The following is a 229,715-nucleotide window of genomic DNA, read 5'->3' on the forward strand; positions in this document are numbered from 1 at the left end:
TTGGCTTCAATGAGTCCGCTCCCCACTCCGCCTCTTTAACCATTTGTCTTCTCTGCCCTGGGGCCAGGCTTCTCTGTCTTTGTCACCTAGACACAATAGCCCTAACCAGCCAACCCTTTCAACCAGGCTCCTGGGGACATAAGAAGGGCTTTTAGCCAGGTACTTCCACAGCCCCTTAAAGACTGCAAAGTCTGACGTGATGTAAACTAAAATGCCCTTCCCTTGGCCAGCCCCCCCTCCCCCCGCCCCCTAAACAGCCCTAGATCCAGACCTCAGCTTCTGAAGCTACTTCTCCATATGGACCTTGTCCAGCCTTAGGATGAGATCCCATAGACAGGACAGCCTGGCCAGAATCCAGGTAGGCATGAGTGTGGTGGTGGTGGTGGTGGTGGGGTGGGGAGCATCACCAGAGCTGGACACGGCAGCCTTAGGTGGGAGATGGGCAAGCATAGAGACAAGCTGACCCTTGGCGTGGAGACAGCAGTGACAAGGTTGGTGGCACAGGATGTTTTAGGAGTATGCATGGGGAAGACCCACTATAGCCTGAGCCAGAAAGAATGGCTCCTTGAGGAAACTGATGCTGAATTGAGCTCTAAGGATGAATAGGCATCTGTAGTTGGAGTAGAGATTTCAGTGGTGGTGAGCTTTAGGTGGGCTAACAGGTCCTCTCTTCAGAGTTTACTTTCCTGAGGGATTATTTCTCATCAGTGATCCACTGATCCTGCATCTCTTTCTTGCCCTTTCCCACTTCTAATCCTGTCCCCCTTTCCTGGGCAATCTCCTCCAGCCTCATGATTGTAACCAGCACCCCTCTGCTACATGTGATCCATTGTACCATGTCACATGGAGTCTCTTCTACCTGGACTGCTTCTGACTTGCTTGCCTACCTAGTGAACTCTTATTCATCCTTCAAAACCCAGCTTAATGTTCTTCTTTCTGGTGCCTTCTCAGAACCACCTCTCCAACCATGCATTTTCATTCCACAAACTTCCACTGAGCACCAAGTGTTAGGTTCAGAATGTGGCCCTACATTGTAACTTTCTATTTACTTGACTGTCTACCCAGTTGACCAGGATCTCCTGGGGGCAGGGGCAGGTAGGGCTGAGTCATTTATTTTCTTAATCCTTAGGCTTTAATATGCACTCCATGAATGAATGAATGGCTGGATGAATGAATATAAGTACAGCTCCTCATTGTAAAACAACAAACAAGAAACACCCAAGTCAACAGGGCTGGCACCCTCCGGTTCCCATTTCGGTCCCCTAACACTGTCCCAAAAGAACTTGGCCATATGTTATTAAATTAAAGTGAATTAGAATTTGCTTGAAATAACCACACACTCCCCCGCTTCCCTGAGCCTTTAATGACCAGATTACATCTCCTCCAGGCACAGAAGTTTGACATTTCATTGCAAAGTCATTTTCTTCCCATTTCCTTATGTTGCTAAAATATTCTATTTCTCTTCATGTTCCCTTTGTGTTCCCATTACTCATGTTTAGTTAAATTTGTCTGCTGTCATTTAATCATCTGAGATAGGCCTTGCCAGTGTGGACGTTCCTAGGGTACTGCCTGGCCTTCCAGACCATCTGAGAACAGGACCTAGATCCCACCCCCAGGGCTTCTGGCCTGACCCTCGGACCCTAGGTTTCTCCCCAGTGCAACTCGGACTCACTCCCTCTACACCCACTGCCTTCCTCTCTTCAGCCTTCTCCTCTTCTGTTTCCTGGGGCAAAGGTTTTCATTCTGCCTCCAGGCCTGGCACTACCTGAAACGCTTTTGGTCACAGTGAGCAAGGGACCTCATCATTCTCTCAATGGGTTCCCCGATTAAGTCCTTAACAGGAAAAATACACAACAGGGCAGCCAGTGTGGGGGTTGCTTGGTGCCTGCTTGGGACACTGCTCCTGTGGCTGGGACACCTTTCTCCCTCTCACCCACCCACCTGGCCTCACAATGGAGGGGTGGAAACAATTCTTCTCCCTGAAGAGAGTTGGCAAAGACCAGAAAGGCCCGTTTGGGCTTGGAGTGGAATCCCGGTGTGGCTCTCGATAACTGTGTCACTGAGGGGTGGGCTTGGGGCTTGTCAGGACAGGGGCAGTGGGAGGCAGGGCCAGAAGCCCGGACGGCTTCCATGTATTGGGCTTTTGCAGCATGCTGGACTTGTGGGCATATTGGAGGCTTGGGGTTGTGACTCTCCCGTCCCCAGGTGATAGTGCAGGATGCTTCTCCTCACCTCAAGCTTGGGGAAAGAGGCGTCTGTAAGACACTCAAAAAACTCAACACATGTCCTCTGGAGCTTCAGGGATACGGTGAACGGGGCCGGCTGATGCCAGAGAAATCTCAGCGGCAGGAGACAGGAGAGTAGATGGCTTCGCCAGGCAGCTAGGAAAGTAGCCGTGTTGGGACCATGTGCAGAGGTCATAAGGGCAAAGGATGAGCAAGTATCTTCAGTGGATGAGAGGTGGCCACTGACATGAGAGAGCCAGAGTAGGGTCATCTTCCAGCCTGATCTAGGAAGTCTCCTGGAGGAAGAAAGCCGGAAGTCATTGCCAGGCCAGAGTGTAAATAAAGAAGGGGTCATGTGGGGATGTAGCTTAAATTCCATCCAGGGGCAAGAAAAAAAATTAGCTCCGTAGTATACGTTTAAAAGACACAGCGAGACAAAGACAAACTGTCTTATGGTTCTAGTCAATGAGTCATGTTTGTAGGGCTACACATAAATTATCTTCATTTTCTCTTTAATGAAATGTACTTCATCCTTCTGTCAATTCAAAATCTATTCATATTTCTAGAACAAGATCCTATCTCCAGCCTACACTCATCTACGTTTTCTAGGATCTCTAGTTGCATCTAGGTCAAAAGATCTATTATCTTTATTATTTCCCAAATAGTTTATGGTCTTCAACTCATATGTCACTTAATCTTCACAACAGCCCTAGAAGGGAAGGGCTCAGAAATTGAGGATCAGAAATTGAGAAGGGCTCTGGCCAGTTGGCTCAATGGTTAGGGGGTTGGCCCACACACCAGAGTTGAGGGTCTGATTCCCAGTCAAGGGCACATACTTCGGTTGCAGGTTCAATCCCCCACCCTGGTCGAGGCACAAGTGGGAGGTAGCCAATCTATGTGTGTCACATTGATGTTCTTCTCTCTCTCTCTCTCTCTCTCTCTCTCTCTCTCTCTCTCTCTCCCTCTCTCTCCCCCCCTCCCCACTCCCTTCCACTCTCACTAAAAAATCAATGGAAAAAATATCCTTACTCCTCAGGTGAGGTTTAACAATAAAAATAAATAAAATAAAAAGAAATTGAGAAAGGGGCTCAAGGGTACACAGGAATAAATGGCGGAGTCAGGTTTAATGGAAGAAAGTCAGGCCCGGGGCTGGGGTGAGGGCACAGGCAAAGTGGTGCCATGAGGGGGAAATGAGGGGCTTCAGCAGCCTTTCCTCTATCTCCGCCCCCATTCTTAGTATCGGCAGCTGTTGTTTAGACAAGTTCCCAAAGGGGCCTTCTGACAAACGCCTACAGGACAGTAGCCCTGCAGCCGCTCAGGACTTTGACAAAGTGCATGAGGCACTCAGTTCCCTGGATACCTTCACGAAGGGGCCAGCAGGGCGCCTCCTTGGATTATACTGGCTCTTAAACTACTAGGTCCACTGTCATGAGCAGATGAACACGGAACTGTGTTGTGTGCGTTCAAGTTTTTCAGGGAGCAGGAACCAAAGGCCCATTTACAGAGAGGGGGATTTCCCAGAGCCAGGAGACTGGTGAGGAGGCCCAGGCCAGTACCAGGGAGATGCTGCCTGAGACTAGGCAGTTCCCAGGAGGCTTGGCAGGCTCTCACATTTAGTTCTACCCCAGGATCTCCTGGGTCCCTGCTGGGACATGCGCACTCTTGTAACCGTGGCTGTTGATGGTTCTATTTTCACATCAACCTGTCTCTCTTTTATAAAAAAATAAAAAAAATATATTTTTTATTGATTTCAGAGAAGAAGGGAGAGGGAGAGAGAGATTGAAACATCAATGATGAGAGAAAATCACTGACCAGCTGCCTCCTGCAGGCCCCACACTGGGGATTGAGCCCATAACCCAGTCATATGCCCTGAGCGGGAATCAAACCCATGACTTCCTGGTTCATAGGTCGATGCTCAACCACTGAGCCACGCTGGCTGGGCAACATGTCTCTAAGAAAGAAACTAAATAACTGGATTTCATAAAAAAATTTACAATTCCATGATTGCACTGGCCCACACCAGATTCTTCCTTTTTTAATGCCACTTACTGGTAGGTATTACACCCCCAAGAAGGCCATGGGCCCTTGTTCCTGCCATTTTGTTCCCTTAGAACAGATGGAGAAATGAGCAGGCCGGCCTAAAAGCAACTCCTCGTGCAGACATGTGGCTATCACTTGCAATTAGGATAGAATAAAGGCCCGTGGGTTTTTCTTAGCAGCATCTGCCCAGTGGTCAGAGGATGTCTGCCAGGGCCTCAGACACAGCTGACATGGAACTGGTTCTGAAGGGGCAGGTCTTGTATTACCTTTCCTGGGACCTCACGGGTGATTTAACATGAGTCTGGAAGAGGCCACATCAGGGATGTCTCGTGGGTGTTATTTTAAATCAGAAGCTTTTCTTTCAGTTTTTTTCCAGTGAGAGGGTTTCAACAGGTGTTAAAAAGTTGAAGGCAGCAGAGGGTGAGCTACAATAAGCAACGTGTGTCTGGCGTCTAATTTGATTCGACTTGCTTTCCTGGCCACAAGAACTTGGAGCCAGGAATAAAAAGCACAGGCGTGGAAGTGACAGCTCCCTGCAGCACGTCTCTGACTCCCTCCAGCCCAAGGGTTTACCCTATAGCCACAGAACCGGGTGAAGGGAGATGGCCAAGGACTCATGTCAGATACGCACAGCATGGGGGATTGCTTTTTATTGCGTTTGAAAAGCCCCAGCAACATCTCTTCGCCAAACTTTCCATGATCGGGCAAAGGACTGATTTATAAAGCACGAATCCAACTGGGCCAGCTCTCCTGGCCGGCTAAAATTGGCCTGAAAAATAAAGTAATTTGTGGTTGTCAGATCTTAAATTAAATGATTCAAATACTACTGCGGCTGATTAAAGGCCTTTATTCAATTTCCTCTTGACCACATGTTCTGTGAAGGCAGGAGAGATACTGTTTCTAGAAAAAAGGCAATATTCAGAGGCTGTTGATCTAACCTAATGGATGGTGTTTATTAAATATGGTTGCCCCTCCCTTTCTGATGAAAGGTGAGCCTACAATGGAGGAAATGACTGTTTGTTTAACTATGAATGCCTCTCTCCCGGGCCAGCCATCTGGGTAGGAGCCTCCACAGTGAACCAGGCTGGGTGCCCGAGGAATTTTAAGGACCCTTAAACCTCTAGGCAACAAAAATAAAGGTCAACAAAATGAAACTCAAGATGAGAAAACAGAAAAAAGAAAAAGAGAATCTGGGATTGCAGCAGACAGTCTAATAGTAGAACCCGAATCACCCAGGGCACCAGGGGAAGGGACCGCCTTTTGTACTGGCCACCTTAGTGCCCTTTGTTCTTGGCCCGTGAGGGGACCATGACCCAGAGCAGCCAATCCAGATGTATGATGAGCCCTGGCATAAAACAGATGAGCTGGGCTGGGGGGCGTGAGTGAAGAGCTGCAGCAATGGGCAGTTAGCAGCTGGTGCAGACACTGTGAGGAAAAGGAGGGGCCAGGAGATGTTCAGATCAGCAGTATGTTCAGATATGAAGAGGCAGAAGTTGTCAGGAAGCAGAAGGTAGGAGAAAGGGAAAGGACACTCAGGGTGAAGGTGGAACAAAGGGACAGTTGGCTGGTTGGGAGAGAGACTCTGTGACCCTGGGAGAGAGATGGAGAATCCAGCTGGCCCCCATCCAGGTGTCTCAGTTTCTGCTCATCCTGAAAACAAATTCACCCCTTCTTCTTCTTCTTTTTTTTTTTTCCTTCAAGATTTTTTTTTTTAATACATCTCTTTATTGATTTCAGAGAGGAAGGGAGGAGGGAGAGATAGAAACATCAATGATGAGAGAGAATCATTGATTGGTTGCCTCCTGCACGCCCCCCACTGGGGATCGAGCTTGCAACCCAGGCATGTGCCCTTGGCCAGAATCGAACCTGGGACCCTTCAATCCGCAGGCTGACGCTCTATCCACTGAGCCAAGCCGGCCACGGCTCTTCTTTTTTTTTTTTTTTTAAATATATATTTTTTTTATTGATTTCAGAGAGGAAGGAAGAGGGGGAGAGGGAGATAGAAACATCCATGATGAGAGAGAACCATGGATTGGCTGCCTCCTGCAAGCCTCCCACTGAGGATCGAGCCCACAACCCGGGCATGTGCCCTTGACCGGAACCGAACCTGGGACCCTTCAGTTTGCAGGCCCAATGCTCTACCCGCTGAGCCAAACCAGCCAGGGCTTCACCCCTTCTTAAGGAAGCTAAGCAGGACTCAAAAGAGCCCCAGTGGACACAAGAATCAACAAAAGTTTTCCAGCACTGAACAAAGGAAGTTCACCAGATGAAGTACATGCAGGTTTTAGAGAGTGAGTCATCTAATTTCAAAGGGATGTGATGAGATCAAAACAGTGGGGAAGGGAATGGCTTTCTGGCCACAGCAAGTAGGTGGTAGGCCCCGGGAAAGAACTGGGTTCCCCTCCTCCAGGGCGGCCTGATACCCCTCTGACCTTACTCTGACCTTCCTGGGCTTCTGTTTCTGGAGGAAAGAGGCCACGCAGAGCAGTCTGGTCCTCCTACCCCAGGCCACAGACAGGGAACTCACTGAAGGGAAGTTCACTGTGAATTCTAAGTGCCTCGAGATCTAGTGAAGCAGAGAGACCACGGAGATCTGGGCACCCAGCATTCCCAGGGCCCATCGGTAGGTGCAGATGACTCATCCAGAATTCCTTCGGGCCCCTGTGCAGGCTTCCCTTTCAGAGTCTGGGCCTGGGTTAGATGAGATGGTCCCTCCTGATAGTCAAACATCCCTTAGTGCACTTAACTGGGCTGAACTGTGCCGCTGTCCCAGCCCAGAGGCAGGAATCTGGATCAGTTGGGGATCCTAACCCAAATATTAGTGGGGGCTTTCCTTCCCACTTTCCCAGATTATCCCATTCTCTCCTGAGGCTCATGGGGAAGTTGTCACATGGGGCTAGTTGCAGGGAAGTGAGTGAATGTCCAGGGCAAAAGCAGGTGTTATCCCCATTTAGTGGTTAGCAGGCAAGTCTAAAATCAAGGAGAAGAACTGGCTTCACCTCCTTGAACCCCTAGCCTGGCCCTGGGCATAGGCGAAGGACCATCGCAGCTAGAGGAGAGCCCACCACCTCTTGTACTGCCTCAGGGACTTCGCCCTTTGGCTGGAATGCTCTTTCCACAGATGACCATAAGGATCCATCCCACACTGAAGCCCTGACTGGGTGGCTCAGTTGGTTGGAGTGTTGTCCGTGCACCAAAATGGTTTCAGGTTTGATTCCCAGTCAGGGCTCATATCTAGGTTTCAGGTTTAATCCCCAGTGTACATTGATGTTTCTTTTTCTCTCATTCTCTCCCTCCCTCCCTCCCTCTCTCCCTAAAATCAATGAAAATATATGCTTGGGTGAAGATTAAAAAAAACCCCACTTGATATTATTTTATTATTTTTTATTTATTGATTTTAGAGAGAGGGAGGGAGACACAAAGAGAAACATCGACCTGCTGCTCCACTTGTCCATGCATTCACTGGTTGCTCCTGCATGAGCCCAGACCAGGGATTGAACCTACAACCCCAGCACATCAGGATGATGCTCCAACCAACTGAGACACGGCCAGGGTTCCCTCTTTCTTTAGGTCCCTGTTCAAAGCACTTTACTACCCGTCATAGAACATGGTTATATGTTTCTTGTCTGTCTCTCTCCACTGGAGTGTAAGTTTCCTGTTTTATGTGTTTTGGTAGCCGTTCCCCTGAGCCTAGAATAGGACCTGGCTCATAGTATGCATTTGATAAATACTTGTGGAGTAAATTATTGAATTAATTATTTTAATATACCCTTTGGTTTTTAGTCAGTGTGTTCATTTTTCATATGCGAGAGTAAGTCTAGTGTAGCGAGTGAGGCCATTCCCCCTGCCATTATTGTATGGGCTTGGGAAAGTCACTTAGCCTCCTGTGCCTCAGTTTACTCATCAGTAGTATGGGAATACTTTACCTCTCCCTAATAGCACTGTCAAGAGATTTTAAAGTTGATGGGCTTGCAACAAATCCTGCCCATGTAAACATCAGCTTAACGTTTTACTGGGATTTGTGTTTCATTTCAACCTGTGCTTTGTCCATTTTCATAGGGATTATTTTTCTAGTTGATGGGCAGGAAGTTTGTTGGCCAGAGCCCCTGGCTGCCCAACCGTAGCCCGCACAGCCTCCAGGGGGCGCCCAGGGACCACGCTTCCCGGAAGAGGCGGCCCGCGGTAACCAGGCCGACAATTCCAGCCGGAGCCCCAACTGGGTTCACTTGGGTTGTCCCCTTCGTCCCGGATCCTCTCCCCACTCCCGGACCCAAGGATGAGGAGGGGTCCGGCAGGTGGCTGACGCGTCATCTGAGGACCACAGCCTCCCGGTTAGGTCCCCGCTTCATCCCACCTGGCGCTTCCCAACCAATGTTGGATGGTGCCATCGCCCAGGGCGACCCTGCGGAAGCCAGCGAGGCTCTCACCCAAGGGTCTTGGAGGTCGCTCCCTGCTGGCTGCCCACAATTGGGGGGGGGGGGGGGCGCGGGGAGGGAGGGACAAAGTCCCAGTTATTTTACTAGGAAGAACTTTGCACGTTAATGTCTTCACCAGTATTTAGCTGTGACCCTAGGAACTGGGGGCTGGTGCGGAACCCCAAGTGGGGTAGGAGGAGAGGAAGGCTGCAGGGTGGGGACGCCTAGTGGCCTGCTGGCTAGCCCTGTGGTAAGCAGCTCGCAGAGCGAGGAGGATGGGCCTGGTACGGAAGGTCAGCAGGGCGAAGAGCCCCAGGTGCCTTGCCTAGCAACGCGCAAAACCGGGAAAACAAGGATCGCACCCCCAGAGTAACCTTGCCTCTCCTAGCATGCTGCTAGTCATGTGTTCCAATAAAGGGGCCAGAAAATAGCCCTTAAGCATTAATCCCCCAGGACAGTGAGGTTCTGACCCACATCAAATACATGTAGGCCCCAGTGGTGTTTCAGTTCCAGGCCCAGAAAAGCAGCAAAACCAGACAAGCCTGACCTCAGGACCAGCCTCATTAACTAATGACCCACTGACCTGGCTCCTACCCATCAGCGGAGACCTAGACCTTGAAAGGGCACACCTGGAAAGCTGATGAATATTCTATTGTGATCCTCCCCTGGGACCGCCCCTAAACTCTCCACCCCCAACAAGCCCTGAGGCTGGAGGACCCAGCGTGGTCTCCCTTTGGGGCCTGCACCATTCCAGACCCCCTCCCCACCCCCCCACCCCCATTACCTTTGCCCTTCTCTCTCCTACGCTCTAAGGACCTTTCTTCTGCTTCTTTAACTTGTGTCCTGACCCCATTTCTAAATAATCTTTCTCTTATAGTTTGAGTCTTGGCCCTGAATTCTTTCCTTGCCAGAACTCAAGTACCAAGGTTGCAGAACCAAAGTCCGGTCCGACTCCATTGGTCTAACACCAGGTGCTGTTCTTACCACAACCAAATTAAGATCACCAGGCGGCAGCTCCCCACCCCAAAGTAGAGTTACTAGGCAGGGGCCATAGGTGACAGCACCCGGGGTGAGGGATGGAGATGATGGCGTTCAGGGGCCTGAGAGGGAGGCAGAGAGCTGGCTCCAGGGTCCCAACCAGAAACGAAGGGGCACAAAATCCTTGGAGCTGTGGGCCAGAGGCCTCCACGGGGCAGAGGGTGAGGAAGATACAGGGTGCTCAGTTCTGACTGAGGCGTTACCTTAGTCGCCACGACTCCAGCATTCGGTCTGGACATGGCAGGAAGTGGCAGGGACATTAAGGAAGCTTGTGACCTGGATGGCGGGAGGGGTCATTCACACCCTGCAAGAGTTACCCAAGACGAAGATAGGTCTTTGAGGTGAGAAAGGGTGAGCCAGGGCCCAGAGCAAGGGCTGGGAAAGAGAGAACAGCCTGTAGGAGCTTCAGAGGCTAGGGGGGGCGGGGTGGGGTGGGGGCGTGTTCAAGGGCACAGGAGCCATGGCCTACAGGGGCATTGAGGGGGCTCTGGAGGAGCAGCAACCCCAGGGGCTGTAGGGAAGCTGTGGTGGGAGCAGACAGATTCAGAGCAAGAGATGGAAGGAGAGGCTGAGCACGTGTCTATGGGAGATGACTCCTGTTTTAACAGGTAGGAGGACTGCAGATGGGGAAGGGGGCGTATGAGACTTCAGAGGATGGAAGGACAGGAGGGAGTGACCAAGGGTATGAGGGTGGGAGGCTGGACAGAACCAGAGTAGCAGAGACCTCACTTGGCTGCTGCTTCCCAGGACCCATCTTCTATTAAGAATGCCCTGAACCATGACAGGTCCTTCGAGAGAGCCAGTCAGGGCTCTCAGTGCATGTGAAGGAGCCCCGCCGAGGAGCCCCACACGTGAGAACGCTTCTGGAAGCATTAAGTGCTTTAAAAGGCCCACTGCTTGGCATGTCGGCCCCATTAGAGGGAACGTTTTATCACAATGGACGCATGAGTAGGTTGTTTGATGGTAATTGCTTTCTTAACCCATAGAGAAAATGCATCACAAACCTGCCACAATTAAGTGGTCACATTCCTCTTTTTTGATTTAGAGCTATTTAGAAGTATTAGCTACCGACTTTGCTTCCAGGGTTATTTTTTTTTTTCTTTCATACTGAAACTTACTTTCTTTTGAACCCCATAAAACATTCTAAGTGCTCCAGGAGGGAGGAATGAAAGGATGTTTGCAGTTCCAGCTCTGTAGCCAACCATTGCGCTCAAATAATACCCTCAATGTGTAACCTGGGAGTTTAATATCCTCACATATTCACAATTATGCAGAAATAGCCCCAAAGAAATGTTCCGTTTATTCATAGCTGGATAATTATTGGCATTCAACTTCCACAACCTCAGAGCTGCTTCTCAAAGTTCAGTGGTGTCCCTGTGCGACCCAAGGCGTGCTGGGTATGTGGAATCCGTAGGCAGATCCCTGAGGGGCAAAGAGATGGCCTGGAGAGCGCTCAGCTCTCCCTAGCGCACTGCAGCCTCCTTCCACTAGGCAGGACTTCCCCTTCCCCAGAGCATGAAAAGTCCAGGTCTGACGTGCAAATGGCCCTCCACTGGTCATGGAGAAAAGCCGGTACGTTGTACAAACACACACATACAAGGAGGACTCGGTTATTCCCTGTGAATCCTTTAGTCATCCATGGATGAAGTCCGAAGTCCAGGGGTAGTCTCAGATGCTCAGTGTAAAAGGGTGCTGTGGTCAGGTAAGCATGCAAAGCGCTGCAACTTCTCTCTCTATGCCTCTTTGGACAGGCACAATGCATACCCCCCATGAATACATTTCCCCTTTCCTGTTGGCTCTCCCGCTGTTCCCTTTGCTCCAAGCACATTTCCAGAAGAATATCATGAAAACTATTCCCTGAATAATAAATTACCCACCTCCTCTCCACCCACTTACATACACCTTTCCTGCTTTGAAGTGTCAGCTACTCTGATTTCTTTAAGTGGACCTCACTCTGCATTCACCACTCAGGTGGAGTTACATTAAGGGATCTGGGCACCAGCCCTCACTTCACCCGGCCTCCTGCCCCCTAGGCTCCTCTGTCCACATTGTGGTCACCTTCCCACTTCTCCTGGGCTGGGAGTACAAGGCTGCATGGGTCACCTTGTCCTTCTTCCCCTGAATCCAGACTGCCTCAGCCTAGACCTTGCATCCTGATTTAAAATCCTCTTCAGTGAAATCAGCTAGTATGGTCTCAGCTGCAGGTTACAGAAAACCCAACCCAAACTAGCACAGATGACAAAGGCATGGATTGGCTCATGTAACCTCAGAGTCCAGAGGTGACAGACTCCAGCCGAGGTTCAGGCAGAGCGCTGACTTGACGACGCTGGAATTCTCTCAGTCCTGCCTGCCTCTGGCTAGGGGCTTCATCCCCAGCACAGCCACATCCAAGGCCACAAAGGGCTCAAAACTATTCCGAACCCATGTGCATACTCTGACTGTCCAGCTGAGTCAGTGGGTCTTTCAGGAAAACATTTCCCTACAGTTTCATCAAAAGTCCCTCTGGTCTGATTGGCCCAGATTGGGTCTGATGTCCACCCCTTAGCCAATCGCTGTGGCCAGGTGGATGGGACATGCTGATTGGCTCCACTGCAGCTTGGGGAGGGTAGGGTGGGAAGTCCACAGGCTGCATAAGGAAAGGGTGGGCATCCAGATAAAATGTGGAATACAGCACCAAGGGAAGGGGGAATGGATGCTAGGAGGCACACAATAGCAACTGTCCACTTCTCTGGGTAACTTGACTTCAAGCCCTTCCCCTTCTCTCTCAGAAGTAAAGATCAACCTTTCCCTCTGTGCATCTCAATACAAAGCTTTCCAAGCAGGGGCCTTGCTTGTGACCCCAGCGCTTAGAACACTGGCTAGCCAACCAGGTGCTTGTCAGTGTGAGTGGAAGGAAGGGATCAAAGGGAGGGAGAAACAGGAAAGCCAGCTTCTCATTTGCTGGGGTGGGGCAGGTGGCTCCGGGGTTCTTGGTGAGTTGACAGGCGGAGACAGCCCTGTGATCAATAGAGCCTGCAGGCTAGGGCCCCGATGACACATGCCCTCCCCCACAGGACTCACTTCTGAGATGGGAAGGAGGGTGGGAAGCTTTTACCAACAGAACTGTGTGTGCCTGTCATGTAAAGAATTCCACTACCCCAGCTGCAGGGACAATTCAGTGAAATTCTGGAAGCATTTGTGGAACACTACCTTACGCCAGGCCCAGCCATGGGCTCTGCAGAGCCGACAGTAAGTGGACAAGGCACAGCTAGTCCGTACCCTGTGTGGTGTACAGCCTGGTGGATACAATCACAATGAAGCCAGGACGAACACAGTGGGGACTCCATCCCCGGAGGTGGAGGAGCCCCCTCACGGCACACCCTGCATCACTTCAGGCCTCTCTCAGCAGCCAGAACGAGTCCCTAAGTGCCTTCACATAGCTATCAGGTGATCTGGACACTTTCCTTTTATGAACATACAATTGGTGACAAATAATTTCAAACCTGCCTGTTTTCACCTTAGATGTGAAGGCTTAGAGGGAAGCGCACCTCCCCAATTTTCCTTGGACACAATGTTCAGTTCTCTTGAGAACTCTTCTTAGTAAGAGGAATAAAATTTTTCTGCAGTAAAATAAGCTGTTGCTCCAATTCGAAAATTGCTTTAATCTCTATGGACAATTATGAAGTGGATGTGCGTTAATGTCAAGGGCAATGTACGGGCCAGTGGACGCCTAGGTCAGGTGTTGGGGCAGCAAGGAGAGATCTTGCGGCCTCCTAAAGTCAGCTCTCATTTCCCCAGAAACAGAAAGAGGAATTAAATGAATAAGAGCCACACAGCACCATGTAAAATATGAGACACATGAGGACTTCATTAATAATCTCATGTGGTGTGGAGTGTCTTAGTTGACAAATTTTTCAGAGTGTCTGACATTTTTGTTGAAACTACTTAGCAGTCCTTCCCAGATGACTCATCCAGTGAGACCCCTTGAACCCTCTGAGTCCGGAAACAGCTGGGTCACCTGAAGAGGGGCACTCTTGGGGTCAGGATCCATGGTCTTTAGTGGGAGTTCATGTCAGTGACTCCTATAGGGCATTGCTTCTCCCTCCCAAGCTACTCTGATTCCATCACCAGACTGAAATGTAGTCATTCACGTTGCAAATGTTTCTTGGGCACCTACTGTGTTTCAAGTTCTGTTCTAGGTGTGGGGTCTGAAACACTGGGCAGCTTAATTCTCGGGACAGTCACACTGAAAGGGGTCTCCATGTTCTCTCCCATTTTTCTCAGCCCACTAATGAGGAGGTGTCACTGGGAGAGAAATGTCTGAATTAAGTATTAGTTTTGTACTGCTGCTGTAACGGATCATTAGTGGCTAAAACAGATTTATTCCCTTATGGTTCTGGAGGTCAGAAGTCCAAAATCAGTTTCGCTCGGTTAAAGTCAAGGTGTTGGCAGAGCTGATTCCTGAGGATGGTCTGAGGGAAGAGTCCTTGCCTTTTCGGCTTTTGGTGGCCACTTGTATTCGTTGGCTTGTGGCCCCTTCCTCCATCTTCAGAGGACATCATTCCAACCTCTGCTCCTGTCATTACATCACCTTTCCAGCTTCCTTTTTTGACCTTGCGCTCCTCTTCTAAGGACACTGTGATGACATTTAGGACTCCCCCACTCACTCCCTGGTCACCCCTAGAGCCACACTCTGGCTTCAGGAAGGGATTCTCTCCTCTTGGGGCCAAGAGGTCAGTCCTGACAAGGCTTGTAGCCAGATATCAGGTTTTCTAAAAGTCATCTGTCTCAGAAATAGCTTGCCTTCAGGCACCGCTGTGTCCTTCACTGCGGTCAGCCCTGTTGGTGTTGCCATCAACCCCTCCCAGCCAATAGCAGTTGTCCAGTGGGGCCCCTATGATCACCTTCCTGCTCCTTCCTGCCTCAATGTGGGCACTTGGTTCCCACACTGGATCACCCAGACATCTCTACATGGGGTGTCTCACAGTCCCGCTTGGCCTGGGACTGAGGAGTTTCCTGGGATGTAGGACTTTCAGTGTTAAAACAAGGATCAACCAAACTGGCCTGGTTGATCACACTATCTTCACACATCAGAATCCAGAGGCTTCTCAATCCAGAAGTCTCTCTCTCCTCCAGTATAAAGGCTAGCTTCATTTCTGGCCCCAAGATTAATTTCCAGGATAGTTACCTAAGGGAACTATGGTTTCAGGGGCAATTGCCCCTAACCTCCTAACTAGAAAGTCATCAAATAATCTGAGAGGGGGTCCATGTCCCAAAGTCTGGGGTGCTCTGTCCTGGGCATTATTCCCTTGTTAGAGCTAAAATAAAACAGACTTCCTCGACAACCAAGCTTGCTGCAGGCAACTCAATAAGATCTGTACAGAGGCCCTAAACAGTGAAGTGCCTGACAATGAAAAGGTAAACATATTGACTATTGTGCATCTTCTGTGTGTCCACTGCTAGGGTACACAGGCAGGGGAGGTGGATACCCTAGGACTTACATCCTTAAGGACTTGCTCACCCCAAAATCTGGGGGTCCCAGTTATTTCCTACTGGGACATATGGCTTGACTTGAAATCTGAATGTTGAGGTGGGACCTATAAAGAGGTTAAAACTAGACTCTACCTACCCTTTACATCTCTTCAAGGAAAAGACTTTCCTGGGAGCAATCTCCACTTCCTGATGGCACACTCCTTCCTGGAGTCAACTCCTAACCTCATGAAAACACAAGGACATCAGTAATCTTGTAATTGCCGCCCCCCGCCCCCATACCTAGGTCAAGATTTCTTATGAGACAAATAAGCCCTAGCTGTAGGTAAAACATCGCCATCGAGGTGAGAATGAAATTTCCAATCCACATTTCTTCCTGGGTAGACAGTGTTGCTAGAACACATGTGGGCTTTGCTCATTGACATGTGAAGTGGGCAAATGCATAGCTGGTGCCATCTACCTTCCAGGCAGCCTCGCCAGGTATTGGGAGGGCATCCCTGGAGAAATCTCACGAGCTTTATGGGAAGAATCCCCAGTGACTCTCAAGTTCATCTCCCTTGTTTGATGAGGTGAACAAACTGAGGACCAAGAAGGCTGGAGGGTTGCCCAGGAAGCCATTAGAGCAGGATCGGGGACTGAGTGGTAAACCGAGTCTGGGCTCCTGATCCCTAGGGCAACATTCCTTTCAGATCGATTAATTAGGGAAAAGACCAGTAGTGCCAGCTAACAGTGATGGAACCTGGATGAACTTCCTGCACTTGGCTAATTGCTTCCTGGGCCTTATGTCATTTACGAGGGGGAACAACTGTCCTTGTTCATCAACTACTGAGGGAGGGGCTAAGCAGGAAAGTACCAAACAGGGACAAGTTGGTCACTCTACATTTAAAACTCTCGCAAAACCTTATGAAGGAGCTACTATTGCTGCTTTCATCTTAAGGATAAGCGAAACCGAGGTATAAAGATGTTACATGTTGAAGGTCTCAGAATCAGCATTGGAACTCAGGAAACTCAAATCCAGACCCCACCAGCTTAACCCTCAACTTATAAAAGACACCTTCCCTAAAAGAGAGGAATCTTGTGAAATTTGGTCTGTGGATATATGTATTTGGGTGAATTTTTTTTTCTAGAAAACGAGTTTAAAGGCACTTGTCAGATTTCTAAAGGGGCCCAGGACCCCATAGAGGCTGAAGAGAAGGTCTGTGGGTGGCAGAACAGAAGCTTCCACTCTGAGCTCACTTCCCTTTTACTCTGAAGATACAAGTGTTCAACTGCAAGGCTGGGCACAATCAGAAAAACATGCAAGGGCGGGGGCTGTGCAGTGCTGGACCGGGTCCCGAGGAGTTGAGAAATCGCCTTCCCTACAAGTATTTGCAAAGGGGAGAGTCCCCCGTTTAGCTGCCATGACTCGAGCCTGACCTCCGCGAGGCTCTGGGGATGTGACCCCTTGAGGACCTCAGTTTGGGGAGGCAGGAAGAAGCTTCTGAGCTGTACCAGCTCAGCAAGGCCACTTCCCCTCCTGCCTGCTTTGGTCAGCAAGCACAGGGAGCTTTGGGATTCCACTGGGAAGGGCTGTTCTAAAATGCACCATACAAGTGTATACGGACTGGGTGGATGCTCACCATTCGAAGTACTGTGCTACTTGTTTTATGGGAAAAGAACTCATTCATTTCTGACCAAAGCCTTAGGAGGTAGATGCTATTTTAGGTCCCCTTCTACAGGATAAACTGAGGTTTAAAGTTGCTCATGGACCTGCAGAGGTCACCCAGCTGGTAAGGACTGGCTCTGGGCTTTGAATCTAGGCAGTCTGACGCCAACCGTCCCTTTTTCAAACAGTTGGCTGCTTGCTTCTTCTGCCATTATGGTCTCCTGGTGGACTACACCTGTTCCTCCAGTCCGACTGCAAGGGACACTCTTGTCAGATCTCAAGGTCTCTCCTCCTGCTTGGTGCTTACCCAGGCTGCAGGGCCACTCTGGGAACACTACGGCCATCAGCATGGTGACAGGGATTAGCACCCCTGCGGGAAGGATGGAAAGTGAGATGAGAGAGAGAACAAGGCCTCCCTACTCCCTGCCTGTGTGCCGCTCCCCAGGATGAACCTAGAGAAGCCAAGACTGAGGGGCCCACAGCTACTCAGCCCCGTGGGGAAGCAGGAGGTCTTCACCTGCACAGCTAGAAGGAAAGCTCTGGCCCTGGGAAGGAAGGGCTCTCTGCCCAACCAGGTACATTCCGGTCCTTCCTCCCACTTTGGCTGGGGTCAAGGGGAGTCGCCATCCCACACAGCATCCAGATAAGTATCCTGTAAGCTAATGGCTCTTCCCCGGTGCCAAATAACCCCCCGAGATCCGGCTGCATATCCAGGGCTACCCTGTAGAGCTGCAAAGTTTGCTAGCTGCACAAGGCTGCGAAGCCAAAGGGACTCACGGGGCTGAGGTCCGACTCTGCTCACCAAGCCATGGGCCCTGGTAGGAGGCTACATTCGCCTGACGGAAAGGATACCCTTCTCCCATTTTCACAAAGGCACCATGTGGGCAGATGAAAGCCTTGCATTCATCTATCTGCCTCCTGGATAGCTCCATTTGGTATCTGACAGGCATCTCAAATGTTGCATGACCAATACTGAACCCTTGATTTCTGGCCCCCTCACCTACTTATCCCCATCTGCCCCTTCTCAGTGATTGGCACCTCCGTTCATCCAGTCACTCAAGCCCCAAATTGGACTCTTCTTCTTTCACTGCCATTCACATCCAAACTGGCGGCAAATCCATTAGCGTCACGTTCAAGCCAGCCAACTCCCCTGTCCTCTATGGAAGAAGAGGGGGCCACATACTAACCCTGAAAATCTCAGGGGAGGCCTGCATGGTGGCCGTACAAACTCAGAGACCTACAGTAACCACATAGGATGGTCTGAAATTAAAACTTCTTAACCAAAAGTGAGTCATGGCGGGTAGTCATTTCCTAGGCCAGTATCTTCCTTGACAAAGGTCATTCTTTACCTGAATTGAGCCTGTCTCTTGTCTTTTTGCATCTAAGATAACATATCTTTGGAATGTCCGAGAGTAAGACCACAGAACCCTTCATTATTATCTTGTTCCCCCACATATCATCTCTATGTGCTATAAATGTTAATTGTTAACTATCCTATACCCACCACTGTAAAAGAAATATTTGTCTCTTCATTTTCCTCTTTATCCAATCCCAGATTTCCCCACTTTGCTTTCTCCCACCTTCCTAATCTATCACCAATAAATTTCTTTTTTAAAAAAATATATTTTATTGATTTTTTACAGAGAGGAAGGGAGAGGGATAGAGAGTTAGAAACATCGATGAGAGAGAAACATCCATCAGCCACCTCCTGCACGCCCCCCACTGGGGATGTGCCCGCAACGAAGGTACATGTCCTTGACCGGAATCGAACCTGGGACCCTTGAGTCCGCAGGCCGACGCTCTATCCACTGAGCCAAACCAGTTAGGGCACCAATAAATTTCATGTAACCCTATTTATGCCCCCTCCTTTGATTGTAATGTATAAAATAAGGTGCAAAACTGCTATTCTCTGGAACATTTTCTCAATCTGTTGAGATTTTGCTTTCCAGCAATTGTTGTCAGTTTGGCTCAAATAAACTCACAAAAATCCTTACAAGTTTCCCTCTGGCTGGTGTGGCTCAGTTGGTTGGGCATCGTCCCATGCACCGAAAGGCTGACGATTTGATTCTGGGTCAGGGCACATGACTGGGTTGTGGGTTTGATCCCCAGTAGGGGATGTGTAGGAAGCAGCTGATCGATGTTTCGCTTTCACATTTATGTTTCTTTTTCTCTCCCAAAATCAATTTTTAAAAATCTTAAAAAAAACTCTTATAAGTTGGGATGTTTCTTGTGTTGACACCTCCATAATTCCCATCCTAGGAAAAACCACCATCATCTTTTGCTTGGATCATTGCAGTAGACACTTATCACGTTATTTCCCTGCTTCAAACCCTCCAGTGGGTTCCACATTCTTAGAATGCCAACATCCAAACTTCTCTCAGTGGCTTATAGGTGCCTACCGCGTGTGGGCTTCATACTCACCCCCAAACTCCTGATAGAAGGGAGCTGGCCTGGGGTCATCATAAAGGGATCCTGCCCAACAGAGCTTTCTTCCAGGTAAAGGGGCAGTGACAGAAAGAGGCTGAAGTGGGTCACAAGCAGCCACCTGAGGAGATGAACCCCATGCAAGGAAACTGCATTTGGAAGCTCTTAGTGGAGAGGAGAGGAGGCTCTCTAAGGAAACCATGAAAGAATGCAGTTTGGAAAGATCCATAGATCTGCCATGTAGAAGGCCAGGGTGTCAGGTCCCAGTTCTACTGTCAAGAAAGCCCTTCTTGGGCCTCATGCTTCTCTCTCCATCTGGTTCCTCAACCCTAGTCCATCCCCAAGGAGATGGACAACATAGTGGGTAGCAAATGGAGAATGAGCTGGAGCAAGAGAGAAAAGATAGGCATACCACAGCCTCCTGTCCCCATTGCAGGCTTCATGTAGAGGTTGGGCAGGGTTTACATAGGATAGATATTTGATTATGTGATGGTGGCTGAAAAAGATTTGGAGCCTGCCTGAGAGTTTTTCTAATAGGTGGAGGTGAGAGTAAGAGGGTGAAGGGGTTTGCAGAGGCCAAATCCAGCTCATTCTATAAACTACATACATGAAAGTGGGAGATACAAAGTGCAAGGCATGTCCAGAGAACTAGTCACTTTGTGCAGCTCTTGCATAGAATACGCTGGGGCAGTTGTGGAAGTGGTGATGAGTAGCAGGCAGGGGTAGATAACACTGGTCTAAAGGGTCAGGTCAAGTAATCTGAACTTTACTTTGAGGACAGTGGGGAGCCACAGATATAGGAAGGGAGTGCCATGCTCTGACTCATATGAGCTAAAGTTCATCCTGAGTGTGGAGAACTGACTGGAGGGATCAGAAAAGAGGTCTAGAGAGGCCTGAAAAATGGTGGGTAAGATAAGGAGGGAGTGGACTGGTGAGGAATTAAGGAAATGAAACGGGCAGGCCATGCTATATTTGTCCTAGGGTCCCTTGCTACCCGAATGAGTCACCGAGGCCTTGTGGGAGGAGCTGAGCACCTGCTGCCAGGCATGCCAGGCCTCAGACTGGGTCTTCCATTTGTTCTTCCACCCAATCCTCAAATGACCCTTGAGGTTGGAATCATCACCCTCACACGGCCAGGGAGAAGACAGGTTCAGAAAAGCCTAGTGACTTATTAAAGCCACACATCTGGCTGGTTACACAGCTGGAACTGGAATTCAAGTCTGTCCTGGGGCCAGGGCACTGAGCTACTCAGTTCTGGGTCTGCTGACAGACACACCTGTCAACAGCTGGGGCAGCACCTCATATAGAGGACACCAGGTGTGTCTCCATGGGTGGCCAGGTATACCCTTACCAGTGCCATGAAGAGGAAAAGTCAAAGTGCCAGAGGGTTACTTCGGGTTCTGACCAACATGGCAGGGTTTGAGACATGGTACACACTGACTTGAACCTAAGGGTAAGGGTCATGGGGAAAGCCAAGAGCTTGCCGAGGCCCCTTCCTGAGCAAAGGAAAGTGGGCTAAGAGTCAGGAGGAGAGGGAGTCTTGAATCCTACATGTGCCCACACCCTAACCAGGTGGAGCCACAGCAGCTGGTAGCTTGTCCCAGCCTCACTGCCAACCCAGAGGTGGGGATCCTTCATTATCTACCCCTTGTTGGGGGGGGGGATATCACAGATGACTGGCTGTCCTGTCTGACAGAGGGGCAGGGCTGAGCCACGAGAAAACTGCAAAGTGTCAGTCATGATTCTAAGTGTTTCACACTTAACTCATTTAATCCTATGGGGCTGAGTGATGTTGACCAAGCCACAGCCTCTGGACACGACCTTGGCTACCCTGCTGATCCCTAGCATCTTCCCGGCCTTGCCCAAGTGTCTCAGGTTGGAGGTCTATGGATAAGCCTACCTTGTCCAGTTGGCCTGATGGGAGTCAAGCCAGACCTCTGGGGTGGAGAATGGACACCCTGCAGGCAAGCTGACCCACAGGAGTCAGATGAGGGCCACAAGCTAGGCCCACCCACCACAGCCTCACCACATGCACAGACCACAGGCCTCAGAGACATGGAGCCCTTTGTTCCGCCCAACTTAAAATAAACCAGGCCTCGCTCCACAGTGAGCAGTTCCCAGCCACCCTCCTAAAATGGACTCGTGCACAGAGAGGTCTGTGATTGCAACTCGGCGACCCACTGTGACCACGTGAACTCCTGCCTCTCCATGAGGAGCTGCAGGACAGTCCCCGTTCCGGACAGGATTGCTCTTCTCAGCTTGGCCTGGTCTCACTGGGCTCCCACACCTCCCAGGGCAGTGATCTTTGCAAAGTGGGGAGGGGCAGTGGTTCTCTGGCCTTCAAAAGGCATGGGGACAGCGGTCTTGGGCACCTAGGGCAGGCCAGGCCGGGCCTCAGTCTCTCCTGCTCTTGCTGCTAAGCTGTCCTTTGTCATCTCCAAAGGGAACTGTACATTCCATTCCCCCCCCCCCCCCCCCCCCCGCAGGAAGCTGAGGCAGCCTATTATCCCATTTAAAGGTAAGACAGGTAAGGCCTGGAGAGGTAGGTCCTACTCAAGGGCAGCCAGGAGCCAATGACAAAGCCAGGATTCAAACTGCAGTCTGTCTCTATAGTTGGAATGGGGTGCCCTGCCCCATGAGCAACCCATAACTATGCCTGGGAAAGGCCATGTCTCATTCTGATGCCCCAGGACACCCCAGACATGCCACTAAGGCAGTGAACATGAAGCCTGCCATCCCCCCTGGCAGTTTTTCCTAACCACCACACTGTGATTTTCCCTTTCATTTATTTTTCCACTCAGCCACATAAAGAGAACATAAAGAAAACATAATAAAAGAGCTCCCAAATTAGAGATGGGCCATAATGGCAGAGAAGTTTAACTATAAATAGAAGAAAGCCTGTGTCTCCAAACTGCCCTTAAGATGGTCTGATTAGGCAGAGGCCTGTACCCTCTCATTAAGCAGCCTCACTGTCATACCTTGGACCCTGGGAGGCAGCTGGGTGGGGCGTGGGGTGGTCAACGGGGCAGGGGGGTGCTTACTGGGCATGCCACACAAACTTTTGGGGAGGGAGTTTCGGCATCTCTCTGTTGTGGGCAGCGCTTCCTCTGCTGGGGTGGGAGGCTGGGGGCAAATCTGGGGGTAGGTTGTGGATAGGGGTCACCTGAGCTTGGGCAAGACGCTGGCCCACCCTCTCAGGACACATTCTTAGACATGAACAATGGATGTTCAGGAGATTTAGAAGCAGCTGGTGTGGCACCATTGACAGTTGGCCTTCCTTGGGTACTTACTGTATGCCAGGCCCAGCACTTCCCACAAATGTTCTCATTTACAACCTGTGCAGTAGTATTATGACTGCCCTACTTTACAGTTGATGCACAGAAAGGTTAAACAACAGGGTCACTCAGTAGGTAAGAGGCGGAGACAGGTTTTGAGTGCAGGAAGCTGTCTCCAGTGTCCTTAGGTCTAACCATGACACTATTGCTTCCCTGAGAAGGCTGTGGAAGAGTTTACATCAGGCCTGATGGAGGCTTTGGCAGGGGGCCATTGGGCTCTGGCCTCAGCCCCATCTGGTTTGACAGGCCCTGGATAAGGAAAGAGATAAATAATATTGTGGCAATGTTTAAGGATGTCAGGAAGCCAGGAGGAAGGGAGGGAAGGAGGGATGGCTGACGTGGAGGATGATGTTCATGATCCTCAGAGCTACCTGGCAGGAGTGACAAGCTGTATGCATTAAGGTAATATAACTAAGGGAAGTGTGGAGAGCTGGGATTAGCTCTCAGGAATAGGATCCAACATGGGGGGGAAGGGAAGGCTGTGCCATGTTTTAAAAGATACCCATCAAAGTGGTTGGTTAGAGAGGTCCACATACCAGAAGTTGGCCCAGGGCCACAGTCGCCTGTATCAGTGGGCACTGGGGGCTATGGGTCCCTTGGGTTGAGGATACCCAGGGCCACCCAGCTCAAATAAGTTCACTGGGATGCAGATATTCAAGTTCATGGGCCTCAGAGTCCCTAAGTTCAAGAGTTACCAGCCCTAGAGCTGAGGGCACCCAGGGACACAGACCCTGGCCCCTGGCAAATGCTTCCCCCTTCATTCCACCTCCCAGGCTAGAAAACTATCCCAGTGGTTACAAATGGGTTTATGGCACAGTGTCCAAGGGTTGTGAGGCTCTGCTAGGGGATGGTTCTGCATGGCATCCCCTCTGAGGCCGGTGTGAGGTGCTCTGGGTGGGTGACCCAAAGGATGATGAGATCTGAAGATTTACCCCAGAAGACGGTGCCAAAACCTGCCAGGCGGAGGGTGCTTGAAGGGCCAGGAAGGAGCCATTAGGCAGGTTATTTCTACAACCTCAGGGCCCCACGGGCACCTGGCTGTACCTAGGAGGCACATCAAACATGAAATGGATGGCCGCCTGTGAGGTGGCTGGTGCTCCCATCAGAGTCCAGAGATTTATAGAAAAGGAAATGCTCTACCTTCTCTAGGCCTGGAGGGATAATGACCAAGACCGCTGTGGGGGGTCTGCCTGGCTGCCCTGCACAGACCCCAAAGTGAAGGTCTTCGGCTGTGACTCTATCAGAAGCCTGGCCATGGTGCTCAGGGTTGCTTCTTCCCTGGAGCCCCAGACTGATCCAGACCATTCAGACCCTAGGAATGGCCTAGAAAGCAAAAAAGGGGCCCTGAGAGCCTAGTGTGGACTCCCCGGGAACAACCTCTCCAGGGACCTAAGTCAGTGATCAGAAGGCTGGCTTCTTTCTCCTGCGTGATACACTGATGCTAATAAGACCATTGCGGTGCAGATTTACAGAACCTCTGATTTCACAATCACCGAGGACCTTGCAAGTATTAATTAAGGCTCAAAAACCCTGGAGCCTGGAGCAGATTCTCATTAACCTCATTCTGCAGAGGCTCCGACTCTGCTTCCTTTCCAGAGCCTGTGAATGTGGCAATGGCTCCAGCCCTGGGAGCCAGGCTGGCAGGGCTCCCTCCCATGTCACAGGGCGGAGGGCAGAGAAGCGGTGGGGCTCCTGAGGACTCCATGACGTTTATGTCAGAGCAGCTTCAACCAGACAGACCGTGGAATCTATTAGAGTAGTCAACGTGGAAACCATTTCCCACCTTTCAGCCTTTTCTTTTTTTAACAGCATTGTCTATATGTATAAAAGCCAAATGACCGAAACAACCAGAATGACCAGAACGACCAGTTGCTATGATGTGCACTGTGGGCCAACTGGCTTGATGGGGGCGGGGCTAGCCAGCCAACCTCCCTCGGCCCCTCCCCCGAGCCGACCCTGCCCCAATCAGCACCCCCACCCCAATCAGGGGTGGAGCAGGCTGGCCAACCTCCCACGTCCACCCCCCCCCCACCCGCTGTCCATCCCCGATCAGCCCCTATCTGGGTGGTCAGCCAGACCCCATCCATGCACAAATTCATGCACCAGGCCTCTAGGTGAAATATAAATCACATACCATACACTTCATCCATTGAAAGCATTTAATTCAAAGCATCTAGTATATTCACAGAGTTGGGCATCCATGGTCACAATCAATTTTACATTTTCATTACCACGTTTCCAGTGCCACAAAAAGAAACCCTGCACCCATTGGCCATGACCCCTGATTTTCCCGGCATCCTCCAGAGCCCTAGGCAACCACTAATCTACCTACTTTCTGTCTCTACAGATTTGCCTGTTTTGGGTTGTTTTTATTTATTTTTGTTGTGGTAAAATACATGACATAAAATTTACCATTTTAACCATTTGGGATTAAGTGCACTCACATTGTAGTACAACCATCACCAACTTGAGAACTTTCTCATCTTCCTAAACTGAAACTCTGTACTCATTAGACATTTACTCCCCATCATCCTTTCCCCAGACCCTGGTAACTGCTATTCTACTTTCTGTTTCTGAATTTCTACTATGTAGGTACTTCATATAAGTGGAACCAGACAATATTTGTGCTTCTATTTCACTTAGCATAATGTTTTCAAGGTTCACTTTGGCTTGTTTCTAATTATGAAATACTTCAACCAGAGGTACAGAAAATAGTATGCAACACACCCCTTTATTTTAACCCATACACCTCTGATTTCTTAAATCTGTTCATTAGCCTTTTGCTGTATTTGCTTTCCTCCCCTTTTGCTAATATCCTCCCCCGAGCTTATCCAGCTCTGAAGTTAGTACGCATCTTTCTTGTTCATGTTTTGCTATTTTTAAGTTTATAACAATAACAATTTATGGCACTGTTCTGTATCTTTAAAACATATTTAATGTACAATGTGGTGACTATAGTTCACACTGCTGTATGGCATATTTGAAAGTTGCTAAGAGAGTAGATCCAAAAAGTTCTCATCACAGGAAAAAAAAACATTTCTTTCTCTTTTTGGTATCTATGAGGTGATGGATGTTAACTAAACTTGTTGTGGTTAACTATTTCACGACACATGCTGTACACCTTAAACTTATACAAAGGTTAGCAAAAGTAGGTTTATAGTTGTGAGTACACAAAACAGAGTTTATTCTTGTATTATTATTTATTTATTAATTCTTGCATTTATTATTATTATTAACCTACTTTTGCCCATCCCTGTATCTCAATAAAACTGGGGAAAAAGGGAAAATTAAAAAGTGCCCTTAAATGTAATTTGATCTTTATGAAGAATCTGCACATATGAATACAAGGTGTTCAACTATAAAAAACATTTAAATGGTGTCATATATTATCCATTGTGTCATTTGTTCTCCACTCCACATTGTATCTTGAGATGGATCCATGTTGGTACACATGGTTTGCCAATTTCTCCTGATGTCTGTGAATGTGTGTCCCAATGGGTTTATCCAGGGGGTTCCCACATTTAGATTCTCACCAGAGAAGCCAGGGTCACTCCTGTCTGAGCTGGGTAGATACATACAGGCTCCCAAGCAGAGGACCAGCCACAGAAAGAAAACTGAACACGTAAATGATCCCAGAACCTTGACCCTCCACCCAGCCCAGGCTTTGTGCTCAGAGCTGTGAAGGCACGGCCTGACCATTGGTGCAGGGCCAGTACCTTAGAGACGGAGCAAGGGTGTTATTCTTTGTTCCATCACCCCAGCCTCTCTTTCTGGATTGCAAACTCCCTTGAGAGGCTGACAAAGCTAGGAATGCCCCTCCCATGGAAATACACCCACCCAGAGAGAACCTTCATGCCCCTAGGGTCGGGCTCTGGCCACATTTTCCTGCAGGTTTCTATACACAACTCAGGGAGCCATGTGGCTTGCAGACATTAGGGACATGGGGCTGTAGCTGGTGGAGTGCTTGCTGAATGAGTGATCAAATCGCAGAGTCCCTGACATAGTGCCTAGTAGGTGCTCAGAAACAGTGGCTGTGATTAATGTTTGATTTTTAATCCTCACACATGGATATGTTTATTGATTTTAGAGAGAGAAGAAGGAAGAGAGAGAGAAACATCAATGTGAGAGAGAAACATTGATCACTTGCCTCCTGTATGGACCCTGATCAGGGATTAAACCCATAACCTAGGTATGTGCTCTGACAGGGAATTGAATCGGCAACCTTTTTTTTTGGTGTACAGGATGACTCTTCAACCAACCAAACCACCTGGCCAGGGTAATATGTATATTTTTTTAAAGTCAGGTTTAGGTACATACAGTAAATCCCGTTTGTAGTATAAAGTTCTATGAGTTTTGATAATCACCACCACAGCCCATATATAAAACTAGAGGCCTGGTGCATGAATTCGTGCATGGGTAGGGTTCCTTGGCCTGGCTGGCAATTGGGGCCAATCAGGTGGGCTGGCTGGGGAGAGGAACTGGGGAGGTAGGCCAGCCATGGGAGTGCACCGACCACCAGGGGGCAGCTGCTGCGTCTGCCCCCTGGTGGTCAGTGCATGTCATAACAACTGGTCGACTGGTCATTTGGGCGACTGGTGGTATCACTTAGGCTTTTATATATAGAAAGGCCCAGTGCACAAAATTCGTGCACGGGTAGGGTCCCTAATGGCTGCCAGCTGCCAGCCGCCGGCCAGGGCCTCCCTTCCCCCCTGCTGCCTGCGGCCCCCGCCGGCCAGGGTTTGGCCGGCCATGGCGAGGGGCCATGGGTGGTTGGCTGGCTGGCCCAGCCCCCTGGATGAACTCCTGGTCAAAGGAACAATTTACATATTAGGCTTTTATTATATAGGATAGTTCTATCACCCCAAATGGTTTCCTTGTGCCCCTTTCCTTATGCCTGAGAGGTAGTCAATCTCCAACCCCTTCTCCCCCATGTCCCTAGGCCCTGGAGACCACTGGTCTGTTTTCTGTGCCTATAGTTTTGCTTTTTCCAAAATGTAAATGGAATCAATAGTATGGAGCCTTTGAAGTCTGGCTTCTTCCACTTAGCATAACACATTTGAGACTGACTCTTATTGCTGCTCATATAAGTAGCTGATTCCTTTTTATTACTGAGTGGTATCCCACTGTATGGATGTACCACTGTTTGTTTATTCATTCGCCAGTTGAAGGACATTTGGATTGTCTCCATTTGGGGGTGACTGTGAATAAAAGGCCACTATACATAGTTGCATACTAGGGTATTATAATATGATGCCAAACTGCTTTCCAGAGTGGCTGTGCCATTTTGCATTCCCTCTAGTCATGTCTAAGAGTCCCAGTTCCTTCAAATCCTGATAAGCACTTGGTATTGTCAGCTTTTTCCTTTGACCATTCTATTAGGTGGAATCTCCTTGTGGCTTTCATCTGCATTTTCCTAGTGATGTTGAATCGACGTGTTTTATTGCCAGTCAATCCTGTGGCATGTGATGTCTGACTGGCCAGGTTTCCAGGTCCAGACAGGGCTCACTGGCAGCGCTAGGCTCACCCACGCCACTGTGAGGCCTATGCAGGGGCAGGAGGCAGGCTCAGGGCGGTGGCAGAGCCTCACTTTGTTCTAAATGAATGGGTGCATGCTGTCTCACAAAGTCTGGCTGGGTGGGTGGGGACTTGGGCCAGGCTGTAACAGCTGGTGCTGAGAATACCTCCAGCCACCCACGGTGGCCCCACCTGGGGTGCAGGAGTGGGAGTAAAGGATGGGGTGGAGCTGCCCATGTCAAAGATCCCATGATTCCTCCCATGAGCTCTACTCCAAACCTGTCAGGAAACAGGTGCTGCCCCATTTAATGGGTAGAGCTCTACAAACGGGAGTGTCTGCTTCTGCACCCAAAATGGGCCCCCCAGGGACCCCTGACCAGATCCTGTCACCACTGCCTGCCTCCTACTGCCTCAACTCCCAAGGGAGAGTGCAGCGGGTAGGGCCTCAGCCTTCACCTTACCATCCAGAGATGCTCAGACCCAGGTCTCTGGCCTTTCCCCCATTTTTCTTTCTCTTCCACTGACCACAGCCCCAACCCCCAGTGAAGCACTTGCCTGGCCCCACCAGCCAGGCCCTCAGACCAGGGCTCATTGTTCATCTATCCCTGTGCCCAGTCCCCGCTGGCAGATCCCAGAGAAGTGACCACTGCCTCAGGCCTGCTTTCTCGGGAGTCTTGATGCCTCCAGCCTCTACTCTGGGCTCCCGCCCAAGTGTAGATAGGCTGGCAGGGGCCTTACTCTCCTCCTGCCTTCCTTCTCTGGCTGCCTCCTACACCTGCTCCCCAACCTGCCTAAGACGGGTACAGGGCGGGAACTGATAAAGACAGAAGGTCTGCAAGGGTTGGTGCATCAGGGAAGACTTCCTGCAGGAGGTGGAGGAACTCAGCTGGGCTGGGGGTTAGGGAAGGTTTGGGAAAGGAAGGAAAGGATGGTCAAGAGGCAGAAGGAGGGGCACTGCTGGGGATCTGCGGACATTAGAGGGGAGGGTGGGAGAGTGTCTTCCCACATCTGAAGGGCTTGATGTTTGATTCTGGAAGTGCTTGGTGGCCATCAAGCAGGCCAAGGTCACTGTCTCATTTCCCCCCACCATCCCCCCACCCAGACATACCCATACTCCTCCTACCCACGCTGGCAGGTGGGAGCCCAGGGGCTGAGGGACCGTCTGCGTGGCCACTTGCTTCTCCCCTTCCATCACTTGTTCAGCAAGCAGCCAGGGGCATTTCTTCTCCTCTGAGCAGGCAGGGCATGGAGGACATAGAGAAAAGCTCTGAGGAAGCTTAGGGTAGGGCCATGCCACCCTGGACTGTGCACCCCATATCTGTGGCTCCCAGGTGGCACCAGGAAGCCTGGGGGAGTGCTTGTGCACAGACGCAGGACAAAGATCACAGCCTCCCTCCCTGGGGTCAGGCCCTACCCAGTTCTTCCGCGTTCCTCCTCACTCACCCGATACAGTTGCAGTCACACCAGGTGGGCTTCCTGGCAGAGCCGCTGAGATTTATAGAGCACCTTTCTGCTTCAAAGTTCCTGAGCTGCTGACAGGAATTCATGCCTTGCGTTCAGGGATGCCCAGCCTGAACTATCTGGCCTGTGGCCAAACACCTCATGGCCAGGCCTCCTTCCCGGGGCTCCTCAGGCTGGCACCACCATTCAGGGCCTGCTCTGGCCTTTACCCTCCAATGCAGGGGAATGCCCTGGACTGACAGTAACAAAGCCAGACTCCTGCTCCCTGTGCCAGGTACCGCTTGGCTTATCGCAAGTCTTGTCTCCTAGCACTGGGCCTCTCCTGCCCCCACCCTGCCCTGGGGTTTCTCACCCAAACATGAGGCAGCAAATTGTCTGTGCCTGCACCAGTCCTGCTGCTGCTACCGCGGTGTGGATAGGAAAGCCACATTCACCCACGAGGTCCGCCTAGGCAAACTCTCTTCTCTCAGTGGTTCGATGGACAAGGGCAGGAGGGGCCCTGCTGGTGGTGCCACGGGGCAGGGAACAAGGTGGTTCTGAGTTGGATGCCCCTCATACTGCAGCCCAGAAGGCCAAGCACTGAGGTCCCCTGGGAGCCCTTGGCGCCCACATGGACAAGCTTGGCCATTTCCGGCCAGGACCTTGCTGCTCTTCCTCCCTCTCTGGGCCTCCATTTCATCTCACATCAAACAAAGGGTTGAGGGGACTTCTATATGCCCTCCTGGCTCTGAAATGTTAAGATTCTCTGGCTATAAACTTTGGGCATCAACTGATCGACAAGTTGCAGCCTGAGCAAGAGAAACAAGAGTGAACATCTTTGCTCTGCCTCCTCAGACCCAGTTCTGCGGGTCTGTGTCCAGGCCTCCACTTGCACAGGGCCCAGACTACAGCAGCACTTGCAAACACCAGCTTACAGCCACTGTGATGGGGGCCCAGATCAGCACAGAGAGGTAAAGTGGTTCTCTCCTGTGGCTGCCCAGTGCAGGTGGCATAAGGGGTTGGAGCCCAAGACTCCGGGCTTCTCCTGCGTGGCACCTTTCCTTCACACACACAAATTCAGCAGCCCCTGCCCATGTCCCCTCTCATCTCTCCTCCCCTGACCCTCACCCTCACACACTATTTTGAAGGTGAACGCTGGTTATGGTGAATGACGGTCTGAGGTCACCGGTGGATGGAGTTTTTGGCAGGTCAGCCTAAAGGACAGGAACGTGCCTGCACCGAGCTGTACTCACTGTGCGTAACCAGAAAAAGATCACATGATGTCAACGCTCAGTGATCACAGCTGAGAGCCAGTTCCTAGGCAGGCACCAAACTGAGACCTCCCCACCAGGCTCCTCTCCTGCCCCCAAAGATGGGTCTCCATAAGAAACGGAGACTATTTCTTCCTAGAATTTCAAAGTTATGGCCCCAGGGGATCTTCCTGCCTTAGGAATTCAGAGCAAGAAGGGAAAGCAGTACCCTTGTTTCACAGGTGACTAACTAAGCCTCCAGAAGTCAGTCCATGCTGGGAGCTGTCAGACGTGAGTCAGTGACATTCTGCTAGACTGGGAGGACATCGGGGTCCCCACCCTCACCTCAGTGAAGGATGGCTGCTCATCCAGAAGGTAATGGATGAGCGGGTGGGGAGATGTGTGTCTTGACTCACTCCTGAGCCAAATAGCCATCCCTCTATCCCTCCAACCACCCTCCATTTATTTACTATTTATGCATTTAGTGTTTGGTGTGAACTGGAGAGAGCAGTACAGCTGAAGCCATGAAAGGAAAGAAATGGCGGCTATGTGACTGCAGGAACTGACTCCTCTCTCTCTCGGCCCACATCTTGTGCCTCCCTTGCGGAGGCACTGCCGCCACCTGCTCAGACCCTCCCACGCTTCTTCCTGATGACCTCCCTGCCTATGGTCTGTCCATTCTCAAACCCATCCTCCACATCCCTTTCTAAAACACAATTCTAATCTAATCACCATGTGTGACCCTCTCATAAATACCATCCGAATCCCTTGGCAGGACTTGGAGGGTTGCACAAGCTGACTCCAACCTGCCTGATTCATCTGTGGTCCCAAAGCAGCACTGATGAATGTTGATGAATGAATGAATGAACAAATGAACGGCATACTCCAAACTCTGGGAGGGCTCACACTCTACAGGCACGAGGAACCAGCAAGGCCAGGCCCCAGCAATGGACAGAGGGACATGGACACCGGCCTTGCCCTCTAGTGCTGGATGCTGCTCCACGACTCCTTCCTGTGAGGAACAGGCCTGGCTCAGCACCTAGGAGTCCCATGCACTCTGGAACTCTCCATTCTATGGCTCCTCCAGGAGCACTCTGGCCAGAGGGCCACCTCCCTGAAACAAGGCTCTGAGCCAGGGACCAGGGCCACTCCCCGACTGGTTGGGGCCCTGACACCAGCTGAAATAATTTATTTATAAAAAATTAGTTTCTTTGGAAGCTGAGCTGTAATCTGTTGGACTGTGCCTTTTTCAGGTCCAGCAGGATTTTCTCGAGTGCTGAGCTAGAGGAATGCCTTAGTTCATGCTCCTCCTCAGGGCTTGCTCAATTTCTTCAGCCCCTGGTGCATTATCAGTGATCAACAACTCTCCTGTGATGAGGCCAAGTCCAATGCTATCTTCAGGAAGGACTTCCAGGATCCTCATCCCTCCCTGTACTGGGCCCACGGAGGGCATGTCTTGGGGCTTTAGCTCTAGTTACCAGCTGGGCAAATCTAATGGAGACTCAGTCCTGAAGGTTCACTCTACAGTTTGTAGCTAGTTAAAAAAGTGTATGTGCAAAATTCATACATTGTTGAAGGGAATGGAAAATGGAACAACTAGTTGGAAAACAGTTTGGTAATTTCTTTACAAGTTAAATATATATTTGCCATATGACCCAGTCATTGCCATTCCATACCTATGTGGTTACCCAAGAGAAATAAAAGTGTATATCCACACGAACATTTGCATGCAGCCACTCATAGCAGCTTCTTTGTAATAGCCCCAAATTAGACACCATCCAAATTTCCATCAACAGGTACAGAGCCCAGCCGGTGTGGCTCAGAGGTTGAGCATCAACCCATGAACCAGGAGGTCACAGTTCGATTCCCAAGTCAGGGCACATGCCCCATTTATGGGCTTGGTCCCTGGTGGGGGGCATGCAGGAAGCAGCTGATCAATGATTCTCTCTCATCATTGATGTTTCTCTCTCTTTCCCTCTCTCTTCCTCTCTCTGAAGTCAATAAAAACATATTTAAAAGAAAAAAACAGGTGGAGAGATAATAAAATTATGATATAATTCATACAATGAAATGCTACTTAGCAATGAAAAGAAATGAACTACTAATATACTCAACAACACAGGTGAATTTCAAAATAAATATGCTCAGTAATAAGAAGAACAAGCAAAAATAGTAAATACTGGATAAAATTCAGACAATACAATCTATCTGTACTGACTGAGGGCAGCAAATGGGTGGTTGCCTATAGATAGGGGGGATGGCAGGGAAGGATGACAAAGGGACATGAAGAACTTTGGGGGGTAATAAATGTGTTTATTATCTTTATTGTGTGATGGTTTCACAGGTGTTAAAACTCATCAGATTTTATACTTTAAATATTTTCAGTTTATATATCGATTATACCTTAGTAAAGCTCTTTTAATAATAATCCTATATAATAAAAGCCTAATATGCAAATCAACTGAACAGCAGAACAACCGGTGGAATAACTGGTTGCTATGACACACACTGACCACCAGGGGGCAGGCGCTCAACACAGGAGCTGCCCCCAGCCCGCAGGCCCCAGGCCAGCCAAGGCGTGTGCCAGCGAGGGTGGGGCCAGCCGGTGACCTGGCCAGTACTGCCCCCAACTGCCTCCCATAGAGTAGTGGTGGGGGGAGGGGGGTGGGGATGGGAGGCCAGCAAGCAGGTGGCAACAGGCCGGCCAAGGTAGGTGCCAGCGAGGGCCCCTGATCGCCCCGCTGATCGCCCCACAGATCGGCCCTGATTGCCGGCCAGGCCTAGGGACCTACCCGTGCACAAATTTTGTGCACCGGGCCTCTAGTCTATACTAATAAAAGAGAAACATGCAAATTGGTGTTACTCTGCTATGCCCACCAGCCAATCAGATGGGTATGCAAATTAACCCAACAAAGATGGCGGTTAATTTGCATATGCAGGCACAGAGCGGAGACTGAAGGCTCCGGCTGGACTGAAGACTGAAGACTGGAGAAGCCACGCCTCATTGTAGCCACAGCAGAGAAGCCAAGCCTCGCAGCGGAGAAGCCAAGCCTTGCTGCAGCCGGACCAAAAGCCTGGGTCCTGGGAGCTGGAGGAAAACCAGTGCCGGCAGCCAGGGGAAGGAAGATCTATTGCACGAATCTTTGTGTAATGGGCTTCTAGTAAGAAGAAGAAGAAGAAAGAAGAATGAAGAAAGAAGAAAGAAGAAAGAAGAAAGAAGGAAGAAGAAGGAGGAGGAGGAGGAAGAGGAGGAGGAGGAGGAGGAAGAAGAAGAAGAAGAAGAAAGGGAAAAATCTCCTTGGACCCTCACTGCAGTCTTTTTCCATCATCTCATCTCAGTCAACACTCATCTCAGTCTGCAAGACCTTTCCAGAAGCCTGGACACCCTCTCTGGCCTCTCCTCTTATTTCTTTCTTTCATAGCAACCAATTAGTTAAAAATTTCCCAAGTTGGCATCCCAAAGGGAGGTCCTAGATCAGTGATGGTGAACCTTTTGAGCTTGGCGTGTCAGCATTTTGAAAAACCCTAACTAACTCTGGTGCCGTGTCACATATGAAATTTTTTGATATTTACAACCATAGTAAAAGACTTATATTTTTTATATTTATTTTATATATTTAAATGACATTTAACAAAGAAAAATCAACCAAAAAAATGAGATCGCGTGTCACCTCTGACACGTGTGTCATAGGTTCGTCATCACTGTCCTAGATACTCATTCTTTTTTTAAAATATATTTTATTGATTTTTTACAGAGAGGAAGAGAGAGGGATAGAGAGTTAGAAACATCAATCAGCTGCCTCCTGCACACCTCCTACTGGGGATGTGCCCGCCACCAAGGTACATGCCCTTGACCAGAATCGAACCTGGGACCTTTCAGTCCACAGGCCGATGCTCTATCCACTGAGCCAAACTGGTTAGGGCCTAGATACTCATTCTTAAGCTCATACACTCTAGTTTAAGATTCTCAGCACCTCAGCGTCTTCCATGGCAAATGGTCGGTAATTATAACCCTTCCTTTCATATCCCTTACTCTTTGGACACTTCCTGCATGTGGGGCTCTGAATTAAATGCCTCCAGGAAGACATGAATTCCCTACAGATGGAGGTTTGCAGCCAGCACTCGGACACTCACTGACCCCAACAGCCTGCAGAGCCAAGTCCAGCAAAGGTCTCTGGGGATGGGGAGAGTGGGGGTGATGGGTGGGAGGGCGAGACTCAGCCCTGTTCTCAAAGGACTCACAACCCGGTGGGGGCATCGAGAGGCTAACACAATTCAAAGTGCTCTGTGAATGGATCAAAGATTGTTCCAGCCCTAACTGGTTTGGCTCGGTGGATAGAGTGTCGGCCTGAGGACTGAAGGGTCCCGGGTTCGATTCCGGTCAAGGGCATGTACCTTGGTTGCGGGCACATCCCCAGTTGGGGGTGTGCAGGAGGCAGCTGATCGATGTTTCTCTCTCATTGAAATCAATGTTTCTCTCTCATCGCTGTTTCTAACTCTCTGTCCCTCTCCCTTCCTCTCTGTAAAAAATCAATAATATATATATATTTTTTTAAAAGAATGTTCCAGCATAGGTGCATGGGAAGGAAGATGAAAATAGCGCCTGTTTTATGTCATTCTCATTCATACCTCACTCTTCAGCAGAGTTGGGTAAGATGGTCTTTCTCTCGGGTGTGTCAGGGCCAGGGCTGGCTTTGTGGAGAGGGGCTGCTTGAGTACTCTCTGAGTAATACACAGAGGTCTGCCAGGCAGATAAAGGGAGGAAGAGCAGACCAGGCCAAGGAAACAACACAAATCTCAGAAAAACATCTTATGGTGTGAGATAAGAAATGCCTTAAAAGAAGTACAAAATGGACATGGACAATAGGGGGATGAGAGCATGAGTGGGGGTGGGGGGGGTGGGGAGGATGGGGGTTAATGGGGGGGGGATGAGGACACATTTGTAATTCCTTAACTAATAAAGAATTTAAAGATTTAACAACAACAAAAAAAAGAAGTACGAACTTTGCTTTGGGGATTCAAAGAATTTCAGCAGAATTAAAAAAAAAAAATCACAGTGACATCATTTGCCTCTTGATACAAGAATGTGTGCCTGAGTCCGGGGCAGGCCTCCTGCTCCCGCCTGTGCTCAGTAGGGATTTCTCGGAGACAGCTCTTCCTAAAAGCCCTTAGTAATGTTTTCCTCCGAAGACACACCGATTCCCCACTGGATAATTAGGACATAGCTGAACCTTCTGAGAATGGCTGTGTTTTCTAAAGAGTATAAACAGCAGAAGTCCAGGGACTAGGGCCCCTTAATTGATATATTTTATCTACAGTTGAATATCCACTTTCCATTTTGTAAGGAAGTCCATTTTTTTTTTAAGCTGGATGAGTTTGTTTAAAAAGTTTGTCTATTTAATGCATGTATACAGGTAAAATGGCAAACAGTGCTGCCTTTGATAAGAAAGTGGCTTTGGCATATAAGCATAACCAATGGACATAAGACACGGGGGTAGGAGAGGCCAGGGGATTGTCAAGGGCAGGGAAAAAAAGGAGACATATGTAATACTCTTTGTAATACTTTAAGCAATAAATAATAACAATAAAAAAAAAAGAAAGTGGCTTTGTTACGATTTAGGGACCACAGGGATTTTGTTCTAGACCTGGGCTACTCTAGAGCTAATGCAATGGTTTCCAACCTGCTCCCCATAACACCTGACTCTGAAATCTAGGTCTCCCTGGGCTGGGACCCTGAAGTGCACACTGTCAGAGTGGACTCCCTGGCCACGCCTCACCTCCCAGGGAACAGACAGAAGAGCCATGGGAACAGAAATGATTGAGGTTAAGCTCAGGGAAGGACAGGTGGTTCCCCAACCAACACCGTGAGGCTGAGGGGACAGACTTGGATTTGGGGACCTCTCACTGGGGAGAAAACGCTGCCCACAGAAAGCAGTGTCTGTGTGTTTGGAAACACATTAGAACACTGGTGTCAGGGATAGCTGCGGTGCCCAGGGCTGGCAGGGGTGGCCAGGTGGGAGGGCTGTCATGGACAGGGGGAGAGGTCACCTGCATGGCCCCAGGGACTCCCTTCTTCTAGCTCTCCAGGGTGGAGGGGGGCACTCCTGGCCTCAGGGAATAGTGGGCTTCTAAACCCAAGGGGCGTTTTTTTCCCAGGGGCTCAGCCCACAAGCCAAGTCATCCAAACCTCCTGCAGTCAAACACCCAAACACCCTTGTAGCCCTGATGGTGGTGCTTCTGGGTATGCTGCTGAGGCCACGGATCCAAACCACCCTCCTTGTCCCCCCCCCGCCGGCCCCCGTAGGGGTGGTCAGGTGCCTTCCCTCTCACTGGCACCAGGCCCAGCTTGGTTGGGCTACAGACTTCCATCTGTGGGGTCGAACAATAGCTGGTACCTCAGGGGTTAAAGGAGGAGGAGGGGAACTCTGGGCATCAGTCCCCAGGGCCTTAGTGTGCCAAGCACAAGCACCATGTGCAAATCATTATGCAAGATCCTTTACCTTCATTTTCTCATTTAATTTTCCCAGCCACCTTATGGGGTAGGTGAGGCTGAGGCCCCCCAAAAGAGAAAGGACTTATTCAAGGTTACATAGCATGAGAAGATCTGCCAACTGTTTTGGGGAATGTTGTTGCTGAAAACAACCAAACTGCTGAATGCAATATGAAAAGCGCCTTCTGAGAGCATCAATGAATTGGCAAGAGAGAAAGGAATACGGTCAAAATTGAAGGAGAGGCGGGAGCGGAGAAAAGTAAGGAGTGCTGAAGTCCTTTAGGCTCTGTGGGGATTTGTTGATATTCGTCTATCTGAATCTCAGTTTTAGTGGCTTTGAGGGGGAATGTGGATAAGTGTCAAAACTCAGGGACTGTCCCAAGTGGAGAATCTACCAGGAGATCCTCCTAGATCGGCCGTGGGCAAACTACGGCCGGCTGGCCGGATCCGCCCGTTTGAAATGAATAAAACTAAAAAAAAAAAAAAAGACCGTACCCTTTTATGTAATGATGTTTACTTTGAATTTATATTAGTTCACACAAACACTCCATCCATGCTTTTGTTCCGGCCCTCCGGTCCAGTTTAAGAACCCATTGTGGCCCTCGAGTCAAAAAGTTTGCCCACCCCTGTCCTAGATTATGCTGGCACCTAAAAGGCCTCGCCCTAAGGGGAATGGAAAAGAAGGGGGATGGGGCTGTCCCCGAGAAGCTGTAACTGCACGCCAGTCTTCACGCAGAGTAGCAGCCCAAGTTTCTATCATTTGCGTGGGTCAAAAACCAAGTCATGAGTTTAGTTAAAAATGCTCCTGGACAGCTAATACCCTGAGGCTCCAGGCAGGATCTGCAAATCCTCTCTGGGGGAAGGTGTCTTCATCCTAGGCCTCAGTAAGTGGCCACCAATAAATATGCAGTGTATGGGCAGCACACAAGCCCCAAATAACCAAGCACACCAGGAAACAACGAACAAGAACCAGTAGAAGAACTTCAGATAATGGCATTACTGAGTACGGATTTTCAAACAACCATGCTGACTCTGTTCAATGAAACACACTTGAAATATCTGCAGGAAAGAGAAAACTATAAAGATCCACCTGACAGATTTGCAAAAGAAGCAAATGGAACTTCCAGAAACGAAAAATATCATAACTGAAAATTTTAAATGCAGCGGAAGATTAGACTTAGCTAAAGACACTATTTGTAAACTGGCAGATGGGTTAGAAAATAAGCAACAGAAACCAGCATAGAGAGACCACAAGATCGAAAATGTGGAATAAAGGTTAAGGGACATGGAAAAAGGTGGCCTATGATTATTAGGAGTTGTAGAGGGGAGGAGAGAATTGAAAGAGGTTGAGAATTTTCCAGAATTGATAAGAGACACCATTTATAGATCTTAAGAATCCCAAGTAGGATTTTTAAAAAGAGGAGAAAAATAAGTATGTGCTTAAATGTATATAGTGAATTACAGAGTGAGAGAGAGAGAGAGCTAGAGAGAGAGAGAGAGAGAGAGAGAGAGAGAGAGAGAGAGAGAACCAAAGAAGTCCTTTGTAACTTAGACTAATAGCCGACTTACGGCAACAATAGAAGCTGGGAGTGGAAGGGGCTGACAACCCGGAATTCTTTATCCAGTGAAAATATCTTCCATGAATGAGCACAAAACAAACACATTTTCAGACAAACAAAAACTGAGAGAATGTGTAACCAGGTAACTCTCATTAAAGGATATTGTCAGGCAGAAAGAAAATGACCCCAGATGGAAGATCTGTGAAGCAAGAGGTATAAAGAGCCAAAAAAAAAAAAAAAAAAAAAGTGGCAAATATGTGGGTAAAGCTAAACACGCATTGGCTGTGTGATATAGTACCATTGTAAGGTTCTGTGCAGTTACAAAAAAACAAGATAGAATTAAAGTACATGACAATAATGTAACAGTTAGGAGGGGTTAAATAGAGTTAAGATGTGTTACGATTTTGCATTAGGGAAGAGGAAGGTAGAGTAATTGACTAACTTTAGATCTTGATAAGTATGCATGTGGCAATACCTAGGGTAACTACTAACAGAAAAAGAAAAAGAAACAAAGTGTGTAACTTCCAATTAGTAGAGGATAAAAAGAATAATAGTAAAAATAATCAATCCAAAAGAGAAATAAACACAAAAAATATAGAAAAAAAATTGAAAGTATAAATAGGATAGATAGTGGATTCAAGATCACTGTGTGTGTGTGTGTGTGTGTGTGTGTGTGTGTGTGTGGTGAAGGTGGGTCTTGTTCCTGGCTCCACATGGCTTTGGAAAGTCTCTTCCATTCCCAGGGCACCCCTATCGTCTCCTGACACAGCCCCCAGCACTACTTGTCTTCTGCCTGTGTCTGAGCACTACCAGGCTTCACATCACACCCTTTCTGCTGATTCCACACCCCATCAATGTAGGGCTCCCTGAGGTAAAAGATAGCTTATGGCATCAACTGTGATCATGTGTTGATTGCGTCCTGCATGCAGGCACACACTGTGCACACCACAGCAATACCTCCGTTTACTCCTCACAGCTACTCTATGAGTTGGTTTTAACATCGTCTCAGTTTTACTAATGAGGAAACTGAGGCTTTGAAAAATAAACAAATTTGACCAAGGTTGCCCAACTATGAAGCAACAAACCCAGGTCTGCCTATCTGATTCAGAGGTCCTGCCCTTAAGGATTAAGCTGGTTTTCAATAATTTTTTTTTAAATTGCCCACATAATATAAAATTTACCATCTGAGCCAGTTTCCTGTGTCCAGTTCAGTGGTAGTAAAACAATCACATTGTTGTACAATCGCCACCAAAACATCCATTCTCCAAAATTATCTTTATCTTACAAAGCTGGGACTCTGTACCCATTACACAACTTCCCTTCCCCCTCCTCCAAGTCCCTGGCAACCACCATTCTACTCTGTCTCTTGGCTCCCAAGGATTTGTACACACTGGTCCCAAGCTCTGGTCTCAGTGTAAACGCAAGCGACACTCTGTTCTGTCCTCTGAACATGCCCTACGTGATCCTAATTCCTTATCTTTGCTTACACAGACCCTCCTCCTGAAATGTCCTTCTTCGAAGTCCCCTCCCCCCCATTCTGGAAGTCTCATCTTAAAGAGATTCTGACTTTAGCGATTGTCAGGGACTTGCATCATGATCAAGTATGCTCATGCGTCACCCGCCCTGTTAGGCAGAAAGTTCGCTGAGAGCCAAGACTATGCCTGGTTCATCCTTCAGGCCCTGGACGTACCCTCTCTGGTACATGATGTCCATGCTTTCTGAATTCTTTAAATCCAGTTCAAGCAAATGGGAAGAAGTTATACACAGCAGATCCTTTCCCAGGCAGTCCAGCTTGGAGGACAGGGCACCTTCTCCAGGAGATTGGCACGTGGAGCATTTGTGCGCCTGCTGTGTGATTGTCCCAACCCCATGCCCTCCCTGTGTGTGAAGCAAGGGAGAAGTTTCTGTGGGCAGGAGTACTCCTCAGTGGACCGCATTTCTCTCGCCTTCAGAGATGAACACCAGCTTCTATGAACCTCCAGCCTCCAGCTGGGAGTGCAGTATGTATCTCTGTGCCACTATTGCCCGTTTCCTTTCCAGAATTCACAGGAAAACTAAACTGCAGCTGGCGAACCTCCCGTCTTCCTGCCAAGACTCAGACGCAGGCTAAACAACTCGAAGCGAGCCATATAGATTGGTACAGCGTGGACGATGCCAGGTGCTGAGATTTGATGGCACGAGGAAGGATCAGACCTGTCCATGCCCAGGAGGAGCTTACAGTCTAGGTGTGGAGATAAGACACATGGGAAAGCTATGCACAGGGGAACGGGATGCGGCCTAATTACAGGCCATGGAGGAAGAGGTTTCGCAAGACTGAGCCTCAGAGACAGACTTAGTACACGTGAGGACAGCCTGGCCTGAAGATGCCAGGGCAGGAGCAGGCCCATCTAGCTGAGAGAAACTGGGACCCACGCTGCTTCTCGGGGGACTGAGTACCGGGGCACTTATGCATGCAAGGCTGAGAAAAGGGGAAGGGTGCACATCAGGTAAAGGGCGTGGGTGTCCCGGAGGCGGCAGCCTGGCTGGGTGGACAGAGGGGTGATGAAAGGGCCGGGGAAAGAGGCCGCAGTTGGAAATGGGCCAGGCTGGGAACACCAGGCTGAGGAACCTGGGCCTTGATGGGGACAGTGAGGCACCTTGGAGGGCCTGCTTTGTACATCAGACCTCCTCTACCTTCTTTCCTCCACAGACTCAGTGCTGTGAGCTGACCCCTGAATCCTATTGGGTCACACACTCCTTTTCTGGACCTAACAAAAGACAGAAGAAGAAATAAAGCCTAGAGATCTAGTTGAAAAAGGCAAAACCAACCTTTCCCCAAATCTAGCTCTTTGACTTGCACCCAAGACCTTAAATATACCCTTTGAATCCCTTCATCCACTGAAGTTGCTTTTCTTTGAGACCATAAAAGAATACGCGGCAGCAGTTTGAATTTTTCATTGACAGAAAAATTCACATGCAACTGGTAGCATTGACGGAATGGGAGCCACTGGCCTGGGAGCAGGAGGTCTGAGCCTGGGTCCTTTCTGCACCCAGGGGTGAAGACATTCTGTGATGAGCCAGTCGGGTGATTTGGGCAAGTCACTGAATTTTATGAAACTTCAGTTTGCTCACTCCTGATATGAAGACAACAACCCCTGCCCTCCCTCAGGAAGGGAGCTCTCCCTACCTGCCACACACATGGGTTTCTGCAAGTGCCAATAGAATGCCAGGCTAATTGAGATTCCAGTTGGTTTTTAGAATTCTAAGAGTCTGGTTAGCTCTCCCAGTGAGGAATTCTAGGTCCTTTGACTGTCACTGCAGGAGACAGATGCTGGGAAGACAAATTGTCACTAGAACTAAATAGCCATCAAGATTCAAATGGCCTTGCCCAGATAGTGTGGCTCAGTGGTTGAGTGTCAACTCATGAACCAGGAGGTCATGGTTTGATTCCTGGTCAGGACACATGCCTGGGGGGGCTTGATCCCCAGTAGAGGGCGTGCAGGAGGCAGCCTATCAATGATTCTCATCATTGATGTTTCTATCTCTCTCTCCCTCTCCCTTCCTCTCTCTGAAATCAATAAAATATATATATTTATTGATTGTATATTATATATACACATACATTTAAAAGAGTGAAATGGCCTCAAAGGTATGCTGTCTGGTCTTGTCTCCATGATTAATGCCAGATGGTGCTCCAGGGCATTCCCAGGGGGGAATCCTCTGTCCTCACCAAGTGCTTAAGTATGCAGCAGGAGGTCAGAGATTGAATAGCTTAAGAGACATCAGTTACTGGAACAGAATGGTGGCTTCATGAAGGGGTGGAGATGGAGGTGTGGTGGGGAGAAAACAATACTAACCCAGATTGGCCCACCCTCTATTTACTGGTACTATACTATAATATCCTTTTTTTTTTTTTTTTAAGTCCTCACCCGAAGATATGTTTTCATTGATTTTAGAGAGAAAGGAAAGGAGAAAGAAACATTGATCAGTTGCCTCCTATTTATTTCTGCCCCGACCAGAAATCAAACACAACTTTTTGGTGTATGGGACAATGTTCCAACCAACTGAGCCACCCAGCAGGGCCTATACTGTAATTTTTAGCATTATTTTAGAGTGTACTCTTTCTACTGATAAAAAAAAGTTTGCGGTAAAACAGTATGTGTGTTATGCCAGCAGCAGCCTCATATACCTCCTGTTTATTGCCTCTCACGATCACATCATTTTCTCTTGTAATTGATTTAATCTCATGTTGTTTTATACAGTAACATGCTACATTGGCTTGTAGCCGAGGAGCGATAGGCTATACCATGTAGCCTAGGTGTATCGTAGGCTGCATCATCTAGGTCTGTATAAATACACTCTATGATGTCCACACGACAGAACTGTCTAATGACTCATTTCTCAGAACGTATCCCTATTGTTAAGTTGTACATAACTACATAAATGCATATATTGTTTTTAACAAGCAAATATAACTTTTAGTCTCCTCCTTGATATTTCAACATAGTTGTTACCTTGTGCCATTTCACCACAGACATTGTTGTCACTAAGTTCTAAGAGGGAATATAGTAAATTTTAATATATAGAGTGTCCCCCCCCAAAATTTGTATACACCCTTTGAATAATTATAAAGGCAGTATTTATTGAAATACCTTACATTTTCAAAATTGAGCTATCAGCTGTTAAAGTGTGTATACATTTTTGGGGGACACCCTGTATACTTGAAATACAAGCCTCCTTGTTGGATATATAATTTGCAAATATTTATATATTATGTATATAATATTAATATAAACAACTCAACTTAAATCTTTTCATGTGTTTACTTGCCATCCCTATATTTTCTTTGGAGAAGTGTCTCTTCACACCCTTTGCCCATTTTTTAAGTTGAGCTGGTCTATCACAGGGCCCACTGGTGATCACACCCAGATCCTGGAGTCCACCCAACTGTGGAGCACGTGGACCACTGTCATTCCTGTCGTGATTGTGGAATGTGCAGCCACTTACCCCAGGATTACTCCCAACATTGCTGTGGAACTGGCTAAGGCGGAGGTAAGATGCTGAGCCACGCTCATCTCCTGAACCACCAGGGCTTACCCTTCAGGTCGGAGCTGTCAGACAAGACCGTCATTACATAACCTACAGTGAGTCGTGAAATTCCGGAGCCCGGAAGCCAATGCCATGTGCAAGGTGCTCATCCAGCAATTGGCTGAACCCAGATTCTAGTCTTTACTACACTGACCTGATTGAAGTCTCTATGGTCCTGTGGTCAAACTGTCATTCTGGCTGAGGCACCCAGAGGCTGGTGAAAATTGCTAAACCAAATCCATAGTTTTCTTTCTTCTAGAAGCCAAGCCAGCAATCCTTCATGTCAGTAGGCTTGGACTTTCTACGGGCCAAACACTCAACTCTATATGAAAGAGTTAATTTTTATTGCACTCAAGCACCACAAGGGCCTTCAGTAGTGATGGTTCCCATGCATTTGTGTAAACCAAAGTACAGACTTGGCTAAGAATGCAATTCTCCACCCGTTTGTCATTCCTGCCAACATCTCCGATCCGCCTTCAACCGCTGTGGATTTTCCTGCTTCATTCAAAAATTCAACCACAAAGTGAACATATGTATTGAGGTTACTATTTATAGGACTAAAGCAAAAATTGTTTCCTCTCCTCACAACACTTCTGACACCAAATGTATGGGGTTTTTCCCTCACATTAAACAATTCTGACACTCACTACCTGGAGTTAGCCCAGACCTCAAAGGTTAAGGGCTCAGTCCCACAAGATTGCCTCCCTTCAGACACCAATCCCAAGTAGTGGGCCCCCCACGTTACCCACACTTCTGTCTGACTTGGCTACAAACTGAGGTTCCCAAGACCTCTCTCTTCAGGTTCCATACTTTTCTATATGCCTCACTGAACTCAGGGAAACAATTTACTTACTATTACCAGTTAATTATAAAGGCTACAAGTCAGGAGCAGCCACATGGAAGAGACACATATAGCAAGGTATGGGGAAGGGGCACAAAGATGCCATGCACCACCCTCCCAGCACCTCCGTGTGCTCACCAACTGGAAGTTCTCTAAACCTTTCACTTAGGGTTTTATGGAAGTTCCTTTATATTGATCAAATCATCGCCATTGGTGGTAAACTCATTGTCCAGCCCCTCTCCCCTCCCTGCAGGTGGGGTGGGAGGGAGTGAAAGTTCCAACCACCTAAGCACACAGGAATGGTTCCTCTATCCTCCAAAAGTCATCTCATCAGCATAAACTCAGGTATGGTAGCAAGGGGCTTATATGAGTAACCAAAAATGCTCCTCTCACCTTTATCACTCAGGAAAATACAAGAGTATTAGAAGCTCTGTGCCCGGAACTGGGGACAAAGACCAGTTTCTGATTGTATCACACCACCACAATGACAAAGGAATTAGTCACCGGATGGACAAGTGTCCTCAGCATTCCTTTAAATCACCCATTCTCTCATGGGCATCCACAAAATAGTGTGGTTTTCAGAGAACTGCTAAGATAGATTTTCGGGGATGCCTGAGAAGCAGGGTGACTGTTCTAATGAGAGCTGTCCTCTTCTTTGGGTTCTTCTATGGCTTCATTTCCTCAGGAAGTTCACCTTGACTTTGAGAGAGACCAGGCTGCAGTGAGTGGGCGAGGGTGTGTGTGTCGCAAAGAGTCTGAGCTTCCTCTCTAGGCCATTACAAATGCCCTGCTGACCTCCATGGACACCACAGACCTAGTTCTGCTGTCTGGCTCTGGCCAGCATCTACATTCTCCTCTTAACCCCGTGTCTCTATAGGCTCAGAACAATGGGAGCACCCCCCCTCCCCATACTCCCAGACACTCCTGACTGAGCTTGGCCCCTCATATGGTGGGGAAGGCCTGCTTTCTAGATCTCTCACTCAGGAGACACCGATCACAACTCACCACGTAGCCAGCTAACCCAGCAAATCCTCCTGATGAATTCAAATTGAAATCATGTGCCCAGAATGGCCACCCCAACAAAACGGAGTGACCTCTCTCTTGACCAAGTATCTACACAAGGCTCACATTGGCACAGCACACGTTTCCCAAAAGCACTTGTGTTGTAACTGAACGTGGTCTTTCCAGGAGAGTTCCCATCCCCACTAGCACAGGGGAAAATGAGGGCATGAACAAGCTGGGTACTACAGCCAACGGCAGAGTCCGATGGAGAAGGACACAGGGTTCTGAGATCTAAGACACATCTCAGTGCTCAGACACACCTGGTGTTTAACGTGTGTGTTTAACCTGCCACTCGCAGACATACATCTAAGCAGGATGGGGTAGGGGCACCAGGGCCCTGACCCTAATACCAACCACCTCCCTATCGGAAACTCAAGCCCCTGTTCAAATATTTATTGGGTATCTACTATGTGCTGGCACTGAGTATTCAGTGGTAAACAAGATGGACTAGGCCCAGCCTGCACATTTTTCATAGCCTCAGCACTGTGACGTTAGCCATGAGAGGTCATGAAGCAAGAACAGGGCTGGCCAGGTTGGGTGCCAAAAGCATCCCTGACAGAACCCCAGAAAGCAGCTGACATCTCAGCCAAAAGCAAACAGGTAGGTAGGTAGGTCAACAGGTGTGTATGTGTGTGTGTGTGTGTGTGTGTGTGTGTGTGTGTGTGTGTCTTAGCTGGGTTCAGTGAATGGTGATGTCTAACGGAGCGCCACGAGGGTCTGAAGGGAGTCAGAGGCTACATACAGCAGGGTCTCTCCTGGAAGCTTGAGGCACTGCTCTTGGTCTGAGCAGGGCAACTCCTGCACCAGCCTGGGTCTAGAGGTCAAGCAGTGTGGGCTTGGGAAAAGGCTGGGCTTGTGGGGAAATAGGGAGTAGTGAACAAGTGAGCAGAGAGGTTCAGAAGGTGGGCCTGAGGGAGGGACAGAGAGGAGCAGCCCAACTTGGCATAAAGGTGACAATAAAGGATGGGCAACAGTGTCACAGCATAAGGGGCATCCTCAAGTCAGGACTGTAGACCCATGGCTGCATCTCCCACACGTCCCCAGTTGAGAGGCATGATTGCAAGAGACCCTACGTTGCTGTCGCTGCCTCCAGTCTCTGCTTTTCACTTGCCACTTCCCTCCAAGCCACCTTTCCCAGGCAGTGGCCTCCTTGGCTGTGTCATCTGTGTCCAGTCTGATCTCTGATATGGACTTCATATCAGAGTTGGACTTCCTTGGCCCGACTCCTGGGTGGCCGCATGTCCAGCTGCCCTCCCTGTCCTCTGGTTATTCTGGCTCCTACATGACCCAACTCTGTTCCCTCTCCATACTCACCTGCCAAAGTATCAGGTTAGCTGGCTGGATCCCACAGGGCTTTCCCTGACCCCACTTGATGGAGGATGGTTCAGACAGAACAGGGATGTGGCTAAGTGCCGGGAATTTTGGTAAGCAACCAGGGACCACTGAGGAGCTGGATGGGGAGGGGACCAAGGATGGGCAGGCATGAGCTGGAGGCAGGTTTGGTTCAAGGTTTGAAGGGGCTAAAGCTGGGAAGTCTCCTGGAGTTCCCAGAGCTGAGCTAAGAGGTGTTGAGAGCTGCTAAGCAAGGCCTGAGGCCAGGAATCTGAGAGACAGCAGGCAACTCAGTAAGTGGCTGAGGACAATTGTCAAACTGGGCATCTTTCTCACTTAGGCTCACTTGTTCTTGTCCAGCAGCATCTCAGAGATATTGCTGCCCTCTGACAGGTCAGGGCACAGCAAACCAGATAGATGGGACTGGCCAACCAAAGAGAAAGCCACAGTGACCAAGATGGCTCCTCTCTGAGGGGAGGGAGGCAGCCTGCTGGGTGCTCTGAAGAGAATGCTAGCTCACTCACCTTGCCGCCCAAGCTAGATTCTCCCCAGGGCATGGCACTCTGTGGGTATGGCACTTCAGGAAGGTTTTTTTTTTGTGTTTTTTTTTTTAGCTCCTGCAGCCTACAGACAGTTAGTAAATCTTGTCCTGAGGAATTTCAGGTTAACTGCTCCCATCAGTTCATCATCCAAAATCTGGAGCAGAGTTGGGATGAGACATGAGACATATAACAATTCAAAATCCCAGGATCTCAAATATCCAAGAGTGAATTCAGTTTCAGAAACATATAATCATGTTCCAAGAAGGATGTGGCTCCCAGGCTCCTAATAAATAAGAATGATGCTGAGATGCCAACACCCACCAGTCCGACACTACAACCACCTGCAACTACCTGGTCCATGCTGGCCAGCGAGAAGCCCAGCACTGAGCCAGGTTCTGCCACAATTTTTGCTGTGGGATCTCCTGGCCTCAGATTCTTGATCTGCAAAACACTCCCTGCCCTGTGTCAGGCTGCAGAGGGGAGCTTCGCCCTCTGACATGGCTCACTCTGGCTGGGCTGAGCTCTGGATAAAGACTTGTCCGGGCCATTCATTTTCCACTGTTAGAGAAATGGAATTTCCTCTGAACCTCTGTGGCTGGTGGATGGCTCAGCCAGCACAGCACTCAGGGGCCTGCCTCTGAAAGCAGGCAATTCTCTCCATGTGGCCCCGAGTGACCAAGGACAGCTGAAAGGAGAACAAAGAAAGGAGAACCAGACCAGAGGCGTGCGTGCCCTCAGAGACATTCAGCTTCCTCCCCCAGGGCACAGGGCTCGGCACCAGACTCACTGCTACTCTTCAGGACAAAGTGGTTTGAGCCAACAGCTTCTGCAGCTTCTCCACTCTGTGGCCGTGGCCAAGTGACTGTCCTGCTCTGTGCCTCAGTTTCCCCACCTGTCGAGTACACATTGATACAACCTTTGGGAAGCCATGCGGCATTCACTAGTAAAGTTTAAGATGCATACACCCTCTTCTGCACATGCTCACAAGTATGAGATTGTTATAGTAATATTGTGGGAAATATAAAAAACTGGGAACAATCTTAATGTTTATCAGGAGAATGGATATGGTAGTATATTCATGTAGTGGAATATTATAGGCAACTAGAGGCCTGATGTATGAAATTCGTGCAAGGGGCTTGGCCCCCGCAGCCCTGGCTTCGTCCAGAAGGTTGTCCGGACAGTTGTTCCGCTATTCGACCATTTGGTCAACTTGCATATTGTGCTTTTATTATTATAGATGAAGACAAATGAATTAGAGCTACACGTGTCAACATGAAAGACTCTAGAATGTGACATGGAGCAGCCCTGTGGGCACACAGCCTTCATGAGGCACAGCTCTATGTCCTTCCAAGTTGGCTGAGTCCTGGAGCAAGGAAAGGGATGGCCTCCTGGGTGAATGTGAGTCACATACAAGACTCACCTGCTTCCAATCCACCAAAGGTCTAATGCCCAAATTTCCATTATTAGAAACGTACTCCTCTGGGTCAGCGCTATGTGCTGTGTTGGAGATCAAAGAGACCCAATGGTTTCCACTTCTACAGTTCTCTGCTGGGCAACTACTGGGCACAGACCCAACCCCTTCTCACTAAAAAGATCATGGAAACCAAGGCAGGTTCAAGGACAAAATTTGGGGCACACCAGTATTTAAGAATTGGTCAGAGAGAGAGGTGAGAGGAAGCAGCTGAAAAGCATGAAGAAATGCCAACGGAATTACAAGAGTTTTAAGGAGTTATAGAAACTGAATATATATCACACAGATAGGTCCGTTCAGGTGAAAAGATTCATTTAATAATCTGACAATCAAAAATTCATTGGTGGCCTTAGCAAGGGCAGTCTTTGTATAATGATAGGGGTAGAATCTAGATTTTGTGGGAAGTAAAAGAAGCTGAGGAAATGGAGACACAAAGTATGGTCTAACTTCAAGAAGTTTGCTTATAAAGGGCAGGGTGGGAGATTCCCAGGAAGAGAAAGTAAAGGTAAGCTTTTCTAAATTGGGAAAGAATTGTACTTACAGGGCGAAGAAAAGGAACCAGGCACAAGGGAAGGATGAGAGAATCAAAGAAAGAGGGTAATTTATTGAACTGGATTCTGGAAGAGGCAAGGGAGGGTGGGAGGGAGATCCTAAGAGGGAGGCTAGTCTTGGCAATGCCATGTAGATCTTCTTAGAAGCAAGGAAGAGAGGAGCTGAAAACCTGATATGCTTCACTCTCCCAGGGCTGCAGAAGTTGGATATAGACAGCGGTAGGTGGACAATTTGAGAAGAGTTGGACAATCAGGGAACAGCTAGGATGGGGAATGAGCGTAGTGTCTGGCCAGGTGTGGATAAAAGGACTGGCAAACTGCTGGCTGAATTGGAAACCACATCTCCATGGTGGTACTAATTTTCTTTTTGTCACAGTAAAGCTTGACAGCTCTGAAGTCCCGCAGAGAAGGTGGAAGGCTGGATTATTCCAGGCTAGGGTAGACAGAGAAGGTACAGCTGGATACGGGGCTTGAGGCCACCAGACTGCTGGTTAGCCAACAGCAGCTCTGGGAACAGCTAGGGTTAGCAGACAAAAGAGTCTTTTCCAGCCCTAGCCAGTTTGGCTCAGTGGACAGAGTATCGGCCTGCAGACTGAAGGATCCAGGTTCGATTCTGACCAAGGGCACCTGCCCGGGTTGAGGGCTCAATCCCCAGTAGGGGGCGTGCACGAGGCCGCCGATCAATGATTTTCATCATTGATGTTTCTATCTCTCTCTCCCTCTTCCTTCCTCTCTGAAATCAATAAAGAAATTTATATATTTTAAAAAGAGTCTTTTCCACTTTCCTTTTTTATAAGGGATAATATTCTGTTGTAACTTAAAATGTATTAAATAAAAAAAGCCACTTGAATGACTGGAATTGATGTTTTCAACACTGAAGTAGCAACTTGCACCCAAACTTGCTTCTGGGTCACTGACTAGGGTCAAGTGCTTTATGTGAGCACACGACCTTATCAGCTATATCTCTCAGCCTCATTTTCACCCCACAAACTCAGAGGTAACAATGGGATGAATTCTCGTCTTTACTTCCCAGCCCCGTGCAGGTGACTGGCGCCAAAGGTACATAAAAAGAAAAGTTTTTAAGTTTCTAAATGTGGTACTTTGATCAACCTGATGAACTATTATTGAAAAAATGACTAGGTTGAAAACGATTAAGCCTAGTTGTTGCTTTTTGAATAGGAACCATGCTGCCCAGTATTGCAGTAGTATTATAGCCCTCTTAACCATCTTGAAGAAACTTTGTTAGCTTTTCAGAATTTAGAGATGAGGTCTACTTTTCTGTGCTTTATCATTTTGAACTCATTTTTCCGCCAATTATTCCTGCTCTGCACTGTTTATACTCATAAGAAGTCAGAATTACCTAAATAGCCAGTGAGAGGATTTGTTTATAATTCTCTTTTTTCTTATTGGAAAAACAATGCATGTTCATGACAGAAAAATTAAAAATGCAGACAGGTGAAAGGAGAACTGAGGGATGTGTGTACTCCTTCGTAGAGACACCACTGCTAGTTAACACCCAGGAGCATTCCTCCCTCTCCTTCTCTAAGCTGCATACAGTGGGTTCACGCTGTACTTACTTTTTGCAACCACTTATAATTGCCTTCAGGCTCAATCCCCTATGTACCTCTCACACACCTGCTGGCCCTTTGCCCTAGGGAAGGAGTTTTGGAGGCAAGAGTTGAGGGTGCTGTGAGGCTAACCTAAGAGGGAGGAGAACACCATCGTGTGCTCCCCTTGGAATGGCCACATCTGCTTCAGGGACTGCAATGCCGTCACTGAATAATCATGTTAACAGCCACCCCCAGACATCTGTGAATAATCTGGAGCCTTATAATTTGTGCTTTTGGAGAGCTCCACAAAGCCATGTTGGATCCCTCAACCAGGGACACTCAACTCACAGCTGAGAGGAGCCAGTAAACCTGAAAAACAACAACAACTTGAACTTAAGTCATAACAGGCTAGGAACAAAGTTCAAAAGATTAAACAAGCTAAAAATGCCAACGACGATTCTGAATGAATGCTATCCTGAAATAACTTGGCACGTGGGCTCTTTTCCTCCTGGAGCATCTCCGTGTGCCCCTACTTGGCCCACTCAGGAACAAGGGGTGTACTCCAGGCCCCCAGAGGTGCTGCCTTCCTCTGCCCACAGTCAAGCCCTATGATCCCTGCAATGTCAGTCTTCAGTACAGGAAGACAGAACATGGGAGTTTTTTTCATGCCCGAGAACACAGCAGTGAGCTGCATTCTCCATGCTATCTCCAAGAAATTGATGGGTAAACTGGCCTCAGGGGGCCGCAAGGAATATGGAGAGAACAGGAGCCCAAGGAGACCAGGATTTTCATCCAGACCTTGAAAAATTACCTAGTCTATCTGATTCTCCAATGACTTGCCTATGAAATATGGATCTTTGTAGGGTTATGGTGTTTAAACTGAGGCTATGCAGGTAAAACATCTGGCACCTTATCTTGCATATAGGTGGTACCCAGAGACTATTAATTTACCTCCCAGCCCAGTGATCCCATCATTCCTTTTCAGACTTGTCATGGCCTGAGCAAGAGCATCCTGTAGATTGGGGTAAACAATATTCTTTCCTTCAACCAATGTTTACAAAATGTGCCTATATGCTTAGCATCCTGGAACACTGACTTCACTTAAAGATTTTTAAAAATATTATTTTAATGTTATTTTGTTATTTAAAGACAAATCTTATGGAGAAGAATACAAAATTTACATTAACTTCAAAGAAAAATATGAGTCTTTTGCTCATGACTGACTTCCCAGGAATCCTGCACCCCAACTGGAAAATACTAAGATGCCCAAGGACATGACCTCAGGTCCAATTCACACAGATCTCCACCTTTTCCTATAGTGAGTCATGAACCGGAAGTGACATGGTCCCCTCCTAGCAAATCAGGGTGGAAGAACACTGGTCCAGGATAAACCAGCCAACTACACAATGAGCACGAGGGCTATCTCCAAACCTTGCTTGCACATTCTGCCTTTCTGACTTGCAAGTCATCTTGTGGCCAGCTCTTCCAAAATTATCTCACCTCCAATTCTTAGGAAAACACACTCCTATTTCTAGGAAATCTGCTCTATGTCAAATCTGGGATGTTTAGCCAGGTCAAAGTTGTTTTCCTTACTCTCTCTCCATTGTGACCTCCTGCCACTTCTGGGGTCACCTTCCAAAGTCAGATTCTGAGATTTGAACTAGAGATGACTCCATCCATTTACCTTTGCTGTCTGGGCCCTACTGGACTCAGATCTGTGGGCTCCTCTTAGCACAGGGCGACCTGGGTGGAGAACCAGATCTCCCATGTTCATTTTCTCATAAGAAAAAATGAGTCAATCACCATATTAGCTAATTTCAGTATTTGATATATAACAGAAAAATGGTAGCGGTGACCATCTCTGAACAGTGAGGATATAAGTGGTTTATATTTCCCTCATTTTGCTTACCTGTATTTTCTCATTTTCAACAATGAACATGTATTATTTGTGTATAGACAATGAAAAAAATGTAAATGCTAACATTCCTCTCATTTAGCTGTTTCCTGATGATTTTACATTTTGAATTCAAGTTCAATATTCAAAGCAGAAGGTCACAGAATGTGTTTCATAGGATAAAAGACTAGAAATCCAATAGCCCCTTTATCCAGCTAAACCAAATTTCAGTTTAGACTTAGGTTTACAAGATCAAATTAAACTGCTTTTGAGGTAGAGTTATTTATCCAATGTATTTGGCATATGGTTAAGGTTATCTTCTTATGAATCAAAATCACAACAAAACTAAGAAACTGCTGGTGAGGTAATGGAAAACAAAATTCAAAACCATGGCCTTGGGAGATCACATTATTATCCAAAACACCTTACAAACCCGAGTAGGTGACATCAGACATGAAACTGTACTCATAATTCATTCAATAAATATTTGCATATTTGCCATTCCAGCCACCATCGTAGGCATTGGGGATACAGCAGCAAACAAAACTAGCAAAAATTCCTGTCCGCATGAATCCTGTATTCCAGTCAGAATACAAGGGAGACAGAAGATTCCCATGCAGCAATCCAATCCTTAGCATAGTATTAATCATGCTGCTGCTGTTTTGACTGTCGTCCTGCCACTTTTCTTAGAGAAGAACTTTCTAATAATGCCCTTCTAAAACTAGTGATTGGGTTGACTATTTCTTTTTCTTTTCTTTTTAAAATATATTTTATTGGTTTTTTTACAGAGAGGAGGAGAGAGGGATAGAGAGGTAGAAACATGGATGAGAGAGAAACATCAATCAGCTGCCTCCTGCACACCCTCTACTGGGATGTGCCTGCAGCCAAGGTACATGCCCCTGACTGGAATCGAACCTGGGACCCTTCAGTCCACAGGCTGACGCTCTATCCACTGAGCCAAACCAGTTAGGGCGGGTCGACTATTTCTTGACATAACCCTGCCAGAAGTGGGCAGAATGGATGGCAGTACTTGTAGAATTGGAGAGCTACCTAGCCACGACCTTCTTGCAGCAATTATCCTAAGGACTTAGTTGATACAAAATGGTCCAGATGTTCCCATAGGAAGAAGCTTAAGTGCCCCCGATCATTAATAGAGACCTGAGCTGGAATACTGGGAGACCAGGAACTGTCGTGGTAGGCGATGGGATACGCAGAAATAGGAATAGGACTGATTTAGGGAGACACAGATTTTAGCTCCATGTGAGGGAAAACATTTCAACAGCCAGAGCTGCCCCCACAATGGAATGGGCTGAGGGAAAGGCAGTTTTCAGGCTCTAGGGGGTGGATGACCAGCCCAGCTCTGCCACTTACTGGTTATGTGACGTTGGGCTAGTCCCATAACCACTATGGGCCTCAGTTCCCCTGCCTGTAAAATGGGAATTATAATGGTACCTTATATATGGTACTTTTATAAATAGTATCTTATAAATAGGATTGTGGTGATTGTTAAATAAGAGAAAGCATGTACAGTGTCAGGGTACTTAAAGTGCCTGACCCAGAGTAACTTAGACACTGAAAAGCTATTTAGATCAGATGATAAAGTGTAAGAACTTATCTTCTATGCTGTTTTTATAGTGGATTTGTTTTGACTTGATATCAAAACAATATTATATACAGTCGTATTTGGCAAGAACATTAAAATTGGTAGTTGAGATCTTAACATCACAAAAATCTGTGGCTATGGCAGGGATAGAACCTACAGTTCTATGAGGAACCCTCTGAACGATGCCACCACATTTCTGATATGACTGTGGTCCAGGCCTGATACATTATCCCTGGCTTTGGATTTTTGTAAAATCCCATGATTTGGACACATCATGATCTTGGTCCTCCCTGGAGGTGCACCACGGTACTGGGATAAGGCCAGCACCAGTGTTCAGTGTATACTTGAATCACAGAATCGCTAAGGCAGGAGCACCATTACCCTATACCAGTGATGTCAAACCATTTGAGCTCGGCGTATGTATTTGAAAAACCCTAACTTAACTCTGGTGTCGTGTCACATATAGAAATTTTTTGATATTTGCAACCATAGTAAAACAAAGACTTATATTTTTGATATTTATTTTATATATTTAAATGCCATTTAACAAAGAAAAATCAACCAGAAAAACGAGTTCGCGTGTCACCTCTGACACGCGTGTCATAGGTTCGCCATCACTGCCCTATACACATACCCAGAAGGGCTACTCTGGCGGTAACCCGGGGTTTAAAATAGGATGTCCCCAGAGAAGCTGTGCTTAATGCCACAAAACTCCCAAGGGCTCATTACTGACCAGGGCAGCAGTGCCAGTCTCAGCCCCACTCTGGGATACCCAGGGCTGTAGACTCAGATGGCAACGTGGGACAGGACTCCGGAGGCACAGGCCGGGCTGGAGAGCCAAACCATAGTTCAGTGGGACAAGGGCAGCTCAAGATGGAATCCCAACCTACTCATAATCCCTTTTGTGGTTCCAGGTGTGGGGGGCCTATCCAGACAGGTTTCCTCTTCCACCCCAGTGAGGGCATCGCAGGAACAGTTGCACAGCCCCAGGTGAACTGCTTTACAGCCCAGCCCCACCTCCTGGCCCTGGCTATTGGTAATGGCCCAAGGGTAGGAGGGGCAAGCAGCCAATCCATTTATGTGTGCCCAGCAGGCCTTCTGGCAGCTGCCATCCCACATTAGATGCCTTAGGGTCAGAGGTCAGTCTTTAACTGTGGAGCCAGTGTCCAGCACTCAAGTTCCTACTGGCACCCCCTCATGCTGGCCAGCTTTCCAGGCATGCCTTAGACCAGCCGTGGGCAAACTACGGCCCGCGGGCCGAATCCGGCCCGTTTGAAATGAATACAACTAAAAAAAAAAAAAGACCGTACCCTTTCATGTAATGATGTTTACTTTGAATTTATATTAGTTCACACAAACACTCCATCCATGCTTTTGTTCCGGCCCTCCGGTCCAGTTTAAGAACCCATTGCGGCCCTCGAGTCAAAAAGTTTGCCCGCCCCTGCCTTAGACCCATCTGAACTCCTAGCAGGTAGAGAAATCAGGCTTATTTCCGCCTACACCCACTACTTAGAAATCAAAATCCCAAACAATAATATCTTGTATGTGTGTGGTGTTTAGCACTTTTCCATTTACTTTTCATATCCTGCATGTATTGGTTGGAATTTTTAGTTGTAAGCAAAAGTAACTAACTTTGGCTGATGTGCACAGCAAAGAACATAAATTAAAAGATAGTGAGTAGCTCACAATATCTCCAGGAAGGTAGAAAATCAGGTTTGGAAGCACACAATCAAGAACAATGTCCCGAACTCCAACTCAGCAGTAGTCTTAGAAGACACCGTTGTGACCACTGAGTCTGGCCTACCGTCCCTGCCACCTACACCACAGACACCTTCTGAGGGATGCTGTCCATTGAACTCTCACTGGAAACTGAGAAGAAACCCATCAAAGCACTAAAAGGGGTGCAAAGCAGACCCTCCTTTTTTGCTGTCACTGGCTTCCAATTCAAACTTGGAGAGGAGTGGCATCGGGGAGAGAGAGAGCTTCTTGGACTGGAGGAGCCTGAGGCTCAGGCTGATGCCCAGGCCTCGCTGCAAAGGAATGGTTCCACCTCATGAGACACGGAATCCCTCAAGCACAGGAAGGAGGCTCAGCTGCCAGGCAACCAAAATGAGTGACAAATGTCCAACTTCATCTCATTTGATTATCACGCCAGCATGTGAAGCTGTCAGACCGACTCTTATTGTCCCCATCTTAGACAGCAGGAGTGGGGCCAGGGCAGCCTCTCCACCAACATTGGAAAACAAAAATAGGGAGAAAAGCAAAGTCTTGTTTTCAGGTTTGAAAAGATCAACTACAGAAATGTGGGCTGAGAGGAAGTAGGTTTGGCTGCAGGTCCACATAAAGGTCTTAGAATTTCAGCTGACTTTAAGTTCCATATGAACCCAGCTGAAGAGGCTGCTGATGTGGCCAGTGCAGACTTGTGTGTGGGGCAGTGTCTTTGCCACCAGGCCTGCCAGACTTACCTGGAGTTGACCATTCTAGTCATCTATTTGCAGAGATGAGCAGCAAAGGCAGGGAGGTTCTGTAACATCTGGTATGTGGGCTCTGCTGCTTCAGAGGGCAGGAATGGGACCACATGGGAGCCACGACGACCAGAAGCTAGTTCAAGACCTGTAGAGCCGGCCAAAAACAAGACAAGCTTCCATGAGATGGCGAGGTCCTCACTGCCAGGCTATGCAAGCAAAGGCTAGAAAGCCATCTATCGGAATTTCCACTAAACTAGATGATGAATGCAGGCCCTTCCAACTCTAAGATGCTATAAACCTCCAATGTGCGCTATAGACATTGGGCATGATCTACAAGGTAGGGCAATGGCCCTCCAAGAGCCTCCTGAGGACCTACTGACCTAACCAGTGACAAAAGAAGAAAACAAAAAAATGTGCATTCTTAATAGACATAAATTATAAATAAAAGGAAGGATCATGTTATACTCTGCATTAGCCAAAAGTGAAAGTAATATCTAATGCTGAAGAGACTGTGATGAAGCGGGGACATTCATGCTGGCAACTGGGCAAAATGGGTACCGCCCTTTTTGAAATCAATATGGCAGATGGTATAAAAACACCAAAATCATGTTTAACCCTTCAACTCAATAACTGTTCATTTGGGAATTTACCTTAAAGAATAATTTGTAAAGGGTAATTGCTATAAACTTGGAGTATTTCATTACATTATTTTAAGTAATAAAAAGTCTTAACTAGGGGCGAGGTTAAATATAGTGTGATATTTGATGGAATATTAGGCAACCATTACAGATTGCATTTATAAAGAATCTCTGTTCCTCAAGGGCAAGTCCTGTGTCCCGTTTACCACTATAGACCAAGTACTGTCTGGAACATAGAAATGCCTCATTAAATATTCATTGACTAAATGAGTGAATGAGCAACTGAACAAATGAATTCAATCTTAGCAAGGGAAAATGCTTATAACATGTGATGTTAGAAAAATAAAAGCAGAACTCAAAATTATATCTACACTATGATTTCCATAATGTGAAAGGTTATATATACATGTGTCCTACATGAGGACTGTAATGCAGAAAAATAAAAAATAAGTGTTAGGGTCACATACTATGGATTATGTGTTATTCTTATTCATTCAACATGTTTCACTGAGCACCTGCTATGTATAGGTGCTGTGCCACATTCGGTGAGTACAGCAGTAAACAAAATAGACAAAATATCTACCCTAATGGAGAGTTTATTCTAGTGGATTACTGGAGGAGTAATAGTGGGGGAGAGACAGACCATAAACAGATAAGAGAATATATAAAATATCAGATGATAATACTGGAGGGTAGCGAGTGCTAGGAGAGGAAAAGCTGCCATTTAAATTTTTTAAATTTTTATTTATTTTTTAAAGTATGTTTACTATTTATGTATTTATTTATTTATCTATATTTGTATTTTTTAATTGATTTGAGAGAGAGAAGCATTGTTCACACCAGGGATCAAACCCGCAATGTGGGTATGTGTCCTGACCAGGAATCGAACCAGTGACCTTTCAGTGTATGGGGCAATGCTCCAACAAACTGAACCACACTGGCCAGGGCAAGGATGCCATTTTATATGGAATATCCATGAGGATATCTAGGGAAAGAGCTTCAAAGCAGAGGGAACAGCAAGTGCAAAGGCCCTGAGGCTAGAGCAGCCGTGGGCAAACTACGGCCCGCGGGCCGGATCCGGCCTGTTTGAAATGAATAAAACTAAAAAAAAAAAAAAGACCGCACCCTTTTATGTAATGATGTTTACTTTGAATTTATATTAGTTCACACAAACACTCCATCCATGCTTTTGTTCCGGCCCTCCGGTCCAGTTTAAGAACCCATTGTGGCCCTCGAGTCAAAAAGTTTGCCCACCCCTGGGCTAGAGTGTACTTGAGGCAAACAAGGAACAGCATGGAGGGTCAATGTGCTGCAGCAGAGGGAACCTCCGGGATGAGGCAGAGAGGCTACAGGAGTCCGTGTACATGACCCTATAGGCCAGTGGTTCTCAACCTTCCTAATGCCACGACCCTTTAGTACAGTTCCTCATGTGGTGGTGACCCCCAACCATAAAATTATTTTCGTTGCTACTTCATAACTGTCATTTTGCTACTGTGATGAATCGTAATGTAAATATCTGATATGCAGGATGTATTTTCATTGTTACAAATTGAACATAATTAAAGCATAGTGATTAATCACAAAAACAATATGTAATTATATTTTTGTTTTCCGATGGTCTTAGGCGACCCCTGTGAAAGGGTCAATTGACCCCCAAAGGGGTCGCAACCCACAGTTTGGTGACCCACAGGTTGAGAACTGCTGCTACAGGCCATCCTGGGCTTTAGGTTTTGTTTGCAATGAGACAAAGAAGCCACTGGAGAAATTTGAGTAGAGGTGTGAAATGATCTGACTTACGTTTTAAAAGAACCAACCCTTATATAAGAATATTTATAAAAGTTTGAGATGAAAGGAAGACTTTTAAACATGGACAGATTATCACAACATTCATGAATTGATTCACAAAATATTTCCTGAACACCCACTGTTCCAAGGGGCTGGAGTAGCAGGCTTATTTCAAGATTACAAAGATTTATCAACCATACAGAAATATTTTTAAATAACATCGCCTTGTTTTAAAGACAGAAATTGCTCAGAGCAATTAACTGATTATATCCTTTTTTTCTTTGGAAATTATGGGGATCATTTTTCTCAATTAACATTTAGATACACATTTCATATTCTATATCAAGTCCCATAATTGTGAACTAAGCTGCTGTTTGGGAAATCCTAAAGTTGGATTTATTTGACTTGTCTTAAATATCTCATGCACAACACTTCTGCAGCATTACTCACAATCCAACCTTACTGATAGGAGACCCTTGTGGGAAGTCTGTATGTGCTGGCAAGATTATCTGAAAAACTAATAAAATCCTTGTAATCCTTTTCAAGGATGCAGAAAGGAAAATGGCTGCATTTCAAATTCATGGCATTTCAAAGGCATGAATTAAGCTCTAAGCTCTACATTTGAAAAAAATTAACACAAGCTCTCTAATTTATGTTCTAAACTGAGAAAACAAATCATTGCTAAGAAATGAAATCTGCAAAATTCTCAAACACATTTTCTAGTTGATATGCACATATTTAAATCTACACACTACACCAAAATATAAATTGTAAGAATCACTACCCTTGAACTTGGTTGATACAACTTCACTATGAAATATGGAAATGTCTTTTGTTTGGTTCATTTTATTCCTAGACATCCTGCCTTTTAGGTGTGTATAAAACTAATCGTTTTTAGATGATGTTGAGATAATACTTCTGTAAAAATGTATGAGAAAGCTCATTGGTTCTCTTTCTCCTTAACCCTCATGACTTGGGTAAGAAAACTTCTTCTTAGTTCCCCGACATCTTGATTTCTGTGACACTCATGTCAGAGGGCTCTGCACCCTACCCCTACTCCTTGTCATCATCTGTTAACTTCCCATTCACTGTACAGGTTGGCATAGAGCCCACTAGGGGTCCTTCTCTCCTCCAAAGCAGCCAACTTTCTGGGAGAGCTTGTGTTTTAATCCCATGAGCTCTTCTGTCCAATCCAGCCACCCTGACGCCGCCCCTGACCAGAATTCATTCACCTCTGACCAGTCTCGACTGCCCTTCCTACTCTTCCCTCCCACCCGTCATATCTACCCTCTCCCTCCACTGAGAACCCCACCCCTCCCATCTGTCCATTCCCTCCTGGCTTCACCTCCTTCCTCTTGTGGACCACCACTTCCACTTCCTTGCTTTCTAGTCTCCCTTGTCCAACAAAGCTCAGCCCTGGATCAGCCACACCAGTAGCCTTCTCTATGTCTATTTCAGGTCTGATGAGATGCTGGAAAAAAGCCCACAACCACACAGGTTATCTTGGGAGAATGCCTTAATATGTGTGCCCCCAACTTCAGCAGGCTCTCACCACTGCCCTTCAGTCTCTGTGGGTTGCTATTAGCTTTCTCTCCTTTTTGCTATTGGTCATCTTGAATATTTTCCTCTTTCTATAAGCTTCCCACGGACCTACCAACCTACTGACTTAACTGCATCTCCAACTCCGCCTTCCTTTCTCTCCTCCCATCTTAGAGGAAACCTGGGCCCTCCTCATGCTTGAGACTCACTCTGAACCCTCTCACTTCCCACTCTCCTACTGGACCTCTCTGCATCCTTCAATCACTCTCTTTCCTGTAACCTCAACTAACCTTCCCCCACCAGCATTTTTAAATGTCCTTTTCTCTTCCAATTTAAAACAAAATTGTCTCTCAACTCTACATCCTCTCTGTTTTTCTCCTTCCTCTCCTTCAAAACAACTCCCAACAATTATCTATATCCACTTCCCATGCACTTAGATTTCTGTCCCTGCAGCTCCACTGAACCTCTCCAAAGTTGCCAGGGACCTCTTGGTTACTAAACTTGGTGTTCACTTGTTCAGACGTTGGCTAACTTGACCATTCTGCACCATGTGACCTCACTTCCTCCATTTGGCTTCTGTGGCATACCATTCTTTGGTTTTCCTATCTTTCATTCTTTTTTAAGAAAATAATTCTTTATTGGAGAAAGTATTACATATGTCCCCCTTTCCTCTCCATTGACTCTCTCCAGCCCTCCCCGACCCCCTGCCCAGGGACTCACCACCCCATTGTCTGTGTCCATGGGCCATGTATATATGCATACAAGGTCCTTGGGTGATTACCTCCCGCCCATCCATCCTCCCCGCCTTCCCTCCGAGATTCCGCACTCTGTTCCATGCTTCCACGTCTCTGGATCCACTCCAATCATCAGTTTATTTTGTTACTTAGATTCCACGAATGAGTGTGATCGGGTGATACTTGTCTTTCTCTGACTGACTCATTTTACTCAGCATGATACTCTCCAGGTCCCTCCATGCTGTCTCAAAGGGTAAGAGATTCTTCTTTTGTACTGCTGCATAGTATCCCATGGTATAAATGTACCACAGCTTTTTTATCCACTCATCTACTGATGGGCACTTGGGCTGTTTCCAGATCTTGGCTGTTGTAAATGGTACTGCTATGAACATAGGGGTGCATACGTTTTTTTCTGATTGGTGTTTCGAGTTTCTTGGGATATACTAGTATTCCTAGAAGTGGGATCACTGGGTCAAATGGCAGTTCCATATTTAATATTTTGAGGAAACTCCATATTGTTTTCCACAGTGGCTGCATCAGTCTGCATTCCCACCAGCAGTGCACTAGGATTCCCTTTTCTCCATATCCTTGCCAGCACTTGTCATTTGTTTTTTGTTTTTTTTGTTTTTGTTTTGTGTTTTTTTTTTAAATATGTTTTATTGATTTTCCACAGAGAGGAAGGGAGAGAGATAGAGAGTTAGAAACATCGATGAGAGAGAAACATCGATCAGCTGCCTCCTGCACATCCCCCACTGGGGATGTGCCCGCAACCCAGGTACATGCCCTTGACCGGAATCGAACCTGGGACCCTTCAGTCCAAAGGCCGACGCTCTATCCACTGAGCCAAACTGGTTTCGGCTTGTCATTTGTTGATTTTTGATGGCAGCCATTCTGACAGATGTGAGGTTATACCTCATTGTCGTTTTAAGTTTCATATCTCTGGTGATCAGTGATTTTGAGCATTTTTTCAAATGTCTCTTGGCCATCTGTATGTCCACTTTGGAGAAGTGTGTATTTCGGTCCTTTGCCCATTTTTTAATTGGATTGTTTGTCTTCCTTCTGTTAAGTTGTATGAGTTCCTTATATATTTTGGATATTAACCCTTTATCAGATGTATCATTGCCAACTATGTTCTCCCATACAGTGGGCTCCCTTTTCGTTTTGTTGATGGTTTCTTTTGCTGTGCAGAAGCTTTTTATTTTGATGTAGTGCCATTTGTTTATTTTCTCCTTAGTTTCCTCTGCCATAGGACAGTGGTCGGCAAACTCATTAGTCAACAGAGCCAAATATCAATAGTACAATGACTGAAATTTCTTTTGAGAGCCAAATTTTTTAAACTTAAACTATATAGGTAGGTACATTGTTATTAACTTAATTAGGGTACTCCTAAACTGGCCTTTGCTAAAAACGTGCTCAATCTGATTGAGGTATGTTCGCTGAGGTCGACCCCTTCCAACTCTTCCATCCACACTCGTCTTGTATACTTGTTTCGTCTATCTCCTTTCATTCATCCTCTCTATATGTCCAAACCATCTCAACATACCTTTCTCAATCCTCGACACTACATCTCCTTTCACTCCACAACGTTCTCTAAAATTAACTTAATAAACTTTAAAGTTTTAAGTCTTAGTTAAACTATAGGTACGTTGAATAAAACTTGATATCATACTTAATAACGATATTATTTATTGATAAAATTAAATTCCTTACAATTTACCTTACAACATCCATAAAATTAAATCATGACAATGACTGACAAACACTAATGTGAACAATGGCCTTGCATCTCCTTGGAAAGTTTGGGTAAGTCAGGTTTGTATGTTGTTGCCCTCACGTGGTATTTTGTGGAAGAGCCACACTCAAGGGGCCAAAGAGCCGCATGTGGCTCGTGAGCCACAGTTTGCCGACCACGGCCCTAGGAGATGTACCCGTAAACATATTGCTACGAGAGATGTCTGTTTCCTCCTCCTATCTTTCTGACTATTCTCTCACTTTTCCTTTTAAGCCCCTCTTCCTCTACCTGTCCCATAAATGTTGGTATTTCCCAAGGGAGTTTGGTCTTCTCTTTGACCCTCTCTATTGAAGGAATTCATCCAGTCCCATGGCTTCAATTATGATGTATATATTGATAACATGATAACTTAAGAGTTTCTTCAGATCAGTTCTCTCAAGGATGACAAGTTCTCAGGCTCTGTCTTTTTGGGTTGAATTAGGTTCAGAGTAATAGTTCCCCTAGTTACTTCTTTGGCCACGAATGAATTATTCCCATATATTAAGGCATTTTCCCAAGATAAGCTCCAAATCACCTACTAGACATTTCACCTGGATGTCTCCCACTCACCTCAAACTCATCTTCTCCTCTTCCTGCCTAAACCTGCTCCTTTACTATTCCGCATTCAGAGGAAAACACCACCATCCACCCACTGAGCTTTCTAAGGCAGACATCTGGGCATCATCCTTGACTCACCACTCCTCCACACCTTCAACTCATCACTCACGAAGTCCTTTGAATATTTACCTCCTTATACATCTCAGATCCACCCCCTCTTTTACATCTTCATAGTAATGATGCTGGATCACTTCTGACCTACATCCCAGACTCATCTTCTGACCTTTCTCCACACAGGCCCTAGACCAGCCGTGGGCAAACTACGGCCCGTTTGAAATGAATAAAACTATTGAAAAAAAAGACCGTACCCTTCTATGTAATGATGTTTACTTTGAATTTATATTAGTTCACACAAACACTCCATCCATGCTTTTGTTCCGGCCCTCCGGTCCAGTTTAAGAACCCATTGTGGCCCTCGAGTCAAAAAGTTTGCCCACCCCTGCCCTAGACCGTTTTCAAAATGCACATTTCCTTAAAAACTTTCATTATCTTTAGAATAAAACTAGAGGCCTGATGCACAAAATTCGTGCAAGAGTAGGACTTCCTTCCCCTGGCTGCCGATACCAGCTTCCCTCTGGCAACCAGGACCCAGGCTTCCCTTGCAGCCCTAGCTTCATCCGGAAGGACATCTGGTCTATTTAGCATATTACACTTTTATTATTATAGATTATATTCCTCAGTCTGGTATACCAGGCTCTTTGGGACCCAGCCCTGGTTAATCATTCCAACCCCATGTCTGAGATTCAGCATTCTGGTTAATCCCCTAATTAGAAGACCTATGGAACTTTACTGAGACCTTTTCCCCCTCTAACAAACTTTGAAACTCTAGCTTTTAAGTATCTAGAATTCTATTCTCTTAATGTTCTCTGCTCTAAATCACCTCTAAAAAATGACAAATATATATATTTTGCTTAATCCTCACCCAAGGTCATTTTCCAATGATTTTTAGAGAGAGTGGAAGGGAAGGGGAGCGACACAGAGAGAGAAGCATCGATGTGAGAGAGACACATCAATTGGTTGCCTCCCGTATGCACCCCAACCAGGGCTGGGGATCAAACCTGCAATTGAGCTACATATCCTTGACCAGAATCAAACCCACAACCCTTCAGTACACAGGCCAATGCTCTATTCACTGAGCCAAACTGGCTAGGGCCAAAACAAATAGATTGAGCATATACCTGACCGAAGTCATACCTGACCAAAGTCAACTAGCAAGAGAATGGTGGTTTGAACTCAGATTACCAAGGGCATTACCTCCTGCCTGTTTATTCACAGTCAAACCAATTTCTGATAACGCAAGATAAAAAATGTGGAACCGGATTAATATTTAAGTGCTTGATATTTATGTTTTACATAAGGCATCTCATTTATCCATTACAACATTTTCAAGTAAGCAAACTGCAGATCTGAGAAGGTTGTGCAAGGCCACACAGCTAGTAAATAGATTTGAATTCCCCCACCTCAACCTTATGAGCTGCTTCTTAACACCAATAAATTTCATTTTACAACTGACTGACGAAACAGGTCCAGCCCAGGATCACATATCAAATCAGAGGCAAAGTTAGAATTAGAACCCAGGTTTCCTGGCTCTAGTTGGCTGAGCAGATGCTAGTTTAAGAAGATTGGTGGAACCCAACTTTCCCCTTATTTGTAACAAATTTTTGAAAGCTAGTACTACTCCTGAAGGGCTAAACCGAACTCTAGAGTTTCAGCCGTGGCTCTAAAACCTCTGCTGATACTGTGCTAATGCCTGCCCTGTGGCGTAGTCCTCCCCTTACCCACTTTCCCAACAGCCTCTACTCTCACTGCATCCACAGAATCAGGCTTCAGGACGAATCCCACTTCCCCCTGCCTCCTTCCAGTTCTCTATCTTCAGTAATGAGGTCCCATCTATTCGTCCAGCTCCAATGGCTTTCCCTCATGGCTGACCCAGGATCAAAGCCCCTCTGCCATGCCTCTTAGAGGTCATTAGTTCTTCCCTAAATGCCACCCATTTCACTCTCTCCCTCATGCTAGCTTTCTTTCCCTGGATGTCATCAACTCAAAGATGACAGAGTTACCTTTACCCAGGCTCTGTCTTTTTGGTTTAAATCAGGTTCAGGGTAATAGTCCCCCTGGTTACTTCTTTGGCCACAAATTATTCCCATATTATTAAGGCATTCTCCCAAGAATGCTTTAGCTGAAATACACCCAAAATGCCTGGGTAAAGTGACATATGAAGCATGTGTGGGATTAATTGGACTATTTAGCCAACACCAGGGCCCTGAATGGGGAAAGATTCAGAGAAGATGCTACTTGGCATGGTGGGACATCACCACCAAGGCCCCATGAAGCTGAACAGAGGGTTGAAAGATGGGCAGGAATCTCAGACCGTCTTTACTTCCGGGTCAGAAGATCTTTCCCAGAAAGAGAGTGGGGTATAGGGCATCTAGGCACAGAAAGGAGAAGGGCCATCAACGGGGGGGGGGGGGGGGGGGGGGGGAAGGAACAAGAAGAACTGGTGACATTTAGGAGAGAATTTATAGGACTTCCAAGGAAAAGGCATGAATCTATCACTCCCTAGCGTCAAAAGGACTGGAGAAGGGCCCTCCCAGCATTCAGGCAAAATTCCAATCCACTGTAAAAATGACATAAACATTTCTTCAACCACGCGGCATCCCTCTAGTTGAACACTTCCAGCACTGGGGAACACCCAAGCTTAGGAAATCAAGTTTATGAAGGCATGAGTGCAACTCAATTAAAGTTCAATTCATTTGCAATTCAACAAATATCTATTGAGTGCCTACCATGTGCCAGGCACTGTACTGAAAGTATGAATACTATAGACATGGGCCCTGCTCCGTGGGTCTTATAATCTAATGTGGAAGATAGACAGATGAGCACGCAAGTAGAACAGGGGAAGGAGAGGGCGCTGCGCAAACATAAGGTGGGGGACCGAACAGGAAGGCAGGCATCTAGGCTGGGGCTTGAAGAGTCTAAAGAGTTAGCTAAATGCAAGGTGGAGGGACCCACGGGAGTAACAGAAAACGGGTTCTTAAGGCTTCTCTGCTTCCCAAGAAGTTCAGTGTTGCAATAAGGTGGAGTCCTGGCTGCCACCAGAGTGTAAGGCCATATTTCTCCCGGAACCCGCCTCATCTGGGAGGCTAGTTCTTGGAGGAGTCGGGCCTGGCTAGTTCTTGGAGGGGAGACCTGGGAATATCCGATGCCAAAGGTTAAAAAAAAAAAAAGGAAAGAAAGCGGAGTCCAGATCTTGAAGGGTTTTTCCAACGATGCGGAGGAGTGTGGGTTTCATGCCTGAGGTAATGGGAAGCCTGTGAAGGATTTGAAGCAGGAGAAGCGCCCTCTGGCTACGCTAAGGGAGGCGCTGCGGTATCTGGCGTGAAGGAGGCCAGAACCCGGGCAGAGGGGATGCGAAGGCTTTCATGGCCCCAAACGTTATGATAAAATAAATAAACAAATAAATAACATACTCTCCTATGACAAGATAGAGACCAAAAAAAAAGTAAAGGGATAAAGTTCAGAATGTGGTGGGAAGGTCTCCTCCGTCCCCTCTCACCTTTGTTGGGCAAACCAAAGCTGCTCGCCCTGGATTTGCCCCATCACCGCGGAGTGTGGGCGGGGGGGGGGGACGGCTCCACGCCTTCTTCTCAGACAGTAAAACTAAGGCCACGAATTCCGGGGTGGGGACCAAAGAGAAAAAAGAATCCGAACGGCCTCCCAAGAGGCTCCCGAAGTCACGCACAATCCTTCGAGGTTTCCCCTCTCCCCCTCAGCCATCTGCAACCAGCCGCCTTTGCTATGGAAACAGCCCTCCCGCCCTCCTCAGAGCCTCCGTTTCTTCAATGCATCCTGGAAAATGCAGTCCATCTCTGACCACCTTCCCGCGGCAGGAGCTCATCCCGGGTCCATGAAGGACTACAAGTTCCAGAAGGCAGTGCGAAAACGCAGGCGGTCTCTGGGGGATGTGGTCTTGACAGAGAGACCTAGGAACCCTCGGGCGGAGCCGAAGGGTGAGGGGAAGACGCCCCCCCCAATGGGCGGCCTCCTAGGCGGGGCCCGGGTCGCCATTGGCTATGGCGGCGCACAGGAGGCGGGGCCATCGGAATGAGGCGCGGAGCTGTTCCCCGCTCCAGGTGCTGAGTCCGAGGGAGGCTCGGAACGCGGGAGCCGCGGGAGCTGCGGCCGCCTCCGCCGCCGCCGCCGCCGCCGCCGCCGCGAGAACTACCTTCGGGAAGCCGCAAGGAGCCCGGAGGAGCTGGGTGCACTGCCTGGCGTTGACCGCTCTCCTGCCTCTTTGAGGTCGGTGCTGCTGAATTCGTGTTTGTTTTATTGGAGAGGGAGTGGGGGGGCCTGGGGAGTTGATGGGACCTGTCCTCGCCGCCCTCCACACCATCTGTCCGAGGGAGCTGCTGACTCCTGGCCGGCCTCCCTCTAGCCCGGCGCCTGAGGTCGGAGCGGCTTGGGTTAGTTTTTGTTTTATGGTGGAGGGGGCTCTTGAGTGTGAGGGGCAAGCTGAGGGGCCACTCCCCCGCCCCGTCTCTCCTGGGGGCGTCCGGAGCTGGGAGCCTCCCTCCCCGGTGTCTGAAGTCTCGCTGCTTGGATCATTGAGGACGGGAGGGATGGAGGTCCGGAGGCAGGGACCCTTCCCCACAGGACCTCGGCTGCTTGAGGCTGCAAAGGGGGTCTGGCTGTGATGGAGGAGACCACAGGATTCCTTCTGCCCAGACCCTCCCGGGTTATTCCGGAAGGGCTGTTGGGAATCAGGATGACCCTTCCCCGTGCCCACCCTGTCCCCGAAGCCCGGGGTTTTGTGAAGAGGGGATAGATGGAGACAGGGGACTCCTCCCCTCTTACTGGACCCGCCTATGTTATTGAGGGAGAGGGGATTGGGGCGTAAGAGGCAAAGGCGGCGGACCTCCCCGCACCTGCTTGGCGTCGCGGGAACAGGAAAGCACCGACGGATTCTCGGGGTCCTCCGCGCTCGCCCGGCGCCTAAGGTCGGAGTGGCCTGGGGGCGAGGTGTGCGGTGGGGGACAGTAAGAGGGATCGAGAGAGCCCTCCCGACCGGAGCCCTCCCCGGTCTGATCTCCGAGGCCCTCTCTACCTGGATCCAGGCCAGGGACACCAAGTCGAAACCACCCTCCTACCCCGCCCCGCCCCGCCCCGGGGGCGCGCGCTCCTGCACCCGGAGGGGAGCTAGACCCGGGCGGACCGGTGCGGGGCGGGACAGGGTGGTCCCTCGCAGGCACCCTGGAGCTCCGGGCAGACACCCCCCGCGTCCGCAGACCCTAGGGGCTGCTCCCCTCGGCCAGGGTGCGCCCCAAATCAGGCGCGGAGACCTACACCCCCGGCACGCGGCGGGCGCTCCGGGCACGGGGCTTCGCTCTCCGCCCTGGCATCCGCGGGAGGACAAAGCGGCGGTCGCCGCACTGGCGGGCCTGCGCCAAGGGCTGAGCGGGGGGCGCGGCCAGGAGAGGGGGGGCTTCGGGCGCGGCGCGGGGAGCTTCCGCGGAAACGTGCCAGATGCCGGGCGGGAGACAAAGCGCGCTCGCTCCCCACAGGCCCGCGCGAGCAGAGATGGAAAATCCCAGGAGAGGAGGCGGCTGAGCCCGGGCAGGGCACTATGCCCCGCACTCTTCTCCTCCGCACGCCCCCCCCCCCCACACACACCCGCTGCCAGCCCAGCACCCTGATGCCATGTGTGCGATGGTAACCAGGGTCCCTTCTGGGGGCGTTCAAGACCTGGGACCACAAGGATGTGGACAGTTGGGAGACTCCATCTCCCGGGGAAGGGCCCACGGTTCAGCAGTCCTGAGTGGGCCAGAGGGATATCCTGAGTGGACCCCGACCCCCACCCCCACCCCAACACGTGCCATCAGCCATGATAAGTCAAATTTGGTTCCCGGGTTTGAGTGTGTTTGTGTGTCACAGTGTGTGTGCATGGGTAATGGTGTGTGCATGGGTCAATGTGAGTGTGTGAATGTGCATAACTGGGTAGAATGCACAAGTGAGTGCTCCAGTGTTCGCTGCGTGTCATGGTGAGCCTGGGCACCTGGCTGGGTGTGTGTGAGAACCACCACTCACTGGTGGCCTTGGATGTGGGGGATGGGGATGGGTGCAGGGTGGTCTCTGCTTCCACTCTCAAGCCACAGTAATGAACGAGGGTCCAAGTGGATGTCTCAGGGTGGAGGTAGCTTCAGGCCACCTTGGGCCTGGCCTGCATGCCTGGGTGCGACCCAGAATGTGGGCTCTTTGCGGGGGGCGGTCTCAGGTCTGAACCTCACACCCTCACCAGAGCCCTGCCCTTTCCATCCCTCAGAATATTCAGGCTGAAGAGAATTCCGCACCCGTCACCAGCATAGGCTCCAAATGGGGTTGGGGAGTGTGAATCAACGGAGTCCCTTAGAAGGGGGTGCAAGATTGTGCAGCAAGACTTTTGTCACTTTGGTCTCCGTGTCTGGAAGGACCATGGGCTGGGGTTGCTGGTCAGTGACAGGTGGCCTCTCAGGAACACCAGGGACACTTGCAGAGAGGGCACTGGTGTGACACCGAGGTACCGCTGTGGGAAGACACCCTCAGAGGATGAGAACAGCCCTCCAAGACCTGCCACTCCCAGCAAGTGACCTCAGCCTCATAGTACTTTCATGACAAAGGTGCTGTGCTTCGATAAAATCCCTGCCTGAGACCACCTTTCCCAGTGGAACCGCAAGAAGAGCGGACAGTGGAGCCACCACCCAGCCCCGCCACGTCCAGGCTCAAGTATCCATTGCCAGTATCCACAGCGACCTCTGCTGGGAAGAAGCTAAACCATGGTGTGGAGGTTCAGGGTGGGTGTGAGCATTGTTAGGTGAAAACCATAAACCCTTCTATTTGGAGACTCCCTGTCTGCCGTTGGAGTCCTGAGCTGATGTGCTTGTCTGCAGTTTCTTCAAGCTAATTCTAGCAGTGGGACTGCCGCTGTCCTTACCCACAGGGAAATATTTAAAGGGGGCCCAAATAAAGGCCTTTGTTTATGTTTTCATCCCGTTGGGGCTGGGCATCAAATCCATCTATGAGGAAAATGCATAGCAAACATTTATCAAAATCAGAGAGGTGTAAGCATCTTTCCTGTTTCTTCCTCTCACTCTATGATTTCTTTCTCCTTTTTCCCCTATTTCACTTTGATGCTCTTCTCTTCCTCTTATTGGTCAATACCATATTTTTCAAACATGAGCCTTCTTTTCCTAGTTGGCAATGTGGCCCAGAAAATGCAGGTATCAGGAGACTATAAAGAACTGGCAAACACTGGCTCTTCCAGGCCTAATGATGGGAGTGTGGGAGATGGATGAGATGGATGAGATGAGCTCAGTCTCAAATGCCCACCTGGTGACAGTGTCCCTTCTCCGGGAGTTGCTGTAAAGGGATTTCGCGCAGCCACAAACTCTTTTAAGCGCCTCAAAGGAAAGGAGGTATTTAAATACCTGGTATTGTTCTTACTTTGGCATCCATGTGATTTGCATTGAACTATGTGACTCAGTATCATAAAGTAAAAATAGGACTTAATATCTTCCCTGCCTGTTCAGAAGGTGACTGTATATTGTGTTCTGCATTGGAGAGTGAAAAACTAAATTATTTCATAAATTGAACCACCTGCTTTATTCTGATTAGAGAATGACGCTCAACCTCACCTACAGGCAATACCGTTATTTTATGTTCCTTTTAATTCATACCTGAATCTCCTTGTCTTGTAAAACCTTTCTTCGTGCTCACACATTATTACTTTCACTTGAAGTTAATCGAGAATCTTTAATCCTTGTGCTGAAGCCAAACAAATGAAATATCATCAGATACAGGAAGATGTGGGTGGTGTTTCTGTTCTTGTTGGGGGGGGTGGAAATCCTTGGAGTTCATCAGAGAGAAGGAAAGGGCCTGAAGATTCAGTACATCTATGAGTAGACTTCATGGGTTTCTGAGGCCAGGTCCCTCAGAATATTCCAGGAGGCACGAATGTGATGCTTCCCTGAGGTTAGTTGAAGAATGCAAGTGGCATGCGTGTTGGGAGACTGCAGCCCTGGTGAATCCTAAACCCTCCCATGAACACAACCTTTCTTGGGAAAATCCCCCCCAAGCATTTTGCACCCTCAGGCAGCCGGCAATGGCTAAGGAGTGGAGCTGTCCAAGGTTGTACAGCACTGGCCTCAGCCCCATTAGTGAGAAGGGAGGATTTTAGGGCATGAGGCCAGCTCTGAGGACGACAGCCAGCCTCTGTGAGGATTTTCCCAAAGCTCATCACATAATGCTGTGGAGGCTTCCAGCGCATCACTTCGAATGAACCCTTTGGCGATCCCTATTTAAAGAGTGATGAGCTAATAAGAAGAAGAAACGTTTCCGAGTCAGGCTCTTCACATGTGAGAACGTATTTCATCCTCACAGCCTCGTGAGATAGGTGGTGGTGTTATTCCCACCTCCGAGATGAGGAAATGAAGCTTTGAGAGGAAAGGGGCTTGCCCACAATCACACAGGCCAGAAGGGACGGAGTTTAGGTCCCAATCTGGGTCTCTTGAACTCCGGAGCCTCCTTCTTACCGCTGTTTTTTTGTCCTATTTTAGAAGTGAAATTGAAGTGTTGGGCCATTTCTATGTGAGGTTCTAACCAAATTTTAGAGGAATGGGATTGGGGCCCACTACAATTCAGACAGAAACCACAAAAAGTCCTTTCACTTTCCTCAAGGGTTGTTACCACCCACTTTACATATTATCCTGACAAAAAGTTTGTTACCTGAAGTTGATTACCAAAGAAGAGGAAAGCATAATGACCCGCATGGCCAGTAGCCCAGGGTTTTCTTTCCAGAGTGGAAAAATTTCACAGGGAGCCAAGCCTGGATGGCAGCACTACCAGTTTTAATAATCTGCAAGAATGGGGGAGGAGGGAGCCACGAGGAGGCTGTTATTATTTGCCAGAGTACGTACAGAGCCAAAGTAAGGCTTGTCTTTATTTGCTAGCATCCTGTCCAATTCTGAGGACACGTGGATAATGTTAAGAGGCTTTTTCCACCTATTCCACTCTCCGATCTTCACAGCAAAGCCTCTAACACCGAAATAAAAGTTTTCACGGCTGTTAACCTCAACAAATCTCAGGGAAGCATCACATTCCTGCCTCCATGTCCTCAGAATCAGAGTTCTGCCGTCATATGTGGCTGCAGGACTCCTGAGGGAGGACAGGTTGGGGCTTGATGGGCTTCAGGCCACATGTCCTTCAGTCTTCCCAAGGTGGCAGTGCCAGCTACACCAATCTTGCCACACACACCAGGGGCCTGTGCCTGAGAACCCCCCATCCAGCAGCTGTAGGTTTGGGAATCTAAAGAAAATAGAGAGAAACAGACTCATGCTGTTCCTCCTCTCCCTGAACCTCACTCTGCACAACACGCAGATAGGGGGCCTGGCCTTTTAAGAAAATGCTTGGCATCAAGCTGGGTCTCCAATCCTCCTGGAGTCATTCCTTCTCCTTTTAGGTTGGGGATTTGCAGGGTTCTGACACATGGAGTGAAGGCTGCTATTGCTTTTCCCGAGGGCACTTGGAGGCCAGAGACCTGGCTCCCCATCTGGGTCTGCTCTGACTCATATGACCGCAGACAGATTTGATTGTTTTCTTATTTAGAGTCATTAATTAACTCTCCTCAGCATCAGAACAGCATGTAATAAGAGCGAGGCCATTTGTGGGGGGGGTCTCTCGGCAGCTGTGCCTACAGCTGAGCACTATGGTCTTTGCTAACAGGATCAGGAAATGATTTTTAATCCTGGCTATAACCCTTCCGAAAGCTTGGATTGTCAAGATTTTAGGCCAGTATGAGAAAGGAAATGAAAGTGTAATTAATTGCTAAGGCTGCTATAGTTATTCTGGCAAAAACCGGGACGCCTAGGGGTCCCTCAAAGAAGAACTGGATTTTCATTTCTTCTTGTGCCTGCAGTGTATCAGGCACAGAGGTGGGCACAGGGAACACAACCCAACTTAGGATAAGCCCTGCCATGTAGAAATCTTGAGTGGAAAGTGGAAACAGATGCCAAAACCCTGAAAAGGGTGTGTGCAGTTAGCAGAGTTTTTTAGAAATGAAAAGAACCTTAATAATCACAAACCATCAACTCTTTTTTAACATAAGAGGCTGAGGGAAGTTGAGGATTGCCACTGGCCAGAGACCCAGATAATGGGAAAGATGGGGATCAGAACCCAGATGTTACAACTCCTAAAAGCTTATTCCTTCCACTGTCCTAACCTGCTGCTCTGTTCATTAAATTACCCACAGGGCATCTTTCCATTAACATAGACTTATTTGACCCAATCATAATTTGCGACTCAAATTTAAAGCTGAAATAGAAACAAAAAAATTGATGAAATAGGACAAGGAGAATGTCCATTTATAAATCCACGTTGTCCAATATAATAGCCACATGTGCCTATTGAACACCTAAAATGTGGCTAGTCTGAATTGAAATGTGCTGTAAGTATAAAATATACACCAGATTTTGAAAAACCAATATAAAAAAGAATATATAATAGCTCATTAATAATGTTAATATTTTTATATATCGGGTCAAAATAAAATTATTATTAAACTTCATTTCACTGTTTACTTGTTTAAGTATCTACTAGAAAATTTGTAATTACATATATAGCTTGCATTTATAACTCACATTATATTTGTGTTGGGCTATTCTAGAGTGTTTTCCTTTAGGAGAAAATTTTCTTCAGAAACTGAGGCATTTAGCAAAGTGGGTTCTGTAATCAGTCAGTCTGAGATGAATCCCTGGCTCTACCATTTGGGCTGTGTGACCTTGGGCAAGTTGACAAATCTCTCTGCGCTTCTTTTTCCTCACCTGTACAATGAGGATGATAACAGAGCCTACCTCCTCAGTTATGAATTAAATCACTTGACTGGTACATAGTGAGTGCTCAATTAACTTTAGCTGTTGTTATTATCAAATGGAGCTTATAGAATTTTACAAGATAGGGTAACAGGAAAGGGAACAAGCAGACAATTTTCAGCAAAATTAAGCAAAAGATTTACTGCTAGTTAACACATGATTGAAAACACTTGCTAAGCGTTGTTGTGGTCCTGATTTTCTGGCAGATAAATATACTGAGGAAAGATCTCAAGCGTTTACATACAATAAGTAAATTAGCTAACTGCATTATGCACAGGTCTTAACCTCTGCTAATGGGCTGAGGGAGAGGATGTCTAGAGGGTGATTGTAACAGATGACCCAAGAGATCTGAGTCTTTTGGACTCCAAGATTCCTTAAGGAAATGTAAGCCTTGTGCTTTAGGAGAAAGATTCTGGACAGGAGTCAGACGTATGTGAGGTCAAAGCCACTCTTCCACCCACTGGCCTTGACCACGACATGGAGTCTCAGTTTCCTCTTCTGCAAAATGGAGATAGTACCACCTCTCCGGCAGGTTGTGGTGAGGAGTAAATTAGATAATGCAAATAAAACACCTAGTATATAACAGGCACTAAAAATAATAATAGCTTTGACTAAATGGGATTTTAGGTGTTAACAGAGAATTTTCTATCCAGAGTCTTCATGGACTTTTTTACAATCCCACTCTTCATTCCCCATCTTCGCTTGGTCCCTGAGGAGGTTGGAAGGATAGTTTCATTTGATTAAGTGTATCTACATGAAAGTGTAGGGCCTCAGTAACTTTGGGCACACTACACTACTTGTCATGTTCTTCTCTCTGTCCCATTAACACACATGAGGCTTTTTTACTTGGATGACGAGGCAAACAGCAAAATGGGCACGGTTCTCCATCATGTTTACCATGAAATTCTGACCTTATGAATTTGGTGTACAGAGCACTTCACATGCAGCTTTGCTTTAAAAATGAAGGGACATAAATCTGGGAATCATAGCCCCAGTAGAACCAAAGTTCCCTGCCTCCTAGCGCAGGCCATGGGTCCCTTCGCTGCACCGCTCTGAGAGAGCACGTTGTTGCTGTCCTTGACCATCTCTTCCTCTCCTGAAAGTTTGCCTTCTGGACCAAAGAAATACATGTCAAGCTCAGCGAAGACTTATGTTAATTGAGCATGTTGGACTCCAGAGAAAACACTCAGACCAGTCTCACAGGGTGCATGGGGTTCCCTGGAAGTGTTTGGCAGGAGAGCAATATGGTCAGATGCACCCAAGTGTGTTGGGTGGATTTAGGTGGGGAAGAGCCTGGAGGTAGTCCTACCCTGATTCTTGGAGAGGCCCCTGACTTCTGGGCACCTAAGTACCAGTACTAAGTTCTTTTGGGTTAGAGTCTGGTCTTGAAATGCACTTTCCCCCACTTTTCCCTCAACAAATACTGAATGGTGGATAGCTGGCGTGGGATCATTCTGAGAAACCTTGCTCTCGCGGAGCCCAGGGTCTGGCTGTGGAGAGGAGAGGTGCCTTGTGTTGAACAAGGGCTGACGTAACAACAGGAAGCCTGATTAGGGTGGGTTGGCTACGGCAGTGGGAAAGCTGTGGATCCCAAGCAGACAGACCTGAGTCTGAATCTCAGTTTTTTCACTAAATGTGTGATGTTGGCCAAATGTTTGAAACTTTCTGGGCCTCATTTACCTCAGCTGGGATGATAACATCTACTTTTCCTGGGCTACGGCTGTTACCTGGGATAATACCAATCTTCCTTTATCTAGTGCTTACAGTGCGCCAGGCATTGTGCTCAGAACTCTATGTGCATAAAAGAGCTACCCTTATTATCCCTACCTTATAGCTGAGGAAAGCAGTGCTCCGGACCTTTAAGTAACTGGCCCAAGGTGACATAAGCAGCGAGAAGTGGGACCAGGACCCCGACCTAGGCAACCTGATTTCAGAGCCTGCTCTTAACCATTGTGATCGCTGCCTCCCTGGTTCCAGTCAGCAGGAAACCAGTCAGCACTGTTTTGAAGACGAGTGAAGTGATTTGTGGGTCAGCCTGCATGGAGGTCTTCTGCTTGATCTTCAAGGATGGGTACACTTTGGAGAGGCTCTGAGGGGTAACGCGGGTGGGGAAGGAAGACAGGGAAAAGCTGTGACCAAATGAACAGGGTTGAGAATGCCAATGGCGTCTTCTGGGGCCCCTGAGATGGAAAAGAGGGTTTCAGTAGGAAATAGATGTTTGGAAATAAGGATTTGGAAAGCCTTGGATGTCAGGCCAATAAGTGTTAGAGAACCAAAAAAGTTCCTAGGCAGAAGAAGGGATGTGAAATTAGAAACCAGCAATTGAAGGTATCGCCCTCCATCCGGGCATCCTGTTGCAGTGTGGAGCATGCTCACCAAGTATGCGCAAAGCTCGATCTTGTGGAGGGCATGGCCACACAGCGTCAAAGTCCAGTGTTCCTACCAGCGCTCTGCACTGTTCAAGGAATGTGCATGGCCTTTTCTCCCGTTTGGTTTTTACAAAAGTCCTAGGCACTAGAAGGGCGGGAGGTCTGCTCTACGGATTGCTGCCTGGGTCAGGTGGCAGGCAGCATGGGCTGCTGGGAAGCAGAGATGCCAAGCACAGCTATCGTGCCCAAATCTAGGCAGTTTAGGATGGCTCTTTCTGAGAGGAAGGAGGCATAAGCCTCCCCGCAAGGCTGAGGCCATTTTTCTGTGTTCCAGGAGGCAGGCTGTGTTATACTTTGGTCCACGGTTTCCCGGTGACACTCTGAGTAGCTGCCTCCTGGGATGGCTATTGTGAGGGCCTGAGTCAGGGTCACTGCAAATCCCACAGACCTTTCTGGATGCAGAACCTGTCAGTCAGGGCTCCTTCCCATGCAGAGATCTTGTTTGACAAAAGATGTTCTGGACTTCCCGTTTCGAATGAATTCAGCTTATTTCTCTGCACAGTGCAGGGACTGGAAACCAAATCCCCTTCTCCTCAGGCTGGTTAGAGGGAAAATCTATCTTTTCTAATGGCTGCAGTTGCTGCTGCCCACTAGATTTCTCTCCATGGCTACACTTCCAATAACAATGGAAAACAAAGGCAGGAAGGAGAGGACCACAGATGCAGTTCTTCCAAGAGGCACCCGCAGTTCTGTGAAGGATGTGAGGCAGAGGGGAAGTAACGTTCACAGATATGAGAGAGCCCTTTGATAAGTAAAGAGGGATTTTGATGTAGAAGATGATAGAAGATGAAAGGGATCATGGTGCCATACTGTTTTCTCTGGAAAGTCATGCTTGGGTTCCAGATGTCCTCCACAGTTATAGAAGGATAAATACACGGGTTGGCAAGGCCACACGGATTTTGACAAGTTGTCCAGCAGTAAGTCCCTAGTGATTATAAACATATCACTAATGAGAAATGACAAACACTTGGTAATGGAATGCTAAGGGCTCATCTGGCCATTGACCCAAGTAATGATTAATGTGTGACAGCATACACTGAACACAACAGGGTGGGATGATGACTTCTGAAGAATAAAATCAAATTGAGAGATTGGAATAGTGATAATAAAGGCACAGATGCTTAGAATGACTGACATCAGAAGTTACAGCCATAGTTACTTCAGAGCAGCTTCACCAACCAGGCCACTTTTACTTGATCATTGTGACCCCAAGGAATGTCAATTTTTAGAGATTCCTATGATCAGCTCCCAGCATAGGGCCTGGCACACAGTAAGTGCTCAGCAAGTGTTCAAAGCTTGCTCATGCACCTGGCATCTACCTGTGTTAAGCCCTGGGCCAAGCTCTGGAGAGCTGTAGGTAAATGAGACACAGTCCCTGCCCTTAGGCAGTCTATCAGTTCTAAAATAGAACAAAGAATGCAGTGTAGGAAATGCACAAATGAACGTGGCTACCTCATGATGTTCCCTTTAGGTGTTTCCTCACACCTCTGGAACAATGCAGCCCAGCAGTTGAGCCAAATTCGGATCTTATAAATTCTGCCAACCTTGTCTCACGTCAAGCCTGAGCAGGTTCAACTGTGGATCTGAAGTAGCAGCATGAAAGGCAAAGGAGGCAGAGGCTGGTGTGTTTCAGAAACTTATTGGGTACATTCGGTGAAAATATTCTTCTTTGCACACTTCATTGGAAAGACCCACACTTGAGACCCTGTGCCGTGGCACCTTGAAGCAGCCATGCTCTCCCTAGAGGCGCGGTCTCCACAGGCACAAGTATGCTGAGCAAAGTACAGTTTTTAGGTTGTTAACCTACAGAAGAACATAATTTAAAAACATTTGATTATAAAAGGATTGCACATTTATTGGGACCACGCTGCTGTAACCTATGTATAGTGAGTGGAGAGGTGTGAATTCATTAACATTTATTTAACAAAATTTGTGTATGCCAACTGTACACTTTACAAAGAACAACATAAAGTCCCTGCCCTTATGTACTCACTCCTGTGAGGAGGACAAACACAAATAGATAATTCCAGTGCAGTGAGAGAAATGGTATAATGGGGGAATGGGCAGACAGCACTAGAAGCACAGAAGAGGACTAACTCTGTTGGGGGAATACACACACACACACACACACACAAACACACACTCATATGCGTTGGGTCTATCTGTTAATAACTGAGTCAGAATGTTTACACTAAACACATATAGAAGGAGAAAAGAAAGCCCTTATACCTTACATGGGTTGGACTATTTTGAGGCACTGTAGGGAGCTGGGATTGGCGCGCTGAGTGACTTTGGATTACAGCATCTGCATTTCTGGAACCCAGTTTCCTCATCTGGCACCCCGAGGGCCTGAGAAGCTGGAGCAACATGGAGATGAGAGCAGTGACCTGATCTCCAGTGGCCAGGCCTGTCCTAAGGCCTTCGTGGAGCCTGCTGGTGGACCCTGGTGAGGCTACTGTCGATTCTGGTTAAAATTTCCTAGGTATCCAGAGGATCAGCGGAGATGCTGATCCCAGAGCTCTTGGTGTTTGTGAGGGATCAGTCTTTGGCGTCCAGTGGAAATGGTCTAGCTCCCCTGAGTCGCTATTTGGCTTCACTACCCTCCCCAGGGGCGAGGCTGCCCCCTCAGAGCCCTATCTGTGCATGCACTATCCTGGCCCCTTCCCACCAGCAGGTCCCTAAGGTCACTCTTCAGAAAGTCTTGGCCCTGTCAGGCAGAGGGTTGCTGGTGTCAGGCCAGTCCCCCTGCCCCTCCCACCTCTCATGCCCCCTACAAGATGAAGACCTGTGGTAATCATTTTGCAGTATATATGTGTATCAAATCATTGTATACCTTAAACTTATACGTTATATGTCAATAATATCTCCATAACTGGAGAGCATTATGCCAAGCAAAATAAGCCAGTCAGAGAAAGATAAATATCACATGATCTCACTCATATGTGGGATATAATGATCAACATAATTTGATGAACAAAAACGGATCCAGAGACAAGGTGGCACTGAGCAGACCGTCCAGTCTCGGGGAGAAGGCAGGGGAGGGGGGGTTAGAGATCAACCAAAGGACTTGTATGCATACATATTAGCATGACCAATGGGCACAGACACTGGAACGGTGGGGGCTTGCCCTCGGGGGTGGGAGTGGCCAGGGGGGGATTAATGGGGGGGGGGGAAGGAGACATGTAATACTTTAAACAATTTAAAAAAAGAAAGAAATATTTTTAAAAAAATAACATCTCCATAAAGCTGGGAGCGGGGGAAGAAAAGAAAAGCCTTAGCCAGCCTGTATCTCTCTCTAGAGACCTTCTTGGGCCCTGGACACCTGTCCTCCCCAGCCAGCCCAGCCTGGCCTGTCTGTCCCAGACCCAGCTCTCCCCTGTCTGTGGGTGTGGCAGTGCCCTGCCAAGAACCTGCACCTCCGTGTTAGAGGATACAGAGGAGCAGCTAGCTTGCATAAATGGAAAAAATGCCAGAGGACTTAGATCTAAACAAGTCATTTAAAGCTTTTAATTGCCCCAGAGAGAGAGAGAGTTTTAATATACAATACATTAGAGCAACACCTGGTTAAGAGAGTAGACAAATGGAGGCACTAAAAGAGCCCTCGCTGAAATTCCATTTAGAAGTCTTAAAAAGCATATTTTAAAGTAATTCATGTGCCCAGAAGTTTCACGCCTGAGCCCAACAGTTCCTGAACCACTATCTAGGCCAGGGTCACAACCCCACCATCTCCAGTCACCCACCTCCCACCCCGCCCTTACTCTGGTCCCTCAGCCCTGGGACCCTCTCTCTGCATAGAGCTCATCCCTGCCAGCTGGGACCAGTCTGCTCAGACTGCTTTTCTCAACCAGGGGCCAGCAGGCACCTGTACCTGTGGCTTCCATAGGCGTGGTGATGACACTTTCTGCCTTGCCCCATCACCAACACCAAACACCCCCTTCCTCTCTCTGGTTAGGGCCTGGCTGGTCCCTTCAATCCCACGGGAAGCACCAAGGCACCTCCTGGGAGTGGCCCTCAGCTCTCCTGCTCCAGCTGTGTCGGACTCTCTTCCCAGGGAGCAAACAAAGAAAAATAAACATAGGGCCTTTAAAACCATTCTGCAGAGAATGTCGCCTCCACCAAAGGAGATGAGAGGGGCCTGGCCGAGATAAGCAGAGCTGCTTAGAAAGCGAACTCAGAGACAAATTAAAACATTTGTTGGAGGCGACAGAATGCAGATCAGTGGAGTGAGAAGCAAGATGTCTCCCTTCCAAATCACTGCAGAAGATAAAACAAATCATCAGCGATGGCTCAAAAGTCAGAAAAGAAAGGAAATGCAGAAAACCTAAAACAACATTATGGGCAGCCGCTCAAAATGGTTATGACAATAAATGTAAGCATTTAACATTCCCTTGTGAGGAAAAAAAGTCCCCCTGATTAAACTAATGCAAGAGACTCACCTAAAATAAAACAACTCCAGGAGAGGCAAAGCTATACCCGGTAAATGCAAACAAAAGAAAAAGCATGAGTGGCTACAGCAGACAAAGCACAATTTAAGGCAATGAGCAGTGTCAAGCAGTATAATACGGGTAATTTTATATTCATAGGAGCAATTGTGAAAGCATTACTGTTCTGAACATTTGTACACTCAATATTTTAACATCAAAATACTGGAGGCAAAATCTGTTACCTTGGAAATACAAGACAAAGACAGTAAATGTGCATACTACTCTCAGTACCTGACATCAAGTAGCCAGAATATATGTAACGACAGAAAGGAGTAATATAATGAAGAAGATGAATTGAAAGGTGGTGCTGAACATTCTAGCAGCCTGAATAATGTTTGCCATGTTTTAAAAGACCATCATAGGCTCTAGCCCAGTGGTTCTCAACCTTCCTAATGCCGCGACCCTTTAATACAGTTCCTCATGTTGTGGTGACCCCCAACCATAAAATTATTTGCGTTGCTACCTCATAACTGTAATTTTGCTACTATTATGAATCATAATGTAAATATCTGATATGCAGGATGTATTTTCACTGTTACAAATTGAACATAATTAAAGCATAGTGATTAATCACAAAAACAACATGTAATTATATATGTGATTTCTGATGGTCTTAGGCGACCCCTGTGAAAGGGTCGTGACCCACAGGTTGAGAACCGCTGCTCTAGCCAGTTTGGCTCAGTGGACAGAGCATCAGACAAGGGTCCCAGGTTCGATTCTGGTCAAGGGCACATACCTTGGTTGCAGACTCCTCCGTGGCCAGGGTCCTGGTTGGGGGTCATGCGATAGGCAACCAATCGATGTGCTTCTCTCACATGGATGTTTCTCTGTCTTTCCCTCTCTCTTCCAATCTCCCTAAAAATCAATGGAAAAATATCCTCACATGAGGATTAACAACAAACAAAAAAAGACCATCATAGACTTATGCTTGTGATATAAATGTTAAATTGAGTACAAACTTAATTGTAACATTTAAAACCCTAAACCACTGAAAGCTACTGAAAGAAAACATATCAAAATGTTAACGTTTAGCATGTTTATGAAAATTGGAATTCAGGTTTTAAATTTTTATGACTTTAAAGAGATGAATTTAAAAAAAGAGTAACAAGAGCAGCAGACAGGAATCCTTGTAGGCCCTCCTGGCCACTCCCTCCTAGAAACCCTCAGCTGCTTCTCCTCAGGGCAGTTTTCCCAACTGAGCTCCTGTCTCCTCTACTGTGCCTCCTTGATCCTTCCATCCTCCCCTGGCAGCTCAAATGTGTTTGCCCCAAGGTAGACCCCAGTCCCCATGCTTTCCCCACAACCTCACTTACTCTTGTAGAGCGACACAGTTCCTTCCTCTCTACATGCCAAGGGCTTCCAACGTTACCTCTCGCTTCAAACTCATCACAAAGTGTCAAGGGCATACGGACTAGATGTCACCCCATAGACGTGAGGGAGGCATGGTGAACACGCCGGCAGAGGAGACTGCCAGGGAGGCCCCTCTGAGCACAGGATGGATGTCCCAGGGGAGGCGACATTTAGGCATCCACAGATGTAGGCCCCCATGAAAGAATCAGAATAAATCATCACCTTGAGCACGACTATCTGAAAACAAAACCTATGGCTCTGATTATGGGACTCTGGATTATGGTTGTGGCAATAGTCAAGAAAAACAACAAAGTCAAATTTAAAATCCAGGCCCGGGCTGCCCTGGCCCTCGGGATGCTCAACCTGGGTCCCTCAAAGCCTCTTCTGTCCACCACACACCGCCAGTTCTGTGGGCACGCCCTGCCCCACCACTGGGACTTGCTGGTCAGTGGTTCCTGGCCTGGCCCGACCTTGCAGGGCAGAGCAGAAAGTCTGCAAATACCCCGAAGTCTTTAATCTACCCGAAAAAAAGAGTGAGGAGGAGATCAGGTTTTAGCCCACTGATGTGGGATGTTAATTTAAAGGTACAGTTTCTTATGAAAATGACAAAAATAAACTTAAGTACTAATTCTAAACATAAATTCTTATAAATTTCAGCTCTAAGTAATACTCTCTTTTGAAAGTAAATTACTTTAAGAGAGCTTTCTAAAATTACCACATATAATTCTCTTTCGTCCCTAGGTCTGGATTGCTATTCAGTTACCATTTTATTTTGAAAAGCAAACGTGTATGGAGGCACTCTCTGGAAAAAGGGTTTCATGAAATACTCTGCAACTATCTGGTTTTGGAGAAGAGTTATTGCTGAGTAACCTCTCACAAGTCAATTACCTTTTCTAATACACAACCTCCTTTAAAGGAAATAGTATCTACCATAAAATACAGTTGCCAAGAAAATCCTGTTTTCTTGCATGAAGTGCCTACTACAGAGTATTTGTCTTGCAGCAGGAGCTCGGTAAACATAGCAGTTGTTATTATTTTCAGATCAAACAGTGGTTTTCAGCCTCCCGGTCCCTGCCCTTGCACATGCTGGATGAGTACACAAGGGAAATACTCCCCATTTCCTACAGTTCCTAGCAGTATCGTTCTAACTCCACATCCTTTCTCCTCCCACTCAACAAACATCAGAGGGCACATGGCTGAAATGGAATTGATTATAGGAAAAGCCCCTAGAAATTAGTTCCAAATTTTATTACGTTCTCATCAGTAACAACTAAATGGGGAAGGACCAATGTCTAAAAGACAAGTCGCAACGATTGGAGGACCTTGTTTCTCAGAACCACACATGTCATCACTTCCAGTGTCAGAAGCCCTAACATCTCCCTACATCATGCAAGACCTGGGGGCCTGTATCCTTGCCCCAGGCAGACTCTCAAACAACTGGGGATCTAGGGTCACATATTTTTACTCCCCCAGGCCCTCTCCTCTCCCTCATACGGTCCCTTGCCTTTAGCTGACAGTTAATAAATGTGTCAGGAATAAATGCACCTGAATTCTGGCTCCACTGTTGCACCTCCCTGCACTGGGACTGGCAAATGTGCACTGTGATCCAAAATCAGGTCAGGTGACTTGGCTTCCAGTAATAATGTGCACAGAAGGCGAATGATTAAATAACATGTCGATCCACTTGACACGACATCCTGCAGCCACTGGCAACGACGCTCTCAAAGACTCAAAGGCCACACAGAGATGCAGCTACCATTAGTTGAATAAATAGACCATAAAGAGAGTGTCCCGGTCCAGCCATCACATATATGGCCCCAGACTGATGGGGAAAGCCAGACAGAATTTGTTGCTACAAGAGGGGCGTGTTTCTGCCTGACGTGTTTCCAAATGATCTTTTATATTGTTTGGTTTTTACAGTCAGCAGTGGGGTGATTGGAGGGAAAAGGCCCCCAGGATTGGAAATTAGCCCAGGGCTACTGCATAGGCATGTGGCCAAACTCAGTGTGCTGCACTCAAAATGAAGAGTAAGAAGCTGGACCAGGGAAAGGGTAGGTAAGCCAGAGTCCATTCAGGAATGAAATGTGGACTTGACCCAAAATAGCTGTCATGCTCAGCCTCAGGTTCTGAATTAATCCTTATCTTAGTTTATTGACATCTATGAAATGGATTCTCACCACAGAATCACAACCCGTGGTCCAGGCACTGTAGTCGATAAAAAGTGTGACTGGGGAGGCAGTAGAAAGCATCTGCAACCAATATTTACAGAAGGGCACCACAGTGGACTTTGCTGAGGCCTATGCGTTATCTCTGGAAGACATTCCTGGAGAGAGCGGAAGAGGGAAGAGGGAAAGGGACAGATGGGGGAACTGAGGAGAAGGGAGAGCAGCTTCTGCTGCTGTCAGGTCAAAGCTGACCTTGGGTGTTACCTCCTCTATATTCGTGCTGGAAGCCTGGCCCCACTTCAAGTTCCCTTCCTCACTGCAGACCTGGACTTCACTCCCATCTCCTAAGAGGAGACCCACTGCTTGGTCCTGGGAACAATTTCCTCCCATGGTCCTCATGTCCTTCATTTGGAAAAGAGCAGGGAAAGGCACAGCCCAAAGGGCTCATAGAGATTCATTGCAGACAAGGATAACTAGGACAGGCCGGTGTCAGCCCGGCTACACAGCCCCCTCCTCCCTAACCAGACTACAGCTGATCACGCTACACCACAAGCCAAAGAGGAAAGGCCTGGGGTGCCCCCAAGCTTCTCCTGCCTAACCCCAACTTTTGCTGAGAGCAGAAGAAACAGTTCTGGAATCAATGTAGTAGCCTTGAGGCCCAGTGCGCCCCCCCCCCCCCCCAATCCACCCAGATTCTTCTCAGGAAATCCAGCCCAACACTAGGGTTGCCAGGGCAGTCAGAGTCCCCTGGTCACCAGACACAGAGGCTTGCTGAGTTTTTCAGAGCAACCCTGCTCAGGCACAGAGCCCTAACCAGCCCTCATGCAGCCCTGCCTGGCGCCTGGCTCTGGTAGCCTCTCTGACACTGACCCTTACCCCAAATGCAAGGTCTGGCAAGTGGATTGACTGGACTCCAGCCCACTATGTCCAGCAGGAAAGCAGACAGGCCTTAACTTTGTCCACATTGAAGGCCCGATCACCAGTAATGCAGCTCTGGGGTTCCCATCCCTCTACCTTGGGGTCCCTGGTAGGCCAGGACCAACTCCAGATCCACAACCCTGCAGTGACCTAGACCTCACCCCTCTCTGCCTCTTTCCTCCAGGCAGGAACCAAATCTGACCCCTCCCGCGCCAAGTTCAGACTCAGACCCAGATAAAGGGCTCTATGATGTAGGGACCTTAGGGAATGCCTTTTGTCAACCTCGCAAGGTCACTCTTTCTTCTCCTTCCATAATCAGAACAGAGCAGAGGGGGTTAGATACTTCATTTCTCAGCACAATTTCCAGGAAGTCCCTTTTCTCCCCGTGACCAGTGCTGCTACTGGCCTCTTGCCCTTTGAAGTCCAGACTCAAGACAGAATGAGGACAAAAGGAGAACCCCACCCCGTCTTTGAAAGCTCAAGGCAAGGATCTCCCTCTGGAGCAAGTAGTCCATCCAGGCCCTTCTGCTATTGCACCTGCCCTACCCCCCCCATCTGCAGAGTAGTGTGGGAGTGGGCTGAGGGGCATATTTAACTTACAAACCAGAGGCAGAGAGGCTGTTGTGAGGCCGCCTGTGTGGCTGTCCTGTTGCTGCCCAAGCCCCTGTCAGGAATTTGTCCCATGTCTGTCTGATCACAAGCAGTTTATTGTCCTCAGCTTTCACATTGTGTCTTTTTTTCCATGGCCAAATCTTCTTGGGCGATGCTCACAGAAGCAAAAGGGCCTTCAAACTGGAAAATCATGGGCTATTAGTCGCTGTAAGTGGAGTCAAGTGAGTTTGTCTCCACGGTGATGTTTATTTCTCTGCTCCCAGGATGAGGCAGAGGCTGCTCTGATGCTCCAAAACAAACAGAGAAATGGAAAGCAGGCAAAGGTGGGCACAAGCTCACAGGAAGTGCAGGGCGCCTGGCAGGGGAACGGGCAGGTGCGTCCCTTTGGGGCAGAGTCATTAACTGGCACCGAGCCTCCCCGTTCCTGAAGATGTCTTTCCTTTGCATTTCTAGGGCACAGGGAACGGGATTAGATCCTCAGGTGAACCTGTCTTGTACCTACCCCCGCTTTCCAAGCCCCTCCTCTCCCCTCTGCCCCACCCACTCCCTCGCTCCTTCTTTTCTCTGATTCAGTGTCTCCGCTCCCACATCTAGAGGTGACTGCAGAGGCCTCACCCACTGAGACCTGAGCTCACAGTGCATCGGGGACCCCAGATCATTTTCAACTCCTAATTCTGTTCCTATGACCCCAATGCAGGAGTTACACAGATCCTGATCCAGAACCATCCCATTGGTTTCCGCCTAGAGTGTTAGGTATGGTCTAGTGCAGCAGCCACTAGCCACAGCTGGCTATTTAAGTTTAAATTTATTTGTCAAGTTCTCTGCAGCCATGAGTGGCGAGTGGCCACCATAGTGGACAGCACAGAGACGGAACGTTTTCATCACTGCAGAACGTTCAGTTGGACAGTGTACCCAGGGACTCAAGATACTTTGGAGTCCTGGTTCTCTCACTGAATGCATTCACGATTCCTCCCTGCCCTTCCCCGCCAGCTGCCACCTTGATGGCCACAGAGAAGTAGGAAGACCATCTTTGTTCGAAACTGACAGATGAGTTTAAATCTGAGTTTTGTTATTGATAAATTGTCGAATAGCACAGGGTTGAGGCCTGATTATGGATGAGGTTTTGAAATGCAAGCACATGGTTGGGCCTGGAAAATGAGTGGCGTGGTAGAAGCAGCAGTGAGGAGTGTAGATCTGTCCCTTACCTTAGCCTCTTGGGGATATTTCTATTTTGGGTGCCATTTCCTCACCGTATTGATTTTAAATCAATTGTTAAGAGCTTTTCATTGTTTCACAGTTTTCTGAGGCACGTCACTCCCTCAGGTATTCAGTAGCTACCACTGAAAATCCCAGTCAATAAATCACTTCTGTAGGAGCCAAGCCGGAGTGGACTGCTGGGCCAGCTGGGGTCAGATCCAGGCCACATAGGGAGACCTACAGGAACTTCGTGGTATGGTCATGAACTGGCTATTAGTGTACTAGTAATGTTGGCCGGCCAGCTCAACACTCTTTGTTTCCTCTTCTTTCAGTGCCCAGCCCCCATAATGACATAATGAATGGGGTTGTCAAAGATCAAATGAGGTTATTGAATCAACATTCATTTCCTTGTGGGTACACCTGTGTCTGGCAGCCATGAGGCCTGGTTCTGCATTAAACCTTAGTAGATGCTTGGCAAACATGTTGACTGGATGGCCGATTGTGTACAGATCCTGTTTAGAATTATGCCATGCACTGTGCAAAAGTGGGACAAGATTATTAATAGCGCCAAAGATAAGATAGTCTAAAATAGAGACTCTATTTTATTTCCACCTTTGTTCTACTCTGAAGTCTGAAGTTTATTTTTCTTGAGAAATCTGGTCTGTGGTCGGTATCAGGGATTCTTTTTTGGCCAAGCCCCCTTACCCAGTGCTCCTCAGAGCACCCTTCACGTGCCAGGCTCCCTGCCGAGGGTACGTCCTCCGCCTCAGGATAAGGTGATTGACTTCCATGAAGCAAAGCACAAGAGGTCCCAGTTAGTGTCCGTCTCCCTCTCTCAGCAGGACTGCAGTTCTCCAGACCCCCACCACTCACTATCAGCCTGGGCTGGGCCTCGGCCAAACAGCTTGTCAAACAGCCTTCCAGCCTAGGAGTTACCCATCCTTATCCTCTCACAGGTCTAGCTAAATCCAAAGGGCTTGGGGTTTTTTGCTACCCATAGGGCCTCCACCTTCCTGCCTCTGTCCTCATGGCCTCCTGATTTGAATTGTTCCTTCTTCCCATCCTGGATCTGCTCCAGTGGCCAGTGGAGCTACTCTGGCTTTTTAGGGGCCTCCCCTGTCCTCGTGGCATCCAGTGGAGTTTACCCACCCCTGCCTCAGTGCCCCAGTCACAGGCACTCTCTGGGAGAGGTGAGGTAGCTGAGCCCCTTCCTTCTCTTCTGGAGTAAACCCAGCCACTGACTCCTCACGTGGCATCTATGAACCTTCCATCTGGAGGAGACCCTATTGGCATGCAGGGCTCCTGCCCATGCTACCTCCTCCCCAGACAGCTGTTCTCTTTGGAATAGGGGATGTCCTCCCTCCTCAGTTCCAGCCTTGACTGGGGGGCATCTCCAGGATGTCCATAAGCTTCACTTTCTATTATTCATATGCTGAGAGTTGGCAACCAAAGATCTAAAGACAGAGGTTCTGATTCTGGCCTTTGTAAGTCCCACTATCGGATGATGAGTGCCGAGGGGCACCATCCCATCGTGAGTTGAGGCCCAGGCTTCTCTTACACACCTTCCCATGAGGTTTCTGCATCTTTATTAGGGACCATTTCCTTAAGAATGTTCTTTTGGTTTATAATAGAGTCACCAGGACCACAGCTTTGAAGAACACAGCACCTATTGAGCATTCTGTTGCCCAGCACGGTGCGGAAACATTCTGTATGATTTCCTCATTTCTTCCTCTCAACCATGTTATACTGTGGCTGTTGTGATTACCTCCATTTTACAGAGGAGAGAACTGGGGCTCAAAGGCGAAGTGACCTTCATCTAGGTCACAATGAAATCAGGCTCAACTTGAAGGCCTGACTATTTAACCATGATGCACAGGTCCCTGGCACACAATACCAATGCTCTACAGACGGTGCCCAGCAGTCACAAGGGTCTCTGAAGATGCCTACCTTTCTGCAGTCCCCATGGCACCGTGTGGAGGGGCCAGTGAAGTGGGCAGAAGAGTAAGGTTAATGCCCCAGGGGAGGACTCAGGATTCAAAGCCCTGAGATAGCATCGGTAGGATAACTACACTCTGACATGTCCACGCAGGGACTCTCTAGCAATGTGAGGGCATGGCAGTCCTCCAGGCCAAAAAAAAAGAGAGAGATCAGAAGAGACAGATGCCATGAGGCCAATGGCCAGAGAGGGAGGGCTGTGGTCACCCTTCAGCCCCAACCTGCCATGGGCTGGCCCGGCACCCCCACTGCCAGAACCCTGAAGGGCTCTGCAGGTGTGTCCTCTGATGAAGCAAAGAGAAGGGCTAGTGAGGAAGGCAACCCCCCAAAAGTGCAGCAGCAGATCCTCTGGCTTTGTGCCTGGATCGAGCAGGAGACCTCCAAGTCCCTGGTCACCTTGACCTCCTACCCTCTCACCTTGGGCCATGTCCACTCTTGGTGTGGAGTGCCCAGCTCCTACTGAGCCCTTAAGATAGCCCTCTGCCTAGCACTTCTCTGCTTTTAACAGCACCCCAATGGCTTCTGCAGCACCCCCTCAGGCACTGCTGGGCTGCAGAGCCACCCACATCAGCCTCCATGACTTGTTTCATCTGTGTCCGTCCATGCTCAGAGCTCCCCACGGAGCCTGGAATAGCGCAAAGCCTACTTGTTAGTATGTAAACACTGTGGTGGGCCAATGTCCCTTGTCCAGGCCTGAAGCAGGAACCTGGGGTCCAGAGATAATACCCCTAGAAAGAAAGACCCAACCCAGTTTGCTGGTATCTGCCTGTGGAATCTCAGGAAGTCACAGAATGGGGTGAACAGGATGCTCTTTAAGCTGCTTTTGGTGCCATAAAGGAGGCCAGAAAACCTGGGCCAAACCTGGGCCCTGACACCTAACTTGAACAAATCACATCTCCTCTCCAAGCCTCCGTTTCCTCAACTGCAAAATGAGACGATACCAATATCTGCCTCATAGGTTGATGTGAAGATCAATGACCTAATAACTTTGAAAATGACTGCAAAGTCCCTTGAAGAGTGTGCGAACATTAACAATCATAACTAAAATCCCATAAACTAGGGAGGCACTTATATACGTGTACAATGGTTCCCAAAACTGTTCCTTTTCAAGGAGAAGCTGAATGGGGCCTCAGAGATCCTAACTTTAACCCCCTCACTCTAGTGAGAGAAGCCGCCCAGCCCCACCCGGTCTTTTCCAGCCCCACCTCCCTCTCTGTGGCAGGTGCGCCCATGGGAGGCCGAGGTTCAGATGAGGAGACTGTAACAGAAAGCCATTTGCAGTCACCTCAGATCTGTGTGGCTATGGAGAAAGCCCCGCCCCTTCTCTCCCAGACCCTGGCATTAGAGACGACAACAGAAACCCTCACCATCATTACTCCCCTCACCAGGGGCTCCAAGCAGCTGGGGCCCATACTGTTGTGACAACAGCAAAATGCTTGTTTTCCTCCTCTGACCACTGTCTTATCCTCTGCTTCCAACACACTCTTCCAGCCCCTTTTCAGGGGTTTTATCCCTCTGTCTTGCCCAAATGCCTGACCCAGGTCAGAACTCAAATGCGGACCAGGCCCAGTGTCTATGGGTGTCCCAGTTCGGAGGTTTTTGTGAGGGCCCCTGCAGAAACCAAATAAACCGCTTCCCTTGCCCGGGATAAGTCGCACCTCCTGTGAGGATCTCTGTTGTAGTTGGATGATACCGAGGGGTTAATTATCTTACAGTTTTGGTGGTCAGAAGTCCAAAATCAACTTCATTGGGCTTAAATCCAAGTGTCAGCAGGCTGGCGTTCCTTCTGGGAGCTCTAAGGGAGAATCCGCTTCCTTGCTTTTTGTATCTTCGAGACGTGCTTGTGGTCCTTGGCTTGTGGCTCCTCCCTCCACCTTTAAAGCACATTCCTTCTGTTGCCGTCACCTTTTCCCACATTTGGCGTTCTTGCCGTCCTTATAATTTAATTGGGCCCACCTGGATAATCCAGGATACCCGCCACAGCTCAAGATCCTTAAACTAATCACGTCTATAGAGTTCCTTTTACCATATAAAGCAGCGGTTCTCAACCTGTGGGTCGCGACCCCTTTGGCGGTCGAACGACCCTTTCCCAGGGGTCGCCTAAGACCATCCTGCATATCAGATGTTTACATGACGATTCATAACAGTAGCAACATGACAGTTATGAAGTAGCAACGGAAATAATTTTATGGTTGGGTCACAACATGAGGAACTGTATATAAAGGGCCAGAAGGTTGAGAACCACTGATATAAAAGGACATAGTCACAGGGAGCAGGCCTGTAGTTTCTGGGGTTCGGGCACGGACATCTCTCAGGGGCCATATAACAAGCAGGTCACTTAGCCCCAGCCTTGCTTTCATCAAATGGGGAACAAAAGCCCAGCCGTGGGGCTCTTCTGTGGGTCAGACTCCATGGTCTCCACAGCAAAGAAACCCGTAACAAAACGAAAAGGCAGGCCCTGTGTGGGAGAACAAGCTCAATGGTGCCCTGGCACGTCCATGGCCCAGGAATGGAGGCTGAGCTCTGAATGGCAGATCTCATTCCCTGGCCCAGCCAGAAAGAATGGTGCCTGGGGGATGGCACTCACGGGAGCAGGGTTTGGGCTTGGTGCTTCTACCTGAGGGCTTCTCCGGGGAGCCGGGGGAGTTGGTTTGCACTAACATGGCCACGTCTGTCAGAAGTTGACCAAGCCCAGTGCTGGACAGAGAGGGCACAAGTGCCAGTGGAGTGGATCTGTCTAGTGACCAGGAGGCCCGTCTAGGGCTCCTCTTCTCCCTCATGCCTGCCACCAGGTAGTCACCAAGTCCTGTAGGTCTCCTTTCTAAATGCCCCACAAGCCTCTTTTTTCCACCCCACTGCCATAAGCCAAACAGAGCGCCATCTGTGCTCCTTGGCTCATTGCCATGGCCTCCTCTGGGCCCCACTGCCTCTGCCCGCCCCACTACCCCTCACCACATCCATACCTCCCTGAACTATCATCCCAAAGCACAAATCTGACTATGTCCCTCCCTTCTGTGTTTCCCCTCATCCTTGGGTAGAAGCCCAAGCTCTAGATCCTGAGAGATACAGTCTCTCTCTGCCTCCCGACACGCTCCAGGATGTTACAGCCACAGCAAGCAGGTGGCAGATGTGTGAGGGCATAGCCTGGGATGAGAGTGAAACAGATGAGGGATGGAGGGTGGGGGTTACTATGCAGATAGTGTTGCAGGGATGGGCCTGACCCCAAGGCCCCATGTACAGGTGCAGTAGCTCTGATATGCTGGCAGGTGCAGGGTGTGAGTTGCATCAGCCCCAAGTTAGCCGAGGTGGGCCACTGGGTTTGGCACCAGGTAGAGCCCAGCCATGGAGCTTTCAGCCTGGTCCTAACTCAAGTGGGAAATGGCTTCTGAGTGCTGGTTATTATTTTGAAGTCTGGAAGGACAGTGAGGAAGTCTTTTCTCTGTAAATTATTTTGGCCACATTCCAGGGGTAGGGAATGCCTATGGGGATGGGGGTGGGAGTGGGGGGGCCTGGCCAGGCTGAAGGCCATGGCTTTCTGGAGGAGAGATTTTGCATCAGTTAAAAATATGTAAAGTGGATCCGGGGCCCCACCTACCCGAGCCATCACCATGAAGCTTAATTAGTGCTTGCAAAGTGCTCTGAGGCCTTGGCTGAGAGGCCTCGCGTGAACATAGACCATCCTTATTAATCACTGCCATAGCGCCAAGTGGGGTGGCCTGTGGGGCAGCTGCCTCCATACCAGAACAATGGATGCAGCAGTTAAATTGTGATTTTGAAGAGCGGTCCTGATCAGCTGGCTCAAAAGCAGCTTAACTGGAGGAGGCAGGTCCGTCTGGGAGCCACTTCACTCACCTGGTCATTATCTCCATGCATTAGTAGAGGTGATGAAACCTCCCACCCCGCTGGGCAGGACTAATGGGAGGACTGTCAGGTACTGGTGGAGCGTCTCTTTTAATCCTGGTAACCAGGCTGTTCAGCCTTGCCAGGGTTAGCCAGACAGGGTTAGCCTGGGTTAGCCTGCCTGTCTGGGGCATCAGACAGGCTCTGTCATCAGGCTGGGTGTCTTTGGGCAAGTCCCTCAACCTCGCTGAGGCTCAGTTTCCTCACCTTGAAAGTGAGATAGTAATCATCTTACATTCTCCCTTATAGGATTGTGAGATTCAACTGATACACTACATGAAAAGGCCTTGTAACTATTGTAATGATATCAACAGTAAGAAGAGTAATAATAATAGTAATAGCAGGCAAGGACACTACCCTGTGCCAGGCACCCTTCTAAACACATTCCCCAATTAGCCACCCAGTCCGGTTATAAGCCGAGGGAGCATGGCACAGCGTCATGGCTCCCGCCGCTGGTGAGCAATGGCACCGGGATGCAGGCCCAGGCTGCCTAACTTCGAAGTCTGTTCTCTTCCCCACTCACCGATGCTGCCTTTATCACGATGGTCATTATACTCATTTTAGGAATAAGACTGTGCGCTTCGTTATCATCATCACCACCATTATTACATGAGGCAGACGTACCAGCCAGTGTTCAGAGACTGGACCCGGAGGCTTCGGTGCTGTCGGGCAGGGGAAGGGGTGCTGAGTCTCTCTGACCCTCTATCTTCCATAGGAAGGAAATAACCTTCTTGTTATCAACATGAAGATCATGTAGGTGGATTTTATCACTCATCCAAACTCTGGCGGTATGAGGAAATGTGTAGGTAACAGGTTTTTAAGGAGAACAGTCATTAGATGCTAAAGGAGACTGACAGTGCAGCCCCACCCTGCCTCCTTCCTCAGGCTCTGCACTGAAGGGGACATTGTCCCCACATTTGGTAAGCAAGGGGCTACCTGTGTGTGATAGGCTAGGAGGACCCTGGTCCCCTAGTCTATCTACTTTCCCTCTTGCACTGGCTGGTCCCCTAAAGAAAGGTTCCTGAAGTCGGGCCCAAACTCCTGAGGCTGGTTACTATGCTCAGTCCAGGTCTCAGAATTTCAGCCAGTCCCCCTCGGGCAGTGGTCGGCAAACTGCGGCCCCTTGAGTGTGGCTCTTCCACAAAATACCACGTGCGGGCGCGCATGTACAGTGCGATGGAAACTTCGTGGCCACACTCAAGGGGCCAAAGAGCCGCATGTAGCTCGCGAGCCGCAGTTTGCTGACCACTGCCCTAGGGGCACCCTGGCTCAGGGCATCAACCCCGAGCTTCTCCCTGTCTCATTGGTGGCTACAGCAGCACTGAGGCAATTTGCCCCAGGCCCACCTTGCCTCTCCTAAACCAGCCCAGGGGTGCGGCCCAGCATCCCTCACACCTCCAGGACTACATGGCCCAGCCAGATTCTTGCTCTGCCACCAGTCTCCCCCTCTTCCCTTACCCCTCTCCCCCTTCCTGAGGCCCATTCCTACAAATAGATCAACCCGGGTCTGCTCTGTGTCCAGTTTTGCCTTCCTGCCACCCACTCTTCACTCTGCCCTTGGGCCCCTCCTCAGCATCCTGCTCTCCTTCCATCACCCAATCCTCCCAAGGAGGATGCACCCAGGAGGCCTGTCCTAGATCTGGCTCGGGCACGGTTCCCTGCTTCAGACTCCTCATTTCCAAGAAAGACAAGGAACTCCAGTTTTACACCCATCTTTGGATGAACTCCAGACTAAGGTTCAGGGGACAGAGCCAGGTGCTGGTTGCTGTTTGGAATGAACAAAAGACTTTCCTAAGCCACCTCCCCTCTGAAATGGACTGTTCTCTTTCAACATAGATTCCAAACTGGTTTGCCAGGTAACAAATGTGTGGCATACGGGTGCTAGTGTAGACGACCAAATGCAGAGTCCTCCTAGGCTGCCTGGAGGGGGTGTGATGCCGACATGGATGTTGTTGTCTGTCTTCCCCACTTGCCTTTTAGGGAACATGTTCCTATCAGGAAAGCGAGTCTCTCACCCCAGGAAAGATCTCAGCTTTAAAAAATTTAGCGCAATTCTTTTTATATCAGATGGTTATATTTAAAGTATTCAAAGGCCTCGATTTACATTGTCTTGGTTAAATTACTCATCACCAATCTCTCATCTACAACCTTTTTTTTCATTTTATGAAGGTTCGGTTTACAGAGAGAGTTTTATTTTTAGTTTTTCTCCAGCCAAGTAGGTGCTCGTTTATATTGTAGGCGTTTTAACCGTGCAGCCACCCGCCTGGATTAACAGTTGGCGAACATTTCCACCGTCTCTTCTGCTGGTCCACACGGTCAGCTGTGAACTGTGGGTGGGTGGGTGGGCATCTTTCTCCCACAAGAAAGCAAAACCCAACAGGCCAGAATGCATCTTGACTGACAGCCAGCACAAGACAGAAGGAAGGAGGGAGATCCGACCCAACGCAAGAGTATGTTCTTCCAGGAGCAACATGCTCTTATAAAAAACTGTTATTAGCCCTGGCTGGTTTGGCTCAGTGGATAGAGCATTGGCCCACGGACTGAAGAGTCCCGGGTTTGATTCCGGTCAAGGGCAAGGGTTGTGGGCTCGATCCCCGGTAGGGGGCGTGCAGGAGGCAGCCAATCAATGGTTCTCTTTCACCACTGATGTTTCTATCTCTCTCTCCCTCTCCTTTCCTCTCTGAAATCAATTAAAAAATATTAAAAATTTTTGTTATTAAAGTCTACCATTTAGTGGGCACTTGATGCCTGCCAGACACATGCCTATTGCATATACCTTCAAAATAATTCTGCGATGTAGGTATCAGACCTATTCCTTGGCTGAAGAAACTATGGTTTAGAGAAAGTGTGACTTGGCAAACTTCCCAGAGCTGGTAACCGGCATCTAGGTCTGTCTGATAGGACACCTCTATGGCAATATGTATGTGCTCATTTATTTATATCCCCACTTCATTCCAAACAGACTTTGCGGCAGCTCAGAGGAAGCTGTGTGATACAGCAAAACAACACAAATAATAACAGTGAGGAGGCATGTGAAGGGAGCTCAGAAGGTGTCAGATGTCTTGCAGCACATGGGCCACAGACTGGGCTCTGAGCTTCCTAGTAGCCAAAGCAAAGAAAGCCCAGTCTCTTCCCCAATTGTTAGTATTGGTAGCATAAACACAAATCAAACATGGACTAAAGGCCCAAAGAAGCACAGTTTTTCCTAAGTTCAAGTCCAAAAACCAAACAAATGCCTCCCAAGTGACCTCTTAGGGAGGCCTGCGCAGAACAATAGAACAATCGCAGCGTCTCAGCAATCCCAGCAGCACAGCCAGGGTGGCTGTGGAAGGGGCCAGGAGCTGCGGGCCAGCCCACCCTCTCTCTCAGCTAAGTCATGGCAGCCCTGGGTTCCCCAAGTTGTATGCAGGTTTGATGGTGAGTACAGGAGGTGGAGAAGACAGGATCAGGACGAGGGAGAAACTGACCCAGACTGTGGTTGAACCTGAGGCTTTAGTGTTCATCAGGGATCGTGGGAGCTGAGATGGCCCCTCGGAGTGGTCCCAAATGAAGCTAAGGGGCCTGGCCTTGCTGGCCCCTGCCCATCAGCCAGTCATTGGTCACAGGCCAACCTCTAGGAGGGGCTTAACCTTGAGGGAGGCAGTTCGCCTCTGCTGAGGACAATTCTCAGGGTGGGACACAGCTGCGAGATCGTACCTAGGGGATGAATGTACCAGCCCTGAATCGAGGTTTGGGCAGCCATTACAAAGAGCTTTTGGGTGCGGTGTTTGTGAATGAGCGGCATTTGTGAATGAGTGTCCCAGAAATCCACAGGCAGCTTTCCAGCCGTGGAGCTTTTGTGGGGACTGTGGCATGCTCCAAGGACACAGGCTCCTTCCTGGCTTGGACAGTAGGCCCTAGGACCAGCCCAGGTGCCCCTGGAATAGGGCATTGCCTGTGCTCTGACACACCAGGTAGACAAGGCCCAAAGCCCCAAAGGTCTGCTCCTTTGAGCATGGGCAGCAATAACTTCGGCCTAGAAACTTAAAGGTCTGAGCAAACAATAGAGCAATTGCAGCAGTTGCCCACCTAAGGCACACCTACCTACAGAAGTGAAAGTCCAGCAAGCGCCTGGCTTTAGCAGTATTATTGCTTCCTGGTAAACCTGCCAAGATAAACTGTTTGCTAAGCATACAAGGAGGCAGAATGGGGAGGGGGGGCGGGGAAGGGGATGAGTTGGGTGGTGCCATTCAGAGGAAACCTGCCAGGTTGAGGAGAAGACAACAATGGGCTTAGACTTGCACTTTGCAGTTTGTCAGTGACATGCTGGATGAGGTCAGGAGGGGTTGCAATGACTTGTGGAGGGAAGAGGGAACAGGGAGTGTGGGCTTGGGACAGCTCAGGGTCTGAGGCCTCAGGGAGAGATGGGAAGGGGCTGGCAGGGGACAGGGGGACACAGGAAGATAGGAAGCACAGAGCAGAGGGAAGGGCTGGCTCTGAGCTGTGTCCGGGAGTGTTTTCATTCACAGCGAGGTATCCTCCCCGACCTGAGGCCAGCAGGAAGCAACTGGCACAGGCCTGCTCACCAGGCACAGTGGCGACAGCAACCCTGTTACTTTCTTAATGGAGGTCTGGTCTCGGAGCCTCACGGAAGGCAGAATCCACAGCTCCATTCAGATCCCACTTGGTTTTGCCTGACCTCGCCTAGCTGCCTTCGCTGCGCAGATGTTGTCAGTTTGAATCTGATGCAATGAACTCTTTAAATAGCTACCCTAATGGATAATCAATCATTTCAGAGCTTTAATACTAAATCAGGCTGTTGGATACATTTGGGGGGAACGCTGCTGTATCTGAGCCCAAAGCTCCCCTTTCTCTTTTACTTTGCGAAGCAGAGCGTGTCACATTAAACACCTAATAGGCCGAGACAGATCTCTGTGACCTAAAAAAGGAAAAAAGCTGAAGAGGTAGACTCTCCAAATTACCTAGGTAATTTATAGATCTTTTACATTAGGCTCGTCATCTGAAGAGTACGTATAAAGGACAGCAAAACAGAGTTTCATGTTGATATTTAAAATAAGGGTCTGCTATAAATACGTTTTAAAGTCAAGACTAAAATAATATAAACACAGCAGCCGCGGTTACACTTTTCAGGTTACCCGAGCAGGGAGGAATTCTAAGGAGTAAGGTAGTTTCTATAGATAGATCTCCTGGAAACCCCCGAGAAGCCCACTCTGAACCTTCCATCCAGAGAAACAAACCATCTGCAAACCTGCGGAGCTGGCTGAAGCCACAGCCTGACCGACAGCCTCTCCCTCTCAGCCACTCGCAGGTTCCCCCAGCTGTGAGCCCAGCCTCTAGGCCAGTGACGGCGAACCTTTTGAGCTCGGCGTGTCAGCATTTTGAAAAACCCTAACTTAGCTCTGGTGCCGTGTCACATATAGAAATTTTTTGATATTTGCAACCATAGTAAAACAAAGACATATTTTTGATATTTATTTTATATATTTAAATGCCATTTAACAAAGAAAAATCAACCAAAAAAATGAGTCCACGTGTCAGAGGTGACACGTGTCATAGGTTCGCCATCACTGCTCTAGGGACTACTTCCTGATGCCTCCACCCCTGCGCACTCTCCTCTCGGGGTCCCCCGACCCCATGCTCTCCCAGTCACCTCTCTGCTGGCTCCTTAGGCTTCTCCCTGGAGTCTGTTTCCTCAAACTCGAATGTCAGTGACTCCGGGAGCTTCTTCCTGGCCCTGGCCCTGTGCTCGCCCTGTGGGACCTTGTCCATTTTTTGGCTTCAGTTACCGGCCAGCACACAGGCATGCACATTTCTATCTCGGGCTTGATTCTCTCCCTGACTGTGCCCTTTTATGTCCCATGCTCTCATGGGCAGGTCCACCTGAATGTCCCTCAGGCACTGCAGTTGCTACTCGTCCCAGTCTGATTCACCATAGATGCCTAAATCCCTCCCCTCTCCCCCATCTCATTTCAAATTCAAGCCTCACCATCTGCCCAAATGCCCAGGCCCACCTCTCCCTGAACCTCCATGTGGTACCAGAGTCTTTACCTCCTGCATCCCTGCCACCATGTCCCTGAGTAACCAAGGCAACCTCTGGCCCGGCCCTGCTGCCTCTAAGCCCTGCCCTGATGCAGCCCGTGTGACGTTTGTGGAACTCAAATGAGATGTGACTGCTGCCAGCCTCCCTCATGCCCCCTCTGTTGACCAGACCCAGGCGCCGGTGCTCCCCCCATACAGAGTGTTGTACATGCCATTTCTTCTGTTCCGACTTGGACACGAATCGGGAAACAAATGCCAGCCCCCAGGCCCCGGAACGGCCACCAGGAAACCTGACCACCTCCCAGGTCCCCTCCTCTGTCCACCAGTGGGCGGGCTGAGGTGAGAGAGACAGGCTGGGCCGCACAGAACTGAGCAGAGATGGAGCCTCCATTGGCTAAAGAGGGGACACAGCTTTTCCTTATCTTCCCAAAGACACTCTCAAAAGATTTTCTCCAAGCTCTTAATTAATAGAGAAGCGAGGATTTTACTGTCCAGGCTGTGCTTTCAAAATACTCTATCATCCCCCCATTACTCGCTCAGCCTCACAAAAACAGTTATATTACCAAGTACCTTTTAAAAAACGTCCTCGCGATGGGGATGTCGCAGCTACTTGTTTATCTCCCAGCTGCAAGGACCTCACAGGTCACCCAAGTCCACGCACAGCAGAGCCTTATCAGCCAGGGGCCGGGACGTCCAGCGGCCGGAGGTGGGGAAAGAGGCCAGAGCAGGGGACCTGTCTCCGGGCCGAGGTCTGGTGGGCACTCATCAGAGCCAGCATAGCCAGCCGGTCAAGCCAGGCCTCAGCTGCCCGCCTCTCAGGTGGAAGTCACGGACGGGATGGTGGGGAAGGTTCTCGGTGTGGGAGGCGGAGGGGTCGTTGGTTTTGCAGGACAGGGAACTGAGGCTCAGGAAAGTGAGGGAACTTGTTCTGGTCCCACGCAGCAGCCGCTCAGAGGTTCTGATCCGGACCCGGTCTGCACAGCCCACGCACAACCCATTGAACCTAAAAACAGGAATGGAACACACACTGGGGAGAAGCGAGGGGGTTATTATGAGCTGTTTCCAAAGAAGGAATAAATCCTGTTTTGGGCCGAGGCCGGTTTGGCTCAGTGGATGGAGCGTCGGCCTGCGGACTGAGGGGTCCCGGGTTCGATTCCGGTCAAGGGCATGTGCCTGGGTTGCTGGCACATCCCCAGTAGGCGGTGTGCAGGAGGCGGCTGGTCGATGTTTCTCTCTCATCGATGTTTCTGACTCTCTATCTCTCTCCCTTCCTCTCTGTAAAAAATCAATAAAATATATTTAAAAAAATAAAAAATAAAAAATAAATAAAAATAAATCCTGTTTTGGGATCCATTATATGCACTGCCACATGTTCATGACTAGCCTGGATTTCTCTGGGTCCACTTATCTTTTTATAGTTTGACCTTTACACAGGAAAAACCTCAATGGTTTTCCACTGTTTTGAATGAGCTGAAATGGATGTATTTTTCTTAATGATTAAAGAATGAAAAACAGCCTGTCACCAGGAGTAACTTTCCCTGGAAGAAGGGCTCACAAAACTACCCCGTGGGATGGGCTCTCGCAGCTGTTTATCTCCCGGCTGCAAGGACTCCTCTGCCCAAGGTCTACCCACAAGGACAGGGCCTCATCCTGGACTCAGGCGTGGGGAGAGTAACCCCACCCGGCCCTCAGAGCTACCCAAGCTTCCAAGGCCAGCACAGGAACAGGCGGCCCCACAGGGAGCTGATGGGACAGTGAGCGTCACCACCACCTTCCAGGGCAGTGGCTCTCAGCCTTGGCTGCACATGAGAATCACCTGGGAATCTTTTTAAAATCCTGATTTCTGGGCCTCCTCCTCCGGAAATTCCGTTTCTTTGTTACTAATGTTGTGGCCCCACCCCATCACAAAGAAACAGAATTTCCGGAGGAGGAGGCCCAGAAATCAGGATTTTAAAAAGATCCCCAGGTGATTCTCATGTACAGCCAAGGTTGAGAACCACTGTTCCAGGGCATCGCCTGAGCTGAGCCCAGTGGGTCCACCTGTTGTCAGAGAGCAGGCATTGCACACAAGCACTCCGCCCAGAACTGGAGGGAAGCAGAGGGTGACATGAAAAAAGCATCCACAGCCCAGCTGGTGTGGTTCAGTGGTTGAGCTTCGACCTATGGACCAGGAGGTCACGATTCAATTCCAAGTCAGGGCACATGCCTGGGTTTCTGGCTTGATTCCCAGTGGGGGGCATGCAGGAGGCAGCCGATCAATGATTCTCTCTCATCGTTGCTGTTTCTATCTCTCCCTTCCTCTCTCTCAAAAAAAAAAAAAAAGTGAGTACATAGTAGGTGCTCTATAAACATGGTTCTGTTCCCTCTTCATGAGCTGAAACTTTCCAAAGCACAACCTCCTGACATGTATCATACATGCCTTCTTAAGCAACATGGACGGAATACTATTTCACCCTGTCTTCCTAGCTGGGGGCTCCTATTTACAGAAATATGGCGAGCATACAGTATCAGTCCTGAGTGGGAATCGGGAATGTGCCCAGGCCAATTTCTCACCGTGATGATCTCACACATTTGAGATTTGCAGAGACGCTTACCTTGTGCTTTTTCTCTCGGTTTGGTTTTTATTTTATTGAAACCAAGTTACGACGTTTGTCAGAACCGCGTGTTAAATGGACGTTGGCTCTGCGTGAGGGCTTCGAGTCTCGGGGTGCGGTGGCCGCCTTCGGCTGCTCAGAGCTGCGTTCTGTTTACTTTTGGATTCCAGCTCTGCTCTCCTGATCTTAACCTTTCTGGGTGCTCGGTGTTTGGTGGTTTGGCCACTTGTAGGACTTGGCAGCTGTCGCCGGGGCTGCGCTGAGGGCCCCGAGTACTGTCGTTGGTCCTCGTGAGCTGAGTTGGGGGCTTGGCGGCCTCTTCGGGGCCTTCTCAGCCTTGATTCTCACCGTCCTCAGGGGACAGGCAGGACTCGCCTGAACGCCCCACTTCTCACACAGCGTCAGGGAGGCCGTGAGGCTTGCTCGACTGGGGGACTAAGCTCAGCCCCTCTCCTGTGGGTGTAAAACCTGTGTCAAGGTGGGAGAGGGAGCTGGTGGGCCCCTCGGCCTCCAGGGCACGATATTAACCACGGTAATCACCCCACCGCCTCCGTTAGCTCTGCGCCAGGCCCGGGGCAGAACTGTGTGCACTTTACCTCAGGACCCCGAGATCTGGTGTCACTGAGGAACTGTTCAAACGCTTACTCGGGAGATGAAGAAAACCGAGGTGCAGGGAGGAAACCTGACCTACCCAAAGCCTCTCACCAGGCATGAGAGCTGCTGCCATGTGCGCTCTCCTCACGTCGGACACAACTGCCCCAACACAGACCCAGCTTGGGCCAGACATAGGGACCCACAGGGCCCTACCTTGGCCATCGGTGATGTCTTGTTCGCAAATGCATCCCTCCTCCTGGCGGCTTGACGGCCCTCTGCCCTCACTGCACCCAACCCCCAGGCTCCCCGACCTCAGGAGCCTCCTTGAGACGCTGCCCACCTGGGCCCAGGGCTCCATTTCTCAGGAAAGGCATTCTCTGCAGGGCAAACGATCCCTCTAGAGAGCGTTCCAACAAATGCTGAATGAAACACAAAGGGTCTTTAGAGAAGCACAGGAATCTGCACTAACTGAGGACAAAAGGCAGCTGCAAGCCAGCTGGGAAAACACAGTGCCTACTCCAACCCCACCCTGAAGCCTGCTGGTGGGACAGGTCAGCTTTCTCACTGCGGGTCCCCCCCCCCCCCACCGTGCAGGGCCCACCCGCAGGACAGCTGACAGGGCCCCCGATGGGCACTCCATCCGAAGGGCCATGACAGGTCCCTCTAAAAAGAAGCCCAGCGTTAGAACTGGATTTATCCACCCAATGCGTCATAACTGCCCACGGCCCCTGGGCAGGTCCGTCCAGGGACTCTCCACCAAAAAACCTGGCAGATTTGGTTATTGTCATCCAGAGCTCCGGAAAGGCTCCCACTAAGTCGCGAGCGGTATTTGTCATTTTGTGGCTATTTCCCCCCTTGTTAGCTTGTGGGTTATTATCTCCCCACACTCACTGCATGGCTCTAGCAGCAGGCAGGCACCCAGAGATGCCGAGCATCTGTCCCTACTCTCCTGACTTCTCAACCCAGGGGAGACAGCGCTACGGCTGAGTTCTTTTTGTGCAAAATGGACCAGGCACGGCCTAGGCAGACCAGAGGAATCGAACGCCCGGGGACGCTGGACACCGGGGTCCTAGCCTGCGGCCTTGGCCTGCTGGCCACGGGAAGTGATTCACTCAGCAGTAATCTGATGGGATGGGAGCCACCCCGGTTTCACTCAGGTTTTAGTGGATGTGTCTGTCACTGTCACCCAAGCCTGTCATTGTCACCTCTCGCAAAAAAATTTCAAAATCCATCTCTTCCTTTCTCGATATTTTGAAAACGTCTCCCCCACTTCCCCAGAAGCTTCCTCCGCCTCCCTTGCTTTTATAAAACCACAAATAAATACTCACGAATCGGTATCCTATGTCTACTTCAGTAGCTGAACCTGTGTTACTCTGTTTCCCTTTTCACCTGGGGTTACAGGAAGCTCAGACCTAAATTCAGAGCTTGGTCACAAAAGCTATTCTAATTAGAAAATGTGTATTCTCTTTTTTTTACTGGGTTCTCATTTCCCAATTCTATTTTACTGTAATACATCACTGTCATATCTTTTGTTATAAACCTTCACAAATATTTTTTGATAAGAGGAGGAGAATAAATGAAGTCAATTTTTAAAAGGAGTCCTCTCAGAGTATCCTTTCAAAAGAGATTATTGATCATTTAAATTATCCTTGTCCAAGGAAGATGGCTTTCTTTAATTTATGCCAAGAGCAGGGTTTTCCGCATTTCCATGCTACTGCCTCAGACGTGAATTTGGTAAATGGATGGGACAGTTCTCATTGCCGACGTTTTATTTTCCTTTTAATGCCCCGAGCAACCTATGTGTGAATCAATGCATCTTTCCAAGCTACAGTTATGGCTCAGCAATAATTATAATGTGCCTGAACCAGCACTTCAAATGTCCCCTTTAATCTTTCTTGATCCTTTTCTGGCCCCCACACCCCGATCTCCCCGAGAATGAACCTGAAGACCATATTAATGAGCAAACAGCCTGGAACACCCATCTGATTTCAGAGGCTGCCCTCCGGCGAGCCTTAAATCCTCAGCCTCCACCACCTGCGCCCGTGCCCTGATGTTCTGCCCTGAGCACCTTTCATTCCTACCAGCTGATTGTGTGCAGCAAATGTTTGTAAATGTCGGCGTGGCCCGTGTCTCCTCCACGCTACAGTGCGCTTCCGCCCCCGAAACTGTGTTTTCTGAGTCTTTTGTGTCTCCTAATGGTGCCTGGAACATTTTGCACATGATAAGGAACTCAAATAAAATGAACAATAAGCGTCCCCAGCCAGCCAGAGCCTTTTACGAGGCTCTCAATGAAAACACTGAACCGCGTCGACGTCTGATACAGGCAAACATCTGGAGATGCCAGTGGCAGATGCCCAGTTATGCTGAGGCTGATGAATGGGCGCCAAGTTATTTAGGGCTGGTGAGCATCTCTCAGCTGGGCCTGCTGCTACCGTGGCGACAGGCGTCCCCCTGCCCAGGGCACAGTCCTGGCAGGGAGAGGGCTGGGAGGGCTTGCTCATCCTCCCCCAGGCCAAGCCATCGCAGCTGACTGACACCAGGGTCTGCTGCCCTGCCCCCCAGGAAGAGGAGGGGGGGGTTCAATTTATTTTCTCGTTCACTTCTCCATTTCACAGAAATATCATGTTTTCCAGACGAAAGTGTTAATTATACCAGAGGCACCATCAAATGGCACTAAGTGATAACTAGATGTTAGGAGGTTGACATGTATATTGTTTCAAGCAGCTCCATGATTTATTATCTAATTTAGATAAACGGCAAATAGTGATATCATAATAGCCCCCTTTTATTCTGGTTTACGCCTCATTGTCTCTGGGTAGAGAATAAGAAATGAATCATCCAACAGGCTCCATGGGCTCTAGCGTCAGACCCAAGAGACTTCGAATCCCAGCCCGGCTGCTGGGCAAGGGCAGGAGCTGTGACTGCTGGGTCTTCTCAGACCCTTTTCGAGCCTCAGGGTGGAGGCCTGGTGAGGCAAGGCACAGGGCCCTGTGTCGGCGTGAAGGTCGTACTCCCGGTATTAGTTGTTGTTAAGTGCTGGGCAGAGAGAGAGGTGACTCTGATTTCCACTCTCAGGGTGGGGCCCAGCGGGGAGAGGCTCAGGCGTCCGTGTCAGCCTCTGAATTGTCCTCTCCGAGGAGGGGGAGTGACGCGGGGGTTTCACATGGAAGGGCTGTGCCTGGGGGGAAGGGGGAGGTGCCATCGTGCGGCTGAGCTGGCATTCTCCAGGGCCCGTGCCATGTGTACTTACGGTTCTGAAAGAGGAAAAGGGCTTTCAGGCCACACGCTTTACCCCAAGTCACCATTTTCACCTGCGTGCAGCTCGGTTCACTCATAAGGCCTCGCAGACAGAATGATTCTGTGCCTCGCGGCCGTGAGCGACACCTGGCCAGGCAGCGGCAGGGCCACCGGCACCGTGCATTCCAGGCCAGCAGGGCGGAAGATGCGGGGCGGCCGTGTGTCCCGAGGCTGCGACCCAGAACCTCACCCGAACACCTGCCGTGGGAAAGAAACCCTGCAGTCCCCACCCACTGGTAGTGCCTTAGAAATAGGTCTTCACCCAAACGCTGCAGATGCCACAAAAGATAAGTCTCCAAAGTTAAACATCAAACCAGGAGGAAAACCCCACACTCTGAGAGTTGCCAATATCAGGATGAGAGCCAGCTTCTACCCCAGCATGGCCCGCGGGGCCCTGAAGTCTGGACACGTGACTAGGGTAACGGGACGCTCAGGGCTGCCCCACTTCTGCTGCTGCCAAGGATGAGGTCTCCCGCACAGCGTCCAGGTCACTGGAGTGGCCCTGCCAAGTACGAGTACCCGTCCATTTCCTGTGGAAAGCTTTCTTTTCTACGTTATATTCTTGGAAACAGTGTCTCGGGCTGTTGTGACACCAGATTCTATACTGGGCAGGGCTGCAAACATGACGGGGGGGGGGGGGACCCTGGATTGTCTCTGCAGTCCTGCTCCTGCCAGTTCCTTGCCAGACCCTCCGCTACCCCACCCCCTGCACCCTCACCCTTGCCTTTGCTAAGCTGTGGTCACGGGGATTCCAGGAGAAAGCGGAAACCAGGTGAGGTGCTGCGGCCTCGCCAGGAAGGACTGGTGCTGCCTGCAAATTAAGTGCATGGGCTTTCCGACAGCCCTTCCCGGCCCTCTGCCTCCTGTGTCACCCCTCTAGCCACAGGCACTCCGTAAGTGCTGTCACAGAGAAGGGGGGCCTTCTCTTCGTGACAGGAAGATGGGGTGAAGGATTTCAAACCAGCCCAGCCCTGGTTTTTAAAGGAGTTGGGGTAAATTATCATGCAAACCATCAAACATCGGCAAGTCCATTCATTTCAAATGTTTGTTTTCCGTAAAGAATTAGGCTTGGAAAGAAATTAATCACACCAAATCCACTTCCAAAATGCTTCCAGCTCCCATGATCACGAATAATGATTAGAAGAAAAGACTTAAAAATCCTGGATGTTGAGAGCTCATGTTTGGTATTTAACAGATTCAACCAGCCTTCCTGACACCAAGAAATAGCATCCCTCCAGGGCAGTGGCTTGGTCTTCGCGTTCTCAGGCGTAAATGAAGACAGAGGTAGAGGTGAGGCCAGGGCACTTTCGTTTACCCGGAGCTCAGTTCCCACCTGCAACAAATTTGCACTGGTGTCTGCTATGAGCCAGGTGCTGTTCTGAGTGTCACAGATCCAACTGTGAGCAAAACAGACATAACCCCTGCCTTCATGGGGCTGTGCCTCCCAGTGCAGGCCGAAGGACAGGATGGAAATGCATAGTGTTCAGTGGTGATGTTTTAGAAAGAAAAATGGAGCAGGATAAGGAGAGAGGGTGATGGAAGGGAATGTTATTCTGTACAGCGTGATACAGGCTATTCCAAGGAGGTGACATTTATGTAGGGATGTGAAGAGAGTGAAGAAGTGAGCCACGTGGGCATTCGAGGGCAGAAAACTACAGAAAGAAAGGACCTGGGGTGGGAGGGGCATGGCACTTGGTGTACTGCACCCTGATACAGCGTCTACAGATCCACTCTCCAGCCTCAAGAGGGAAAACTAGCTCATCATCATTACAGAACAAAGCCTCCTCACCAGCCAGTCAGCAGAGTTCCTCTCAGTCCTGATGAGCCATTCTCGCCTTTCTCAGCATCTTCCTGGAAGCCTCCTAATTCAGCACACGGACTTCCCAGGGGAGATGCGTTCCAGCTGGGGGTTGCATTCCCGACTGAGATGCCAGCGTCCAATGAAGAAAGGCTCTGACCAGCCAGTGCCTTAAACACTCAGTCACCCCCAACCGTGCTCCGTAATAGCCAGACCACTGGGAGGAAGCCCCACACCTTCACCACGAGCGTGCACGCGCGTCCACTGCCGGCACTGACCTCAGGGGGGCCCCACTCTGCGGGGCTCCTGCAGCCGGTGCCAAGACGAAACGCCTGACTGAATCATGATTCTGGCCCGAAGCTTGTCCTCAGGTTATGACAGATGTGCATGCCAGAATCATCTTAGCACCGGATGCAGCCCCACAAAGTACTTTCGTTTTCCGGATCAGAGGAAGGTCACCAGCCAGCCCTGGTGCAGGAGAAGGGGTGTCGGAGGAGCTCACAGGCAAGTCGACGAGGCAGGCTCCTGAAGCTAAGGGGATCTCTGGAATGTTGTTGGCTCCTAGTGGCCTTGGTGAGTTTGCAGAGAAGTGTCTACTGTGGGCCTGGGATCACTGTTGGTCAGCTAGGCTGGCAGTGGAAGAAGGAGGGGATAGAAACTTCAATCCAATCCAAAAGTAACAGATCCAGTCACCAGCACCCAGTAACCTGATTAACTTGGCTTATGTGACTCCCAAACCACGAGTCAGAAGAGAAATTCTTTCCCACTCTGAACTGATCCTGTACAGGAGCTGAGAGTCTTACACCCTCAGGCACAGAAGGGCAGGAATGGCCAGCCCTGAATCTCCCAGCTTCACTTTGAACAGGGCAGCGTTGCGGTATCTAGGCACCTTTGTCAGGATCTGAAGGATGTGACCATGACAGGGTGAGGCTGCAGGCGTGCACACGGCCAGTCTGAAAGGTGCCCCCATCTGTGCTTGAAGCACAAGAGTGTGTGTACCTACAATATGGTACTGAAAACCTTTGTCTCTTCCACTAATTTTTTAAAAACTATATATTTTATTGATTTTGTACAGAGAGGAAGGGAGAGGGACAGAGAGTTAGGAACATCAATGAGAGAGAAACATCCATCAGCTGTCTCCTGCACACCCCCTACTGGGGATGTGCCCGCAACCAAGGTACATGCCCTTGACCGGAATGGAACCTGGGGCCCTTCAGTCCGCAGGCCGACGTTCTATCCACTGAGCCAAACCGGCCAGGGCCCAATTTTTTTTTTAATGTCAGAAAGTGCAGGTTGATTTTTGTCTGAGTCTATTCCAACTGCCATTGTTTTCTAACTCATTGGACCAGCTTCTGTATCTTGATAAATGTTACTTGAAGCCACCATATTGAATTAGGAGCTGATTATATCTGATTTACCATCTAATAGGGTTAGGTCCATTTCCTGGGATATGGCAGAAGGGCCTGATGGTCCCCAAGCTGACCCATAATTACCTCTTAAAGTTAGAGCCCAAATGGGTCCTGTCAACAAGATCCCCAACTAAGAGGGGACACCCCAACAGAGCTACATAGGACTAGACAAAAAGCACCATGATTTCTGGTACCTCAACAGAGCCCTTGACCCTCACCCAGGACCACATCACCCCTGATGCATGTATCTGAGGGTGGCCTCCTTCCAGTGGCCACCTGCAGGAGGCAGGAAGTGGGACCAAGAGGCTCTGTGGCAGGGTGGATTGAGAAGAGCTCTTGTTTCAGAGTCAGATGGACCTGGGTTCAAATCCCAGCTCCTCCACTGTGATCTTGGGCTGTAAGCTTTTCCTCTCTGGGCCTCAGTTTCCTCATCGATAAAATGGTGAAGACACTAGTAGAGGCACTGCTGTGGTGTAAGTGGGGAGGTGTGATGACATCAGGAACTTGGGCTTAGCCCCATGGAGCCAGGGGCTTCAGAGCATCGTGGACGTCACTGACACACCCACTTGTAACGAGGTGCTCCGCTCTGGCCATGGTCACTACAGAAGCAATGCTGATGCCTGGCCACTGGCTGAATCTTCCAATGAAAGAGGACAGGCCACCTGGCAGTCAGGACAAAAAAACAGCTGACTGGGCCCAGTGGGTGCGGCTCAGTGGATGAAGCAGGAGGTCACGGTTTGATTCCTGGTCAGGGCACATGCCCGGGTTGTGGGCTCGATCCCCAGGAGGGGGTATGCAGGAGGCAGGCGATTGAAGATTCTCTCTCATCGCTGATGTTTCTCTCTCTCTCCCTCTCTGAAATCAATAAAAATATAAAAAACAAAACAAAAAAAGAAACAGCTGATTTAGCTCCAAGTCCTCTAAGAAGAATGGGGGCCACCACGCCCTCCACATTGCAGTCAGCTGGCTCTGGGGGAGCCTGGACCTGGAGGATCCGTCTATGTCAGAGTCCCCAAGATGGGACCCCATGACACTAGAAGGGACTCCGGTCCCATTCCCCTCCCTCCCAAGTAGCAACGGTGCTGGGGGTGGGGCGGACACCAGGGACTAACATTCACAAATGAAACAAGGAGGTGGCCGGAGGTGCCACCGGGCAGTGGTCCCTCCTGCCTCGTCTCGCACCTCCACCCTGAACCGAGTAGGGGCCCTGGTGGCAGCAGAGGCCAGCAGGGCCCCAGCCTGCAGCCTAGCCAGGCCTGACTGAATCCTGAAGTGACCCGGAGGCACAGTTGATTCCTTCGGTGTTTGAGTGACAGTCCGAGAGCTGTGAGGCACGGGGAGGGGCTCTGCGGGCCTGAGGAGCCCGAAGGATCTGCTCTCTTTGTTCAGAGCCAACAACTACAGGCCTAGTGTTTAAAAACGTCTGAGTCAACAGAGGGACTGTTTATCAATATTTAAAAACAGAAATGTAATTAGAGGTTGGCGAACCCCCAGAGCTCCTGGCCACGATGTCAAAGGCTTCCTTGACCCGGAGCCGGGAACAGCATGCACAGCGACCGCAGACACGGTCTGCCACAGTGTGCTCGGCCGCAAACCCCACGGACAGGCGCCCACCAGGGCTCATAGCGGAGTCTGTGGCTAATGGAATGGCATTTCACGTGTGTGCGCATGTTTTCATTCCTAGGTGGTTTTTCTTTCTAAACTTGGTAATATGGGCATTCTATTTTAAGAACATTAATTACTGCCCAATGTTAATGTAACTAATGTGAACCAAAAAGCCCAACTTTGAACTGAGGAAAGGAAACACAAGTAATTTGTGGGGTAATTTTGTGTTCACGTCCCTCAAGATTGCCTGAGAACATGTGTCTAATGCATTTATTTCTGGTCAAGAGAAGTGAATAAGCAGCTTTTCGGTGGGTTCTGGAGAAGGAGGCGCTGGCTGGCCACATCTGCCTCAGAGACGCCGGCGCAGGCCACCTCAGGCCAGGCTCCCTCCTCGGGCCTCAAAGAGGTAGTGTGAGGAAGGTAAAAATAGGGTGAGGGACTCAGCAACAGCTTTGACACATGGTTTTCTCATTCCCGGGACTGCCACATGCAGCCCTCCTTTTCCAGCTATTCTAAGTGAAAAAGAAATGAAGGCTGTCTGAGAAGGAAATAAAAACAGGGCTATATTTTAGCCACCTTTTCTGCATTCTTCCACCTTCTCCCAAGGGCTCCTTTTGGCTCCTCTCTCCACACCAAGCCCAAAGTGGGATGACCCCAAGATTCTACCCTTGACCCCTTTTCTCCTCTGCCTGCCCTCCTTGAGAACGGGCGTCTACAGCTGTGACTTTATCACGGGGTCCATGTGGTCACAGCCCTGCATGCTCCAGGCACCTGCTCACCTCTTGGACGTCACCCGCCACGCCCCCCACACACACCCAGGGGGCTCTAGGCTGCTGGTACAAAGCCCAGTGGGTGGGCGATCGAGGGGAGGGGTGAGAGCTGTAGAACTGAGCCTTGGAGGATGGGTGCCAAGTGGACCAACCGGGAAGGGTGTTCCAGAGTCAGGGGACAGCATGTGCAAAGGCATGGAGGCGTGAAAGAGCATGGCATGTTCCAGGAAAGTGAGCGCTACAGGTTGGGCTGTCAGAACGAATGAGTAGGAGGAAGGGAAAGGCAGAATTGAGGCTGAGGAGGGCAGGGCCGCACCTCTAAGGGCCCCCATGCCAGATAGGTGGGAAGATCTGTTCTGTGCTCGAAGGGAGGTCTGGAGGTGCTGGACCAGGGCGGAATGAACTCAGAGCTGCTCGTGTGGGAATCACGGGCCTGACATGGAGCGTGATGGAAGCGCTCAGATGCAGGCCTGGTGACGGCAACCGTGCAGGAAGAGATGAGGCCAGGCAAGAGGGGAGCAGGGACCAGAAATGGATGCAGAGCTGAGAAGACTGGCCTTCATTCTGGATAAGACGGGGTGAGGGTAAGGGAGGGGCCAAAGACAGCAGGGAGGGCAGGCTGGTCAGCTGGGCCCAGGGAACCAGCTCCACCTCCAACCTCCCCCTGCCACTTTCAGGCTCTCTCTCTTCTTTCTTTTATTGCCAACAATACGACACCAAATACTTTTTAATTGCTTAATGTAGTTCCTTGTTTTTAACCTATAAAGAATGAGTAAATTGAATGGTTTCTATTTCTTCCTCAAGCAGAAAAGCAAAGTTACTTACAGTCTCTCGTGTATATGAATGTCTAGATTTTTTTTCTTGATGAATTAAAAAAAAAAAAAAAGACGATTCAGACTCCAGGATGAGGTTTGGTGCAGTCCCTTCGGTGCCCTCCCCGCCCCTGAGAGAGCCTGGGGCTCCCTGGGGGGCCCTGACAGGACTCTTTACCTGTGGGATCTGCAGATCTTCCTCACAGCCAGAGGGCATGTTCTTAAACCCTGGGATGATGACATTTTGATAAAGTTTTAAAAACCCATTTCACTTTGCAAGACAAACAGCTAATAAAATAGATTCTTTTTTGGTAACCACCCATACAGCAATCAATCTGTCACTCGGAAGATTGTTTCCCGAGAGGTGTGAAATGAGGCCACTCTGGAGTTCTGTGGGAACAGAGGGCCGCCGGGAAGCCTTCCTTTCACCACCGAAAAGCAGGGAACCTCTCTGATTCAGAGCCCAGGAAAGACCTGGCAAATCAGCTGCTCAATCAATACCAACTTCTGGAAGGCAAGCAGGAGGCAACTGTCCCACCGTTTACATGCCACCAGCCCAGCCCATGTCTACCGTCACATCGTTTCTCTTCAGTTGCCTCTGTTAATTTTCAATTCCATCCCAACTGGGAGGGGGGAAAAGTGTTTCCCACACAGGAGGCTTGCAGAGAGCTGGGGGGAGGGAGCTCTGCTGTGCTGTAGCCATTCAAGTAATAACTTAAAACAAAGGGTCATTTCCACACCACCCACAAAAGTCAAAGGACAAGCCTGGGTCATAAGACACCACCTGAGGCCACATCAGATAAAGAGAACTTCCCCTCAGTCACTCTCTTCAGATTTGCTTGGCTGCCTCCTGTTTTTCTACCTTTAGTTTCCCTTAGTCATCATTTTCTCACGGCTTAAAAAAAAAAAAAAAAGTCCCATTATGTTGTACATAGAACACAATTTCATCATCTTCAATCTTTTTTTTTTTTTTTTTTTGCAAAAGATGGACCAGATCTTAGTTACTCAGAACCTCCCTCAAAGCAGCTCTAACTGCAGAATTCTGCTACGTTAAACTTAGAAGGGAAGCAGGCTGTGCAAGCTCCGAACAGCAGTGTCTGCACACAGTAGGCCCTCAATAAATGTCAATTGTTTTTGATGATGGAATCTTAAAAGCCTTAGGAACAAATAAGATGAACTGGGAGATAACTACTTTGAAATAAATAACCTAATATCACTAACAGAAACATATCAGAACACTGGTAAAACTATAAAAGAATTTTAAGATATCTGGAAGTAGTAGTTGGCATAACTAAAACAACAGAATGAAGAAATCCGTGATGTTGAGGATAAAATAAAACATCAAACCAGAAAAAGAAAACAAAATGAGGTTCAAATAACTGATTTGGAAATGGTATCACAGCCCTAAAATAGGAGAGAGAAATAAATGGAATGAGGCATATGATAAGGGAAACATCAAGAAAGATGCCGAAACCGGTTTGGCTCAGTGGATAGAGCGTCAGCCTGCGGACTGAGGGGTCCCGGGTTCGATTCCGGTCAAGGGCATGTACCTTGGTTGTGGGCGCATCCCCAGTAGGAGATTTGCAGGAGGCGGCTGATGTTTCTCTCTCATCGATGTTTCTAACTCTCTATCTCCCTTCCTCTCTGTAGAAAATCAATAAAATATATTTTAAAAAAAAAAGAAAGAAATAATACAAGAAAAGTTTTCAGAGATGAAAAAATAGCTCATCCTAGAACTAAACACATGGTACCTTTCAAGTTTAACTCTAAGGGAAAGAAGTAAGCATTTGCTAAATTTTTGAATGATAAATTATCTGGCAAGCTAAAGTAAAGAGAGATTTGTTATTTTGGTTTTTTGTTAATTATCACCCACCCGAGGATATTTTTTCCATTGATTTTTAAAGAGAGTGGAAGGAAGGGGGAGAGACAGAGAGAGAGACACATCAATGTGAGAGAGACACATCAATTGATTGCTGGGGTTGAGCGTGTAACCGAGGTATTTACACTTGACCAGAAGGGAACCCGTGACCCTTCGTCCACGGGCTGAGGCTCTAACCACTGAGCACCCGGCTAGGGCATTATTTTGAAATTGGATAAAATGACAAGAGAATTGGCATCATAAATAGTGAAGACAAGATGAACCTCAGGAAAAAATGTGCAATTCTAACCACATATCAGTTATGCTCCTAAACAAGACTTGCTCTGAACAAGTAGAAGAAAACTAAGTCATTTAAAAATTGGGGTGAATTTGTGCACAGTTATACTTTTTAAAAACAAAGGAGAATGTCTGGCTTTTTATAAAAATATAAAAGACAAAAGCTGATATAGTATGACACTGGAATTAGAATGAACCAATTGAAAAAGAAAGAATAATACGTGATCTGAAATGTAATCACTCCGAAGACTTCACCTTCACTCTAATAATTCCCAAATCCTGATCCAGCCCAGTTCTCCTCTGAGTTCTAGGCCTGAATATCCCACGGTCACGTGGTCACATCTTATGCAAATATCCCTCAACACCTGCCTTCCCTCACCTCACCCCTGGTTAGTGAGCAACTTCCGTGCCCATACAGTTGCCTGAGCTGGAAACCTCTCAATTCATTCCGGGTCCTTTCCATGCTCCTCAAGCCCCCCCTCGATCTCATCCATCTGCATTCGTCTGCTGGGGCTGCCATAAAGAGAACCACAGGCTGGGTGGCTTAAACAACAGGAATTTACTTTCTTACAGTTCTGGAGGCTGTAAGGCGAAGATCAAGCTTCTGGCCGATTTGGTTTCTGGTGCAATCTTTCAGGCTTGCAGTCTTCACATGGCCTTTCCTCCAGGGGTGTGTGAGGAAGTGGGAGCTCTCTGATGATTGATTTCAGAGAGGAAGGGAGAGAGATAGAAACATCAATGATGACATAGAATCATTGATCAGCTGCCTCCTGCACGCCCCCTACTGGGGATCGAACCTGCAACCTGGGCATGTGCCCTTGACCGGATTTGAACCTGGGACCCTTCAGTCTGCAGGCTGACGTTCTATCCACTGAGCCAAACCAGCGAGGGCTCTCTGATGTCTTTCTTATAAGGATACTAATCCTATCAGATCATGGCTCCTCCCTTATGACCTCATTTAACCTTAATTTCTTTTTAGAGGCCCCATTCCCAAATATAGCCACACTGGGAGTTGGGGCTTCAACATACGAATGGGGGATGGGGGGACAGTGCTGGTGGTAGAGCTCCTCTCACCAGCCAATCCCTAGCAGTTACTCTGGGGTATTTCTTCACCCCACCTAAGGTCGTAACCACATGCACACAACCATCTGAGCATCCCTGTCCAGCCATGCTTCTTCTCTTACCTTGGTTTTGGGGGTCAAGGGGCAACTCCTTCACCAGAGTTCAGTCAAGACCTTTCCCCAATGCCAGCAGCTGCTCCACACCCTCACCTCCAGGGACTTCTGCCACCCCAACCTAGTCTCAGATCTGCATGAAGTCTGCCCCTGACCTCAGCTGGAGGGCTGTGTGACTGCAAGTGTTACCAAACCTCTCTGGGCTTGCACTTTGCTGAAAGCAGCTGGCCCCAGCACCACCATGCAGAGCAATCATCCTCGTAGGTGCCAGGCCCTTTGCAAACATTATTTCCAGCCCCATAAAGTCTGTGTCATTATCCTTATTTCAAGAAAGTAGAAACTGAGGCTTGGAGAAATGCCTGGCCGGAGGCCACGATCACTGGCCTCGGGAGCCGGCCGGTCCGACTCCACAGCTGTTTCTGCTGCCCAGGCGGTGTCCCGGGAGAGGCAGAGGCATCCAGGAACGTGGACCAAGCTGTGTGTGTCTGGGGACATGGACTCCCTTGGAGCTGCACGTCCATCAGGGGTCAGCCCAGGTGCTGGTCTGTGGTCTAGGGGCCTGTGGGCTGGAGGCCCCTGGTGGACAAGCAGGCAGGCGCGTGCGCAGGACCATGGCTGGCTCTATGGACACTGCCTTGCTGTGCTGGGTACACGGCCCACTTTCCGTGCCCGCCCCCTCAGGCCTCCCGGCCCCACTCCCACTGCCTACTTAAGCAAGAGGCCCCGACTCCACTGGCTCAGGCACCGCCAGCTTCCAGAGTAGGAGAGCCGCACTGCAGGCCTCGCGCCCGGGATGAAAGGTCCTTCTGTTTCACCAGTTCCTGCCGGTGCGTTTTGAATGATGCTGCTGAGCTGGGTGGTGGCGGGAGCTGAATCTGCTCACCTGGGAGGGGACTGAGACGTGTGGCTGGCAGAGGGAGGCTCTGGTGGAATTTTTCCCATTTTAATCCCTGACTTGATGTGATCTTATTTTCAAAGAGGGGGGAAGGCTGCAGTTTGGGAAAGGACAGAGGAGAGCACCTCTCAAAACAAGGTCTGGCTCAGAATATCAACGATCTGACATGTCACTTTAATGTCCTGTAATTTTAAGGTTGTGAAGACTCCATTTCCCCTCAGGAACCCCTCCCTAAAGAGTTAGTTCCTGTCATTTAATTCTAATTTTAAAAAACACACTGGGTATTTTTTCCAGAAGGGTTTGGTAAGGGAGCAAGGCTGGACAGCTAGAGGGGCCGGTTTGGGGGACAGTTGAGGGACTGTCCCTGACACACTCTCACTGAGAAGAGGAGTGAGCAGAGGGCAGTGGAGCCGAGTCGCACAGGCCGGGTGGCTCAGGAGGGGCGTGCCTCTTCCCAGGGTTGCCAGCCTGTGGTCTGAGGTCAGGTGAGCCCAGCAAGAGGGTGAAGGACAGAGGTTCATGCAGGTTGCAACCCTGGCAGATGTCGCAGGGACAGGGACAGGACCTCCCCTGGAGGCCAGGACAGCAGCTACCCTCTGACCTCTCAGTAGGCTGGGCTCCCAGGCTGTGGGTGGGAGAGACACCTACCTACCAGATGCTTAACTCAGAGGAAATAAGCCAGGGTGCCCACACTGAAGCAAGGGCCCGTAGGGGAACACAGGTCACCTCGGGCAGAGCTAGGCCCTCGGAGCTCCGACTCCCTCTCCCCACCCTCCTCTGGCAGCACCAAGTACCCATCCCTGCTCATTTGGTCCTGGCCGTGGCCATTCAAGACTTTGTAGTGACCCCCAGGATTACAGGGAGGGGGGTATCTGAGACTCACAGGTTAAATAACTCGCCCAACACCATTCATGACTGGAACCCACGTGTCACGGGAGCTTTTCTGTATGGATTCCTAATCAGGAGGGCACCAACTGTTTGCCAAGTGAGGAGTCACTCCTTCCAGTCATTCTGCAAACATCTCTGGCTTGGGGGCAGAGGGACTGGGACTCCAGTTTTAGATTCTTCTGAAACACCTAGTTTGGGTGACTTTACATAAAGAACAGGGAATGGTCCAGTGGGGAGCTGGGGTGGGAACAGCCTCCCTACCTGGGATGTGGGATGGTTAGAGGGCTTTGGCAGGCAGCAGCACTGGCTGGAGAAGGTGGAGAGCCAAGGAGCGCCGCCCGGGAGCCCTCGCCCGATGGGGGCTCAACTTCCAGGGCCTGAATCCAGGGATCAGGGCCAGGAGCTAAGATCGGCTGGAAAGTTGGGGTCTGGACTTAGGACTGGGCTAAAGATCCTGCACTGTTTATCTGAAGCCAAAGGGCAAGCTCAGAGGGTTGCCTGGGGCCAGGAATCAGGGGGTGGGACCAGAAATCACGCGGGGCCAGGGACCCAGCTAGAAGGGTGGGGCGGGCCAGACAACAGGACCAGCCTAAGAGCCCCTGTGGGGCACCAGTGACTTGGGCAGAGATCTCAGACTGGGTGTGTGAGTGATGCGGGGAGCTGATAGCAGCCTGCCCTGCCACCCCCCTCCACCTCCGCGGAGCCTCTCCTTCTGAGTCCTGTGTACTTCCCCTCCCTTATCTGCTGCCAACCCCCCCTAGTTCTTCCTCCCCACAGGCTTCCTCCCCCGCCCCACCCTGTCCAGTCCTGGTAACCACTGTTCCTCCTCCTGGGCCTGGCTCAGCTTTCCCCCCACCCCAGGTCTCCCCTGGGGAGAGCTCTGGTTGTTCTGGCTTCACCTATCAGATCAAACCCAGGCCCCGCGGCAGAAGCTCTGAATTGGCCTCTCCCCTCCCCCACCCCACAGGCTTCGGCCCGCTGCCCGACCTGTCCAAGTCAGTCACACAAACCTCCCTTCCCACCCTCTCTGGCTGCACTGAGTCCACGGGGACAGCGGGGCCCACACCCTCTCCTCGGCGACATGGAGGGTGCGGCAGTGCCTCCTGCAGCCCGGGCGGGGCCCCTGGGCCATTGTACCCTGCTCACCTGTGCCGGGCTGTTCTGCTGCGGGTTGAGCTCCAGCCGCCTCTATAAACCGCTCATCATCTCCTTTCAGGTCCCTGACTCCACAGTGACGTCCACTCTTCAGACAGAAGGAAAAGAAGGTCCCATCGGCCCGGCCTCAGGTAAGACAGGGGCTCCTTAAATAATGTTTTATTTAAGCGGTGCTGTGTGAGATTGCTTCAGAAAAGGTTCTGCTGCTTAGTTAAAAGTCTGAAAACACAGCTCTGGGCTCAGCCATCGGGCAGGCAGTTCGGTCCTATTCCGCAGCAGGCCTCCTGTGGAATACAGTGCCCGCAGAGAGGGTATGTCTGATACACCCAAGATGGAGAAAATACAAACTCCTACAATGCGTAAAAAAAAGCATCGAGGCAGCACTTCACAAAAATGAAGGAATACAATTTAAGTATCCAGTAAACTGGAACCAGATATCGTTACCCAATAAACTTTTAAATTTTATTTTAAGGCTAAAAGCCAGAGCTGGTAGGGATGCTATGAAACAGACACTCTCAAACGAGTTGGGTGGAGAGCAGTTTCGCAATATATATCAGAAGCTTTAAAGTTTACCTGGTAATTCTACTCTCGAATCCATCAATAATTCAAACTTCTGGGCCATTCTCAGGAATAAAAGCAGAAACTAGCAACACAGAGACCCCGACAAATGGGGAACCTCAGTCCAGGAACCAGGACAGCAAGACCATTATAAGAACCTTCCCCCTCCCAAACGTTGGCAAATTAAATTTTGGGGGGCGCGGGGGAGGGTGTTGCCAGGCTGGGGGTAGAGAGTTTTGAGGGCCCAAGGTGATGGTGACTGGAAGGAAGAACAGAAGAGGAGGTGGATGAGGCTGGCCATCCACAGGGAGGGGGAAGATGATTGGGATCTTCACTAAGGCCTCAGAGAGTGGGTGACAAATGTCACCTTCAGGGGCCTGGACAGAAGTGGTGAGGATCTTCTTTTGTGGAACTTGAGGGGGAACAACAAGCAGAACAAGGGAGATAGCGCCGGGGCTTTTGTGCTCTTCCCTAGGAGCTTGTCCTGGGTTAGGGACCTTGGTTCTGGACAGCGCTCATTTACATATTTTGAATATGTTTGCATATCATTTGTATTCACCCTTGCTGAGAAAGGTAGAGAGGAAAGGGAAACTCGAGTCAGGTGACCTCATCAGTGGGAAGAGCACATTCTGCGAGGTGTGTGCTGTGTGACATCTGCTCAGATGTCCCCAAGAAATGGATGTTAGTTCTGCTTGTCTGATGCTCATTTCTAGTCTCCCTCACGTGGTTGCCATGGACTGCCACATTGCTGTGCCCCGCCTCACAGGGACGGAGAAAGGAAAGGAGGGAGGGAATGAGTCTGAGGTCTTGAGCAGGCTGCTGGTACCCAGAAAGCTGGGCTGCTAGGTTTGCTGGGGGCAGGGCTGACACTTGACAGTCAGTCATCCAGGTTCCTATTATCTGCCCACTATGTGCACAACACACAGCTAGGATCAGGTGATGGGATGGAACACTTGAGTGCCTGCAAGAGGACACAGAATTAGAACTCAGATCTTGACTTTCCCAGGACTGGCGGTTGAAGTGATTGGGTGAGCACTTCACCCCCTACTCCCCGAGCTCCAAGGCTGCTGGTGTTGGCCATGTGGGCAGAGCCTCTGATCCTGCAGAGACACCCAATAGGGCCACACATAAGGCTCTCCCTCCTTTAGTTTTGAGGGAAGAAATAGACCAACACTGCTGGAGCCTCCTTTCCCTCAGTCCTGTTTCCAGCTGGGTAGAGCTGAAGGCATGAGGGGCTGGTCACCTTTGTGGTGTGCAGACTGCAAACATAATAAATGCATGAAAACTGCCATCGGTCCTGAGAGAAATGGCCTGCTTAAGCCAAGGCCCCCAGTCATCCCTGGGGCCATAGAGTAGGGGACTGGTGGGGTTTGGCGAAAAGACCATCACTGTGACTTCCAAACCTTAAGCCCCTCTGCTGAGGCCTTATCCCTTCACACAGATGAGGGCTGTGAGGGAACAGCCCCAGCAAAGGCATGGAAGGCTAGGAGGGCGTGGTGGGAACTGTGCAGGTCAGGGCCCTGGGGCTCTAGAAGCAGGAGAGGAGCAGAGAGATCAGGCTGCTGGGCCTAGCCTGCCCTTTCCTACCCTTTCTTCCCTGCCACATGCATCTTCCTGGGGGCAACTGGGGCCACTGAAGAGATTAACGTGGGAGCAACATGGTCCAACGTGGAGCATAGAAAGATCCTACCAGCTTCCAGGTGGGCCACGGGGGGAGGCCAGCTCAGGGAGACCAGATGGCGGCTGTTGCAGTATCTAGGTGGGAGGGTGAGGCTGGGCCTGGGCGTGGCAGGACCTGGGAATGGAGATAAGGGGTTAGGGAGGCAGAACAGTGGGCTGGTGAGAGGAGGCAGGGTATGGAGGACTGCTCAGGAGACAGAGCAGGTGTTGGAGAAGTGGAAGAAGAAGAATGAACTTTTAGGGGGAGATGAAGAGCTGTCCATCAAACTCATGAGGTCAGAGATTAGGAGAGACACCTGGGCTGGCTGTCATCTGGAAACAGGTGACTCAAAAGGGGTCAACAGAGAAAAGAGAGAAGACGCAAGGGAAGGTCCAGCTCCTAAAGGGTGTGCAGGGGAGGAGGGGACGAGGGGCGCTGAGAAGGAGCAGTCTCAAGTGCAAGAAGGGAACGAGGAGGAGGAGAGACAGATAAGAATCAAGCAGCTTAAGCCTCCTGTTGGGCCTATTTCTTAAAGCAAATCTGGTTGAAACTGAACAGACTGGTTTCTCATTGATGCTGACCTCTGTTCTGTTAATTTTCTTTCCAAGACTTTACCGGACACCCTGTCCACCTTCTGTCTAGCAGTGGGGGTGATGCAGGTAGCCTCAAGTTGGGTGGCTGCCAAGACCCCCAGCCAGCCAGAGGGTCACTCGGCCCTCCCAGAGCACAAGACACAGGCCCAGCCGGCCTGCTAGGCTCTGAGCTATAGCCCGCTGTGGCTCTGAGCCCATGGTCTGCTCGAGGCTAGCTGGGTCTGTATGGTGCAGGTGAGATGCTAAGCAGACATTTTAAGCATTTAAGTTAAATAAACCCAACTAGGGATAAACTATGTCAGTGTGTCAGATCCTCCTCTCAGGCCTATTTCCCACAGCTACTCCCCCCGTCCCACCCCCAGTCTCTTCCTGGCCTGCAGTCTGGGATCTAGTGGTCAGGACTCCCTGAGTGACTCCGCCTCCCTAGTGCCCTTTCTCAGCTCTCTGAGACCTCCTTCCCTTGCTCACTACTGGCTTCACCCACCACCTACCACTTCCCTGTCTCCATACCCTAGGCCAGGGGTGGGGAACATCCGTATAAGACCTGCAAAATCATTTGGTCTGGCCCTGCCAAGACATTAGGGATCAGTTAATTAAATGGTTGACCAAACATAGCAGGCTAATTTTTAAACTGATAATTTTGTTTGGCCTGCAAATGATGTTATAAATACCCAAATGGCCCTTGGCAGAAAAAAGGTTCCTCACCCTTGCTCTAAGAGGACCCCCCACACTCAAATATGCACGCCTAGAAAGCAAAGGCCCTGCCCCCAGAGATTCTTGGTCCTCGCTGTGAAATACCCCTTGCAATCTCAGTGTTGCATCTGTCTCATAAGAGATGTACCCTGAGCACCCCCTGCCTCCCAGCCTACCAGCTGCTGCCCGGCCCTTCCCCTCGCCAGCCCTGGCACGCACCTGTCAGCCAGAAGATCCGGCTGTGTCTGACCACGCCCCGCCTCCCAGGCTGACCCCAGACTATCAGGCATGGGCTGTTGGCTCCATCTCAAGATACAGTCCACCTCAGTCCAGCCTTGCAGGCCCTGCTTGGCCCCTGTGGCCAGGCCCATACACAGATCTCTGGCAGAGGTTTCTAATGGATTCACTCCCCCATGTTTACAGGTTTACTTTGCTACCTATATCATCAGCCACGGCAGAAACAGTTTCCACTAAAAATTAAAAGATTAAGGCTTAGTTCCCCTGAGGCCTCATGGTCCCAAGGACCATGGACACAAAGCAGGAGCTGACTTCTCAGTCCACACATGGAGGAGTTGGACGGAGAGAGCCTCCCACCTGGTCTGGATTCAAGGCGGAGGAACCTCATTACCACCATTTAACAATGAAGATCTTTCTCAAAGAGGGTTGGATCTGAAGGGTGATCCTGGGAAACAGAGAGCTGTCCATCAGGGAAGGCTTGTTTTTGGTAAATGGGCTGATCAAATGCCAAATCGGAAGCCTTCCTCTGTGGGTCAGGATAGGCCAGGTTCTGCTGTGGCTTATCATCACAGGTTTTCTCCTAACTGCAGGGGGTTAGCTGGGGTCCTGTTCCGGGCCTCCCCAACCTGGGGCCAGGCTGACAGAGCAGCCACACCTCAAACACTGCGGATGCATGTGGCAGAGGGGAGCTCTGGAAGGTCTCACACCTGCTGTTCAGTACGCAGGCCCAGCAGTGACCCATACCACTTCTACTCACCGCTCACTGGTCAGAGCTGTCACATGATCTACCCAACCACAAGGGGACCAGGAAGTGCAATCCTGACTCCTGCCTCCTGCCTGAAAGCAGATGTCAGCTGCTCTAGGGACCAGGAAAAGTGGGGAAAGCATCCTGTCCAAGGCTTGGAGGCAGATGTGAACAAGAAAGGACAAGGCTACCCAGAACTTCACAAAGGCAAAGCGTGCTTATCCTTTTAAAGTAATCACTCCTGAATGAAGAGGTGTTGCTGTCTTCATTAGCATGTCTATACCAGCAATTTGGGGACACATAACCTCCATAACTGGAGCCAAGAGATCTTATCACCCTTTTCAGAGTAGGATTCAACAGCCAAGAGCAGGTATTGACAGGCCTACCACTACCAGGGGGGCAGGGCTGAATTGGAACCCAGAGCCTCAGAAGGCCCTTGGAAGCAGGTTGGGTGGCAGAAATTAGATGGAACTTGGGGTACTCGACCCAGGATCTCTCCCCCACTGACGGACACATGACTACTTCACAGTCTTATGCAGACGAGGCTCTAGTCTCACCCCTGTAGGCAGCAGACTCCATCAGCCTCCAATCCTCTCCAGTTATACATTCTGGTGCAGGACCTGGCCCAAAGGCAGGTTGGAGGCCTCCCCAAGCAAGCAGGTTTGGCCTGAGCTGGAGCATCCTTTCTTAAGGGGAGGTGGTCTTCTGGCAGGTTCTCTCAGAGCCAAGGGCTCCTGTGGTACCCTATGCAGAGGGAGGACCTCAGTATAGCAGTGGCCCAGGGTCCAAGATCTCTAAAAGGTCCAGGACAAGGGCCTTAGCTCTCAGTGGGGAGTGAGATCCAGTCTCAGCCCAGAAATCTGGCCCTCAGCCCAGCCACCCAGGGTTGCAGTGAGGGTTGGTGAGATGCCATCGTCTGATTTTATTTACTCACTAGAGGCCCGGTGCACGAATTTGTGCGTGGGTGGGGTCCGGCCAGTCCACTCCAATCGGGGTGGCGGAGGCCAACTGGGGGTGGGGCCAGCCGGGAGGAGGGGCTGCGGCCAGCCCTGAACCCTGGTCGAACTCCCGGTTGAACTCCCAGTCAAGGGGACAATTTGCACATTAGCCTTTTATTATATAGGATTTGCACGGATTTGCTTTTTAATCTCTGCATAAATCCTCCTGGAGGACTCAGTTTGTTAAAATGTTCTTTGCAGAGAAAATGTAAGGCTGACTGTGAAATGATTCCCTTCAGAAGAATGTAGCAAGTCTGTTCTGTTTTAGGAAGGTTTGTTGTCTTCATCTGTGTTCTCTGGTGCCTTGAAATGCCTACACACCGCTCAGCTGGCCAATCCATTCCGGGAGGAAACACTGAGCTTGAAACACAGCCGAACACCGGGTCTGCAGCAGTCATACCATTTGTGTGGACTTGTATTTAAAGTTCTACTCCCACAGAAAGTATGTTGTCACTTCTTCTTTGGCAAAGTACGTTCCAAGCCTTGTTCAGCTCATGAACCATTAACATCAGCCCTCACGTCAGGGAAGCGGGGACGTGGCTGGAACAGAGGCCTCACCCCGAGAAGCAAGATTCCTCCTGGTCTCCATCCCTGAGGAGGTCTCCCTGAGGGAGGAGGTGGCACTGGCTGGCTGGGACACGCCGGGGGCTGGCACTCATCAGCCATGCAGCATATACCACAGAGCTCACCTGAGGAGGGGATGTGACCTGTGGGGGGAGTTCCAGGATCCCCTGCTTAGGGCTCTTGGTGAGGCTCCGTTCAGGCACAGACCCCAGCACCTGGGGTCTCAGACCACCTGAGGCCAGAGGCCACGCCCCCCTAGATGCCCAGCTGTTGGCATGTGGCCTCCTGGTTTGAGCCTCACTTAGGGATGTTGAAGCCTCCTGTCCGGTGGTTGCACTGCCAGCCCCAGCCCTGCCCGGGAGCTGCCTTGTCAGTGCTCATACGGAGAAGACCCTGGGAACAGTGATCTCAAACCTGATTTTCACCATGGAGGAGGCCCCACCCCGTTTCCCCACTGGGGCTCAGCCTCAACCGACAGATCTGGCCGCAGACAGGCTCCTGAGTATAGGACAAGGGTCCGTGGGCAGGAGAGGTGCTGCTCCGAATGGCTCCGGTATGGGCTCGGGTGCCAGCCACCATCCAGCCCGTCCTTAACGGCCCCCTTTTCAGTCACCAATAGGTGATTCCGGAATGGCAAGCAGTAGAGGGTAGGGTGGTCAGATCTTCAAGCTCAGCCCCCTCCTGTGATGGAGCCCATACTCTGAGGCAGCCGCCCCATGTCACTGCAGCACAAGGTCCTAAACCCAGGGGTGCTGCTATTTCAACGTTAGGTTGGTTCCGGCATCCCTCGCACATATGCCTCCAACCTGGCTTGAGATTTGCTTTCCAGTCACGCAAGAATCAGCTTAATCTGCTTTCTGAGTTCTGACATGGAAATGCCGAGGCTGGCTGACTGAAGGAGTGCACGGAGCTGCGCGCAGCCTGTTCCTATTCTCAGAAACCACATGATGCATTAATAGCTCCCATGGAAAGTTTCTCTGAAAATTTTATAGCCCCTTTGCCGGCACCTGGCTTCTGCGGAGGCCTGGGACTTGGGCTTGCACAAGCAGCCCACGACAGACAGTTCTACCAAAGATGGAGTCCCCAACATGCCCTGCACACCCCTTGCCCCTCAACTGGGATAGCAGGGTGCCCTCTTTGTCAAGCAAATGACCATATGAGGAGGAAACATGAAGGCTCCAGCTGTATCTTGGGGGCCTTTGCAGCCAGACTAGTAATAAAAATATTACTAGAGCTATGGTAGGCACCGTGCTAAGCGCAGCACATGCATCGTCCCTAACTGCCCTGAGACAGTGTTCTTACGCATGCTTATGAGGACACCACGGCTCAGAGGGCTAGTTAAGAGTGTGTCCAGCCCTGACCAGTTTGGCTCAGTGGATAGAGCGTCAGCCTGCGGGCTGAAAGGTCCCAGATTCGATTCCGGTCAAGGGCATGTACCTTGGTTGCAGGCAAATCCCCAGTAGGGGGTGTGCAGGAGGCAGCTGATCTATGTTTCTAGCTCTCTATCCCTCTCCCTTCCTCTCTGTAAAAAAATCAATAAAATATATATTTTTTTAAAAAAGAGTGTGTCCAGCCCTAACCAGTTTGGCTCAGTGGATAGAGCGTCGGCCTGCAGACTGAAGGGTCCCAGGTTCGATTCCGGTCAAGGGCATGTACCTTGGTTGTGGGCACATCCCCAGTAGGGCATGTGCAGGAGGCAGCTGATCGATGTTTCTCTCTCATCGATGTTTCTAACTCTCTATCCCTCTCCCTTCCTCTTTGTAAAAAATCAATAATTTTTTTTTTTTTTAAAGAAAAGAGTGTGTCCAATATTCAGGGACCTGACGCCGTCACATCTGACACCTGACTTAGTGTTCAGAATGGCTGCACTGCTGTCTCCGGAGCGATGCTCACGGAGCACAAACCAGGACACCAGGTGTTGAAGGGCCTTCCAGGACTCAGGAGGGGGCCCCTCTTTGTCCTGTGGGCAGGCCAGGTTGTGCCACAGGAGGTTTTCACAGGAGTAGAACTGATAAGAATTGAGTGTTAGACATGAGCTTGTAGACAGGATCCCTTTGGTGGTAAGTGACAGAAAAGCAACTCAAAGTGACTAGAGCAAATAAAAGGGTAATTTGTTGACTTGTTAACTAGAAAGTCTAGGAGTTGTGTTGGCTTCAGGCACAGGGAAATTGGAGTTCAAAGATGTCACCATGGCTTGGCTTCTCTCCTTCCAGCCCTAATGCTTTTCCCTCTCAAGGAAGGCTCCAGAAGCTTCAGGTTTTTAGTGCTTCCATCTCAGAGAAAATGCTGAGGGGTCTAATAAGAGTTCTATGCAGAGCTTGGGTCATATGACTATTCAGCTTGAGGTCAGGGGGCTGTGGTGCCGATTGGCCTGGTGTAGCTCACTGGCCTCTCCTTGGATTGGAGTGGGGCTGACAAAAGTGGGTCTGCCACAACCAGAGAGGTGGAGCAGGCTAGGACTTGGGCCTGTGTTGGTGCCTGAGACTCCACTGGAAGCTCTCAGGCTGGGGGGAGGGGGATGTGTGGCAGGTAGGGGGATGTCCTGATGTGCAAACAGACACGTGCCTGATTAGAGGGACAGTGGGACTGTGCATAGGAGGGGTAGGGAGGCGAGGGAGGGCTATAAGGAAGGGGAGGCAGGTGCTTTGGCTCTAGATGAGTGATAGGCATTTACAGGCACAGCTGTGTTGGTGGGAATCCCACTATGGCACACATGCCATGCCAGACCCCCAGACCCAGTTCTGCTTCTGGGATGTGGCTTTTGGGGACTAACCTGGATTTGTCTGACGCCCGTCACTCAGAAAGGCTCCTCTCGGTCGTTCTTTCTGTCCTCCCAGCTACCAGTTGACTTCAAGTTTCAGCAGCTCAGAGCTCACGTTGCCATGCCAACCCCTCCCCTGCAGGCATCCAGGCAGAAATGGGCCGGCCCCATCTCGGGGCTGCCAGCCGATGTGAGCACATTCTAGTAATTGGATTGGAGCAATCCTCTCAGCCTTTCCTGCGGAAACCTCGGGCTTGGCCCAGCTCCTGCTAGACCTGAGCCTGTGGGTACAAAGAGGATGGGAGGTGCTTCAGGACTCCCAGCCCTGATCCTCGATGGAAGGCTCCGTGAGGACCAGATGGAAGGGGCATGAAGGAGGGACAGGCCCCATCCTAGCCTCACATGAGGAAGCTCCCGACCCTCATCAACTTCCCAGAAGTTCTCCAAGGCTCAGAGATCCCAAAAGATGATGCGGGCTTCGTCAAAGGGGCCGGGCTTGCCTCCACCAGCAGAGCTGAGGGCTTGCTCACTTTCCACTGCAAAAGGCATTCAAATTCAGGACCCTTTAGCCTCTGCAGCAGGTCTATGCACCAGCATGCATGCCAGGCCCACCTCCCAGGAAGATGGGAAAAGGAATGCTGTCTTGGTGCCAGTGATACTTGGCTAGGAGTAGAGGTCCTGTCCGCTGCAGCTTGCCCACAAAGGCTGTTGGGGACCCACCCTCCCTCCATCAACACCCAAACAGGCCCCTTTCCTGAGGATGCCCTCCCCAGGGGATGTCAGAGCAGCTTCTTTGCCATTGCTACTGGCTGCTGGGCCCTGGAGCCCTCTGAACAGTCCACAACCCCCGCTCCCACACTGTGGTGGCTGCAGGCCACAGGTTAGCAACAAGGTGTCTCAGTGCTGACACGTCACTATAGGTCATCAGTAGCCCCACAGGAGCAACTGCAGTGTGGAACTGCTTGCTGTCGATGCCCCATGCCTGCTCCAGAGTGGCTGGGCCTGTGACCTCCCGGGCCCTGCCCTATCCTAAACCAAGCGCCTTTCCTCTCCCTGCTAGATTTAGGGTCATCTGGGCTCTCAAACCTCCCTCAGCCAGTTCCCCTTCCACCTGGTCAACCTGCAAACTATGGTGCTCTCCACTCTCTCTGTCCGTCCTTGCTGCAGGGAGTGGAACAAGTTAGCAAAGGTCAGGGGCTCCAACCTAAACATGGTGGACAGCATCTCTGAGGACCTGAAGGCCCTTTGGGTCAGTCAGGGGCCTGGGAGTTCAGCAGGTGGGCTCAGGCTCCCCCCAGACCAGTGCACAGACCATTTAGTACCGCCTTCAAACTACTGAATCCACAGGCTGGAGAGCAAACAGGGCACACGGGCCAACCTCAGGGGAAGAGAGGCCAAGGAGGTGCAACAAGGGCTGGGGAGTGGGGAAGGAAACAGGGCCAGCCATCTTAGTGGCCTGTCCAGCTTTCATCCTCATGATTGCTTGATAGCCCTGGGAGACAGGGATCGCCACCCTTGTGTCATAGACGACAAGACAGGGGCTCAGCAAGCCTGACGCCCATGCCAGGATTTCCTTCAGGTCAGCCTGAACCTGGAGCCCAAGCTGAGTGTGCAGCAATGGAGCAGGGATGAGGGATAAGGGGTGAGTCTGGGGTCTCCAGTTGCAGGACAGAGAGGTTGCCCTCTGTTGAGCACTGCACAGCGCTCCCCCACCACCACCATCACCACCACTGGGACCCCAGCCCAGTACTGAGACTGCAGTGTTGGGGCTGAGGGCATCCAGAGCAACCCTGGAAGCCACACACCAGGATTCGTAAGGGATAAACCTAGGGGTCACTGTCGGCTTTAAAACAGGAATCTGAAAGAACCCAGCCTGTGGGGGCGAGCTGTGACAGCTCAGCACACATGGCCTCCGAGGGACTGTCAGCCCCATCAGATACCCATGGTGGACTTCCTCGGCAAAGGTGCAGCCCCAGGACAGGCACGCAGAGAACCAAAGCACGGAGGAGAGAAAGGTGTTCTCCCGGAGACGGAGCCTGGGCTGGGCCACCCACAGTGTCCCACCAGGCCAAGAGCACAGGCAAGGGAAAGGGCCCAGACAGGGGTGCAGGCTGGGCGCCTGTGGGACCGCATCCTGCCCTGCCACCCCTGCGAGGACTCCGGGGCTCACAGAGAGGTTGCCAGCCTCCAGTATTTAACTCTCACTCTCCTCTTTCATGGGGAAAGTATAGATCAGACTAATTAATGTGCTGTTGTTTGTTTGCCCTCCTTTCATTTCACTGAGACAAAATAACCACAGAGCTTCAGAAACCAGCTCCATCGGCGGCAAGCCCTTTTGTTCGACTGCGTCAGCAGCTCCTGGGGTACATGCAGGGGCTGCCGGTGGGAGAAGGGCAGGTGGGCAGCTCCTTCTAGCCAGGGCACTGCTGAAGGGCGGCAGAGGAGGGGCTCTGGGCAGGGGACCCAGGGCAGCCGCGAAGGGTAGGATGGAGGCGGGAAGGGCTGGGATGCTCGGCTCTGCCACATCTCAGCGGGCTGCCATGGTGGCCAGCATACCTGTTGGCTCCCTGGGCCACCTAACCCAACGATACCTGAGTGGGGACCACAGACATTCCGATGACCAGCCCAGGGGAGGCAGGAAGATCAGGCCTGGCCACTCACTGTCACTACAGACAGGGCTGGGAGGAGCCTGCCCAGAAGGTTTCTAGGGCCAGAGCAGGAGTGAGGACACAGGACAGCTGAATAGGAGACACACACACACACCCAGTCCCGTCCCAGCTAAAACCAACACCAACCCTGATCAGCCAGGGCTGGGGACGAGCCCCACGGAGAACAGGAGGGACTTCACTCGGGAAGCCTTTTACAAGCGAGGCCACACTCACCTCTAACCTGAGGACCACGGGACAGGTTGCTTACAGGGCGACGTGGCAGAGACAGAACAGACCCTCTCCTCCTCCCAGATCCTTCCTCCAGAACTGTCCTCCCAGCCAGGGCTCAGCCAAGCTCGAGTCCTCACACAATGTGACAGTGCCCCCCAGGATGGGTGGCAACATGGACTGACCCCGCCTCTAGGGCAGAAGTGGGGCCGGGCTGGTGAGACAGGACACGACTCCCCAGCTGATCTGGTGACGAAAACTCTGGGTTATGCTCCTACAAGCGTCACCACAGCCTCATCACTATGGGTCCCCAGAGGCTGGGTAAACCCCCCACATTCTTGTCTGCATAGATTTCACATTCAGCACAATAAATGCACCTGGTGACCTCGCCCGGGCAGAGCCCCGGAGTCTGCTCTGAGACAGGGACCAGGGTAGACTCACTCCAGCAGCTTTGGCCTCCGCTGGGCCCAGGAGCTGTATCTTGGGAGCTTAAAGGAGAAGCTTGGGCCAGACCCTCAAGGCCCCAGGGGGCTTCTCCAAAGTTGCAGGGACCATCAGGGTCCCTTGTAACCTGGTAACTCTGACCATTCTGGATGTTAGTAGAGTCCAGGCTGGGCCTGGACCCCCGCCAGGGGGGGGGTTTTGCTGGGGGTCAGTGGGAGTGAAATGCAGAAGTGGTCTGATGCTGTAGGCTGAGTACAGTGAGAGCCTGGTTGTGGGGAGCCTTCCCTCAGGGGTCCTGCCAGCCACACAACCCCGCACCCCAGGAGTCTAGCCACTTTTCTCTGTGGTTTGTTCCCTCTTCGTTCTGACCTGGTGGACACTCGATGAGGCCCCTCCCAGGCTCACCCCAGCTGCTCTGGGCCAGTGTCAGGTCCAGATACCCTCTAGGATCCCCAACCTGCCTCCTCAGCACCCACAAAGCTGTGTTCCTCTGAAATCCTGGGCCACATTTCAAGCAATTAGGTTATAAGATCGAGATGGTCAGCCAGAGACAGTCACATCACCAAGCTGTTTACTCCAAGAAAACCTAACACACACAGGCCAAAGAAGTGTGCCGGGACAGCTCCCAGCCCCAGACACCCCGCGAGCAGCTAGCTCCCGTCTGGTCCTGGAACAGTCCTTCTCGTGCCAGAGGAAGCAGGAATGGGGTAAACAGGGACAACAGCCCCAGCACCCAATCTGCTCCCCTAAAAGCTAATAAAAGCCCTCTTCTCTCTGTGCTGCAGGCTCTCCAGCAGGCTTTGGTGGCCTAGCATGGCCCACTGAGGTGAACCATGACTGGCTGGCCAACACTCGCCACCAACCATCCCAAGCCACATCTCACCAGGACGTGACCCCTCCTCCTGCTGTCCCCCACTCACCCACCCCGCCCAGGAACGTGCCTGCGTTGCCACGGACACCATGTAGTAGGGCCGGCCGCGGCACCCAGTGAGCTGCGATGGTTTTGTACACGACCCCCTTTTCCAATAGCTGTCTGTCTGCCCTGCACGCCGTGTCCTGGTACCTCATCTTCCCATGCTACTGGCTGCTGGACCAGCTTCTGGCCTTGTTCACGCCTGCGCCCTGTCAGAAGAACCAGCTGCTCTGCATCGTGCTCTTCATGCCCATCTACCTGGGCTTCCTGGTCACCTCACTGCCCTTCGCGTTTCTTGGGTTCCTCTTCTGGTGCCCCCTGCAGTGTGCCCGCCGGCCCTACGTCTACTCCCGGGTGGAGGACAAGGGCCCGGCTGGCGGGGCAGCCCTACTCCGTGAATGGAAGGGGACGGGTCCTGGCAAAAGCTTCTGCTTTGCCACAGCCAACGTCTGCCTCCTCCCCGAGTCACTGGCCAGGCACAACAACGTTTATAAAACCCAAGTACGGGCCAAAGAGATCGGGCACCGAATCCGCAACGGGGCCAGTCGGCCCCAGATAAAAATCTACATCGATTCGCCCACCAATACCTCCATCAGCGCGGCCAGCTTCAGCAGCCTGGTGTCACCCCAGGGCGATGGCATGGCCCGGGCTGTCCCCGGGAGCATTAAGAGGACTGCCTCTGTGGACTACAAGGGCAACAGTGGGCGTCACCCCAGTGACGAGGCTGCCAATGGCCCGGCTTCCGGAGACCCAATCGACTGCAGTAGCCTTGAGAATGCCTGCGTCGTGCGCATCAGTGGCGATGAGGGAGGCCAGCACCCCGAGGCTGACGACCCTGCCACTGGGGGCCAGGCCAGGAATGGGGCTGGCGGGGGCCCACTGGGCCAGACGCCCAACCACAGTCGGCGGGATGGGGACTCGGGGAGCCTGGGCAGCCGCTCTGCTTCCAAGGAGTCCCTGGTGAAGGCGCGCGCCGGGCTGGACAGCGGCGGCGGCGGGGAGCCAGGCGCTACCTACGGCAAGGCCCCGCACAAGGCCTCGGTGGTGAAGAAGGTAGCAGCGCGCAAAAGGCGGCACCCGGACGAGGCCTTTGACCACGAGATCTCGGCCTTCTTCCCCGCCAACCTGGACTTCCTGTGCCTGCAGGAGGTGTTTGACAAGCGGGCGGCCACCAAGTTGAAAAACCAGCTGCATGGCTACTTCGAGTACATCCTGTCTGATGTCGGGGTCTACGGCTGCCAAGGCTGCTGCTGCTGCCGCCGCTGCTGCGAAGCCCACTGCTGCTTCAAGTGTTTCAACAGCGGCCTCTTCTTTGCCAGCCGTTACCCCATCATGGACGCAGTCTATCGCTGTTACACCAACGGGAAGGGCGTCGACAGCCTGGCCTCGAAGGGAGCGCTGTTTCTCAAGGTAGGAGGCCTGGGCGCGCGCCAGCTGGTCCCAGAGCCATGTGGGAGGTGGGCTGCAGCCCGGGGGTCCTCACGCTGTGGGAGGTCTATGGGCAGACGAGTTCATTCATGGAGCTGAACCAGAGGGCCCCCAACTCAGGGACAAGGGAAGAACGTGGGGACCACAGCCAAGGCTCCGGTATGACAGTGATCTCTGAGCCACCATTTCCCCATCTGTAATGTGGGGGCAATGTGGAGCCCACTCACAGGGTGGGAGTGAGTGGTGAGGCCTGGAGGTTCTCTTGGTGCTGGAGGTGAACGTGGCCAGCCAATGACGGGATGGGGGGGGGGGGGGCGCTACTGTCTGTAACAAAGCAGACATTCACAAGACGGGAGACCAGCAAAAACCAATGGTTGCAGGTCCTGGGCCCATTACCACACCGGCCTCGCTGGCCGGGACACCCTCTCCCTCCTGGCTGTCACACCAGGCTCTGCCCACCAGCCCAAGGCTTCGCTTCCATAGTCACTAATTAAAGTGAATCATAATTATTCCTGCTAATTTGGATGCAATTGGCGGAGATTTTAGACCATGGTAATTTGGTCATTATGCATTATCTTCTCCTGAGCCTGACGCACTCAGAGTGTCGACTTCTTGTTCTCGATCCAAAAGCCGCGCTTGGTGCTGCCCGGGTTTTCTGAAGCGTTGCTTGGCCAGCAGATACAGAGCAGGGCTTTCTGCCCCAGAGGCTGCAGCTGCTGTGAGTCTGGGTTCTGTCCATTTCCCTCAAGACTTCTCAGTTCCCCCTCGAAGGGGGTCCACGAGGGCAGGCAGGGGGCCCCAGTGTGGCTAATGTGGAAGCGCAGGTAGGAGGCTGTCACGCCCAGGCCTCAGCTCTGACTGTGCTCTGCCTGTCCAGGAAAGTGCTGTGTCAGCCAAGACCCTGTCGGGAGAGAGGCCCAGGCTGACTGTCTGCATGGAGATGGCTGGAGCCAGGGCCAGCACCCAGGGCCCAGGCACCCCTCCACGTGTTCTGTGGCTCTCGTGTGGCTCAGCAGGCCCAGAGTCAGAGTCCTCGGCTCTCTATTCACAGCCTGAGATGCTGAAATTGAATGCACTCCTCTGACAGGAGAGCCGACCTTCCCATTGTGGCAGATGGTTCATCAATGTTCAGTTCCATGGATGTATTTTCATCTCAGTGGCTTTCTGGGGAAGGAGAGGACATGTCAGGCTCAGGGTAAGGGGGAGCACACCCTTTCCCTCACACCACCCTACCACAGGGAACCCCTCGACCCTGCCCCCGGCCCATACATCCCCTCCTCATCTCCCTCCTCGGTCTGGCACCTCAACCACCAAGCCCACCAGGGCCATCAGTCCTGGAGACAGCCCCTCCACTGCAGGCTTTCCTTCTAGGCTCCTGTTGCCTGCCCCTCCGTTAACTGTCAATGCTCCCTCTCCCTCCTGGGTCTAAAACTGGTCTATAGACATGTTTAATTTGGTTCACACCATTAAAATATTTCTTGTCTTGGCCAACATTTAAAAATTAAGACTTTTCACATAAATCCCAGTTTGCAACTTCTTCCCCGACTGGGGCAGATCTGGCAGCACCAGGCCTGCTGCTTCTGCCCAGCTCTCAGCTCAAACAGCCCCCACCACAGGGTGACCCCACTTGACCAGGGCTCTTCATTCCCAAGTGGTCACCACGGCCAGCCCCCACACCTGCCTCAGGAAAGCCACTCCACGGCCTCCATTTCCACTTGCCGAGGGGTCTCAGGTCTGTCCAAGCCCAGATCTCTCCCCTAAGCCCCAGCTCAGTGTCTGGCTGCCCCTGGACACGGTCCCATTTACTCCTGAAGAGAACTCATCATCTGCCCTGGTCCCACTCTCTCCCAGGTTCCACCATCCTTCAGCCAAAAGGCCCCACCTAGACTCCTCTCTGTGCCCTGGGCCCATCCAATCCATGCAGACAACTCATTTCACTTCCCAGATACCTCTGGACCGCCGCGCCCATGTCTCCAGCTGCCCTAACCTCCCCCTTCCAGCCCATCCTCCTCCTGCCCCAGTCTGACTCCTGGTACCCCTCGCCCCCTGCCTTGGGGAGAAGCTCAGCCTTCCCTGGGCCCTCTGCCCTCACCTGGCTCCGCTCCAGCCCGGCTCTCCTTGTCCTGGTCCCGCCCAGTTTGGCCTCACCATCTCTGTGGAGCTTCCCCAACTGGCGTCCACATAAGCCATCTTCCCATCATGGGTTCCTCAGCATTTGGCCCCAGCAGTCTTGTCGCCTGTCTCTCCCATTAGACAGTCCCCTTCAGAGGGGAAGGGAGCCGGCCGTGCCCGGCACACAGCTGACCCAGCTCATCGCTGTTGCCAAGAGTGAGCCTGTTTTTCCTGTGTAGAGAAATGAAACAAATGGGGTTTCAGAAGACAGGCGGGCCCAGGAAGGGGTCCAGGGCTGGGAAAACGCTGCCCTGGGTGTGCATGGAGCCAGTGCTCCCTTCATTGGCGGGGCTCCCCTGTCCACCCTGCCCTCCTGATGGACCCTGTGGCACTGCCGATCCGTGAGGGAAATGCTTTCCTGCTACTGTGAGGGCCTGAGAAGGAAGGGACTGGACTCGCTTTGGCCTCGCCAATGAGAGAGCCCGACTCTGGGCCCCTCTCTATTGACAGTCTGTGCCCACCAGAATTAAGAGGCACAACCTCTCAGTGTGATTGTTTGTTTTTGCAAGAGAAACACAAGCCTCTGCAGCTCCTGAGGACTCGAGCCAGAAATCAATAAGTCCCGGCACATAATCAAGTGGATCTCGGCGCGCTCACAGGCTGACCGCGCGGGAAAGGGGTGAGGAGCTGAGTGAGGTGCCTGGTGGAAGGGCTGAGGGAGAGGCAGGTGGCCTTGGCCTTGTCTCTTCAGTGGCAGGGCTGAGTGGTGCCTCTCTGCACCTGTCCTGTCCCTGCCCAGGACTCAGCACAGGCAGATGCAGTAAGTGCTGAAGGAGTGAGGGGATGGCGCGCTAAGCCGGCAAAAAGCCTGTCACCAGGAGCTCAGGAAGCAGTGCAGAGCTCAAGGAGAAATTGGGAGCGGGCAGCAAACTGATTTGAACTGGCCTCAGCCATCAGCGCCTCGTGCCCTGGCCAATTATGGTATAATTTTAGTATGATCCTCACAGATGTAGAAGCACTAAGCAGGGGTGCTCACAGCAGGAGTATTATTATTGAAGAGGGAACAGGCAGGCATTGCCCAAGGAACACAGGGGCGAGAGCGCCACCGTGTGGCCTTACATGGGGCATCATGGCTTTAAAACTGGATTGTGTTTTTCCAACAGGACACATCAGTGGCATGGGATTTCTTGAGCTGTTTCAAAAGTGCAGGGAATTTTAGACCGAGGCTTGAGTCTGGAATACAGGCAAGAAGTGACCGTTGAACATGAGTTTATAAAAAGCTCCAAATCCAGGCCGTATGGCCCATTATCAAATAACCAGACATGTATCCCCCGAGGGTGCTGGGAAAAGATGTGTCTCCATCTGGCTGGGAAAGGGGATGAGGAGCTGCAGAAAGCTCAGGGTGTGTGATGACACCTAAGTCCATATGGAGATTAATGCCAACCTGACTTTGACAGCAGAGATGGCAGCCTTGGAGGCTCTCAGAGTAGAGGGCCGTGACGTGGCAGTGGGAGCGGCACGTTCAGGCCACTCTGAGCTGCAGGATGGGCAGGGCTGTTCTTGGTGGATGCCAGGTGCACCCACCCTGCTGCTGCACGACCTGTAGACCTGGCCTCTACGTCACCTTCCTGGGACAGTTTCTAGGGTCCAGGGTCTCGTCATCATTGAAAACCCGATCAAGAATGGATGGGTGAACTTTGGGGAAGACAGAAGCTCAGGCAAGAGGAAAGCCAGAGAGGAAGAGGCTGAGTCAACCAGAGGCCTCTAGGCAAAGGTGCCCACAGATGGTCCTGGGGAGCGTGCCTGGGAAGGACTCACCCATTTCAGCCTCGACCAGCTGAGCTGCGGGGAGGGCCTGGGAGAGACAGCAGGCTGGGTGGCCGCCCCTCACCTCTCTCCACAGCTCCTAACAAGGGCTCAGGCTTGCAACAGGTCACCACGGGGGCCATTTCGAGTTGTTTGTGATGTACATTGAGATGCTTGTTATCATTACACCAACCTGTGGAGACAGCCTGCCAGGGTCCTCTGTGGTTGGGCACAGAGTCGGGAGGTGCCGCCAGCCCTACTCCTCCCCTGGGTACTCCATCTCATGAAGGGGGTGAACAGGAGGCGTGGACTGAGGTCTGGGGAGAATGGAGCCGCAGTGGAAGGAGGACTGGATTTGGGATGGAGGCCATGGGGCATCTAGGACCAGCCTGTGACACAGGTGCCACAGAGACACAAGCCACCACTATCACCCAGATTGGGGGACTAAGAGCAGATGACGTGACTTCTCATGAAGCCAGAGGGCAGACCGGGGAGAGAGAGCAGAAAGCAGGACCCGAGGCCTCTGGGTGTCAGCTTTGCGGCTGAGCCAAATCTGGGAGACAGCCACCTTAGACTTCAGAAGGATGGGCTGCAGGGTGTGATCAGGCCTAGGGTTTGACGAAGGGAAAGAGGGAAGAGGCACCAGACAGGAGTGAACAGGGAACTGTGAGGCCAGCACACTCTGGTCACCATGGAAGGCAGGGGTTTGGATTGGAAATTTGGAATTATTTCTGCATTTGTCCTGTAAAGCCTACATGAATGGCCAGGTGGCACTCACCATGCTGTAGGCTGCCATTTCTTTATGCATCTGCCTCACGCACTAAACCAGGAGATTCTGGAAATAGGACATGTGTTATTCCTACCTGGACCCAAGTCTAGCCAGAAGCCAACAGAGCTGGCCTGTAAGGATCTCACCTGGTGGGGTGGGTGTTGTCAGTGTCCCTTTGTGCTTAGAGCAATGACTACTTAGACTTCCCCACCGACACCTCACCTCCTACTCCACAGGTGCAGGTGGGAAGCACACCTCAGGACCAAAGAATCGTCGGGTACATCACCTGTACACACCTGCACGCCCCGGAAGGTAGGGTCTGGCGGCCCGCACTTATCTGGGGGTGGAGGATCTTTCCCCAGGGCCTGGCTGGGGCCTGGCTGCAGCTTCGTCATCGGGTCTCTGTGGTTCTGCTCCGCAGAAGACAGCGCCATCCGGTGCAAGCAGCTGGACATGCTTCTGGAATGGCTGGCTGATTTCCGAAAATCTACCTCCTCGTCCAGCACAGCCAACCCCGAGGAGCTGGTGGCGTTTGACATCGTCTGCGGAGATTTGAACTTTGACAACTGCTCCTCCGGTGAGGCTGGGTTCCTCCCCATTCAGGTTGGCTCCTGGGGGAGGGTGGGAGTTCCAGTCACAGCTAGCAACACAGTTAGGCAGCTCGAAGAACTTCCTGCTCCTTGTGAGCATGTGGGTGGGATGTCAGCAAGACGACGATTTCTCTGCCCCCTAGAAATCCTGGAATGAGAAGCACCCACACTCTGCCTAGAAAGCTCAGAAGCCTCCTTGCTGGAGACAAGATGCCCTAAAAACGAACCTGTGAAGGGAAGGCTTGGAGCCTCTGAAATTCAGACTGAGGACGAGTCAGCTAATACACTCATCAGGTCTTTATTCAGCCCTTACTTGGCACCAGGCACAATTCTAATGGTTGGTCATGGGCCACCTGTGCCAGTTAAGTCTCATAACAACCCCAAGAGTGGGCACTGTATTTACCCATATGGTATGGAAGAGGAAGCTGAGACCTCGGGAGGTGGAGTAACTAGTCCAAGGTCACACCGCCAGTGAAGTGGTGGGACTGGGAATTGAACCCTACAAATCATGCCTTAAACCACTGGACTCCAAGTTCATCATGGGTGAAATTTCAAACAATTGATTTAAATATCTCATCTGTGAATCTGATGAGCATGCTCATCCCAGGGACCTCCTGGGAACTAGGGCAGCTCTGAGCTTCCCCCAAGCCTGGGCTCCTGGGCTCCTTCCACTCTAGCCACAGCCCCAGCAGAAACAGAGGATGGGTGAGCGGCATGGCCCTAACCCTCAGGGTGCACAGGGAGGTGCCTTCACCTGCTGACAGCTGTTTCTTCACGACCAGGAAGGCATCCCCAGGGTGGCAACTCAAAGGTTTGTGGGAAGAAAGGCACCCACCGTGTAACACATCCCCTCTACTGCAGCCCAGTGACCCCTCATTTGTCACATGCCTGATGCCAGCTTCAAATGCTGGGTGCTCCTCAGATCTGAGTGAGGGTGGGGAGCCAGCACATACAGGAAGAGGCTGTCAGGAGGGGTTCCATCCAGTCGGGCCCACTCAGTGACCTGTCCTTCCTCTGCAGGGTCTCAGAAAGGCCCTCTAGCTTCATGAGTTAGCAGGACAAACTGGAACACAGGGTGGGTCACCTCCCTCTCTGAGCCTGCCTCTCTCCCTCCCTGCAGACGACAAGCTGGAGCAGCAGCACTCCCTGTTTACACGCTACAAGGACCCCTGCCGCCTGGGGCCTGGCGAGGAGAAGCCATGGGCAATTGGTGAGCTGGCTCTGGGGGCAGGCAATGTGGGTAGAGGGGAACTGGGGCAGGGGAGGGGCACTACCAGGTTCTGAGCCCACCATGCTGAGACCTGACACTGCACCAAGCCTGGGCTCCCCACGTGCTTCCTTGAGGGACCTCCAGGATTTGCTGCCAAGACCCTGGTGCTGGGGGATTTGGGACACCCAGGCTGGCAGATGCCTCCTGGAGGCTGGCTGGGTCCTACCTGCAGTGACTGCTCTCACCCCTCGTCCCCAGGTACCATGCTGGACCAGGATGGCATCAACGATGAGGATGTGAGCTCCCCTGACAACCTACAAAAGTAAGCACCCCGCTGTGGTGGGGCCAGGCGCGCCCTGACTCACTGTGGGGAGATGGCTATAATCAGGGCAGAGAGAGAAGGAAGCCCGTGAGAGCCTCAGGGACAGAGCTGGGGTGGGTGGAGGCCCTGGAGGCATTCTTGCCGGAGGGGCCGGCCTTCCGGAGAAGCCCCAAAGTAGGCCTGGGGTCCTGAGGCGGTGTTTCCCACGCCTGCAGCCTGGCTCGCTCTACAAGAGCCAGTCCAATCCCAACCCTGTCTGCCTCGGGAGCCTGCCTCGGGGCCCTGCCAGGCACAGGAAAAGGGACCAGGATTTTCCAGGGCAAGGCTGCCGGCTGCCAAAGAGCCCTGGGGATGACGCCTGCTCCAGGGAGCCCAGCGACTGTTCGCCACCAATCAGGCAAATGAAAATACAAGCAAAGCTAACATGCTAGAAAGCCAGTTATTTTCAAAGTAGAGACAGTTCCACTGCAACCAAATTTCATTCTTGAACCCAATGACACTTCCATAAAGGACACGTTTGAGAAGCCAGCGGCAGAACCAATTTATAATTCACAGCCCAAGACTGCACAGAGTCACGGCAATGGCTCCTTGCAGCTAATTTGAGCCAATTAATTAGATTACAGACTAAATTTGAAACATCATCCTATGCCGAGAAAATTATCTTTTTATGAGCTGATGATTAAAAAATGACTATCAGTAACTCGCAGATCACTGATGCTGGAATTAATTATCAAAGGCAAAGGACAGTAATGGATTATATTTCTGAGAGGTACCAATGTTCTGCATTCATTAGTGTATTTATCTCAATGCTGGTAACGGCCTTGTAGAAACCCATGTTTGCTGGCTGTGCCTGTCCAGGTGCCCCTTCTACCCATTCAGTGGCTGCCACTCTGCCCCTGACATCGGCCTGCAGCTGCCTCTGCGACAGTCTCCCATGAAGGCTCCTCCCCACGGGTGCTCAGACTCTGCAGGAAACCTGGCAGGACAGATGGCAGACAGGGAGTCAGGAGACCCGGAATTCAGGGTGTTAACACCCCACCCGAGCACCCTGGTCTCCCTGTAGAACCTTGGCTAGCACTCAAACACCCATGTGGTTTTCCTTCCTCTGAGGAACAGGATGATAGTCACATCCCGTTATTGCTTTCTTGGCACTCCTGGTCCCCTGGTCCTGGAGCCCACAGTCATCATTCTTGTATCAGAGGAAATGGAAGCTCTGAGGTTTGGCACAGCTGCTCAGGGACAGACTGACACTAGAGTCTAGTCCTGGGATGGGGCCTGGGTGCTCTCCTAGCTCCCCACCACCCCCTGGACCTGAAATAAGTCATGGGGTTCTGGGGTCTTCCCGAGAAGGGTCCCTGAGGTTCACTGTAAAGACCAAGTTCCCCCAAATGGGACCCTACTGGCTCAGAGCAGAACCCTATTCTGAAGAGGGGACAGGCAGTTCTGTCCCCGACTCAGGCACAGTCTCTGGGCTGCACAGGGTCCAAGCTGTAGCCACAGCCAAACTCCCAGCTCAGAGAGAGAAAGCGAGTGCTGGCCAGCCCGAGGGAGACATGGAGCGTTCCAGGATAGTTCGAGTCAGGAACGTGCAGCCTCAGACTCAGTTTCCCTCCCTCCTTTTTGGGGCCCACAAGGAAGACAGCTGTTAAACACAGGGGTGCGGTCTGACCTGCTTCTCTCGGGATGAGAACCTGGCTCCACACTCAGGACTTGGGGCCTGGGGCGGGGGCAGGGGCTCAGCTTGCCTCCTGTTTGCACGCAGGGTCTTGGAGAGTGAGGAGGGGCGCCGGGAGTACCTCGCCTTCCCCACCAGCAAGAACTCGGGGGCAGGCCCGAAGGGACGCAAGGATGTGCTGAAGGGCAACGGCAGGCGCATCGACTACATGCTGTATGCGGAGGAGGGGCTGTGCCCGGACTGGAAGGCTGTGAGTCTGGGGTTGGGCAGCCAGGCCATGCCCATAGATAGGGGACCCTGAGCCCTGTACCCCTCAACAGCACTGAGCGTTCCTCTGAAAGTGAGGCCTGCCAGTCCAAGAGACCTGCGGGGGCCCTCGGGATCCTCCCACCCCTCTGCCTTAGGAAGACCCACCGGCCCCAGCCCAGGCCCCACCCTTGCCTCTGCATGGTGTCCTTTGGGTCTAACCAGGATGCTTCTCTTCCCCCAACCCCAGGAGGTGGAAGAATTCAGTTTCATCACCCAGCTGTCCGGCCTGACCGACCACCTCCCAGTGGCCATGCGGTTAATGGTGTCTACGGGGGATGAGGAGGCGTAGACCAGCCAAGTCATCACAGCAGCCTGGCCTCTGCTAGTCCTTTGAGCCAAAGCCCCTTTCTGGCCATGTCCCCTCCAGCAGCAGTGCCAGGGAGAGGGCAGGGGCTGGGGGAGCCGAGGTCATCCCCGGGGGAGCTGCAACCAGCGCTGCCCTGCACGTCTGGGCACTAGCTGCGAACAGGAGTCAGGTCAGCCCGAGGAGCCCTAGCTACCCAACCAGTGCCATTCTTTCAAAACGTAATTTTTCTACAAATCTACAGCACAACCTAGTTTGTAACCCGTGGGTTAGTATGAGAACCGGGTTTCTGTACTCTTTGTATCTTTTCTCAAGCTTCGTCCAGGGTTCATTATTTCTGTCTGCTGTCATGTTGTCTCGCATGCCTGCACCCTCGCATGCACGCTGCCCGCATGCCATGTGCCACACCATAGTCACACAGACCCCTTGCTCAGGCCTCACCCAAGGCCAAACTCCAAACACAATCAGAACCAGCCAAAGAAGCATTCCTGGGCACAGGGCCGCCAGCGCGCAGCCTGCAGCTGGGTCGGCTCATGAGCAGGGACCGTGAGGGCTGTGTCCAGTCACCACAAGCCCGGGCTCTTCCCAGGGTCTTGCATTCAAGGGCGATTACATTTTAAAAAGAAAAACAGAAAGAGTCAACACCAGAAACAACCCTTCACTTTAGAGGGTCTGCAAGCTGCAAGGGAGAACGCTGCTCTTCCTGAGACAGGCACCCCTCCTGGCCTGGGACCCATTCTAAGTGGAAACAGGAAGTTGAGGAGAGAGGACCACTTCTCCAGGGAGAGGGGAGCTCCCGGATACAGTGGAAAGGGCGCTGCTGGTTTTGAAAATGATAAATGTGTAGTTTCTCTTCTGCCAAAACCAACACCTCCTCTTTCTGCCTGAGCCCCTCTCCTCCAGACACCCTTCTGGTTTGGGACCAATCCTTCCCTGGGGACTGCCCCATCCATATGCTGGAGGAGCTCAGGAACTGTCCGCCTGCCTCTGGGTAGGGCTGCAACTCTGTCCCCCAGACCCACCCTCAAAAGTGACCCTGGGGCCAAAGTGCAGAGGGAGACCTGTCCCCCCCTCACCAGTGGGCAGGCTGCAGGTGGCAAGGTCAGGCCATTGCTTGCACAGGGCAAGGAGTGGTACTGGTTGGCATCCAGGCACATAGATGCCCACTCTGCCACTAGGTGCCCAGGGCCAGCCCCAGGCACCCAGGCACTAGGCATGGCAAAGCCTATAGGTGAGGCCTGCAGCTCATCACCCCATGGCAGCACTGCCTCCGCCCACCTGCCTTTATAAACACCTGGGAATGATCCCTACAGTCACACAGAGAAGGCTGTGTCCATTTCCAGGTGTGAAGTTCCCCCAGCTCAGGGGACTGTTCTTGCCAACCCCCACTTATCTCCCCTCCTCCCAGTGCCCTGACCTGTGCCCACCTAGCTTGAAGCCAGCTTTGCCCAGGACCCTCTGGTGTCGGTGCGCTGACACTGTGCCTTGTCACCCACTGAGCTGCAAGAGGGACCAAGAGGTGTCCAAGCAGCCATCCAGAGGTCAGGTCCTGTGCTGGGAGAGGACAAGCTATGCCCACCGTGGCACTGGCTTGTCAGAACCCACCTGGCCAGGGCAGTGGCAGAGCTGAGGGCTTCAATACTTCCCAGCCCTGCCCCTGGAGCCCAGAGCCATGAGGGGCTACTCACCACTGAGAACAGTCCCACCTGAGCTCTGCTGTGCCCCTCCTCCAAGGGCAGGCTTTCCGAGTCTTAGCCAGGCTTTGTGGGGTCAGAGGGCCCCTCACTCGCAGGAGCAGCCAGGCATCTACTCACACAGACAGGCAGGGCCCTATTGGGCAGGCACAATGCCTAGGCGGTGGGGCCTGAGCCAAGGACCCCAGGCTGCAGCTCGGCTGTGTGCCCAGGAGCGCAGGGGAGACAGGCTAGGGCTCCTGAAGCAGAGAAACCTCATGGCGCCCAGCCCTCAGTGGGGCTGCCTCCCGTCCAGGGCAGCTGGATGGGGGCCACTGTGCAGGGGCCCACGCTTCTCTCTTCTCACAGGGCGGCCTTAGGCAAGTCATACCTCCCTGTGCCTCAGGCACTTCCTGTCCTAACCAGGCCGCCTCTGCAGCCGGCCCAGGTGTGCCACCTCCCAGCTGCCCTAGCAACTCCCTGCTGTGGCCTCAGTACCGAGGCCGCCATCACCCAACCACGTTTCTTGAAGCCTGTGGACTCCGGGGCCGTGCACAAGCCAGACTTTTCCATTTTAATTTTTAAAAAGGAAAGAAAAGAAACATTGCCAGGATCTCATATTCTGTGTGTTTGGCCTGGGAGGGGCAGACAGAGGGGTTACCCAAATCCCCAACCAAGTTCCTGCACCTGCCCCGGGCCCGGCCTCCTCCAGAGAAGCCAGGAGGCAGGGTCAGCTTGGGAAGGAAATGGTCATTTTCATTTGTCCAAACCACCTTAAGTTTTAAGTATGAATATTAATCTTGATGCTTTTTAACTATTGTATTAACTTGCTGAGATTTAGAAATACTGTTTTAAAAAAGAAAAAAAGACTTTTTTAATTTCTGTATTTTTTTCTGTATTGTATCCTCATGGGACATTAGGGGTTTTATATGGTAAGCACACCTAAGGTTTTGGTAAAAACATTATCAAATATATATCCAGACGATTCTTCCCTAGAAGAAAAGCAATCTTTCACCTGATAAAATATTTTGAAAAGAGAGGTGTTTTTCTCCTTTACTGGTGCTGAAAGGAAGGATGGATCACAAGGAGAAAATAAAACTGTGAGGCTCAAGGCTGGTGTTCTCCACTTATTTGAGCGACAAGCTGGGGCCGGGCCCTGCTCGGACTCCAACCCCAGGGCAGGTGGTAAACAGCAAAAGGGCATTCTGAGGGTCAGGGGGAGAAGCAGTGGACTCATCTGCCCCGGACTTCTGAGGTGGTGGGAGGCACAGGAAAGAGGGGGGGCACACGGAAAGGGTTGTACCTCTTGGCTCCCTCTCCTGGGGGCTGGTTTCCTGGATCTGCATCTCAGGAACTGCTTTGGAGCAGCCTCCTCCCTGTCTTCTGAACAGCAGCCTGGTGTCCGTGGTCAGGTTTTGGTCACCTGCTGGCGCTGCACACTTAAGCCAAATGCTCAGGAATGTGGCTGGTGACATCACCCATCGAGTGACAGGGCCAGAACCCGGTCCTCAGCCCAGCCCTGAGTCAGCATCTCGGCCCCTGGATGCCCCTCCTAGCCAGAGCCAGGCAGGAGTCCCAGGGCACAGGCCAGGCTGGCGACCACCACGGGCAGCCCAGCCGCCTCAGCACATGAGGCCCAGAAAAGTGGTTCTGAAGCCTTAGAGCTTTCTGAGCACATCGGAACCACTGCAGAGTGGGCTCCCTGCCCCCTTCTCGGCTTCAAATTCAGCCAGCAGCCCATGCTGCCTGCCACGCCTGGAGCGAGGAGCCAGCAGTGTGAAAATGAAAAAGGGACGAGGTCTCCATACCCAGAAACTGAGCGGGGGCCTGAAAGGAGAAGTACCTTCAACTTCCTTCCCAGAAAGCCACACCATTCAGAGCCCAGAGCCTCTCGGGCCACTTTATTTCTTAAGTGAGGGTCAGCGCCCATCACTCAGGCTATCAGAGAGTGTGAAATCCATGGTGACATCTCCAGTGAGGGGTTGGAACTCCACAGTGTAGCTGACTGTCTGCGGGCCTCCCAGGGGTGCTCTGGGGTCCAGCATGGTGCTGAAGAAGTACACGGCCTGTTTGCAGTGCGGGTTCCAGCAACAGTATCCCTGCAGCAGGAGAAGCAGGTGGTGAGGGCGGCCAGCAGCTAAGCCCTCTCTGGCCAGCCTCCCCTGCTAAAAGCTCGCAGCGGGAAGCTGCTGCTCAGACCAGGTTCCCATCTGGCTGACCGTGTCCCAGGAACACCCAGGGCACAGTGGTGGTGCAGCCCCCCCAGCAGGACTGGCTCTCAGGGTCAGCCATTCTGGGCCCGTGTGCACAGCACTACCTTGTCCTCTGCAGGCTTCAGCAGGCCAGTGCTGATGGTGCTGTCCGGGGTCAGGTGGTATTCCATCCACAGGACAGCCCCGTGGCTCCTCCCAGGCCTGGGGGAGGGGGATGTTTGGTCAAACAGAAACAGCACCACAAGAGATGGTGAGCATGGCCATGGCTCCCCTCTGCTTTCCAGAAACCTCTGCTTCTTCCCCACTTCCACCTGCCCAGTCAGGAGGCTCTTGACACTCCTCCTGACTAAAAACCACTCAGTAAAATGCTGAACAAGAAGAGCCACAACCAAAGCCCCCTCACTCCTCACAGCCTGGCCACGTATTGGGTAAGCCTGGGGCAGGGCAGGTCAGCCACAGGACCAGCCTCCTTAGCCTGCGGTCACAGAAAGGCTTGGTCCAGAGGCTCAGAGCACAGCCCTGGCACCGCATGCTGGAAGAACCCTCCCTGATGCCCTGGATGGCAGGCCGATGGTCTCTGCCTGCCTCCCCTCGTCAGAGGAGCCCCAAAGGGCCCTGGGCTCAGGGCTCCACCCAGGGGCTCTTCCTCTGGGAGCAGCAGCTCCTCCCATGAAGGGAGCTGGAGCTGGGTGGGCCTGACCATGCCTCACAGTGAGTGCCCTCGCCAATTCCTAACCTGCTTTAGTTCCCAGGAGAAAAATGGTCCAATGGGTAACCATAGCAACCAAATTCACATTTCTCTGCAGCTGTGATCCAACATGCTGTTAGCTCAAAGGGAGCCTGGGATGCAGAGGGAAAAGCAAACCCCACTTGGGCACCACCTCCTACCCAGAGGCTGTGGGGACTACACTCAGGGCCACTTTAGACCAAGAAGGGCAAGGCTGAGACAGGAAGGCCATCAGGTGGTTGGCCACATGGGCAGTAACTGCTAGACAGAAAGCAGGCACTCCCCGCCCCCGTACTTCCTTCCCCAACACTCCCACTCAGGAGCCAACACTCACCTCCTCAGCTCAATGGAGCCCTCAGCACAGACAGACTGCGGGGGGACTGGCTGCCGAAAATCAAAGGTCAGGATCTGCTGCGGCTCGGAGAGGCTGCGGCATGGGTACTCCCACAGCGGGTGGGGCTCAGCCTCCTTGCTCTCCCTAAAGTCCAAGGCATGCTGAGAAGGGAAGGAGATTTGAGGCTCTGCAGAGACAGGACCAGGATGCCCAGGAGGCAAGGGGCTCATGTCCCCACCTCCAGGGTCCATGCCAGTGGCCCCTCGCCTCCATGGTCCAGTCCCTCAGGGTAAATGCCACAGTCTCATGGGGCAGTGGTCCTCACAGACCACGGCTTCTCTGTTCCCTGACCATTCATGAGCTGTCTCCCCAGCAAGTCACTTCACCTCTCTAAGCCTCACTTTCTCCCTTTTTAAAATGGGACGACACTGCTTATCTCACAAGCTACTTTGAGGACCAAATGTCTACACTGACGACAACACCTGGTGCTTGGACACTCGCCCGTTAGGTGGCCCTTACTAAGCACTACAGCTGACAGATCACCCCCACATGAGGATCCCAGTCTAGACAACGCAGAGACAAGCAACCATGGTGCCAAGGAGCGCTGACCTCCTGCAGAGACGGGGCTGGGAAAGAGAGCTGCCGGGAGGGGTGACCTCGGAGCTGCCTCCTAAGGTCACACGGGAGTTGGTTGCAAGGAGAGTGGACAAAACTGAGGAAAGAGCAGGCCTAGCAGCAGGGGTCAGTGACTCTGAAGGGGTGACTCTGCAGGGGGAAGGGACAGGGGGCCTCACAGGTTTTCCCACAGGGGGTAGACAGGGCCAGACTCAGGATCTACAGGTGTATTTGAGCTCCAAGTGGGGAATGGTCGAGTGGGGGAGGCAGGAGGCTACACGGTCACAGACAAGAGGAAGTGGCCCAGACCAGAGCAGCAGCAGGGAAAGAAAACTGGATTTGGGGCTCACGGATGACCTGATGGTTATGGAACCTGATGACCAAGTACAAGTGAAGGCGAGGACTTGCCTGGGAGGATGCCCAGGCCCTGAGCCCAGTGCTTGGTACCTGGGTATGAGGTGGTGGCAGGCCGAGGATGGGAGCCCTGGAAGAAGCCAGGCTGGGGATGGGGAAAGAGCATGTGAATTTGGAAGCATCAAGGTCAGAGTGCCTGAGGACATTTCAGTGGAGGGTACACTGCTCTTAGGTATTTGGTCTGAGCTCAGGACAGATGCAAACATTATCCTGCAACAGAGAGGGGGCAGGGGACTGGTAAGGAAAGGGGCCTGAGGGAGACCTAGAACACATGACAGCTTAGGGGATGGAAAGGATGGGAGAGGCCAAGAAGGAGCCTAAGAAGTGATCAGAGGCGGCTAGAGTGTGCAGTGACACAGCACAAAGAATATTTCTAGAAGCATGGAACAGTCAGTGGTTAACTGTGGAGGGGCAGGCAAACTGAAAATATCTGGTAGATTTATTTACTTCAAAAAATATATTTATGTAAACAATCATTGTAGAAAAATGTGAACAGAGCCCTGGGCTGTTAGAGCATTATCCCTACAACAAAAGGTTTTGGTTCACTTCCCAATCAGGGCACATACCTAGATTGTGGGTTCAATCCCTGGGCAGGGCATATATGGGAGGCAACCGATTCTGATTCAGGGGTTACAGCACAGGGCCAAGAATGGCCTGGCACTAGACCCTGAGACACAATGGCTTTCAGACTAATGCTCATGACGAGCCAAGCAGAATAAATACGCCCGGCCCCAACAGAAGAGCTGCTGCTCACAATGCCCAACCCATGTCTCTCCACAGAAGCCAGACGTCCCTGTCAGAGGCCTGTGGTGATGTGGAGTGGGTGGGAGGAACACTGTGGGTGGGTGCTGCGGCCCCATCTACCTTAATCATGTCATCCATGATGTGCACATCAAAGCCTTCACAGTCGCCACAGGGGCTCCGGATCCGCCACAGGTCCTACGAGGAAGGCACAGTCTTCACTGACACCCACCCGCCAGGGAACCCCGATGCCCGCACCCACAGGGGCCACAGGGAAGTGTGGCAACAAGATAAAGAGGGTCAGTGAGGTCAAGCTGGGGTGTCCCCAGCCCCAAACCTTAGGCACATCGTGCTGTTTTCACATGCCTAGGAGACACACCCAAGGTTGGGGGCCTAGAGGAGAGCCCCCAAAATTGAGGACAATTCTGTGACATGACCCCAAGTCCTCTCCCACAAGAAGACAACTGGCCAGAGCTACTGGGCTAGGGTTTCTTGCTCTCTGTCCATCCTGAACACCATTTTCTTCAGGAAAAAATCTATAAGGCTCTGTACCAATAAATAGCGTGAGAACAGCAGGAGGGAGGAGACCAGAAGCCCTCAGACCAGTCACCTTTGTGTCCTTCTCCTGGATTTTTGCCTGGAGACAAGCATCGCTCTCCACATTCCTTCTTTGGCCATGAACACCAGAATTCATGTGGAAATCTCATCAGGTAAAAAAATAACAGAAGAAATACCCAGAAAGTAAGTGATGGGGTCACTCAGCTACCAATGGACAAAGCCATTCTTATCAAAGAAATATTAAATGAGGTTCACTCGACATTTCGCGTTAAAAGCATTTTAAAATCCTTTTAATAAAAATACCTTTCCCAAAATGACTGTGTGACTGTGGCTCTGCTTTGATGAGAAAATTAAAATGAAGCTTTTCAATTTTTTCTTACATAAAGGTGACTCTCCCGTCTCAAAAGGCTTTTAACAAGTGCAGCCTGGACTCTTAATGAGAGCAGAGCAAGCTGCACAGCACGTCTTCTGAAACTCTTAATTTATGTATTTTAATTATTCTGATAAGCCATATTGTACAATGACAACACACAGCCAATTCCATTTCATATGTCAAATTATCGCATTTAAAAAAAGACAGGCGTCTTCTATTCAGCCCTGCAGATGCTGAAACAGAAAAGCAGAGGCCAAATCACACAGACCTGAGGACCACCATCTACACCCAAGTCTTTGCAAGAAAGCAAGGTACCCCCGTCCCATCTGCAAAAACCTCTGGGTGGCCTACCCTGAACTCCACGACCACAGCGTGCAGCGAGGCAGCCTGGGGCATCACCACAGCGCCAGGCCCCAAGTGCTGGTCCAGGGCAGTCCGCACATACCAGAAGTACAGATTGTGCCATGGCAACAGGCTGGTGGTAAAGAATGGCTCACCCAGCAGGAGAGAGACCTGGGGATCAGAGCGAGAAGCAGAACCAAGACATCAGAAGGCTCTTCTGAAAAGAAACACAGGTCACAAGTTTCACGGGTACATGGAAGCAACAGGCCATTCATTTGCTCACTCACTCACTCAGTCAACAAAGAAGTGTGCCAGGTCCACACCTGCCCGTGAGGATACAGAGATGAAAAACAGAAATAAGCCCCACCCTCAGGAGTGCTGAATGGAAGAGGGAGCCGGTGAAGCTGGGACTGTCCTCCCGGAGAGCGACAGGCTATGACAGAGGCATGGAAGGGGCACGTGGAGGACCTCAGAGGTAAGAGCATCAGGAAGGGCCTCCAGGGTGGCCCTGGCCATCTCCACTCAAAGCTTATCTGGACAATTTATTCTCAGTGTTTTCCATCTCTCTCAGGAGACTCTGAGCACCATGGAAATGGGGACACTGGCAGCACAGTAACCCCAGCACTGAGCAAAGTTCCTGGCCCACAGCAGATGGTCAGTACACATGTGCTGAGTAAATGAAGCAGACATGAAACACATGAGTAGGAGTCAGAAAAGCAAAGGAGAGGAGAATCCGGACAGTGGACGGACAGAGGCACATTTGGTGGGAGAGGAGGCCTTCTCAGGAGCTCGCCAGATGAGCACACAGGGCAGGGTGGTAAAGGGTGAGGCCAGAGAGGTAGAGAGAGGGAGAGGAGCCAGGTCACCCAAAGGCAACTGATGACAGGTTAAGGGGACTGGACTGTACCAAGGAGGCAAGAGGGAGCCACTAAAAGCTTTAATCAGAGAAGGGATGTGTTTTAGAAAGAGCCCTCTGACACCCACGAAGCCTATGAGGACACCACCTGCAGATGGAGCGGGAACAGGAGGGGACTTGGTTGAGTACTGTAAGGAGTGGGGAGTGTGCAAAAGGGAGACCAAGACGTGGCAGATGCTGATGAGACAGGGCACCAGCCCACGATGTCGGGGTTTCTGGCTGAGGTGACGGAGAAGCAGAAGGAAGACACTGAAGACAGAGAAGTGTTGGTCCTGAGTGCTCCCCATCCCCAGCATCAGGAACAAGGCAAGAATGCCCGCTCACCACTTCTATTCACCACCCCAGTGGCCTGGAATCTAGCCAGTGCACCATACCAATGGTTTACAGAATTTAAATGCCTTTTTAATCCTCATCAATGAGAGGGAAAAAGAGCAACTTGTATATGAATGTTCATAGCAGCATTCATAATAGCCAAAAAAGTAGAAACAACCCAAATGTCCATCAACTGATAAACAGAAAAACAAAATGGGGTATTCCCCATTCCATACAATGGACTATTACCCAGCAGTAAAAAGAAACGAAGTACGGATTTATGCTACAATGTGTATGAATCTTGAAATAGGCAATCACAAAGGGATCGCGTATGGCATGACTCCATTTACATGAAATGTCCAGAAATGGCCGTTGATCCAGACAAAAAGTACATTAGTGGTTGCCTAGGGCTGGGAGGATTGGTGGCAAATGGGGAGTGACTGTTAATGGGCAAGGGGTCTCCTTTTGGGGGATAAAAATGCTCTAAAGTTGATTGGGGTGAATGTTGCACAACCTTATGAATATAATAAATCACTTAAGTGTGTGTTTTAAATGGATCATAAATTGTTCTTTAAAAAAAAGGCATAAGGGGGAAATGGATAAAAGACCTGAGTAGATATTTAACTAAATATAGAGTAAATGAGCACATAAAAAGGTGTTCAACATCATTAGGCATTTGGCAAACACATATCAAAACCATGAGACATCACTGCACAGCCATTAAATGACCATAAAAAAAACAATAGACAACAAGTGTTGGTAAAGATACAGAGTAACTGGGACCCTCATACATGACTGGGGATGTAAAATGGTACAGCCACTTCGGACAAGTTTGGCAGTTTCTTAAAAAGTTAAAACAAAAATACCTTATGACCCACCAATTCCAAGCCTAGGCAGGCAGCTAGCTACCTAAGAGACTGAAAACACGTATCCTCACAAAGACTTAGGCACCAGTGTTCGCAGCAGCGCTGAAACAGCCAAAACCTGGAAACAATACAAATACCCCTAACAAGGGAATGGATGCACAAACTGTGGCACAGTCATACAATGGGGTACCAATCAGAATTAAAAAGGAACAAAATACTGCCCTGGCCAGTATGGCTCCGTCATTCGAGCCTCAGCCCGCACACCAAAGGGTGGTGGGTTCAATCCCCAGTTAAGGGCATGTACCTGGGTTGCGGGTTCCATCCCCAGCCCTGATCAGGGCAAATGCAGAAGGCAAACCAATTGATGTGTATCTCTCACATCGATGTCTCTCTCTCTTTCCCTCGCTCTCTTTCTCTCTCCCTCTCTCTCTTTTCCCCTCTGTTCCTCCCTTATACTCTCTCTAAAAATCAAAGCAAAAAAATATCCTCAGGTAAGGATTAACAACAAAAAAGAGAACAAAATGCTGACACATTCTACAACATGGATGAACCTCAAAGACATGCCCAGTGAAAGAAGCCCAACAGAGAAGATCATATATTGTATTATTCCACTTATATGAAATGCCCAGAAAAGACAAGTTTATAGACAAAAACCAGATCAGTGGTTGCCTGGGTGAAGAAAATGTTGTAAAACTAGATTGTGTGATAGTTGTTCAACTCTATAAATTTACTAAAATAAAAAATCAGCCCTGACCGGTTTGGCTCAGTGGATAGAGCGTCGGCCTGCGGACTGAAGGGTCCCAGGTTCGATTCCGGTCAGGGGCATGTACCTTGGTTGCGGGCACATCCCCATTCAGGGGCGTGCAGGAGGCAGCTGATCGATGTTTCTCTCTCATCGATATTTCTGACTCAATCCCTCCCCCTCCCTCTCTGTAAAAAATCAATAAAATATATTTTTAAAAAATCATTAAATTGTACTCTTGACATGGGTTGAGTTGATGGTATGTCAATTATATCTCAAAAAAATCTGTGCAAAAAGTTGCCAAGAAAGATGACAGGTTCCAGCTTTAAGGGCCTGTGGGACATGTGAGGAAAGACACCCAGTTGACACTTGGAAACACATTTGTCCCTCACAGATTCCCATGTAGAAAAGGATGTTACCACTCGAGAGGAGTCACAGAGAGGACAGATGAGGAGAGAGCGCCAAGAACTTCCAGGGAAGGATCAGTGAAGAGAGAGAGAGAGACCCACGAAGGACTGAGAGGAATGAACTGGAAAAATAAGAAGAAAACCTAGAAGAGGCAGTCTCTTAAAAACTTACAAAGTGTGTTAAGGAGAGAGGGGGCCCTGGGTCGTAGGGTCCAGGGGCCTGGTGAGAGGAATCATGCAGGAGACTGTTCAGTTACTAAGAGGTTACTAAGAGGTGGGAGGCACCCGCTGGGGACAAAGCCGGGCTGACTGCGGCGGGAGGTGAACAGGAAGGTGAAGCGCACAGGAGCGCTGTGAAGGGAACAGGGAGGAGGACACAGTGAGCTGCTGTTGCTCCCAGCAGAGCTGGCTGCCCTCGCTTCAAGGAGCAGAGATGAGCCAGAGTTCAGAGCAGTGCCAGTATCTGCTCAGCGGGCATCTCTGCCACCCCTCCTCACACCCTCCACAGTGGCCACTTCCTAGCTGGTGAGTTCCACAGGGACCCTCCATGAGGCTGGAGAAGAGAGGGGAGAGCTCAGGCCATCGAGCACTGTGCCCTTACTGTGAACTCTCATTACTCACCTTTTTACCCTCCAAGTCTGCAGATGTTAATAATTCAGGCCGTTTCTCTATTACATTAATTTTATCTTCCAAGTGGTTAGCCTTGAAGATCTTAGAGATAAAACAACACAAGTATTATTTTTGTCCAGAGAAAAACATCTCAACGTTGCTTTTTCTGTCTGCAGCTTGCTGGCCAAGTAGTTCCAGAGCACCACTTTTATCTGCTTTGTGGAAATTCTCCCCTCCAGGGCATCCTATACACCAGGGATGAGATCACTAACAAAATGCAACAGAAAAAGAAATTTCTCTCTCAGGCACATCTACAGGACTTAGCAATAGGCCTGCAGTTCTGGTGGAGGTGGGTTCTCCTTTAGAGAGGAAAGCAAAACCAGTCACTGGCCAGGAGGAGAAAACCATCACGGAACCAACCAGACAGGCCAGCCTGTGAGCAATGACTCCCTGGGCACTGGTGTCCCAGAAACAAATCATAGGAAGAATTTAATCTTTTAGTTTCAAGTGAGGAGAAAAGCTTACACTTCTTTAGCCAGAAAACAAAACAAAGTCTATGCATCTGTTTCTAATCGATGACAGCCCTAGAAGACTTCCAGGCCAGACCCGAGCAAGCAGGCTGCTGCTGCTTCTCCCAGTGCCCTTGGTGCCCACACTACTTCGAAGCAGTAAGTGCCAGACTTGGGAAGGCAGGCACCGCAGGTCCCCTCATTATTTCAGTAACAACAATTATCACTTACCTTTTTCATCAGTCTATGAGAAGCTGCCGAACTCTCTATTGTAAGTACCTAGAGAGAATAACATGCTATTAGTGTAGGAGATTCACTTAACAGAGAACAAAATTAAAGATGAAAATGGGGCGAAATCATTCCCAGGCAGAAGGCACCATCTAACCACCTCCACCTGTGCTCGTTACCCGCTGGACAGCACCCATGCTCCGCACTGACCCTAGAGCAAGGTGGCAGCCAAGAGTGGAGCTGCAGGTATAGGTCAATGTTGTAGCCTGACTCCTGCCGACACATGGAGGCAGTAAACCCATAACTCTGAACCAAGCATGCTACATAGATGGTAGCTTCACCTGCAAAGGGCTTTAGTTACAGAACTGTGTACCCAGACCACACGGCACCCTAACTCAAGAGCTGCATTCAGGAAGCTAAGAGAACAGCACATGTCCAGTACCTGCTCTGCCCCAAGGTAATGCGCCAGCATGGAGAGCAGACTGCCATCGCTGACACACAGGCAAACACTGTCTGGCTTCAGCACCTGCCAGAGAAGAGCAACTTCAGCACAAGTTTTCTTACAGTCTGTCAAGAAATTCTTGTTGACAAACAGACAGATCCCACTGCCCAGCTGGATCTTTTTGTCTTCCTACACCACGTGGCAGCCAGTCCCCATCCTCCAACACATCCATCTCACTCACCTCTCCCAACCCAGACCCTGAGATCGGGAAGCTGTCCTAGAAGGCCCACCTGAAGGCCTGCCCCATTTTCCACTGGCCACCTTCCAGGCCACGATGACAAGCCTCTGTCACAGCACAGACAGCTGTGGGCCTGCTAAGTGACTCCCCAAAGACAGGGATTCCTTTATGGGGCACAGATCTAAGAGAAACTTAGGATGGTTAGGTTCCTCGCTACACAAAATGCATGCATGTACACACATGCTTCTGCATACTACTCCAAGGAGTCAAGAGACATCCCTCCAAATCCCGTGTGTGGTCCACAGGTGAGAGGCCCCTGCTATAGGCAGCAGGGAGCAAAGGCTTTCAGGGAGGAAAGTTACATGGCCAGATTTACATTTTAGAAAATTTCAGAAAGGAGGCAGCAGATGAAAGGAAGAATGGGTGGCTGGGTCCACTGGGATCACCCACAGGAATTGCTGGTGGGTGGTCACAAAGGCAAAGTTCCAGGGGGACAAAGGCAGGGGCCAACGGGAAGCTGTCAGCTGGTGGCTCTCGGGAGTGAACAGAGAACAAGCCCCCAGGAAGTCCCATAACAGGCCCAGGTTCACCTGAGCAAACCCCCCCCCCCACCGCTCCACCCCCCGAAGGAGCTGGCTGAAGTCACTCAGACAGACCAGGGAGCACAGAAAGGAAAAGCAACAAATGAGCTGGGACCCACGGAACAATCTCCTTGCCCACAAGCCCCCAAGACGCTAGACACATACCGTCCTCAGGGCCTGGGCATATTGATCAGTTCTGTGCTGATCATTGATTTCTCCAAACCGAGGTCGGTTCCAGAGCAGGTGAGCCTGGCAGTCACACACAGGCCGTGCTGGGTGGATTCTCCCATTCTTTTGGGGGCTGGGCCAGTAAATGAACAGACACAGAGTGGTGAGTGTGACCTGCTAGACACCAGCGAGCATGAAAACATGGCACAGGGGCCTGCCCCAGAGAAACCAAGATGGGCCTCGGAGGACACACCCACAGTCCTTTCCTAGATTCGTGCTAGGCTCTGGCTCTCAAAGAGGCATTACAGCTTGGAGGGCCCTCTAATTCAAGATTCTCATACATATCTGTTCCAGGTAGGGGCCCACAATGAGGCCCCTTCTGAGTACATGCAGTAGGTGCTGACACATCCAGTCATAGACTTTTGCTCTTATTTTATTCTGTTCAGATATAAATGTGCCCACTCATGCCTCTATAATTCCCAATTATAGACACATAAAGTCTATAAAAGGGGAATTTACATAAATGCGTAGTGTCACAGGCCCAGTGCCCACCCCTTGAGGCTCGGGGTATACCTGGTCCTCTGAAGGCTGTACCACACACAGTAGTCGTCGTGGTGGGCTACCAGGCAGAGGGCTGAGCCCTGGACCACAGGCTCCTCTTGCGGCAGGAAGTACACACACTGCATCCAGTGGTCCCGCCACTGAAATAGGAAACGAAGAACCGCAGTCACTAGCCGCAACAAGAGCGACGCTTCTAACCCAGGAGTCAAAGCCCAAGCCACAAATCAGTTTGCAGGGAGGCCATAGTGTGGACAATAGATATCTATTGTGGCCAAAGAGATAAAGAAGAAAATTCTCAAGTCAGAAAGGCTAATGGCTGGAAAGCTTGCTGGAACACTACCGGCTTTAGGGAGATAAAATGTGGTCTAGGGCAGCCGTCTTCAAGAAGAAGGGCTCAGGGGAGGAGACTCCTGGCCCTCTTGTGGGGGAGGGGGCCTGGAGGAGGAAGGCAGGGAGGAAGGGAGACAGAAAAAAAGCAAATGTGGCAAATGTTAACAATTGTAAATTTAAGTAAAGGCCACCTTAGCGCTCATGTTCACTTATTCTGTGGACTTAAAATTTTTCAAAATAAAAAGTTGGGGAAATAGTACAGGAAGGTTTTATTTTATTCTTTTGAATTAAATAGCTTTTAAAGATGTGGAAAACTCTAAATTGTGAAACGATTTACAATGATTCAGAGTCAACCTTTTAATAAGCTTTGTCGATCCTTTTTGATACTATAAACCCCACATCCAGGATTCTATTCTAAAAAAACAAACGACAAAACAAAGAAAAGAGAAGACTCAAAACCTCTTAGAATCTCTATAGGAACAGACTGAATGAAAACTTTCTAAGAGACTGGACCAGTTTAATAAATTTTTTTTTAAATGGAAAAAAAAAAAAGAAAAGAACTTCCTTGGCCTGTGTGGCTCAGTTGGTTGAATGTCATCCTGTGTACCTAAAGGTTGCCAGTTCGATTCCTGGTCAGGGCACATCCTGGGTTGCAGGCTCAATCCCCAGTAGGAAGTGTGAAGGAGGCAGCCAACTGATGTTCGGCTCTTAAACTGAAGTTTCTCTCTCTCTCCCCCTCTCCCTTCCTCTCTCTCTAAAAATCAATAAACTATTCTTTAAAAATAAAAAAGTAAGAAAAGAAAAAAGCTATCGTTATGTAAAAATGCATGTTACAGAATTATTTATACTCACAAAAACTGGGATCAAACCAAATGTGCAACAGTTCAGAAATGGATAATAATTCCTTAGACAGAAACTCGCAGATATTTAAAATGATGAAAAAGAAGACTATGGTGCAGCAGAAAAATACAAAAATTAGTCTGACAAAAACCCATGCATTAGAAAGGGTGCAAAGAAAGGGAGCTCTTTTGGATGGGAGGCCTACGAGTGACTGAATTCATTTTTGTTCTATATAATGAGGTTTATATAGAACAAAATTATTCTTATAATCTTTAAGCCTCTTTTTTAAAAAAAGAAATAACTGTCCTAAACAGTGGGTGCCTGACTCAACTCTGATGAGGCTGCCTGCACACTCCATACCAGGACCACATCAGACCCTACCTACACTAAAAAGCAGGTGAATGGCATTCCCTGTAGCTAAGATGTCTATTTGTACAGAAAAGCTAACAAATGAACATCTAACCAGATACATTCTGAAAAAAATAAACAATAACAGGAGAAAAAAATAGGTTCACTAAAAGCTATTGTTCTTTCCCTACTATGCAAATGGATCCTAAGACAAAAGAAGCCTTTCCCTAACCCCTCGGTGCTCCCTTGGTGCTTCCCTGTCACTGTACCCTTCCCACACACCAGCCTTCCAGGTCCTAATGCTAAAGAGCTGGTGACAACCCACTGTCTAAGGTGAGACAGGCTGAGCAGATTTCAGGTCAAGAACAGTTTAGTGAAGTCAGGAGGGAGATTCATTAGCAGCTCCTCGAATTCCTAACAGTCCAAAAGTCACTGCTGGTAGAGAAAGGACAAGCCGCACAGTCAGGAGACCCTGCTCCAAGCACTGGGCCAACCTGAGTCTTGGTTTGGACATTATGTGGTTCCAGCATGAGGATCCATGTAATTTTGCAACATCACACTCCTAGGGAGGAACAAAGTCTAGTGCGAATCTGAACTCTGTGGAAATCTCTCTCTCTCTCTCTCTCTCTCTCTCTCTCTCTCTCTCTCTCTCTCTCTCTCTCTCACACACACACACACACACACACACACACACACACACACACACACTCAGCCAGCAGAGGACAGGCTATAGAAGAGGGAAGTTCACACCCACTGCCTGGATACATGCCTGCCTACCTGGGCCAGGGGACTGGAAGACAGTTTGGAGAGGGAAGCTCACAAGGCCAAGGGAACTGACCACAATCCCACAGCAGTCATAACCTTTCGGCCTAAGCAGTAACTCAAGGAGCAAGAGGGGGCTGCTAGGCCTTCCCTAAGTCACCTGGGTATGCCTAGAACCAATCAAAACAAAGCCAGTGTCCGGCAAGGAGTAACAGAGGAGGGACATAGAGGAAGGTACTCAGCGCCTCCCAGGAGACAGGGAAGCACCTTCCCCACTTTTCCCTGAGTGTGTACGTAGAGGGGTTGAGAACACATGCACATGAGAAAATTCAAAAGATATAAAAGGGTCATGGAGTGAAAAAAAAGTTTCCTTTCCACCCCTCATCTTCAGCCCTCTTCCCAGAAGGAACCATTTTTAGTGATTTCTATAAACTTTTCCAAAGATACCTTTACACACACATACCACACATCCACTCTTCCACATATATCCTCATTTTTAGTAACACCAATGTTGGCATACCACATACTGCTCTGCACCTCTACTTTTGCTTCACTGAACGCTATATCCTGGAGACTGTTCCACATCAGTGCACAAAGAGCTGCCTCATTCACTGAATGGAGGATAATGGATTAGCCAGTCCTCCACTGGTGCCCTCTGGGGTGTTCCAGTCTTTTAAATCAGGGCTGTAACACATCACTCTACTCATATGCAAATCTATCCAGGGCCTAACTGTCTAGAAGTGGCATCACTTCCCATCGTGAGGAACTGGGCCTCACTGAGTGCCAGGGATGCCCCGACAACCACTTCCTGCCCTTCCCCACAGCTCCCCCACAGTGCGCTGCCCCAGTTTTTGCATTTTATTCACTAACAGGTAAAAAATGGTATCTCACTGCAGTTTAAATCTTCATTGCTTTTATAAGTGAAGCTGACCAACTTTTCACATGTTAAGGAGTACTCTGTATTACCTTTTCTGTAGTTCATGAATTCCACCCACTTTCAACTGACCTGGGAAAGGTAGATTTTGAGACCAAGAAAGTGAGTCTGTAGACAAGCTGTAGTTCTGTACTTCAAGTTGATCTGATGGGAGAGCCAGCATAGTAACTTCCCTACAGTTCACTGTGTCCACTGGTGCTGACCATGAACTTGGCCTGAGAGATCTATCTCATATATACACACACACACACACACACACACACACACACACACACACTTCCTGCACACCCTACACTGGGGACTGAGCCCGCAACCTGGGCATGTGCCTTGACCGGGAATCGAATCGTGAACTCCCGGCTCACAGGTCAACGCTCAACCACTGAGCCACACCGGCAGGGGAATAGCCTTTCTTTAAAACAACAACAACTCTTCTTTGACACTGACTCTGACACAGTCCCTTCTGGCTCTAAATTCTGGTGAATCTAAGGATCAACATGCTATTTTCCCTTAACAAAAAGTGGACACATTTCCCGATTTACATGAAAACATGCTCAGCTCCTACTCTTACCTGGAGCTCCTGTGGGTCTGTGTGTGCCCAGAAGGGGGCCATGGTGCACTTGATCTTCCCCTCAGGGTCCATTTCAATGTCCCACCAGGAGAGAACCACTTGAGCTTGGCCAGATGCCAGAGGTTCAAACTGCCTGCCATAGCAGGCTGCTGAGCTACTGACTTGCTTGCTGAAGTCCACGCTGTGGAAGAATATTCAGGAACTTAAACATATTTTAAGCTCACACACTCCATTTCGAAGCTTTTATGGTGACCTCAACAGCAATGAGACTTGTTTGCAATGGAATCCTGCTGCAGAGGCAGGTGACATCAGCTGGGTTCCCTTCCACTCAATAAGAACTTCCAAAGACCCCCATTCCACCAAATGTCTCAAAGCGCCATCCACCCGGGTTGCCCCTTGGTACCTGAACATAGGCAGCACATCGCTGAGAGCAGTGAAGTCCGTGGGGGAGACCTGGTTCAGCTGAATGTCATAGACGGAGGGTGCACCAGGGCACCTCTCCAGTTCCGAGGGGGGGACAATGACCTGCTCTCCAAGGCTGGTCTGAACTCGGATAGGAAAGAGCTTGTTCCATGACCACATCCTTCTGGACTCCACCAGTTGCGCATAGACGGTTGCTCTGTGAGGCACTGCCTCACAATCTTCCTAAGTTTGTGTTAAAAAGAAAAAAATAAAATAAATAAACCAGGCACACTGACCCACAGCAATTCCAGCTGAACAACAGAGGGTTATTCCTTCATGTTAGGCTGGTTTAGTAACATCTAACACCTTCCCAGCATAGCAACTATTTTCAGCACAATGCCCTGGGGAGAGAAAAAAAAAGAAAGTAGATTTGAAAAAGGATTACACGTTTTGTCTAAAATGATTTATGTCATCAGATAAGTTCCTAGCTATCTGACACTCTTCAATACTTCAAAAATAAACCGTCATTGTCATCATGCTGATGAACTCCCACACAGACTTGGAAGAGAGTCCAATTCTCCCTGCACTAATTCTGGCCCTGGGCTCAGAGCTTCCCTCGGTGCAGCTCTTGCCCAGACACCAGACCCTTCCTATCACACAACCAATGGACAAGTGTCCACCCTCAAGTAACCTGACCTCCTGGCCTCACCGGGCACTGCCGACCACTCTCCTCGCCCAGTTTTCCTCCTACCTCGTTCATCGCCATCCTCTACACACCAGGCACTAGGGGCCCAGCTGAGAATAGGACACTCACAGCAGCCACCACACAGAAATGCCAAGCACAGGGATTCTCTACCTCAGCTCTAGTGACCTCTTAGGCCAGAAGATCCTTTGCTGCAGGATCGTTTTTTTCTCTCCCAAGGGCACTGTAGAATGTTTAGCAATATTCCTGGCCTCACCCACAAGATAATAGCACCACCACCCCATCACCCCCATTGTGACACTAAAAATGTCTCCAGACATGGCTCCGGATGAGAAACACTGCTTTAGCTGGATTCTTGTGCCCCCTGCCCACCCTCACAGAGGGCTCCCCAGAGACCTGGTCTGAACCACCTTCTTTCTCCCTTCACATGAAAGAGTAACTAACCTCAACCACTCCATCTTCATTTACCAAAAACCATTTACCAAAGGCCTTTTGGTCCTTTCTTCCTGGCTGACCCTCAGGCAAATCACACTCTTTCTGTCTAAAATGGACAAATCCAACTTCACCCTTTTCTCACCTTCCCGGGCCTGGTCCTCCCACTCTCCCAGTAGACAGGGAGCACCACCATTAAATCCAGGTACCCAAGCCCTAAACCCTGGCATCATCCTCCATGCCTCCCCATCTAAGTAATCACCAAGCCTTGACCATCTTCCTCCTCCCCGAGTCTACCTCTTCAGGCCCATTTCTATGGCCTTACCGGAGGCCAGCCCAGCGCCTGGATGACTCTAACCACCTATCTGCCTCTGGTCTTGCTCCCCAACTGCTTTCTACATGGCTGCCTGCATACATCAACCCCCTGCTGAAAACCCTTCTAGAGCGTGGCAGCCCTTCTCGGTCTAGCCCTGCCAGCAATCTAGCCACATCTCTAACCCCACCTCCCACGCTACCCATAATCCAAACTACTTGCTGGATCTGGGAGTCACCACACCAATTCAGCTTCATGTCTTTGTGCATGCTGATCTCCTCTGCTGTGAATACCCCGCACCTGCCAGGTCAACACCTGGTCACTCTTCAAGACTGACTCAGCTTGAGCTTCATATTCCTGGAGCCCTCTACCTTCCCCACATCAGAGGGCAGGATCTCACCCTACTGACCACCATCAGTGCATAATCCAAATTGTGCTGTGATGACCTGCTCACCTACCTGCCTCCCCAGGAGCTCACCTTCATATTCTTGGTACCCAAAAGAGGGTCTGGCAAAATGAAGGCACTCAATAAATGTGTCTTCTAAGATCTATCCCTGGGTCAACACTACAGGGCAGTGGTTCTCAACCTTCCTAACGCCGCGACCCTTTAATACCGTTCCTCATGTTGTGGTGACCCCCAACCATAAAATTATTTTCATTGCTACTTCATAACTGTAATTTTGCTACTGTTATGAATCGTAATGTAAATATCTGATATGCTATATGTGTTTCCCGATGGTCGCAACCCACAGGTTGAGAACGGCTGCTACATGGACTATCTGTCAGACATGCCAGCATCCTGGTTCAATAAGACAGGAAGAGGGTCAGGGCAATGGAAGCCTCTGTGTGCCAGCCCTAAGTCCTTCAAGCTCAGACACAGGATGGCAGGTGGGGACAGTGATTAGAGTGAACAATGCATACCTGGCTGCTACAGGCCAGCTGGGAGAGGAAATTGAGGACAGTTGTCTGCCTACCTTTTTAATGTGATGAATCAGAGAAGGACAAATTGGGCAACATTAACATAAATTCCAAAAATCCTTGTTCTCTGTTTCAGGGATATATCTAGTTGGTGGTTTTAATGTGGAAAAATGGAAATTGTTACTACTAATGTTACTAGAAAAGGGATTTACATTTTGGAAACAATGAGACAGCTCACAAGTGTGGGGATCTACAGAACAATCACAGTCACATGCTGACTGTGTAATGTGGACTCTGGTCCTGAATGCCCTGGACGGAGCCCCCTCCTCTCTCTGAGAGCACTAAGAACCCCCCAAAAGAGTTGCTGGCTGGGACAGTTGCAGTGACTACAGGGCAGGTGCCAGCAGAAGCAGCAGACACACCTCCCTGGCTGGCCTTTGCCTCTGGGTCTTCACTTCCAATTTATGTCCATACAAAAGCAAGATCAACATCTCCAAGATAACATTTTCAACACGTCTCTCTCTTTTCAAAGAAACTGTCAAAGATTGCCACTACCCAAACTCCTTCGCCTGGAATGGCCTGGCCTTCAAGGCTTTCCACCTCCTCTTCCATTCTCTGCCATTAGCTCACAGTCCCCTTCCCCTCCCAGCTGATGTTCTCAGTGACCTACCAAACAGGCCCCTTTTCCTGGGACATCTCTCCCTCTCCCCAGTGCCTTTCCAAATTCCACCCCCTCTACATGCCCCCCTGATCTTTTCTATCAGTCCCAAGCCATATGGCTATGGTGCTTCTGTCTGCCTCTCCAATCAGCCCACCAAATCCTCACCATCACTGACCGTGGGTTAGAGCAATAGGATGCCTCACACTTCTCCTTGGACGCTAGAACACTTTACACAGTTGACACTCAAATAATGTTTGCTAAATTGAAATGAATTTGAAGATAGTTTCTGACCTTTTGACTCTAACCTACCCAGACTTGGCATTCAAGAGGCACAGAAGTCATAATTAAGGAGAATCCTATAGGAATAAAGGGTGTCCTTGGGTATATGGAGAGGTACTGAGGACTCAGGCTGTGAAGAGCACGGTGTATCAAGGAGGAGAGCTGTGTAAGCTGACTGAGATCACAGCAATACGCCTGAGGGAGGCTCTCACCCCTACCTGCATGAGATGCCTGTGTGCGTGTTCATAGGAGGGCAGTGCTCCCTCCCCAATCAGTTCCGTGTCAAACAGCTCCGTGATCAGGATGTTGGCACGGCATGGCATGTCACCATCTGAGAAATACAAGGAAACAGCATCAGAAACTAGCAACAGACTAGAAAAAATATTAACAGCAACTAGATGCCAGATAAAAGATTAATAAGTCATTAAAATGAAAGTACATATAAATACTGGAGTATTTAGAAGTGTCATCTCAACTGATTTCCCAACAGTTTAGCAAAAAATCCGTATACATATATAAAAATGCTAAAATTGTTAAGTCTTGGTTAAGAGAATATGGGGGTTTGCTGTACAACTGCTCTTTCAACTTTCCTGTATACCAGCCGTGGGCAAACTACGGCCCGCGGGCCAGATCCGGCCCGTCCGGCTGTTCTATCCGGCCCGCGGAGCCGAAAGAGCGGAGGGTTCTCTTGCTCTCCCCTCCGCTCCTTCACCAGCAGCAGTGTTACCATGGCAACGTCGGGAAACAGGGCTGCAGCTCCTTCTTCTAAGTCCAGTTTAAGAACCCATTGTGGCCCTCGAGTCAAAAAGTTTGCCCACCCCTGCTTAACAATTAAACTCTTAATTATTAAATTAGCAAAACTCATTTGAAAAGCAGAAACTGAATCCTGGTACTTCAAATATATCTAGGCTGCAGAAAGGGAGAGAAAACCAAAGCAAGATAGACAGGCTGATGGATTCCACTGATACCCAGGGTTCAGAATCCCCAGTTCCTTACACTAAATCCCCCTGAATTAAGTTCATTTCTTGTTATCAAACACATACCAGTTGGTTGGGAAAGTAGGGTTATAGAAGACTTATTAACTCCATTTTCTAAACTTCTATAATGTAATGTAATGTTACTTCTACAGTTATAATTTTTAATGAGCCAAGAGACAGAACAGACTTTGGAAGGGGCCATTCATCATGGAGAATTAACTAAACACTCCTAATGGCTCATGAATTACAATCTGACAAAGCCCACTCATCTTCCCTACAGAGGAGACAAGTCTCATGGATGATGCGAGAGAACAGAAGCATTAAAGTGGTTGAAAGAACAGTGCAGCAGAGCCTGAACCTTGAGTCATGGAGACCTGGGCTTTGAGCCTGCTTTCTAGCCGGAACCCTCAGCGCTGCTAACCATCAGTCACCTCATCTGTTAAGGGGGGTAACGAGATCTGTCCATGCAGCAATGGTCAGGCTAGCAAAGGTAAAAACTACCCACTTCCTATGAAGTACACTTGTGCTCATGGCAATATGTGAATGGTGGCTAAGAAGAAACTTCTGTCCTCTGGCACAGAGAACACCCTCCCGAGTGGCCCTGCCTATCCTCTCTGATATGATGCCAAACTCCAACTGAAATTCACCATCCCAAACTGAGCCAATCACTTCCCACCCCCATGCACCTGCTTCTCCCTCCAATGTGTCCACCTCAATGAATGGCACCACCACACAGTCCAGAAACCGGAGCATGGTTTACTAGCTCTCCAGGAGAACAGCAGAGACCCTGACTGGTCTGTTCACTATACCCCAGTGCCTCGGCTGTCAGCAAACATTAGCTGAGTTCTTGATTCCTCCCTATCACTCTACATCCAATCAATCACCAAGCTCTGCAAATGCTGCCTCCTGAATAATTTTTAAGCTAATTATATAATTTAAAATGATTTATTGCCCAAAATTGTATCAAATAAATAAAGCTTTATGACCCAGTGAAATTTCAACAAGTACTCCTGACAGCCTGGTGTCTAACAGGTGAGTGAGAGCCTGAGGAGGGGTGCTTACTCCAGGTGCCTCCTAAGACTTACCCCATGATGGGATGGATGAACAAATGCCCCCTGAGTCAGCTGCACACATGCCTGTGTGTCATCCATCCATCTCTGGGAAATAGGCAACAAACTTAGATGCTATTTTTAAAAAGGGCTGAGGACAGAACCTTGGAAAACGTGCATTTTCAGGAAGAACAGGAAGACTAAACGGCAGAAGTACCAGGGCTGCAGTGTTTGATAGGAGCAGCAGAGGGAAGACCATCAGCCTTAGCAATAAGAAAGCCACTTGTCAAGTTGGACGAGTGGAAATAAAGTCCCATGTACAAGGGGCTAAGGACCAAGCAAAGTTGACAATCTACTCACTAAACAAATATTACTGAATTCTTTCATGCCAGATATATACAAGTTATGGAATGGAATAAATAAGACCACACAGTCCATAAACTCAGAATGCTTCAGCTATGTGGGGATACAGACATTCAATACATAATTACATAATGATTTCATTATTGCAGTGATAAGTGTTACGAAGAAAAAGTATTAAGAAAGGATTTGAGGGGTATGGCCCCGTGCAGGATGTGTGTACACAATACACAGCCTAGAAGAGGGCACAGAGTCACACAGAGAGTGACACAACAAAGGCTGCTCTGCAGATCGATCTCTGTGCTATCAAGACAGACAAATTTTGCCCAGCTGGTGTGGCTCAGTGGTTGAGCATCGACCTATGAACCAGAAGGTCACGGTTCAATTCCTGGTCAGAGACATGGCCAGGTTTCGGGCTCGATCCCCAATGTGGGGTGTGCAAGAGGCAGCCGATCAATGATTCTCTCTCATCATTCTACCCCTCTATCCCTCTCCTTCCTCTCTCTGAAATAAATAAAAACATATTAAAAATAAATTAATTAATAAATAACCCCCAACTTTGGCCAAAACAGAGTAACTGGAATCGGACTTATCAATCCATGTAATCAACTAGAAAACCAGACAAAATATATGAAACAAACATTTTCAGATGTTGAACAAGAGGCAACACAGTTTATTCCCCAAGAAGGGACACAAAGTGACCCCAACAAAGTGACCCCTACTACTGCTCTGGCTTTTAGCAAGCAGGCTCATTCCAGACCACAGTACAGGGAACAAGAAAGTAAGCAGAGCTCTGCAATCTTGCTGAGTTAAGGAAACAGGGAAATGGAGGCATCTGGGACTTGCAGGAGAGAAAACCAGAGAGGAAATTGCACAGAAAAGGGCTTCAGAAACCTGCACAGGGCTCCCCTTAGGTCATTGTTGAATATATTCACACACACATAGGGTAGGACTCTAGAAGACCAGGTAAAAATAACCATGTAGCTCTAAGGTGAACAATTTCCAGAGTTCACAAAGGACTGGGTAACATTCCAGTTCTGATCAGCCAGCACGCAAGCGCTCAGCAGAGACCTAGAAAGGTCACGCCTTACCAGTTTGGCTAAAGTAGCCTTGGCGCTGTGGTTCTCAACAGGGGTGACCTATCCAAGAAACTATCCTTCACCCTGGGACATCTGGCAATGTCTGAAGACATTTTTGCTTGGCACAAACGGAGAGGGAAGTGCTACTGATTTCCACTGGTTACAGGCCAGGGATAAACATCTTACAATTCTCGGAATAGCTCCCCACCCCCAACAAAGAATTATCAGGCCCAAAATGTCAACAGTGCTGCTGCTGAGAAGCCATGACTTAAAGCTACTCTAACCCTGCTTCAACAAAGCTTAAAAACAGCCTGGAAAGGATCAAACCGATCTGCAAGTAACCCAACTGCATACCAAATGAAGCTTTTACAGGAAGACAACAAAATCCAGCACTTAGCAAGGCAAAATTTCCACTATACACAGCATCCAAATAAAAATTACCAGATATGCCAAGAAGGAAAATGTAGCCCAGATCTAGGATAACAGAACAAACCCCTGGATGACCGAGATGACAGAAATAGGAGATAAGAATGTTAAAACAGCTGCTATAAATATGTTAAGTATTTAAAGAAACATAAGGAGAAAAAATAGTTATAAAAATATAATCATTTTAGAGATTAAAAAATACAATATCAGAAATGAAAAGTTAACTAGATGTGGATTAGATACCACACAAGGTAAGATCAGTGAACCTAAAGACCTATCCAAGAAACTATCTGTGTCCATCAACAAGTTAAGGAGTAAACAGACTATGGTATGTCCACATATGAAGTGTTGCTTAGCAATTTAAGAGAATGATTTCCTGCCCTGGCCGGCTTGGCTCAGCGGATAGAGCTTCAGCCTGCAGACTGAAGGGTCCTAGGTTCGATTCCAGCCAAGGGCACGTGCCTGGGTTGCAGGCTCGTTCCCCAGTAGGGGGTGTGCAGGAGACAGCCAATCAATAATTCTCTCATCGTTGATGTTTCTATCTCTCTCTCCTTCTCCCTTCCTCTCTGAAATTAATAAAGAAATATATATTTTTTTAAAAAGAGAATGATTTCCTGATACACAGAACAACATGGTCAAAATCTCAAGAGCAGCCGAAACCGGTTTGGCTCAGTGGATAGAGCGTCGGCCTGCGGACTGAGAGGTCCCAGGTTCGATTCCGGTCAAGGGCATGTACCTGGGTTGCGGGCACATCCCCAGTAGGGGATGTGCAGGAGGCAGCTGATCGATGTTTCTCTCTCATCGATGTTTCTGACTCTCTATCTCTCTCCCTTTCTCTCTGTAAAAAATCAATAAAATATATTTTAAAAAAAAAATCTCAAGAGCAATATGCAACAGAAAAGAAAGCAGGCACAAAATATACACACTACATGATTCCACTTACTCAAAATTCTAGAAAAGGCAGATCTCATTTATATTGAAGAAAGCAGATCAGTAGGTGCTTAAGGCCAGGAATATGGGAGGGAATGATGTAAAAGGTATTGAATCTCTTTGGGCATGATGGAGATATTGTATTATCTTGATTGTGATGGTGGTTACAAGTGTATTTAAATTTGTCAAAACTCATCAAACTATCCACTTAGCATGGATGCATTCACTTTATGTAAATTATACCTCTACAGCCCTGGCCAGTATGGTTCAGTGATTGGAGCATTGGCCCGAGCACTGAAGGGTATCGGGTTCGATTCCCGGTCAAGGGCACGTACATGGGTTGCAGGTTCGACTCCTGGCCCTGGTCAGGGCACATGCAGGAAGCAACCAATCGATGTGTCACTCTCACATTGATGTCTGTCTCTCTCTCCTTCCACCCCCCACTATCTCTAAAAATCAATGGAAAAAATATCCTCAGGTGAGGATTAATAAAAAAGAAAACAAAAAAATTATCCTCAATAATGTTGATTAAAAATGGAATAATGATTTGTGCATTCTTCTGTATGTATATAATGTTTTAAAAATTAATAAAAGGGAACTCCAATTTCTTCTTCTGTGCATGTTTCAGATTTTCTATAAAAATGTTGTTTTTTAATGGGAGAAAAATGTCGACCTTACCATTGCCATACTAAAATACTGTGTTTTAAAAAAATGGAGTTATATCCATAACCTCATCCCAGGAGCTTCTTTTACAAATCTTTCCACTGTGCTCTCCAGGTATCAGTGTCATGAAATTTTAGGAGTCCAGTTCAAGCTCCTAAACTCTAAAAAATATTGTGGGAATGTGGAGAGATTGTGCTATACAGGCAAATCTCTCATGTTAGATGCGGAAGAAAGATGTCAGAACTAAGCAAAACCATTTCAGCTATTTACTTAGTTTCACTTCTGTCTGATAAAACTTGAAACTCAGAGAGCTGAGCCACACAAAAATTCCAACTTGCTTAAAGCAAAAGAAGGTTTCATTTGCATCACTGCTATTGCTCTTGATTAGTTCTGGTTTACCCATTGCTGATTCGTTTTAGCTAATAGAGAAATAAACCAATAGAGAAGAAAATGCTTCTCTTCAGACACACGCAGAGGCCCCATATCTCCGCAATTACCTGGACATATTTATTCCAGATCACTTGAATAAGCCTTTTCCTCTTCCTTACAAAAGCAAGCAAAGCTTTCAACAGAGTATGTGTTGATCTTACCTGGCCCCACAGTAACCTCTGTAGAATGCTTGTTGATAACCTTAATCTTATCACTGAAGCCATTTTTCTCCACAATCTTCACAGCAGCATCAGCCATAGGCTTGAAAACCTACAAGTGAGAGCCAAAACCCAAGAAAAATAAGTAATCAATTTAACAACATCCTATCACCCAACACTAGCAAGACATTCCTTGATTCTAGTCCTAAGATTTGAAGTAAAAAAAGATCTGCACTACAGAATTTCCTTCCAAATTTCCTTCTAAAATGAACCTTTGTTACCATTCAAGATATAGGCAAAATATTTATTTGGGTCTATTTAATTTAAATAAACAAGACTTCATCCATGTAACTGCAATACTTTATTCTATAAATGTGTGTCATGAAAAGGAATACAAAGGAATGAGATTTCCCTGGGTTTAACTGGCAGCTAGGAGTCCCCAGGCACGGGCGGGATGCAAGGGATCCCGGGGGGCTGCACTACCTTATAAGGACAGCAGGTGTCAGTGCCGCACTAGAGGGAGCAAGGAAGGGGACTTGCCTCACAAACTATGATCTGTGATGATCTGTGAAGCTGCTCTCTAGACCACAGTGAGACTGTTACTGTGTTAGACCTAAGTGTGAGCAAAACTGCCCCCAATCTCCAATGCTGGCAGGACGTCACTGATATTTTCTGAAGATATTCAAGGACTTCCACAATACAAACCACCATGCTTCTCCCTGCCCCTGCCATTCCCCCCAAACCCTATTCTCCCCACAACTGATGCTTCATCCACACTCATGTTCCCAGGCACACCTGAGTTTTCCCTGCTCTAGCCCCACCTGCCAAAGCAAACCCAGCTTTCCAGGACAACACAAAAACTCCTCTCCAGAAGTCTTTCCTGAACCCTTACCATGTCCCTAAACATAAGCCCCTCCAGCTGCTATTTTCTGGCCTGCTCAATTGAAATTACTAGTACATAGCTCCCACCATATTAGGGCAGAAAACATTACAGACACACAGAGAGTGGAAATATAACAAACTGATAACGTGAATGACTAGTCACAATGACAAGATTTCCCCTTTTATTAGTCTTTTTATGCATCTTCCACATTTCCCACCATGAACACATAATTCTTTTACTATATTCAAGGGGAAAATGCTATATTCTTCTGTAAAGAATACCTGGCTATAATCCCTTTGCCAAGACTCCTGATGACCTTGTGCCCCAAACACACAATGTATTCCCTAGCTGAAAATGCCCACCTTTCTAGACTGTGATCATGACGGCCATCTGTAGATTTGGTGGGGTGGGCAGCTGAAAGCAATCTTAGGAGAACACCCTGGAGTGCTGACTTCCGAACTTCATGTGAGAAAGCAAAAAACTTTTACCTTGGTTAAGCCAGTGTAATTTTGGGAGTTATTTGCAACTCAATCACCATATGAAACAAATTTTTCCTCCTCTCCAAAAGCTTGGAAGAATCTACACCTTCTGGCCAGAGTGACTCAGACTCCTGGCCCTGGTCAGGAGTTGGTTGAACATCACCCCATGCACCGAAAGACGGCCAGTTTCATTCCTGGTCAGGGAACATACCTGGGTTTGTGGGTTTAATCCCCAGTCTGGGAGCATATGGAATGCAACTGACCAATGTTTCTCTTTCACATCGATGTTTCTCTTTCTCTTTCCCTTTCTCTCTTTAAGTATGTCCTCAGGTGAGGACTTAAAAAAAAAGGATATTCATCAAAATTTTAGCAATGGTTAACTTTGAATTAACAAACTACTTGTATTTTATATTTAACAAATTTCCTATAAAAAATGTATTATTTGCATTATCAGAAAGATAACATGTTTAATGTTTTATTACAGGAAAGAAATGGCAGATTGCCAAACTATTGATAAACATAAGATAGCTGGCTCTGTAGGGACATGTAAGATAGTAGGTCTCAATCTTGGTGCATATTCAAAAATCCCAATGCCAGACCACACCCCAGAATAATTAAATCAAAATCTGGCAGGGGAGATGAGGAGAGGGGCTGGGCATCAGTATTGTTTAAAGTGTCTCAGTGATCCTGACATGCATGAAAACACTGTTTTCAGAGGGGAAAACATGCTCCTGGAGGAAGAAATTGTACCTGATTCAGTTCTATGCTTTCAGAACCTGGCCCTGTGCTTGGCACAGAGTGAGCACTCCATGAATACCTACGAACAAATGGATAGGCAAGGGGCAGGACACCCACGTGAAGAATGTGCTTACCTCGATGGCATAGCAGAAGTCAGCACCTGCTGTGACTGCCATCATTGACAAGAGTCCTGTGCCGGTGCCAATGTCGAGAACCAGGGCCTTCTGTCCTCTGTCCTTCACCCTGCTCACGGCAGCCCGGATACCCTGGTAGTATTTTATATTCTAAGAGAAAGGGAGAAAAAACTGTCACTTCATACTAGTTGTTATAAATAAGTAGAAAGGTGCTTTGTGAAACTCTGGTCATGGTCGGCGGCAGCAGTGCAAGTCATGACTTGTGGCCTCGCTGGGCCCTCGAGGAACAGCACTGGCTAGCTGAGTCAGGCAGGCCTGTGACACCGCCAGAGCACTGGGTCAAACTGCTACCCTTTCTTAAGTAATTCTCTTCCCTCCACACCCACTCTTCTACAGTCTGCCTAGTGATACTGGGGCTAGGGCTCCGGAAGCGCCTTCCCCTTTTTCCAGCTGTTAGGTACAGACGTAGAAGAAGGATCTTGAGGGTGACTGGAAGGTAGAGGAGAGAGAGAGTTGCTCCTTCCTGTACGGCTGCTGCTCTCAATCAGTGTCCTCCCAGGTGTAGCAACTGGTTCCAGATGCCAGCTCCTGCCAGGCCTCCCATAACCACCTCCCCGGGCGTCCCTCATGAGTAGCAGCAATACTCGAACAGAGATCCCTCTTGGAGACCCACAGGCCCTCTCCTCCAAGCTTCCAGATCAGGGGTGGGAAACATGCAGCTCTTGGGCCTACAATGCCCACAAAATTATTTGGTCTCACCAGGGCATTAGGGGTGAGTTAATTAAATATTTGACCAAATATAGCAGGCTATTTTTTAAGTTGATAATTTTGTATGGCCTGAGAATGATGTTATGAAAGTCCAAATGGCCCACCCCTGTTCTAGAAAACCACAGTCTTCTCTCTTTGTTTCCCCAGCCCTTGGCAAGGTAACTGTTTCCTGCTCTTCCTATCACAAGCTGACCTCAGTGATCTCATCAGCTTCCCAGGCCTCCCACATCTGTGTAACCAAATCCCTCTATTAAAATATGTGTTGTGGCTTTTGATTTCCTTACTGGACTCTATTTCACATAACTTCCTGATCTAAATATGTTTCCCTCTCAGGAAATTATTTCCTTGCATCGTGAAGGTTTTTAGTTATAGTCTCTCTTTTTTTTAAATATATTTTATTGATTTTTTTACAGAGAGGAAGGGAGAGAGATAGAGAGTTAGAAACATCGATGAGAGAGAAACATCGATCAGCTGCCTCCTGCACATCTCCCACTGGGGATGTGCCGGCAACCCAGGTACATTGCCCTTGACCGGAATCGAACCCGGGACCCTTGAGTCCGCAGGCCGACGCTCTATCCACTGAGCCAAACCGGTTTCGGCTAGTTATAGTCTCTTGTTTTTTCTGTTTGTTTGTGGGGTTTTTTAATATGGAACGCTTCATGAATTTGCGTGTCATCCTCGCACAGGGGCCACGCTAATCTTCTCTGTAGCGTTCCAATTTTAATATGTGTGCTGCCAAAGCAAGCACTAGTTATGGCCTTTTGTAACTTAACAGATACACCTTCCATCTGTAAGAGTTTAGCTGGATAAGTACTCTTCTGTTGACAATAACTAAAAATCCTAGGAAGGTATTTGTAAATCTTTTTAAATGTACCGACGAGCTGGAAAATTAATAAGGAATATTAGGAGGTCAGGCAGTTGGAAGTGGATCCACCCCCAAGTTAGCCTGAAGATGACTATCCTACCAGCTAAGACCTTGATCACAGCCTGTGAGAGACCCAGAGCCAGGAGACCCAGCTAAGTGGAGCCCAGTTCTCTGACCCACAGAAAGTATAAGATAATAATTGTTTTTAAGACATTACATTTGGGGATAATTTGTTATTAGATAACTAATACAGGGCTGGTATCAAAAGGGCAATATTCTCTGACCACAGCGCAATCAAGTTGGAAATCTCAATAACAAAAATATAATTGAAGAAAAAAAGACTTTAAAAAGTTACATATCAAAACTCATGGAATGGCTAAAGCAATATTTGGAGAAAAAAGTATTAGAGAAGACAAAAGATGAGGTAAGCATCCACCTCAAAAAATTACTAGTAAAAAGAGGACAACCAAAATAAACTCCAAATAAGTGAATGAATAAAAATAATAAAGAATAAAAATTAATGAACTAAGAAACAAATATAAGATCAAGAAGGATAAAAGTTAGTTATTTCAGTCCTAGCCACTGGCTCAGTGGATAGAGCATCGGCCTGAGACTGAAGGGTCACAGGTTCGATTCTGGTCAAGGGCACATGCTCGGGATGCAGGCTGGATCCCCACAATGATGCTCTCTCATCGTTAATGTTTCTCTCTCTCTCCTTTCCACTCTGAAATCAATAAAAAATATATTTTCAAAAAAAGTGAGTTATTTCAAAAGATTAATAAAATCATCCTGGCTGGTATGGCTCAGTTGGTTGGGCGACATCCAATGCACCAAAAGGTTGCAGGTTCCATTCCTGGTCAGGGAACATGCCCAGGTTACAGTTTGATCCCCCAGTAGGGTGTGCAGGAGACAGCTGATTGATGTTACAGCTCAATCCCCAGTAGAAGATGTGTAGGAAACAGCCAATGGATGTTCGCTCTCACACAGATGTTTCTCTCTTCTCCCTTCCCCTCTCTCTCAAAATATCAATTAACTATTTTTTAAAAAAAGGCTAATAAAACCAATGAACTGGTAAGACTATTTCAAAAATAAATAAATAAAAGGTAGAGGGAGATAAAGAAATACAGGTAGCCAAAAAGTGGAAATGAAGAGGAGAGTAATATCAGTATATATGCCGCAGATATTAGAGAGATTAAAGGATATGATGAACAACTTCTAGCAAACGTTTTTTAAAAATATATGAAGTGGAAAACATTAAATTGGACATTCTACCCAACATACTAGAGCAAGAAGAAATACGGTCTAGAAAAAAATAAATAAAATTATTTTGTTTTGTTCACAGACAAGATGAATGTCTGCAAAAGAAAACCCAAAATACCAATGGATAATTATTGAGTTACAGAATTTAGAAAGATTACAGGATTCCAAATCAATAAGTAAAAGTCAATTGAAATCTTATATATCAGCCTTTAAAAACCTTGGCAACGGGAAGGATTTCTTAAACAAAACACAAAAAGTACCAACCTTTAAAGGACATATAAGATAAATTTGACATTAAAATTTAAGACTTGTGTTTATCAGATGGAAAAACAACCCACAAACTAAGATAAGACACTTGCAATAAATATAATTGACACGGTTATTACCCAGAATATATAAAGAACTCCTATAAATTACTAAGTCATAAAAGAGTAAACATGAATAGCTAATAAATGAAAAGAGCTCATACACAGTAGTTATCAGGGTAATGCAAGTTAAAACTACAATGAGAAATTAGTTCAAACCTATCAAATTAGTCCAGCCAGCATGGCTCATCGGTAGAGCGTCAACCTATGAACCAGGAGGTCATGGTTTGATTCCCCGTCAAGGCACATGCCCAGGTTCTGTGCTCAATCCTCAGTGGGACGCTTGCAGGAGGCAGCCAATCAATGGTTTATCTCTCATCATTGATGTTTCTATCTCTCTCTCCCTCTCCCTTCCTCTCTGAAATCCATAAAAAAATATTTTTTTTAAAAAAAAGAAACGTTAAAAAAATAAAAATGAAAGAGAAAAGCTGAAATGTAATTCTGCAATGGAAGTCAAATCTGCTTTACAAAATACAGTCTGCAGTGACCTCTAGAAATTTTATTTTTAAATTACAAACTGACTATACAGGGCAAAACATCATGTAATTAGAGAATTTTTATCTAGAGGAGATTATGGAGATCAGATGGTACGTCTTAAATCCTAATAAACAAGGTCCACAGAGGTCCCATGTTTTGTCCAAGTTCACACTCAGGTCAAGAGCAGAGCCAGAAATAGGACCCAGCCTCCAGACAAAATTCCCAGCCATTACGCCACACTGACTCTCAGCATCATTCCAACATCATGCCTCCAGGGGTCCCGTAATCCAAGGTTTCAAAACCCCACATCAAGGTAACAGTTTCCTTTAACACTTACTCTGTCTTTGTCGTGCAGCATATCGGCGTAAGAAGATCTAAAAATCAAAAAGACAGGTCAGAAACCTCTGCTAAAAGTAATATACATCAACATATGAGCATATTCACAGATATATAAGTGCATTCTTAAATCAGATGAGACAAACATCCAGGCAGGCTTTAAACTACTTTACAGGAATTATGTGTGTGTGTGGGGGGGGGGGGGGGGCGGGAGAGGGGAGGGGCGTATGTAAAGTAACCTCACACAGTGATATGATCATAAATTCCTCAGTTAACACACGTTTGAAATAAACCACCCTCAAAAAGCACCTACATAATCTTATTAAGCTATCCTATAATCCAATCAGCACCTTGCTTTTTTCCCGCCTCCTTGTAATCTTATTTCCTTCCTTAATTTCAATAAAAGAAGCTACAAAACTGTTATTCTCTAGAGCATTTGAGATCTTGCTCCCGGCATATGTGGTCAGTTTGGTTCAAATAAAAATTCTCTACAAATTTGGAATTTCATACGTCAACAGTTATATTCTATAATTCTTTGGTACTAAATAAAAAACCTCAGGCAAGTATTTATTTTTTCAGCAAAGAACCTAAGACCTAAGAATGCTCTAGTAGTCAGCCCTGTCACAGTAACTTCAAAGCCACTAACATACTGATCATTTTATACATTACACGTCTTTTAATTAAATCTTTATTGTTGAAAGTATTACATATGTCCTCCCCACACACACACTGACCCCTTATAACCCACCCCCATAAACACTTTTTCCTCAGACTAACTTAGATTGAGTTTAATACTTTACATAATCTTGCATAATTTGCACAGTGGGATAATCACAGATGTAACACTAGGAGGAGGAATTGGGGAAAGGCAAAGTATATTATCTGCTGTATAGTCAGCATTTTCCTTCATGTCATCAGGAAAAACTAAGAGTTTACCAAACTATAGAGTACTAAAGGGAGGAGAGTTGATTATCTATATTTCTACCGTAGCAATTACAAATTTGAAAACCTCTAGCAGGATCAGGATGAGCCCCCAGAACTCGGCTGGCCCAGCCCAAAGATGCTTTCTGAGAGTTCCAAGTGAGAGCTGAGGCACTCCCGCTAAACAGAGGACCTCCAGCTTCAGGTCAACATCAGATTCACGGCAGAGCTTCTTTTAAACGCAGATTCGCAGCACACACACAAAGAGATTCTGATCCAGATCGGGCTGGAAGTCTGGAAATCTGCACTTGAACTGGTGTTCCAGGCAACTGCGACCCAGGCAAGCCATACTCTACACTTTGAGAAGCTCTGCACTAAGAGAATAGGGTGTTTTTATGGCACACCAAGGTTTTTATATCTGAACCCTCCTATGAATGCTTAGTTGATATCTGGTCCTTTATACCTTTCTCCACTTTTTTTGAAAAATATGTTTTATTGATTTTTTTACAGAGAGGAAGGGAGAGGGATAGAGAGTTAGAAACATCAATGAGAGAGAAGCATCGATCAGCTGCCTCCTGCACACCTCCCACTGGGGATGTGCCCACAACCCAGGTACATGCCCTTGACCGGAATCGAACCTGGGACCCTTCAGTCCGCAGGACCTTTCTATCCACTGAGCCGAGCCAGTCAGGGCTTTCTCCACTTTTTAAGAGGCACTTTCACTCCCCAACTTCTCCGTCTCATCACCCACTCACTCCCCACCACTGCACTGACACCGCTCTCCTTCAACACCATTAGCTCACTCCAATTGCTGACACCCAGGACTTCCCTGGCCCTGCTGGACACGCCCTCTTCCTGAACCACTCTCCTCCTTTCTCCTCTGTGACCACGCCCTCCTGGTTCTCCTGCCTCCTCAGCTATTCCAGAACCCCTTCAGCCTTCTACCTTTTCCATTCCACACTGTCTCTGAGAGTCTTGTTTCCACCCTCACTAACAACTGCAAATTGTCTCCAGACCCACATACCTGTCCACCGGCATCTCTACTGGATGTCCCAATACCTACTCTCCATCAACTCCCCTGCCCAACACCACCAATTCCTCCTGTGTTCTTCCTCTCAGGAAATGGTAGCTCCATCTACCTAGTCACTCTAATCAGAAAGCTTGATGCTTCCTGAAATTTCTCTCTCCTTCCATCACTGCATCCTGTGAGTTATTCTATTGTATACTAGAGGCCCAATGCACAAAATTCGTGCAAGAGTAGGCTTTCCTTCCCTCTGGCTCCCGGCACCCGGGCTTCCCTCACAGCCCCGACTTCGTCTGGAAGGACAGCAGTCTAATTAGCATATTATGCTTTTATCATTATAGATATTGAGGAATATATTATTATACTTAGGCACAGAGAAGTTAAGTAGCTTGGCCAATGTGAGAGTTAAGAAGGGGCAGAGCCCACATGCATACTCATGCTCCTCTTCTTATATTCGCTACCAACTTTAAAACATGACCTCCGCCTACCTTTTCAGCATCCTCTCTCATCACAGCCCTACTTTTACACCACACTCCAGCACACTGAACTGACTGCCACTCCAATTTCTCTCCATGTAGATATCAACCCCCCAGGCCAGCTGGTTCTTGTTGCTAATGGGCATAAACGTTTGTGCCCATTTCCACGGGCCTTTATCTCTCTGCACCATCATTTGTTATGTCTGTCTCTTCCATAAAACTACCTGTTCCTTAAGGATGGGAACCCTTTCTTCTTCATTTTGGTACTCACTGCCCTAGCACAGTGTTGTCATGTTGTATGCACTTAATGATTGCTTAATAACAGTAACGCACATACTTTTAAATATCCCTTCAAAGAAAAGAAAAAGCAATTTTCAACTTTTCAGGAGAATTTAACTATATGAGGAATGTCACCATTTAAGTGGCACCAATAAATAATTAACTTTCATAAACTCTTCTACTACTACTGAACCTTGGGTCTTCTTTGCTCCACTAGACAGATCCTCTGACTTCCCACACAGGCATGACTCAGCCTAACTCCCACACAAACCTACTTGGCTGAGCACACCTGCTTCTGACCTACACCTGCCCAGAAGCACTGGGTCATGTCCTATTGCACACTCGGACTAAATTTCAAGGCATCTGCTTTGAGATCAAGTGCCCCATCCAGCTGCAGCCAACTGTGAACAAACGCTTGTTACCTGGCAATCTCCTGGTGGTAATCATAGTGCTCATCTTCCTCCAGCCACTCCACAGATCCTGTGGTCGGATTGGCCCTCCCACAGAAGATCTTCATGCTGCCAATCAGCTCCTCAATTTTATCACTGGCCAGCTTACTTCTTATGAACAGGTCAGACAGTCAGAAACCTATTCACATTATAATGCCCAAGAATGAAAAGAAAAGAAAAAATGTTAAAAGACAAGAAAACAAAGAGGGGGGGAGTCCAAGAAATTGACAACAATGTCAAAACCACTGATTAATATTTGTTAATCAGAATTTTCATTTTTCCAGCAAGACTTACTTGGTTTTATATTCCCCATATAACATTAAAAACTGTAATACACAAGTTCATAAAACTATCTGGAAACTTGAGCAGTCCTCAGTGATTCCAACTGGGTCAAATGAGCCTCAAAGGTACATCTGGGCATAGCCTCAGGTAAAGGTAGGTGAGAAAGAAAATAAAGCAGAGGAAAGGGCTAGTAGGAAAGAACAGAGAGAAATTGGGGTGGTGGTAAAGGAGTGCCACTAAAACTATCTAAGGATATTAGACATTTAGTTTAAGGAAAAATACAAATATAGAGCAATTCAAACGAATTAGGAAAACCTTCATCTAAACAAGTCAGTCACAGCTATACACAAACATGGATAATCCCAGGAATATAATGTTGAGTCATAAAAAAAAAACAAGTCACAGAATACATATAAGTTCACATTTATATAAAACTAGGGGCCCGGTGCACGAAATTCGTGCACTGGGTGTGGGGGGCGGGGGGAGTGTCCCTCAACCCAGCCTGCCCCCTCTCACATACTGGGAGCCCTCAGGCGTTGACCCCCATCACCCTCCAATCGCAGGATCGGCCCCTTGCCCAGGCCTGACGCCTCCGCCAGAGGTGTCAGGTTTGGACAGGGGACCCCCATCTCCCCCCGATCACTGGCTCTGGCCCCCGCCCAGGCCTGAGGCCTCTGGCCCAGGAATCATGCCTGGGCAGGGGACCCCCATCTCCCTCTGATCGCTTGCTCCACCCCCCGCCCAAGCCTGACGCCTCTGACCCAGGCTTCAGGCCTGGGCAAGGGGACCATCATATCCCCCCAATCCCCGGCTCCGCCCCCCGCCCAGGCCTGATGCCTCGGCCAAAGGAGTTGACCCTCATCACCCTCCAATCACCGGACCAGCCCCTTGACCAGGCCTGAGGCCTCCGGCAGAGGTGTCAGGCCTGGGCAGGGGACCCCCAGATCCCCGTGGTTGCAGGCTCCGCCCCTGCCCAGGCCTAACGCCTCTGGCCTAGGCATCCGGCCCGGGCAGCGGGGACCCGCAGCTGCAGCGGCCCCGCGATCGTGGGCTTTGCTTTAGGCCCAGGCAAGGGACCCCTAGCTCCCGGGACTGCCAGCTTCGACCGTGCCCAGCTCCCATCGCTGGCTCCACCCCTACTTCCTGCTATCACTGGCCAGGGAGGCAAAGGCGCCTGATTCTCCGATCATGGCTGGGGGGCAGGGCAAAGGCGGCCCCAGGGCCGCCTTTGCCCTGCCCCCCAGCTCTTAGCTCCCCCCTGGGTTTCCAATCACTGTCAGTGGCAGGGGGCTTCTTCCTGCTTTCCCTTTCGCCTCCCTGCATTGTGCCTACATATGCAAATTAACCGCCATCTTGTTGGCAGTTAACTGTCAATCTTAGTTGGCAGTTAACTGCCAATCTTAGTTGGCAGTTAATTTGCATATAGCCCTGATTAGCCAATGAAAAGGGTAGCTCGTACGCCAATTACCATTTTTCTCTTTTATTAGTGTTGACTAGAAGCTCGGTGCACGAATTCGTGCACCAGTAGGGTCCCTCGGCCTGGCCTGCAGGATTGGGCCGAAACTGGCTCTACGATATCCCCCGAGGGGTCCTGGATTGTGAGACGGCACAGGCCAGGCCGAGGGACCCCACGGGTGCTCATGTACTGGGGAGGGACGCGGGAGGTTGGCTAGCCAGGGAGGGACTGCGGGAGGGCTCCAGGGCATGTCCAGCCTGTCTGGCTCAGTTCCGATCAGCCAGAACCCAGCAGCAAGCTAACCTACCAGTCGGAGCATCTGCCCCCTGGTGGTCAGTGAACATTATAGCGAATGGTTGAGCAGACTTAGCATATCATTAGCATATTATACTTTGATTGCTTGAACGGCCCACCTGACAACTAGCATATTAGGCTTTTATTATATAGGATGTATAATTATTCAAAACAGAACAACACGTTCTTTAGGGATCACACTAAAGTGCATAGCAGGGAATAGGATAGTAGGAAGGAAAAAGGATGGGATCAGGAGGGCCACACAGCCCCAGCTGGTGTGGTTCAGGGGTTGAGGGTCAACCTATGTACCAGGAGGTCACAGTTGGATTCCCGGTCAGGGCACATGTCTGGGTTAGAGGCTCGATCCCCAGTGGGGGGCATGCAGGAGGCAGCCAATCAATGATTCTCTCTCATTACTGATATTTCTCTTTCTCTCTCTCTCTCTCTCACTCTCCCTCCCTCTCTGAAATCAATAAAAAATAAAAAATAAATAAAGAAGGGCCGCACAGGGGACTTAAAGAGCAGGTGAATTCTAAAACTGGGTGGTGGGAATACAGGTGCTCATGATACTGTCATTCTTCATGCCTCGCTATTTTTCATAATAATTACTTATCTACTCAGTATTTAATTTTAAAAGCAATTTTGAAAAACCTTTCTTCATTTAAAAAAATTTGTTTCAAATAAATAAAATATTATCAGACAGATAAAATGTCTTGTATGGCCTTTTTGCTCAAAGGTATTTATTTCTGAGCGACAGGAACACCACAGCTCAAAGCTGAAGGCACCTCTCAGCAGGAATGGAGTCTCCCCATGCCCCCTTCCTCTGACACTCAGGAACAGCAAGTGTTCCACATGCCCCTTCATTCTTGCGAAACACTGACCCATCTTCAGGAAACATGGTTATTTTTTGTGGAGGAGGTCCCCTCAGGCATTTCATTGGCCACAGTTATTGGCTTTCTCTTGAAATTACCAAGACTAAGTAAATACTGAATTTTTATACAAGAGGATGGGAAACACTTTTCTGAAGACTCGGGTGTTCACTAGCTTGGTTCAACGTAGCCCATCTGTCTTTCAGCAAAACTCTACTTCTAAAACCCCAGAATATCTACTTTCTAATCCAGGGGCTCTCAAACTTCCCGACGACCCCAGTAAGTAATATATTTTACACTGAGACACAATACATACAAACACAAACATAACCAAGTTTCACAAAACGGTACATATTTAGTCTTGCCATGGGCAAGGCCCTCATATATTTTATCCTATTTTCATTTTATTTTTTAATAGACCAGGATCCACTAAGCTGATTTCATTACTCAGCAATGGTTTATAACCTAGTCTGCAAACCATTGCTATAACCAGCTCTGTACATCTCACATGCTGATGCCCTTTTTAAAAAGACAGTATCTAGAACTACCAGAGTCAGTAATGTGCTTTAGAAAACTGTGTCCAATTGGCACAGGCTGCAGTAGGAAGAAATGACATTTCAGCGAATGTTCAGGGAAGGCCAGGGTAGGGCCCTGGCCGGTGTGCGCAGTGGTTGGAGTGTTGGCCTGCGGACAGAAGGGTCCCAGGTTCAATTCCCAGTCAAGGGCACATAACTCAGATGTAGGTTCAAACCAATCCGGCGGGGCCCTGCGAAAGGCGACCAATCCATGTATCTCCTCTTCCCCCCCCCCCCCCATTTCTCCCTCCCAGTCTCTCTAAAACAAAAAATCAATGGAAAAAATATCCTGTGAGAATTTACACACACACACACACACACACACACACACACACACACACACACAAAGATGGGTAGGATTTAGGTGGGCGTGGGGAGAGGTCACTTCACCCCCTTGGAAAGCTTAGACTACCCTGCGCGGCGGATAAATCAGCTGCCGTGAAACGGAGCAGAGAGGCGCACCGGTTGCGGGGTCCCTTGTGCGGAGGGCCTAGAAACCCTTCTCCCGTGGAATCCCTTTTTGTCTGTGACGTTGCTGAGGCTACGACTAGAACCAGAGTCTTTTCAGAACGGCGGGGAAGTCACTGGCTTCGTATTAATCTAAATGAATGCTTCGGTAGGGAACCACGTCCTGGAACCTCCCTACGTACATCTTCTACGGATGAACATCTTCCCCTGTTACTAAGACGTGTCCCCTCCCAAAAGAAGACCACACTCCAGGCTCAGGGGACAGCCTGACCCCCTCCCTCCTCATTCTCCAAGAGCTGTCAACTAATGCGGACATTTACGAGGAGGGGATGGCAACCACCACGCCAAGCTCTGGCGCTGAGGGGCGAGTCCAGGTACGTCCTGTCAACCCGTTCATGGCAGAGGTGCTTCCCCCACGGGCCCAGCAAGCGGCCATCACCAGAGAGGGCGGCAAAGCCGGGGCCCGCCTGAAACCCCGCTCTTCCGCCGGCCCGGGCGCTCGGAGCCGCCCCACGCGGACCCTCGAAAGGTTCTCGGAAGCCCCGCAGGAGTGCGTACCGCGGCGTCCGAGAACGCCCGCGCCAGGCCCTGCCGCCGGAGCCCTGCGGCGGGGACAGGACGCCGGCTGCATCCCGGACTCCGATGCGATGCCCACCTACCCAACATGCTCAGCGCCTCACCGGCCGCGGACGCCGCTCCGCTCACTTCCGCCGCCAGGGCCACATTACCGCGGCCGGCGTCAGGGGGCGGGACCTTCCTACGCCGGATGACGGGGACGGGACCCGGAAGTAGAACCTGAAGTCTTTCCTGTCGCACCCTACGCGTTCCCACACTGCTTCGCGACCGCCGCTATGGAGGCTGGTCGCACGGCTATACTCCGCGTGAAGCGGAAGCGCAGCGAGGAGCCTGCCGAGGCCCTGGTCCTCGCCTGTAAACGCCTCCGGAAAGATGTGGTGGAGTTGGCGGTCCAAAAGACGCCCCCCGAGGGTCTGGAGAAAGCAGCAGAGAAAAATGTCTTCCAGTTGGTGGCTACCGTGTGCTCCCAGGTATCGGGCGGGGGTGGAGCCTGAGTGGAGGGGCTCAGAGGGCGCCGCCGGGATGACACGGTCTCCCTGACCCCCACCCGATCCCCTGCTTACGCCGCTCCCCTTCCCTGTTGCCCTCCAGGAGGACCCGGTCCAGCCGCTCCTGCGCGCTCTGCCCCCACCCTGGGGCACCCATCAGCGTATCCGCCACGACCTCCGCGCGTCGACTCGGAAGATCCAGCAGGAGGGCCGCTACAGGGTAGTCTCTAGCCGCCGACCCTCGGGCCTTCTCTTGGATGACCTGGAGTCCGAGGACGCGCGGGAAAACGCAGAAGCCGGCGGTGACGCAGGCTTCCAGCTGTTGGATCTGGTCCACGAAGAAGGAGACCCTGAGGCCGCTGCTACTCCCGCCGCCGCCGCCGCCGCCGCTGCCACCGCATCCCTCGCCGCCACCACCTCCTGCAAAGTGAGTGCACGCCCCCCGAGGAGAGCTGGGCTTCTCCCGACAAGTAGTGCCAGGAATCTGGGCGCTAAGGCGGCTCACAGTTGAGATGCACATGGCTTCACCTTTTATTAACGGACTAGAGGTACAGTGCACAAAAATTTGTGCACCTGGGGGTTCCCTCAGCCCGACCTGTGCCCTCTCGCAGTCTGGGACCCCTCGGGGGATGTGCACCGGCTGGCTTAGGCTTGCTCCCCGGGGGATTGAGAGTAAGCTGGCAGTCAGACATCCCTCTGGCAGCCCGGGAGCCCTCAGGGGATGTCCACTTGCCAGCAGGAGCAGACCTAAGCTGCAGTCGGACATCCTTAGCGCTGCTGAGGAGGCAGGAGAGGCTCCCGCCACCACCGCTGTACTGGCAGCCATCAGCCTGGCTTGTGGCTGAGGAGAGCGCACCCTGTGGGAGCGCACTGACCACCAGGGGGCAGCTCCTGCATTGAGCTTCCGCCCCCTGGTGGTCAGTGTGTGTCATAGTGACCAGTCTTTTCTAGTCATTCTGCTGTTAGGGTCAATTTGCATATTATCCTTTTATTATATAGGATGATCCCGCTGGCTTGCTAGCCTCGATTTTACAGATTAGGTTCTCTCTTCAACAAGTATTTACTGAGCGCCCGCTATGTGACAAGCATTGTTCTTAAGGTCTGTGGGTAGAGCAGTGAGTCTAACATTCAGATAGATAGAGAAAAACAAGTAAATTCACTGTCAGATAGTGATATGGGCTGTAAAGGGGGCGGGGTGGGGTATGGTGCACAGGAAAAGAGTGGTTCCATTTCAGAGGTCACACTGGGGGGGGGGGGGGGGGGACATTTGAGTGAACACTTAAAGGAGGTGAGTGGCAGGGCACTGTGGATATCTTGGGGAGGGGCATTCCAGGCTGAGGACTTACAAGCACAAAGGCTTTCAAACCAAGTTTGTCTGATGTTTTCAAAGTCAGTGGGCCTGGAGCCCAGTGAACTTGGAGAGAATAGTAATAATGAATTTGGGGGAAGAATGTACTAGACCCCCTGGCCTTTTCATCCTGAATAGGGTATTAATGGAGGACTTTGAGCAAGGAAAAGATAGAGCAGATGGGCAAACTCATTAGAGGGAGGTTAAAGGACTAGTCTTGGGTACCATATCAAGTCTGAGGCAGAGTCAGGTCTCAAATGCACACTTAATCCAGTGTTCTTTCCACTACATTACATCTAATACGTTTGTTTTGTATCTTCAAAAAAAACACACCAAAGTCTGCATGCAATAATATCATAGAAATAGAAAATTCTCAACCTAAGGCAGTGGACGGCAAACTGCGGCTCTTTGGCCCCTTGAGTGTGGCTCTTCCACAAAATACCGACTTCTGCGCATGGGCCACGAAGTTTCAATCGCACTGTACATGCGTGCCCGCACGTTATATACTGTGGAAGAGCCACACTCAAGGGGCCAAAGAGCCGCATGTGGCTCGCGAGCCGCAGTTTGCCGACCACTGACCTAAGGCATTCCCCCTCTTAGTAAACATTTAAAAATTTTTCACTCCTTTTAATAGTCCTTTAAGTGTAAAAAATGAAATTTTAATTCAAAATACATCAGGCAAAACATATTTAATCATCGTGCTAGTATACCTGATAGCAACTTGAGCATGATATTGATAGCCACATCTTTTTTTTTTAAATATATTTTATTGCCGAAACTGGTTTGGCTCAGTGGATAGAGCGTCGGCCGGCCTGTGGACTGAAAGGTCCCAGGTTCGATTCCGGTCGAGGGCATGTACCTTGGTTGCAGGCACATCCCCAGTAGGGAGTGTGCAGGAGGCAGCTGATCGATGTTTCTCACTCATCGATGTTTCTAACTTTCTATTCTCCCTTTCTCTCTGTAGGATATCAATAAAATATATTTTATTTTTATTTATTTTTTTAAAAAAATATATTTTATTGATTTTTTACAGAGAGGAAGGGAGAGAGATAGAGAGTTAGAAACATCGATGAGAGAGAAACATCGATCAGCCGCCTCCTGCACATCTTCTACTGGGGATGTGCCCGCATCCCAGGTACATGCCCTTGACCGGAATCGAACCTGGGACCCTTCAGTCCTCAGGCCGACGCTCTATCCACTGAGCCAAACCAGTTGGGGCAATAGCCACAACTTTTACCAAAAGTAAATCAAGGCTGATTCATGAGTTAACAATCAGATGTTTAAAAGTACACTAATATTCAGTGGAATCAATTAAATAGCTCAATTTTATAAGAAAAACAAATAAACTGAAAGTTGTGAACACAAATTTTCCCAACGCAACAATGCAATGCAAACTTATAAACATATCAAAAATATTTGCAGAGTGATTATTTTAAAAACATGAATTTTGCTCAGACAGTGCGGCTCAATGGTTGTGTCAACCTATAAACCAGGGAGGTCACAGTTCAGTTCCTGGTCAGGGCACATGCCCAGGTTGTGGGCTCAATCCCCAATGTGGGGTGTGCCGGTAGCAACCGATCAATGATTCTCTCATCATTGATGTTTCTCTCCCTCTCCCTTCTTCTCTGAAATCAATATAAATAGATTTCACATAAATTTTAAATATGAATTTAAGCTGAAAGTAAAATTGAGGTTCTATCCCTACTGAAACCAGCAGAGGAAAGGTTGTCGATAGTACTGCTGGCAAGGCTGTGATTTAAATGGTATATGGCTGTAGTGCTTAAAATTGATGCCTGTCTTTTGGAAAACAGCATGGCTAACAATAGCTTAGGGTCTATTTTAAAACTATTCAAATTTATTTTTATTGTTTGGACTCAAAGTCACTCAAAATTCTAAAGAAATTTAAGTTTTAAGCAAATAAAGTACTACTTAATAGGGTATCTGAAAAGGTGAAAAGGTTTGGTTCATTTTATCTAATAATTTCATCCCCAGGATTTATCCTAGGGAAATAATTCAGCAGAAGCAAACAGCTGTGGTATTAACAAAAGCTGTTTGTTTACTAATTACTATACATCAAGTATTGTCTAAGTACTTGTTATATATTCTTTTTTGTTGTTATATATTCTTTTATTTAACTCATTTAATCCTCACAAAAACCCTAGGTACTTTAATCTCTATTTTCAAATGCAGGAAACTTCATATTCATTGCAGTGTTAAACATGGAGGCTAAAATTATGTCTGAGAAATGGACTATACAACTGCCTGGACTTTAAATTAATAACCATGAAGACTGGCAAGATGGGAAAGTACATATTATATATGTTTACTGGTAGGAAATCAGTATGTATTATAATTGAGAATATGGGTAAACATACATAGATTAGACTTAAAGTAATTTATTATTATATGAAAACAATGTGTTCATTATAGGAAATTTGAAAAATCTATAGCAAAGGAATATGGCTGCATAATTTGCTGGACTGAGGGCTGGGGACTTGTGAGTTGGAGCCAGAGCTTTCCTAATGAACAGCTTTTAGGTCAGTCAAGTCTCTACACAAAAACTGACATCTCTAGTTCCTTTTGACTTTGGAACAAAGAAGAATTAATTCCCTGTAGCTTGTGATAGAGAGCATTGGTCTCCCCTTGTCTGCCTCTCCATGGTATGCCTCTGCTTCCCATAGGGCATATGGTTTCAGCTGCACAGCTCCTGTGATGATCGTTTGCAGGGGGATCATTTGCAGCATGTCCCCTTGGTTTCCAAATTGGCCTGTGCCATCCTGGATAACACAGCCTATTGGACCTAGAGTCCATCTTACCTTGGCCAGTTCCAATCTGGGTCAATCTATCTTGAAGCTATTCTTTCTAGCAAGAAAAAGGATTATAGAGGAATCCATTCCTGGTTATGATTAAAAGCAGGATGTCAGTGTGGGCAAGTCAAGTGGTGGGTGATGGCTGGTAGTAGTCATGATAGCCCAGGAATCGTCTGTAGGTTCCCTATAGAAGGCCACACAAAATGCAGGCCCACTGAGGAGTCAGCTATAGAGGTGCTGCTGTGGGCCTGCAGATCCCCAAAGGGAGAACATCGTAACAAAGGAGCTCAGGAAGACCTAGGGGAAGACTCAAAGCTCTGCTGGCCCTCGCCTCTCCTCAGGCCAGTCTTCACATGCACGTCTTCACACATGCTCTTGCATCAGCCGAGCACAAAAGAGTAGAAGTCTGTCTTGCAAGTTTCTATCTCAGAAGAACCACACATTACTTTTTTGAGAAATAGTTTTTTAATCTCATAGCTAATTAAACAGGCCATGGGGATAAGACTACTGAATCCTACTGAATCCAACCGAGAACTGTAGGGAGGCTTCCTTCACCCAACACTTAGGTTCCTTTTCTTTGAACATCCATGTTTAATCTCATGCATGTTATCTGCTGTTTTCTTCGCAGGTATCTGACCCAGATGTGATCCTTTGCAATTCTGTAGAGTTGATCCGCGAGCGGCTGACTATATCTGAGGATGGACCAAGTGTCGGGCCCCGGGAGGAACAGAAGGATGACTATGTGTATGACATTTACTACTTGGAGACGGCCACTCCAGGATGGATTGAGAATATCCTCTCTGTGCAGCCCTTAAGCCAGGAGTGGGAGCTGGTAAGGGGACCTATGGGCATGAGGGCATGAGGGCATGAGGCAACCTAAGCCATTATCTAGTCAGGGTACTTTGCCTCCCTGGATTCTAATCCTAGTCACCATTGTCCTTAGTTCTTTTTGTTCTTACTTAAAAGGAAAAATTTATTCTAAATGCCTTCTAGGAACCTGGTTTTAATGCAGGGAATTTTGGGAGTCTATAATTTTTGCTCTTAATGAGTCTTTTACAAACTTTGTAAATCTCTGTTGTTGTTTTTAATGTTTTTCTTGATTTTTAGAGGGAGAGGGAGAGAGAGCATGCCCCCAACATTAGCATGTGCCCTGACTGGGAATCTAACCAGTGACCTCTTGGTTCATGGGCCAGTGTTCAACTATCAAGCCACACCAGCTAGGCAACATCTTTATTTTTTATATCTACCCATTCTCAGGGGAAAATGTATGAGAGCTTATAATAAAATACAGACAAAACCAGGAATTTTAACGAACTATAGAAATGATCCCTGAAAGTATAGTCTTCAAAACCAGGAATTTTAATATGAGAACAAAACCTTTTTAATTGCATCTTATAATGCAGAAAATAATGGATTAAGAAAGCTAACTTGCATTTAAAAAAAACCAAGAACTACTAATTTCCTGACAGTCATTCTTAAAACAAATTCTAAAATGGTTAATGAGTGTCCTGGCCAATGTGGCTCAGTTGGTTGAGCATCATCCCTTGCACCAAAAGGTCACCAGTTCAATTCTTGGTCAGGGCACATACCCAGGTTTTGAGTTCATCCCCGGTTGGGGTGCATATGGGAGGCAATCAATCAATGTTTCTCCGCCCCCCCCCCCTTCTTCACTCTCTCAAATCGACACACATATATTTTTAAGAAATAAAATGTAAAAATAATGAGAGAAGTTAAGGTGGTACCTGTCACACTCTTATGAGAAAAGCACGCTACTCCACACCTACTCTACCACCATAATCTGAATCAGATACCCACCTTGGACCATGCATAGGCCCTCCTTTTGCCTTCCTGCACCCCTCAAACTTGGATTTTGGTTCTGATCCTTGGCATCACCCATAATCCCTCCGACAGTTTAAAGGTCACTACCATCGCCTGCGCAGAGCTGTTTCTCCTCCCTACTTTGGGGTGTTCCTTTAGTCTATCTCACCAGGAATGTGATCCCTGGAGTTGGACTTGTAAGTGGAATAGGGCCATTATCTCCCCCTTGTAGCCTAAGTGTAGCCTCTCCAAGTTAGTCTGATATTAGTTTCCCCCAGAGCATAACCTTAGATGTTTTGACTTACATTCATGTGTGTGTTGAGATGTGCAGGTGAATGATGGCAAACAACTAGAGGGCGTTGATGAAGATGAAGATGAAGATGATGAGAATAGTGAGAATAATTGGCGCAATGAGTACCCAGAGGAGGAGAGCAGTGACGGAGATGAAGATTCCAGAGGTAGGTGGGTGGCAGCCTTGGCTGGGGAGGGACTGCTGGGATCGATCCAAGACTGAGGCATGCGTACAGAAGACAGATCCATTCTAGCTAGCTTTCCTTCTCCATTGAGCTCGTGCAGCTCAATCATAAGCTGTTGGAGCTAAAGACCCACAGACCAGTGTTTGGGGGGGGGGGGGGTGTCATTAGAGTGTAATGTCAGTCAGGTGTGGGTTCAAATCCTTAGTTCTATCATTGCCTAGCTGTGGATCTTGGGCAAGTTACTTCATCTTATTGAGCCTCATTTTCCCTCCAGAAAATGAGAATATTGCATCAACTGGTAGAGATTAAGTGAAACATGTAGCTCAGTGTCTCTTCCTCTGCTTCGGTCTAACAAAGTATTGGAGAGGTTCTAAGTGCCAACAAAAAGAATTTATTTGTGTCTGTTAATGGAGGAACAATTAGATCAAACTACAGAATATTCTGTAGTGCCCATAATATATTAAAAGGGGCAACGTTCAACATTATATTTACAATATGACTACAACTATTATATTAAAAATAATTCTATACTTAAGGGAGAAATGACAAAATATCCCAATGTTAAAAGACTTGGTTTAAATGGTAGTAATGAGATCTTTTCGAATTGTTCCCCTGAATTCTCTTTATTGAGTAAATATTTTTAAGGAATGAACCAAAATAAAAAAAAAAAACAGCCCAGCTGGTGTAGCTCAGCGGCTGAGCATCGACCCAGAAACCAAGAGTCACTGGTTCGACTCCCTGTGAGGGCACATGCCCGGGTTGCGGGCTCGATCGCCAGTGGTGGCTGTGCAGGAGGCAGCCGATCAATAACTTCCTCTCTCATCGATGTTACTATCTCTCTATCCTTCTCCCTTCCCCCCTCTCTAAAAATCAATAAAAAAATTATTTAAAAAAAAAAAACAAAGCCCGGACCTTTTTGAGATGGGAAGGAGCTCACAATCACCAAAAAAAAAAAAGGGATGCAGGTGGAGTCCACTCCTGTTCTCTCATTCCAGGCTCTGATGAATGCACCGGCCTCAGTGAAGAGGAAAGAGGCAATAGCAGGCCACAGGTGTGGAGCAAATACCCTTTGGATGTGCAGAAGGAGTTTGGCTATGACAGCACTCATGACCTGGACTCGGACTGAGGATCTATCACAGGCCCTTGGGGGCTTTGACTGCCTTATCAGCCACCCTGGTAGTGGGTTTCCTGGCATAACACACGGAAGGAGAAAGCATGTCCAACAGCACCATCATAGCAGTGAAAACGTGTGCTGAAGGAGTATCTCTTTTCCATTAATAGTAGGATGCTTTGCCTCATTCAAGTGACCCTACAATCTAGGGGACAAAAAACAAACAAAAAAACATAAAATGAAGCTTCCTGGCCTAGGCATTTTCCTGCTCTTCTTCTACGCTAAAGCCAGTAAGTGGAAGAGAGGCTGTTTCATGAGAACTTAGGTTCAACTTTCCCACGCCACCAGGCACCCGCCCCCAGTAAAAGCCTGAGTCTTTTTGACGGGAAAATGTAGAAGGGCTACAGTGGGTCTCTTGTAGGAACACACACTGAGTAGTAATGGCCAGTAGAGGAAGAATCTGCCTGAGCTGTGAGGGGTTTGGTTGACAGTTGTCTCTACCTCCCTGCTTCCTATGATGACTGTAAAGATTGCTCTTTCGTTAGCAGTGGTACCAAGGAGCAGGGTATGTATGAATGTGATACTCTGCATTTAGTAAAAACACTAACTATGGGAGCAAGTAAGTAATTCCTTTAAAACCTTTTCAATCTGAATATGTTTTCCATTGTGCTCCCTCTCCCCTTCCTGCCCCCCACCAAAAATGGGGGAGTAGTGAAATAAAAGTTTCGGGATTGACCTGAGACACAAAGGACTTAAAGCAAATTAGGAAAAGGAAAACACATCCTGAACTTAGCTTTCCACTAAGAAATGTTTAACTATTTACAGCACTCACCAAAAACTACCAATAGGACAAAATTTCTTCCCCAGAATTTACATTTCTGCCCCAACCCCTTCCAAAGCACAGATGCCTTAACTCAGACTGAGTTGGCATTTAGTCTTTAATGTAGCATTCATTGTCAGTAGAACTTTTGCAAAGACGAATGTGTCCTATATGTGCCCTGTGCAGTGGTAGCCACTAGCCACATGCGGCTGAGCACTTTTAATGTGATTAGTGTGAGGAATTTTTCAACTTTATTTTATTTTAAGTAGCTACATGTGGCTAGTAGCTACTGTACTGGACAGCGCAGGTATAGGGCAATCAATACCCAGAACCTTCTATTCAAGACATGCCCTCTTGCCCCATGGCTCACACTCACTATCACAGGGAAAGGTGAATTACACAGGGATGTGTCTTCCCACATCTTTTAAAGACTTCATAAGCATCTACTTTCCCATCCTGCCTAAACCCATTTATCTACATCAGTTCCTATGGACGCAGAGTTGTTAAATCTGACAAAATGATTAAATTGTATGTGTATGTGTGCTCAGGCTCTACTCTTGTGGCTCTAAAACCAACAGACTATTGGTTTCCCACCCTAACTATCCACAAAGGTACAATTCAGTGTCACAAGTAAGAGGCAGCAACTTAAATGTACATCAACACTAGTCATCTTAGTCTATAGGCGTAAAAGAAGGATTAAAAACCACTCTGTACCAATATGATGTGTTCATTGCTATTTATGTGCTCATTAAAGTTTGCCAACATTAAAGGGCTTAACAACTTCACAAACTGTACCCAGTGCAAAAGGGATTAGCATACCAGGAGAAGAAATGAGGCTGAGGAACAAAACCCTCATGGAAATTAATTCCCCCACAAAGCTTGAGTGGAGGAAGTCTGGCTTCCCTCCTACAGGAGGGTTTCTAGGAAGTCTGTACGCAGCACAGAGGGGAAGAATGCGGTCGCCATCCACTAATGGGAGGAGGATGACATGGCTCACTAAGCCAGTGTTAGGGCACCTGGGGTATGGAGGCCCTTGTTTTCCCAGGAGCCAACGGGAAACAGCAAGCTCCTGGGGTGAGCTGGTCATTTGCTTGAGTGGAGGAAGCCAAAGCCTGCCTCAAGGGTCCTCAAAACAAGCGCATTCTACTTCAAGGATTAGCTCTAAAGGATCCCTGGAGCAGGTGCCAGCTTGGCTCAGACAAGAGTCGTGTGTACATAGTCTAGGCAAGTCACCCTTTGTATGGGCTCCCTGTTGTAGACAGGAATTTGCAGTGCAAATCCCAACCATGATAGTAGGAGTGGCCCCCTATGTTCTCCCAGATGCTTGCCCTGAACCAAAAGCAACTGTGAGCATGCTCCCTTAAATTGTTTGTATCGAGCAGGTATGACCAAGGTTACGCCCTTGCCTGAGATGAGCCAGTTTGGTGGAGAAAAACAGGGAGATTGCCTCCTGCTTCTTGTCTTTACCATTGGTCAGTTCCAAACTGTAAGGATAAGAAGCCCACGGGTGTGCCAAGCCAGCAGGTTCTCTGGGCCCAGGGTGATTTGGTCTGAGGTCATCCTAGGAGAGTTGTACAATCCAGTGCAGCCAAGCCGCCCATGAGGGAGCATCCAGTAGGCCAAACCTGCTCTGCCTGACCTGGTGTTAAAGAGCAGCCTGAGCACCAGAATTCGTTATGTCCAATCGTGCAGTCTGCTGAGGAGCCAGACTGAGGTTAAAGCAGCTTTTTTCCCAGAGTCTTCACTGATCTCCATGGGAAAAAAGTCCCCAGGAGTACCAAGGTCTTCCTGAGACTGAAGCCCCACCAGACCTCGCCCCAGGAGGCAGGCGGGAGAGGAGTGCACTGTCCCAGTGATCCACACCAAGGCGGCTCAGTGTAAACAAAGCCTGGTGTTGGGGACAAGCGGATGCAGCCTGGTGTGAGGTTTCCAGAAAAAGAAAACGACCACGTCTAGCACCTAGGAGGGCTTGCGTGGGTCTGCACAGCAGCCCCTCACACCGACCCGTAGCGAGTGGAACAAGCTATTTGGTGGCTCAAGTCCATGAGACATTGACAGCTGAGAGAATTCAGGTGATGTACCTGAACGAGAAGTTTCTGTCCTCTTAAAGTTCGTACCAGAAACCCAGCGGTGTACTTTAGCATCTAGAACACAGACAAGCTCTCAAGTGAAATAAAGGATTCTCCTTCAAAACAACAGTAGTGCCAGACTTCTGACGCATGAATTTGTTCATGTGTCAGCTACAACCCCAGGTGCTTGTAACGTATACTAAAGTGTAATCGGTACGTGAGTAAAAAATCTTTAAAGTTCACCTTTGCAGGTAAGATTCAACAGAAGATTGTGCTAAAACGAAGCAAAAAAAAAACAAAAAAAAAAAAAAACCTGCGGTCAGAGTCTGACCCACCGCCACGTAGAGACACCTCTGAGGACAGAGGGACTCATCTTTGGGTACTTTGCATTTATAAACAGCCTACTGCATCCTGTAGATGAATACCAGGATTCACCTAGAATTGGTGTTCTGGATTAAATAATATAAATAAATAATGGAATACAACCATTTCCCCCAGGGAAGGATGTTGAACCCGAAGAAGAAATGGTAGCATTTCAAGCCTCTGAAGTCAGGTGCCTGGACCTGGTCAGAGGAAAACTTGTCATAAAAGCAGCCTCTTTGTAGAGACTCCTGGTTCCAACCTCGAGTACCAAGTTTAAAACCACCAGCCACAGCTAACCTAGCTAGCACTCCCTCTTCCCTAGTGCAACTCACCCAGTGCCTGTAAGGGCTACACACACCACCCAGCAGGAACAAAACTCAACAACCATCCCAAGCCCTCCCGCCCCCACCTTCATGCTGGCCCCAGACTCGGTCTCCCATAGCTTACCAATGAGAGTGAGCACCTGAGGAAGCCATCAGCCCTCAACCCCCTGACATACATAATGTGTGCCCACAGGCTCCTTTAGTACCAGAGGGCTGGGTCCACACAGCCTCGCCATCTGGCCTTTGGTGACTGTGGCCACAGGTAAAACCTTCCAGGCCTCAGGGGACTTCACCTCCGGCCTCTAGTCAGTTTTCCTCTCAACCTTTGTCTCTTCGGCTACATCTAGCTCAGTCAGGACGCAAAAGCAAATCTTCTGGGTGACTTTGGTGATAGCAGCTAAATGGGAAGAGAAGAGAACTGAGTAAACTGACATTCAGCTACAACCCCAATCGGAACACCACAAGGCTGTTCACAGCACATCTGTGGCTCCCTGCTCATCTCTCCCTTGGGTACCCCGTGCCAGGCTTTGCCCCTTACCCCCAACCAGCCTCAGCATCCCCAGTCCCGAGCCCAACCAGAGTCTTTACACTTAGATTGCACTTATAAGAGGTAGTGTTTTAACCCCCAAATAGGAGTCTAAAGATAGAAGTAAAATGGTCATATCAAGATAAAAAGAAGTCATGTGGGGAGTCAAGTCCCATGGCCTCTAGCACATCACTAGTTTGGAGGAAGCCAGCTACCATGCCCATCTCTCCCGTGCATCTGTGAACACACGCACGCACGCGCACGCACACACACGCACAACCAGTGGTGATGGGCAAAGCAGCTCACCCAGGATATTCCGGACAAAGAGCGGCCTCCGGGATTCTGGCAGGTAAACACCCAGGAAGTAGACGGGGATTCCGGAGAGGGAGATCCCAATGCCAATGAGGGAATTGATGGTGTCTCCAAAGAGGGGCACAATCACCAGGAACAAGGAGCATATGCAGAACACGATGGGAAAAAACAGGCTCAGCTGAAATGAAGGGAGGTGAGAGATCCGGTAATGTGGGGTGGGGGAACGAGATGGGAAAGAAGGCACCTTTGGGAGAGGGCCCGCCCTTCTCGTCTGCCCAGGGCCACTGACCTTGAGAGGCCGGGGCCGCTCGGGCTCCTTCCAGCGAAGGTAGAGCTGTCCAGCCACAGACAGGCCCACAAAGAACCAGTAGCTGAAGCTGAAGTAGTTGATGAGCAGGAAAACATCCTCCACGATGAGGTAGATGAGCGACATGGTGCACTGGATCGGGGGGGGGGGGGGAGCAGAAGAGGGCAGTGTCACCACCAGGGGCCCCACCAGATCTGCTGACCGCTGACTTAGCTTCCCCAGATGACCTCTGGCTCTCTCCAGTGACCCCCTGCCCCCAGGAAGGTCCATTCCCCACTTTAATCTTCATGGTGGCATCTCTCCCTCGGCAGCTGGAGGCCCGTCCTCCACTCAGTGACTCCTTTACCCTTCTGAGGGCAGACAGTGAGGCCCTCCGCACTTCAACCCACTAACCTCAACGTGAACCACAAGGTGCCCTCCAGGTCTTTACACGTGGGTCCTAACTACCTGGCGTACGAACGGGCAAATGCCTTGTCCTGGCACCTTAGAAATGCAGATTAGGGCCCTGGCCAGTGTGGCTCAGTTGGTTGGGTGTCATCCTGTGCACCAAAAGGTTGCCGGTTCCATTCCTGGTCAGGGCTCACATGCCCAGGTGGCCTCTCCATCCCTGATCCCCGATTGGGGGCATGCAGGAGGCAGCCAATCAATGTTTCGTTTTCTGGCATCATGTTTCTCTCCCTTTCTCTCTAAAAATCAATAAAAATCTTTAAAAATTCCAGGAGGAAAGTATCCTGTTTTTTTCAGATATTCAACATAAAACTAAATAATGAAGCTTATAAGAGGTAGTGTTTTAACCCCCAAATAGGAGTCTAAAGATAGAAGTAAAATGGTCATATCAAGATAAAAAGAGGATTAGTTGAAATAATGATACATTTAAGGGGCATATCATTATATTTGGCATATATAAAGCACCCCCAAAATTAGCTATTATTATTATTTTCATCCCCAAAGAGCCGAGCCCCAAAGCTCAAAGCCCAGACCAGATCAGCGAAACCCAGTCCTGAAGGGTGGCACCTCTCTCGGAAGAGCCCCACTTAGCCCCTAAGCAACCCCTATTCTCCCAGCAGGCCCAGGGAAGCCAGCCTCGATGCCAGAGTGACTTCCACAGGCACCTCCCCCTTGAGAGTCTGCAGCCCTTTCAACCTCCTATTATTTTTATATGACAAATTTGAAAACTGGAAAAACTGATTATTCAATAAATTATACTGGCATAGCTGGCTATCTGAGAGAAAAAAATTAAGTGAATCCCCACCTCCCCCTACACATCAAAATATAAATTCCAGAGGAAGCCAAAATTTAAACAATTAATTAAAACATTTAAGACCTAATAACAAGAAAAATTAACTTTTTCAAATCTTGGAGTAAGGCCTTTTTATCTCAGGGTTCCTATTAGCTCTTATTTATATAATATCTTAGAGATTATTAGAGAGTGGTCTTTCTTCAGAACGTTCCACTTGTCAGAACACACTTCACTGCCATCTACCGTATATGAATGTATGATGTCTATGACATGAATAGAGGCCTTTAGGGTAGTTGGTGTTTAACTGATCTGGCTTTTCTAAATATGATTTTTTTTAATTGATCCTTTTTCTTTAGAGAGAGAGAGGAAGGGGCAGAGAGAGAGAGAGACGCTAGAGTGAAACACTGATTGGCTGCCTCCTGCACATGCCCCAACTGGGGATCGAACCCACAACCCAGGCATGTGCCCTGACCGGGAATCAAAATGGCGACCTTTCGGTATATGGGACAACACCCAACCAACTTAGCCACACTGGCCAGGGCTCTAAATATGATCTTTTTAATATATATTGTTATTGATTTCAGATAGGGAGGGAGAGAGAGAAACATAAGGATGAGAGAGAATCATTGATCAGCTGCCTCCTGCACACCCCCCGACAGGGGATCGAGCCCGCAACAGGGCATGTGCCCTTGACCAGAATCGAACCCGGGACCCTTCAGTCCACAGGCCAACGCTCTAGCCACTGAGCGAAATCAGCTGGGGCTCTAAATATGATTTAATATTTCCTGTTAAAAGGAGGAGCTGGAAGAAGGAGAGGAAGAAGCCACTGATGTAACAGATAGAGAAATCTTACAAGTTCACTTCTATATTCTTTTATAGCATTTGCCTTCTCTAATAGGACTATGTTTTACATTTCCATTTTAAAATAATTTTAATAAGAAAGAAGAAACACTGAGAGGATCAAGAACTATCTCAAGAAAGCTAGTATACCGCCCACCCAACAGTTTTGCATCAAGTCAGCAGAAGTAGAGAGATATATACCCAGTCCCCACACCCCCCAGCAGAGCTTACGTTGAACAGTAAAGCAGGGATGGGTGTAAAACGCTCAATGTGGATCATGGACAGAAGGTCTGGGAGGTGGCCCTCACGGGAGCCCACGAAGAACAACCTGGGGGGACAGGAAATGCGTCAGTAAGATCCCTTTTACTCAGCCACACAGCCACACTCCTCACGCAGACAAAGTGGGCTCAGAGCTCCAGAAGAAAGCAGGGACCAGTCTCTCAGGAGCACCCCACCTTCTCTATGCACGCCCAGTCCAACCTACCCCACCTTTACCCAGAGATGTCTCCACCTTCCTCAACCAGAGGCACCTCACCATCATCCATAAATGCCCTACCCCGCGGGTACCCAGGCACCACCATCACCCACAGACACCCCCACTTCTCTCAGTCACAGCACCCCACCAGCACCCAATGAACGCTTCACCCTGCCATCTCCCGCTGGCACTCTAACCCACCCCACCAGAGGTACCCTCACTCTGCCATCCCATAAGTTTCATACTTAACACAATGACTTTTATTTTTAATATGTTTTTATTCATCTTTTAGAGCGACAGGAAAGGAGAGGGAGAGGGAGAGGGAGAGAGAGAAATATCCATTGGCTGCCTCCTGCACGCCTCCTACTGGGGATCAAGCCCGAAACCCAGACATGAGCCCTGATCGGGAATGGAAGCTTTTGGTGCATGGGACCGTGCTCAACCGACTGAGCCGCACCTGCCAGGGAAACACAATGGCTTTTTAAAGAAAAGTAGCCAGACTTCTCTTGTGTCCTCATATATCTTCTCTGAGCTCTTGACGTGCGATAGGCCAGAGCAAACCTGGACTCAAAGAGACAAGCCAAGCTTCTTCTTTACACAGAAAGAGCCCGACTGACTGGGAAACAGAGCAGCAGGGAAATGAGCACACCCCGGGCAGGCAGGTCATCAGGCAGCACACAGCCTCCCAAGGCTTAGGGGGGGCTGGGGAACAAAAAGCTCCGCAAGAGACGACCACGTCTGGGCTGGGAAGACGAGCTGGAGTCTGGCAGAGGTGAGTGGTGGGTGGGGAAACGGCATGGGCAAAGGCAAAAGGGGCTTGGAGGCGCAACGGTGCGGCCTTTCTAAAGGTTGGTACTAGAATGCTTGTAGGCGTAGGATAAGGAGTGTGAGCCGTGTGCTGGGAAGAACTTGCACATGAGGACATACTGTGGAGTCTGAACAAGCATGAGAGCCAGCTGTGGCTCTGAAGAAAAGGCCTGACCAGAGACGCTGGTAGCATCAACAGGGAGAGACGAGGGTATGGACAGAAGGCCGGACAAGCTCATCCATGATAACTGCCATAAGAGAGGAGGCCTGCCCTAGCCGGTTTGGCTCAGTGGATAGAGCGTCGGCCTGCGGACTGAAGGGTCCCGGGTTCGATTCTGGTCAAGGGCAAATGCCTGGGTTGCGGGCTCGATCCTCAGTAGGGGGCCTGCAGGAGGCAGCCAATCAATGATTCTCTCTCATCATTGATGTTTCTCCCCCTCTGAAATCAATAAAAATAAAAAAAATAAAAATAAGAGAGGAGGCCTGAATGAGACCCAACGCACTAGCTGAGGAGAGGACAGGATAGATGTGAAACCTCAATCAAATGTAGTGATCGTGTGTGTGTGTGTGTGTGTGTGTGTGCGCGCGCGCGCGCGCATGCATACGCACACATGTGCACATACATATACTGGGAGAATAGGGTAGACACCAAGGATAAAATTAAGAAGCAAGGAGGTCTGTCCTGGCCAGTGTGGCTCAGTTGGTTGAGAACTGTTAAGGTTGCTGGTCTGATTCCTGGCCAGGGCACATGCCCAGACTGCGGGCTCCATCCCCAGTAGGGGGTGTGCAGGAGGCAGCCGATCGATGTTCCGCTCTCACATCCACATTTCTCTCTCTCTCCCTTTCCCTTCCTTTCTCTCTAAAAAAAAAAAAATCAATAATAAACTATTCTAAAAAAATAAAAGAAGCAAGGAGGACTGATGGTCCACAAAATCACAACTGGACACAAAGGGCATTTGGACACAAAGTGTATATTAAGTTTGAGATACGCATGGGTCATCCAGGTGGAAACACAGGAGTTGATGATGTCATCTTTAAAGGTGCTATCGGATGGGTCAGCTTTAGCTCAAGCGGTTACTTCGGTTTCTGCTCGTTGCGGACACATAACCCTACCTTAAAGGTGCTATCGGGCAAGACGCTGGAGTTGGCTGATGAAGTTAATAATCTGTACTAAGTAGAGAAGAAATGTGGAGGAGAGGATGCTGGAAGGGAGTCATGTGTAGGTGAGGCAAAGGCGTCCAGGACAAAACCCACACCAGCTGCGTGGGTTATAAAGAAAAACTGAAGAAGGCAACACAAGCAGAAACAATTGTGCATTCTTTCCTGGACAGCACTGCACCTCCCTTTGCGTGCAGGTCCAGATGCTTACTCTCGCGTCCTCCCCAACCCCATCCGGTCGATGTCCCAAAGTGAGGTTAGGAGGCACCTACCACCTCAATATTTGGAGATAATTGGCAAGGTCAAGGGGGATGTTTTGAGCACCAGTGAGCATGAGGCGAGGGGGAAGTACCATCTTTGGGTGGGGCAGCTTGTGAAGAACCACAAGGGGTGGAACCTGGGCCACACCAGGCTGGGGTGAGAGGAGATGACACTAGATTCTTTTACAAGACCTTGCTTTCTCTGTTACTCTTGATGCTCCAGGGAGGCCCCACGTACACGGACTGGGGTGTCAAAACCAGTTAAGGAAAATAAACAGGACAAAACTTTCTCTTATCCTATCTGTTCCTGTGGCAAATCTTTATTGCATGCCTAGTACACTCCTGGCCTCGGGGAGCAGCATTTATGGGGTGAGAAATCAGGAAAGGAGCCTTCTCAGCTACCAGAGAGTCACAGGAATCGTTTCAGGAGTAAAGGGCTGTCGGCATCACTTGCTTCGTGCGTCCGGTATTATAAGGACCGTGATGAAAGCAGGCTGAGGAGGAGTCACTGGTACCCTTACTCAGAACATTTTTTTTTTTTTTTAGGTACTAGAAGCCAAAGGGTAATGGGCAGAAAAAGGAATGACCGGTGAAATACACACTATTCCCTCAAGAAATGTGCCCAGTAAGGAAGAGGGGAGACGGGAAGAGCTATTTTGCGACTTCTGTAAGTGGAGATGAATGAAGCGTGTGCGGAGACGGCTCCAATGGGTGAACATCCGCCCAAGAGAAGGGCCAAGGGACGCACCACGGCCCTAAGGAAGGGAAGCATGTAACCTTGACCCCCGGTAGCAGAGTGAGCCGGCAAGGCGCCTTTCTCTGAAACAACAGGCAGGACAGAGGGGAGAGCAGGAGCCGACCTGTCGGCCTCCGTGTTTTCTGTGACGTGAGGGGCAGAATCATCTTGTGCCGGGACCTGGTACCCAGCGAGTGCTCGCTAATTGTTTACTGAAGCAGTGAGTCCTGGGGCTGTGCCGTAACCCACAAGGAGCCTAGAAGCTGGTCCCTGACAGGGTCCCTCACCCCAGCTATTATCTTCTCTCCCACCTCCTATCAATCTGTCCTTGGTTAGAGCATCGTCCCGGTTCGCCAAGGTCATGGGGTTGATCCCAGGCCGGGGCACATACAAGAATCAACCAATGAGTGCATAAGTCAATGGAACGTGGATGTTTCTTTCTTTCTCTCTCAACTCAATAGATAAACACATGAGCTACCAGCACACCAACATTTGCACAAAGGCGCGCGCACACACACACACACACACACACACACACACACACACCCTGTCTTTCTAGGAAAGGGAGGAAGGAAAAGAAGAGCTCTTACGGGCTCACCTAAAGCCTCAGAGAACACTGGAGTCTGTCACGGGGGGGGGGGGGGGGGGGCAGGGACACAGTACCTTGATGAAGCAAGGATCGACGCATTGAGGCCCCCAAAGCAGGACAGGGCCACAGCGATGGGGATGGTCCAGCTGAACATGCCAAATGTCTGGTCAGCAAACGTCTGGGGGCAGAACACAGAGGCGCCCTCAGCATGGGACGGGGTTTCCTAAGCTCCCTGCCTCCAGGCTGTGGGGACAAACAGGGTCCCTGCTGGGCAGCCCGCCCTCTGGCCGAGACCCCCTCGCCTCGCCTCGCCTCGCCTGCGGAGCTGGGGTGGCTGCGAAAAGATCGAACCGTTCGGTGTCCCCGGCCGATGCGCAACCGGGGATCCCAAGCGACTCACCACAGCCACGGCGTCGCTGCTGAGGACGTCCGACATGCCCAGCACGGTGTAATAGGCCACGTTGGTCAGGAGGTAGATGAGCGTCACAATCGGCATCGAAATCCCAATGGCCAGGGGCAGGTTCCTGTCGGCACAAGTGAGACGGGCGACCTAGAACCGGCCTCTCCCGGGGGTCAAAGTTCACCCAAGGATTTTTCTGACATTTACCAGTTCCCTGGCTCGGGCTCTTCGAGGTGCCTCTCCCCCATGATCCCAGGATGGGTATGTGTCCCACGCCCCTGGGCTCTCTAGAGAGAAGGGGGAGGAGAAACCCTTCTCTGTGGAGAGAGCTCATGAGCTCATGGTCCATGGGTCCCACGGGAGGAGGAGCAGCGTCCCCTAGGGATTAGAGGTCAGGCTGGGTGCCTGGCTGCCCAGAATAAACCTCCGGCTCCCCAGGCCTCAGGGTCAGTACCAGCGTGCAAGGTCCCAGCTCCTTAGCCCCAGCGGGCTCTGCTGCCCATTCAAGGATGGTTCCTTGAGGGGGGACCCTGGCTTCCTCCAGGATGACCATGAGGGGGCGGAGCCACGGCTTTCCCACCTTCACTCACTCCCATCCTGACCCCGAACCCCTCTGAGCCGGAGACTGGGGAGGGAGGGATGAGAGCCAGCGGGACAAGGGGGAGGAAGGGGGCGACCTTGCCCGCTACCAGCTGTTCCAGCCGCGTTGGGGAGTGAGAGCCGGGGAGCGGGAGGGCGAGCCCACCTTTACCTTTCTGGGTTTTTGATTTCTTCTGTTACAAAATTAAGGGTGTCCCAACCTGAGTAAGAGAAGAGGGCAGAGTAGAGGGCGAGAGAGAGGTTTCCCATGTCCCAGGAGGAACCCTCAAAGGCGTCCTGAAAGTGCTCAGAGCGTCCTGCGGGAGCAAAGGTGGGGGGGGGGGTCAGGGGGGAGGAAGGGAAAGAAGGAGAAGAGGGAGGAGAGATGGACGGTGTAAGGAGAAGGGAAGGATGGGGAGAAGGGAGGAAGAAAGAGGAAGAGAAGATGGGGGAAACAGAAAGGAAGAGGGTCAAGAAAAGAAGGGAAAAGCAAGGGGGAAGGGGAAAGAAAAAAAACAAAACATAATTTAACACCAAAAAAAACACCAACTACCAGCTCCCTACACTTAACCCCTCCCCCACGCTCAGGAAAGCTCAGATTCCTTTACTAAAACTAGACGATCGCAGAGAAGGAAGGGTCCGCCCAGCTGCCTCTGATGTGACACCTGTTCCAAAACCGCAGTGAATTTCCATCCCCCCCCCACCCCCGCCCCCGCAGTGACCCCAGAATAGGCCACAGCTCTTCCTCCTATTTTTTAGAAAGCACCCTGTTTACCATAAAAAAAAAGGTCATTTTTCGCTAACAATGAGACTTCCTGTGGAACCGCCTCTCTTTGCTCCGACCACTGCACAGTTTGGTCAAACAGTTTCTCCGTCTCACACAGAGGGAACTCTGGTGCTCTCCTTGCAGTGGCCGAGGGTGGGTGGGGCAGGACATCGCAGGCTGTGTAGGACCTGGGGTCTCCTTTCTCACTGGGCCTGGGGTCGATCTGGGTCACCTCCACCCCTGAAGCGCCAGCCCAGGCCCTCCTCATTCTCCTTGGAGACCTCCGGAGACTATACGGACTTGAAAGCCCAGGATGGGGCGCCCAGCTGTCCCGTGGAGAGACTTCCTGGACACCCTGCAGGTTTCTAACAAGACCCAGACTTCTAAGGGAGCCTGCCGCCACCCCCCCCACCCCCCCCCCCCCCCCGGAAGCCCAGACCCATCCCTTCCCTCGACGCGCAAAGAGGGCTGGATGCTGCTGAGGCTCCAGGGACACCGGGTGGTTGGCCGTGCGCACTAACGCGGCACCTGTGCAGAGGTGCCAGACCGGCTGCTTAAGAACTGCACGGGCGCTTCTTAAAAACAGACCTTTTGCAACGCCAAACCAACCAGGGTTTGAGCCAACAGGTCTGAGATGGGGGTCTCCGTGCCCCCCGTGATTATGAACACAGCCAAGTTCAGAGAATGGTTGTAAAAGGATTACGATAGCCCGGGCCTGAGGACTTCGCCAAGGACTCAGGAGATCCTGGGAGGCCTGTTACCCTCACTGCCAGTTTGCTCTGATGCAGGAATGAAAAGCTTTTAAAGCCAGCCTGCAGAAAAGTCAGTGCCAACTTCACAATATTTTGATTTTTTTTTCTGAGAGCTGACTTTGGGAGGGAATCCTGAATAAGAGCAAGTCCAGATGAAATAATCATTCATTTTCATACCCTATCCCCTCCACCCCCAATACGCCCCCCACACACACACACCCTTCCGCCCCTCTCAAGGAGGGCCAAGTCTTCCTACTTGCTGCCTGGCAATCACAGACCAAAAATAGGAGCCAGAGCAGGGTTCACTCCATCCCCTCTGTTTGCTTTTATGACCCAATTACGACCCAAGTTCCAAGAGCTCTCAGCTGGCTTCTTGCAGAGCGCCTAGCGCCCGTGGTCGGTGCAAACTGCGGCTCGAGAGCCACATGCGGCTCTTTGGCCCCTTGAGTGTGGCTCTTCCTAAGCCTTAGGAGTACCCTAATTAAGTCAATAACAATGTACCTACCTACCTATAGGTACATTTTAAGTATAAAAAATTTGGCTCTCAAAAGAAATTTCCATCGTCGTACTGTTGCTATTTGGCTCTGCTGACTAATGAGTTTGCCGACCACTGGCCTAGCCTCCTGAAAGGGAAAGCCCTGAGGGAGGGGCTGACTCATGTCCATTTGGCCAAGCCGGCCTGACCCAAGAGGCCCAGGAACAGATCTCCTGTTCCCGCTGACACAGTCTACCGTGTACAAAGAGCTGAACGTAAGGCTCACAGAATCCCCACGTCCTCCTAAGGGAGACGGGGGGGGGGGGGGGGGGGGGCCCTCCCGGAGTCATCCGCCCTCCTTCCCGCCTCAGGCCCTCCTTACCCTGGCACAGTTTAACAAGGCCCATGACAATGATGGCAATGAGCGCCAGGACCTTCGCGTACGTGAACGTATCCTGTACCCGTGTGCCCCACTTGACATAGGCACAGTTCACAAATGTCAGCAGACCTAGGAGAAAAGCCGTACAGTCAGTCCCTGGCAGGCTCCGCGGAGAGCACAGAGGCCCAACCCCCAACCTCCTTGGCCAGAGTCTATCACTTCTGCCCTATCTGCCTAAAGCAAGGAGGCCAATGGACCGTCAGAACCAGAACAGGCAAACGGAGGGACAGCTCCCATGTGCCCCAGCTGGGAGTTCCCATGAACAGCCCCTCACTGTTGACAAGTAAAGATACAAAGGCATGACACATATTCATCAAGTCTTTTTTGTTTGTTTTTTTAATCCTCACCTGAGGACATTCTTTCCATTGATTTCCAGAGAGAGTGGAAGGGAGGAAGGAGGAATTAGGGGGGAGGGTGCGGGGGGGGGGGGGGCGGGGGGGAGAGAGAACATCGAAGTGAAAGGTACATGCCCTTGACAGGGAATTGAACCTGCAACCCTTCTTCAAGTCCGCAGGCCGACGCTCTAACCACTGAGAAAAACGGGCCAGGGCCGTGTTCATAAATTCTGACAACCAGATCATTTTTAGAAATTTCTTCCAGGCCCACTCAGACTCCCAAGGTCCTAAACCACCCAGGGCACAAGGCCTGCCCATGGCCACGTTAGAGAGTAGACACAAGAGAGGCCCATTAATAAATGAGGTGAATCTGAATGTAGGTGGCAGGTCACCTAGGAATTAGGCAATGTTTTGTCTATGAGTGTAAAAAAGAAATCTGTCATGTGCCTACGCATTTCACATACATCCTGTCAATTAATTCTCACTACCCCAAAATACAGACATTCCTGATTTCCAGTCTACAGGTGAGAAACCTGCGGCTGGGAGGGGCCAACTACCATTCCTCAGCTCACACGGACCCCACTGATCTCTCCAGGCCCCCCAGTGCTCGGTGCGGTCCATGGGAAGTGAGCCCACCTGGGCATTCCCTGGGCTCCTGCCAGCACCAGTGGCTTTACGTCCCGGTTCCTCACACACCTCGGTGATACCCGGGCCCAGGTACAGCTCTGATCCATAGGGAAGACGCAGGGGCAATACCCAAGGGGTTCCAGACCACCCCTACTGCCGGGAGCCGGTCCATCCTTGCTGTTTCAAGGGACCTGGCATATATGGCATACGGTTCTTAATATGTTTGCTCACCTTCTTGGCGCTGTGTTTTAACCAAGGTCACCTCTCCGAGAAAGGTTGAATCCCCAGGTAGGGATTTTCCCCTGAAGTTAGGGAGGGAATAAAACCCCTCAACTAAGTGCCAGGCGGGTAATTAATCACTTTAACTATGAACAATCATGCTTAAGCTACATAATCTTTTCTCCCTGGAATGGAGATAAGAAACGCCCTAACCTTTGTAATAGAGATTGATAGGATTGAATCAACTGGTATAAATACAGTTGTAACAAGACAGAAACAGACAGAACTCAGGAGACAGAATTCAGAAGACAGCAAGAGACAGAACTCAGAACACGGAACTTAGGACACAGGGCTTGGAAGACAGGACCAAGAGAGACAGAGCCTAGGCACAGAACCTACACAGAACGTTCTCTAGAGACAGAAGAACTTCGCTGGCGAGAGCATGCCGGAAGATCCTGGACAGGGACTGGCCTCGGAGCCTGGAGGCAGAGCCTGGCGAAAGAGCATGGCAGGGGATCCTGGACTGAACCTGACTGCGGAGATTGGCAGGAGAGCCTGACTAGAACCTGGTGACTGAACCTGACTGGAGAACCTGAGCAGAACCTCTCTGGAGATCGAGACCAGAACTTGGCTGGAGATCCTGGCTAGGCTGCTGATCAACTGAACGCTGTCTCCGTGTCATTCCTTCTTCGCCGACTCCGTCCACACCTTTGGGGACCCCTGGACCTGCTGGGGTTGGACCCCGGCACCCTACCTACTCCCACCTGTTTTGTCTACTTCACCAGACTCTCTCTTTACCGGTGCCAGATACGCATGAAAAAGAAATGTCCTCCTCTCCTGCCGTAGCCACAGCAACTCTCGCTTTCAAGGCCTACCTCTACCCCACTTCCCCTGTAAAACCTTCCCCAAACAAACCAGCCAATGGCTCACTGCGCTCCCTCCCCCCTGCGCCTGCAGCAGTCTCACTCCACAGCACAGCTCAGTGCCTGGGGCTGTGGTCATGTGAACCTCCGTCTCAGGAAGGTCTGTCTCTCCCTGGGGCATTTGGATGGTGCTTCTCCAGGAGATCATAATTCTTAGGGGGAAACAGAAGCATTTTGTTTTCTTAAGCTTATTGCCAAACAGAGAGGGGAAAGGGCGAACCCTGTTAGAATCAGGCAGGTGATGACTCTCACTTAACCTTGAATTCCCGGGACAAGGCGAGGGTCAGAAACTTGGACATCCTTCCACTCAGTGGAGAGAGAGGCTAGGGCAGCCGTGGGCAAACTACGGCCCGCGGGCCGGATCCGGCCCATTTGAAATGAATAACATTAAAAAAATAATAAAAAAAGACCGTACCCTTTTATGTAATGATGTTTACTTTGAATTTATATTAGTTCACACAAACACTCCATCCATGCTTTTGTTCTGGCCCTCCGGTCCAGTTTAAGAACCCATTGTGGCCCTCAAGTCAAAAAGTTTGCCCACCCCTGGGCTAGGGCCAGCCTGTGGAAATAAGACATGTGGCTGAACAGCCTCGAAAACACTTTGAGGGCTTTCACTCCATCCTCTGGCAAATGAATGACACGGATGCTAGAATAGCCATAGGAGGTGGGGGTTGGGGGGCGAGGGCGAAGGTCAAGGGGAAGGGGAGAAGGCCAAAGGAATGCAGGTCTTCCCAGGGACCTGCCCTGCTACCCAAAGGGTGTGGGGCTCAGCCTAGATCAGCTGTCAGAAGGATTGCCTAGTTCAGTGGTCGGCAAACGGCGGCCCCTTGAGTGTGGCTCTTCCACAAAATACCACGTACAGTGCGATTGAAACTTCATGGTCACACTCAAGGGGCCAAAGAGCCACGTGTGGCTCACGAGCCGCAGTTTGCCGACCACTGACCTAGTTAATCGCCACCAGTCATCCACAGGCCCCGGTGCCATACAGTCAGCATATTGTGAGGTACGGGCCTCCCCGCCCGGCCCCTTCCCGGGAATGGCTCCCCCTCCTCTGTTGTGCCTGACTGACCAAGCCAGACGCTGGACCCCAGCTGAGCCTATTGGCTCATCTTTCCCAGGAACATGGAGTCGGGAAGCCCAGAGACAGAATCTACCTCATAGCAGCGGCCAGGGCCACAGCGAGTCAGAGTCACATACAAACCCTGCAGCAAAGGAACCACAAGAAAGCAGAGGAAGGAAGCAGGACCGGGAAAGAAGTGAGAGGGTGTACAGCTTGTGATAAAAGTCTGCCGCAGAAGACAGAGAGAGAGAAGAGACAAAGACGAGGAGGCAGAGACAGGGAGAAAGGGACAACAAGAGGGAGAAAGATGGACATGCACACGGAGAGGCTGTGCTCCTGGCTCGTGGCGCCGTGGCGGCGAGATGGGGAGAGAGGCTGACATACTCCTGAGCCACACACACAGGCACCCCCTCGCACTTCTGCTCCTTCTCCCACCCTCCGCCCTGCCACACGTGCCCCCACGTCCCCCCACGGCTGAGTCCTCTCTGCGCACAGTGGGAATCCACGACCAGTGAGGAAGGGATGCGCGAAGGCCGTGCCTTGGGGGGGTCCCTGCAGAGCGTTTCTGAAAGACCAGCTGAAAGGTACAAAGAGCCTGGCCGCCCTGGCTGCCTCTGGGCGGGGAGACGAGCCCTTGGAGAGGCAGGGAGACCTTTTCCACCGTCAGAGGGCCACTTGGCAAACCATCCTTAAACGCTGGCCCCGGGCGCCTGCTGGCTTCACCCAACGCTCAGCCCTGCCAGAGAACAGAGAGCTCTGAAAACCGTCTACCAAAGCAGCAGTCAAGTCCTCTGAATGTTTTCCTGGTTCTAATTAAGAAATAAAATGTCACCCCGCCGGCGTGGCTCCGTGGTCAACTTATAAACAAGGAGGTCACGGATCCATTCCTGGTCAGCGCACATGCCGGGGTCGCAGGCTCAATCCCAGCGGGGGGTGTGCAAGAAGCCAATCAATGATTCTCTCTCATCATTGATGTTTCTGTCTCTCTTCTCCCTCTCCCTTCTTCTCTGAAATTAATAAAAATATGTTTTTTTAAATATATTTTTTTAAATATATTTTTCGTCCACAAATAATCAAAAAGAAATAAAATTTCACAAGCTGATGCTCACTCCTCCATGCGTCCCAGAACATCTCTCTGGGAGCTGGTTGCTGAGAAAGGAGTATTCATTCAAATAGCAAATCTAGACCCAATCCCAAAGCAGAAACAAATCCCCAAGTCTCTCTGTGGCAAAGATCACTAGTTATCTTCTAATACCTGTCTTTTCATTTTATCTTAGTGATAGAAATTTTAGCCAGAGTCATGGTTGCCCCCAAATAAAGTGGGCATTGCCCAGCCTCTCTTGCAGGGAGGTATGGCCAGGTAACTAGGTTCCTGCCCCAGGATGTAAGCCAAGTTTCATGGTGTGGACAAGAAGGGGCCACATGCTAGCCTGACGAACGCAGGGAAGGCCTGCGTGCTGGCCTTGCAAACGCAAGAGACCTAAAGGAACCACAAAGGATGGTCTGAAACGAAAACCTTTCATTGAAAAGCAGTTCAATGAGTGGGTAGTCAGGTCCGAGGCCAGTGTTTTCCCTGACAGAGACCAACTTCCATCTTTACTGAGCCTACTGTCCTTTTGCATCTAAGATAACGTACCTGTGGAATGTCAGGGTAACGTGTAACTTCCCGTTTCCCAGACCTCTCCAGGCACAACCCATCTGTGAGGGCACCAGGCTGGAGACCACAAATTCCCTCACTGTTAGTTGTTAATTGCTATTAATCTTATTAATTGACTGTTAACTATCCTGTACCCACCTATGTAAAAGAAGTATGTGTCCGGCCCAGCAGGTGTGACTCAGTGGTTGAGCGTAGACCTATGAACCAGGAGGTCAGGGTTCAATTCCTGGTCAGGGCACGTGCCCGGGTTGTGGGCTTGATCCCCAGTAGGGGGCATGCAGGAGGCAGCTGATCCATGATTCTCTCTCATCATTGATATTTCTGTTTCTCTCTCCTTCTCCCTTCCTCTCTGAAATCAATAAAAATATATTTTTTTTAAAAAAAGGAAAAGGATGTTATAAAAAATTAAAAAAATAAGAATATGTGTCTGTCAATTTAATTTTTATCCAATCCCAGAGGTTTCCCTGCTTTGCTTTCTCCCACCTCCCTAATCGATCACCAGTGGATTTCATGTAACCCTCTCACATCCCCTCCTTTGAATGTAATGTATAAAACAAGGTGAAAAACTGCCATTATTAACACAATACGTTGAGATTCTGCTTCCCAGCAATGGTCGACAGTTTGGCTCAAATAAACTCACAAAAATTCCTCACAGGTTTGAATGTTTTCATGCATTAGCTATATGAATAAGACCTCAGGAAATCTCTTTAAAGGGTGAGGCATGCCTTTCTTTGTTCTTGCTCTCAGCCATGATGCAGATACGACAGCTTGAGCTTGAGTAGCGGGCCTGAACCACCAGCTAGAAATGAGGACAGACCCGGGAGGCAGAAGGAAGGAACCCGGCTCCCTGAAGGATTATGAAGTCATCCTGCAAGCCCCACGCCCGCAGTCTGCTTCGGACATGCGGAAGAAATAAATGTCAATATGTGTGAGCCGTGCTGCTTTTGCTTTTCAGTGTTTGGAACACAAACTAATCCTGAATAATGCATGTGCCCTCAGACAGGCCTGCGCCGAGTCTCATGTTCTCCGATGAGGAACTGGCCTGGCAACCTGAAGCTGTGGTCCCAGTTCTGCGGACCGTCACAGCTCCCTCTTCCCAGAGGCCACAGGGAGGGGAAGGAACCGTTCCCAACCCTCCCCCTTCCTCCCCCCTCGCTCCCCCTCCTCCTCCTCCTCCTCCTCACTGTGGGCCTGGCCAAACAAGCCCTCAGGGGCAATGGAGTCTCAACTGTGAGGAGGCCTCTGCTCTGATGCCTCTAAGTCGGTGCTGAACTGACTGCCATGCTGAAACCGCCCCAGAAAATACTCACCAATGAGGTGTGTGAGGCTACAGAAAAAGGAGGATCCCGCAGAGATAAACGAGCCGACAATAACTAAGCCAGAAACATACACTTCTGCAGTCAAATCGAGTGCTAGGCACCTAGACTTACAATGCTGGGCCCCTGGCCAGAGAGGGGACCTGTGGACCTCAAGAACTACCGCCCTAGCTGGTGTTGCTCAGTGGTTAGAGTGCCGGCCCTTCCACTCTCTCTAAAAATCAATGGAAAAAATATCCTCGGGTGAGGATTAACAAAACAAAAAAATGTCCTCAACTCTTGGTGGTAGATTAAGGGGTAATCTGAGGCTAAATTAATTTTCTCCTTGATGAATATGTTTTATAATCAGAAAACCATTCCCTTTTTTAGAGAGCTCAGTCGGGCCAACGTCCCCCTGGCCAAATCCTATCAGATATACAACTGCGTCCCCCCCCTCCCCCCTCCCTGGGGTATCTGTGGAGGGGTTCCCTTTAACATTTGTCTGTAACAAATGCCTTTAATGTTAGGAGGGACAGTGTACGGTACAATCCTTTATAATCCGGTGCTCTTGGTCTATTTTTAACACGGAGGATAAATTACATATACTGCCAGAACTTTTGCAAGCAGAGATATGGAAAGAACACGGTATAATTAAGTGCCTCTGGAAACACAATGCTAAGGAACACAGGGAATTCTGGGCCACTTCGCAGCTAAAGAAAACACACGAGCTCTACAGGACTGGGGAAATTCACCGGCACCTCTTTCCCTTTCGGTGACTTCACACAGAATCCCTCCTCACCACCTTAGGAGAGAAAAACGAAAAAGAAAGAGGGATCCACTGAGATCTCTTGGGTTCTTTCCTCAAAAACCCAAATAACAGGGTAGAAGCCGCCCACCTGCCTCTCACTGGCCCCAGGCAGGACTCGTTTACAGATCAGCGTAAAGAAATCTGAAACACCAGTGGGGGAAGCCGTTTTGGTGCGGTGCCTGCTGCTTAGAACCGGCCGTGACAGCGGCACCTGTGGGCCTGCGGGCCTGAGGGATCACCCACCACCTAGAGAAGCGATCTCCTCACGGATGCCTCTAAACTGGTTTAAGATAAAAAGCTGGGAAGCAAAATAACATTTTTTTTTATTTTTTTTTGCAGCATAATCAAGGCCTCACCACTTATGTTTTTTTTTCCGGGTTAAGTTATAACTAGTGATATCGATTCCAATCAAAACACCTACAAGACAAATATACTAGTAAGACATGCACCGACCCGTCACAGGCTGGGGAACAGAACCCAGGGACAGCCGAGAGTGGAAGGAATGTGAGGCATTCACAGCCACAACAAATTTAAACTTCTCCCACCCCACCCTGTACCCTTATCTCAGGACCAAATGACTTTGGTGAAATTACTTCTTGAGCCCGGGCCGGCATGGCTCAGTAGCTGAGCACTGTCCTATGAACTAGAAGGTCACGGTTCGATTCCTGGTCAGGGCACATGCCCAGGTTGCGGACTCGACCCCTAGTAGGGGGCGCGCAGGGGGCTGATCAATGCATTCTCTCTCATCATTGATGTTTCTGTCTCTCTCTCCCTCTCCCTTCCTCTCTGAAATCAATAAAAATATATTTATTTATTTAAATATATTGTATTGACTTTTCTTTACAGAGAGGAAGGGAGAGGGAGAGAGAGCTAGAAACATCGATCAGCTGCCTCCTGCACACCCCCTACTGGGGATGTGCCTGCAACCAAGGTACATGCCCTTGACCGGAATCGAACCTGGGATCCTTCAGTCCGCAGGCCGATGGCTCTATCCACTGAGCCAAACCGGTTAGGACAATAAAAATATATTTAAATATTGTTTTTTTTCCAAAAAAAGAAATTACTTCTTGAAGAGACATAATACCTCTTTTCCTCCCAACAAGCAAAATATGCTGTTCAATAGAAGGTACTATTAGCATCATTAAAGTAACCGCCAACCCCCACCAAGACTCCCCCAGAGCCCCCAGACTTACATATGCAAGCAGCAGCGAGGAGACGGCAGGCCAGGTAAGGGGGATCACAGGTAGGAAAGGAGGGCTGGATGATGTAATTGGCAAAGGTGATAGCGATGATGGCCTGACTGGTGGGCTCAACGATTAGCAGGGAGGCCCACAGGCGGATGAAGGCAATGAAGCCCCCAAAAGCCTCTAGAATATAAGCATAGCTGGCCCCCGACTTGGTGATGGTGGTCCCCAGTTCTGCATAGCAAAGGGCACCCACAACAGAGAAAAGTCCGCCAATGGCCCATATGACCAGCGACAGCCCGTAGGAAGCCGTGTGTACCAGAACGCCCTTGGGCGAGACAAAAATTCCTGAGCCGATCATGTTGCCCACCACCAGGCTGACCCCGTTCAGCAGGGAGATCTCCTTCTTCAGCTGCAGAGTTTCTGTGGTCCCTTGAGGCGCCGCGCTATCATCTTCCTCCCTGGGCTGGTTGGCCTCGGACATGAACTGATAGGTGGACGCCGCGCTCTCCCGGGCTTCCATGGCGAGTAGCTCCTTCACACCAGTGTGGACGGCAGCCTGGCAAAGGATGGAAGTATGTCAGTCTAAGGTAGGGGCTGGGGAGGCGCTAGTTTAGACCTGCAGAGCAGGCAGATGCCCCTGCCCACCCCTTGTGTGGGAACAGCACGCCTCACACACAGACCTAAAATCAATGAGCCTGTCTGTTTCCACCACGGGACTCAGGGAAGTAAGTGGAAACTGCTCCCAAGAAAGATACCAGAAGCGATCAGGCAAGAGAGGAAGGCGACCTCCAACATGAGGTACCTGGCTTGACGCCCAGGGTAGGCTGGCATTGGGTTCATCCAGAGCACAGATTCTCCTGAGACGTAGTTTTTGCAGCTTAAGACCTGCAAACCTGCCCGGTGGAGAAGACCCAGGGTCCCGGCACCAGGTTCACAGCCCTGGCCAGCCCGTGGTAATCTGTCCGTCCCCAGGTAATCCTGCCCACTCACCTCCACCCCAACATAACAGGGACTTCTGCAGCCTCCAGCCACATGTGGAGAGGTCTGCAGCTGCTGTGAGGCGGGCAGAGAACATGAGCATGTGGTGGGAAGGGCCAGGAAGATGCTCAGACAAGGGCACATCACTGTTGCAGAGACTGGACCAAGGAGATGCTGCTCTTTCCAAAACACCCACCTTACTTCCTCCATGGCTCCGTGCCCATTCACCACCTTTCTTTTTCAAGACCAGATGGAGAAAGAGTAATCAGAGGGCATTCTAACGTGGAGCTCATCTGCTATGGGCTTACTCGCTTTTCTCCTCAGCATGCCCCTCACTACCATCTGAGTCTACCAGGAGATTCTCCCAGAACAGGATCCAGAAGTCTTGACACCCAATCAAAGCTATAAGGTTCAGTGAGGCAAGATCCTCTTCTCCACAGATCTGGTTTTGGAAGACAGCCTAAAGGGAGGTGGAACACACACACGCACGCACACACGCACGCACGCACGCACGCACGCTTGTGTGCACGCAATACCACCTTTGGATTAAAGTTGGGCCAGTCCAGAAACCTCAAGGACGCTGGATTCTACACCAACCTACCTACGAAGGACCCAGAATCTCTCCGAGGAAGACGGCACCTTCCTGGCCCTCCACTCGGCGTGGCCTTCTCCCTCCCTCAGTGCCTGTGCCCCGGAGTCAGGAATTCAGATTCCCTATTCCTGACTCACCTTCCGGAGAGAGGAATCCCGTAGGCCATGTAATTCCCACCCAGGAATCCGTCCTTCACGGGCATGGAGATAACTTCCCTGGATAAGAATGGCATCTCAAACAGAGAATGAATGAACCAGCACGTCCGCTTCCCAGAAGCCTCTCATCTGCTCGAGGAAATGGATGTGCCAGAGCCTCGCCTCGCTGAGCTCAGCGCAAAGGAATCAGGGCCTTCAAGAGTGAGCAGTTCTCAGGCAAAACTCCAATCTCCACAGCCTCACCCAAAACTCCTGCCTCACCTATCCCAGTCCCCCGTCAGACCACAGACCTGAGCCCAGGTGGAAAAAAGTCCTCTGGCCCGGCTGGCGTGGTTCCGTGATTGAGCATCAATCTATGAACCAGGAGGTGGTAGTTACATTCCTGGTCAGGGCACATGCCTGGGTTGTGGGCTCGAATCCCCAGTGAAGGGCGTGCAGGAGGCAGCTGATCAATGAGTCTCTCTCGTCATTGATGCTTCTCTCTCTTGCTCCCTCTCCCTTCCTCTCTGAAATCAATAAAAATATATATTTTTTTAAAAAAAGAAAAAATAGCCCTAACCAGTTTGGCTCAGTGGATAGAGCGTCAGCCTGCGGACTGAAAGGTCCCAGGTTCGATTCCAGCCAACGGCGTGTATCATGGTTGCGGGCACATCCCCAGTGGGAGGTGTGCAGGAAGCAGCTGATCGATGTTTCTCTCTCATCGATGTTTCTAACTCTCTATCCCTCTCCCTTCCTCTCTGTAAAAAAATCAATATATTAAAAAATAAATAACAAGCTCTCTGGGGCATTCGTAAACCCTCCCCAGCTCCCAGAGGAGGTGAGCCAGTCTACCTCTGCTTAGAGGAGGCACCGCGCCTGCAGATTTCCCTATGCAGGCAATTGGAAACTTATTTGTTTCACGCGTCTGTCAGGTGAGTCCAGGCATGCAAACAAAACAAGGAAACAGCCGAGGAGCCTATCGTCTCACGAGTCGGGTGCAGAGAGACCTGGGCTGCTTTTTCACCCAACTGGACACGGAAGCAGGAGAACTGGCTCCAGTGACCACGCCAGCCGCCTCCTGTCCCGTCAGCGCCAGCTGGGCACTCTATTTGGACGTCTGTGTGGGTTTTCCACACATCAAGCAATTCTGCAACACCGACTGGTGTCCTACAATTTCACTCAATTCTGACGCTACCTACCCAAAAGATAGTATCAGATTCCACAGGTTAAGGGCTCAGTCCCACAAACCTGCCCCTATTAGCACTTCAGATGTCCAGGTGGTTACCAGTGCTTTTCACTGACTGGCTGTAAGTTGAGTTCAATTAATTTGCTAGAGTAGCTCACAGAATTCAGGAAAACTTACTAGATTACCAGCAGGGTAGGGTCCCTCATGGCTGCCAGCTGCCAGCCAGGGCCTCCCTCCCTTCCCCCAGCCAGCCCTGCCCCCTGGTCGAACTCCTGGGTGAACTCTCCCTCGAGGGGACAATTTGCATACTACGCTTTTATTACATAGGAAGGTTAAGGCTCAGAGGTTTTTCTCCACAGACCTTGATGGAGGCTCCTAAGAAATACTAGAGAGGAGACCAGAGGAAGCCTTGCAGCAGTCCTATTCTGAAGAAAGCAGCCACCACTCTGCGAAAAATACAAAGGTCTACCTGGTCCCTTCTCTAAAGAAGAAAAATCTTGCCAAAACCGGTGTGGCTCAGTGGATAGAGCGGCGGCCTGTGGACTGAGGGGTCCCGGGTTCGATTCCGGTCAAGGGCATGTACCTGGGTTGCGGGCACATCCCCAGTTGGAGATGTGCGGGGGGGCAGCTGATTGATGTTTCTCTCTCATCGATGTTTCTAACTCTCTGTCTCTCTCCCTTCCTCTCTGTAAAAAATCAATAAAAAATATATTTAAAAAAATAATAATTTAAAAAAAAATCAAATAAAGATAAAAATATGAAACACCTGGGGAAAAGGCAGCAAACTGTCACCACCGCCAAAACAGCTGCGGAAGAAAATCTGGATCCAGAGGTAGAGCATTAGAGGTGTCCTACCTTTGGGGGAGGAGTGGGGTCACCCAGAAAGATCCATCTGCGCCCAGAGCCAGGGAAACAGGGGCTGCCTAAGGCGAGGCTGAACCAAAACAATTGTAGCACGTACCCAGCAACAAGACTACTGTGGTCGGCTGAGCCTCGGGCACAGGTGCAGAAAGGCTTAAAGCTCAACGTGGAGCAAAAACACAGGAAACACCCTCCCTCCAGCAAACCTGACCCCAAGCCTTTGATACACAAAAGGAAACCACAGCAACAACAAAACCCAAACACAGCCGTGACTGGTTTGGCTCAGTGGACAGAGCGTCGGCCTGCGAACTGAAAGGTCCCGGGTTCGATTCCAGTCAAGGGCATGTACCTTGGTTGCGGGCACATCCCCAGTGGGAGGTGTGCAGGAGGCAGCTGATCGATGTTTCTCTCTCATCGATGTTTCTAACTCTCTATCTCTCTCCCTTCCTCTCCGTAAAAAATCAATAAAATATATATTTGAAAAAAAACAAACAAAAAACAAAACCCAAACACAACTCCCCTCCTAACAAACTCAAACTTCTACACCAACAGCCTAGTCAAAGAAGAGGGGTGCTCGTGTCCCAGAATTAATGGTATGCACCTACACCTGGCAACCGATAACAAACTACAAGCAACACACAGAATAAAACAAGAGGAACAACCCACTATCAAGAGGCAAAGTAGTCAACAGGATAAGACTTAGAGATGACCCAGCTATTGAAACTACCGACAGGGAAATGAAAATAACTATGACTATGTGAAAAATAATACAAGCAAAGTCGCTCTGACATGGAGGAGGAACTCCCATCCCAGAAGAACTGCCTTGCATATCTTACTTTTCAAACTTCTGGAAAGTTGACTGGCTAAAATAACCTTTGGGCTGGAGGCCTGAAATTTAAAGACATTCTTTAAATTTCTATTGTTAGCTTATCTGCACCTATGGAAATTCCTTCCTTAGCTTATTCACACCCACAAAAACTCCCTCCTTTTCATGTCATCATTCCCCCTTCCCTCCCTCCCTCTGCCTTCACCTCCTAATCCTCTCTACCTGAACCAGTGCTATTGTTTTAGATCTCAAATGTTTGTTGCCTCTCACATTGGCCTTTTATTTGTAGGTTAACAATTAATAGATAAACGTTCTCATAGGAAAATTGGACAGCATTCAAGAACAGATGCGAAATCTCAGCAAAGAAATGAAAACCACAAGAGTCCAAATGGGGAAAAAGTGAAAAAAATAAAACAGAATAGAGCCTCCAAGAGTTGTAGGGAAATATCAATTGGCCTGAGGTAAATATTTTAAAACACTTTTTTGTTGTTTATTTTTCATTGCTTTAGAATATAAGCAAAAATAGTAGTAATGTACTGTGGACTTACAGCACATGTAAAAGCAAAATGTATGACAACAACAGTACAAAGATACGGAGGAAGAACTGAGAGTTATACTGTTAGGGTTTTATCTGTGAAATTATGCAATTTAATTAAAGCAGACTGTGATTAAGTAAAGATATACATCGTAAAACTAGGACAACCAATTAAAAAAAAAAGAGGTATAAATAATAACCCAACAGTGGAGATAAAACAGATCATAAAAGCGCCCAGTCCAAAGGTAGGCAGAAAAAAACATAGAACATAAGGAACTAATAGAAAACAGAAAACTAGCAAGGCAACAGATTCTCATCCAACCATATAAAAAAATAACATGAAATGTAAATGATCTAAACGTACCAATTAAAAGACAGACATTGAAAGATTACCGAAAAATGCAAAACCCAACATGCAGTCTATAGGAAACCTATTTTTTTAAAAAGACATAAGTTACAGGAAAAAAGATGGGGGGGGGGATAACCATGCAAACGCTAATCAAAAGAAACATGGAGTAGGTATATGAACATGAGACAAAATAGACTTCAGAATAAGAAATATTGCTAGGGATAAAGAGGGGTATTACATAATGACAAAGAGGTCAATTCACCAAGAAGTCAATTCTAAATATATATCTCTTCCAACAACACAGCTTCAAAATACATGAAGCAAAAACTGATAGATCTGAATGGAGAAATAGACAAATCCGAAACTATAGTTGCAGACTTCAGCACACCTCTCTCAATCATCAACAGAACAAGTACACCTAAAATCAGCAGGCGGGATGGGCTAGAAGGGGCCAGTGGGGGGGAAAAAGGGGGACACAATAAAGATTGTCAGCGCACTTCCCCTCCCCAGAGCACACCCTGCCTTTCCCGTCCCCCTCCTTCCCCTCAAAAAAAAAAAATAAAGATTTAATGAAAAATAAATAAATAAAATAAAATCAGCAAAGATCCAGAAGACCTGAAAATGGAACGCCCCAACATAGTTCTTGTCTAAGTAGTTACACGAATTCTGAGAAAAATAAAATTGGTACCTGCAATAGGACTCGATGCAGGAGATGGGGGCAAGTCAGGGGTGGGAGACAGACTTCCAATGGGGAAAAAACAGCTTTGGCTCCTACTATCTACGCCATCAGTATCAGAGCTCAGTTAGGAACCCTCCCTCGGGTGCTGTCTGAGGCCTTTAGGACAAATTCCAACCTTCTTAGCAGGGCTTAATCCCCTCAGGCACACAGTCCCCCGCAGTCCGGTCACACTGAATTACTTGCAGTTTCCTAAACCCTGGCGCCTACCAGACACACACGTCTTTGTTCACACTGAGCCCTCTGCCTCTAACACTCTTCTTCGCCCACCTTTCCCTCAATAATATCCTGACTGCCCTCTTTCTCTACACATCTCCTTGTACCCCCAAGGTTTCTAGTCTACACGTCTGCCTTAGCAGCCACCTCACTCTGTTGCTGCATTTACTTAGCGTCAGTCTCTCCCAACTAGTTTGTGAGCTCCTTGTCTGTGTCAGCAGCCCCCAATACAAGGCCTAGGACAGGACCTGTACTCAGTCCATGATCACTGAATAAAAATATACAAAAAAAAACCCCCAGAAAACACCTAGAACAGAAAATACACAACAAACCCTATGAAAGACATTGAGAGATTGAGATTACTAAACATGCAAAACCCAACATGCAGTCTATAGGAAACCTATTTTTTTTTTAAAAAAGACATAAATAAAATACAGGTAAAAAGATGGGGGTGGGGGGAAAATAACCATGCAAACGCTAAACACCTTGAGTCACTTGCTCCCCAGAACAGCAGCAGCAAAGGCTGAACTAAAGGGAAGTGATCACTCAGAGAAGCTAGGCGAAGACAGTGAGTGGTTCCTCCCATTTTGTCACAGCCCGCGGTTTTTTTTTTTTTTTTTTAATTAATATATTTTATTGATTTTTTTTACAGAGAGGAAGGGAGAGAGATAGAGAGTTAGAAACATCGATCAGCTGCCTCCTATACACCTCCCACTGGGGATGTGCCCGCAACCCAGGCACATGCCCTTGACCGGAATCGAACCTGGGACCTCTCAGTCCACAAGCCGACGCTCTATCCACTGAGCCAAACCGGTTTCGGCGCACAGCCCGCGGTTTTTAGTTCCTCAGCCTTTAATTGGTCACAATAACAGTCTCAAAAAGCAGTGGGCTACTGTGTGAGATGCCCTGTTTATCCTGTCCCCACGGAGCAGACTTGCAAACCTTTCTGCAGCAAAGGGATGAAAATCACTGATTACAACTGAGTTCGTAATTAGCCCGCCATCTCTAGGTAAGAGGCCCAGTATTTGTGGGGAGGGAGGGTGCAACAAAATTCTACCAGATCACCTCTGAATTGACTATCCTTTTGTCTTCAATTGATAAAAGAAAGTGATGTGTGCAGATCACACACACTTATCAGTCACCTCTCAGTCCCAAAATACACAGTCTTTAAAATCACTGTCGAAGACCATTTCCATTAAATCACTCAGGGCACCGATAAGTTCCTGTCTTGAAAACCAGTGTTAAACCCCACTTTAAGGACACAATGCAGCTTTCTAGCAGGTTTCCATCCTATTTTCCAAGCTCCTGCAGCAAATAATAAAGGAATTCACCAGACCACTAAAATTTACTTATGAAAATTTAGACATAAAACAATTGACTGCAATTTTCAGGGGGGAAAGGGGCTCTTTCAAAATGCAATTACAAAGAATATTTTACAAGCTGGCGTTTAAAAACCTCTTTTATAATTGATAACTATTGGGGCGGGGGGGGGGAGGGGGAGAATGCTGTTGAGAGACATACCAAAATCTTAATGGTGGTAACACAGAGGACTTTTTTTTTTTTTTTAACTTCTCTGAGTCTTAAAATTTTCCACAGTGAGTATGCATTAATTTTTTAATGCTTAAACTTTAAAATATATATATATATATATATATATATATATATTTATTGTACTTCTATCAAATAACAAAGTATATGTGACACAGTCTTTACGTTGGCCTTTTTACATGGGATACCAGAAACCTCAAGATCAAATTCAGCTCCAATCTCAGTGAATAAATACCCTTACTTTTCAACAGTATTTGCTATCTAGTCTTTTCCATGGCTTTGGTTTTCTATTTCTTTTTAACAGCCTCGTTGCAAGACCTTTAATTATACACCACCACAATTACTCTTTAGAAAGAGATAATGTATTATATACTTTATTGATATAGTAAAGTCTTTTTACAAGTCTCGTGCGCATGTAACTAAAACTCTTTCCAAACCTCAAAGATCCAAGAAAGTTTAACAGAGAACAGAGCGATAACATTCACCTGCGAAGACACAAGCAAACATCGCAGTTTCATTAGCCGCCTCATCCTAAATGAAGAAAATAAAGTCTCCACACCGAGGCCTAATTCCACTTGTCTGTCTTGGCCATTTAATCTCTGCAACGAAGAGTAACAGGTAATTTATCAAAAAAAAAAAAAAGAGCCTAGTAAGTAGCAGCCCATATTTATCTTTGTAAAAAAAAAAAAAAAAGAAAGAAAGAAAAAAGTCCAAGTTTTACAGGCCCAGCAGGGGCAGCACTCAATTCCTGGGAAGTTCCACTCACCCACAGCCCGAGTGTAGCCACAGCAACCAGCAAACCAGCCTCGTCACCCCCGAATCATTCATGTCTAGACAGCTGCTGCCCCCAGCCCCTTGTCCCCAGAACAACATCTGCGTCACTTTCTAGAAATTATTCACATCCTGGAGACAGAGGTCAGGAAATTTCCTGTACCAAGAGGTGCCAGGGAGGTTGGTCACAGAACTGGTATTTATTTATTTTTGGTCTGCCATAAAAGTCCACAGCCAGTCAGGGAAGGAGGAAGATAGGGCGGGGGGAAAAAATAATTCATGCTTGTGGCTTTCCACATATTTATCAGGAAAGGAACATCAGCTATAAGAACAGAAATGACAGCCTGAGACCAAAGTCGGGGCGTAAAAACCATTAGCACGAATGGGACCTGAGCAACGTGGGCAACCATCTCAGAGAGCACGCCCCCCGCTTTCAGCAGCCTGCTCCTCCCCGATTTTCAGACCTGGGCACAGCTTTCAGAGATAAGCCCCAGATGGGCCCACAGTCTGCCGCCTCCGCGCTGGATGCGCTGGCCGTGATTGCTCCCCCGTCGCGGGCAGAGACCGAACTCTTCTGAACCGCGCACGGAGCGCACGGCCCGGCGCGCACGAGAGGTGCTCAGAAAACATCTGTTCAACGACCTGCTGAGTTCCACTTACAAGGACCATTACACAGGACCCAGACTGTTTGCTCAGTGCTTAGTGGAGAATTCTCACAATGTTTCACAAATATCTCCTCCCATTTATGACAAGAGATGAGCAAACAAGATACCAGGAGGCGGAGGCGCTGGGAAGGACCCTGGGACAGGAGCACCGCCCCGGCTCCAGCAGCTCCCCGGCTCCAGCAGGACCGCACGCAGCCCGACCCCCTGCAGCCCCCGCCTCCCCGCTCCCTCCGGCCTCCCCTCCTCCGCCCTCCGCTCTCAGCACCGGTCCTTTCCCGCCAGCGGGGCTCACACGTGAAATTTCCCTTTTTCTTACACAGTCAGGGTCCTGCTCGGGGCCACCCTCCCACAGGCTCTCTCACACTCACGGAGCCGCCCTCACACTCAGGTCTTGCACACTCACAGTCACCCTCAGGCTCTGGGCTTCTCTCTCTCTCTCTCTCTCTCTCTCTCTCTCTCTCTCTCTCTCACACACACACACACACACACACACACACACACACACACACACACACACACGCTCAGCCTTACACGCCAGCGGGAGGTCCCTCCCGCACGCAGGGTCGCGCTCAGCCGCAGCGCCCATCACGTGGCCCGGCCCGCCCGCCCCACGCCCTGCCCCAGGCCCGCATCCCGCCCCGGGCAGCGGCCGCAGGGACCACGCGGGGAGATCGGCCCCACAGGACGCAGCCCCGCCCCGCCGCCCCGCTGCCCCCGGCGCCTGCCCGCGGCCCGTTACCTCGCGGGTGGCCAGGCGGCACCAGGATGCTCGGTCGCGCGGCCGCCACCCCCGCCGCCCCGGCCCAGGCCCCGCCCCGCCACGTCACCTGCGGCCGGATCGCGACAGCGCGCGCCGCCTCGGGACAGGGCGCCCGGCTCCTCCGCTCGGGGCCTGCGGGCAGCCGTCCGCCCCGGCCTCAGCGGCCCGACCCACGTGTGCTCTCCCGGCCTCTGCGTGCACTTGGCAGCCGGTCCCCAGGACGGCCATGCCGGGCCCCACGCGGCCGTGACCTGGCCCGGCCTCCGGTGCCAACTGGCGTGCCACTCCCTGGCGCTGCACGGAGCCACCCCAGCTCCCGCGGAGGGCGCCCACCGGCCCCAAACCCCCATCCCTCAGGCACCCGGCCGGGCCCCCAGCCAGGGGACCCCCAGCCGGGGGAACACACACAGCTTACATAAGGAGCTCTGACAGCCTCACCTCCTGGGCAGCCAGCCCTCCACTCCGATCCTAGGAAGACGCAGACGCAGGACTTGTCCTCCACATTCACAACTCAGACATGCCACTCATCTATGGAGCCCACCCCCCTACCCCCCCCCCCCCACACACACACAGGCCCATGGACACTGCCGGGCTTCGGGCCTTTCTGGGGTTCAGGCTTGAGGACATTTTCCATCCTCATCTTGCCGGACCCTGCGGACACCCCTCTTAGGGTACTGCACCCTCCTGCCTCTTCTGTCCTGCTGGCTGCTCCTTCTCCATCTCTGCGGGCTCCTTTCCTTCTAATGGCCATGGGGTTCAGGGCCTCCTGACCTCAGAGGCAGCTGAGCACTCCCCTGTAGCTTCCTGTCCACACTTCAAGCCCTGTCTCTCTCCTGGGCCATGAGGAGTCATGTCCCCCAGAAATGTATTCACAACTGCACATCCTTTGGCTCCATCTAACCCTACCCAAACGTCTGTCCCCCACCACCCAGTGACCCAGCCAGAGATGGGCAGCACTTGGGCCCATCCTCCTCCAGCTCCGCAGCGGTAATAGCCTCCCAGTCCCTGTCCTGCTCCCTCTAACTCAGCAGTTCTCAACTTGTGGGTCGCGACCCCTTTGGGGGTGGAACGACCCTTTCACAGGAGTCACCTAAGACCATCGGAAAACACATATATAGTTACGTATTTTTTTATGATTAATCACTATGCTTTCATTATGTTCAATTTGTAACAATGAAATTGGGGGTCGCCACAACATGAGGAACTGTATTAAAGGGTTGCGGCATTAGGAAGGTTGAGAACCACTGTTCTAACTCATCCCCACCGGGTAGGGGGTGCTCTGAAAATACAGATTGGAATGACTTCATGTCTCCTCTGCCTAAAAACCTCTCCATCCTCCTCCGTACTGTGGACCTGAGATGAACTTTGAAGAGCCCTCAATGGTGCTGCCCTCATACTCTCTGCTTGGAATACCTCTAAGCGTCAATGAGAGTTTGTGCATATTTGGAGTCATTAGAGCCTGACCTTTCACCCCCTAGATCAGTTCTCCTGCCTACCTGGCCAGGCAGAGGAAGGGCTCTGGACACTTGTGTCACTCAGTAGCAGCCAGTCCACTTGGCCTTGCAAAAGCCACATATACGACCTTCCAGCTCCCAGTGTTACCGGAAAAGGGACCAGGCCCGGAGCGGGGCTGCCTCTGGCTGGCCTGATTTGTGTTGGGTTCTTGATTTCATGCAGAAAAGATTTCACAACTTGAGGCCAGGTGATTTTAAGAGTACATTTATTATTAAAGCTGGGGACAGTGAAACAAGCAAGGGCTTAGGAGAGAAGAAGCAACAGGAGAGCCCAGGCTGGGCTGCTTTGGCTCACAGGGAAGTCAGAGAAAAGGGGGTGTTGGGAACAGGTTCAGGGGGTTAGCCGGAACGAACTGCAGCTGCCCATTGTTCCCCTGGTTGTAAGTGGGACCCTTAAGAGTTTAGGAGACGCACACGTGAGAGGGAAGGAAGGCATGGGAGAGCACACCCTGCGTACTTGTCTTGAGGGTTTTAAAGACGGGAGTTCATGGTCTCACACCGTTACAGCAGCCCACCGCTGAAAGCTCACTCTGCACCAAGTAAGTACTAAGTCAGATGTCCTCCAGCACCATCAGTGTTACTCAATGTATTTGTTCGTCCCCATTCTTCAGATGAGCAAACTGAGGCTCAGGAAAGTCAGACTGATACAGGATAGTAAGAAGCTAGGAAAATTCTTTGGCAGGTGGAATGGAGAAACTGAGACAGATAGCTGAACAAACTGGCCGAGCACTTTATAGCAGATACAGAAGGTTACCAGGGTGGAAATCCCTGGGTAACTAGCAATGGGCAAAAAGAATTGGTGCCGGACCTCGTCACCAGGGTGGTCTTTCCTCCTCTGGTATATCCCTGGCTATGCGGGTTAGACCCCCCTGACCCTTCCACCCTAGCGATAACAGATAACATCTAGGCCTTGGTTGTATTTCAGCTCTAAGCCGATAAAAGCAGCAAAACCAGGTGGGCGATGCCAGGACCAGCTGCGATAACTATTGACCCTCTCTTCCTGGCGCCAACCAATCAGTGGTGACCACGATCCTGAAAGTATTCACCTAGAAAAGCTGATGACTATTCTATTGAGATCCTTCCCTAAGACCTCTCCTAAACTCTCAGCCTTCAAAACCCAAGCCTAAGGAATCAGCATCCACTCTTCCTCCCGGGAGCATGCCCCTGGGCATCCCCTCAACTCTAAGGGACCTGAGACTTGCAACCAAGGGGCCTGTCTCGAAGGCCCCCTTTCTTCTGACTGGCCAGTGAGCTGACGGCAGCCCCGCCTTGGCCCATTTCTTTCTCATAATGTTCCTGAGAACAATAGCAGCCCCGCTAGTCTCTCTCCTGTTGCTTCTTCTCTCCTTAGCCCTTCCTTATTTCGCTGCCCCCAGCTTTAACAAACGTACTCTCAAAATCACCCGGAATCTTCTCTCAAAATGCTGTGAAATCTTTCCTGCATGAAGTCAAGACCCTCATGGGGGCAGTCCCTGTCTGGTAACAAGGAGAGTCCACAGGCTACTTGGCTGAGCTGGCAGAGCCCAGAGTTGCACCCCAGTCTGCTGGTCCTGAAGCCTGCTCTGATTCCATGCTCTCTCTGCAGCTGTGAACAGAGGGGGGCGGTTCAGCTGAAATGGGTCAGGGGTGAATGGGAGTGCAAGGCCACCACCAGGGCGTGGCACGAATGGGCGGGCATCAGGGCAGAGCTGGGAGCCAGGCCGGGCAGTGCCTGGGGGTGAGGGTCTGCTCCTCTCCATGTTGTCATCCTTTTGCCAAGGCCAGCGATGCAGCTGGACCTTTGTTTCCCTAGGCACCCTCACCCGCTCTGGACCAGCGCTTCTTCCAGGTTTAGCCAATATCTAGTGCAGTGGGAGGAGTCAGAGCGCCTTCTAGTGGCCTCCAGGATGTCTCAAAGCCTGAAGCCCAGGCTGGCCCTGGCCTGTAGACAGGAACTAGAGCTCCCACCACCGTAACACGCCCCTGCCTGGCTCTGGGCTCTGCACTAGAGAATTCAGCCTGGACCCCATCCCTATGCATGTGTTCCGTATCAGACTCTCTGTCTTTATCCATTTCCACTTGCTCCCCAGTCTCTCAGTCCATCTCTGCCCATCTTGGCCATCCCAGTCTCAGCCTCCCTCAGTCTCACTCTGTCCCCTAGCGGGACAGACGAGCTGAAACGAAGTAGAAGGATAGCACCCTAAAAAGAACTCTAGGTTCAAAGGATGCTGAGACCTACAAGCTGAGAGAGAAGAGAAAGCTGGGAAGGGGAGTCCAGCCAGGGGGACCTGCAGTCTCGTCTCTGGTACCCCGCTCTGGGGTGGCATATAAGGCCTGCTGACCAGGCAGGAGCAGGAGCTGCATTCCAGAAGGAATGGTTCAGCCCTAACTGGTTTGGCTCAGTGGATAGAGGCGTTGGCCTGCGGACTGAAGGGTCCCAGGTTCGATTCCGGTCAAGGGCACATGCCCGGGTTGTGGGCTCAATCATTAGGGGTTGTGCAGGAGGCAGCTGATCAATGATTCTCTCTCATCATTGCTGTTTCTATTTC

The 229,715-nt window shown here is 49.5% G+C and overlaps 4 protein-coding genes, 3 long non-coding RNA genes and 1 other non-coding gene across 14 annotated transcripts; 2 read left to right on the forward strand and 6 right to left on the reverse strand.

The window, feature by feature from the left end:
- Window positions 1-1,134: 1,134 nt before the first annotated feature.
- LOC132216390 (uncharacterized) lies at window positions 1,135-68,148 on the reverse strand. The gene is made up of 3 exons (XR_009448744.1): window positions 67,867-68,148; window positions 57,223-57,370; window positions 1,135-2,521 (listed from the first exon to the last, which is right to left on the reverse strand). It is a non-coding gene; the product is annotated as an uncharacterized LOC132216390 (long non-coding RNA).
- A 279-nt stretch (window positions 68,149-68,427) lies between these two features.
- Window positions 68,428-145,795, forward strand: SMPD3 (sphingomyelin phosphodiesterase 3). 3 transcript variants are annotated; one of them, XM_059667679.1, is made up of 10 exons: window positions 68,428-68,609; window positions 119,506-119,575; window positions 125,197-125,370; window positions 132,359-133,896; window positions 138,838-138,913; window positions 139,023-139,178; window positions 140,312-140,401; window positions 140,660-140,723; window positions 142,486-142,648; window positions 142,895-145,795. In XM_059667679.1, the coding sequence occupies exons 4-10, from the start codon at window positions 132,571-132,573 to the stop codon at window positions 142,994-142,996; spliced, it is 1,977 nt and encodes a 658-aa protein (XP_059523662.1). In that variant the 5' UTR covers window positions 68,428-68,609; window positions 119,506-119,575; window positions 125,197-125,370; window positions 132,359-132,570; the 3' UTR covers window positions 142,997-145,795. The 3 variants fall into 3 exon arrangements, with proteins under 3 accessions (XP_059523662.1, XP_059523660.1, XP_059523661.1); XM_059667677.1 differs by lacking the exon at window positions 125,197-125,370; XM_059667678.1 differs by lacking the exons at window positions 68,428-68,609; window positions 125,197-125,370 and having other exon boundaries at window positions 119,409-119,575.
- On the reverse strand, window positions 114,855-118,929 carry LOC132217441 (uncharacterized). The gene is made up of 4 exons (XR_009448896.1): window positions 118,551-118,929; window positions 117,390-117,495; window positions 116,887-116,991; window positions 114,855-116,024 (listed from the first exon to the last, which is right to left on the reverse strand). It is a non-coding gene; the product is annotated as an uncharacterized LOC132217441 (long non-coding RNA).
- On the reverse strand, window positions 132,582-138,756 carry LOC132217442 (uncharacterized). Its single transcript, XR_009448897.1, has 2 exons — window positions 136,007-138,756; window positions 132,582-135,078 (listed from the first exon to the last, which is right to left on the reverse strand). It is a non-coding gene; the product is annotated as an uncharacterized LOC132217442 (long non-coding RNA).
- A 762-nt stretch (window positions 145,796-146,557) lies between the features above and the next one.
- On the reverse strand, window positions 146,558-185,307 carry PRMT7 (protein arginine methyltransferase 7). 4 transcript variants are annotated; one of them, XM_059667673.1, is made up of 18 exons: window positions 185,199-185,307; window positions 180,569-180,734; window positions 177,448-177,484; window positions 173,376-173,525; window positions 171,145-171,253; window positions 165,289-165,401; window positions 161,766-162,007; window positions 161,363-161,543; window positions 157,593-157,720; window positions 157,017-157,152; window positions 156,033-156,116; window positions 155,594-155,641; window positions 154,866-154,955; window positions 151,011-151,172; window positions 149,852-149,926; window positions 147,959-148,119; window positions 147,002-147,098; window positions 146,558-146,783 (listed from the first exon to the last, which is right to left on the reverse strand). In XM_059667673.1, the coding sequence occupies exons 2-18, from the start codon at window positions 180,661-180,663 to the stop codon at window positions 146,604-146,606; spliced, it is 2,088 nt and encodes a 695-aa protein (XP_059523656.1). In that variant the 5' UTR covers window positions 180,664-180,734; window positions 185,199-185,307; the 3' UTR covers window positions 146,558-146,603. The 4 variants fall into 4 exon arrangements, with proteins under 4 accessions (XP_059523656.1, XP_059523655.1, XP_059523657.1 ...); XM_059667672.1 differs by having other exon boundaries at window positions 185,098-185,227; XM_059667674.1 differs by lacking the exon at window positions 151,011-151,172 and having other exon boundaries at window positions 185,098-185,228.
- Window positions 174,785-174,891, reverse strand: LOC132217744 (U6 spliceosomal RNA). Its single transcript, XR_009449002.1, has one exon. It is a non-coding gene; the product is annotated as a U6 spliceosomal RNA (small nuclear RNA).
- Window positions 185,308-185,345: 38 nt separating the features above from the next.
- SLC7A6OS (solute carrier family 7 member 6 opposite strand) lies at window positions 185,346-194,529 on the forward strand. 2 transcript variants are annotated; one of them, XM_059667699.1, is made up of 5 exons: window positions 185,346-185,585; window positions 185,707-186,030; window positions 190,390-190,593; window positions 191,911-192,037; window positions 193,051-193,319. In XM_059667699.1, the coding sequence occupies exons 1-5, from the start codon at window positions 185,391-185,393 to the stop codon at window positions 193,179-193,181; spliced, it is 981 nt and encodes a 326-aa protein (XP_059523682.1). In that variant the 5' UTR covers window positions 185,346-185,390; the 3' UTR covers window positions 193,182-193,319. The 2 variants fall into 2 exon arrangements, with proteins under 2 accessions (XP_059523682.1, XP_059523680.1); XM_059667697.1 differs by lacking the exon at window positions 191,911-192,037 and having other exon boundaries at window positions 185,370-185,585; window positions 193,051-194,529.
- A 178-nt stretch (window positions 194,530-194,707) lies between these two features.
- On the reverse strand, window positions 194,708-225,721 carry SLC7A6 (solute carrier family 7 member 6). The gene is made up of 10 exons (XM_059667685.1): window positions 225,653-225,721; window positions 215,523-216,072; window positions 207,346-207,471; window positions 205,143-205,287; window positions 204,392-204,515; window positions 204,066-204,169; window positions 200,198-200,294; window positions 197,869-198,018; window positions 197,574-197,757; window positions 194,708-197,138 (listed from the first exon to the last, which is right to left on the reverse strand). Exons 2-10 carry the CDS (start codon window positions 216,034-216,036, stop codon window positions 197,044-197,046), a joined length of 1,539 nt encoding a protein of 512 aa, XP_059523668.1. The 5' UTR covers window positions 216,037-216,072; window positions 225,653-225,721; the 3' UTR covers window positions 194,708-197,043.
- Between the last annotated feature and the right edge of the window lie 3,994 nt (window positions 225,722-229,715).

Source organism: Myotis daubentonii, chromosome 15 (genome assembly GCF_963259705.1).
Source record: "Myotis daubentonii chromosome 15, mMyoDau2.1, whole genome shotgun sequence".
NCBI classification, from domain to species: domain Eukaryota; kingdom Metazoa; phylum Chordata; class Mammalia; order Chiroptera; family Vespertilionidae; genus Myotis; species Myotis daubentonii.

Excerpts from the sequence above, each read along its gene's own strand:
- PRMT7 (XM_059667673.1), bottom strand. The coding sequence starts at position 180,663 with ATGAAGATCTTCTGTGGGAGGGCCAATCCGACCACAGGATCTGTGGAG. Across the intron at positions 157,153-157,592 it reads TACAGCCTTCAGAGGACCAG|CCCCCAAAAGAATGGGAGAA; the intron begins GTATACCCCGAG and ends TTACTGGCCCAG. Across the intron at positions 146,784-147,001 it reads TGAAGCCTGCAGAGGACAAG|GGATACTGTTGCTGGAACCC; the intron begins GTAGTGCTGTGC and ends CTCCTGCTGCAG.
- SMPD3 (XM_059667679.1), top strand. The coding sequence starts at position 132,571 with ATGGTTTTGTACACGACCCCCTTTTCCAATAGCTGTCTGTCTGCCCTG. Across the intron at positions 133,897-138,837 it reads AGGGAGCGCTGTTTCTCAAG|GTGCAGGTGGGAAGCACACC; the intron begins GTAGGAGGCCTG and ends CCTACTCCACAG. Across the intron at positions 138,914-139,022 it reads ACACCTGCACGCCCCGGAAG|AAGACAGCGCCATCCGGTGC; the intron begins GTAGGGTCTGGC and ends TCTGCTCCGCAG.
- SLC7A6 (XM_059667685.1), bottom strand. The coding sequence starts at position 216,036 with ATGGAAGCCCGGGAGAGCGCGGCGTCCACCTATCAGTTCATGTCCGAG. Across the intron at positions 207,472-215,522 it reads CCTCGCTGCTGCTTGCATAT|GTCTGCTGACATTTGTGAAC; the intron begins GTAAGTCTGGGG and ends CTTTTCTCCTAG. Across the intron at positions 198,019-200,197 it reads TCCCTGCTTTACTGTTCAAC|TGCACCATGTCGCTCATCTA; the intron begins GTAAGCTCTGCT and ends CCCCCGATCCAG.
- SLC7A6OS (XM_059667697.1), top strand. The coding sequence starts at position 185,391 with ATGGAGGCTGGTCGCACGGCTATACTCCGCGTGAAGCGGAAGCGCAGC. Across the intron at positions 185,586-185,706 it reads TGGCTACCGTGTGCTCCCAG|GAGGACCCGGTCCAGCCGCT; the intron begins GTATCGGGCGGG and ends GTTGCCCTCCAG. Across the intron at positions 190,594-193,050 it reads TAAGCCAGGAGTGGGAGCTG|GCTCTGATGAATGCACCGGC; the intron begins GTAAGGGGACCT and ends CTCTCATTCCAG.